At 38.8% G+C, this 268,925-nt stretch overlaps 4 protein-coding genes and 1 long non-coding RNA gene across 8 annotated transcripts; 3 read left to right on the forward strand and 2 right to left on the reverse strand.

The window, feature by feature from the left end:
- Positions 1-985: 985 nt before the first annotated feature.
- Positions 986-8,698, forward strand: LOC133517271 (carbohydrate sulfotransferase 4-like). Its single transcript, XM_061850505.1, has 4 exons — positions 986-2,980; positions 5,537-5,725; positions 6,981-7,197; positions 8,514-8,698. The coding sequence occupies exons 1-4, from the start codon at positions 2,259-2,261 to the stop codon at positions 8,637-8,639; spliced, it is 1,254 nt and encodes a 417-aa protein (XP_061706489.1). The 5' UTR covers positions 986-2,258; the 3' UTR covers positions 8,640-8,698.
- A 12,949-nt stretch (positions 8,699-21,647) lies between these two features.
- On the reverse strand, positions 21,648-23,736 carry LOC133517273 (uncharacterized). Of its 2 annotated transcripts, none has more exons than XR_009799349.1 (2): positions 23,627-23,736; positions 21,648-22,125 (listed from the first exon to the last, which is right to left on the reverse strand). It is a non-coding gene; the product is annotated as an uncharacterized LOC133517273 (long non-coding RNA). The 2 variants fall into 2 exon arrangements; XR_009799348.1 differs by having other exon boundaries at positions 23,470-23,730.
- Positions 23,736-64,702, forward strand: LOC133517272 (phospholipase D2). The gene is made up of 22 exons (XM_061850506.1): positions 23,736-24,053; positions 29,306-29,503; positions 31,556-31,712; positions 35,853-36,042; positions 36,300-36,376; positions 36,816-36,936; positions 37,558-37,709; positions 38,383-38,514; positions 40,018-40,166; positions 41,354-41,589; positions 42,536-42,640; positions 44,280-44,419; positions 45,858-46,019; positions 47,108-47,438; positions 48,782-48,971; positions 52,949-53,081; positions 53,202-53,310; positions 54,146-54,316; positions 58,168-58,334; positions 60,980-61,220; positions 61,552-61,767; positions 62,337-64,702. Exons 1-22 carry the CDS (start codon positions 23,891-23,893, stop codon positions 62,565-62,567), a joined length of 3,771 nt encoding a protein of 1,256 aa, XP_061706490.1. The 5' UTR covers positions 23,736-23,890; the 3' UTR covers positions 62,568-64,702.
- An 8,900-nt stretch (positions 64,703-73,602) lies between these two features.
- Positions 73,603-233,986, forward strand: LOC133517308 (zinc finger protein jing homolog). Of its 3 annotated transcripts, none has more exons than XM_061850558.1 (6): positions 73,603-73,941; positions 220,747-223,453; positions 223,710-223,889; positions 225,401-225,542; positions 226,283-226,490; positions 229,221-233,986. In XM_061850558.1, the coding sequence occupies exons 1-6, from the start codon at positions 73,628-73,630 to the stop codon at positions 229,543-229,545; spliced, it is 3,876 nt and encodes a 1,291-aa protein (XP_061706542.1). In that variant the 5' UTR covers positions 73,603-73,627; the 3' UTR covers positions 229,546-233,986. The 3 variants fall into 3 exon arrangements, with proteins under 3 accessions (XP_061706542.1, XP_061706543.1, XP_061706544.1); XM_061850559.1 differs by lacking the exon at positions 73,603-73,941 and adding an exon at positions 189,461-189,876; XM_061850560.1 differs by lacking the exon at positions 73,603-73,941 and adding an exon at positions 189,868-189,997.
- A 4,409-nt stretch (positions 233,987-238,395) lies between these two features.
- LOC133517274 (O-acyltransferase like protein-like) lies at positions 238,396-255,736 on the reverse strand. Its single transcript, XM_061850507.1, has 11 exons — positions 255,199-255,736; positions 252,527-252,635; positions 250,919-251,003; positions 248,653-248,822; positions 247,641-247,719; positions 245,137-245,243; positions 244,034-244,207; positions 241,776-241,926; positions 241,037-241,223; positions 239,832-239,974; positions 238,396-238,659 (listed from the first exon to the last, which is right to left on the reverse strand). The coding sequence occupies exons 1-11, from the start codon at positions 255,410-255,412 to the stop codon at positions 238,528-238,530; spliced, it is 1,551 nt and encodes a 516-aa protein (XP_061706491.1). The 5' UTR covers positions 255,413-255,736; the 3' UTR covers positions 238,396-238,527.
- Positions 255,737-268,925: the final 13,189 nt, after the last annotated feature.

Below are 268,925 nucleotides of genomic sequence, written 5' to 3' on the forward strand. Positions count from 1 at the left end.
GTGCGGACAACTGAAAGTGACTAATTCTAAAAGATTCGGACATTTTATCACTCCTTTAAGAATTTTAAACAAGAACATTACATCTAAATAGTGTCTTCGGTTATCAAGGGAAGGACCACAAAACATTTTGACATTTTGATTTTGGGATTTTGACATTTGTGAAACGGTTAATCGTCTGATAAGTGCTTTCAATTACCTACTCTCTAAATATATATTATCAAAAGGTTTTCTCATTTAGTTGGCCTTGAGCTTTGTAGTCTATTCTACTGTATATTTACTTTAAAGATGATAACGATCGCTCTACTTCTAGATTAATTAGTAAATACGTCAGATGCACTCATGCTCCACCGGGCGGGTAAAATTCCGCAAGCTATTGGGTAAGAGATCCCATACAGGGATAAGTTCACCTTTGTTGTATTTAATTTACTCTGTAACTGTGTTTTTCGTGATTTTATTTGTATGTACAATAAAGTACGCATCAAGAAAATTTCAATGGAATTGTCAGTAAAATAAAGTTTAACGAATATTTTTTAATACCACGTCGGTGACAAACAAGCATATGGACGCCTGCAACACCAAAGATATTACATGCGCGTTGCCGACCCTAATAATATTTATGAAATTGGCTGATCAACATCCACGTACTAATTTCAGAATATTAAATGATTATTAATACTTTAAGAAGTTTAAGATATTTCATAGCGCTTGATTATTGCATCAAAACCTAACTTAAATGAACTATAGAGGTCATAATTATACATCAATAATTATAATTATACGTTACTATTGTAAGTAAGTAAATATTCTTTATTGCACCACAAAGAAAACAAATTTAAAAACAGATCTACAATGTAAAAAAAGGTAGCAACAGGCGGTCTTATCGCTGTATTGTGTAATTTCTGGGCATTTAGCTGTATTATGCAATTAAAAAAGTGTAAAAAAAAAGTGTTAGTACTACCTATTGAGGTTACGTGCGATTTTTTTTAATTCGTACTCTTACCCCAATCAGTGAAATAATTATACGATTAGTCCTAACACTTATATCCATTCCTTATACCGAGATATTTACTTTTATTTAAATACTGTGCAAAAACTGAATAATATCTCTTCAAGTGGCACATGTGTTTTTTGAGTTATTAGAATTGTGATTTTATTTCAATTAATCAAATTTGAAATTTAAATGACATAATCGGTCGGGAGTCGACCGCCTACCACTCCAAGGGTTATAAATGTAATAGTCTATACTTACTCTCTGAGTCTTACTGACTCTGGTCCATCCACGTAATATGTAAATACTTGTCCCCAACAAATATAATAAAGAAATTGATGTGTGTCGAACTGCTTTCACTTTGCGTCTGCAGCTCACGTGGTTCCAAAATATCGACACAAAGGACATTAAATCCTGCTAATACACACTTCGCTCCCATCTCCTTGGCCAGTGAACGGCACACCGCAATCTCATACCCACAGCGCACTCTTACCCAGAAGATACTTAGATGTTACATATATGCAGTGCCAGCCCTTGCATGTTCATTAAATTACACCACTGATAACGGGGTCTGTTTATCACCAATCGGTGCAAATTATATTTCGTCAACTGTTCATTATTGCCAAGGCGATGTGGCAATTTGCATGCGAAGTATTCATTTTAAACGGACGACCTTGGGAGTCACATCTTTTTTTTTATAAGACACAGTGCCTAATTATCAGATTTACCTGCCAGACACACTTTGTAATCGGACCAAACCGGCCAATTTGTACGGATACAGCCAATAGTGAATTCCGGATCACAAAAGATGCCTGTGGCGTGTACCTACTAGTGAATTCGTGGATTAGATCTGTCTATCTGATAAAATAATATAATCGAGACACTGTTCTATTAAATAGCTCCAGATTCCTAAGAGCCTACCGCGAACACCGAAGTTCGCAGGCTGCGGGCATCTTTCTCTGTTACTGTAATTACGGCTTAGGTAATTCGAGTAAAAGAAAAAGATGCCAGCAATAGGCGCACTTCGGTGTTCACGGCAGGCCGTCTGCTTTCACCAACTTATCTCTAGAAAACTGTTACACTGCCTAAGATTATTTATTTCTCTATGCCTTAATTCTTACCAAATCTTTTGCCACGATGGTCTAAATACGATATATTTTTTAGAATTGCCCTAAAACGTGGCTCATAGAGCCAAGGCACCGTGAAATTTTGTTAACCTAGTTAATTCCATACTTAAGTACCTTCCTTAGCCAGAGTTCACACGTGCACAATGCTAGTGAGATTTAACTTCTATTGGATATGTTTCGCATTCAGCATCAGTGTATTGTTCATTCTTGCTGTAACACGATATGCAGACAACACAAATCACCGTTCATATCCAGAGAGGCCGGGAAATTTTAATAAAATCATGACGATAGAAGGAGAAGAGCAATGGAACATCCCCCACGTTGGCTTACCAAACATTGAAGACATACTCGAGGAGACTAGAGTGAAAATTGCATTAGAGTTATCGAATTACAACTTCACAAATTCAGCGGCAAAAAATCTACAGGAATTGCTGTTGGAATCTGGGGGTCAGCCTCTAAGAAGCCTCATTATATCAACGTGGAGGTCTGGCTCGACATTCTTAGGTGATATTTTGAACGCGATGCCTGGAAACTTCTACCACTTTGAACCATTTATGAATGTCAAAGCATTTCAGATCAGAGGCCCGCCAGAAGCAGAAAAAGCAATTATATCAGTCAAGGCCTTGTTTAAGTGTAATTTCGATTCATTTTTACACAGATATTTAGAACAGTACCTTCGTAATAAGGTGACACCATGGTACCAGTTCAAACACAATGACAGATTATGGAAGCACGTTAAATACAACAGAGACCTGTTTTTTGATCCAATGTTCTTTTCTAGTTTTTGTAAATTGTTCCCCTTCCAAAGTATGAAATTGGTGCGGTTCCGGCTACGAGTGGTGAGGGACGTTCTGGATGATCACGAGTAAGAACTACGTTTATGCATTTTTTTATCTATAAAAGTGACCTACTGCTGGGCAAAGGCCTCCTCTCTCTCCCGCCCTTTGGTCCAATCCAATGCACCAGTCCCGCTACTATTAAACAAAGCGGCCAAGTGCGAGTCGGACTCGCCCATGAAGGGTTCCATACCATTTATGACGTATTAAAAAAAACTACTTACTAGATCTCGTTCAAACCAATTTTCGGTGGAAGTTTGCATGGTAATGTATACCATATATTTAGTTTAGATTTTTCATTCTGTTATTTTAGAAGTTACGGGGGGGGGGGGGGGACACGTTTTACCACTTTGGAAGTGTCTCTCGCGCAAACTAATCAGTTTAGAAAAAAATGATATTAGAAACCTCAATATTATTTTTAAAGACCTATCCATAGATACCCCACACGTATGGGATTGATGAAAAAAGATTTTTTGAGTTTCAGTTCTAAGTATGGGGAACCCCCAAAATTTGCCAAATGGCAAAAAACGGAACCCTTATAGATTCGTCATGTCCGTCTGTCTGTCCGATTATGTCACAGCCACTTTTTTCCGAAACTATAAGAGCTATACTGTTCAAACTTGGTAAGTAGATGTATTCTATGAACCGCATTAAGATTTTTACACAAAAATAGAAAAAAAAACCGCTCAAGAGCATGTCGGGCCATGCTCAGTGTAGGGTTCCGTAGTTACTCTTCCGTCACAATAAGCTAAACTGGAGCTTAAAGTATAGTACATTGTTAACCAAGGGATGAAACGGTACCTTTCACGCGAGTTAAACAAATAGGCAAATTTGCATAATCAGTACCTAATTAAAGTCTTTTTACTATGAAGGGGAAACTTTTTGCGATAACTCGAAAACAGCTAAACTGATCATGTCCGCTATAGTTTTCATTTAAATTCTTTCTTAAGCTCTACTTGCACGATTTTTTTCATATTTTTTGGACCTATGGTTCAAAAGTTAGAGGGGGGGGACACATTTTTTTTTCTTTCGGAGCGATTATCTCCGAATATATTCACTTTATCAAAAAATGTTTGTTGAAGACCCCTTTTAGTTTTGAAAGCCCTTTCCAACGATACCCCACACTGTAGGGTTAAAGCAGAAAAAAAAAATCACCCCCACTTTACGTGTAGGGGAGGTAACCTCAAAAAAATTAAATTTTTAGATTTTATTGTACGACTTTGTCGGCTTTATTGATTTATATATCCATGCCGAATTTCAGCTTTCTAGCACTAGCGACCACGGAGCAAAGCCTCGGACAGACAGACAGACAGAGAGACAGACAGACAGACAGACAGACAGACGGACATGGCGAAACTATAAGGGTTCCTAGTTGACTACGGAACCCTAAAAACAATAAATTTTGGGGGTTCCCCATACTTAGAACTGAAACTCAAAAAATCTTTTTTCATCAAAACCATACGTGTGGGGTATCTATGGATAGGTCTTTAAAAATGATATTCAGGTTTCTAATATCATTTTTTTTCTAAACTGAATATAGTTTGCGCGAGAGAAACTTCCAAAGTGGTAAAATGTGTGTCCCCCCCCCCCCCTCCCCCACCCCGTAACTTCTAAAATAACAGAATGAAAAATCTAAAAAAATATATAATACACATTGCCATGCAAACTTCCACCGAAAATTGGTTTGAAGTTTGAACGAGATCTAGTAAGTAGTTTTTTTTTAATACGTCAAAAAATTAAAAAAAAATATGCAGACCTATACGTGTGGGGTATCTATGAATAAATGATATTTAGGTATCTAATATCATTTTTTTCTACACTGAATACTTTGCGCGAGAGACCCTTCCAAAGTGAAAAAATGCGTGTCCCCCCCTGTAACTTCTAAAATAACAGACTGAAAAATCTAAAATAAATATATGATATACATTACCATGAAAACTTCCACCGAAAATTGGTTTGAACGAGATCTAGTAAGTAGTTTTTTTTTAATACGTCATAAATGGTACGGAACCCTTCGTGGGCGAGTCCGACTCGCACTTGGCCGCTTTTTTGGTCTTACGGTATTTTTTTTTTCGAGGTATGGTGCAAACATTATATTGAATTAGGTACCGCGAAGGGAAGGATAGAATGAAGGGAGGGGGGAGGGGGGATTAGGTATACTTTGTCTTGGTGAAGTTAAATATTTCGAGATAAAAGGCTTTGAGCTTTGAAAGGGAAGGGCATTCTATTTCGTGTTAAGGATTTCGCCTTAGCACTCTAGAGCATTTAACCAACCGGAGACGCCTTGTCTGTAATTTAACAGTCTGCCGATTTTTGCGCGGGACTTCAAATTTATATTAAATGTACATTACGTATAAACAGCCATGTCAGATAAACGTACCATGACGAATGACCATTAGCCGAGGCAAAGAGAAATACGAAGTTTATAAATCTTTGGCCGAGGTTATCGACCGACGGGTAAGCTCTTAAAGGCGACTCCGGTTGGTTTGTTCTAAGCCTTATCAAGGTTTGAGCTATGAGGTTCCACACTATTTACCTACTACTGTCTGGATATTGCTATGCAAATGTTTCTGTTCTCGTTTCAGACTTAATGTAAAAGTGGTACTGCTGGTCCGTGACCCGCGGGCGGTCATGCAGTCACGGCAAGGCAAGGGCGTGGAGTTTTGTAAGAATACAAGCCCAGATTGCTCGCAGCCTGAACTGCTCTGCGCTGACATGATAAGCGACTATATAGCTGCGATAAAACTCCAGCGTCAATACCCAAACAGGCTTATGTAAGTGTTTTTTAGGGCGTATTCCCACGTGTGCCCGCCCCACGTGAGCACCAAGAGGCGGGCACACATGGGAATGATTAGTATGTAGCGCCTATTCCCGGCGGGGACAGATGGGAATACACCTTTTTTAGTCTTCGTGACATGCAGGTACTGCAACGGAGTGCGAGTAAGGCGTGTGCATAGCATATTAAATATGGAACCTTTATAATAAGAATATGTATATACTAGGTACTTATAAAGCGCGGCGCCTCCCAACACCAGCATTGTTTTGCTTACCGGGCGGCTCCATCACCTGCACCACAAAAATTTTTTTTTTTTTGTATTATAGGGTCACTGTGTTCGTCCGTCCGTCCGTCCGTTTATTTTTCAAGACCCTTTATTTCGGGAACGCGTGGAGGTATCGACTTGAAATTAAAACCATATACTTAGGTCTACAGTCCCTTGAAGCTGTGAAAAAACCAAACTTCTAAATTAACGTTAAAAACGTATATTTCTACACTCTCTCTTATAGGGTACTTCCCCTTGACCTAGAACTATGAAATTTGGCAAGTAATATTGTCTTACACTAGCAAAAACTCAAAAGTATTTCGAAAAAAAGGGACTATTTTTATTTAAGCTATTTATGATTTAGTTCAGTATTTCAGTACAGTTACCAGTGTAATACCTATGTATTAAATCTATTATGTAAATAAATAAATATTACACAATAAAACAAAAAAGTTGTAAGGAACTCTCGGTGGGCGAGTCCGACTCGCTTGTGAGGTTTTTTTATAGTGCATAGTCCTAAATTTCCTAAAAGATTATGTTAACGGCACCAATCATGGGACATATAAGAGAAATTTTTTAATATTTCACCAACATCTGTAAAATTTCTACGGCTTTATGCTTTAAAAGTTGAATGTCCATTCGTCCTTTATGTTTTCTAAGTATTTAATGAAAGCTACTGCAATTGGTTTCAATATTATTAACCAATTAGGTAAAACTATGGTTTTTTGCTCCAGTCATGGGATGTAAGGCGCCATTAATTGTCAAACTAACAAGCAGCTCTTTGGCTCTTGTTAATTGTAAAATGTTGCCAGCGATTAAAAACTGATGGTAAATACTTGTTTAACAGGATTCATCTATACCATCCCATTACTGGTGCCTGTTCCATTACAGGGGTGTTTACTATAATTGGATTTAAACTGTCGTGAGACATACAAACATTAAAATAATTCTACGGATTTAATTTCAAGATTAATTGGCTTGTTCACAGGGTACTACGTATGGAAGATTTATCTTTAGATCCCAAAAGCACGACGCTCCGACTATTCAAGTTCTTAGGGCTCAGCATGACGCCCGAGGTTGAGCAGTTTCTGGACTCGCACACCACCCTGCAGGCGGGGGGAGCCTACGAAACCTTCAGAGTGTCCCGCGATGTGCCGTTTAAGTGGAAGAATATTTTACACTATGACTACGTCGAGGAGATACAGGTAATTTTGATTCGCAATTTGTTGAGTGGTTTGGCGAGCATTTTGAACTAGCACAGAAGTTTTCCATAGGGAAACGCCACGCTTCAGTCCGAGCTGAATGTAGTTAATTACCTCAGCCCTCACCTTGCGGCGGCATATTGAGAGGAACTGATGAAATACTAAAAATGTTAAAAATCTTTTTGCACTTTTTTCAACAAATCTTACATAATATGCACGAAGGAAGACCGAAGAACTATAATACTGACAACTCAAAAAGGAATTTATTTAGGGTCTAAGAGTTCTAAGACACGTCATAAGTTATATCTACCCTCATCTGTTATTTATTTGTGATAAGAAATAAATGATAGATAATAATAAATTCACATTGCACATTGCAAATAGGTGGGCGAGTAAAATTGCGTACCCACTAACGAAAAAAAAATTTTTTTTCTACTTTTTTTTGTTTGTTATTTATTAAGCATTATTAAGTAATACACTTTTCGTCAGTCGCGACACTCGCGGATTTATCAGTACCGCTACTTGACACTAGATGTCGACTACGAAAACAATAAGCGTTTTGGTAAGAAAACTGATGTAAAGTGCCATTTACTCGATTTCGGGCCCGAGAAAGAGTATTTTTCCTTTCACCATATATATGCACATCGTTTACAATATTTAAAATGTAAAAAAAGGTTCATATGCAAAATCATCACACATTGAGCATTTTTGGCAATTAGAAACAAAGTATTTTTTACATTTCAAATATTGTTAACGATGTGCTGATATTCCGTGAAACGAAAACGATTATCAGACCCGAAATCGGGAAGTGTCACAGACCTGTCAAATGGGAAGTGTGGATGTAATTGGCACCTTAGTATGGCAGTCTATGCTTAGTGGGCGGGGTGTTTTTAATGGCTCCTCTACACGATGGCCCAGCGTAGGCCAGTCCAAGGGACGCATTTATGCGTTAGAGGGAGCAAGTGATATTGCTATCTCATTTCACCGCATAGCCCCGTCCCTTAGACTGGCCTACGCTGGGCCATCGTGTAGAGGGGCCCTAAGAAGAAGGGACATGTTCACATGTGTCATTGTCCGTGACATGTGTCAGTCAAATGGACCAAGTAATATTTGTCAGTAGAAAAAGCCGCAAAATTCAAATTTTCTATGGGAAGATAACTCTTCGCGCCTACATTTTTTTTATTTGCCGCTCTGTTCTACTGTCGGAAACGTCTTGGTAGACTATATGTACAAGTAACTACATGCATGACGGACTTTACTTAAGTAGGACTTTATTTTTTATTCAAGTATTAATGTAGGCATATATTTAATCATTTCAGATAGCATGCAAGCAAGCTATGGAGTTGTGGGGATATCGCTCGGCGCACAACGCTACGCACATGGCAAGCAAGGAGTTTTACCCACTGGAAACCTTAAATCACTCGACGATTTTAGGAAGTAAATGAAAAATTACGTTTTTTTATTGATAAAAATATGCATTTTTAATACATTTGATGTGCGTCTGGTACTGGTTTTCTTTAAAAAATTGATCCTGTATAACGAAATATGAAATATAGCTAGTCAAACAACTTCGTCACTATAAAAAGACGCGAAATTCAAATCTTCTATGGGACGATAATCCTTCGCGCCTACATTTTTTAAATTTGCCGCTTTTTTTCTACTGCAGGAAATGCCTTGACAGACTACCTATAGATTTTTTTAATGGGAACAATAAGTGTACTTAAACCATAGATATAATATTCTGCTGTCACCGTAGCCTCACAGCCACATTTTCATGTACGATTATGGAAGGTAGAGGCAAGGAACGACAACTCCTTAGGCAGAACTGTTGCAAAAGTGTCCAGCTGTCAGCTATAAATAATAGTTCCAAATCTCTCCAAAGTAGCGCTAGAGTAGCTAAGAACCTAGGCGTTATTGACGGAGTGACGTGCGCTGTCTATGATTAGATTTTTTTCTCAAGTATTCTAGGTATTGTAGCGCCACCTATTTATGGTTTTTTGTCGGTCAATTTTTGGTATATGGTTTATGTTCCTTGCTACCTTCTATATGTACAGCCCCCTCCAGACTATGCGCGTGAATCGCGGCACAACTTCGCAGATCGAACATACCGCGACGTTGACGTAGACTCCACACTCGCACAACTTCACGGCGATTTCGCAGTTTGGTTCGCGGCAAGATGGCGCCGAAGCGTCAGCTGATCGGATTTGGCATGACACTGAATTAATTAATAGAATCAGGCGTTACTTTGCGGAAATCCATGCTAATTAAAACAAGTCAAGTCAGTTGTCGGGTGTCAGACCGTCAACATCTCCAGCATCTCCTGAGGATGCCTCGTAGAGAGGCGAAACACGTGTCGAGTTTTGTACTTTTGGTGGTGGGTTGTTATATTTATTTGCGTATTTATTTTTGCGGTGGGAGGGTGGGAACATTAATTGCATGTAAAAATACGCAATTAAGTATAACGGGTTAGCACTGATTGACTAACACGTTATTTTCTCGCGGATTACCAAAGTAATATTACTTGTTTTAATTAGCATGACACTGATTCAAACTGGGAACTGTTAAATTGATTTTTGATTGATCAAGTTCGCACTCAATATAACCAAGTAGCCGCCATAGAAGGTTATGACAGTTCAGATTAACCGACTCGTGAGCGAAGCGTTCGCGAGTGTGGAGTCTTGCGTTTCGCGTCTCCTTTGACGCTGGCTAAATACCGACAAAAAACGGGGAATAAGGCGCGAAGGCGTGAACAATCTGCGAAATCGACGCGAGGGCCCTCCACACTCACGTTCGCGGCTTCGCGCCTCGATTCGCGCACGAGTGTTGAGGGCCCTTTACGTACGCGAGCCGAGCCACGAACCGCGAATGTAAATCCGCGGTTAAAGGCCTTGACAAAATGAATCTACAGCGGGTCCGCCACCGTGACGTAAGTCTAGCACCATCCGAACTGATTGACAACCCAATCCATGTCTCTCGTGGCCACTAAGTGGTCTGACTTGCCGTAAAAGGTAGCAACCGGCATTGTGGTCATTCCCAGACGTATTCCGAAGGTTTTCAAATTTTCCTCGGACAAATAATTAAATTTAACGAACTTAATTTTATTCATAGCTTGTCCGTATCAGGCCAAATTTTCGACTTTCTGGCTGGGACGTGTTCGAACATTCTTCGAGAAGTTTCTGAGGTGATGGAGCTTGGATGAGCCGAATCTACAGCGGACAATCCCAGATTAAAAACTGTCGCTACTAATAACTTTACCTGGCAAAAGGTTTTTAGGGTTACTTGAATAGATAAACCTCGGACCGCCACCTCCCAAACTTCAGACGCTTCCAAAGGGGTTTACAAAAACTCTATATGGTATTCATTATCCGATCCGTAAAGTACCGCCTTGGTGTAATATTGTCGCGAACCCGGCGCTAAACCAATAAAAAGACTAATTTTGTATATCGGTTCCGTACACATAGGATCCTACCATCTATGGCGAAAAACCAACATACGTTAAAATTAATTAGACAATTTGCCGACAGATGGCGCTGTACACAAATATACTTAGTAATTCTGATCAAAAGCCTTTCGCCTTTATAGTTACACGAGATAATTTATATTTTTATACTACGTCGGTTGTTACGGACAGCATGGACCCCTGCCGAGACGAATGCTCGGACGGTACAGACCCGGGCCGGAAAGAATTACCTAACGCGTAAAACTAGATAAAATAGCTATAGGGTGCCTAGCTATAGGATAGAAATAAGTTGACACAAGCACACTTTGTATGATTGACTTATCGGTCGATTGACTAGAAACAGGATAAAATTGTAGTCGCTATGAAAATAGCGTTTTGTGTCAGCTTGTTACGTGACGTCATCACCGCGGGTGAGCGGCCGGTGCGATCGCTGCGGAAGCCGGAAACGTACTGAGCGGCGCGGAGGAGTATTTCTTTCACACCCCATTTGTTGTGAGGGTGAGTGGCCTTTCCATCCCTGTGGGGGATTTTTGGCGGTTGGTTTTCGCCTCCCGTTACAACGGGAGGGTCCTTCTGTGCTCATCTAGAGCTGTGGCTTCAATTGGCCGTGATTGGCCATGATTGGCCTTGATGGCCACTCATGAGTGCCGATCATGGCTTTGGTTTGAGGTAGCCTATCAGCGGCTTTACGGGTTTGCGGGCTCCGTCTGGCTGCTGCGGTCTTCCTCGTCTCCTGCGGCTACTGGCACCAGTGTCCTGGGGAGCTGGCGCTGTCGGCGGTTGTCCGGGGGGCGTGCGTGGAGTGGCGCGATGCCCTGCAGATGGAGGTGTCGCGAGTGGTCGGCGCGCTCGAACATTTTGCTCGATAGTTGGCTGATGAAGGTGTCCAGGCTCTGCCATTTCAGCCCGCGCTGGATGTCAATGTTGCGCACGAAGCGGGGGGCGTTGACTATGGTGCGAAGGGCCGCATTCTCCTGCGCACGCAGTCTCTTTTTGTGTGTCTCAGCCGTCATGGCGTACCAGGCAGGAGCTGCGTACGTCAGGCGGGACCGAATGTAGGTCTTGTATATCCCCAGCTTCGTGCGGCGGGGGAGGTTGCTGCAGAGCACTGGACGGAGCAGGGTGCGTGCTGTTTTCACGCGCCGGACCACTTCGTCGACGTGCGGCTTCATTGTTAGCCGCCGGTCAAGTGTCACTCCAAGGTACTTGACCTGCGGCATCCATGGCACGGCTTCTCCGAGTAGGCGAAGAGGCGGGGGGGGCTTATTGGTAAAGCCGGTTAGCAGCGCCTGCGTCTTGCCGACGTTCACCGACATCCTCCACCTGGAGAGCCAGTCGGGGAGGGCGTCAAGGGACCTCTGGAGTTTCTTCGCGGCGTGCGTAGGGTTCATGGACGCGGCGAAGAGGGCCGCGTCGTCCGCGTAGAGGCCCAGCTTGACGTCTCCCACGACCGGGAAGTCGTCGGTGTACAGCGCGTAGCAGGCAGGAGATAGGACGCTGCCCTGAGGTACGCCCGCGTGGATCGGGCGCTCCCTGGAGACTGCGTCCTCGACTGCGACTGTAAAGCGGCGCTCGGTCAGGAATGAAGCCACGACCTGAACGATGCGTCGGGGTGCTTGGGTCTTCGACAGTTTGTACACAAGCCCCTCGTGCCACACCCTGTCAAAGGCCTTTTCCATGTCTAAACAGACGGCTGCGGTGTGCTCCTTCTTGTTTAGTGCCGCCGCCATAAAGTGGAGCACTCTGGTGAGCTGCAGAGACGTGGAGTGCCCGTCGCGGAAACCGAACTGTTCCGGCCTAGGCTCGATGTAGGGCTGGAGCCGTCCCAACAGAAGCCGCTCGAACACCTTGGAGAGGGTGCTGAGCAAGGTGATCGGCCTGTAGCTCTCCGGTCTTCCTCTGTCCTTGCCTGGTTTGGGCAGCATGATCACCCGACCAAGTTTCCAGGCTGTCGGGTAGTGTCCCGAGCGCATGACCCCGTTGAACAGGCGAGTCACCGCCACTATGGAGCGTAGTGGCAGGTGACTTAGCGCCGCGTTCGGGATCGAGTCAGGGCCCGGGGCTTTCCTTGGTTTGCAGCGCCTGAGGACTCGCTGCACTTGGCCGGGTGAGAAGAAGACCGGATCTTCATCTGACTCCAGCGGTTGCTCTAGGTACCTCTCCAGGTGTTGTTCGACTTCTTGTTGATGTTCATGGTCTTGAATGGGGTTGGGCCGGAACTGGGTGCCCAAGCACTCGGCAAAGATCTCCGCCCTGTCCTCTGCCTTGTACTTGGGTTGTCCGGTCGCGTCTTTGAGCGGGCGAGTCGACTCTCGCGTCGTGCCGAGTTGCCGGCATAGACGGTGGATGGAGGGGACATCACCGCCTATGGACGCGATGTGACTCTCCCAGCTCTCCGCTGCATGGTCTCGAAGCTCCTTCTGCACTTTCCTGACGAGCGTGTTGAGTTCTGCTCGCAGTGTGGGGCATCTAGTGGTCTGCCATCTTCTCCTCAGGACGCGCTTCCGCTTTATCATGTCCAAGATCCTTTGTGGCAAGAGGGGGCGCCTCCCGTCACTCTGGATGGTGTGCGTGGCTGTGTTGAGCGCGTCCTGGATGTTGGAGGAGATGGTGTTGGCTGCTATCTCCACTTCTTCTGCTGTGGAGACCGCCATGGTCTGGGGTTTCCCCTCCATGGCTTCGGCGTATGTCTCCCAGCAGACTCGGCGTCTTGTTCTGGCGGTGAAACGGTGAGCGGCGCGGACCTCGGTGCGCGGTATTTATATGTTCGGGCCGAGGCGACCCAATTTCACCTGATTTCTCCCAAGTTAGGCTTTCCCCAGGGATCGTAGTGACCTGTATATCACATCACACATACACACATCATCATATCACATTTACATGGCGACCGTGGGCATGAATCCTGTGTGAGGATACTGCGGATATAAAATCATCATGGACGACGACAATGAAGAGGACTTTGAGGACGAGTCGGCGGCGTCGAGCTTACTCAGTGATTTATTGTTTTGTTAATTTGGGTAATCAACCTACCAAGATGGGTGGTCTGAAACGGAGAATGAGATCATAATGATAAAGGAAGGAAAATGTTATGGTAACCGCTGCCAATATCAGTATTGCTTCATTGGCTTCGGCGGGTTTGGATTTGTCGGAGGTTCGGGATGTCGTCGGCTACGAGTGCTACGGCTTGCTGGAGTGTCAAGCGGTACGGCGAGCGATTCTTCGTGAAAATGTTTAGGTGATATGTTTATGATTAGTTTTTTTTTAATATTCAAGTGTTATATATGTGTTTATTTTGTTTAATGAGTAGTCTAGATAAGTTATTAGGGGAGCCAAGTGTTAAAAGTTGGAGTCCTTAGTAGAGCAATATTGTAAGGAAAAGAAGTTGCAGCTGTGGATTTTGATGTTGAGGTGAGCGGATATTCTCGGCGATTAGCAAATCGGGGATTTTTAATTTATTAAGGTCGGATACGGTACGAGTATCGAAAATTACCGATGTTTATTTAGAGATGCCTCTTTCTTTGCATTCTAAAAATGATTGTATCGAATTTATTTCTGCACACTCAAACTATAATCGCGGTGCGATTAGTGCGAGTCAGCAAGGTCGAGGACGGGTGTTTTCGCGAGTAGGCAGAAATCATGTAGTTTCTGTACGTTAGACGGATAGTGTAATGTCAATGTTAGTCAGCACGTGATTTAGGTGGATGACATAGGTATGTGATGAATTTGTTTTTTTTTTGTGTCTAACGAAGATTATGTAAATATTTGGTATTATAATACTAGTTATCACATAGATGTAACTTGTTTAGAAAGGGAATTATCAAGTTTTGTTTTTTACGGATTATAAATAGATAAGGATTACTGGTTGAGGATTCTAACGGATTATACTTAAACAAATAAACTGGACACGACACTATGATACTACGTCTTTGGAGCTTACCCAGCCTAGAGTAGTAGATATCATGAAAGGGACGCAGGAAGATACAGAATTGATAATTTGATAGAATATTCGGAACGACCCGGTAAAAATGACACTGATGATGTTGTTACGTAAATTCTGCAATTTGCATAAATCAAGATTCTCCATGAACGAAGGCACGCATAGACGTATCGTTACGAGACTTGGTTATACTGTGCAGAAGTTTAAAATATGATACTGATAATGCTGTTGTGTGAACTCTACAATTTATATGAATCAAGATTCTCCATGAACGAAGGCACGCATAGACGTATCGTTACGAGACTTGATCATGGTATGGAAAGGTCCCAAAGTAGACATTAGGATTATTTATGGCTCTTTGTGGAAAAGTTTAAATATAGTAGAGTTGTTCTATATTAAAATGAGCACAAGTAAAAAGTATGTTACAATGTTGATGAATTAATGTCTTTCGCGTGGGACATGATGAATTACCTAGGTTATGTAGGAACTATTTAGTTTTTACTTATAAACGAACTTACCGATCGGGAAATGATTTAAAGGATTATTACTGTTACTAAATAGTGGATATGCTGGTAGAACTAGAATGATTAACGGTATCCAGAAGAGGTACGAGTATTATTGGGAAAACTGAATTATGTAAAACGATGTAAAGATTGTCAGGAGCAGAAGTTTAGCAAACGGAAGGTAATAATTATAGTTATAATTTATAACTACCTATCACAGCTACAGCATCTGTTGAGGAGTAACTTTTAGATTGGTTGGACTTGGATAAAACATGATATAAGTATGTTGTAACTTTTAAATGTGAAATATTACTTGTGAAATGCCATGGTTGTGTTAAAAATAATTTAATTTTAAAAGGAAATTGTAATTCAAGCATTGTTAATTTTAAGGTGATTTAGTATTAATTAAGAATGAATGTTACAATAAATTAAATGACCTATATTTAGGACCATGTAAAATAAAGGACATAATAGGGTCTTATTTAGTACATAAGAATAGAGTAAAGTTGTATTACCAATAGTGTTCTTTTCAGGGGAGGGAACCCCTACCTTTTCAGGGGAGGTGCGATAGGCAGACACTCATATTGGCACGTCAGTGCATATTGAGTGATCAGCACATTTAATGTAGATCTTGCGCCTCCACTCGATAAGGGATTTCCTCTTCTGTCACGTACAATAAATATATATAATGATAGAATAGCAAGTATTTGGGGATTCAAGTGGACAAGCTGAGAGACAATACATCTGTTAACCTGTATACTGTGTTAAGTGATTCAACCCCTCCACCCCGGCGCTCTGCCTATTACATGGTTATAGGAAATAGGGTTAGCTATCCGTAGACACAAGCATTGTAAGCATTGGGCCTAGAATTATCGAGATATTAAGACTTAAAGTTATTTTTGTATGGAGTTGAACTATCGATAGAGATAATTCTTATATTTATGAATATTTTCAGCTGAAACTAGTATAATAGGGTAGATCTTCGTAAATGCTTTCTAAAAAGGTACGGTTCATCACTGAAAACCTCAGGGTTCCCGAGATAAACCCGAAAAGGTGGTTAAATACGGGGAAAGTTCTACGCCCAATGCGAGAAAGAGATAGCACAAGAAAGAGAAGTCCACGTAACGAGGCCGTTCTCGAATTATCTGGAGTTACTTTCGAGACCTCGTATTCGCCCTATATAAGCAGGCGAGATACGGCCTGCGGAGAGTGAGTTAGTTCAGTCAGTTAGTTCAGTTCAGTTCAAGCGATCGGAAAACAAAAAGGAAAAGTGAGGAAAAAGTGAAAGTGCCCTAAAGTTGTGATCAGTATTAGTGGTAATAGTGGTTTTAGTGCTAGTTACGTGGACCGCTTAGTTATTTTACCTTAGTAAGTACTAGAATAACGTTATAGTGAAAGTGCCTATATAGTACGGTCGCCAAATCTCAAAAGCCCTCTAGAAACACGATTTAATTGACTCGGCTCGGCCTTACCCACAACCGGTATCAATGTGTTCGGACAGTTCTCCTGATCACCGTACATGCGGTAGTAAAGCGGAAAAATGGTGGAGGGGATAGTAATGACGTCACAAAGATGGCGGCCGGACCTATTCTTTTTGGCGGTGTATCTCGAAAACCACTTAACCGATTTTAATCATCGAGGTGTCAAATAATAGCTTATATTATGGAGATTATTTCCTTTTCTACAAACATTTACGTGAAACCTATAGGAAAAAAAATAATCACAAAAAACAGTTTTTTTATAAAATTATTATTTTTTATTTTGTAAAAATCTCCGTAAATATTAGCATTTCGCAAATTTTGTTTAATATAAAACATATTGCTTCATTATCAAGGAATATAATGAGCCTTAAAACATACAGATCGAGTAATAAACAATGAAGCTACACTCATTTATTTGCGCATGGGTAACGATAACTGGCTTTTACCGGTCGAAACTGTGGTGACTGTTACGATACGTATTGAATGGAATTTATAGAGTATCGGTTTTAATTACTGAAATTATAATGATAATTATAAAAACCAGACACAATAATGTTACCTTACTTCGACGTTTAGTCTCTTTTTTCGTCTTAATCATAGGTAGGTACATATTTCTTTTTACTTAAAAATTTTAAACAGGGTGAACTTTTAACCACCAGTCATACTCTGCGCAGCGACTTTATAGGTCATACTGAACAACTTTTACTATTAGTAGTCCCCAAGCCGCTCCGAGGCCAGATTTAATTGACTCAGCTCGGCCTTACCCACAACCGGTATCAATGTGTTCGGGCGTTTCTCCTGATCACCGTACATGCGGTAGTAAAGCGGAAAAATGGTGGGAGGGGATAGTAATGACGTCACAAAGATGGCGTCCGGACCTATTCTTTTTGGCGGTGTATCTCGAAAACCACTTAACCGATTGTATTCATCGAGGTGTCAACTAATAGCTTATATTATGGAGATTATTTCCTTTTTACAAACATTTACGTGAAACCTATAGGAAAATAATAATCACAAAAAACATTTTTTTTTATACATTTGGTTGGTAGGTTTGTCTTATGTTTTAAAGCAGTAAAATCTTTCAAGTCGAAGCACAGTATAAATATACATTTTGTTGTCTAATCTAAAAGTATGATGTTCATTGTTTAAGACTGATTAGTGATTACTGAATTAAATAACATGCTATTTGTTATTTTTGTTTTATTTTTTAAATCAGGTATTAATTTATTCACTATGTATCACTATACAGGCAAAATGTGTATCATAGTTGGTCTGTAAGTACTTACTACTTGTGTCGAATATAGGTATAAGATGAAATTTTAACCACCAGCCATACTCTGCGCAGTGACTTTACAGGTCATACTGAACAACTTTTATTATGGGACCAATGCCGAATCACGCAAGAAAATTTGGATCTGGAATGACACCCACTGGCTGTGCCCTACCACACAAAGCGAGATGACATTCACAATGCCCATACCTCTCTTTTGGACGTAGTTTAAGGACGTACCCGGGTCCATGACGCATGCTCGCCACACCGCTGCTTAAAATAAGCTGACGCACCGTAAATTGAACTGCGTAAAAATCGCAAAAAATATTACACGGAGATCTTATGGCAGACACCGTACCGGTGACGTAAAAGACGCAACTGTTTTGCGAACAAAAAAGATTCGCGTGAAGCACGTCACTGCGATTCCGTACCGTCACCGTTTTTTAAACAGCGGTGTGGGGAGCATGCGTCAAAAACGGTACGCATACGACGCGTCACTGCGATTCCGTATCGTGACCGTTTTTTAAGCTGCGGTCTGGTCGCACCTTGTATTGTATTGTATTGTATTGTATTCGGGCGATTTTTCCGCAACTCGACGACTTGCGCCTATTTTGCGTGATATGTTGGGGGTGGGCTAGTCCTGCCAGCCCAGCTCCTCGAGGAATCCTATCAAACCTTTGATGTTGAGTAGGACCTCGGGGAGGTCTCTCGGAGATCCGAGATGTTTAGCCCTGTATGGAGTCACTCCGCTGCATTCCAGCACCACGTGAGAGGCTGTTTCTTCTGTCTCCATGCAACCTCGGCACAGGGGACTGTCTGTGACACCTGTTGTGAAAAGATGTTTGTTAAATAGTCCATGACCTGTTATGACACTGGTTACCATACTCAGTCGGACCTTCCCTAGTTGCAGGAGCGCCCTTGTGAGTTTTCCGTTGATGCCAGGCATGGCTTCTTTTGCCTGTCTGCATCCAGTCTGGTTTAGCGAGTGTTCTGTGTGTAGTTTCCCTGTACGTGCCAGCAGCATTGAGCGTACCTTGCTAAATGGTATCGGAAGAATCGGTTCCGGACCAATCGCCCTCGCATTCGATCCTTGCCTGGCAAGCTCGTCCGCAGCATCGTTACCTCGGGATCCACTGTGTCCCTTGATCCATTGTAGGGTGATCTTGTTATTATGACATACCTCCATTAGTCGTTCGTGGCATTCGTGTATAAGTTTGGATGTAACTATATGGCTATTTAGAGCCATTAAGACTGCTCTACTGTCGGAGAGTATGCGGATGGAGGATCCTACTACCTTCCTTGCAGTGATGGCAGCCGCCGCGTTTATGATGCCCATGCACTCAGCTTGGAATACCGAGTTATGGGCTCCTAGCGGAGTGGTGATCGACATTTTCAGGTCTTCTGAGAAGGTTCCAGAGCCCGATCCGCTGTCTGTTTTGGACCCATCAGTGAAGATTCTCAGCTCCCGGGGATTGAGTCCTTCATGATTGTCGTCCTCATATAACTGTATTTTGTACCTTTTATCGAAGATAGCTTGTTTGTGAATCCGGTCCGTGCCTGACCTAAGCACTGGAAATTCGTCATACACCTTTTCCAGGCATTTTGTGTGAAGAGCTCCTGTGATGTTAGACCATATCTTGAGGGTTCGCAACCTTACCGCTGAGAGACTGGCCTCTTGCTGTATGTGTAGGTGCAGCGGTGGAAGGTTTAGCATGACCTCCATGGCTGCAGTCGGGGTAGACCTCGTGCAGCCAGTGGTGGCCGCGCATGCGAGCCTTTGAAGTATTTGTAGTTTGTCTCGTACGTTGCCTAGGTTTGTTCTTGGCCACCAAACCAGAGCACCGTAACAGAGTAAGGGGCGGATTATCGTCTTATAGAGCCAGAGGGTAATTTTCGGGTTGAGTCCCCACCTCTTACCAATCATCCTTCTGCACTGCCAGAAGACAACTCCCGCCTTGTCTATCCGTTTGTTGATGTGGTTGTTCCAATTGAGTTTATTGTCGAGAGTTAGTCCTAAGTACTTAACTTCATCGGACAGCTGTAGCTCAGTTTGGAAAAGTGTTGGCCTGGTAAAGTTGGTCGCACCTTTATATGGGACAGTCAAAATTTTTTTCGCGATTTCGGAATTGGCCCCATAGTAAAAGTTGTTAAGTACGACCTATAAAGTCGCTGCGCAGAGTATGACTGGTGGTTAAAAGTTCACCCTGTATAAAATTTTTAGGTAAAAAGAAATATGTACCTACCTATGATTAAGACGAAAAAAGAGACTAAACGTCGAAGTAAGGTAACATTATTGTGTCTGGTTTTTATAATTTTAATTATAATTTCAGTAATTAAAACCGATACTCTATAAATTCCATTCAATACGTATCGTAACAGTCACCACAGTTTCGACCGGTAAAAGCCAGTTATCGTTACCCATGCGCAAATAAATGAGTGTAGCTTCATTGTTTATTACTCGATCTGTATGTTTTAAGGCTCATTATATTCCTTGATAATGAAGCAATATGTTTTATATTAAACAAAATTTGCGAAATGCTAATATTTACGGAGATTTTTACAAAATAAAAAATAATAATTTTATAAAAAAACTGTTTTTTGTGATTATTTTTTTTCCTATAGGTTTCACGTAAATGTTTGTAGAAAAGGAAATAATCTCCATAATATAAGCTATTATTTGACACCTCGATGATCAAAATCGGTTAAGTGGTTTTCGAGATACACCGCCAAAAAGAATAGGTCCGGCCGCCATCTTTGTGACGTCATTACTATCCCCTCCACCATTTTTCCGCTTTACTACCGCATGTACGGTGATCAGGAGAACTGTCCGAACACATTGATACCGGTTGTGGGTAAGGCCGAGCTGAGTCAATTAAATTTGGCCTCGGAGCGGCTTGGCGACCGTACTAATATGTATTGCATGGACTGGCGTTTATCTGACATGGCTATTTGTATGTTACGTACAAATAGCCATACATTTGACGTCCATGTTTGAATTGATTTTTCGCATGGTAGTAGCTAATACTATTTGCAGTTTATGCGATTTTCTCCATAGGTGTACCATGGGTGTACCTTTACAAATACTTGTTGAAATCAGCTGTCAAAAAAATCTCTGGCATTTTAATAACTATTTTTTCAGGGAATTAAATACTTAAAAAATTCTGATTTATACTCCTACTCATTCTTTGTAGCTATGATTTGGTTTGATTGCTCTACCTTATATTATATAGTTCAGGAGAAAAACGACTTTGAAAAATGTATCCATAAAATGACGGTTTTGACATTATCTCAGTGACGGTTCAAGACAGGGGGCTGAAAGTTAAGGCGTTTCTATATTATAAGATAGCCAACGAATGACATCATAAAAATCCGTTGTTCGTCACAGGGGGCCTACCGCGAAAACCAAAATTCGTAAATTGCGGGGATCTTTCTCTCTTACTGTCACTAAGACGTAATTAGGGTGACAGAGAAAAATGCCCGCAATTGACGAACTTCGATTTTCGCGGTTATAGCCCAGGGGCCACTTCTCCTTCTTTAGCCTGCTAGACCCTTTAGAGATAATGATACATTTCTGAACGATATACTTAATCTATTTCCGATTTCCGAACGCTACCACTACGTCACGTTGGTCAGTTCGTGGTTTGTTGCGGACAGGTAGTGCAGTGGTCGAGAACAATTTTATACGTTTAGGAAAAGAAAATATATTTTTTTTATTATTCAGAAAATTTAAAATTTTTGAACATAGAAGCCGTTTTACGGACATAGATTCAAACTAATTTTAAATAATTCATTAAAACACAAATATCAGTCCAAAACATTTTATTAATGTAGGCCGGTGTTGTAACTTGCGAGTGCGACCGATGTCCAATGAGGGCAATGAGTTTGTTGAGAGTTGTATTTATTGTAACTTACAATCGTAATTTCGTAACAATAAGCGCGCTTCATGAACTTTTTGTATGGGAAGTGGTTGTAGGGATCTAGGAGATAGTCGACTTTACTGACATATATCTCCATGTTGCAGAAATACGATACTTAAATGTTGGTGCAGGTGTCCCCATCCCTCTCCTCTCTATTTGTAAAACTTCTTCTTCCTCGCGTTGTCCCGGCATTTTGCCACGGCCTTGAGAGTCTGGGGTCCGCTTGGCAACTTATCCCGAAATTGACGTAGGCACTAGTTTTTACGAAAGCGACTGCCATCTGACCTTCCAACTGGAGAGTAGACTAGGCCTTATTGGGATTAGTCTGATTTCCTCACGATGTTTTCCTTCACCGAAAAGCGACTGGAAAATATCAAATGATATTTCATACATAAGCTCCGAAAAACTCATATGTAATACATTAACAACATTTCGATAAAAGATCTCGCATAAGAGGCATATGGTATAAAACGACCCAGCCCACACTTGTGTGGGCTCCATGTTTATCTTTGTCTAAAATGAACTGGGAGGATTAAATTTTCGCCCTCAGGTTGCGCTCTGGTCACATATATGAATAGTTATAAAATTCAAATTTAAAATTTATTCTGCAAGCATAGCAACATCATATAGTAACGCGAAAAACATATAACAACATGTATAAATACAACAGTCAATACCTGGGTAAACATTATATCATATCATAATAATCTTAAAATAAATAATTACTACAATACAACAGAGATGTATAATCCCTATAGTTATTAATACATTAAATCTGGAGATGTAAAAGGTCCCTAATGTCAGAGTACTAATACTAATAAGATTTGGGGGTGTAAAGTCTCTCCAAGTGTCGAAATGAAATTTATACTAAGTAAATAAATCGCGTCTAGACTGCTAAGCTAGCAGTTTCATAAACTAATGCTACAGAATACAACTAATGTATCCAACAAGTCAAGTATATTATAAAATATTACAGAGACATATAGTCTCCAAGGTTAATACATTAACTTTGGAGATGTATAAGGTCCCCACGGTACGTTTATGACACGTATAATTGATTTGCCTTATATATATTATCAATTTGAACAGAGTTAGCACAACTGAAATAGGAACAACCTCGAAATCTCTGGAACAGTCCTGAAATTTGGTATGTATAAATTAAAGGCCCTTCTTCATACCCATACCATTTGACATTTGGGGACCTCGAAGAATCGCAGCCATCTTGTTGGAGCCACGGATTGTACTAAGTAGTTGAAGATGACTATTGTGTTTCACATTATAATGGAATGCCGCCGAACCGGCTGAGGTGCTGCACAGCGTTGTTTACTTAATGCCAGATGCTATGACCTTGGCATAGTCAATAGCATCCTAACATCTCCTCTAAGATGATCTACAGCCCCCGAAGGGCAGGGTTTCTCTATAATGTTCTCAAAGACATAGTTAAAATAAAATAAATAGTACATATGTAGTATAGATTGTTGTAGTTTTATATTGGAGAGCCACAAAGCCTCTTTGTATAAATGTATAAAAAATTGTACGGGATATGGATCCATCGCGTTCGCGCCTATATTTTTTAAATTTTACCGTCTTTTTCTACTGATGATGCTAGCTTGCCAAATAAAGATTAAAAAACATGAATTACTAGTGAAAAGAATTGAGTCCCTTTTAATAGTCAGTAAAAAAAAATAGAATAACGACCAGACTTACCCGAGATCATAATAAACAAACGTAAAAAAGGTTTATGACCACTGGTGACAGTTGACGTCATCGGCTTTGAATTTGAACAGTGTTTTTATTGAAATCGCCTTGAACTAACTAATAGTTCCCATGATACGATAATTTGCTGTTTTATTATTATTATTACCTTAAAACAGTGACAACCTTAGTGAAACATCAGTCCAACATGTGCAGATAACCTTTAAAATCGGAATATTATTCGAATCGAGTTATTAGTAAGTATTTTTCACATTGTTTTTATTGAAAAAGCTTAGCCTTGTGCATTGAGGCATGTCTTCCCTGCCAAGGTAATTTTTTTTGCTAAATCCGACACGGAACCAACCAATTCCGATGACTATTGTCATTAAACTGAGATGCGATATCACTTACAATTTATCTTATCAGAGAGATTATGTACACAAGTGTTAAATTTGTACCGTGTAATGGACAACACATCACGTACCGCGCAAACGGGTGCCGCGTACACCTGCGGAAATTTCCTCAAATTCATAACTACCAGGAACATATGGCTTCGAAAGAGTTAACACTTAGCTTCCACAACCTAATCAAGCGAGGTAGTGTTTTATTTTTAAATGGAAAACGCCCAATTGCCAAATAGTGATGTGAACACATCTGTTCTAAGTTTCCAGTGTTTTTTTTAATTTTGTTGTGGCTAAAATCACTTGCTGTGGTGGTTCATATAATGCAATGAAATTAAATATTGTGTTTATTTTAATAATGTTGAAAATTAAATGTTTATTTGTCTGAAGTGGTTTAAGTGCTTTGCTGATATCAGGAATTTATTATCCATTATATAGTATTTGTGCTAATGGCTATGAGGTATGGTAGCCTGGTTTATTTTTATTAACCTAGTGGTAGTGTGGTCTAATGTACACTCGCATTTTAAAATACTGAAATGATTCGAAAATAGGCATTAACATTAAAGTAACAGACAAGGTGCCAGTAAGGAAATGGAAAAAATCTAAAAATTTATTCCTGGGAACCTACCGCGAACCACATTCAATGTATGTGTGTAATGTAATGTAATGTTTCTTCATATGTTTTTATATGTAACTACATGTTCTTAGAAAATTTATGAAATAATATGAATTGGTACACTGTTTTTCATAAAAACTTGGCTATTTAAAGTGTTCCTTGTCACTTTGATATCTGCCAATAAGGATGTCTAGACGAGGTCCCATAGTAGCGACATCACCATCAAAAAGGCGTTATGCACTGAAACAATAAAAATATGTTTTTTTCAAATTGGTATTAACTCTGAATCTGAAACTAGGCAAATTAAGAAAAAGTTAATATGACATTTTTGTCTCTAAATACAATCCGGAATATTATTATTATATTATTATAGGTGAGCAGCTATTTAGCTGATGAGCCTATGTCACACAGTGTCCTGTATTATACAGTTCAAAGTTTGTAAAGTCGTATTACATCACTAATCAGTGTAACTTATTTTTTAAAAACAACTTGTCCAATCTATTTTAAAAAAACATTGATGGAGGGAGCAGTTACAACACTATCCGGTAAACGGTTCTAAGCCGCCACGACACGGTTTTTGTGCATTTTCTATCCTCTTTTTGTATTATTTGCATATTACTGTTTTTATTTTATTTTGATTAATGATATAATTCATTAATAATGGGGAAATTTCAATTCACTGAAAGGTGGGGAAACCCCAGAAAATGTTAAGCATATATGGTTCTGGTATTTTGTATGACGCATTTATTATTTGTGGATGTTTTAACACTTTCGCTGTGGCAATTAACTCGTAATTAGGCGCGTCCACACAGAGCGAGCATACGCGCGAGGCAATTTCCGCCGGCCGAGGCACGTCTACACTGGCCGTTTTAAATAGGTAGTAGGAAATAGCCTCGTGCGTATGTCCGCTCAGTGTGGACCAGGAACTGAGGGCCTACCGCGAACCACGTTCGACGTGTTACCTCTCTGTCGCGCTTGTAAATTCGTACGTGAGTGTGACAGGGAGACACGGTATAGTAGCGGTATAAAAATACGATACCGATACATTATACCGGTTAGGCCGCGCGGCTCTGATATAAAGGTATCGCTTCCGTTTTAAAATAACGGTACCTGTATTTTTTCCGGTATATTGGGACCGTGCGAAGTGCATGGTGGGGGTAAGTAAAAGCGATCCCAGCGCATAAGGTGGTTACAATTAGAACTAACTGCGGATAGCGTCTTTAACATTTCGTACAAGTTATATGGCACGAAATGAAACTTTAACTTTTTATTTCTCCTGAAATATGCATTTAAATTGTATGGTGTAAGGGAGCATTGTAATCTGTATGAAATGCTTAATATAACTAATGTATTTAATTTGATAATTATTAATAATGTATCCGTGTAAATAGCTTTACAAATGCCACATATTACGTGATCTTTTTGTAGAAGTTAAGAATGGGTATAGTAAGTTATCCTTAAAAGATAGACATTTAACATCGTGGACTTTTTTGTAGACCTATGAATGAGAGATAACCCCGCCAACCGCCAAACATACATTGTGTGGTTATAGCTCAAACGGATTAGGCAGCGTTTTCGATTCAAGCTCCTTGCCAGCGCGTTTTTTTCCAACAACATCGTTATATTTCAACCAATTTACACAAAACCTTAACAAGTTGTATACCTAAACCTTCCTCAAGAATCACTCTGTTGATAGATGAAAGTCGTATGAAAATCCGTTCAGTAGTTTTTAGTTTTGGAGGACTTTTATAAGATGTAGTGAATTGACGTTTTCCCCTAGACTTGCGGACGCTAGGTTGCGTGACAGTCGTGCACATAGCGAATACCTTAACTTAACCGTTATTATAGCTAAACTGATAGTATTAAATAAAATCAAAAGGGCTGACAGGCTTACAGGCTTACATTTACATAGACAGCTTCATCCAATAGGAACCAAGATGGCGCATGGCGCGGGCGGCTTGGCAACGACGCCTACGCTGATAACTGTACCGTTATTTTTCGGTAGCGATATAAATTTATTCGGCTACCTAAATGGTTCCGATTAAACCGGTATGTCGTCATACCGTTATATAAAGGTATCGTTATTTTTTCGGTTATGCAGGCCCTGGTGTGGACCCGTCTATTTACCATACTTTATATCAGATCTTTCGGCCCAGTGCTGCCGGGAGCATGTTCATGATGCTAATATAAATACTAATACCGCTAATTATTTATTAAGGATTTCTTGTGTTGTCATATCAGGTAATGCTAAGACGATATCAGATAATATTATTAGTTTTTACTGTGAAACCCATTTTAAATGTGTCACAGTAAAACCTAAAAATATTTCCGTAAATTAAGAGATAGCCTTGTGTTTATTTTAGGGTTAGCATTGAGTAGGTATCATATTAAGGGAACATTAACAATAGGCGTGGGCCAGAATATTGTTTATTTATTTATTTTATTTATTTAAACTTTATTGCACAGTAAAAAATATACAGTGACAAGAGGCGGACTTAATGCCACGCGGCATTCTCTACCAGTCAACCTTTAGGCCAAACAGCATAGTTGTTTATTGTAGTTAAAAAACATTATAATAACGTTATTATAAATAATGTATTAAAACTAGCCTATAGAACAAAAATGATTTCACATTCATGTTCAAAAGTACTTGCCACTCTAATTGCTTGTAGTATATCTCTTGGTTTACCATTGAATTGCCGACAGACATTTAATCGAATATTATTTAAAAGACAACGTTTCAAGTATTTTCATTTCATCGACAAGTCATTGCGTCGAGGACTCGATAATAGGTAATTTGAACCAAGGTCTTAATTGGTAGTTGACTTATTTCAATAAAATTCATGTCATAGCTTTTCGTTTCGGGTTTTTTAAATTCATTTTTTTTACATGTAATATGTGGCATTTCTGGCCACAGTTTGTTTTCTTGGGGGTCGCAGTTCTAACCTAACCTAACCCACTTCTGGCAACAGTTCGTTTTCTTGGGGGTCGCAGTTCTAACCTAACCTAACCAACTCGAAGAAATGAATTGCAACGTTTTATAGTTGTGCCAATTAAGATAATTTGAAACAAATCAGCGATTAAGTAATATTCGTTAATTAGTATTTCTACGTAGTAAGATAATTTTTAATAAGTAGTAGTTGAAATAAAATAACGCCAAACAATATTACTAAAGTTTCGATGAATCGTTGTCGATGAAATAATATTCGATGAAAACGTTGTCGACAAAACAACCTATCTCTTATATATAGTATTCTATCTAACAGATTACACGTTTTCGAAAAACAGCAATCTCATATTCATACCGCCTTAAGCTCAAAATTCAAAACATAAAAGAATTATGATGTGTTTAAAAAAAATCTTTCCGATTTTAAAAAGAATTAAAATCACTACCATGAATGACCTACTGAACTTCGTGCTCTATGATTGGTTGAGTGTCGACCAATCAGTGAGTGGAAAGACGAATGAAGAGTGTGGTAGGACCTAGTACAACTTTTACAAAACATTGCGGACTGTTGTTTCCGGTGCACAAGTATACTTTCTAGTCAAGATTTAGACCATCTATTATTGTCACATTTCCGAGTACATAAAGGCGTAAAAAACTTATTAAGTACATGACGAACAGCACGACTTGATCTCTATACTCTCAGTTCTATTGTGTCTCTCGGGCTGTCCTCAATGTTGGATGAATCGTTTCATAATGAAGTACAACAGAATAAATAATAGTGCAGTATTTCCTACTGCCAAATCCCCATTGCGACTTTCCTTTCCAATTAGTATGTAAGCATTATTGTGTACTTTTATTATGTACCTATGTTTAAAATTTTTGAATAAACATTTTTATTATTATTTACCTTTTATGGCATAGCCCTTAGGGTTGGTGAAATTATTATGTGTATTAATAGCATATTACCCCGCCCGCGACTTAGTCCGCATAGATATCGATAAAAAATTGACCCTTATTTCACGAGGGGTTTAATTTCCTTTATTATTCTCGCGTAACGTTTGAGGTGCCTTTTTACATACTTTAAATACCTAACACTGACAGTTTTTATTGGACAGGAATTGTGGGATATCCATCGAGGGTTCAGTTTTTTTACGCATAGACTCGTAAGGCCCTATGTGCATTACTATGTACTCTCCGTTTCAATCTAATTAGAACCATTCTGAAATCAAAATAAATTTGCTTTTCTTTTGTTTCATCGCTTTCTCAAACAAACGAAATTCATCCCAATTTACTATAAAATAATGTTCAAATTAAAATGATTAGGCCCGTACGAGGATAGATGTTCATTAAAATCCAAATCTCACCGCATCTAGTAGGTATCTGTAGGCTCAGGAACTTTACGTTACTGGTGATGCGTTGGATTTGTAACGTAGCGCTGTGGTTTGGACATAAGGCCGCGGACTGAACGCACGCGGCGCGCGACTGGGCGGCGCGGGCGCCACGGTAAGCGCTGTCGCCCAAAACAGATTAATTCATCAAAATATTACGAGTATATCGATTGGAATGAACCGGTTTTGAATTGATTTTTACTAGGTACGCATAAATATCAACTTAGGGTTTTTACGCGTAGTAGGTAGTTGCACTTTAACTTACGCTGTGATATCTACGCTATTCAAAACTCTTGAAGCTATTAGAAATGAATACCAAAAGGTGCGTCTAAAATTAGAGAATGCGCTGTGTGCCGAGCGTATGTTTACGTCGGAATGCGCGCCTAGTTCGCACAATTCATGCAAGGCTCTCGTGGCGCATTAGCTAAAGAAGATTGAAAGAGTACCTATCAGTAAATTTGCACAGATGTCAACCAAAAAATTACAATAATTCCAGATGAGGAACTATACAGCTACACAAATTACGGTATGGACACCCCGACTCCATCATCAGCCCAGGACTGCCTGCAGATGTTCACCAAGTTCGACTCCAATCCTGGGCCGGATTCCGACTTTGACCTGAGCCTGGCTGTTCCGGAGTCGCTGTCAATGATTGAAACTGATAAGAGTGGGAAGGAAGAGACTGATGCTGTTGGTGAGTAATGCCTGTTACAGAGATTTTTGTGCAAACCAACTCGGTTTGGTGGTAACTAGTGGGATTTTTTATTTACCAGTGATAAAAGGTGGAAAAAAAAATCCTAGTAGCTACTACTGTCAACAACTTGGTGGCAACTAGCGAGAATAACCCGTTTAAAACTGTACCCCTAGTGTAAATATTTTCGACAGCGAAACGTTACGTACGCGTTTGCGTTAAGTGTCATTTTGTATGAGATTTTTGACTTTCCAAAACGTCCCGCTTGGCGCGCAGTTCAAAAACCCATACAAAATGAGACTTAACGCAAACGCGTACGTCACGTTTCGCTATCGACTAAATTTACACTAGGGGCACTGATCTGTACCCCTAGTGTAACTTTGATCGACATCATAACGTGACGAACGCGTTTGCGTTAAGTCTCATTTTGTATAGGATTTTGAGTTTCCAAAACGTCCCGCTTGGCGCGCTCTTTCGAAATCCAATACAAAATGAGACTAAACGCAAACGCGTACGTCACGTTTGGAAATCGAATTTATTTACACTAGGGGTACAGAACCTTTCATAAACCAAATAAAGAAGCGTTTCTTTTGTTTCACTGCTTTCTCAAAGAAACTACCTAAATCCATCGCAATTTGGGTAGGAATGGGATTTTTTTACGATGGGCTTTACGAGGATAGATAGAACTTTGGTCTGACGTCGCTTGAGGATTGCACGCAGTGCCAATGGATGACTGGGGGCATAGCTTATGTTTCTGCTAATTTCATTTTCAAAAACACTTCTTTGCCAACTGTAAATACCCCCAATGAATTAGACTCGTCAAAACGAATCATCTGAGCACAATTTTAAGGGTACTACCGGACGGTGGTAGCCATCAAAGAGTTCCACTAAGCGTCTTCTGGCTCCATCATTAGATCAGCTCGATGGTACCAGATTGTTTTGATATTGATTGATTACTAGCATCTGCATTATGATATTTTCAAAGTTTCAAATCGATACGGCTATTAGAAGTAGGTTCAAATTGACTTCCAATATTTTTTTACAGTTATAACTTATAAGTGAAGCCAAAGTAAGTGTGTGTTAACCTTTTGACCGCCAAAGACGTCATATGACGCGGCGACAGCCCAATATCAACCTTCATGCGTACCGACAAGGTTCACGATTACGCGCCGCGTGCGATAGGCATGGCGTTCAAAAGGTTAAACTGTTAAAAACTGGCCAAGAGCATGTGCTCACTGTAGGGTTCCGTAGTTACCCGTCCGTTAAAATAGGCTGCCTTGAACGGGGTATCCTGTACATAACAAGTAAACTCGTGGTAAAGACACTCGTCATTAACCGTAGCTTAACGCAACTTATTTCACGTAGGTATACATCCTTATATTCATATAAAGGGCCAGCGATGCGCATGTAACTTCTCACTTCTCTAAAGTTAAAGCGAGACAGGGATCGGAAACCGGTATTTTTTTGTATGGGAACGAAAACGGTATCTTTTCGTTCTTTGTTAATTATTTCATTTCCAATTGTCTGAAAATACAACTGAGACCTACATTTCGAGTATAAAATAATATTAAATATATGGTTATTTCGGATTTTTTGCCAAAAACCGGTTACAATTCGCTTTCAGTTAAGTATTAGGTGAGTTTCGTCTTTGTTTGTCAATGCTAGAGTGCCGCAGTTTTAAAATAAAACTGTGATACGAGATACGATAACTACTGCCATTTATATTTATTACTCATCCAATCGGATAAGAAACCTAACTAATAAATATTGTAGATAATCGATACGAAATAATGGCAAGTACCATTATGCATATCTATTGTCTATAGAATGTTAAGCCTGTGTCATTCTAATTACTGGATAATTATCTGCTGATAGAATTTAAAGTTTGTTATTTTTTGTACTCAAACAAACTGCAAACTGTCCAGAAATAGGCGTCGACTCAGGGAATGAGACAATGATTTTCACGTTTCTCGTTATGTCTGGGAATTTTATGATCTGCCGGATTTTACGATCGGCCGCCGACATATCGATTAATATGTTACAACCTTGTTTCAGCCACACAATCCAATTCCGTGCCATACAAAACCGTCCATGACCCACCGATCAAGTTTAACTCGGTACACAGGAAAGTGTTCATTCCCGGCGTGGAGATCAAGGTTAGGATAGAAGAGAACGAGCGCAGCGTGACTACACACTTACTTAACCCTAATTTGTGAGTATCGCTGATTCATTAACATTCAGTAATTTGCAATTTTACATGGACTTCCATGGTATTATAGTAGCAATGCTCGGAAACCGGTTAAATTTCCAAAACGTTATTATGTACTTGGCGCAAAAACTTTTAATTTTGGTTTCTTGCGTAAAACCGGTATATTTAAAACCGGTTTTAGGAGAACATTTCCATGAAGTTTCTGTTAGATTAACCGGTTTCTACCCATGTGGGTGTCTTTGCTTACGTGGCACACCAACAGGCGGGCAGGCCGTCTTGTTGCTCTTTGAATAGACCAGCTTATTTAGGTTACAACAAAGTTCTTTAAACGTTCGCGTTCTTATGAAAGTTCGGAGTAAAACCAGAACAAACCGGTATTTACCTACTGCATGCTGTATTTAAAACCGGTTTCGAGTCTTTTAAAATGTTGGGATCCACTTAAGAGTTTATCTGTCGATGAATGGCATTGTTGCCTTGTTAAACCCAACCGCTAAAAACTTGTGCAAAATGAGATGCATTAAAAACATAAGATTTCATACAAATAACAAGTTTATGTCTTAAGACTAAGGTTCAAATTGGAATAGCACACACTCGCCATAGATAATGTTGAAAATGAAATATAATAAAGGCCACCTGGTAATTTGTTAGTGTTAGCTACTGAATTTGTGCTATTCTAATTTAAACCTTTTTCTAAAGACGGTAAATGAGCGTATTTACCGTCTTTAGAAAAAGGTTTACGAACAGTGGTTCGTATGAAATCATATGTTATTCATGCATTTATTTTAGTACAGGTTAATTAGCGGTCAGGTTTAACAAAAGACGATTCGTCGGCTGGCAAGCTCTCCTGCATTTTAAAAAGTTTCTACTATAATAGACGTTTGACTCGAACTGCATTTCACAACAGGTAACGTTGTTTTACCGTAGTAAAATCAAGAGCTGTGTATAATCGTTCTATTTGTAGCTGGCCCCGTATCTTTTGTCTTTTATTAAGTAAAACCACAACTGCAAAAAAAATAGTTCGGTCACTTTAACCGGTTATTGGATTACAACTCCTATGGAAATTGCAATAAGATTCAATATGAATTAATGGAAAAATATGTTGCGAGGCTGTGTGTGATCCCTACGAACATGTGTGTGAACGCTACACAAGCAGTCTAAAATGTGTCATCGAGATGCGTAACAAAGGGACGTTATCAGAGAGCGCAATTACATTGTTTTTTTAGCGTTGGACTAGCCCGCGCTCAGGTGCCTATTAGAATTATTTTTTGTAAGTAGTAGCACGTGCAGTTTAACTTACAATAGACAAAGGATTAGCCATTCGGGGCGAGCTACAAAACGAACGGCTATATTTACGATACGATAACGGTGTTTTCCTGTAGGAAATCAAGAGTTCATACTATGTAATTACTTTGAAATTCCTATTAAACACAAACTTCCTACCTGACTGCATTTTGTAGCGATTACGAAGAGTGACTACTTAAATAATAATAATAAAATTGGGCCTTGCCCTGCAGACGGCACCGTATAAGACTGAAATTGATTGAAAACATTGAGCACTAGTTTAATTAAGGTAATTGGTTTGTTGAGTCACAGTGTACTGCGTTACTCATCCATTAAGCATTCAATATATTAACAGCAACATTAACCGTCCGTGGACCTTAAGTCCTTGCTATAAGGTTTACGAACTATCAGTTGACAGTATCGGCGATAGGTACTCGAGATTACTGGACAGGTAAAACATGCATAGATGTGAAATTACCAGGATCAAACAAAACATGACTACGTTTTAAAGATATATCATAACGTTAGAAAAACAAAAGAACATGTTCAAGAATACATATCACTATCTTCGGCCCACAATGTCTACTCTAAAAACTAACCTATGTCTTAGACCGAGTTGAACTGTTTTCATACCAAATTACCCTAATACGTTCAGTGGTTTTAACACATTCAGTGCCATACCAAGCGCCCCATTTCCAATACAAAATTAACACCTCTAGCAGTTAATGTGTTAAGCAAACAGACTGACAGTTACGTTCGCAGTTATAATATAAGTAAAAGTTGTCCAAATGTCGTTATCGTATCAAATGCTTTAATTAGCTGGGGTTATTATTAAATTCTTGCAGTTTCGGCATGCGTCATGCTAGGCGTCATAACACTTTTTTTTATTAATTAACACTATCTATAATCTATCTAATAAACGCTATCGAACATTGATTATGATTAGTCATTGTTTTGATTTGACATATGCAAAGTGCGCTCATACCTTTGTTAAAAATATCGGGTACTCAAGCCAGTTAAGGGCTGAAGATTGGGGCTATACTATAACATAATATATATTTATAATTTAGTTTTACACGTTTTTTAGGGTTCCGTAGCCAAATGGCATAAAACGGAACCCTTATAGTTTCGCCATGTCCGTCTGTCTGTCTGTCTGTCTGTCTGTCTGTCTGTCTGTCTGTCTGTCCGAGGCTTTGCTCCGTGGTCGTTAGTGCTAGAAAGCTGAAATTTGGCATGGATATATAAATCAATAAAGCCGACAAAGTCGTACAATAAAATCTAAAAATTTAATGTTTTTTAGGGTACCTCCCCTACACGTAAAGTGGGGGTGAATTTTTTTTTTCGCTTCAACCCTAGAGTGTGGGGTATCGTTGGAAAGGTCTTTCAAAACTAATAGGGGTTTTCAAGAAACATTTTTTGATAAAGTGAATATATTCGGAGATAATCGCTCCGAAAGAAAAAAAAAATGTGTCCCCCCCCCTCTAACTTTTGAACCATAGGTCCAAAAAATATGAAAAAAATCGTGGAAGTAGAGCTTAAGAAAGACATTAAATGAAAACTATAGCGGACATGATCAGTTTAGCTGTTTTTGAGTTATAGCAAAAAGTTTTCCCTTCATATTAAAAAGACTTACTTTAATTAGGTACTGATTATGCAAATATGCCTATTTGTTTAACTCGGGTGGAAGGTACCGTGTCATCCCTTGGTTAACAATTTACTATACTTTAAGCTCCAGTTTAGCTTATTGTGACGGAAGAGTAACTACGGAACCCTACACTGAGCGTGGCCCGACATGCTCTTGGCCGGTTTTATTAGTGTTAGCACTTACCTACCGCCAAGTCCAGTACACGCTGTCGCTGGTGCTCATACGAATTCGAATTCGCAGGAAACGCCTAGTAAAACATAATTCGTATCGATTCCAAGCAAAAAGTCCCACTTTGTCGCTTGCCATAAGGACGCTTTGACAGTTTATTCGTATAAAGATACAAGCAAATCTCGTCCTTATGGTAAGCGACCTTTGACTAGATTTCGACACATTCAACTAATAAAGGATAATACCGTTATTTTTAAAAGCGTATATAAAAATTAACACGCCTTTGGTAATATTTTGTCCTTATCCGTCATTGTCACATTTATGTTTGTTAAGAAGAGAATATTTTACGGAGGTTTATCCACTCAGTTTTATGAATAAGGCTGTAATGGCGTAATCCAAAAACGCGCTACAGGCGTCAATTAGCTATTACCATTTTCAGTGGCAAGCGTCCCATTTCCAATACAAAATGAACACACCTAGCGCGTTCGTGGCAGTGAATGGTTTGTTTGTCTTGTCTGTCATTTAGACTTATGGATTTGTAAGAAAGGTTTTAAAGTTTTATGAATAAGAGCGTTTGGTTGTAAGTCTTTAAGAGGAAATATTAGCGAGCGGAGCCTCAAAAATGTGCTATAAGGACAACTGCAGCTCCGTCCAAAAATCCGGTGTAAAAATCTTAGAAATCGAGGTTTCATTCACGACATTTTCCTCCTCCAAAACTTAACCAATAGTAAAAATGGAACGGAGTGAGAAAGAAATTATCTATGTCTGACCGTTTTGATTTTTGCGTTTTTTTATTGCCGATTTTGTATGCTAAGCGTTTGTTTACGGCGCATTTATTTGGCCCTTTTTTGCGCTGTATGAAGTAACCTAGTTATTATAAAAACAAGAATATCATAAACAGCAAAAAGTACAAACACAGGTACTGGTAATAATGAACTCATTCGAAAGTAATAATTTAGGGCTTTTATCCAGGCAGAAAGTCGAGAACGTTTGTATTAATGAACACTAATATTCCCTCTTAATTTTAAATTCCTTTTAATTTTCCACAGATACACAATAAACCTCCAACACGGCGACTTCACATGGACGGTCCGCAAGCGCTACAAGCACATCTTGTACCTGCACCAGCAGCTGACGCTGTACCGCGCGTCGCTCGACATCCCCTTCCCCACCAAGACGCACAAGTCGCGCCGCGCCAGCTTCAAGAACACGCTCCACGACGAGGAGAAGGCCGAGAAGGTAACGCTACCAGCATATGGAATTAAAACAAAAAATATTACTTTGCTAAATAGGGACTCCGTACTCACTAAAGAAGGCAGCAACATGAAGACACTGCTAGGTTTCGTGGAGGAGTTGGGGTGGCTAGAGTAGTGCTACCTCGTTTTCACGCAAAATGGTTGTCGATTTGCGGAAAATGCCCATTATAACTAACTAACTTGCCAATAAAGATTAAATAAATAATTCATCTAAATAATCCTATTTTGTATTATTTTAAGGTTGCACTGGAGGCCTTACCACGAAGTCAGTCGAAGAAAATGGCGCGCCCGAGAAAAAGAAAAGGCGCATTGCCCAGGTAAGAATAATGTGTTTTATTCTATAATAGTGGCTAACAGACGTATGACCAACTCGATTATAAGAGATCGCCGCAGCCTATGGACATTTGTCAATTCAGAGTCTTTCAGTGTCACGAATTGACTGATTTCATATAGCCCTGCTACCAAAGATAATTTTAAAATAGAGGTGTATTTTCAAAGAAAACTTTGTATCGACGTTAATTTACTGCCATCTTTCGACACATAATTAAAACTTTTAGAACGCCATTTGACTTTGATCTTTATTCTTTCGTGATGATATGTGTTCAATTTGTCAAATATCAAAAAGATCCGCAAGGAAAGATACTATGTTTTATTTAAAAAACGGGGGCGTTTGAAAGATAGATGTATTTTTCATGTCATTTTCATCGGTTCTTTATTCGCTGAGACTGTTGAAAGAAGAAAGATCCTCTGTTTCAGATTTCCTAAGAAACCAGAGGTGATGGTCACATACGAGGGAATACAACTAAGAATGAAGCAGCTAGAAGAATATTTATACAATTTACTCAATATTTCTATTTATAGAAACCATCACGAGACGGTAAGTTATTACAGAGTGGTTTGTATGAGTTTTAGTTCAACAATTTAGGAGGGATTTAAATCTTCTCGGGTAAGAGGTGTAGGGTTAGGGTCGGCGTAGCTTTATTCGACATTAAGCTCATTGTAATAATATATGCCTACTTGAAAAAAAAGCTTTCTTGTTCTTATCTTTATCTGACATATTACCATTACTAAAGTAATATTCAGGATTAGGCGGGTCCACCAGAGCGAGAGAGCGAGGACATAACGTGCGAGGCAATTACCTTAAGCACAAACCAATCCTAACCAGTCCGAGATATCGTGTCTGTGAACAGTGTCTATGTGTGCGTTGCTCGAGCGCACTTTGTACAATAGATTGATTTCTGTACCTATCTATTTTGTGTCATCGTTCATAAACAGTTCTTGCAGCTCTTGAGAAGCAGTTTTCAATCAAACACGTGAAAATCCCTGTAATTATTTACTAGTAACAAAGATCGGGTTCCTTGTTTTGAACAATTAGGTTTTTTGTTTTGAATAAATACCTGAATAAAAGTAGGTTTGGAAACCTTAAAGTGCTTTGAGTATGTGTTTGTTCAATTTTCCAAGTTATTGTATACTTATCGATCAATTTATCTATCGACAGGTCAAATTCCTCGAAGTGTCAAACCTGTCGTTCATATCAGATTTCGGGTGTAAAGGCAAAGAAGGCATGGTGCTAAAACGAACGGGTTCCACCCAACCTGGGCAAGCAGGGTGTAACTGCTTTGGACTACTAGGAACTGCAGTTTGTGTTAGGTAAGAATATATCATATGTAGACGCTTATTCTGCCCTCTTTCTATCGGTGTTCTATACATGACTAGGTTCGAATCCCGCAAAGGCATTTATGTGCCTATCAGATATATTTGCTCATAAGTTCTATGTATTTAGGCATATTAACCTTTTGACCGCCAAAGACGTCATATGACGCGCGCGGCTACAGCCCAATATCAACCTTCATGCGTACCGACAAGGTTCACGATTACTCGCCGCGTACGACAGGCGTCGCGTTCAAAAGGTTAAGGCCGAGGTAAGTGCCCCATGGGATAACTGCGTCTTTTATAAGGCGCTGAGCACTGAGCGGACAGCCGTGCGTTCCCGGGATCGCGGTTATCATTAATATTAAAATGTTATTTTTAACAAAATCAAGTAATCCCGAGTTCGATCAAAAATAACATTAGGCTGTTTTAAAAGCAATTTTGTACATTTCCGGGTAGTTATAACATTTAACCAACCAAATACAAACTGCCAACCGCCAGAATCTGTTAATGAAAGACCTGTCTTTTACCTACATTCTACATTATTTGGTCATGTAACGTTTTTATCTACCCTCGACTGGCTTCAGGAGCCATTTGAGCGTAGATTTTGTTTACTTTTATTTAAATACCTAAAGATACAATGCACCTTAATCAATAAATGGTGTTATTGCAGATGTAACTATTTCTGCACGGGTCTGGTCTGCGCGAAGTGGCAGGAGCGGTGGTTGTTCGTCAAGGACACGTTCTTCGGCTACCTGCGGCCCAGCGACGGCTCCGTCAAGGCCGTCATGCTGTTCGACCAGGGGTAAGTCCAAAAAAGCATCCAGTTAAAAAAAATAGGACCAACAGAGGTTAAAAAGTCTGACTTCACAGAATAGTATGCTATCACTATATGGTCTTCATCAAGTAAAGTAGGTAAAGTTCCACTTTACCAAAACTCTAAAATGATTGATGGATAAATTGGGTAGGTGATTGAGAAATAATGTTATTTATTGAGCGATTTGAACGACATCCTCAAAAAAATCACTATAAAGAAATAATTTTTCTTCTGCCTTATCCTATCTGGAATGGAGTGTAGGAATAGAAATATGCTTTTCACTTCTTATACCCGTAAAATTGATATTTTAGTCGCGTGTCAGCGACATAAAAGTGCTTATTATGCTCTAGAGCATAAAGTAAAATAATCTATTACGACTCTTATTAAATTAACAATAAAGTTCAAAATCTGCCATACTGCTTGCCAGCCCTTCCAGCGCGCCCCCGTCCGGGCCGAGTAAGATTTTCTTTAGTATTGAACAAATACGGTAAAATAACCTAAAATATTGGAAATTATTTTTTTTATTTTTTTAGAAAACAAACAGCCTTTTACAAATATATTTAAAATAAATGAACTAAAAATAGGCCTAAAGTTTCCTACATTACTAAGAAAACTATTACATAGAAATGTAAATTACGCAATTATAAATTACCGGTTTAGTTGTGTACTACATGCAAGTAAGGTAAGAAAACATACAAAAGTATGAAAAATATGACTGGAACCAAATTGATCAATTTCTAGAAAACAAAATTTGCCGAACTTTGTTCTTGAACACGGACAAACTATGAACAAAAAATATTTGTATATTTTCCTCTCAATCGAAGTGAAAAGCATAAATGTAGATTTTGATCCTCGACTAAATTGCCTCGGATAAAAATGGATCGCTTTATGCCTTTGTTATACAATCTACTATTAGATAGTTGTAAACTCTAATAACCATCTGATATTTTTATTCCATGCAGCTCATTAAAATGTGAGTACAGTTTCCGGACAAGCCATGTGCTAATATTTTAACATTTGTCGGTTTAAACTTTCAAGGTTGTCTCGCATGATTTCATAGATTTATTCATAATTATCGATCAACAATTTTTAACATATCAGCTAAGCATTATGATTTCGCGCAATAATATTCATGCACTACATAAACTAATATGTATCATATGAGGCGCTGAATTAATATCTACATATGAGTGTCCCCCCCCCCTGTAACTTCTAAAATAACAGAATGATAAAACTAAAAAAAATATATGATATACATGCATTTACATTACCATACCAACTTCCACCGAAAATTGGTTTGAACGAGATCTAGTAAGTAGTTTTTTTAATACGTCATAAATGGTACGGAACCCTTCATGGGCGAGTCCGACTCGCACTTGGCCGCTTTTTTTATCAATGGACCAAACAATTCAAGCATTTCATGGAGATCTTTGAATGTTCGTAAAATATTGAACTACTGTGTCTACCGCTGACTGTACCTATATTTTTCAGCTTCGAAGTATCAAGCGGCATGTACTCCACCGGTCTGAACCATGGCCTGCAAATCCTGAACCAGAGCCGGCAGATGGTCATCAAATGCTGGACGAAACGGAAGAGCAAGGAGTGGATGCAGTACCTCAAGGCTGTTACCAATCAGACTGGTAATTTGATCATCTTTGAAATTCACTCTAGGAAGTATACATTCGATGATGGGATATAGGAGATACAGCATCACATAAGCACTGGGCAGACTCGCCATGCTACGGAAATAGTTTCAGTATATTATCTATGTGTGTACGTCACGTCTGTGTGTGTAAACTCCTTAGGGAGTCCGTTGAGAATATTTTAGTATATGTAACCATGGCAAAAGTTGTTTTTTTATTTAAAATTGTAATAGTAGTAGTAATAGACTGTCAATCTGCTGTCGAAGCGCGTGGGCGGGTAGGCGCCTCCGTTCTGTCTAATGATAGTATTAAACTTTTCTCTAATATGCTTGAAAATATTCACCTTATTATGGTCAAACTTAAATAAAAAAAATTCAAATCATTACTGTCGTGTTTTAGCGGACGGCAAGGTATTACTTTATTGTTTTTTACTTTTTAAAAACACGTATCCACTAAGAAAAATCTAAACAGCCAATGCTGCGTCTACGCGGGCTGCGTCTACACGAGCCGGTCAGGTCAGCATCATTTCAAGCTGTGTCATGTCTCGTTCTTACAAGACCATCGTGTATGATCGTGCGAATATTGCTTAATAAAATCAAACAGTATATAACTTTTATATTTTTAAAGACGTCGGGCGTGTACATATAGCTTATATTGCACAATTATATTGAATGGTACTTAATGGCAGAATAAGTTGTGCCTTTAACTTTTTTTAAATAAAATAAGAAGGAAATTGTTTGTGACGTTTCTGATGTGAAGGTTCGATGTGAGTGCTGAGTGATGATTGTATTACCTTATTTCCTCGTATGTTTGGAAAAAAGCACCATACATGCCTCGGCAGGAACAGCAATTCGTGGATTCGTCTTTGTCGGACTCCACTACGCGTCGATCGCAATCGAAAATCGACACTCATCCACGAATTGCTCGTTCCCGGCCTGTGCAATAATGTACTATTATTAAACATTTTGAACACAAAGAAAGAGATGCATGAGTTTTTCCCAGTATTGTTTTCTAGAAAAGTTCACTAGACATAGTTCTTTGTATAGAATACGACCGTAATTTGGCTTCTTCGCATACTGATATAGTGGAGTCTCGTATTTTTAAGCCGGCTACTCATACATTCGGCTAGAATAACCTGGTTTCAACAGTAATGTATCACGTCACGTCTTATCTTATTCTGATAGCTCGAGAATTCACCCACCCCAACGTCCACCATTCGTTCGCGCCGCCGCGCGCCGCCACGGCGGTGGGCACCCTCGTGGACGGCTCGCCCTACCTGGCCGCCGTCGCCGAGGCCATGGAGCTCGCTCAGGAAGAAATATTCATCGCCGACTGGTGGCTCAGTCCAGAGATATATATGAAGAGGCCTGCTCTTAATGGAAATTATTGGAGGCTGGATACGATACTGAAGAGGAAAGCGGTGAGTTCCTTTCATATATCGACTTAGTGCGGTCGCAGAAGCCATGGAGCTCATTCATTTAAAAAGTTTCATCGCCGATTGGTGGCTCAGTCCAGAGATATATATGAAGAGGCCTGCACTTAATGGAAATTATTAGAAGCTTCATACTTTGTTGAAGAGAAAAGCGGTGAGTTCAGTAAATATATCAAATCTAACTGGCGCAGTCCGCGGTAGGATCTATGTATAAAACAGGGATCGGAAAACGGTATTTTTTGTAATGGCACGAAAACTATTTTTTCGTTATTCGTTAATTATTTCATTCTTACATTTGGAGTATAAAATAAATCGAAGTATATGGTTATTTCGAAGTTTTTGAAAATCTGTTCCGATCCGATATAAAACAATGTGGAACCTCTGTGGTATGTTCTCCATTCAACGACAGTCTCAGTAGATATGAAACTCGCTAAAAAAGACTTATCGCGGATTGGTGGCTCAGTCTAGACATACACATGAAGACGCCTGCTCTTATTATGAACTATTGGAGGCTGGATACGATACAGAAAGATAAAAACTATGAGTGGTTCGATATTTAAAAACTTTACTGGCGCAGTCTGCGGTAGCATTGATGTAAATAAATCAACGTTGAAACTCCGCGATTAGTTCTCCATTCAACTAACCAACAAATGCAGAAAACATGAACCTCTCTAAACATGAATGCGGATTAGTAAATCGGTCCAGATTTGAAATAATTGCAGGTTGATTTGGATTGGACGTTTTGCAGAAGACAATCTGCAAAAGATACTCGGACACATAGGAAGTCTTGCAAAAAACAGAATATTTTGCAAATGGCCTGATCTATTCACTAGCCCATGGGACTTGTTATGCAAAAGTACATTTTACGAGTGGATCACTACGCGCTCGAGATTGCTACGCGCATTTAATGTATTAACAATCGATTTTATTTCAGGCCCAAGGCGTAAAGATCTTCATAATGCTGTACAAGGAAGTGGGGATGGCGCTCGGCATCAACAGTTTCTACAGCAAGAGCAGATTGGCCAGCGAGAATATTAAGGTAATTATTGGGTAATCTAACTTTTGGAATTCCATCGATCCAATGTTGGATCAGTATAAAGTAACCTAGAAGATTAAAATTAATTTGAAATTGTACCTAGGGAGTCAGCGGTAGTGGGGAAAAGCTTAACAAAGTTTACAGTACATATGGGGCTACTTTATAGCACTAGTGCGAGAAGTAGCATATTACGTTACTGTGTCGAACATTTAAAGGGCCATATGTACTGTAAAACGTTGTACGATACATGTGCGAATAGGTAATTCGCAACTCGTGTCGATTTAAAACACTCCCTTCGGTCGTGTTTTAATTTATCGCCACTCGTTTCGAATTTTCTATTTTTCGCACTTGTATCGTAATGTACTATTTTAGGTTGGTAAACTTTTTAAGATTTAAACAAAGATAAATTCAAGTAGGTATTAAGTAAGTGTTGAAATCATTCATAGTAAATAACGTGAAACGTTTGAATTAAGTTACATAAGCTGGACCCGAATCTATGAATATATTGAGAAACTTATTCTAATTTGAGTATAAGCGTTTTAATGCCACGGTTATTATGTACAGTGCGCCATTGTAAACCTTATTGTAATGCACAATGGTTAATATTACAGTGAAACGAAGCGTGTGCTTGGCGATGAAGGGGTTAATCCATCCTGTATTCGACACATGTAACAGGCAAATATGTTGATCCTCTACCATAAGAAATTTCACATTTATGCCAAAACTATAGTGTGTATCTTTAAGTAGTTAAATAAATGTAAAAATGTATCAGTTAACCAGCAAAATAGAAAACTGTCTGGATCTGTTCCTCATCGTTTTAGCTTTAACCTAGTTCATTTAATCGTGTAATGTTTTCATCTGTCCTCAAATGGGTAATTCAATCTCGTTTTAGGTTCTTTACTAGGGCGAAATAATAGCAGATATTACAAAACTAAATTACTATTGATTAATCACATCATCTCGAAATATTCCTATTAACAAAATACTAGTAGCACGATTATAGCTTCGTTGTTATGTTGAGTAAGTACCGTAGTAAAACTTCTGTAAGTTTTGGCACATCGAATTAATTGACTTGAAGAATTTTCTTGTCCCATAAAATACCTAATTGTGTTTTGTTTACAATTTTTTGAAAACCCAAAGATACAGACTATAGCTAAGCATACTAGTTTTTTTTTAAATTATATGTCTGTGTCCATGAAACGGTTAATCTTTTGGCCGCCACCAATATTTAATAGAGTTTACAATACGCTTTGAGAAAACTTTACTAACATTTTCTTAAGAGGGAAGAATAGCACGTGACCTTCCATACAAAAGGAGAAAACATTTTCCCACTTCTAAACATTATCCGTTCTCAAAAAATGAAAAACTAGGTTTATAGGTTTTCCTTTTATTTATTTATTTGGAAAGCAAAACAATTTTTTTTTTCAAAGCGAGACTTATAAACCTAGAATATTATGCTGAAGCGATCGACATCAAAATCAAAGTGATCTAATTAAGATTTAGTTAGAGGAAAACGTTTTCTCCAGAAATGGAATTTCATTGAAAAATTACCGTTACTTCGTTATATTCAAAAAGCTATTCTTCTCTTAAGTTACGTAATATTGTGGCAGTCGCGAGGTTAATTGGAACATTGGTAACGTAGGTTTTCCGTCACCCAGACCACGCGCGCGGCGGGATCCTGTTCTGGGCGCACCACGAGAAGATCGTCGTCGTGGACCAGTGCGTCGCCTTCCTCGGGGGCATCGACCTCTGCTATGGCCGTTGGGACGACTACAAACACAGGTTAGTCGTACAGTTGTTGCACTCCAATGTGCAAGCGAGATAGCGCTATGAACGTATATAGCGATGGCCCGTTCGCACACCGGAGCGGCAGCATCGACCTCTGCTACGGCCTTTGAGACGACTACAAGCACAGGTTAGTCATACAGTTGTCGCACTCCGATGTGCGAGCGAGACAGCGCTATGCACGCATATGTTGATGTCCCGTTTGCAAACGGGAGCGGCAGCATCGACCTCTGCTACGGCCGCTGGTACGACTACAAACACGGGTTAGTCGTACAGTTGTCTCACTGCCATGTGCGAGCGAGATAGCGCTATGAACGTATATAGCGATGTCCCGTTCGCACCGCGGAGCGAAGGCATGGGTCGACTACAACACAGGTTAGTGCGATGATAACATGTAGGTTCCGTCAGAACACGCGTGGAGAAAAGTGCGCTCGTGGACGACAACAAACGATGGGTTGGTTTAGGCACTTCCCTGACTTGAGAGTAGGTAATTAATACAATCGCCGATACCTGCGTCGATACGCTGGCCCCGTCCCACGTTGAGGGATCTGCTCGAAAGCCTGGGACGGCCGCGGACCAGGCACAGACACTCAAGCGCCGCAAGTATGCATTCTTAACGAACGAATACGAGTTTGCGGCGCTTGCAATGGAAACATTGGGTCCTTGGTCGACCAACACCAAAAAATTTATTAAGGAAGTGTCGGTTCGACTGGTAGGCGTCTCGGGCGACCCTAGGGCAGGCTCGTTCTTTGCCCAGAGGCTAGGCTTGGCTATTCAGAGAGGGAATGTCGCTAGCATTTTGGGGAGTTTTTCGGAGGCGGGTGATTTTGGGGAAGTTTTTTATATTTAGTTTATTTTATTTTTATTTTTAACATTTTAATTGTATTTAGTTATTGCTTGTTTAGTTTTATAGTTAGTTGTAGTTAGTTGTAAGTTTGATTTGTGTTTGTTCTTTTTAAAGTGTTCGTCTGTAAGTTGTATATCTGTATTATGAAATAAAGATTTAGTTGGTGAATATTTACAAGGATCGCCGATCAGTTTATAAAAAAAATAGTACTGCTAAATACAGTAAATACTGCGCATAGTGCGATCGATGTTGTATCAACAATTCATTCATTCATTTTACAAAAATCTATAGCTTTCAGTCAAAGCTGAAAGTTTTTATTCGTCAACTATATCCATTAAAGAATGAATGTATGATAGAGTCTGGGCTATCAAAATCGCTGTCAACTTAGCTTGGTCTGACACGAATACCACCAGTTTGTAATGAAAAATCCTCCGCCCCAAGAAAATCCGGCATGAGAAACTCGGAACTAAAACATCATTTTAATCTTCTTTGTTTCCTTTGTGTTTACGAATAAAAATATTTCGAATTATTTATTTTTTTGCATATAAAACATTTCCAGTTTAAAAGAAAGTTCATTTTATCTTCCAGGCTGACAGACCTGGGCAACATCGCGCAGACTACGAACTCAATCAAAACGAAGAAGAAAACGTCGAGCTCCCCCGGCGGCGGCATGTTCCACGCCCAGAACGGCGGCGACGTCACCCTCGAGCTCGCCAAACACTCTAGGGACATCATCATTGGGGCTAATGAGTAAGTTTTACGGATACACAAATATTTTACGGTTTTACTCGCGTTTATTTATAGTTATACCATTATCTATACTCCCCGCGACTAATGATAGTCCATATGACACTGACAATCACGGGCTTACACGGGGTTCTAGCGATTTTCTAGTAGAAGGTAGCTGAGTTTTGTGACTAAAATTGTTTACATGTTACATTTTCACTTACTTAACATAATACAAATCAGCTTCATGCAACCAAGCCTTCAGCCAGTCCGTAGCTGGTAGTTTTTGGTAGTAGAGCGGTATACCTATGCAAAGAGTTTTCAGTAGTAGAACTGTAGACCTATCGCAAAGAGTTTTTGTTAGTTGAACGGTAGACCTACCGCAAAGAGTTTTTGGTAGTAGAACGGTAGACCTATCGCAAAGAGTTTTGTTAGTTGAACGGTAGACCTATCGCAAGGAGTTTTTGGTAGTAGAGCGGTATACCTATGCAAAGAGTTTTTGTTAGTTGAACGGTAGACCTACCGCAAAGAGTTTTTGGTAGTAGAACGGTAGACCTATCGCAAAGAGTTTTTGTTAGTTGAACGGTAGACCTATCGCAAGGAGTTTTTGGTAGTAGAGCGGTATACCTATGCAAAGAGTTTTCGGTAGTAGAACTGTAGACCTATTACAAAAAGTTTTTGGTAGTAGAACGGTAGACTTATCGCAAAGAGTTTTTGGTAGTAGAACGGTAGACCTATTGCAAAGAGTTGTTGGTAGTAGAACGGTAGACATATCGCAAACAGTTATTGGTTACTACCAACAACTCTTTGCGATAGGTCTCACTCTACTGAACGGTAGATCCATCAAATACTTTGAAAGCTAAATAGGTGGTACACCGCAAAAGCATCGCCAGTCGATGGAGCGGGGGGTTAGGCAATCTTTATCGCCAAAATTCTAGCGAAGGGGAGAGGAAGGGTATACAGTAGTATACATTCTATGAAATATTTGTTTTCTAAGAGGAGGCAGCTGATTACTAAATTCTTTTGAACTATTAAATTGCTATATATATATTCCTCTTAATGTGAAGAATTGATCACATAACACATCATTTATTAATTTCTTCTAATTCCAGTACCATCCAAATCGAAACCACAGAAGCAGAAGAAGAAACCGAATCAACCATCAATCCCAACACCCCCGACCCGGACCTACCGCAACTCCAACCTGGCGACCACTTACTAATAACACAAAACACGCGCACAGACAAAGATGACAGCCCAGTGGAAAGGAGAAACGTACTCAATAAAATAACAGAACGATCTAAAGATATATTGAGTATCGTGTATCCGCCTTATGAGGAGGAGAGGAATGAGAGGGAGTTTGATGATTCAGAGAGGAAAAAGGCGGAGAAATATGCGCAGTCCAATGATCAGGTGTTGCTGACTGACGCGTTAACTACAAAGGTATGTCTTGCTTGATTTTGCTTTTTCTATAAAAATCTAATATTAAATGCAGAGGCACAAATCCCGACCATGTCACCACTGTTCATCAATTTATATTTATTCTGAAAAAATGATATATGTAGTTCACTACAACGTAACAGTCAGTGTACTTTAGCTAACTATCACAACTCTGTACGAATATCATGTTCGTTACTTGGCGAGTCAGCCTAATAAATGGAGTGCCTTTCTCTTTCATGTGTCTGGTGTTATACATATATTAAAACTGATACTATTGTATACTGACCTATAATGATGTGTTATTAATAATAAATTTTCATATACCACGTGATCGTCCATACAAAATGAGAAAAAGTTTTTCCACTTCTTAATACTTTCCATAATCCATTATTTTTAGTATGTTATTGACACAATGAAAAACTAGGTATATAGTTTTCCTTTTTTTTTCAAAATTTGCAAAACAAATTTTTATTTTATTTTTATTTAATTTATTAAAAATGTATCTTATAAACCTAGATTATATTCAGCTGAAGCGATCGACATCAAAATCAAAGTGATTTGTTAAGATTTAGTTAGTGGAAAACGTTTTCTCCCGAAATGGAATTTCATAGAAAAAATACCGTTACTTCGCTAGGATCGCAAAGCTTCTCTCTGAAATCCGAGGTTTCAACTGGGTTGCATGAGCTGTGGCCACGGATGACTGTCATAATGAAATTTAAGACCCCTTGGTATCATTAAATAAGATTTTTCTCCAATATGCTCGGAAATGTTAAACTTATTGTAGCAAAAATAGTACGGGAAGTTCTTCGTTATGGTTTAAAAAAATTCAAACCATTATTGTCGTGTTTTAGCGGACGGGAAGTTATTACTGTATTGTTTTTTACTTTTTTAAAACATGTATTCACTAAGAAAAACGCAAACAGCCAATAAATATAGCCGCGGGCTGCGTCTACACGACCCGATCAGCATCATTTCAAGCTATAGGATAGAGTCGTGTAAGACCATCGTGTATGATCGTGCGAACACTGCTTAATAATAATTATATGAATAAGCGAATATTGAATGGTACTGAACGGCTGAATGTTTGTGCCTTTAACTTTAAAAAAAATAATTAAAGAGGGAAATTGTTTTTGACGTTTTTGATGTGAAGGTTCCATTTGAGTGCTGGTTGATGCTTAAATTATGATTATTTTACCTGATTTCCTCGCATGTTTGGAGAAAAGCACTATATATGCCTCGGCAGGAACAGCAATTCGTAGATTCGTCTTTTTTGTCGGACAAAATCGAAACTCGTCTCGAATTGCTCTTTCTCGGCCTCTGCAATAATGTACTATTAATTTCTCCAGGGAATGGTGACCAGAAGTAAAAGCGTGAGCAAGCCGCCGCCCCTGGCGCAGGTGGTGGAGGGCCGGGTCATCACCGAGAGCACCAAGGTCCGGCTGGAGGGCATCGAGGGCAACTCCAAGCTGTGGATAGGCAAGGACTACACGAACTTCATTGTTAAGGACTTCAATAGTCTGGATCTCCCTTTTGTTGGTAAGTCAATAAAATAAATAAAGAATTTTAAAATTTAAACGCAATTACGGATGATTTTTGTATAGATTTTCCTAGTATTTGGAGGTTAAAAATATAGCCGGTGACCCGGGCCATCAAGGCTCTGAAACCGGTTACATTTCCATCATGTACTTAGCGCAAAACATTTTAATTTCGGCTTCGTTTGTAAAACCCTTATTTCTATTTTGAATCTTTATTTTGACAAGTCAAAATTGCATTTGTTTTGCCAAGTTTTAACGTGTGAGCCGCTGAAAACAAAAATGAATCTTATTCGTCATCAGTTCAATAGATTTACCCAAGTGGATACGCGTTACAAACATAAACAAACCTCCATAAGTACATAGACTACCCAAGCAGCACATTAGTGAATTTTGCAGCTTATCTTATAGCTTTATGTTCTAAATGAGTGGTTTAACAGTGTTTGATAAAACTTATACCTTCAAACACAACTCAAAATTGTATATGAGTTCATCCTGTCACTTGTAGTTGCTTAGGAACGCTTATTGTTTCTACTTTATTACTTATGGTTGGGTAAAGCCGATTTTGCTACTTAAAGTTGCATGCAGGTTTTAATTGTCACTGAATAAGAAGCAATAGTGCTATATAAGGCCCTAAAGTCACTTATAAGCAACTTCTACATATAAGTGGGAACATACCCTTATTTGGAACTTTTAATTCCAAATGACTAGTATAATAGAGTAGTATATCACCAATAGTGGCTAAAGAGATAATTTTACGGCCCTTTTGGAACCTAAAGTGATTGCAACTTTAAGGGCTAGAAATACTCTTATTGCCACTCCAACGCATAATTAAGTCTCAATAGGAGGTTCTTGAAAACCAAAAGCAGTTATTTTCACTTATTTCAAACCACTAACGATCTAACAGTTCCAAAATTAGGTCATATACATAATATCCTATCAAAAACATTTTCATGAAAATGTTGCCAAGACGAAACCATAAGGCTCGCACTGTCAAAATGTTATCAGATTTCTCGTAGAGACAAGCTTCTAACTCTACAAGCCCTAACTTCAGAAACTCTACAACAAGAGTCAAAATATGTGGCATGGCCGTTTCACTACCGTCACATGGGCGTAAGGTGCAAAATTTATTCACTAAGTATACTTGTAGTAACGAAACGGCCAAGCCACATATTTTGACTAAGGTGTAGAGTTTGTGAAGTAAGCGCTTGTAGAGTTAGAAGCTTGGCTCTACAAGAAATCTGATAACCTTTTGACAGTGCCCTTATGGTTTCGTCTAGGCAACATTTTCCATGAAAATGTTTTTGATAGGATTTCACTTCTTTTTGTAAGTGTCTTCTTTGTGTATTGTCATAAGCATGACAATCTTCCATCCCCTAATATAAATGGTAAAGTAAGTAGAGTAAATACACTTTATTGGACCACAGAAGAAAAATTCAGTAACAGATTTACAATGTAAATAAAGGTAGCAACAGGCGTTCTTATCGCTGTGAGCGATCTCTTCCAGACAACCTTAGGGTAGCAGGATATAAAGAACAAAAAGCTTTAGTGACAGGTAGTGCAGGAATACATTACAGGAATAAGAAGATTACACATTAAAATGAAATACATACCAATGGGTACAACCAAATAGTTAAATATTTATCAGATACATATATAATGGTTGGGGGAAATTTACTATTAAAAATCCCGAAATACGTATCTGGGGGCATCTTTTATACAATCTTCTTTTTTTACTGATCCCCCCTACAAACTTTCCTCTATTCCCCCTAATGCCCTTTTCCTTCCCTTTTCACCTTTACGGGTGATTTTGGGGTTGATAACTATTCTATATCCTTCCCTATAGGAAAAACTATCTACACACTAAATTTCATCTAAATCGGTTCAGCGGTTATTGATTCCCCATACAAAATTCCACCCCCCTTTTCACCCCCTTAAGGGCTATATCTTTCCAATTTTTTTTATTTCTTTTGTTGTTTGTATACTAATACTATGCTACATACCAAATTTTTGCTTCCTAGGACTTCAGGAAGTACCCCAAGGGTTTTGGTGATCATCAGTGAGTGAGTGAAGTGAGTCAGTGACGAAAACGGGGTTTTTCCGATACGAACAAAATCTTAAGTATGAGAGCTATGCATCTGAATTTTTTTATGCTTATTAAGTCCACTATTGACATTATATCCCGAGAATTTTGTTTATCTGGTATAATCCAAACCCAAGTTATGAGGGTTCAAAAAAACGACGAAGCGCTTTTAGAAAAGGTAGGCCATGCGCTTCGCTTTGCTCGTCTTGGCGGCGGCACTACCCTGCCCCCAGATTTATTTTTCCTATTGCGGCGCCTCCTCTGCCAATAGCATTCACTGCTTTGCCACTCGCAAGATACAAATAAGTGATTTTCAGACCTGATAGTTCTAAATAGAGAATAAATAAGTGAAAATAAACACTGTAAAATATTTTTTATTCCGCCATGTTTACAAATGGAGTCCTTGAAAATGAATTATTTTAAACAGAATTTTATCACACTGACGCATAATCACAAACCTTTGATAGTTGTGACGATGTTACTTTAATATTGTACGTAACCTACAATCATTAGGTCAGGTTTTTAACAGTTTTATTTCTTATCAGTATCAATTCCTCATTTGATTTAGCACTCTCCTTTTAAATATACCTGGATCAAATCAAAGGCGCATCGAAATTTACAAAGAAACCATTCTATAGTTTCACAGTAAAAAATCATTCCCAAGGATTTTGTGCTTATTTCAATTCCTGTATAACGTGAAGTTTTCATCACTTTACCAAACAGATATGTACATCCAAAATTAAAATGGCAGATCACATTCACTTTTAAAAAACACAACTTATTGTCTTAATTGTTGCCACGCCACTCAAAGGAAATTGGGCGTCTCATTTATCACTCCTTGACCGAACTGAAATTGTAATACATTCATTCGTTCAATATAAATCGTTCACTGCGCATAACTGTCACCCATAGTTCTAATTGCCACTTAAGGTAATCGAGAGATCTCTTATGGATTCAATTTAGAACCAAAAATAGGCTGCAATTTTTCTCCTTTTTGATCTATATTGGGTCTATATGGGTTCTTTCCACCTATATAGAACTTAGTCATGGCTATATATTTCACTTAAGTATCTAAATAGATATGATATACGAGCTATTTCCCACCCCGTGTGCTACTTGGGTACTTCACTTAAGTGGGACTAGTTTATTATAAGGTATATCACAATACTTCAGGTTGTCGAATAATTCCCAAAATGAATTTTAATATAATAAAATAGTTACGGGTGATTTTCAAAATACCTCGCATTGTGAAGCATTTAGAATTAATCTAATACACCTTCCCGCAATAAATGATTGTTTTTGAAATACACATATACTCTAAATGCAAGCTGCTTTTACCCCAAATTAGAATACCATATGATATTACACTATGAAAATAACCATAATAACCATTGACGACCACTAGGCCAAACCCCTAGTGGGTAGTGACCCTGCCTACGAAACTGATGGTCCCGGGTTCAAATCCTGGTAAGGGCATTTATTCGTGTGATGAGCATGGATATTTGTTCCTGAGTCATGGGTGTTTTCTATGTATTTAAGTATTTATAAATATTTGTATATTATATATATCGTTGTCTAAGTACCCTCAACACAAGCCTTATTGAGCTTACCGTGGGACTTAGTCAATTTGTGTAATAATGTCCTATAATATTTATTTATAATGCACTAAACGAACATAATATTTCAAATCTATATTTACGAACCCGATTGACTTGTATTCTGTTCATCTAGCAATAATATAAGGGCCACTTGCACGTTCTAACCGTTAACCGAGTTAACCGTTTGTACAGGGTTAAATGTACTGTTAACTCCGAGTTAGTTGGCTAACCCTGGAACATGCAAGTGGCCTTAAGACAGACTACTACATGAAGTAACTAACGCTTTTCACACGATTCTAGACCTTGTGGACCGCAACTCAACACCCAGAATGCCGTGGCACGACATCGGAGTGGTCGTGCAAGGCGCGGCGGCCAGGGACGTCGCGAGGCACTTTATACAACGATGGAACGCTATTAAACTAGAGAAGGCCAGGTAAGCTAATGAGAACCTTGTGGAGTAAAACTCAAGGTGCCTAATGCCGTAGCACGACATCGGAGTTGTGGTATGTACAAGGAGTGAGTATATATTTATTCAAACTCTTTTTTTTTTCAGACAAAATGCGAGCTACCCATACCTCCTGCCGAAAACGTACTCCGAGATCAAACTGTTGCCAGACCTGGAAAAGTATCTGAATACCGACATCCACAATATGTCATGCCAGGTAACGAGATTTATACTCCTAAATACATATATAGTCGCCGTTTTAATTTATCGTTTTTGAGTACTTTAAAAATAATTGTTCTTGATTAAGCTCCTAGCTAAGCCCGTTGCTCTAATTAATAAGTACCTTACTTACTACTTTGTATAACTCGATTCCCACCGGCTTGCCTGGAATTAGAGTTAGGATTCATTGATCGCTTAAGGCCCACTTGCACCATCCCATTAACCCGGGGTTAAGGTGGTTCGATTTTCATACAAAAAACAATCGCTATTTATTAATTAATTACACAATATTATTACATAAATAGTTGCGCATCTATCTACTTTCGAATATTCATTTGCGCTAAATTAATAGAAAAACTTTGTTTCATACAGAAATCATGTAATAATCAACGTTATATTTTCATAAATTTTACTCATGTGTGTGTGACAAATGTCGTGTACAAATACATTGCGGCGTTGCCACTCCCAAAAATAAAAAAACAAAAATAAAATAGTGAACAGAAAAAAATTATTTAACATTAATCTCACAAATACTGGTACGAAACAGTTACTGATAACTTACTGAATACGCAGGCTTGATCCTGCTCACGTCTCCTGAATCATTCTGTATACGGCACAAACAAGCAAAATAATCGTATATTATGTACGGAACCGTACAGCATCATCTGCATACGCTATACAATTCTAAGCATAATACATGAAATGCCTGATGATGAGTGGGAATTGCAACTATTCAGCAGCCGTGACGTCACCGCAATCAGTGAAACTACTCTCAAATATATAATTAATATGCTTCGAATAACGGTAAGAAGCTTAATAGTCCATTCGTTCAGGTTCTACGCAGCGTGTCGAGCTGGTCCTGCGGGTTCCTGGACCCGGACACGGTGGAGCAGAGCATCCACGAGGCCTACGTCGACACCATCACTCGCGCGCAGCACTACGTCTACATCGAGAACCAGTTCTTCATCACGCTGTCGCGCACCAGCCAGGCGGTGAGGAACCAGGTAATACGACAGATTCAGGTTTAGTTTCTTCAGAAACAATACAATCATTTTGTTTGAAATCATTACAATATATACTACATACATCCTTAAACATAAGTTTAAACTATGCATCTACAATTTAACAAATCAACGCACCCATGAATAATAGTTATTTTATAGTATAAAATTTTCACCACACCAACACGAAGAAATTACTAACTATGAAATACCAAAAAAATCAAATGAAATCAAATACAAATGAACGTAATAAAAAAATAATCATTCAAAATCATCATTTAAAAGTCAATTCTACTAGCTAACATAAGGAAACAACTCAAAATTTGCATCTGATTACATTGCCCCACATGTGAATAAAATGCAACTTTCTCATTCGTTTTTGAACAATCAAGAGAGTCTTTACCAGTTGGTATGGTGAAAAATAAAATAATAACATGAATACAGTTAAAACAATACAAAAAATCGCTCAATGTGAGAAATCCGCAAAAATTTCGTCAATACAGTTGGGGACGCGAGGAAGATCGAAGGACCAACAGAAAGCGCAGTCCTAGAAGTATAAAGGAACTATGGATATGAGAAATTAAAATTATAATAAAACAAAAAAATGTAAATAATGGATCCGACATATGTACCTAAATCCCAATCGTAGGGTTTTATTTACGGCGGCCGCCAATAATAGTTTTAGGATCGTTTTATCTTCTTCTCCGCTTTATCACTACTCCTTCCCACTCATGTTTATCGAGCCCTTATTTAATCACAATTTATTACGTAGTATAACTTTCGTAGAAGAAAACGTATGTAGATTTTTCTCTTGATTGATATTTTACCAAAAAAATGCCATATATTTAAATTCTACTATTCTTTATTTGCGTTTAAATAGGTCGGCAAAAGGCGTGTGTTGTAAAAATAAAAATGAGGTTGAATAGAGAGTAGAGTATGAAAGAAGAGCGAGCGAAATGGATGAATATGATTGATTATGAATCAAAAGGGGCGCGAACAACTGTAGAAGCACCCCCTCAATAAATAAAAAGAACATGTTTTTTTCCAAAATGTTCATAGTCCGTAATGATTTTTAGTTCTACAGAAAGCTTGTTGAAATTCTGACAGCCTGATATTTCACATTATGCCTTGCAACTTGTTGACTAGGACAGAAAGTTTGCCTAATGTTTTTAGAACGAACGCGTTTGAAGGCGCAACTCGCGTTCTGCAGAAGACTCGTACTTTGATATATTCTTGACAAGGGCAGTCAACAAAACGAGAACGTATAATGAACGAACTGTCAAGGTTCCCAACTTCTCAAAGAGATCACGACAGGATATCCATTGTGGGAGGCGCAAAATGGTTCGGATCGCTCTTTTTTGTACGACCAGACCTCTATAATTTTTTTTTTTTTTTTTTTTTTTAATTTTTTTTAATTTATTTAGGCAACAAACAGTCTTGTACAAAAAATAATGTAAACATAAGTAATGTGTTAATAGACCTTGAGTGCCCTACCTTAATAATAATAAGTAGCTAGTCTAGGAGCAGTAAGCGGAAAACAAAATTATCAGTTAGTAACAATAAAGTTAGCAATAACTTGAGTGAATCTGTATTCATTCATCCATGTATATGTATGCACGGGCAGGTTCGTTGGTACTCGTACATACATCCACACGGGGTACACAAGAATATTATATACATAAGTTAATACCTACAATGTTACAATGTTATAAGTACTAATATGCAGAGGTTATTACAAAGGTGTAAGTATAACTACTTTTATTAATGTTACCTACTTAAAGAAACAGTTTGTTAATGTTTATAATTTCGATCTTAAGTGAGTAATAATTTGTTTTTTAAAACTTTCACAGGTTTTATACGAAAAAAGATCAATGTGGGATACATTTATATTGTAATAATTGAGACAACGGTTGAAGTAAGAATTTGAGCAATATTTTGTACGAGCGAAAGGGATAGCAAATAATTTCTTGTGGCGTGCAGTGCGTTGAGGTATTTTAAATAATAACCTACCAAGAAGTGAGGGGGAGTCAATAAAGTTGTTAATGATTCTGTAAAGAAACATTATATCAAACTGTGCTCGGCGATCTTCAAGTGTCAGCAATCCATAGTGAGAAAGACTATTTTTATATGAATTTCGACTCCGTCCCATACGGAAGTCGATAGATTTGAGAAATTTCCTTTGTACACGTTCTATTCTATTGATATGACACCTAAAGAAAGGGTTCCAAATGATACACGAGAAATCTAAGATTGATCTGACTAAACTGTAGTATAATATCATGTATGTAATTTCATGTTGGAAAGGCTTACAAATATTTGGCTTGTAGCTATTTCCCCAGAATATGATACTATACCTTAGCTTGAACTCTACTAACGCATAGTACACTACCTTGAGCTGCTCGATCGTGAACTGGCTCAGGCTTCTGAGCGCGTAACAAGCTGACAGAATAACATTTCCTATATTGTCTATCTCCGGCTTCCAGTTCAGCTCCGCGTTCACTCGAATACCAAGAAACTTGACCACCTGTATTACGTCTTTAATCGTCGATACTGAGTTTAATATTACTTCAAGCTTATCTGTTTATTTTTGTATTGTTCTTAAATAATATTACTTGGGTGTTTTCCGTATTCAATCTTAAATTATTTATGTAGAACCAATACTGGAACGCCGCTAATGCCTTTCTCATCACTTCGCTAAGGTCATCCATGTTGTCGGCAGCTACAACCCCGCTGGTGTCATCGGAAAATAAGGTTAACCTGGAACCAGGCACAGTAGAGTTCATGTAGTTAGCCCGCTAGGTCATTCGTGAATAAATAAAAAGCAAAGGCCCCAAAATAGAACCTTGTGGAACGCTTATCTTAAGTCTAATGAAGCGAGATCTGGCCGCAGTCTCGAAGTCGTCCTCAAGGGTATTTAGCTCCACGAATTGCTGACGGTTATTGACATACCTTCTCACGACATCAGAAACATTACCCCTTAGACCATAAAACTCTCGTTTCCCCAAAAGAATCTCATGACCCACCGAATCAAATGCGGAGCTGAGATCGAGAAAGAGCCCCGCCACTCTTTTCTTGTTGTTAAGTTGAGATATTACATCTTCGACAAAACAATAGACCGCGTCTATAGCCGATTTTTTTTCTGAAACCCAAACTGTCTCGTGTTGATGACAACCTCGTCTTTAATGTGTTAAAGAAGGCGGTAATTAATGAGTTTCTCCAGAATTTTGGACAAAACAGGCAAGAGGAATATCGGCCGGTACCCAAGGATATACACAAGACCTTTGCCTGTTGCATCCTTAAGAGGGGCCTAACGTAAATTTGTAGTTTTATATTGTATTTTTACACGTTTTTATCAAGTGCTTAATGCCAGGGAAAAAATACACGGAAACTAGACTAATAATTATTTGAAAAGCCAGAATCCAGCAAAAAAAACACGAAAACATGTTTAAATTGTATTTATTTTCAGTTGAATCCTTTCCTTTGTCGCTTGTCGAAAATGGGCTATTTCAATAGTGATTTTGAAGTTTGAATTATTGAATTTTAGAATCGCTCAGCGAAAGATGCTCGATTTGGGCCTCGCCACAGAGGAAAGGATCATTAGTATCATAACCCTTAATGCCATAGAAGTATAATTTTAGAGAGTAAATAGATAAAAAGTTAAAGGTAACCGCCATATTTTCGGTCGCAAGTTACGCGCGGCGCGCCACACCTTTGTCAACTTCTAATTTCCTGGCTTTACGTCCCCTCTTGAAGATCACAGTCGCTAATTACAAAGGGACTGAAGAATATCAACAGCTGCCCTTTAGGCCCCGAAGGTGTTCAATACTATTCCATTCTGATTTCTGGCATTACAGATAGGAGAAGCGTTGTTCAACCGGATAATGCGCGCGCACCGCGCCGGCGACACGTTCCGCGTGTTCGTGGTGATGCCGCTGCTGCCCGGCTTCGAGGGGGAGGTGGGCGCGCCCTCGGGCACCTCGCTGCACGCCGTCACGCACTGGAACTACCAGAGCATCTGCAGGTACTTGCCATTGCCATCGCTATATACAGCCGTTCCGCGTGTTCGTGGTGATGCCGCTGCTGCCCGGCTTCGAGGGGGAGGTGGGCGCGCCCTCGGGCACCTCGCTGCACGCCGTCACGCACTGGAACTACCAGAGCATCTGCAGGTACTTGCCATTGCCATCGCTATATACAGCCGTTCCGCGTGTTCGTGGTGATGCCGCTGCTGCCCGGCTTCGAGGGGGAGGTGGGCGCGCCCTCGGGCACCTCGCTGCACGCCGTCACGCACTGGAACTACCAGAGCATCTGCAGGTACTTGCCATTGCCATCGCTATATACAGCCGTTCCGCGTGTTCGTGGTGATGCCGCTGCTGCCCGGCTTCGAGGGGGAGGTGGGCGCGCCCTCGGGCACCTCGCTGCACGCCGTCACGCACTGGAACTACCAGAGCATCTGCAGGTACTTGCCATTGCCATCGCTATATACAGCCGTTCCGCGTGTTCGTGGTGATGCCGCTGCTGCCCGGCTTCGAGGGGGAGGTGGGCGCGCCCTCGGGCACCTCGCTGCACGCCGTCACGCACTGGAACTACCAGAGCATCTGCAGGTACTTGCCATTGCCATCGCTATATACAGCCGTTCCGCGTGTTCGTGGTGATGCCGCTGCTGCCCGGCTTCGAGGGGGAGGTGGGCGCGCCCTCGGGCACCTCGCTGCACGCCGTCACGCACTGGAACTACCAGAGCATCTGCAGGTACTTGCCATTGCCATCGCTATATACAGCCGTTCCGCGTGTTCGTGGTGATGCCGCTGCTGCCCGGCTTCGAGGGGGAGGTGGGCGCGCCCTCGGGCACCTCGCTGCACGCCGTCACGCACTGGAACTACCAGAGCATCTGCAGGTACTTGCCATTGCCATCGCTATATACAGCCGTTCCGCGTGTTCGTGGTGATGCCGCTGCTGCCCGGCTTCGAGGGGGAGGTGGGCGCGCCCTCGGGCACCTCGCTGCACGCCGTCACGCACTGGAACTACCAGAGCATCTGCAGGTACTTGCCATTGCCATCGCTATATACAGCCGTTCCGCGTGTTCGTGGTGATGCCGCTGCTGCCCGGCTTCGAGGGGGAGGTGGGCGCGCCCTCGGGCACCTCGCTGCACGCCGTCACGCACTGGAACTACCAGAGCATCTGCAGGTACTTGCCATTGCCATCGCTATATACAGCCGTTCCGCGTGTTCGTGGTGATGCCGCTGCTGCCCGGCTTCGAGGGGGAGGTGGGCGCGCCCTCGGGCACCTCGCTGCACGCCGTCACGCACTGGAACTACCAGAGCATCTGCAGGTACTTGCCATTGCCATCGCTATATACAGCCGTTCCGCGTGTTCGTGGTGATGCCGCTGCTGCCCGGCTTCGAGGGGGAGGTGGGCGCGCCCTCGGGCACCTCGCTGCACGCCGTCACGCACTGGAACTACCAGAGCATCTGCAGGTACTTGCCATTGCCATCGCTATATACAGCCGTTCCGCGTGTTCGTGGTGATGCCGCTGCTGCCCGGCTTCGAGGGGGAGGTGGGCGCGCCCTCGGGCACCTCGCTGCACGCCGTCACGCACTGGAACTACCAGAGCATCTGCAGGTACTTGCCATTGCCATCGCTATATACAGCCGTTCCGCGTGTTCGTGGTGATGCCGCTGCTGCCCGGCTTCGAGGGGGAGGTGGGCGCGCCCTCGGGCACCTCGCTGCACGCCGTCACGCACTGGAACTACCAGAGCATCTGCAGGTACTTGCCATTGCCATCGCTATATACAGCCGTTCCGCGTGTTCGTGGTGATGCCGCTGCTGCCCGGCTTCGAGGGGGAGGTGGGCGCGCCCTCGGGCACCTCGCTGCACGCCGTCACGCACTGGAACTACCAGAGCATCTGCAGGTACTTGCCATTGCCATCGCTATATACAGCCGTTCCGCGTGTTCGTGGTGATGCCGCTGCTGCCCGGCTTCGAGGGGGAGGTGGGCGCGCCCTCGGGCACCTCGCTGCACGCCGTCACGCACTGGAACTACCAGAGCATCTGCAGGTACTTGCCATTGCCATCGCTATATACAGCCGTTCCGCGTGTTCGTGGTGATGCCGCTGCTGCCCGGCTTCGAGGGGGAGGTGGGCGCGCCCTCGGGCACCTCGCTGCACGCCGTCACGCACTGGAACTACCAGAGCATCTGCAGGTACTTGCCATTGCTATATCAGTCCGTTGACTGTGTCGGCACAATCACACTATTATACAATAGAAAGTATTGCCGTGGAACACCACGGCATAACGATGCTGAGTGGGGATCCTATTTGAGCATCCAGTTTCTTATATCTGAATATCATCATTTTCTTTATTTTATGAACTATTGTGACGTTAAGTAAATGTGTTTTTATTCTTTATTTATTTCTTAACGTAACACTATTAACGAAGGTCCTGCTAACGCATACTTAAAGATACTTCAGGTGTTTTTGTTACTGCTGCAAACCTGCGCAGTTAATCTAAGCCGCATCTCCTCGCTTCACTCGTCGTCGCACCACCTTTAACTTTTTATTTATATATATTACGATAATGTCATTAGAAGGCGCGGTGGATGTTTCATGAACGTAGCGCAGCTATTTGTTATTGAATCTATATATTACAGTAAACCTTACAATCTTCCCCCAGGAGCCGGGAAGCCATCCTAACGCGCCTCTACGAAGCGGACGTGTCGGACCCCTCCCAGTACATCACGTTCCACGGCCTCCGCACGCACTCCACCCTCGAAGGCGAACCCGTCACCGAGCTTATATACGTGCACTCTAAACTACTCATAGCGGATGACAAGACCATTATATGTGGGAGTGCGAACATCAACGATAGGTCCATGATTGGGACTAGGGATTCGGAGATCGCTGTGCTACTGCAAGTAAGTTACTACCCTGAAGCCCGTCATCGAGCTTATACAGGTGGCCCATTTAGATCGGTCAGTATGGAAAAGTCTGAAATTATAAGACATACGTAGATCTACTCTTAGGAACCATGTCGTTGATTTTGATAACAAGAAAAACTGCAGTCATACATAAAAAAAAAACCTGTACTCGTTTTGCAAAATAAAACTAAAACTATTTGTATTTAGATATCGACTGTGTAGGTCTTAAGCGGTAAATTTTACTATGAAACATGATGTCTAAAATGAATAAAGTTTATTGTTTTCATATTCTTTAATTTGCAAGATTGATTTCCAATTTTGTCCTCAGGATGAGAGCTTCACCGAGGGCACCATGAACGGCCAGACCTTCCCGTGCGGCCGCGTGGCCGGCGCGCTCAGGAAGCGACTCTTCAGGGAGCACCTCGGCCTCATGGAGGAGGACCTGGACCGCCTGCAGCTCCGGCTGGACGACCCGTGCTGCGAGCAGTTCTACAGGCACGTGTGGCAGAGCTTCTCTAAGAGGAACACCGATGTGTACGAGGAGGTGAGTCCAGACAGGAAGATACTATAGTATATTTATGTATACTCTCCTAAAGAGGCTTTGGGAGTACAATCCACAGCTGAAGTGTCCGCGGAAGGAAATTCTTCTTAAACAGCACATTACAGAACTATTCAGGTTAGACTGTATTAAAACCCGAAGACCTACATTTTTCTTCTGGTACCAATGGCGTAGACAGTTTACGTAAAATATTATATAACACAATCTTATACAAATCGACCTAGCTCCACAGTAAGCTCAATAAGCTTTCTGTTGTGGGCACCAGACTACAATATAATATATAGAAATAGACAAATACTTAAATACATCGAAAACATCCATAACTTTGAAACAAATATGTGACGAAGACACACAAAAAAGCCCTACCAAGAATTGAACCCGGGACCTCCTGCTTCGTAGGCAGTCACTACCGATGAGGCTAGGAGGCCGTTAAACGTAGGCCCAATCTTCCAAATTTTGCCACTTTTGTATATAAAATGCAACTTTATCATTAGTTTTTAAAGAACTGGTGTAATGAGAAAATTGTTGTCTCCTCTATAAAAAAAAACTTGCAGGTATTCCACTGCCTCCCCACCGACGCCGTCCACTCCTTCGCCGAACTAAAGAAGTACCAAGAAGAGAACAAGCACTCCCTCTGGCACAGCGACCCGGCGCTCGCGAACCGGAAGATAGACCTCATCCAGGGCAACCTGGTGGACATGCCGCTCAACTTCCTCTGCAACGAGGTGCTCACGCCGAGGACCACCAGCATGGAGGGCATGATGCCCACTGCTTTATGGACTTAAATCTTAAGGCAAGATTTTTTTTAAACCAAGCATAGCCGCCTGATGATAAGCGGGCACCATAGCCTATGGACGTCTACAACTCCAGGGTTGTTACGTGCTCGTTGACTCTGTAAAAACCTGTACACTCCTTTTTTGAAAATTCCTTACTGTAGTTTCTCGACAAAACCTCAGCAGGCCTTATTCTACAGCCGGAGCGTTCGCGGGAGGAAATTCTTCTAAAACCGCACAGTGCGTGACCATTTCGGTTCTAGGGTGTGAGGATGCAAGCGGTGCGGTGGATTTGGAAAGGAAATAAAAAAACTTTATTTTTTTCACCTTATAAATGCTATTTTGCACCTTAGAAATTAATATTGTTGTACAAAATAAGTTATCCTTATTAAAATACAATACCAATTGAAAAATAAACTAAAAATTAATTAATAAGAAATGCGGCTATGTATTACAAATGTACTGAATAATCTGTTCACGCCGTATTTTGTTGAATTGAGCGCAAAAAGCACTAAGGCTGACTGATGAAGTAGCATGACAAATATGAACGTTTCCGAATAAATGCGATGAGAAAGAATTATTCACTACATCTGTACCCGCTGACTCGCTTTTTGCCTAAGCGTGAGAATGTGAACATTAGTAACAATTCGATGAAAACAAAATGATGAAAAAAAAGGTTTTTTTTTAAGTTGTGCAATCTGGCTACTTCTACTGTTCGCTGGCCAACAAGTCTGCCGCTCCAAGTATACGTACGTGTAACGGCAATACGTAACATTCTATTGATCCTAACTATATTCAAAGTATAACATTTTTGTAGGATCCACAAGCAGATGACCACATGACTATCATTCATTTATCTAAAATATTAACCCTTTTCCAGGCCGCACCAATCTACAAGGGTTTCCCAAAAAATTAAAATATATTCCAATAAATCCCGCTTTGATGATTCATTTGAAGACAAGTCACATTTTCCGAAAGTGCAATCTAATTTGAACTTTAAATCTGATTACTAAGGTTGAAATTCTATTGGCGCGTATGTGGTCGATAAATCGTACTATGCCTGGAAAAGGGTTAAAAAGTATCTCATACCCAAATTAAACACATACACGGTCTTGTAAGAACGCGACATTTAAGGTCATTTAGAGTCAGACCAAGTTAACTTTGCAGCGATTTCGATAGTCCAGGCGGTACAAGTGTCAAGTAAACGTCATAATTTCATACAAGTTTGACGTTTAAAATAACCCGTGCACCGTATGGGCTATCAAAATTGCTGCAAACTTATCTTGGTTTGATTCTTTCTTTCTTGTTTTTTTTTGTTTCTTGTTATGAAAAGATAGTTTACCGGTTCGTGGCGACGCGGCTATAATAATTGTCTGTTTAAATTGATTTTTCTTAGTGAATAACATGTTTTTAAAAGGTAAAAAACAATACAGTAATGATTCTCGTCCGCTAGAACAGTATAAAAATGATTTTGACTTTTTTTTATTGAGTTTTGACGGGTAATTTTCCGTACTAATTTTGCTACAATAAGTTAAAAAAAAAAACGAGCATATTGGAGTAAAGCGAGTTTCCGTTCTATAAATTGAATATGTTTTTCAAATATTGTATAATATCAAGGAATGAAATAAGATAAAAATAAGTAACAAGGTGTTTTTTTTTTTTAATAGTAGTATTAAATTGTACTGAACTATTTCTGAGGTGCCTCTAAAATTCCTAGTTTCATTTGTGTTTATAATAATCTTTAAAGCTCCGCACAACATGCATTTTAGTACTTCAAAATTAGAGTTTTGGACACTATGAGTCCAAGGGTCAAAATTCTTGTCTTGTTTCTGACCACTGTCACGCTTCCATTTTTGTCTTTTTTGAAATGAATAAAAAAAGTTTAGTGTAAAATTAAATGTTATCTGAATATATTTATCGAATAAACGTAATATTATGGTAAAGTGGAGAGAAATTTATATATGATTTACCATTAATCGGTGGTGCTTGTTCATAATTTATGTTATGTCAAGTTCCTATAGATTTAAGTAGGGATAGTGATGTAGTACTTCAAGTAGGTAAAAAAGTTGAGGAAAAAATAACCGTATCAAAATTACTTGACCCCCTTTCAACGTTTAAGAATTTAGAGAGAGAGAGAGAGAGAGAGAGAGAGAGAGAGAGAGAGAGATTATTTATTTGTGAAAACACAGGTACAATGATCGCCTTTTCAATTTCGGCCTTTTTTTCAAGTTTTTTACTTACATTGGTGCTTTTACGAGATTATTATGAATGCTCTAATTTAAATATAGGTATCGGCACCAGCGGTGGCAGCATGGTTCTATTTTTATTGCCTGTCACTATGCCTGTCACTTTCGCACTTACATACTTGTTAGAACGTGACAGGCATGGTGACAAATGATAAAGAGCCGACCATCTTTGCCCTATTAAAATTATTATAGGGAACGTGCGCGTTGGAGGGTCTGCCAATTTGTGGCCTGAATCGGAAACATAAACTTTACATTGACTGTGACATTGTCGGTACATGCCAAAGCAAGTGCTGCCTTCTACCGTTCACGTATGTTTTTCTTATGCATTGTATCTCCAATGTAGCCCACAAGATGGCAGAACATCTTGTGGGCTACATTGGAAGCTTAAACTTGACATTTACACTTCGCGCCAACGAACAGGGGATCCTGTGTACTGCCCCCTACAGTTCATGCACGCAGTGCACGCTCCCTATTTTTTTTCATACCGATAGCAAGTTCAACAGCCCAGCCCCAGAATTGATCAAAAAGCCTCGCTGAGGTATTTAGTGCAAATATCGTGCAAATGCTCTATGATATGTCGCTGCTGTGTGATGCCTTGACTCCCAATTCAATTCATTTCAATATCGTTTCTTTACGGGCATTACGGGCAATAAGAATGGAGCCAGTACAGCGGTGTCACGCACACGAATTCGAGCAAATCGTGCAGTCTAACGCCACAATGCGATTGGTTGATGAGTTCGCATCGCGCGCGCGATTGGTCGCAACTAGTTGCGTTAGACTGCACGATTGGCTCGAATTCGTGAGTGACACCGCTGAACTAACACCGCTCTTAGTGCCCTTAGATATATATCAATGTTATTTCACGTATAAGATTACAGTAAATCTCCTGCCGATACCTATAAATGTTATTATTGTACCTATTTTATTATTGTTAATTCTACCACCTAAGTATTATATTTTATTTATTGTCATAATCGAACAAAATAATAATGTTGTAATTTAATTTATATTATTGATAATTCAAGATTTTTAATATTTGACCTTCTGGATAGTATTTTTTTCTTACAAATTCTTATTGCTAGGAAATATTTTCTCTTTTAACGCTGACAAAAAACCAAGGTCCTAAATGCTTGTATGTAAATTTAGTCTTGCCAAATGTCTTCTACTTATCTTTAGACATTCATAACATAATACATAAATATTTTTTTACCTTAACCCATTTTACGGGCAAGACTGAATAAAATGCTCAATAGGGAGTATTACTGCAATGTTCTGCCACCAGAGCGCAGCTCTAAAGCACACCCTAAACCATAGAGTAACTTGTACTATGCCTTAAACAGTTTTTTGACAAGTTTCCACAGATAATTTGTTGTGAATAAATATGATATTGATGCATCAAGACGGTTTGTATATAGGGAAATTGAATTCCGTTATCTGCTTCTCTATCGTTCGAATATGCAAGAGTGATAGAGAGGCAGTTAACGAAATTTCGCTTTTCGTATTTTGCAGTAGACCCTCGGAATGTGCTAGTGGCTTCCCCTACGCAGAGTTTTGCGTAATATTCCCTATTCAAACCTCATCGCTAATAAAAATTCACTATTAGAAAAGAATTACCAAAACATGGTGTTATAATTTTTTTTATGACCGTTGTCTTATAAATGGACTTATAGAAGGTATACAGAGTAACTCAAACGTCAACAAAAATAATCAGCGTTTTTAGGGAAATGCGTTATAAATAAGAAAAAAATATTTTTATATTGCGTTTAAGGATATCCTGTAGTACCTACACACCTATGTAGTACAAATAAAAAACATTCCTATCATTACTTGTTTCCAATAGAATGATATTGTACCTGCCTACTGATTATTCCAGATAATATACCTACGTATTATTCATTTATTCATAATCAAATATTCCAAACACTAATTCCCTATCAAACCCCGATGCTCGTAAGTAAGATAATAATGACGTACCTATTTCTGTAATTTAGCAATAGTTTTATTTTACGTGTTTTGTCTTCAATATTTTTCTGAAAATATATTTTTTTATAAAAATCGTTTAAAAAAAGGTTTTTCATTTTTCTCTCTTGTTTTTAATAAGAATACATTTACCTACGTACATTCCGATGAATATTTCCTTCATCGATTAATCAAGTTCAGCATACCGTTTTCTCACAAAAAACTTGCGGTTTACGGGTTTAGAATAATCTCACATTGGCGTCCTCTATATACCAAAGAGAATTTGAAATTAGAGGTGGGTTGTCAAAGAAAATGATGTAGCCACAGTAAATGTAATGTCATCTTTCGACACATGATTAAAAGTTTTGGAACGCCATTTGACTTTGATCCTTATTCTTTCTCTGATATGTGTTAAATTTGTTAAATATCAAGAAATGGCGCCATCTTACTGGGCATCTGCTAAAGGTTGTGGCGCCATCGCTCGAAACGACGCCTCCATAGCTTTGGCCTTTGATCTATTAGATGGCGCCACTTTTTGATACTAAACAATTTTAATTTAACAGTATCAGTGAAAGAATAAGTATCAAAGTCAAATGGTGTTCTAAAAGTTTTAAAAGCGTGTCGAAAGATGGTAGTAAATTTACTGTGGCTACAAAGTTTCCTTTGACAATCCACCTCTATTGGGACCGTGCGAAGTGCATGGTGGGGGTAGGTAAGTAAAGCGATCCCAGCGCATAAGGTGGTAAAAATTAGAACTAATTGCGGATAGCGTCTTTAACATTTCGTACAAGTTATATGGCTCGAAGTGAAACTTTAATTTACGATTACTCGTGACATGTTCATTTAAATTGTATGGGACCATTGTAATCTGCATGAAATGCTTAATATAACTAACGTACCTACTTAATTTGATAATTATTGGTACTGTATCCGTATAAACAGCTTTGCAAATGCCACATACTATGTGATTTTTTTCTAGACGTTAAGAATGGGTATAGTACATTCAACATCGCGGACTTTTTTGTAGACCCATGAAAGAGAGACAACCCCACCATACATTGTGTTGTTATAGCTCAAACGGATTAGGCAGCGTGCAGCGTTTTCAATTAAAGCTCCTAGCCAGCGTGATTTTTTCCGACAACATCGTTATATTTCAACCAATTTTATTTATTTACACAAAACCTTAACAAGTTGTATACCTAAGCCTTCCTCAAGAATCACTCTATTAATAGATGAAAGTCGCATGAAAATCCATTCAGTAGTTTTAAGTTTTGGAGTACTTTTGTAAGATGTAGCGGATTGACGTTTTCCCCTAGACTTGCGGACGCTAGGTTGCGTGACAGTCGTGCAAATAGCGAATAACGAATATCAAATTCTCATTGCTACATACTCACACAGAAATTTGCCACCTAGTGACAAGACAACAAACTACTTACATACATAGCTCAACTCAAGTTGAAATGTACGTACTGAACGCAGCTTCGACAGGAGAAAGTTGGGAATATGTCCGTAAAGTATGTAAATGAATGTTCATCAGAGTATTCGGAGTTTACACTAGATGTCGCCTCTGCTCAATTTAAGCGAGCTAAATGTAAACTTACTTCGCACCTTTCTCTACTAACTTTGAGCCCTCGCAGCAGCTCACTAGATGGTACCACAGATTATATAATCTAATAGTTATTTGTTTTACACAGGGGCAACGTTGTTGTTTAACCACTCGTGCTATATTGATACCCAAGCAAGCGGAAGATTCTAAAATTGACCCACGAGCATATCGAGTGGAGTGGTTCGAGAAATGGAATTTTGAGCGTTGCGGGGGTTTCAAGGCACGAGGGTTAAACAAACCTTGGTTCCGAGTGAAAAACACGTTTTTCATCACACCAACACGAGCAAAATACTAACTATGAAATACCAAAAAAAAACAAATCAAATCCAAATGAACGTAAAAAAAATTATCATTCAAAATCATCATTTAGAAGTCAATTCTGCCAGCTAAAATATAGAAACAACTCAAAATTTGCATGTGATTATTTTGCCCCACATGTGGATTATAGACCGCGGGCCAGGCGCAATTATCGCCAATCGTCACCTCCCGGCTGATACTTTTTCAGATGATAGTTTAGATGCTATCATGAATTTAAATATCAGTCAGTCGGTTGTATTGCGGTAGAAAAACCGTCAGTTGATGACATGAACATTAAAAAATACGCGCCTTACCAGTACTTTATGTCCGCAAAGTATGCGTAATGTGAAAATTGCGTAACCGTTTATTTGGAACACCTGTGCAATGCTAAATGCAAAGTTTAATTTTTTTTTATTACTATCATTTTTTTATTACTATCAAAGAACTATCATAAAGCGCTTATTTTTTACATGTTCATTCGCATGAACTGGTCTGTTTTGTAGCTGGTCGCCCAGCTGATGTTCTGACCAGCGCGATACAACCGCCTAACGATTTGTGTTAACTAACTGAAAATATGAACTATCGTCTGACAAAGTATCAAACGGGAGGCGATGACAATTTTTTCTTAATCCACCAACGGAGCGGCAGCTGACGTAGCCGTTAAACACTATACGAGTTTTCGCCAGGGAGGCGATTGGTCATGGAGATCTGTTCCTGGCTCGCGGTCTATAAAATGAACAATCAATGGGGCCTTTACCAGTTGGTGTGGTGAAAAATGGTTTTATTATGCTTTCATCGCATTTTTAAGGCTTGCAACAAACGGCATACGAGTTTGCATAATTAATTCTTGGCTAAGTAGGAGTAAAGAATTCAATTGATCGATCAAATGCCGCAATGTATCGCAAATCGCATGTGTGAAGTGTGTTGAGGCCATTATGCCTGTGATCATTATGATCGTGGACGCTCTTTAGGTGAAATTTAGTTTTCATGCATATGAAGTGAGTACCTATTAGGTATATTCTTCATATAGTCTGCCAAGCCATTTCCGTCAGCCGAAAAATCGCAGCAAGTTTAAAAAAATGTAGGCGCGAAGGGTTGTCCTCCAATAGAAAATTTGAATTTCACTTTTTCTACTGACAAACAATGACAAACTGGGTATCAACTGGGTATACATTTGCTTTGATTTCATAGAGGTACAATAAGTATAGATAGGGATGAAATGGTTGAGCCGGCAGATGACCTAACGAGATGCTCTTATGGAACTTTCAGTAGGAGTAGGGTTGCCATCCATCCGGGTTTCCCCGGATTTGTCCTAGTTTAGAGGGCGTCCGAGGAGCGTCCATGGAGGAGGACTTCATTTCTAGTTTTAAAAATTTAAGACCTTAGGCCGCCCGTGACACAAGCACATCAACCTGTTTAAAAAAAACCTGTTGACATGTCCGGGTTTAGGACTCTAAAATCCGGGGTTTTTACGCGTTTTGTCCTTGTTTCCAAAGTTTAGAGATGGCAACCCTAAGTAGGAGTAGCAGAGAAAGCGCTATCATTATTTGTCCTTGTCACAGTTTCATTTTTTTTATTCTCCACCGTAAATTTTAGTATGGCTTATAGTATGGTGGACAACAAATAACCCGACCAAATTACGTAGTTTGTTTTTGGTATGTTGTCAGGGATGTTCAAACGTGTTTTTAATTTGGCGCATTGCGTATATTCCGTCCCTTACGGGCGCACGCATATAGCACAGCTAGTTGATCCTACCATCTATGTTTGATTTGCTGCAAGCTCAGCTTGCTAAGCCGTAAGGGCCCGTCGCGTCCAGACGGAATGACCAAACTGACAATTTGATCAGAAAAGTCGATAGATATAATATTCCTAAAGATGAACTCTAAGCCAGCTGTCACCCTAGCCTCACACACACACACAGCCACATTTTTAGGGTTCCGTACCCAAAGGGTAAAACGGGACCCTATTACTAAGACTCCGCTGTCCGTCTGTCCGTCCGTCTGTAACCAGGCTGTATCTCATGAACCGTGATAGCTAGACAGTTGAAATTTTCACAGATGATGTATTTCTGTTGCCGCTATAACAACAAATACTAAAAAGTACGGAATCCTCGGTGGGCGAGTCCGACTCGAACTTGTCCGGTTTTATTATGTACGATTAACCAGACGTTGTAGCCATGTCGATAAACTATCGGCATTTTTTTACAATATTAATTTTACTTGAAAAGATTAAACTACCTAAAATGAACAGATAACCATTATATATAACACAATTTTATATATTTTTATCAACCAGTATGATTTTGTGAGTACGAGATTACAATAATCACGCGGAAATTCATGGTACACCGGCCAAAACCAACGAAAATATGTTTTCCGAAATAATTCAGTTATTTTGTTATATCATAAAGTATTCATCATCCATTAGCATTTCTATGATATTAATTTTTAGTGAAGATATCGAAGCTTCAATTAATCGCTATTCTGTTTTGCTATGTAGAGATTATCGATACATAAAATGATTACAATCGACAAGTTCACATCCCTAAAAACATGCTAAAATCCCACACATACACAGCTTGCCCACCATCTAAAAGGCTACGGCTTGAGTATCAAATTTTGTGCTGATTCAATTGTCAATTTAATCAGATTGGGCGTAGAATTGACCCGTCTGTACTCACCTTAAGAAAGAGCGAGATATTGGTCATTGATCTCCCTATCTCGCTTTATCCTAAAGCTTGATATGACAGTCGTGCCCAAAGAGTAAAGTAAGTATATAGGTTCGTGCCCGTGCCGTATGTGTATTGGCTGTTTGCATATTTTTTTCTTAGTCGAAACATGTTTTTAAAATAATACAATACAAAGAAAAAAATACCTCAAAAATAGAAAAACTAAATTTTGTTACCTATCTCTGTCGCTCGAATATGCAAGATTGATACTGGTTTTTCTTACAACTTCCCGTCATTCTAAAGCAGTTTAATTTAGGGGTCATCCAAAAATTATGTACTTCACACCAATATCATGATGTCTTGACCTTTTCTTTCTTGTCACATTTAGCAATTTTATTTTTAAAATTAATGTGATACGGGTATCATATGGTTCAATACATATAAAAAAATATAAGTATAACAAAAAAATAATTCATAATCACGCATTAAAAAACCTAGGTACCTACGCATTGCGGGTCGAACCGAATACCAGACAATTTTTACAAAGTATTTTTTTTTTCTTTAGGTTGACTAACGCTTGAGATACGTCTTATAAATCTTCATTTAATCCGTACGTAAAGAACATTTTTATGTACCTTTTTCTAATTCTTAGACCCAGTAGTTTCTTAGGTAAAGGGTAGGGTGGCATGGTGAAAAAAGTTCGCCTATAAAAAAACCTATCTTCAAAAAAAGTATACTTATTTGAGATTTTTACAACGTCTTTTTTCATTTGATATGCCACAAGTTTGATCCAATTTTATTTTTGGTCATTTTGGGATCACTTCTCTCTTGCAAATCGGTTACTTCTGATTTACCCATTTAAATAAGTACATTTGTACACATATTTATCTTCGGCTTCGACTGTAGGGTGTTCATAAAAAAAGTAGCCCTAATTTACGGAACTTACCTACAATTGTGTTCTACTTACCTATACGAAGTACAATATTTGAATTCTTCTTCGTTTTTTACAATGACCATGACCAACATTACAAGTTCAAAGTTCAAGGGCTTATACTTCTATAAAAATTCAAGTAGGTATATAAGGTGGTTAGTTACTCTCCACAATATATTGACCTTTCGTATAAGTATACCGCGGTTTTTGTTGGTTCCGAGACTTCCAAGTAGGTACTTAGGTAGGGCTCGTTATTAAAGTTATACTAATTCTACCTATTCATACACAATTGAATTAAAATATTTTTTAATTACTTACTTCTCTGGCGCAGCGACCCAAAGTGTGTCTTGGACTCCAACAACAAAAAATAATTATTAGTCGAGGATAATTAAAATACCAGTCAGTACTTACTTAGTACCTAAATACTTACCTAGGTACCTACTATTAGTAATTTTAGGTTCTCGTCTTTTTAAGCGGTCACTAATTAATAAGATCAAGACCGTCAAGAGTTTCTAGTTTGGGGTACCTACAGAAAATCATTAGGTACTTATCATCACGTGATCTTATCTCAAGAGAGGTAAAATGCAAAAATAACCCTTACGTACTTAATGAATGGTCCCAGTGCCCGTGCGATACCATAGTCTGTACATATATTTATTTTGTAATCAGAAGCTCTGAATCCAAATGTAAAAAGTAAAAATATTATTTGCCTATTTTGCCTGCTGGGACATTACCCAACTGTTATTCAAATGACCTAAGAGGTCACTCGAACTTTGGTAAACTCTTAATTAGATACCTACCTACTAGTCAAAAAATTATAAGGCATAATTTTAGATTCTGATTGTGTCGTAAAGCGTAACTAATTGCCTACTTCTGATAACCGAAGAATATAAAAAGGGACAGAGGGGTGGAACGTGTCATTAATTTAAATATTACGATGCACTTGTTACTCGGCTCGGCTGCAGCAGCGAGCTTGCAGCTCGCTGCCGGGGCGTGCGTGTGAAGTGATCGGACGCATGTGTAAGCAGGCAGCGCAACAAACGCTCATTCGTAATTATGTTGCATTATTTGTACGCGTTTTAGGGCTGGGACGGGCCTCCCTATCGCGTCGAGTCCTACGCTCCCTTCTCGCGCGCTTATTGAATAAGCCCGCGCGTTGCGTAACGCGCGGCCAATGACAGCGCCCGTGCACATGCAAGGGGCGGAGTCGTTACGTCACTGCGCTCTTCTCTCGCGCGCAGTCGCCGTGACGTCACACCCGCTGAACCCCGCACGCTTTTCCCCGCGCGTGCACCTGCACACTAGCGCCAATGCTGCCGGCGGCTCGCGTCGGAAACTAGTGACAAAACACTCGCGCGCTTAAAGATGGCGGATGGGTCGCGCGACGACGGCGCCGACCCGCTATTAATGAAAAAATTAACTTTTTCCGCGCCAGATACTGGACATGGTGACTCAAAAAAGTGTAGTGATCAAACGTTTGAAGGTGATAAAAGAAAGTTATCATTCTATACAGAACTAGAAAGGTGTGAGAAAAGTGATTCGGGCGGCGTGGCCGCGGATCATTCCGCGGCGGTGGGCTCCGAGAACACTGAAAAATCATCTAAAGTGCCCGAGGAGGACGGAGAGGACAGGAAGAAGCGATGTTTCGACAGATACGACAGCTCGGAGTCTTCTGACAGGTGAGTTTGTCCTGTTTTCTGTTAGGAATTCGTGTAAAAGTTTCTAAGTCTGAGATAAAGTTTGTTGTCGGCGGCATCGAAACCTTCTGCGAGTCAATGCTCCAGTGACCGGAGGCTATTGTGCTGGTTTCGATGTCATGGTCATTGTAGACGAAGGTATTGGTGGTTCGTACCGATCGCGGTTGAATGGCCTGAGAGCGGCACGAGGGACGCGCCGTGATAACAGAACAAATCGGCGATCGCGCTCGTAATGATTACCTAGACAGGCTTGTTACTATGTATACACGTATTGTTACGCAAGTGCTTAGCGTAGTGGCGTGTGATGTGATGTCAGTCTGATGTGTTAATCTCATTGAGAGCCAGCTAGTAGGTTACTAATTGAAAGGTAACCACTACAATCGGTGGTGCATTTCATCGCTCAACTTACCTAACAATTTAAAGCTTTCTTACATAAGTAATTGTTGCTGAATTTGATGACTGAAAATGTGTATAGGAACATCTTACAAATATATTTGTGTAGGTATCTTTATGTAACTTTTCTTGTTTAATACCGACATTAAACTTTATATTATTTAGCTTTTACCTACCCACTCAAGTTATTATGACTGACTTCCATATTTATATACAAGAGATGCATCATAACAGTAACTTTCATATAAACATTAAGATTATGACTGTAATGTCGAAAAGCTAACTCTTTAATAATTTACATGCTTAGTTATTATATTGGAATAATATAGCATGTTTGTAATAATGACACTAATGTATATCAAGAGCTAAACTAACTGCCATCAAACTGTTTTCAAGTTTCGTAGTATTCATTCTATGTAACACATATGTTCCGTGTCTTATGAAAACAAAATGATTAATATGAAAAAATATGATGCAAGTGCCTCATCATTTCAAGTGATATGTGATAACTGTCTAAGTGTAGAGGATCCCAATCTTTTACAGTTTCGCGGCACACTTGCAAGTTTAAAATTTAATTTCAGCAACCTAACCTAGCTTGGCTATTTAAAATAGATAAGATAACATGGTGAGGATTGCCTCATAGCACCCTTCTTTACTGTCTATGGCATTCAGTTTTGTAACCCCTGGTCTAAGTGATTTAATTATAACCCTGTACTAGTATTCTGTTAACCTCTATAAAATTAACCAGAATTTATTTTATCATAGTTCATACTAGAGCTAATATCAGGATTATGTGGTGAACTTTTTGGCTTGGGATCGAGATATTATATTAGCTCAAAAGTAATATAAATTTTGCTACTGCTATTTGTGATTAACAAATAAATATTTACAATGTTAGTTAATATTTTTATTCTGATTTATAATGGCCATGGACCCTGACTGGGCAGAAAACATCTGTTTTGCTATGTTAACATCCCCAGTATTAACCTATATGAAACACAAAAAATATATCAATGATGATGCTTTTAGTTTTTCTCTTAATCTTACTCTTACATTGTTATGTATGTATGTATGTAAACATTTTATTGTACATAAGACAGGTAAAGATAAAATAAAATTGAATGTTGCCAATGTACAAAGGTGAACTTATCCCCATAAGGGATGTCTTCCAGTCAACCTTTGAGAGTCAAAAAGTAAAACATGAAAGACAAATAAACACTGTATAATAATGTTGTTTATTTTTGCTGTATACCTACCTTGTATGTTTTTTTGCATAGTGATAAAGGTACATTATTCTAGATTTTATTAAGCCTACAATTAGTTTACAATTAGTTAGGTATGTGATACTTTACTGGATATTTTTCTGTGGGTACATATTTAATTTATGATATGTAGATGATATGTAAGGTAATTCACAGATATTTGAAATTTGCAATCCTAGATTGATGTATAGACTCATAGAATTCCTTTCATCGCTTACAGTGATAAGACCGCCTGTTGCTACCTTTCTTTACATCGTAAATCTGTTTTTAAATTTGTTTTGTTTGTGGTGCAATAGAAAATGTTTACTTACTTACTTCATCTATATTATGTTTACTGTCTAGCTAGGCCGATAATGTAGCATTTTATATGGGTGAAACAAATTGTATGATCATATTGCTACAGTTGCAACTTACTGATTAATACTTTTCTCACTCTGCTTGCTTGCTTGATCATTTATATCAGGGGTCTTTTGTTTCCTTTTAATCTTAAATGATTTATAGGCTATATATCATATTTTATCTGCAAATAATAAACATAATATGTATACAGTAGTTTTCAGGCACCTGTATAACCACACTGATAATTGACACTTGACACTTTCTGTAAATTTCTGGGTCAGTAAGGACAGTATAATCGCTTGTTGGAACCTGAGGGCCTACCGTGCACCACGTTCGACGTGTTGTCTCTCTGTCGCACTTGTAAATTCGTACGTAAATGTGTCAGGGAGGCAACACTTCGAACTTGCTTTGCGGTAGGCTCTCAGCAATGTACGGCGATTTGTCATCGTCACGTGTCAATTGTAACAGTCGTGAAACGGGGCTGATAGTCACTATCTTTAATTATTGAAAAGTCATTGTATTATCAAAGCCTATTTACCCAAAATTATTATAATACCTATTGTGTGATTGTAGTTGAACTTGACTCCTTACTGAAGTTTAGGTCTAGGCCACTACGAATAACACTGAAATGTCAAATATTGTCATTTGATAAAAATTTAATCTTTGTCTTTTATACTCCAGATTATACGGAGAAATATTGTTTCTTTATAATTTGATAAGAAAGAAACATGAATATGGGTTCTGCTTTGCATTATTTATTTAAAATAAATACCTAATTATATAAACTTCACATTGTCAGGTTAAAGTTATTCAAACAATTTGCTTGCTCTCGGCATGACCAAGATACCCTGATGAATTTAACAGATTTATTTTCAACAGTTGTCCATGTGTTGTTTCTATTAAACATTTTATTCTTTAAATCGATAATGACGATAACACTACTCAAACACCTGTTTAAAATGATATCAGGTGAGACGGACTACGGTGTTAAGCGCGTCACACACTGACTATCTTAATGTACCTAATAGTAATAATAGATTTTTCCCTTATAAACAGTGTTTTTTTTATTTCCGTTAATTTCAAGGGTGCATTCCTTAGCTTAGATTAAGTAGCTTTCTCAAAGACACTGGTATTCTAATTAACTTCATTTCAGAGATAATCAATAATTTATTTTTATCTTATAAGGCGTTTACGAGCGTATACACTTACCTTAGGGCATGTTTACATGTTGATTAGTGTTTAGTACTAGTGTGTACATTTGCTACTAAACGTAATTACTATCTCGGACGATTGATATTCGAAATGACATTGATATGTCACAGTTTTCAATTCTTTGGTTGAATTAAATGTTATGCCCGTATTACAACAAGGCTATATGCAACATTTAATTACTTTTCATAAAATTATTTTATTAAATTAAAATATTTTTTTGAAATTTAACTATGCCATTTAGTTTCCTTAAACATACTTACCTATTAGGTATACCTCACAGTGTATATTTTTCCTCTAATTTCTCTCATATACCACGGCGGGATATGAGAGAAATTAGAGACATTTTGGTAAACTTCCCTTATCTCATGACCTAGATGCCCTACGTTAGGATATTAAAACATGGGTTTGGATACTTTGTAGTATTTTATCAATTCTATGTACCTAATAATAGAAAGAGCATACATTCTACTAAGATTTAAACATTGTCTTAGGTGGCACCTACTACATAACTTTTCAAATCGTTACAGATGTTTTCGAAATAGCTATTTGCAATTGGATATCACTCATTTAATAAAAACTGATTGCCATTCACAAGTAGATGTAGGTACAGTTGAGGAAATTGATTCTTTATCAGTTTGCGGTTGTACATAAGTAAATTTGGATGGATGGATGTACAGTCAGCGTCAAATACTTAGTATGCACCATATATTTACACCATATATTTAGTATGGTGTACCGAACTATTTGGCCACTTTGACTGCTACGAAGTATTTGACGCTGACTGTACATACTACTTATGCTAAGAGCTTTCCAATGTAAAGTGAACCGTAAACTGCTGAAGAATCAATTTTCTCGACCATACCTAAGAGCAAGAGTTTTTTTTAACACGCTTTTATTAGGGTTACCTGTATGTAACTATGTAATGGAATCTAAGGTAACTAATTTAACCATCTTCCAAGGATCGTAGTGTCATGAAAATTGGCAGCTGTATATAGTTATGATGACAGTACAGTATGGTATTGTCGAACTGATCTGATGATGGAGCCGGAAGATATGAACTGGAACTTCATGATGGAACATCGTAGCATAGCTGTGTTTGGATTTGTCTTGAAATGAACTTTGACCACGAGTAGGTTTCAAGGTCTGATGATGAAGCCGGAAGATAGGCACTGGCATTCCATGATGGAATATCGTAGCATAGTCGTGTTTGCACTTGTGAGAAAGGTCACGTAATGGACATTGAACACGATCAAAAGCGCATTTATAAAAGCGTGTTTTTCTAGTGTTTTTTAAACTATTAATTTATTTAAATTATGACGACACTTATCGAAATTAAACTTCCAACGAATCTTCTTCATTGATTGTTACAAAAGTTTATTTTATCTTAAGTGGATTTTTATATGGGTCAAAATTATTTGCGTTGCCTTGTTTTTTGAGTGTAGCTTTTTGTATGAGATGAATTTTTTTCATTTTTCTCATGTAAGTAAATAATAATCTACATGCAATGCACTCTACTTTTTTATTTTTTATTTATTTGATAGAAGACACTAACACAAGCATGGCAGAGTAGTCAGAAACAAGACAACGAAAATAATTTTGACTACGTCGGTGGCAAACAAGCATACGGCCTGCCTGATGGTAAGCGGTTACCGTAGCCAGAGGTGTTACATGCGCGTTTCCGACCCTAACACCCCGCACCCTCCTTGAGCTCTGGTAACCTTACTCGCGGGCAGGAACACAATGATGAATGAGTAGGGTCTAGTGTTATTTGCCTGCGGTATTTCATTGATTCTATATTTGTAATTGTATTTTGTAATTGTTGCTAATTTTATTGCTTGTAAAATTCGACATGTAAAAGTGTCGCTGTGGCCTATTTGCGGAATAAATGTTTGATGTTTTCTGTAAGTACTTCCCCAGTTGAAATTGTATAAGAAGTAAAACAGACAAATGTGTAACATGCTTAATGGTTGGCTAGAAAGGGACGGCCAGCCCCACACGCCACACCTAAGCTAGACAACGACAGATAGTGTTATCGCGCTTTAATAGGTGACCCACATATGGCCACTTGAACCGCGTCGCTGTTTGTGGCGAGTTTCGAGCTACGCTGTATATTCAAAAGCAGGCTACTAAATAAATGGTCACGCCAATGTAGCAGCAACACTTTAGTGTTTTTTTTTCTCAGTAGTAGCTAGATGGATCTACCTACAACTGACTTTTGTTCGCCATTTTAGAGTTGGCCCTATACTAGATGTTGTTCAGTGCTCATGATCTACATATATAAGTAAACACCACGCGTTCAGTACACATTTAAGATAAACATTTAATTTGATTGTATTCGTCAAATATCCAATCCCGTTGTTTTACTAAGTTTGTTAAACTTGCTTGGGAGCTTAGCCAAGATGAAAGTCGTTTGCAGAAAAGGAAACGAAACGCTATTCTCCCTCTATCACTCTGCCATCATCATTTTAGCCTCCAGTAAGCATACTTCGTGGTTCTGGGCTAGCCTCGTCCAGAAGTGTTCCGTTATTTTCCGAAGTCATACACCTAACGAGCTAACGGACGCCAGGCGCTTTCATCTGAAAGTGGCCACCAATCCGTCAACATTTTTATATCTACCTGCCATAAAGAATTATGGCAGGTAGAAGCCTGACAATATGTCCCGCCTAATTCCATACAAACCGTATTAAGTATACTTTTATGCAGATCATTGCCATAAACATATTGTAAAGATTATTGACGTACGTAATAAGTACTATAATTGTCAATGACCTAAATGCCATATGTGACCTAAATTGCGTAAAATTCGTCGCCATTATGTCCTAACTGCTAATAGGCTTGTGTCAACTAACAATGAAACCAATGGATGAATGTTTCTAGGCGTAAATTGTGATATTTAATCAAGGAAAACCGAAATAATTCCTCATAAAAAAATAAGATTATTGTTATTTTTACAAATTAAAATCAAAAAAATACCCCCCTGGCCCCTCCGCCGTGAACGCCAATTAGAACGTATTACGTCACATGGTGATATGCGCCATTGTTGTTGTTGGCGTTTGGTTATGATTTTCATACAACAGCACAAGTCACTTCGTTTTTTTCTATTATTATCATTTTTCGACAAGTTGAGAGTGTTATTTCCACCCATATCGGATAATACTAGCAAAAACTGCCATGGAACCTGGATTTATCAAAGCGAACAGCAATAATTTACCCAAAATTGACGCTGTTATGCTAGGCCGATTTTTCGCGTCGAACACTGACTTTTGTTCATCGGAATTTCGTAATGTTAAAACTTCTATGTAAGTATAAACAATACTAAAATACTGCTTATTATCATTTTCACGTATATTTCACTTTAGCATGCACTCAATTATTATTTGAAGGTATGTATACCAATTGCAAATTAATTGATTTTGAGGTTAGAATTACAATGTAAATATAGAGAGATGATATTGTAAAGACACTACTTAGTCTTAGTGTCTTAAGCCCTATCGCAAGTTTGTGGAATAGTGGGTTTTTAATTGCCTATTTCGAAAGTAAGAATTAGAAAATAATTGTTTGTTTGCTCCCAGGGCAACAAAAAAAGCTTTGGTTTTTCTTAAGATTTACGAGTTGAATATGTAGTCACTACTTTTTTTAATAATACTTACCTACATCGAAATGATCTTCACAAAAATAAATTCTCGATGTTGTTGATAAACAATGAGCATCTTTTCTCCTTGCCAGTTTTAACCACTTTTTCGCATTTTTTCCTTGACCGGAACACGTATGAATAATTTAGTCGGAGTTTTTATACTTGTATTTATACACTGGGGCACTATACAGTTTTTAAAATACGAAGTTTCCATTTTTATTTAAACAAAACAAACTTTCGCCGTAAGTGAACACAATCGCTTGCAACTATGTGACGTCATTCACGACGCCATGACACTTTCTTGTGTTTTTACGTCAGTTTAAAAATATTTTTTTCAAACTTAAAATATGTGTTTTAAATATAATTTTTATCATGAAATATTATTTTTTTGGGGTAATACAGGTACTAAACTATCGAAATAAGCCATTTCTGAAATTTACGACACAGGCCTATTATGGTGTAGCTAATAGATAGGAATTAGTCAGCCGGTATCAATTGAAATGGATCAGACTTCTGCCTTTTTATAGATTTAAAAATGCCCACTTCATATACATGTATACATATAATTTTAAGCGAGCTTAAGGCCCCGTGGATTCAGGCTCGACTCCTACTGAGCGTAAGCGTATCCCGGGAACGCGAATATCATGTTTTTGAATCTTGAGATGAGTGCAAACAAAAATAAAATTGCGCATTTTAGAACCAATTTTTTTTAGGTCTTGTGCAACAATTATTGCAAGTTTTTAAGGTGCGGTTTAAATCTAAATTCTGGATTTTTTATTCAAGCGAAAGTCAAGAAATCAGGTTTCGAATAGGTGAAGTTACTAACGAAAGGCCTCAAGATGCAATTATGTTGTCAATGATGTAATTAGCATACATTATTAACAAAAAAAAGCCCTACGCATTAATTCTTACCAAAGATACATTGCTTGAGCAAGATGCGTAAAATATAGGAGGATTTCTAGCTTTGAATTTGAGAGGTAAACGAGATGGCGCTGTACAGTTCAGTAACCGTAAAACATGGTGCAGTTAGCGCCATCTGTTTTGGATGTCAAACTAAGGGGCACTTTTTTTTAGGCTACTTCTCTATTACAATAAATTCTCTTTGGCTCTACTAAGGTTTTTCAAAAACTCTGTTGGCGAACTTACTACACCTTAATTATAGTTAAAAAAATCAAGTTTCAAAAGTTAAATTAGCACGCTTCAGAAAGAACACATCGTGTATGTACCTGCGGGGGCAGTGTGTGCCATTTTTATCGCCTGTCACCATGCCTGTCACGTTCTATCAAGTATATAAGTGCGAAAGTAACAGGCATAGTGACAGGTGATAAAATGCAACCATGCTGCCCCCGTTGTTGTGTAATTTTATACTTTATAAAGTGATAATAATATCCACTAAGTAAGAATACTTATAAACTGTACTTTAAGCACATATCAGTTCCTTGACATATTTATCAGAGGTCAGTCAACTTAAATACACATCCACATTATGCTGTGCACTAAGATATGTAATCACTTATGTTTATGTTTAGTTACATCATATTTTTTTAATTTACACTAGAAGAAATAATTTAAGGAATTTAACGATACTAAAAGTTCGATCGATAAAACGATAAGTAGGTAGGTATTTGAACTTTATTGACATTCGTTATCTTGTGTAACTGCATGACATACCTAACCTACTATACCTAGCTAATATCGAGTTGATAGAAATATTAAAAATAACTGGAATCAATTTAATTCCGTTTATGTATCTATACATTTCTCCTATCTTGGGCCCAGTGTATGCATTTAATGGTGTTTTTGTCTCTAACGTTATTCTGTCCCCCCAACACATGACTATACGTCCATGTCGTCCATACGCTTCCTTGCCATGCGGCCAATGATTATGAGCTTTTCCAGATTATCTGGCCCTGTCCTGCTCAGATGGCCGAATAAACTAAGTACACGTTGGGTGCAAACAGATAGAGCGACTTGGAGAGCACTGGTTGAGAGTGTCCATAGTCGTCACGTCCCTCAGCCATGAGGATACGACAAGGAAGATCTTTTCCTGTGATCATAATTACAAGATGAGTTTCTCTAAATTGTCATTGGTTTCCCAGACTATTCGAGAAACGAATACGGGAAATTATAGTACAAATTAAATTCACATCGGAGGCGTTTTTGGCCAATATAACAATTAATATAATTATTCCGAAGTAATACCGACTATTTCTGATTTAATATCATAGTTGGTTGAGATTGGTCAGCCTTCTATATATTTAAATATATCTCATAAATATATCGTAAGTTTGTAGACGTTAAAAAAAAGTGACTTCGTCTGCCGTGCGACACTATTATATACGGCTATTTCTCTCTCACATTCTAAGTAACAAACAGGAAGAGATGAACATTTGTCGTGTAGTCGTGTCTCCACTTCCCCAGAAAATAGATAGTTACTTGTAATTTTCCTCGCCACAAAACCATAGGTTTAAAAAAATACAAACGGTTTCGTGCATAAAGCAACTAAATCCACACTAGTTAGTACTAAATTCTATAAAGTGCAATTTAAACTAGCGCGAAACTTTTAACAGCCAGGCAGCACGAAACGACGGCAGGGCGTTCACGCGAGCCTAAGCCACAAAGGGTGAACAGTAAAATGAAAAAAAAAAGTTAGGAGTTCTAACCGGGCGAGTCGAGGGACAGCGAACGGGTTCCCGGGCGCGCGGAGGTATGTAACCTGCTCGCGCTGTTATTATGTATGTGTTCTCATTGGTAGTGCGTGGCGAGTTCTAAGCGAACCGAGGTCAGTAACCTAACCTAATCCTTCAGGGTACACCTTTCCTTTGAATTAGCACTAAGTCGTCTGAAGCTTTTAAGAGTCTCAGAACAACGATTAGAATGACGCACCACTGTCTACGGTTAAATATTTACTTCGCCTGAACATGCCGTTTGGTCTGTATATATATTGTAATGTATATAAATTAGGTGCCCCGATGGTTGTATTTCCATATTGCTGTTCTAGATTTTGCTTCTTACGTCGCGATTTCTGATTTAAACTAGTTTAAAGCTGTCTGTCAGGTGTTGTGATATTTGTATATGCCAAATTTATAAAATTTACAAATGTGAATGAGCTAATGCGTGATGTTACATTAATAATATGACATTCTTATTTTTCATTGTAGTTAAGTATTTCGTTCGTTTGGCAGGTTTTTTTAGGAAAAATAATCTATTTGTGTTTTTTTAGGTTATTTTCGATAGCTCCTACATTATTTACAAGTATGCTTCCCTAACTTTTTTCGGTCTTTATTTAAGTTTTATGCAGAATCACAGATTTTTTCGGTGTGTCTTGTATTTTGCGGCTGTATTATATAAAAACAGCGGTTTTATTAGTAATTATGATAGTTAAATTCGACTTGAAAATTAACATTGAGCGTGCTTTAAATTTATACACAGTATAATGTTTGACGTCGTTGCCTTGAGGGCTTGTCTCACATTTTTTTAGGGAGGTAACTGTTCAACTCTAAGCTAAACTAAATGTTCTTCATCGACCCTAACCTACAAACCGCTCGGGATAGCTTACCACAGCGCGGTCCGCGACCGGTCGCCCCTCTCCCGCGCCGCGGCCCCCTGTCATTAGAAGCGCGGGCGCATTGGCCCGCGCCTAGGGTTGCCATGTGTCAGGATTTGTCCAGACATGTCAAGATTTTAACAGGACTGCAGTTGGACATGACACATGTTTACAACTGTACTTTAGGTACTCTATGAAAAACAAATACTTATTATTGGTGTTAATGTAGCAAAATACAAAATTGGAATTATTCCAGTGTCCGATTGTTACTTGTTCTTCCTACAATTCGGACATCTCGGGCATCTTACAAAATCTAACTACACTGTAACATTACTAAATATCATTAATAAGAAAAAAATGTCTTAACAAAATAAATAATAAGAAATTTAACAAGAAAGAAATGTATTATAATCGCTTTAGATGTCTGTAGCGGAATACAGGCTTTGTCGTATAATGTCGGTTAATGGATTTTTCATTCGTACAATCGGCAACCCTACCCGCACCGTGTATGCGTCGGCACACTCAATATACGGACCATCTGATTTTGTTCACTAAATCGCATGAATATTTATGTTTAATATTGTATTATTGCACAAGACATGTTGATCCCTTCTAGTACTCTTCACCATTCAACTATTGGGCTAGACAAAAAGTTTACACTTGGATAAAAATGTCAATCAATATATCCTATCTCTATCTATACAATACTACTAGTATATGTTTTTAACTATGTGCGTACGTCATTTCATACGGCATTTTTAATTATGCAGTAAAGCTATAATAAATTAATTTGATATCTGCTGGGTTTCGACACTTACACACACATATACACATCTATGATTTATTTAGTTGTTGCACAAAGAATTTAAGTAAAAGGAGAATAAATCAAATTTTGCTCTTTTGGGTTTTGCAATGAAATGTTACTGAAACCGATGCTAGGCTTAATGTGACTGGGCCGGTAATGTTTGCCACATGACCTGATCATCTGTTTATTAAGACGAAAAAATCGGATATCGTCGCTGTAGACCTTAGATGACGAAACGCTATCTGTCTCTCTATCTATCACTTCTATAATAGTGCGATAGAGAGACAGCCGGCCTAGCCAAGGTGACAATCGCTATCGCTTAGACAACGAAACGCTTTGTGTCTCTCTATCACTCTTCCATATTAGCGCGACACTGACAGTTGCGTTTCGATCGCTACGGAGCGTAAGCGGTTTGCACGTTGGCTAGGCGGCCAGGTAGCGTTTCGTTGTCATACAAACGATTGCCACCTTAGCTAGACCCCTTGGTGAGACACTGCCTAAGACCGGGATACATGGAAGAAAAAGATAGAGGCATTTGCTCAGTAGTGGTATGCAGGGCCGAATTTAGGGGAGGGCAACCGGGGCTACTGCCCCGGGCCTCCACAAAAGAGGGACCCCCACAATAGAGAATTCGGAAAATTTACCATTTTATTTGGAAAAAATTTGGGACCAGGGGGCCTCCACTCCTTTATTGCCCGAGGCCTCCAGACCTATAAATCCGGCATTGGTGGTATGTCTTCGTGTCGACACTTTACATCGCGTCGCGTTTCAAGTGTTTTTGATACAAAAATTTAATCGTACGTCATCACACGCAACACGTAAATTCCTGACAATACGTAGAAACTGATGCAATCATACATACACTCGAAAACAATCATATCTATTCAGTCAATCGAAAATATGCCTAAACCATTATCGATCCATCATCCCTATCAGAAATTCGCTATCACATTGGAAACGAATCGGCCCGATTCGGAATTTAAAGTCATTACCATCGGTGTCGACGAAATACCAGTCCCTGTGAGCATCGAATAATAAAACTACAAGTCCGGTCAGGGTTACAGTTTACAGTTCCACTCACTCGCCGAGTATATAGCTCAGTCAAAAGTTCTTACGGATCTTTGGCGCACAATATTAGCATAATTTGTTAGAAAAATGTTTTAACCGATTACTCGAAAATGCTTAGTACATCCCATTATTTAAAGGGCGGTTATAGCCGCCACAAATTTTTGCTTGAGTGCTTAATTTAAGAGCTATAATGTAGTTTGGACCTATCGAATCACAAATCTCCACTCAGATGGAAACTTAAAAAGATGGTGTTTAAAAGAATGTAGGAGGTGAGAAACAGCAAATCGGGCTCCATGGAAGAAAATTCTAGAAGCGTATATATATATATACCCAACAGGGTGCGTATGCTGAAGGAGAATAAATGATATAAAAGACACACATTTAAAGAGTGAAGCCAATAAAAAGAAGACTGATGCAACCAGTAACAAGATAAAGTTACTTTGGCTCAAGTAAGCTGACGACTCGCGCTCAAAAGGCAATATGAAATATATGGGCAGGTAGAATCTGAGTCATCGTTGGTCGTTCAACTTTCATTATTGTTTATATTTTTACTGCTCGAACCTTGAGCGTCATTGTCATCGTAAGTACTAGGGCTGAACTCCTAAAAATAAACTCTCTAAAACATAGGAGACGGTCGTGTCTTCGTACTAAATGCGGTTTTTGAATCTTATGTGAAAATATTATTTGCAATTTCATTTATTCGGTGGAGAAAAATACCCTAGTAATCCTCGAAAAAATTCAAAGGGTTAACAAAAAAGACTTTATTTATTTTTGAATCTGGACTTCTGAAGCAACTGTTTATCTTTGTTCAGCAAATAGTGGTAAGACTTGGAATCAAACGGACAAAAGGAATCTACGCGGTGTCTTCTGTAGGGTAGGTACTTGTACCCTTTCGCACGTGAAATAAATATTTTTATGATACATACTTAGATGTCCTCGTCTACAGGTATCGTTATGTTAGAATCGAAACAGACTGACACCCATGCAAACAATTCTAGTAAGTGGATACGGGCAGAGCACATTGCAAGGAGCGTTTTTCGAGACGATCTTCTAAGTGGAAACCCGCTAACACCCGCCTTCGTGGCAAACTATTCATGAGAAACAAGGACGACAAAAACTGAATGCAGATAGCATTGGGGAAATGAATAGGGAGGCCTGTGTCCAAAGACGGCGTTTTAACGTACCTATCAGCAAAAGATAATTAGGAGCTGCATGTTCATTGTATTTATGAAATCAAAATCAACACAAACTTTCAATCACGGCTTATCTTTAAAGCTTTTACCTACTGTAATACCTCATTATTATTTACTAGCGGTACCTCGCTGCATTTTCTTAGATCGTGTATCGCGTCCCGAGCGGGTCACGCAAGTCTAGGCTCTAACCATGTATTCCAACGTATTACCAGTATATCCTGACCGGACAATACATAACACAGCTATGCATTCGCAGATAGTTCTTTGGACTTTAGACTATATGCGGCCAGCGTTTGCAGTAATTCCTGGTCTAAGTGAACGTGGAATGTGAACAACCTTGGATGGCTCTGGCTTTCGATACCTATACCTGCTTTGTTACTTAGATTTATGCGTTATCTATCGTGGCTTGCACATGTTGCACAAGTCAGGGCAAATGCAACTACTCTAGAAATACAGGCACCAGGCAAAGAAGGCAAGAGACTCGCTATTTACTTAAAGGTGTTTGCTATGCTGAAACGCACTTCCCTGCTGACCTTATGACCTTAAGGTTGTTTGGAAGAGATCGCTCTTTAGCGATAAGACCGCCTAGTTGTGCATAGGCAAGCGAGAAATGTGCACGTGCTAACGAGCACACGGAAAGAGAAAGAGACAAGCTTATGTTTAACAACGAGTATGATTAAAATGGATAGAATGCGAAATTTAATCAAAAACGACAGATTGCTTCATAGTTATGGATGGAGACAAATATGGAAGTATTTTTTGTGCTCTTTAAATATAACCCTGCAAAATGTGTGCGGCAAAATATGAGTAAAATCCTGCCAGATATATTTACCACTTCTTATTACTTTATGTCTAAAACCAGGATTTCATTAAAATTCATTATAATCAAATCACGCAGGATATCAAAATGGATATCATATAATAAAAAATACACAAATTGGTTGCCCTATAAATCTTCGACATCAGATCCGTTGAAATATGAAACACAAATCACAGTTTCGGGGTTAGTCCCATCCCATTTTTTTTTTGTATATTTAGAGGTGGTTATTATTTATAACGTTATTATGTAAACATGGGAAACGTCTGAATATTGATTAATTCCGTGTTGATGTCGTCAACTTACGTGAATGGTCAAAGCATAATCTGCTATAAATTATTCTATCTCCAATGAAGCGACATTACAAGTCGATAAATGTTTATTCAACTAATATGCATTTAAAAACTCATTCAATTGTATACCTTATTCTCGTACAGTAAAGTACAATTTTGAAGCAGTTTTCAAATGCATATACATTGGATATGTAAGGCGGTAGTAATGTTATGCGTCGTAAACTCAGACTTGTGCAACCATTTGCACATTGTAAACGATCACTGACGATGTGAACGATACATTGCGTCTTGATCGTACTCTCAAGAGCAACATAAACTGGTGACACTATAGGAATATTTACATACAAAACGACCCGTATTCATTGTACTTGAGTGTATATTGCCATTGGATGCGCGTTCCTTGTCGATTCTCACATTACGAGTACAACACGACATTTGCACCTACTTGCACACGAAATTCGAAACCTCGCTCCCCGTCTCACCTGCACTAACTTTTCCCCTACTGGTTAGAAGAGGACACGAATATCGTTTTAGTGCCCTTATCTATTCACACCCACACTAGTACGGTCAAATTAACTCAAATTTCACTAAAGTCAGGAACTAATTCTAAGGACTAATAAAATCACTACGGATTGTTTTGTATGGGCTAAAAATCGAACTTTATACAATCGTTACTAAATTCACCCCCCCGGAAAGGGGTGAAATCGGCTGAAAATAATGTAATGGTTATAACTAAGAAGAGAAAAAAGGTGTACTCGGTGCAATTTGGCGTACGTTTTACAACACTTATATCTAAATTCGCACGTGTTATTTATGTTAATTTAAGCTACGGAACAGGTAAAAAAAAAAAACAACATACAATAAAATCTATTTTGGCTATTGCGGGTCTGGGGAAAGTAATGTACTCGGTGCAAATTGAGTAAATAATTAGAAAAAATATCTAAATCCAATGTCAAATTCGCACCAGGGTGCGACACCCGGAAAGTAGTTTTTCATGTTTTACTGTCGTTGTACTTCGGGGGAAATTTTAATACTATTGGAAATTGATGCAATCATATTCATTTGATTTTGTTTACATTCGCACCCCATAAAAAATTGGCATTTTTATACGGAACATGCAGTTTTGTAATCAAGTACCAAAAACGTAGAGCAATAAATACACAGAAGCGACAAGCGCGTGATTAGTGGCAAGAGAAGGAACGCGCGTAGATGCACCGACGAAGCACGGCTCTTGAGGCACGAGTAGTGGCATGTACCTACTGCAAAAATAGTATGATTTTTTTTTTCTTTTATACTACGTCGGTGGCAAACAAGCATACGGCCCGCCTGATGGTAAGCAGTATCCGTAGCCTATGTACGCCTGCAACTCCAGAGGAGTTACATGCGCGTTGCCGACCCTAACCCCCTCCCGCCCCTCGTTGAGCTCTGGCAACCTTCCTCACCGGCAGGAACACAACACTATGAGTAGGGTCTAGTGTTATTTGGCTGCGATTTTCTGTAAGGTGGAGGTACTTCCCCAGTTGGGCTCTGCTCTAGATCTGGATTGACATCCGCTGTGCTGTGCCCTACTACACAGAGCGCGATGACATTCACAATGCCCATACCTCTCGTAAAAGGTTTCTGAGTATGCAGACAGACAGTCAACAAATTAAATACAGGTACGCTCAATGTTTGTTAAATTCGAAAAATCGCGTTTTTCCATATACTTACGAAAACGTTAGGCTACTTAGTTCACTCAATGATTGTTTAAAACAATAGTTCCGTTTTAATGCCAGAAGAAAGATTTGTGCTCGTTGCCCGTCAAAAGTGTCAAACAAACTGTCTCGGAACAATCGCAGCGCGTAGGGTTTGAGATCCGGATATCCGAAATATCCGGATATCCGTCAACTATAAGATCCGGATCTAGCGGGTCATTGGATCCGGATATTACGGATCCGTTAAATATGGTTATTGACCTATAACCGAAACAATTTTCTAATGAAATTTATGAATAATTTTGTCATTTAAATATAGTATTTTCATATATTTAAGCAATTCAAATACTAACAGCACATCAATTTTGATAAGTACATCATGTCACGCAGTAACTTTATACAATGAATGCGAATATTGCTTAATGCAAACATTAGATCATTGGATATCCTGATGACTTGGGGCTATAGGCTCAAAACAAAAGCGACCTGGAGGCCAAGGCTAGGATAGTAGAGTAGGAAGGAGAGAAAATTGGTCTGATAATCAACCACTAGAATATCTCCAAATGAATAGGGCTAAGATGGTCGGCTCTTTATCATTTGTCATGAAGGGCATAGTGACAAGTGATAAAAATAGAACCATGCTGCCACCGCAGATCGAAAAGAAAAGACCTACCTAAAGTAATCGGGAAGAGGAGATAGATGTTCGAATCCAAAATGCCCTAAGATGCTCAGCAGCGCTTCACCGAGTTCTAGTATCCAAGCTGATCAGTAGACTGTCCATGATTCAAGTCTATAAGACAATAATTAGATTTTGATGAATGGCATCGGTAAGTATTACACTTGGACTCTGAATCAGAAAAAAAAGAACAAGTTCTTAGTTAAGAAGACGAAATTCTGGCGGAATATTCTGGGACCTATCAGAGATGAAGATAGAGAAGATGAAAGCGTAGGAAAAATAGGGAGCTAGAGTAGCTAGTTGCGGCACCCAATATAATTAGCGAGATTATAGCCGCACGACTTCGCAGACTTGGTCACTTGGAGTGGACGGGAGAGAATCGGGCTGTGAGAAGATAGGAGCGATGTAGCCCTAAAACGCCCTCGGAGTATCCAACTAGCGTGGAGTGGTGCAGAATAGAGCAGAGTGACGTTGTACTTGTGTCAAAGGCCAAGATTCTTTTTGGGTCACTGATCCAGTGAAGTAAGTAAGTATTGCTTTCATAGTTAGTATTTCATGACGAATGAACACGAGGTGAGGCATTGGATGTATTTCCAACTATGCACCAGCTAATCCAGATATAAACCCTCCTTATTAAGTACGGTTTTAGAGATAACATTATGTTAGCTATTATAATAATCAAGTACCTAATCATTTAAAATTGGTTGGGATAATATCATTGTATTAAAACATAGTTAAAAACGTTATTTCTGTGTTATTTAAATCCGTTTATTCGGATATTTATTTTGGTGGATATTCGAATAATTAAAATATCACAATATTCTAATTGCAAACCCTACATATAGTAGTGACACCCAGTAGTGACACAAATAGGTAATGTAAATACTGCGAGGAGGATCTTGTTTAGGAAATAATCGGACAGACAGACAGACATGACGAATCTATAAGGGTTCCGTTTTTTGCCATTTGGCTACGGAACCCTAAAAACAGAGCGATCGAGTATATTCCTTCAACAGGATGCTCTCTTACAGCATATAAAAAGGGCTTAACAGACCCACATTGGGACCAATTTACCTGAATAGCGACCCACAAATGCTAGATTCTTGCAACTAGGCTTGGCGAAAGAAAAATGATGGACCAGCGTACACCTCTTTGTAGAAAACCCTTCCTGATGCTAGTCTCAGCTGCAAGGAGCTATTGTCTTGCAAGTGCAAAGAACGCTGTACAGGGTGTGGGTGAGTAAAACACGGATTTAAATACACTATGCTTTGCGCATGCGAAGGTGCATGCTCTGGGACAATATAACATTTAAAAATAAAATTGTTTAATTAGTGTGTAACTTTAATTAGCAATTAAACGATCTCAGTATTCTTAATTTTGATAATAATACTTTTATCGAAAATATTACTTTACTATAAATATCGTTCAGCAAGTTACCTTTACTTAAACATCATTTGCCTTGCAAATTGTATTAAAACAGCCATCCGACTCTTGGTGGTGTCATCCGGTATGGAACAAAAATAGTGTAATTTGCTTGTTTATAAACCGATTTTCAAAATTTTAATGGAATTTAATAGCTTACTAATGTAGCATTCATATCTTGATACAATGTTTTCCTGTAAAGTTACTAGTAAAGTTGATGAAAACAAAAAAAACGGATTTTTTTTCGGGAAAATTTAAATAAAACTTAAAATTTCTCGCAAACTATGGTACTTACAAGGTCAAATGTATAAACGATATTGTAGCGCATTTAATTTTGCTTTTTATGACACCCCACACAAGCTTACATGTAATATACTTTCTGTGGTATACGCAATATTCTGAACACGGCACCGGCCATTTTGATGACGTCATAACTGGTGACTTAACCACGTTAAAAACTGTCTCCCGATGGTTTTTTTGTCAAAATAACATGCTTAACAACATACTAAAATATGGTGTTGGTTTCATCAAAGGCACCTTTTGGGCCCTATATGACCCTAAGGGAAGCGACTTCATACCTACTCGTATAACATTTTTTTATACAATCAAACACATTTGAATAAGTAGTCGATAAAGCGGTCAAACACCGATAGATTATTAATATGTTGTAACATGACATCACTATTTTTGATCTCACATAGACAATTTACGCACAAACTTGCATTTCATTTTTGGTCGCACTTTTGAAGTTTGACAGTCGTTCTTGATATCCTATTTCTATGTATCCGGATCCGAAAAATTGTCGGATATTGCAAACCCTAGCTGCGCGCTGCGCTATCTCCCCGCCCCGCGCGCCCCGCACCGTGTGCGGCAACCATCTTCGCTTGCAGTTCGTTGCGATTAATTCTATTTACTTTTTGACAAACTTCCGGTAAAAAAAATCTATTTTTTATTTAGTGCAAATGTAGTGTCTTTAGATAAGTACCGTTTTTAAAATTTTCACGTCTCTCTTAATTTCCCCCGAAGCACAATGTACAAAATAATTAAAAATACATGTTCCATAATTTGCCCAGGCGTGCAAAGTTAACTGAATGTTTATAATGCTTTAAAAAGCTTAACTTGAGATTGCACCAACCGACTGACTTATCCTCGAGCCGCAATCGAAAAAAAAAATTTTTTTAGGGTATCATACATTGCACATCTTTTTAATTAAGATATACTATGCACCAAGGTGTACTCTATACACTACTTAGCTTGAACCCAATAGCTTTTAATTTACTCCAAAATTACGGCACTTTATAGTTTATACCTAAAATTTAACGGTCTTCCGTACATAATAGAAACGGTGCAACTCGGGGGAAATAATCTAGTTGCGCCATCTAACGAATCCAAAAAAAGCACGACTACACGACTTACTTCCATACTTTTCGTTAACTTGACTATACTACACGGCCAGACGCGTCAGTAAGAATCAGTGCAGTCAAAGGGCAAGTGAAGAACAAGCCGGTTTTCCGCTAATGCAATTATCGACTGGCCCGTCTAAGTGACGGACGGCACAAACTATTTATACCAATGTAGACACAGTTTTAACTTGCCATTTATATACCCTATTGCAACGATATAAGGTCTAACCATGGTCAGTTATGTGATGACGATGATGTACACGAAACAGGTTGTGTTCCGGTTGGTTTGACAGTGCAGGCGAAGCGAGTTTTTGTATAAAACCAGTGTAACGTGAATTCGACTTCCGTAGCAACTACGGGGTACCTACGCTATTACTATTGGTCTATATCTAAACTAAGACTCGCTCGCGCTTGACAAGCGTTTGGAATTATGCTATATCTACATTCTATGAAAAAACTTCTAACATTGATTAGCCGTCAAAGTCTTGAGGTCGTTGTAGCTGTTTTGTTTTTTTTTTCTCTCTTTAATTGCGGTTCTTTTAGATTTGTTTTGAATGTAATAATGGCTATTTTTTGGACGTTATTGAGCAAAAAGTATCCATCCTCAAAAGATTTATTTTAGAAGTGACCTATTTTTGACAGAGGATTCCATTTTCTTGACGATATTCAGGGGATGTCATCTTTTACTCATACGTTTAATAACTCCGCTCATACTTTGCAGCGTGAAAATATGGAAGTGCCATATTCTTCTACGAATTTAACGTTGGCGCAGACTGCAGAGTTAGCTTGGCCCTACGCTGTGTCGATGATAATAATGATAAATACCAATTTGCACTAATAATTCAACACGACGCGCGACGTTTAATTCAAGAAAATATTTCAATACACTTTCCGCCCGGTCAATATCGAGTGTGCTATAAAACGAAACGACATCGCTATAGCGCCCAGGTGCTGGACAAACACCTGCTGAGTCCAAGTTTATTTTACATCTGACATTTTCCTTGCACATATGCTGCACTATCAATTATCAATGGGGTTGAACATTGACAGGGACTGATGCCTGGGCTACATACTAGATTGATGATTAAGTTATCCCCGTATATCAATAGTAAAGTATATCATAAGCGCTATACTAGGTTATTTTATTTATTTATTAATAGCCTGTAATTTCCTACTGCTGGGAAAAGGCTCTCTTTGTTCCACGCGTCTCTGTCTAAATATTAGACCAACCCTTTCGGAAGACGTGATCGTGCCGCTATATCCTTCGAGGTCTGCCGTGACGTAGCACTATACATATGTGGTATCCAGTCTGCAGTTTACTTGGCCCACTATTGAGTTAGTATATTCAATAGTGGTCCTTAGTCTAGTGACTTAGGTAATAAAATAAAGCCTCCGAGAAGGTGCCCTTATCTACTTGACGTCTAAAGCCTCTCAGCGCCCAAAGTAAGTAGTCGGGCTCTGATTCGATCATCGGATTGCTTACCTAGTACAGGAACAGGAGAGCCAGCCTTCTAGATCATAACCTAAGTCTGTTTGTTACCTGTGCTATGTTAGCGATTGTTATAACTCACAACACTGGTCAAAGCTCATCTCGTGTGTGTCGTAGCCCGGACCTAGGGCACACCCGGCCCGAAGCACTAATCATTCGAGACCAATTTGTCCCATACATAGGTGTAGGTATTGATTGTGATCAGGACCAGTCTCGCCGCCGGTACCCAAATCTGTAATTACTGACCGACTGGGTACCCCTTCACTATTATCTAAATTGCATACCGATTAACTCTGATAATGGCCCGGGGCCGCACGAACGTGACGTCACCAGACGTCTAGTATTGCAAATTCGTAATCCTTTTTTCGTCAAAGGACGTGCAAGGACGGCTAACAAATGGAGCCGCGCCACGAAAACAAACAGCTCGCTAAGACTATTTATACAGATGGTTTAAGCCGTCGATTCGATTGTTTCTCGCTTAGTCAGTTTCAAATTTGCACGATCATAATCTACTACGATAGACACCAAGAAAGTTTAAGTTCCTATAGCGTCCCTCCGGGCAGTGACACATAATTGGACAATCGGATGGCGACCTAGACAGCGTACAGTAGAGAATAAACTTAGGTCTACCATTTATTCCAGGTGGTTATGTTTTGTTTTGGGACTAACACTAGCATTTAAATTACATTATTACTTAACATAATACAAATCAGCTTCATGCAGCCACCAGCCCGGCCGTGGCTGACTATACTAACATTAAACGGTAGACCAATACATTAATATATAAGTTTAGTATGTAGGTATTTATATTTTAGTGTAAGACGGCATTTGTTGTGTCTCATCGTCATCATTCAACATCGTCTTATTACAATGAAGTTATACGCGTGAAGCTATCCTCAGGTCGCAATATACGGGTGCATAGGGAGCCGAGTCAACAATTTATTGAATCCCATCGATCACGGCAGACATCGCCGCATTGTCCAATTGCATTCCTGCTGCTCGGGCACTCGAGAATTGGGAGAATTCTACGTTCTTCGAGATAATCGCTGGCTGTCATTGCGTTTGGCTAAGATGGCTGCATCTTTATCGTCTCGTCACGCTCAAATTCTTATGAGTAGGTGAATGCGAGAGTGACGTATAATACGACAGGCGATAAATGCGCTGCCATCCTATGCGGTGCAGAGTGTAGATCAATTTTCTTAGTGAATCTGTAGGTAACAAGAGTAAAATGAATATTTTTTTCAATTGAAATTAACCCGTGATCTATTGGATAAGAGAGAAGCTCACTAGTACAATAATACGATCTATAGGAGTGTGCGTGCAGTTTATCCTTCGAAATATCTAGTCTAGGTACAGTCAGCGTCAAATACTTCGTAGCAGTCAAAGTAGCCAAATAAAATATATGGTGTACCGAACTATTTGGCTACTTTGACTGCTACGAAGTATTTGACGCTGACTGTACATCTATTAAAAAAAAGGTATTTTTAGTTCCTGAAAATAATATTGCCTATATATCGAAAGAAAAATTGTTTAAAATTTAAACAATAAATGTTCGCGCCGAAAATGCAGCTGCCATTATTGTGACGTCATAATAGCAGTTCAGGAACAAAGAAACGTCAAATGTGCAGTGCAAACTTTTCGCCGTTGTTACAAATGTACTTGTTTCTGCTGTAGTGACGTCACTCACCAGAAAAAACTGTGTCCTCATTTTCGGTGACGTGACATACAGATAATAAAACTACGATTTTAATTATGAAATTAAAAATAAGTCTCCTATTTTTAGGGTTCCGTAGCCAAATGGCAAAAAACGGAACCCTTATTCCTGTTTATGATGATCGTGAAAACTATACAAATAAAATGTATAATATACTTTCATAATTTAATTTGTATACAGGAAACTCCTACTGTTTTGATTGAGTTTAGGCTCCTTGACTACAAAATTGAATGCTTACATGAATTGAATCTTTAACTTTTTTTTCTAATTTGATCAGTATCAGCTCAGAAATTACCTTACAAAAAAAGTACCTATACCTACGTTTAGAGACCGATTCAATGTACACTCAGCTGTAAAAGTGCATGGCCACTATGAATCCATTTATAACGTCTACATCCAATTTTACAAGTCCTGCACGACCAGCTAACTATGACTTTGAGGAGTAAAAAGCCAGACACTATTTTTTTTTCGACGACACGACATGATAGAGCAAATGTCACTTCGACACCGCCGCTTGATTGAAATAGACAGACGCTCAGTCCTATCCTGTCATTATGACGTTGATAAAATCGATCATATGCCGACGTTTTCATATGAAGTGACCCCATATTTTATTATTGTTCGTTGCGTCTACCGATCGATTGACTGAGACGTAAACATTCCGAAATTGTTGAATTTTGAATGAATGTATACGGCATGTATGAAAACAATGTGGATGACGAAACAATGACGTGAAAATGAATACAAGCATGATATGTTATTTAAACATTATTCAACAGACAGAGGCGAACTAAAAGTCCCCTGATGCTCGACGAGGGGAGACTTTTTTTAACTTCAAACCTAATGGTTTCCTTCTCTTTTCTAACCGTCACCAGTAATATTGTTTAGTTTTGCTTCTTCACGTCCATTGTCATTTGTCGGCCTGACTCGACAGTTTTCGGGTTGTAATTGTAAACTCGGTTTGGTCTGTAAAATGTGTCCGTTTTCCATTATCGATATTGGAATCAGAGTGGTAGAACTTTTTACACTTGGGGATTGCTACGAGATTTTACGTTCTGTTATATGAAGGCGATACTCACTAATTAACATGCCTGTTTGTACAATTGTACATACTTCGAAATTATTTTAAAAATCTTGTGGTATTTATAATCGTTAGTGGGTGACGTAAATTGACTGCTAATGCTTAAATTAATAAAATTCCTTTAACAATGTATTTTGTATGTATTACCATTTGGCGTTGAAACTCTAGGTCCATGGGGTTCCAGCTCGCACAAGTTTTTTGCAAAAATCGCGAAGCGTCTGGTTGTCGTAACTGCATTGGTGACCGAAAAGCTGGCGGCTTCCTCGCACAACGTATCGGCATTGCGATTTGCGATAAAACGAGGATATGCCGCCAGCATCCTTGGTACAATGCCTCAAGGGCCTATTTTTGATTAAAGCTAGTTATAGTAACACCACTGTATATATCCATTATGTATACTGTTATTGTAAATAAAATGTCTTTCAACGTCTTTTTATGTATATCATACGGATTAGATTAGACACTTAACACACATTTCATATGCGTCAAAAAGATCAGTTTTTTACATACTCATGTGAAGTATTTTTAAAAGCTTAAATAAAGTAATATAGATGCGAGATATGTAATTTATGGAGCTACACTTTTAAAGGTGGCGCTGGTTGCATATTTTGTAAAGTACACCTCCATAAATATCATATCTTGTATCGGTAGGAACCTAATTAAGGAATGTTTAAATTTTAAACATCGATCCTCAAATTGTCGCCATTTATAATCTTATGACACGTCCACCACAATTTATTACACGCCGATAACCCTTTTACGAAGCATATTATGCATACAATTATACTCACGCACCGTTTAACGCTTTTTCTGTGTTATAAAGAATTTTTTTTTAAAGTAATTGGTATATTTATTTATTTATTTATTTATTTATTTATAAGTATTTATAAATATTTATATATTATATCATATATCGTTGTGTAAGTAACCACAACACAAGCCTTACTGAGCTTAATGTAGGACTTAATCAATTTGTGTAATAATATCCTATAATATTTATTTGTTTATAGGTAGCATTTGAAAAGTGGAATGCTCTCGATGGTTGTCGATATGCGAATTGCAAACTTTGTGTCAACACCTCAAGATCTTGACGTGCATGTAAATGTATACAAATGTGGAGCTGAAAGCTGTTAGGTAGACGGCCATAAAGGCGCATCAATATTTCATGCTCCTGGACCCTGAAACAATTCCTGTCTGCGTGACGTAGGCTTGTTTACCACTTGATCCCTCTTGTTTACTGTAGAAAGGGAATAAATAAAATTGGGGTAAGTGCAATCAACACTTTTGTGTGTTAGTTAAATATACTTGATGAAATTTCAATGGGCATGTCTTTACCTCATTATACAGATGTCCAATTTTTGGTCATTTATAATTATTAGTGTAATCTAATAATTATCACCAGACAATGAACTTACAGCACTACCGTAAGCTCTGTCCTTATACCCTAGACCATCAGGGGTCACCAACATAAATAGCGGACCGCGGTCCGGATCCGGAACCGCCGACCTATTTAATACATTACATATGCTCCTTTATTAAACTCAAGTAGAAACGGTCCGAGAATGGTCATTTTATTTAAAAAATCCGACCCCCGAAGGAACTAATTGGTGACTCCTGCCCTAGACACTGCAATGCCAGTGTGGTTGCCAAAATGACAATTAATACCACTTCTGACTCACAATATTGTTGTGGAAAATACTTATACTATTTTTTTGTTTTGTTTTCAGGTAAATGATTGTACTTCATTGTAATTCGTGGCCCCATAAATATCCTTGGAGAAATTAAGTATTAGCACATTAGGCGTTTATTCGAGATACCTATACAGGTTGGTGTATACTATGTGAAGATCCGGGATTTCATTTTACCCCACTTGGCTATGTAAGTTGTAATTATTTACAATTAAGAGGGAAGAATAGCTTTGCGATCAGTACCCCTAGTGTAAATAAATTCGATTTTGAAACGTGACGTACGCGTTTGCGTTTAGTCTCATTTTGTATTGGATTTAGAAAGAGCGCGCCAAGCGGCACGTTTTGGAAACTCAAAATCCTATACAAAATGAGACTTAACGCAAACGCGTTCGTCACGTTATGATGTCGATAAAATTTACACTAGGGGTACTGTACCCCTAGTGTAAATAAATTCGATTTCGAAACGTGACGTACGCGTTTGCGTTTAGTCTCATTTTGTATTGGATTTAGAAAGAGCGCGCCAAGCGGGACGTTTTGGAAACTCAAAATCCTATCCAAAATGAGACTTAACGCAAACGCGTTCGTCACGTTATGATGTCGGTCAAAGTTACACTAGGGGTACTGAACCGAACGTCAACGTACGTATAATTTTGGTGAAATTTTTATTTCGGGAGAAAACGGTTTCCACTAACTAAATCTTAACAAATCACTTTGATTTTGATATCGATCGCTTCACCATAATATATTTTAGGTTTATAGGTTTCACTTGTTTTTTTTTACATAGTTTTTATTTATTAGGTTGAAGAAGTTTCTATTTCAAAAATGTACGTACGTTCGGTTAGAATCGCAATGCTATTCTTCCCTCTTAATTCCCTCCGTCTTCTCTCAGGGAAAGTAGGATGGTTGTATAAAAAAAAATCAATAACACTCTGCTTTAATGTTATTTATAATACACGTCATCTTATTGCACATACACAGTTTTCACGTTTGTGAAATTGCCGGACTTAAATTGTGATAAGTCTCCATTTTGTAAAATACCTTATGATATTAACAGCGCCGTTTGCAGTTTGCCGCGGCATTTTGGTGGAATTAGTTTTTTAATTTACCACGCGTGGCGCTGCTCATCAAAACTATACTACGTAAAATAAAACTATAAAAGCACTGGGGTATCCATCATAAATAACAAACCAGGATAGCACTAAAATTATTTTCGACTACCAACAATTGGGCCGAAACTCTCCCCTGAAACTTAAATAAATCACTGACACGCAGACTTGATCATTTTATTAAATTCCGCAATTAAATACCCATCGGGCAATGTTAAACGAAACGCTTCGATAATATCGCCATATCTCGACACCTCGCCCGGCCATCGGCTCACCTCGCCCGTTTATAATTGCGAGTCCCCCCGTCCCGTGTTCACAAAGCTTTGTACTCGGCTGTGACCTTGTCCTTTTTATAATTTCACCCAGTATAGTTTCAATCGAATCAATTGGAACGGAGTGTATAAAAAAAAAGAATCGATCGACACGAGATGCGACGTTCGTACAAGTACCTATTAAGACTACATACACAGACTGCTAAAATCAAAACAGGTCATAACCGGAATGTGACTTTATTGCTGGAATTTGCATGTCTAACATTGGGCCAACCTAGTGTATACAATCTATGCTATTATAAGCATCAAAATGACGGTAAAAAAGCAATCGCTCAATTTAGTAACCAATCTGCCCAAATCTGTAATTTTAGCACGAAAGTAGATTTGTCAATCGACAATCGAATAGAAACGTAAAAAAAACTGTAATTTTAACCAGAAATCTACATTACCCTTACACTGGTAGGTACGCATACAAGGTGGTTCGCAGTCTTCGTCAATGCCCCCTGATGTATATGTATGTGCAACTCCATCGTTGTGGGTAGATCGGGGTACCAATTAGTGGATAAGTTTTCGGTTCATGATCGGCTGGACAAAATTAGCATGTTTCAATATCAAATAACAACTAGATTGTGTAGGGAATTACACGTTGCATGCTTCAAGACAAGAAGAGAAGGGTTTTTAGAGAGGTAGAGTGATGATTTGTTAGTCAACATAGGCAGCATAGGGTCAGGAGTTGGCAAACCTGGGCTATGCGGCTCTTTGGCCTGCCATTGCGGCTCTTCAAGACGCCAATGATCCTGATGAGAAATTAGACAACTCAAACTTTTGTGACTTTTGTTAACTTAAGTGTGACATTTCTAAAACCTTATTTTTTTGTGTGGTAGGCTCTTCGTTTCAAAAGTTTGCCGACCCCTCTTCTCAATATAGGAAACTTTAAGGTAGTCGTTCCATCACCAACAAAAACATTTTATTTTAATATGGAACGTGGGTGTGTTAACACAGACACTACTTTTAATACATAACATAACCGAAATCTGGATATTAAATTAGACAATAAAATAACAGTTTAATTGCCCCAATCTGTCTAAGCGATCTGTCATTTTAGCACAAAAGCAGGATGATTAGGTAGTTGATTGATTAGTCAAGAGTTTTTGTATCTGTATCTGGGTATATAAATACACAACTTAGGGGGCGTCCATTAATCGCGTCATACGTTTTTGGCTTGTTTTAGACCCCCCCCTCCCCCATGGTGATCTTTGGTGATATTTTCAGGACCCCCCCCCCCCATCCAATATGACGTGTATTTTTTTCGATAACTAAAGAACAGTTTTCTAACAAATGAACCTAAGTACACGTGTTTTGACAGTTTGGTTAATTAAAGGGCGGAAAACTATTATTTTTATTTTATTGACTATAATACAGTATAGCACAGATGAAAAAAAAAAAATACACGTGATACGTGTCCATACCCCCCCGTCCCCTGTGGTGATCATTGGTGATTTTTTGCTGACCCCCCTATACAATATGACGCGATTAATGGACGCCCCCTTACGGTACTTCTGTTTTATCCTAAAAGTATCGTTAGTATTAGCAGTTCTGTAAGGAAATTAAATTTTGTTTAGTTGTTTATTGTTGGTGCAATTTTATCATTTCAGCTTCCATGAATTACGGTGGAAATTTAAAGAGAAACGATATATTATAAATCATTTCGCGAAATATAATTGGACAAAAATTCACCCAATTTGGTCCGCTGTAGAATCCATAAATTTATAAACCAGTAGCACCCTTTTCAAAGAAATTCCGATCCCCTCGGGTCCCCAAGCAGGTGCTGCAGCCGGTTTAGGAAGCATTGTCCCCAATAAACGTGGAGAGCTACGCGACCTGTTCGCTAATAGCCCCTCTTTATCCCAGCCTGTGTGTCCGTAAGGTCTTATCGAACTTACACACTCCAACAAGTATACGGAACTGGATAAAATAGATATACTGCAAAGAACAAGCTGTACAAACTTCCGCCCTCCATTTCACCCCCTTAATAAATAATTTTCTGGATGAAGTAGTCAGTTATAATGCATGTTATTAACTAGCTGTTTGTGAAATTACAGCCTATTCCGTTTAGTAATTTTTGCTTGAAAGAATAACATGAATGCACTGTCTCAAACTTATAATTCTCGCATTTATTCTTTCAAATACAGCGGTTCTGCCGCTCCAACTGACTTTGAAAGGACGTTTTTTGTAGGCGTATTTTTTACCAATCGCAATTTAAATGCACGTTCTAAACAAAAACGCAATACGGGTAAAATTTTGATAAAAATATGCAGACGGTCTGCATAAAAAGTAACTGATCAGACTACGCGCCAAAAGATCCATTCTCTACATATAGATCGCGTCATTCACTAGGACGCGTGCATTGGTTCGTATTGTCATGCCGTTACAGGTGAGATTTGCCAAATTCGCGCGTCATCGTGAATGACACGATCTTATAATAGCTTAACAAAAATATGTATGTACATAGAACAATAAAATGGTGAAAGATACTTTAGAACGCGAATTGTAGAGAAATATACCTTTATTGGGAAAATAATCCATGGTTGCAGATACCCAGGCTAACGAAGAGAGCGTTGTTTCATCCGATACTACTGATGCTGACTTTACACATAAGAGTCTTCTTCATTACAAACATGGAATTATGTCATAAAAGTTGTTGGGTATCTGAATCCAATATAACTATTTTTTTGTGACCACTATAAATTTTAAGATGATAAAAATGCATCGGTATGTGAAAATCCGTAAAGCTATCTAATATAAAAACTTATTCGGTTGCTAGTGTCAGTAATGCCGTAAAAAGCCAAGCGTCGACAGATAATGTCGACATCTGCTACTAACTAATAGAATACTAATATGTATAATACTAGATCGTCTACACAGCCTGATATAACAGCATTAAAGCACGCGACAAGAACATACACCCTATCTAAGCTAAATAAGCTTATAAACCTTTTATCGGCACCTACATAGGCCCTTTCAGCTCAGATCACACCATAGGTCTAAAGTCGACGACCTAAGACCACCTGCTGGTTTACATAATGAATGCTATAACTGAATAAAAAAAGGGAACTTGATAAACCATGCAATTATATTGAAATTATCGATTTATCTATGAAAAACCGAAGCACTTATTTACTTTATAAAAAAACATGTCAACTACAATTATTATACTTTGTTATTGCTTATTTTTTTATTTGTCACCTTTTTTCTAATAATAACTAACCATTAACAATGAAATGAAATGTTCTTTTGTTGGGCTTTTCGTTCGACGGGCCGGTTATCGAGTTAATGTCCATTAGTGATCTCGTACGTGCGATGAGCAGCTGCTGTAAATATCGTATTTAGAGACAAATAGAAAACATTATTCAGTACACGTGATTACTATGAAATAACAATGAAAATCAAGCGTTGATACTAATGTTCAAAATGCTAATCAGGCGACTTAATCTTCAATGTTGCTTATATTTAAATAACTATAAATTGAGCAATTTAATTGTAAAGCCCGACCAGAAATATATGATCATTGTCAAGAGGGCGCTGTTATTTTCATGTATAGGGTGACAGTTCAGTTTAGTATGAAAAATGTAGTTCCAATGAAATTCCGCAATATGGCGCGTGAATATATATTACTGGTCAGGTTTTACTATTGTAATATGTAAATTAATTAAAGAATTGTTAATAAGTAAATTTTCACATTACAGATGTTGTAGTTCATGTTATTCGAATTTGTCGTTTTAAACGTAGAATTCGCGCCGGCTAGTTACTGCACGGCGGCGTTAACCAAAGGTTGGATCACTAACAACTTAAAAAGTCTCTACCTAGTCTACCTGCTATTTATTATGTCTTTTGACATAGAAGTCTAATGAAAGCTATAAAAAGTTAGTCAATAAAATTCAAAGGACGTATAATTATGAAGCTATGTGGAAATTAATTAACCATAAATACCTAATTACGATGGCAGTTCGATCGCTTCCAGTAATGAGAGGGCAGCTGCGACGCTGCGGGGGAGAAATGTCACGGTACTATGTGGACGGGACAATGAAATCTTTCCTATTCACTCATTGTGTTATTTGCTCCACGCTCCGAGGGTCCAAATAGTAATGTTTGTGCGTATCATTCAGTCACTGAATTAAATCTCTTTAATTATAACGAAACAGGTCGACAATACCAAACAAAAAACATAAATATTTGACCACCAGCGCATAACGATGATAAGTTGTCGACATGGTTTTTCTCATTATAAAACATTTAAAAGCGTCCTGGTAACTTTTTTCTAAAGCGGTAACAATTTAACAGGAAGGAAAAAGCATAATAGACGGCGATAAGTATCTATAAATTATCTATGAAAGTCCTCACAGAATGCACCTTGCCGTGAAAAAGAGGCGCAATTGATAAACTGAAATCTATTATCCCTATCCGGTGAACTAATGTCGATATTTGATTTACTGCCCACTCACGATTACATAAACGAGGCGCCTGCAACCAGCCTGCAACAGACTCGTTCGATATTTCATACTAACATTTCGATTTTATAAGTGTTTTTGTGGCTACATTAATGTGCATTCGCGGCGCGTGCCGGCGGTCAGCTGTTTCTTCTATGCGACTGCAAGCTGCGCGCCGTATATGGAAACCAGTACCCAGTCGCGCTGGATGGATTACGCCGATTACGCTGCAATTATCCGCGCCGAGCGGCCTACGTAACTACGGACCACTTTCGCGATCTTTGTGCGACGACATTGACCTTGCCAATCGTGACTTGTGTAAGCTGAATTTCGGCGTTCATGTGTCATTGCCAATGCCATTCAGATTAATTTTACCCACGTTTACATAGTCACGCTAGTTCTAGTTTCACGAATATATGTACCCGCTGACATCCTCGGTGTTTTTTTTTGAACTCCGTTAACTTCGGGGTATGGCTAAGTACATTGAAAGAAACTAAATGGCATAATGAATATTGTTTTTTATTTTTATTTTCGTTAAGAGTATTAATTACCTTTGTTGGAACACAGACATTATATTTAAAATTGCCAAATATTGACACCTGATATCAATGATATTTCGAATATTGATCGTCCGAGAATCGCTTTCTTGCGTTTAGCAGCAAATGTATATATACATATATGCTCCTGGCCGTTTTCGGCCACGGCGACTGTTTCAACTTCTTTGTTGGCGTTCATGTGCTCTCGTGTGCCGTAGCCGATGTTGTTGGCAAAGACCCGTGCGTACAACGGGCACGAGAGGACACCATCAACAGAATTATAACTGATAACCGCTGGTGGTCGGGTTTTCAGCTCATCCCTCTTTTCGTCCAGTTCTGTTCGACGACAGAATTCAAAAATAGCAAATGTATAAACTCGTACTAAACACTAATCAATATGTAAACAGGCCCTACGGTAAGGTACACTCTCGTAGGGTCCTTATCAAATAATAATAAAAAAATGATCTCCAAATTGAAGTTAATTAGAATATCGGTTTCTTTTAGAAAATTTCTTAATTTAAGCTCGGGAATGCACCCTTGAATTTATCGGATAAAAAAAAAACACGGTGTATTCTTAATACTATTTAGTGTAATGTAAACGGATGCTAACAGCATTGGTATGGCTCGGATGTAACGTGATATTCGCATGCGCTGTGCGAGCGTTTTTATCGTCCTCCCGACTCTGCAGATGGCATACGCGATGGAGGTTTTTACCGATCCAGCTACACGTCTCGGGCACCAGTTATTTCGCCGACCCACAGTCTCGAGAAGGAATTATTTCTTGTGCATAGCAGTTATATTTATTTCAAAATGTTGCTTGACTTTCTTCAAAATGAAATAGTTATAAATCCCGCCCACGTTTGCGAGTCAAATTGGTTTCTCCAATGCCCTTTATGAATTGACTCTTATTGTCTGTATTGTAAGGTGAACTTTTGATTTTCAAACCCTATTTCTAACAGTGGTTATGCGTAAGTCATAAGTTAGTGAGCAACAAGCGCCGCATGGGTCCGTTTCTGGGATTATCTAGCCGAGCCGGGCTTCTCCGCTTACCGCACTGCCTACATACAATACTGATTGTGTGATAATCGCGCACGAGTATACTGTTTGAATATATAAATGTACAATCAGATGTAATTGTGTTTAATACATGTTTATTTATGTTTAAATAGAATTACTTAACTGTATACCTCGTCACCTACTAGTCAGGATTTTCATTAAGTTAATGAACGTGGTTAATCTCGAACAGTACCGCGTTTAATAATATATGTCTGTTATCGCAAGTCGCAACATATTAGTAGCGCAACCGTCTTCACTTCAAGCTAGCACGACTTGACACTATCTTAATTTGCATGTGACCTATCAAGTGGCAGCTGCGGCACACCCTTCAGATATCTGCATCAGTAATTCCCCAATGCCTGGAGTGTTGTTTAGGAAACACAGGTAGCTCGTACTCGAGACGTCTCGCCGCAAGGCGCCCGCGGCGGCCCTCGTGGGTGGCGGACTCATGCTTACACTCCACTGGCTTCTGCTTAAGATACGCGATATCGATAATTTTTCTCTAAAAAAACTAAATAAATCTGCGGCTTCAACTCAACACAAGCGCACACTATTTTCGGACCCAGGCTTACGACCTGGAAACATTTATCGCAAATCTCCCTTCTTCATGCCTCGCACTTATTTCTCCGCGCCTTCTACAGCCATTCAATGTTCGCCGCGAACCATATTTGCTAGTTCAATTTAGCAGAAATACTTGAAATGGGTTCGATAGGTTTTTCTGACAGATATGCCCTCTTGTCTCGTAACTGAGCACGTAGTTTAAGTCCATGTCAAGATTTAAGTCCCACAATTAGACGAGAAAAACTGATGCTTTGCTGTTGTCGGATGAAATTGAAAACATGAGCCAATTACAGAAAGTAGTAAAAAGCGGAATTTGTATTATGGTTCTCCAGAGCGCGTGCGGGCTTTCGTCTGCAGTACTTATTTGGTTTGGGGTAAAGCTACAAATTAAAAGTTATATGTATGGACTGGATCAGCAAAAAGGTTTGGGTTTATTTATACAATACAATATAACTGCCTATCATCAAGAAGTAAAGTGTTGGTCGCTTTCCTTGATATTCACGAAGCGGAACAAAATTAAGAAAATGAACAATTTTGCATTACAACATATTATCGCAACAAGTTTAGTGTCGTAAACTTTGGATAAATTCCCATCAAGTGACATTTGAAATACCATATGACAGTAATCACAATTTGAATTGGGTTGAATGTGCCAACAATTTTGGATGCCGAAAATGCGAAGGTTAGCATTTATGTAATTAATTAAATTAAAAAATACTCCGTGAGCTCTCGTCCATTCGTGGTTCAATAATTATATTACATATGTATAAATTATAAATTTTACTGCGTCAAAAGTCGCCGAAGATCTTTATCTCAGTTAACCACATTGTAATATTTATAAGCTCATAAAGCATAGTTGTTAATATTTTCTTCATTAAGGCTTACTATCTTAACATCATTATTGATAATGCACTTATGTCCTCATTTATACTAAAAGAGTTTATAATGTACACTAAACCGCCCGTGGTGACTTAAGCTGAGGTCGGGAGAGCGTCACATTATTATCTTTAAAGTGCATGCGCAATGCAGACTTCAACATGAAAGAAGTCCCGCTGTTAAGATACTTAAAATACCATGCACTTTGTGTCTACATATTTAATAGACTGCGGTTAGTGTTATAACCAAGACCTGTGTTTTCCTTTATTTCCTATCTTCGCTTTATTTTCTTTCGCTAAGTTTACTAGTTTCATTTCTTTTTTTTTGAGAATCTTCTTTTGGAACTATCAAGATATCACATAATAAAGATCACTTGAGAACGCTTTATTGATTTATTCTGCACTCTCGATGCCGACTTGCGAATTATTTATGTTTTTATCGACCCGAAATTACCATCGTAATTAACGCTCTGACAGTTTAAAATGACAACGATCTCCGACAACACACCATATCTCACACCTGCCTAAAGATACTGCTTTGTCGGAATACCCTCACAAATCGCGAATATCATATTATACACATCCGATTTTACACTTTAACATGAAGTCAATTAAATTTAAATTGTCGAAGCAACCATAATTCGGCTTTCAAAAGCTGCAAAAAGCGGTCATGCGCGTCGATAAAACGTTGCACATTTAATGATCCCGGTGGTTGATCTGCTTTGGTCATGTGCTTTGGACAAGTTTAAGGCTGGCTAATTCGTCGTCGCAACATTTGACGACCAATTAACTGCCATATCCTTGAAAACTTTGCCCCCGTTTGATTGAAGGATAAGATCAGCAATTCCTAAATGAATATAAAAGTGAATCGTTTGAATTGTAAGTAAACATTTGTAAAGCAATAATTGATTCTAACATTGACGCACGTCAGCGTCATTTCGTCAATATGTAGCGGAAACCAAATCGTAACTAAAAGGCGTGTTTAATTTGTTAGTATTAGGCACCCAAATTTGTTGTAAAGATATGCATCGCGCCGCGAATTGGGAGCGATTTAGCCTGGCATGGAAGAAATTTTGATCCGCGACTCACGCGAGGGAGCATGAATTGAAGCCCCAGGGTTGCCGCGTCCCTCTGGTTTATGCATAGTTCATTTGAATAATGTACGCTAAATTGGATGTCTGTTGCATGTGTGTGTGTGCTTTAATAATTAAAGCTGCATTAACAATAGTTTATTTAATAACTGATATTAGCATTACTATCCTTGTAACTTTCAGCGCATGATGGACGTAGTTACCGACTTGATAATGACTGGATAAAGCGTCCGTCTCTTTCTATTAATCATACGCTTTCCATTGTGAGATGCTACGAAGCGTAAGCATTCACCCGATTTTTTCCTGACAGTTTTTATCAAAGACATTAATGTGGCTAATGTTCGGTAAGGGAATCGCGTAATGACCCAAGAAAAACTGGCAAGGTCGCGCGAAATCTACGTGCGTGCCCTAGCGAGCCCAGGGGGCCTACCGCGAAAATCGAAGTTCGTCAATTGCGGGCATTTTTCTCTGTCACTCTAATTACGTCTTAGTGTGAGTAAAAGAGAAAGATCCCCGCAATTCGCGAATTTCGGTTTTCGCGGTAGGCCCCCAGACTCGGGAGCAACCTCGCACTCCCCAACGGGCAACATTTAGACGGAATTAAGTGCACTTAATGCGCCGGCCCAGGCGCTCGGGGGAAGCACAATTTGACTCCACTGAGCCCGCATTTATAATACACTTTTTATTATGCCTGTTTCGTGCTAAATTTTCGTTAAACCGTACTTGCCACCGCGGCCTGTCGGGCTTATTGTAGTTTTTCAGACCCTACATGTTTTAAATTCAAGATAACTTTTCGCCAGGATAATTAACCTCTTCCTGAGTTCTTCCTTATTTAATATATTTATTTCTCAGGGCAATGTGTTATAGAAATGTTATTGCGAAAATTAAGAATGTCGGACACGATAATTACTGATACAATGCAACTTAGCAATTTGCTTTTGCCGCGGACAATTCTGCGGTGTATTTATATAAATAGCAGTTGGTTCATTGGTTAAGCGAAACATCTGCCAACTGCTACTTTGCGCTTGAAATTACGTATTTTAATAAAATAGGCTTGTGTTACATTTTTTTTAGTCTTAAATAAGCATGTTTTTGTCAGGATAAATATGCGTTAATTTAGATAGATAATTGTTGCATTATTAATTTTTGTTTTGTAAGAAATCGAATGCATTGGGCTTGTTTTCTAAAAATATCGGAACCCGAGTGATTGTAACTCTTAGTGTGTTTGTTTTCCACTTTGTAATGACAGATTGCTCATTTTTGATCCATTACTTTGAATATGAGAGTAAATAAACATTTTCTTCCCCTCCACGGCCGATAAGGCCACGGCGACTGCTGTCAACTCCGTTGCTGTCGCTGGTGTTCTCGCTTTATAAATAAACACGTGGTTATTATGTCTGAAAAGTAAACGTCTAAAATATCGGTCGTTGCTAGTCTGTTGGTAATTGAAACATTAACATTTATTACTGTGAGAATGTGTTGATTGCTTGATTAATTCACAGCGTCGATGTTAAAGAACGTAGGACCATTATCATGATCGTGCGATTGTATAAACAGTTACAGCTTTTTTTTTTAATTTTCATTCCTTTCCGTTCGTTCACGTTATGGAAATGAACACAAAATGAATATGTCGGAGAGTGATACGCAAAATCTGAATTGGTTTCATTAACACGAACGTTGTTTATTTTCAATAACGAACCGCGTATGTCATAACAGTTGCATCGACTTTCTCGTTTCCGACACGGCTGACGCCCACCATTTAGCCTCGAGGCGTCTGTTATTTTTTCTTATAAAATACGGGCCCAACGCCAGAGTGCGTGTTCTTTTGTGGATGTTCTCCTTACAATGGGCCGGTTTCATTATGCAGGGTGAGGCAAAAAGGAACGAAACAGATGTACGGTAGTGGTGCATTCGCGGCTCGAACAATAGTCACGAACCGAACTCCACGATCGATAGCTGTCCTCCTTTGTGCGAACCCTGAGCGCTGATAGCTGCGGGTCTTGAGATGCCTTGAGTCGCTGCATTGCACGCTCCACTCGCCCTAATTTGTCCTCGTATCGTAGTCATCTATCTTCAACGTGCACACAATACTGAACAACATGACAAACAGGTCCATATCTCGACATGCTGAACTCGGAAGCAGTTTCCATATCATAACATAACGGTAACAAAATTAGTGTCACGATCACAAAGAAATCCCCTGTCCATTTTTTGTAAGCCATGTTTTGCGTATACGAATTTCTTAGCGCCTTAATGATAATGGTTATTTTCGGTTGTTAAAGTTAGATCAGTGCTGGGCGCAGGCGCTCGCGTGTGTGCCCCGAGCAGCGGACGCGGTGAAATTACGCTCACTTATCTACCCACTACTTATTAGGCGCCCTGTTTCGCTTACTTTATTATACAGCTATACATTCAATAGAGGCTTCTTTACTTAAAAACGCCATTCGAACGATTGTATAGCTCTTTCTCTTCATTGATTGCTGTACAAGTTCATTAATATTGAACGGCATTCCGCCCGAACTCGATGTAACTTGAAAAAATATATAATCCACCGCAGACGCTAGAGGGACGCTGGCGGGCATTCGCCGACTTTCAGTGGATTTTTTAATTAAAACATTCTCCGCCGCGAAAACTTCTTCCGCTACTGAAAGAAAAAGATCATCGGCTATACGCATTGAAATAAATAAATATCCGCCCTTCCTTTTCACCTCTAATCTGGTAATTGTCGGTGATTTTTTTTCTGTTATGAATGAAAAAACGGAACCCTTTTGTGGAATCGTACCCCTCACACGTGTATCGGTCGATGCTAACGAATCTTTTTCACTTGGCACAAACATTTGTAGGGGTGGTGAATAACATTCGACGAAAGCTTCGATTGTTATCGTGCTGAAATCTGCGGCACACGTGTCCGCCTTATAGTGGAAAATATCCTCGCAAACCCACACCGACAAAGGGACTGCGATAATGAAGTTACCTTGTTTTAATCCGTATCGCAGTCGTCTTAAAACCTGAATTATAAAAACCTTCTAAATAATGCAAAGAGGGCTGGATGTCAATGAGGCTACGAGAGGCGATGAAACGATTTCCTTAATAGGATTATAATTAAGGCTCCAGGGGGGGTGAAGTGACATCGGCGGGGAGGCAGGTGCAAGGATAAGGGCGTAACCTTTACAACAGCTGTTTGATACTATGGCGGAAATGGCTGTACGCCCGATCGGCTCCCAGAGAAAATTAAACAACGTTATTAATCTATTCCTAACACGTAATTGGCCGCGATAAAACGCCCGCGCAATGTGAAACTTTTATACCACCATCATTTACTATGAAGTAACCTTTAAGTGCGTTATAAAACTAGAGCTAAAGGCTGCAGCTGCGCGCCCTAAGCGATATGGTGAATTCATTATTATCTTGTCGTAATTGCGCATTCGGCTGTGTTTACTGCACTGTCCGCTGCACTTTAATGTAAATTGAACTAATACCACAGGGACCAGCTCACTCATAGCCTATTTGAATATTAATATCGCACTCTCCGTTTAGGCACCTAAACCACACGATACGCGGATGTTATCTTTTACTACCTTATAAATATTACTGAACGACTGGGGTCAATATGATAAAGTATGAAACTCTATCTAATAAACATTAATGTGATTCATTTCCCAACTTGTTTCAAAATATGGAAATCCTTTAACGCCCCGGTCTCTTGGAGATTTCTTTTCGCTGTCCCAAGAATTTTCGATAAGCATACGACTGCAATTTACGATAAAGGGAATCCATCGTTCACTTCCGCTCCTAGGGACTTTCAAAATCCTTTGATAAATTACTATTTCATCTCTGGATTTGGAATTTCTCGCGAAGTTTTACAAGTTCACCCCAGTAGGTAGGAGCGCCGTGGGAGCGATAATCCGGGACAGGGGCCGGACAGTTGTCCGGGGGTTTTTAATTTGGAGGTCACCCGCTGTGAACGGATTACCGCCGGAGACTCGCAATTAGTCCGCTGGCCTTCACTTGCCTTCCACTTCCAGGATTATCAATGCCTCCTGCCTCCCCAGCCAAACTTGGATTATTTATGTGCCGCCGTACCCCGTGAAATTACTCAGCCGACGTTCAAAGATTCGTACGTGTAGAAGCTTTTCTAAGTTATGCTAAGCCGATTCCGAATTCGTAACCATTTTAAAATTCTGCACAAACACCGGAGTGATCCCTTAATTCAACAACAAGAGACACGGTTGCCTACGGAACCCGCGTAGGGTGCGGCTTTTCATTTCACTGCCTCTCTGGCCCGCCACGAATTTGGTGAAACATCAAAAGCTAATTGTTGCCCCGTGGGAATGTCGCGGCGGGTTTAACTCGCTTATTTTTTTGTTATTATTCGGTATTGTTTGAGTCCACCCCGATAAATGAAGGTTATTTTTGCATGTGTCTATAGCCAGATCTATACTCGTACGTATATGACTCGCAGAGCCGGGGTAGCGATCTAGCGATGCATTAGGTACTAAAATTAATATGATTTACCTGGGATGTGTTCATCTGTCTTCGGCTTGCCATTTTGCTCTTTAGAAAGATACGTGATTTAACTATTTACGAATTTATTCGTGCTACTCTATACACTATGTGTACCTACTTTATGTCGCTTGACTGTCGAGTTTGCACTGCGGATTCACTCACTTCCTTCCACTGAAGTCTCAATTAGCTCTGCCATTAGAACACAACCCGACCACGTTCCGAGCTCTTTAATCACTGCCACGAAACGAAACTATCCCAGTACCTAATGAAACAAACTGTAACTCGTAAATACGTTTTTTTTTGCCCGCTCGCGTCACTCATTCATTAAACGATAACATGTGTAGTAATAGTACGGCGCAACAATGGTTATGGTAATCGCTAGTCGAGATTGCGATTAACAATAAACAGGGCTGTTCGACCGTGCGTGGATCGATGCGGGGCCATCTGGCCGGTCCCGCAGTTCCGATGGCTGCTAGCATTGTGGGCGTTTTACCAATTAAGTACATATAAGATGATCTATCACGTGTCAGCGGGTTTTAAGTTCGACATTTCTTAGACAGGTGTTCGTGGACATCCAAAGTCATGTGGAAAATTGGATCGTAAATTGTAGAATAATCTTGTTTCTTTTCTATTTCACTTGATATTCTGAAGTGTACCTACCTACCATGGGCATATTTTTATACACGTGTCGCAGTAGTCAACGTTTTGCTGCTGGCTGCTAGGTAGTTTTTATTCCTTTGACAGGTGTTCGCGTTGCAGGCTATATTATATATTCTCTCTCAGTCAGTATGTATTTAAATCAAACGTTCTAATTCAGTAAATTGTGTAGTTAAAGTAGTATCTTATCTCTTTGTGAAAGTCTGAAGTAGATTATTATTGGAAATCTTAGCTTAACTCTTGGTAGCACTTATTTTTATAGGACGTTTCTTTCAATAAGTAATACATTCTACAAAATGATATAACACGTCTCGACGAGTAGTTTTAAATTCGATATGATTATACTTGGTTTTTAGGGTTCCGTAGCCAAATGGCAAAAAACGGAACCCTTATTTGGACAGTTTCTTAGTTTCGTTTCTTGTTTTTTTCCTGGAACATTCATAGCACAATTTTGGCCTTAAATTATAGACTAATCTTGTTGGTTTAGTTTACTCCGCAAGAAGTTGTCTACTTACCGTACCGGCCAATAATATATCACCTTTGTGTGTTTTTGTATGAGAACTTGTATAGAGTAAACAATATAGATTTGTAGATTGCATATTTTACTAGTCGTTTTATACAAATATATGATGAATAGTGCAATGAAATAGTATTAATTACAATAAGAGACTCTGCATATTACTAAAAAGGCTAAAATAAAAAAAATGAAGTTGACCATATTAAAAAAAACTTTTATGAAAAAATCATTACATGAGACCAATTTTTCTCATCGCTCGTACAAAGGAATACTTCTAGATTACCTGAAGTAGTGAGGTGGAAGTCACTCACAAACATAAAAAAAAGCTATACCGTAATAACATAGAGATGTATATTATTGGCCAGTACTGTTATAATACAGGGTGTCGCGTTTAATATGGATCAAACGGAGGTTCAGTGTGGGTTTCTCCGAAACCATTAATTTTCGCTCACATGGAGGTCAAATCCGTGCTAAAAGCGAAACCATGTATTTTGTATTTATTTTATATGACACTAATATATTTTTTTTTTTTTCAAATATATCCGTACAAAGCTGTCCTGATAGACGTTGACAGAGTTTCTCACCAGCGAGGTAGTTTTCAGTTCCATGTAATTTTTCGTGTTGCGAGCTATTTCGTTTTTCCAGCCGTCATTCGAGTCACATGGGAAATTGGATGGCTGGGCCTATAAATTATGGAGCCATCCGGAAACCTAGTTCTTTTATTTTTAATGGTATCTCAATGAAAAAATTACCCAACACTTACTAAGCCTACTAACTTAAAAAGTCTTATTATAATGCATATATGAACATTATATATTGTTAACAACATAAATCTCGTTGACAATAAATCCATCAAGCACCCCGCGCCTTACGTCGCTCGCAGCTCAGCATTGCATTAATAAGGCCCGCGAACAATGATATTTAATTTTAAACTAAAAGAGTCGACTTGATCTCCAGACTCTAAAACTACAACCACCCTTACTACCTTCACCATAAGGCATATTTGACTCTAGTTCAACCGCAACTGCAAGATGGTAGTGCTACAAGGGTTGGGATTGGGGGTGGCACGTGCGCTCGCATTTTGCGTATTACCTAAATAAACAACAATGAATTTGCCTCGGATATTGTTGTTAGGTTCACACGATTTTATGTTTTCTTTATTAGTAACGTATGCAATGAAAAATTTAGTAATAACATCGTGGGTCCTTTTTTAACGATTTGAAATTTTTTACATGACGGATATGTATTAACATGTCTAAATAAAATTCATTAGGTTTTTATATTTTGATATGCGTCAAAGGGTTAGTACGATTTCGATGGGGTTGATATAATAAACTTAGTGTTTGTCTGAAAGACTATTACGAGTATTAAATAAGATTGTATTTTTTACATTTGTTTTTAACGACTGCGATATAATATTTTAGTCATTAAAACTGGGAACCACTAATATTCAAGCACATAGTATAAAATATTTTCATTGAGCATTTAAAGCAGTTATTTTATAACGTGATGTTGAGTTGTATAACCGAAATGAAAATAGTACTATGTACTTTTGTGTAGGTTAGTCTGTAAGATATGTAATATGTATACAGGGTTTCCGGTAAATAATGAACAACCATCGGACTATCTACAGGGTACCTTAAGCTAGTCCAGAAAATGGAATTATAGGTTTAGTAAAAGTTTCGTGGTTTTCTAGATAGTGTAACTTTTCTTTCCTTTCTCACGATGCCATAACCAAAACTCTTAGTCCATTTCCTGGACCAGCCTAAGGTGCCCTGTCAGAGGTCAGAACTAGAAGGATGTCCATTATTCGGTATATGCCCGTTAGATGCCAGAAAATAAATAAATATTTTAGAATATAAGTAAATATTTTTGATTTGATAACAACCACAAAATGACTGGTTTTTTTAGTACAAAGTCGACAAATTAGTAAAAATATCGTTTAATCCGAATACAGACTTCGAATTATATGTATGCCTATTAATGGCGCTTAGCAACAAACGTTTTTAAGTACCTCGTAAAGCGTTTTAGTCGCCAACGCAACTTGCCAAACATTATTTAATCCTGCGTCCAATATGGACGTTGCATAAATTAGCATAATCCGCTAGCCACACGTGGCCGTGCGCACGCGACTCTCCAAACAACCCTTTACGTTCTTTGTTGGTGATGCAATCTATTCAACGCATCTATGCTGCAGATAAAGCTGTGTCTGTAGGCTGACAAAGATCAATATTGCGCTGACGCAGTTTGCTTCGTAGTTTGTTCTCGCTAAAATTTTACACGTATCTCTTTTTTTATAAAATTGGGGCGGTCATGTGACATATGGCCGTCCGAATTTGTAAAAAGAGATGTACTTGGCGAGGAACTGTATCAACATCTTCTAGCTGGGCCGGTTTCGCGAACTACCCGCATTTTTACGCTAGGGTTCGAATTTTGAACACCCAAGAAAAATATTAAAGATTCTCGATTGTACCCACTAGTAGTTTCACATTTCTTATTGAAAATTTGCACTACGACTGCCCCTTGGTATACTTTTGTCTTAATTTAGCCAAAAAAAAAACCTTATCCTATAGAAATGTTTAGTAAAGCTTGTAAGCAATAGCCCGTGGCTGTTGTGATGTGACGTGGGGTCCGAGCGACCCCACCCGGCCTGTTCACACACCGCCCCTTCTTCGTTTTTAAATCTACCCCGGTATAACTGGAAGAGACAGGCAAAATACTTTTTTTCTTGGGATTTGAATAGAGGTGTAATGAACTGATCTGATAAAGAATAAGCCACACTAGATGATTTTACTTGCATTTGATTACGTTTGTTTTCATATTTTTTACCCGACCGCGTCAGGAGGGTAATGTTTTTCGAGCGTAGGTGAATAAATAAATATTATAGTGACCTTCTTACACAAGTTGACTAACTTACACGGTAAGCCTAGAAGGCTTGTGTTATGGGTACTCAGACAACGATACATATTTATTATACACATACAAATACTTAAACACATAGAAAACAGCCATGACTCAGGTCAGGAACAAATATTTGTGCTCATCACACAAATAAATGCCCTTACCGGGATTCGAACCCATCAGGACCATCGGCTCAATAGGCAGGGTCACTATCCATTAGGCCAGACCGGTCGTCATAGGTATTTATGTACGTATTTTTTGACCATGAGTAGATTTATGGTTTTATTCATTAGTACCGTTTTCTATACTAAACTATCTACGAAGATTCATTACGCGATTATATCATCACATTCGCCACTTTACCTATAGGTCTCCATGTCGCCAATGTCGCCATGCAATATTTTCTTTAAACATATCATTAGTTACCAGCAATGTAATATAGGGATGCATAGCTGGATGTGCAAGTCGCAAAATGTGCAGGTTAGGTAAAATGAGCAAATCGCAATATGTGCAGATCTCACAATGAGCAGACAGCAAAATGTGCAGATCTCATAATGGGCAAATCGCAAAATGTGCAGATCTCATAATGGGCAGATCGCAAAATGTGCAGTTCTCATAATGGGCAGATCGCAAAATGTGCAGTTCTCATAATGGGCAGATCGCAAAATGTGCAGATCTCACAATGGGCAGATCGCAAAATGTGCAGTTCTCATAATGGGCAGATCGCAAAATGTGCAGATCTCACAATGGGCAGATCGCAAAATGTGCAGTTCTCATAATGGGCAGATCGCAAAATGTGCAGATCTCATAATGGGCAGATCGCAAAATGTGCAAGCAGATAATAACATAACTAACTATTAACTAACAACTGTCCCTTCCTATCGTATGGCTATGGCTACCGTGTTGGTTACAAATTAACGTTGATTAAATATTCAGATGTCCTTGTTTATTCTATTATTTTCTTCGCGTATTTTATATAATATATTCACCTATCATAGACTATTCTTTTTAACCAATGACAACTTTTAGAAAAAGACAGTGGTCTCTTTTGCTCTCTTTTTCGGCACGTTTTCCTCCTTCAACCCTGTCAAATGAAAATGGACCTTAGTGTGTTTTAATAGAGTGCTCTTATTAACATTTTTGACAGTTAATCTTCCTCCGTATGGAAAAACTTCTTATTTTAAAGTAGTACTAACAACTACACGGGCCCGCCAAGAATCGTTTCCTCTAGGACAAGGTTAAGGTCCAGGTTAAGTTCACGTCCGGATCTGCGGTATCGGCTTTGCTCGGGTATTGAACACCCGTGACCCGCCCGGATGAAGAGAATTCAAGAAGACTTCTCATTCTCATCTACGAGTACAGTGTGATCTGCACATATTGCGACCTGCACATTTTACGAATTGCACATTTTGCGACCTACTCGTTTTACGATTTGCACATTTTGCGACCTGCTCTTTTTACGATCTACACGTTCTGCAATTTGCATTAGTGCACATTTTGCGACTTGCACATTCAGCTATGCATCCTAATATAGTCATCGACATTGCCACCAATCTCGTTTTAATCAATTGGGAGTGTCAACGTAAATAAAAAAATCCTCAGATTAGATTACGTCTCACATATGTAGTAAATCGTATCCCATTGTATTTTCTCGGAGACGTTCGTATTTGTCATGCTACTTCAGTCAGCCGCAGTATTTTTCATACTTGACAAATACGACCGTTTCCTAGAAAATACGATGGTACATCTGTACTTACGCTCAGTTTGATTATATGTACCTATATTCCATTTGGACATAATTCAAATTCCTTTATCATGTTGCGTTATTTTCGGCGAGTTGACTAAAGTAAACATCCTAATGCTCGACATTTAATGCCCATTCAATGACACCCTCATGTCACCTCTATTGACAATGATCGAAGTGCAAGAGGAAAGGGGACGAAGTCACTTCTCCATACAAACGTAGTCCCCATTGTCCCCTCTGGATATTTAAATATAATATTATAGAAAATAGTTATACGCAATTTGGTGTATTTTAACCATAGCTATGCCCCTTCGTTTGCTTTTTCTAATTATAGAAGTTAGAACTTTTTAAATTTTTTGGAATTGGGTTTTCACTCTTAACACATTTTCCATAAAGTTAATATCATTTGTATGGAAAAGCGGTCGTCCACTATCGTCTTAAAGATGAAAAGAACACTTAGACGTCTTCGTTATATATTTGTTAATTATTTCTCAAAAAACGTAAAGCTCATCCAGAAATAATTATATTCTTGTTTGGCCCTCGCGTATCGCATATTAGGTTACCAGGGCCCAGTGTCGCCGAGGAGGGTAGGGCGGGCCACATCGACAACAATTATTGATCTACCCCATTTGATTGATAGTTTCATGTTTTTTTTTTTTAGATTTTCACTTTCTTTTTTTATTTATTTACGCAACAGCTGCGAAATTTAGGAACATAAAGTTTAAATAAATCAAGAAGGTGTATTAAGATATCGACCAAAGGTTTTTTCGTTCTGTTTCTGTACTACAAGCTACATGCAGTTCACTTTTGGTAAATTAAACACAAGTTATTTATTAGTAATTCGAAATGAGCTAAGCTGTTTACTCGGCAAAATCTGGATAATATAATAAAAATTTAAGGGACACTCCTATACCAGAGTTTCCTATCTGTTCGTAAACCGTTTCTCATGAAACGATATCTGATATCATGTAACTGTATTTGTTTATTATAGCTATTGCGATTAAGAAATAAAGTACCTGGGCGATCGAGCTTTGCTCGGTTATAACTATTTATTGTAATATGGTGGTCTATAGGTGATAATCATAACTACATTTTTTTAGATAAGATAAGATAAGATATCATTTATTGCATAATTTACTAAATTAAACTTGTCTAAAACAATAAAAATTATATATAAACTTGAACATACAAAAAAAAACAAAAGTTAGTCACACGGCGAGATTCGAACCCGTAACACTCGTTTAGCAGTCCGCGTCTTAACCCGCTGGACCAGACGGACAGTGGCCGGCAATACGAAATTAGCGACCATATTCTGCGTCGAAAGAAAAACGCATGAAAACTCGAAAACACGCGTTTTCCCAAACATAAGACTAATCTAGATCGATTGTATACCCCCATAAACCCCCATATACCAAATTTCAGCGAAATCGTTAGAGCCGTTTCCGAGATCACAGAAATATATATATTTATATATATACAAGAATTGCTCGTTTAAAGGTATAAGATATGATCATAGATTATAAAAATAATTTTACATATTAAAGAAATGTGATTTTTTTACACTTAAATTGTACGAAACCCTCTATTTTGCATAGTTAGACTGTCACTCGGCCAGTTTTTCCATAAAATAACCTATCATCACAACCGTAAAGTTAATTCCGCATACTATTATGCAGATTCCACTGTCGAACGTTATACTCCACCGCTCGCACCTCCAATTGCACCTGGGTTTCCTACTACATTCACTACCACAAACCAAGCACTTATATTACCAGGCTTGCATGACCTCGAGATGCGTAAACACTGTTTTTAAAGGCTTTTCTAAGTTTGGAGATTCCTCCATAAACTATCGCTATAACGCCGGGGCCTCCCAAAAAATGTTGCCTGTGCCTGTGGCCAGAAGACACAGGTCTTGACTCTGTGAGAGTTGTCTGTAGGGTCAGTAGTTGAAACTGTGTTGAAAAATATTTGTTATTTATGTCTAAGTTTTTTTATTAACTATAATTGAATTCCTGGAGAAACCATAAAAACTGTTTAATCAGAGAAAATTCTTATATAGCTCTTATACTGGTTGCCTAGAGCGATCAACTGGCAGCAGGCGTTTAAAACGACACCACTAATAACCAGCCATTCTATTCGTTGTTCACGCCCGAATTCGTCCCTCACTTCACATGACTTTGTATTAATTAGTTGCATTTTATAACAGCCCCGGGCTGGGAAACTGCGGATAGTAGTTCGGAACTTTTGAATCTATTATGCAGGGAGCTCGATGGTTTTTCCTCTCTGATCCTCTTTTGTGTGTGTGTGTGTGTGTGTGTGGGGGGGGGGGGGGGGGGCTTTAATGTTTAGTTCATCTTGAATATGATTTTGTCAATGGCTGAGCAACATCAAAACATACAATAAAAAGAAAAAACGTCGCTGACGCCCGGATATCAAACTTAGCGAAGTTGCCCGGATATCCATCAAGTGTGATTGAATAAATTAGATACATAGGTACTTGCATTTCAATTGGGCTCGGGTTTGGAATACTACGTACCTAATACATAGGTAATTAGTGCCAATGATGCAAGAGACATGCTTTTTTTTTTCTAATAATCCTATTATATACTGCTCAGTAAATAAACTGACTATTTATTCCTAGAATATTTGCTTTCTGTATCATCTTAAAAGTTACTCAAGTAACATAAACTTTACCTATACTTTTTCATCACATATCACACTCAACAGTGAGAGTTTTGTGTAAATGCTGTTAGTTCGAAATGCTCTATGTTTGCGTTTTACTTTCGGTAAAAATGTGCCGCTTTACAATCACACGTTCAACTGAATTTGTTTTGATGTGTTCGAATTCGGTTTGTTCTATTCTAATTTTTAATGCCTGCTCAATTTCTGTTATTAGTTATAATTTTTAATAAGTTCTATAAGTTATGATATACTTATTCATCTTATCTAACAAACTACTTACCATAGAGGGCTAATTTATCCAATGCAATAAATAAATAGCCATTAACCATATAAATGTACATATTATTAGCCAGGTTTCTGAACGTGCCCTAGCTGTCAGCGCGGCTGTCATCGGAGCGAGCTGTCAAGAGAGATGTCGGTTCCCGCGCCAACATTAGCGTTGGCCTGATCATGTACGTGTATTTAACTCAAAAATAAATCACCTAGTGCTTTTACTGTTATTAGTATGTACATTAAACGTGAATATTTGGAACTAGTATCCTATTACAACTGTAAACCCAGCACTCCGGCATTGTCTACGTTGTAATATTCCTTTGAATCGTCACTATTACCACAACACCCGTTTGTATCACGAATGCAGCCATTGTAGGTAATGTCGGTGCAGTTGCAGCTTGCATACCTAAAGTTCTCTAAGCCGCAATCTTACGAACTCTGCGCAGGATAACTATAGTGCCAAATTAATTCAAGTCCCCACAGAACACGAGACAATAGAACGTCCAAAAATACCAACTTCAGAACTTAATAAAGGTTTATGTAACCATTGGGTGTTTTGAATTTTCCGTCGCGTAATATGATTTCCATTGTCGATTTTTTTATGAATGGATGACTTGTTCGCCCTTTCAGCAACCATAATGCTATTATGGCATCATTTTTAGATTAAATTAGCCAACTTTTTTGAAAAACAAGAAATCCAAATATAATTTGATTGTGTCTCACCGGCGACTGGGTTAGTACTATGATTTTCTACGGTTTTTTGTTCACGTCATCATTACCAAATGTTTTGTTTTTGCTGTTGCATAATTTAACGTAACAAAAAGCACCCCCGAATTGGCGTAAAGTGTATACCTAAGTAAAACCTATTTCACAACGCATTCGTCAGTATGGTGGTTTTAAAACTTTCCTTCTAACATTAATCAGTTAAGAGTCAGCTGTTGGAATCTCTTTGAGAGGAGCCTACGGGAGCCGAGAAACGATGCCTGATACCTCCTGCTTATCGTATTATAGTCCTTACTGCAACGGCTTGTGAACTTTTATTCTTCGTTGTACTTGCTTTATTATTTTGAAGCACAAATAGAGTGTAGGGTTGTCATTGTTACTGTAATACCTACGCTTTGTATTGCTTCTTTTAGCGTGTTTTAGCAATAATCAGTCAGCCGAAATAAACGTGTACTGAAAGTATAAAGTTTATTTTTATTTCATAGTACAGTCAAGTGTAAAAATATGGGTGTACACATCTTACTCAAAAATATGTCCCATAGCATCTTATTCCAGTGTAATAAGAGCGTAGTACCATATTTTTGAGACGATTCTTTCGATACATATTTTTGCACTTGAATGTACGGCGGTACCATGAAATAAAAGTATACTTTATTTTATACTTTATAGGTGGCGACCTATGAGGAAATTATTGTCAGTCTATTATAAGTGAATTCTTGTTTAAATTCAACTAACGTAGCCATACGACATCTATTATTTGTTTATATATAAATATGTAAGTAATTTAGTGTGCAATCGCGTTCTCTCGCAGGGGTTTCCACGGAAGACCAGCGTCGAGGTCCCCAAAAGGTACCACGACACAAGCTGAGTGGGCACCCTTTTTAGAGACGCTTGTAATAATGTAATATAATTTGTGTTTTAGTTTAAGTTTAAATTAAGCGTTTTTAAATAGAGATTTCTTCTTCTTCTTTTCATGGGATAATTTTTTTTTTTTTAACAAAAAATGTCAATTATAATTATAAACTAAACATAAATTTAACATTATTTTTATTTAATTAAAGACGTTTTTATATAGACATTAAGTTACGTACGTTAGGTATTGCCCACTAAATTATACTTAATATGACTATATTGACTAACTTGTGCTTTTTAACATTATCACGAAAAGTAGCAAGTTTATAAAATAACAAAGTTTTAGAAGATATGCTGGGCAAGTATGCACTGAAACGTAACAAATGTAATTAATGTAATGGACCCTTAAACTATTTCAACAACATCCAAACCACCATTTATTCAAAATTCTTAACAACAAAGATAATCACCGAGATCTCTCAAAATATACAAAAGAAGCACAACCCTAATGCCCTGAGCGAGGGTCTGATTGCTCATTAATCACGAGCCTCGGTAATTACCGCGCCGGCGCAACCAGACGTAATTTGATTTTTAGACCTTAGGAAAAACGCAGGCCGTAGAACACTGCCTTGTGGTACGCTAGAAATAATGCACGGCCTAATATACCACCTTGTGGCATGCCAGGAAAAGCCCACAAGAACGCTAGCGTAATTTAATTTTAGTCCTGTGCATGGGGAAGAATATGTATGTATAGCCTTACTACACTGTATTAAATTAACTATGTTAGGAAAATGATAGCCCTAATGACGTAAAATTTGCCCTGTGTTACTTCCCGTTGAGTAATTTACCTAAACCCTGGAAAACGTAGGCAATTTTGATGCGATCGTCTGCTTTAAATTAGATTTATACAGAAAATGCATGTAAAATTTCAGAGAGCCGCCACATATAATCAACTTTTCCCCTACAGTGAACAAAATAGCAATCATATAGTAAACCCCATATTTATCCTTAATTTACGCCGAAGTAAATCTTTACTCAAAAGAGATGTTGTAAATGCATCATCTCGAATTTCAGATTCTCCGTAATGAAAACTTAGTACTTCCCTCCACTCCATAATGTTAAACATATGTAATTCGGCCCCCACGTTACGGAGGAAGCCAATAAAATCACTAATGGTTTATGGCTATAATTTATACTGTAAATAACACTTACGGTATCGTTGGCAATAAGTGACATTTTATTGCCACTATTTCACTTGTAATTACCGCACTTGTGAGCAGATCGTTGCATGGCCCTTGTGAAGTAAATTGCACGTAGTTTGATCACAAATCGACAGATGGTGTTATGCTAAGGTAAGGTTGTCACATCAGACAAAAACACAAATTGGTGGCACTTCGACAAAATCCTATAAACATGAAATATGAAATACTATGGCTTATACTTTTAATTCTTTGAAACGACAAAAATAAAAGGGAAAAAATCATCTATGATTGCAACATAATTAATGTCTGTGTAGACTTCTATAACAAATGAATTGACGGGCCGTGATTCTTCTTTAGCGTAAGCTATGTGTATCTGCGCTTTAATTTGCTCTTTAATTGAGAAATGGGATAAGTTTATTCTGCTGCATAGATTTCAGATTTTATTATTTATTCATCATACATTCTCGAAATTTCCGTATTCGGCCGCAGCCTTGTCAAATATCTAATTCAAATTCAAAGTTAGGAAATGTCTCATATTTGGCAGCCCTACTAATTCAGACTTAACACGTTCATTGCAAGCATGACTGTTGTACAGCACTCTATCACGGCGCCAAAGCAGTTAGGGATTTAGATTTCACCAAACCATGCATAATCACTGAAGTGGAAGATGTTGTTGAGCTGGTATTTGATTCAACAACGATTTTAGACTCGGACTGTCTGCACAGATTGGTCGAGGTGATTTATAATGGCACCTTTGTACTCCACGTTACATTGTTCATTCACACCTGCCTCGACACACGTAATAAATTATAAGAAAACAAAACTTCACCCTTTTTGATTTAGGGGAATGTTGTCTCGTGCCACTGCTGTCAGTTTTTTTTATTTGCCTCCAGAACATTAGTAGTCACGGTAAAAAATGTCTAAATCCACGAATTAATATCTTCCGTTTTGTTTGATGCAATTTAAAGTATACACTAAAATTAGAGCAGGAGCTAATGAACTTGTTTCAGACATAGATCAAGCTGCGAGCACGGCATTTGATCACGGGAACACAAATAGGGGGGCAATAAATAGCTGCCTGCAAAGACACAAGACAAGACAAATGCGACGTGTAAGCGACGACAGACACGACGGAAACGATCTCAACACTATCTACAACAACGGAACGATGGTAACGAGCACTCGTATATCAGCTCTATGAAGTTTACATCGTCCGAAACTTGCTATACATAGAGATTAACCCTATCAACAACTATTTGGACTTCGTAATGAGGAACGAATTTATTCAGTCGATGTTTTAAAACAAGTTCCGGTGTATTGTTTCCCCGATGGTATTGATTGTCCCCGCCCAATCAGCTTGCACGCGACGAGCATATAGGTTTTATTTAACCAAAATCAACCAATCGATGATTTTGTGCTCATTACACATGCCAAACATAGCCGATTGATTTTGATAAAGTTTTAATATAATTAATTAAAAAATTCTACTGCGCATAACAATGTTGGACTAGAGCGATTAGCAACTTCTTGCAAAGGTAAGTCTCGCAGAGTGACAAGCTTTCTACGCGCCCTGCATAATAAACGGCATAACGAACCCCTCCCAACTTTTAACACAAATTAGACCCTAATGAAGTACATTTCGTGTATCTCCTTATTCTCTTTTGGAATACCTAATGATGAAATATTTTCTTTTGTTTGTTTACAGGTAAGGATGGAAATAATTTCTCCCGTAATTAGTGAAGTGTGAGTATAATATATAATTTTTCAGACGTTGTTTTAACCATAATCACAATTCGAACCATTTTACGATATACAAAAAACACTATAAATAAATCTAAAATTGATTCACGGTCTGTTTAACATTTAAGTATTATAAAGCACGGGCAAGAAAAAACTACGGATTAGGCGTGCTGCACCAATGCATTATGCCGTGCAGGCCTAATCGAAGCGAGGTCAATGGCAGCTTGGCAGCCCAGGTACCGTCCCGAAGTTTTTGTGGACCCTTCCCTCCCCGCGCCGCCGCATTCCGCCCGCGCCCCGCTCATGGGCTTCCGAATTTAATGTCACACTTCGACTTTTAAATTTACACTTTGGTGACTTGGCATCAAATGAAAAGTAATTAAGAAGTAATTACGAAGCAATGTCAAGAACCAAGGCGGGATACACTTTTTATTTTGTAGCCTATTGATATTATTTTAGTAACTCGCTACGGACACCTAAAGCTTATTTTATTAAGTCGAACTGGATTACTGATAGGCGTTTAAAGGAATAAGTTGGCCATTATTTTAGGAGATTTAAATTGTATTCACTGTAGTCATAATACAGACTTAGCAATTTTTCATTTTATTTATTGTGAGCCTATTATGTCCCACTGCTGGGCAAAGGCCTCCCTCTCTTGCAATGACTGCTATTAAATCGTTAGCGCGTGATTTCAACATCGTGTTGTGTTCTAGATACAGTCTAGCTTCTAGACTCGGCCGTGACATTACCGCCACCCTCGGAATAGAACCTGCAACATCGTAATTGCTATCATCTCGTTCGGCTTTATTACAAATACCATTCGATATATTCGTTTCTAAATCGATAGCTGCAAGCTCAGTTGGTATTTACATTTTTATTAAATCTTTTTCTGTTCGTTCCGTGACCCCACCTCGGCTATTAAAAATATTCATAATCAAACGTTGGCGAAAGATGGGCCTGGTTGATACCAAAATATAATGTGAATATGCATACAGAATTATATTACGGAGTCGGGTTTAACGTTGCAAACATACATTATTTAAGGAACAATGGTTTTTACGAGTAATTACGTTTTGTTTTAATTAACCCTCTGGTTGAAAACTGATGTTGATTTACCAAAAAGGATTTTCGTCTGTAGAGTGATTATCGGTAGATGCCTAAATATTTATTATTATTCAGGGAAAAAGTCAATGCTTTTGTTGTATATATTATTAAAAATCATTAGTATTGGCAGCTGATGTTATAGAACTTTTGTCTGAAATATTTGTTTTACTTAATACCGCAGCATTATCTAAGCCATTACCGATCTGCTTCTGTTTCTTGGCCGTTGTTATCGTCTATATCTAGGCCCATTTGACAAGAGGAAGATGACCTATTCATGCACAGACACTGGTATTTATAATTGCGAGACAGTCCTCACTGCAACACTGCAACTAATGCAACACTAGTAGTAGTAGTAGTAGTAGTAGTAGTAGTAGTAGTAGTAGTAGTAGTAGTAGTAGTAGTAGTAGTAGTAGTAGTAATTAGTAAAACACTTTATTGTACAAAGTATTTAGTACAACACTTTATTGTACAAAAAAGAAACGAAACAGGGAAAAACACACATCATTCGTAAGGCTTAAATATCCATTTCAGGGAGCTCTTCCAGTTAACCTGAGCCTCGTTGCACTTGGTAAATCTGTTTTAAGTATATATAGTCAGGATTGGACACAATATTTAGTAAGTATTTACTTATTTTTTGTTTATTCACAATATAAAATTGCCCCGACTCGAGCTCTGGAAGGTGTTCCTGCTTTGACTAAACGTTAATAGCATTGGCAAGCACCGATATAACTCAAATCATACCGCCTTAAAAACGACCCAATAACTGTCTGACTAGTCTAACAGATAGGTTTTTTGCTTGGTTCAGCCGTCACCATCCCAGACCCTCGTCGTGCGCCCGAACATTCGCTCAGTTAGGGTCAAATTTTACTGGGATGGCTCACAGACAAGTATGTTTCGTGAATAATCAGTGCTGAATGGAAATACTCGATCTCGACTCACACGGACTGAATCTGCATACTCATCGCAGGCGAGCAGTCGATTCTCCATATCCAGTATATCTGCGACCAGAAGATCCATGAAAACTATCGAATCAGAGGTCATGCTACCAGTGGTTCAGACGTTCGTTACGCAATACTTCAATCGTATTTACAACAGGCGTGAGTAATCGCCGTAGTGAATCGAGTGCGAGCACTATTTCCGTCCGCCTCGGTGGGAACCTTCGATTTGAACCTACCCTGGTTCTCTGACCTCCTTGACTGCGCTACGAGTGTAATGTTGCGATTCGCCTTACATAACGAATATTTTTAACGTATAAGTAATTTTAAGAACAGTATTAATACTGTTTGTACTGTTTAATTTGAACTTAAGTTCAAATTGTTACAGAGCCGGTACAGCTGAAGCCAAGAATTAAACCTCTTATTTTTCGTAAAAAGTTATAAAATACCATCTGAATATTAGAAAAGAAATCAACTATGCTGAAAAGAGCAATAAAAGCGGCTTAAATATTAAACCTACAAATAGAAGTTCTGTACAACAAAAATAATAAAAAACGATGTTATTTTTTGAAGTTTTCACTCAAATGCTTTCACTTTATCGATATGGTTTACTTTTTGTTGAAATCCATGCCATGACAGTAGAGTTGGACCAAGATAAGTTGGCAGCGATTTTGATAGCCCAGCATGTGCAAGTGTTAAGTAAACGTCATAATTTCATAGAAGTTTAACGTTTAAAATAACACTCACTGCCTGGGCTGTCAAAATCGCTGCCTACTTATCTTGGTCTGACTACCATATTGTTCAAGTAAGATGATGTTAAAAATTGTCAAGAAAGTAGCTATTTTTAGGTAGCTTCATAACATGTTAATCTATGCTCGGAAGGAATATTAGCCTGTTTCTGTATTAAACCTTATTTATCTAAGCAGTAGGTAGTGTGAAATTCAAAAATGCATGGCACCTGAGATATAAGAAGGATGTGGTATTTAACTACGCCTATGCTATTTAAAGATTTATAATTTTATATCCATACTTAACACGTGTAAATTAAAACTAATCGGCCGTATTAGTAATAATTAACACACGAAGATTTACGGTCGATGCTAGTTATTTGATGAAAAACTAACAATGATCTCCCAAAGGAAGTAGTAAAAGTAATAAAGTAAGGTATAAAGCCATTTGCGGACACAAAACCATCTTCTCGTTATTTTCAGGAATTTATTGCAGATTGCTATCCGTAAGCGGGGGCAAACGAGTCGTTCCATTTGCCTACACAATAAGAGACCAGGACTCATGTGAACCAGTTATTGCTTGCCATGCCATGCACCCTGATTTTTCAGGATTACAGTCGGACTTTTTAGATGTCTCGGTACCCGTTGTTTTATTATCTTAGGTTAGGTAGTGTAAAGAGTTAACTAAATTAGACAATAATTATTGTAATGGAAATTAAGTATTCACCAGCTAGTCAGATTTTCTAGACCTAAGGCTTCGAAAAATACATACTTAGGTATTTTTATGCTTCAATTTGCACGTTAAAGGCAAATGCTAACTACTGAGAAGACACTAAGTCAAAAAAGTCAAAAGTCAAAAAAGTCAAAAGTCAAAAGACACTAAATTCCGAATACGGGATATACTTACAAAACATTTGGGTTAAAATCCGGATTCTTTCTAGGATTTTTCATTTGCACCTTTGGCAAACCTAACACTGGTTCAACTATATACTGGGATCGCCTACAGTCGGGCAATCAATCTGAATGCGCGGCGAAATTGAGTTCGCCTACTTGCGGACTGCAATGGTCGAGCATGGGCATGGGCTCGGTGCAGCGATGGCGTTGACCGCTGCTTTGTTTACCGACCGAGCCGGTTTTAGATGCTATCTAGCTTACTACTGTAAACCTCGTCAAAACCTATTCAATTTACGATTCCATGTTATCCCGTAAACTGGTCTCCTCCAGAACAAGAGTCGAAATCGTAGAAAGCTCAAGTATCGGTTCAGCGCACCAATGCCGATGTCTGCTGCTTTGTTTATCGGCCTATCCGGTTTCAGAAATTGTCTAGCAAGTTACTTACAGTAACCTTATAAATTACCTAGCCTCGGATCCCGTGAGCTGGTCGGGTCTGATAGGTGAGATAGAGTTGGCCCACTTGCGGACTGCAATACTGCTGCAACTGGTGCAACACAGATGATCGCTTCTTTGTTTACTAAGCCGATTTTAGATGCTATCTAGCTTAACTACTACTGCAAACCTCATCAACAGGCCCGTTCAATTTACGACTCTAGGCGTTACTTTGCGGGCGTCTATGGCAAGTTCATGTAAACATGTTTGTTTGCGATTCTGCTAATAAAGGAAACTTGATCAAAGGAGACAGGAACTTTTGAGTACTTTTGCATAAAGTTAATTTTAATATTAAAATCTTTTACCGGCAAAATAAAATACTTAAAACCGGTGGACGCCGGATTCGTCGGAATACTTAACAACATCGGTAGAGAAGCGGAACTCATTCAGTATTTTAATTATTGATGATATTTCCTCATGTTTTTTTTGCGGACTACTTTTTAAATCAGGAACCCGATTCTGATTTAACATTTGTTGCGGTTTTGATACAACCTTGAAGATCGCTCACGGTGATTGGTGCACGCGAAATGCAATGAAAGTCGTGAGTGACATCACCAAGATGATCGTCAAGGCCATATCAAAACAAGTTTTAAAAAACCATAACAAATTGACCTCCCGGAAGATGAAAACATTAAATTCGCGCAAAATTACGCACTGTAACTTATAGTCACAATATTCATTTTTGCACGAGGAGATTTAGGAATGCGGCAATTACGGATTGGTATTTGTATTAAATCCATTTTCTCTTAAAGTGATATAATAGATTGTCAGGTTTTCCCCTGAGCTCTTCAAATGTTAGCTGTTATTCTGCACGTCTGACGTGTGCAGCATGCAGGTTACATTTTATCGCGGCAGATTAAAATCTCCCTCCGGTAACCGAATATGCAAATTCCATCAGTATTTGCCGCTCTCGCGTTTCTGCTATTTGTGGCGCTTCGCAAATGCATGCTGATAACAGATAATATACAAACACCGTATATTTAACGGCTCAGTATTATGCAAATAAATGAAAATATACAGCGTCGTCAAAGGCGCAGGCTGGAAGTAATGACCGCGTTAATTTCATCGTTACTTCTTCTTTATTATTCCTTGTTTGCCTTGTTTTACCTATAGAACGCTAAAAAGTTACGGCTGGGTGGCTCAAACCTTGTGAATTTACTAAACCTATTTTTCAAGTGGATCTGTAGGGCTAAGATGGTCGGCTCGTTATCATTTGTCACCATGCCTGTCACGTTCTAACAAGTAAGTAAGTGCGAAAGCACGCGAAAGTGACGGGCCTAGTGACAAGCGATAAAAATGGAACCATGGTACCACTGCAGATGTCTATATAAATTTATCGTTGTTTAATTTTCGCAATTGTTCAAAGTAATGTAGAAACAATAGTTTCTTTAGTAATATACAGACCTATAACTTTTCTTTTGTTTGTTCCAAAAAACTGGCCAACTACCCTAAACTTACCCTTAATTGAAAATATGGTTTGGATTTGGTTAATAATATTAGGTCGGGACCGGGTCTAAAGTGTTCACGGGTCAAAAGGACCATTAATTCGTAATGCACAGGTGAACAGGACTTAGGATAGATTTTACTAATGTACAGTTACTCAAACATTTTCTGTTCGAACCAATTAAAAACTTTGGAGTAAAACCGTAAACAGTAAGTCAGTTTTAGGGAAACGATAATTGAGCACGTAGCACGGCCATGGCGTGCAGCGGTCGCGTCGCTTCCCTAGTCACGCACCCAGAGTAATTGTGGGAGAATAAACAACTGCCCGCGCAGACTTTCTGCGCTGTTCTCATCGCAAAGAGCTGAGGATGCTCAAGGCAACCAATATAACTGTGCCATCGAAATTTCTAAAGGTCGGTTTGGGATTAATACTGTACCGTTGTTGCTGTGCAGCATTATCATTGCCGTAGGAAATGTCAATTATCCAGGACATTTGCTGCGTCAATGTAGTCGACAACAATGCTGCACTTATTGCCAGTAATCCAGAAAGTCAGATTAGCTATTATATACTTTTGGAAATTTCCTGCAGCAATGTTGCACAGCTACGCTGTTTCAGACTATATCTGAATGTAACCTTAAAACCTAAATTTTTGGACTCATTTAGGGCCTGTGAACGTTAGATCGATCTGATTACATGGGATAGTAGTTTGAAGAAAACCTAAGACCCTTCCATAAACACACGGTTTTATTGGAATATTGAAAAAATTCGTAGTGACAAAAATTGAGAAAGGTACGTTGAGATGGTTTGGACACTTGGAAAGAATGAGTGAAAGAAGGTTAACAAAGAGAGTGTATAAGGGAGAAGAAGAAGAGGGGGCTGGAAGGGGTAGACCTCGGCGGACTTTCTCTGATCAAATCGAGGAAATTCTGAAGAAAGGCCAGGTCAAGAGCACCCTAAACCGACGATCGTGTATGAGGAATGTTATGAAAGTAAAGGAAGCAAAAGAGGTATGTCAGGATCGTAGCAAGTGGAAATCCTTGGTCTCTGCCTACCCTTCCGGGAAATAGGCGTGATTATATATATGTATGTATGTATTGAAAAAAATGCGCTCTAATGAGATTTGAAACGGTTTAACCAAATCGGGTTTAAGCTCATAAGCTTGATAGACTGGTAGTATCATCGCTGGTTCGGTAATCTTAGCCCAGTCAGGAAACCTCCAGCAAGAATCCCAGTTAGTCCCAAAGACTATCGGAGTGACAACAGTATTCAAAGAACAAACTAATGTTGGTCTGCTTCAGTTGATTGCTCCCTTACCATCGGTGCATCACGGGAAGGGAATGGAATGTCAATCCGATTGCCTACCTGCATTGCATAGGTGAGTCGAAAGCTCAAAGTAGCTAGTAAATTACGCTCCATAAGTACGCATAATTGTCACGAATTTCAAGATCACTTTACACTAGATTGTTTGTAAACTAGTCGCGTAAGTCGCGTAACCAATAGCAATATTTTCTTTTCCACTTATGAATATAATACGCGTGGAATGTAGGTGGGCTCGAGTGGACCCTCTAATAATAATTTCGGGAGGTCCTCTTATCGCAGCCTTCGTTTCCACACTAGCACACTACGTAAATAATATTTCATTGTTCCAACTGAAATACAACTCCATAACACTAATATGACGTTGTTAAACATTTTATACCTCAATACACAATATTATTGTTAAAGCTCATTGTTTGTAAGCGAGAAATCCAACACAAGTCACTAACAGTTATTATTATGTAGGTTACTTAAGTTTAGCACGGCTGCTATTAAAAAGCGCATTTTATGCACCGATCAAGGTTTCATTGCACTGTACTCACGGATATAGTTTCCTAAATGGTCACTGGAGCGGGTAGTGGTTTATGTGTGGTACATTACGAAACTCGTTCTTATTTACTACTGAATATACCCTTGTTATACTCGTACTGGGAGCCTCTGGCCTGAGGTTTGTTAATGATAGTACAGTAGAGGCAAAAAATCTATCATATAGTATAATATGATATATCAAATTATCATGTAAAAAATTATTGTATCATAACCACGCCCATATCTACATATATGTATACTAAAGTTCACTGTATTTGGCAACATGCAGCCACATTAGCACAATGCGGATTGGGGACTTTACACATACCAATTAATGTATGTTATAAATACTGAATTTCTTATTTGAAAACACTCAAAAGGATCTATAGACTGGATCTAAAGAGAATGGAGGGATTTAAGATTCAAACCAGAGGCTACCAATCGATCGAGGGCGAAATATTGATCCATCTAGGTTTTATTGTCGGTAAGATTCGCTTTTGATCATTACTTTACAATTTAATACCCACCGGGCTACTGCGAAAACTCGAGCAAATTAATTATTTTAAAAATGTACTCTATTTTTATCGAATTGTTGTTTTTATACGCCCTTAGATTGTACATTTTATTGAAATCGCTCTTTGAGAAATCAACAAAAAAATGTGCAAATGTATCTATCTGAAAAAATATGATAAATTATTTGCCGCTACTGTATTTAGAATCGAGCCTAAAATTTTAAGCCTCATGATCACAGGTATACGGTAGACATTTTAGACGGACTGCAATAGATGGAAGATAGTCTACGGCTTGCACATTGTATGTACGAGTATGGCCCTAACTACACCAATAACGTCGGCCTCAGCAAACGGCTCTTCCATTTTATTACAGTTGATTTACTGGGCCCTTTGCTACCCGCTTCGAGGAAACGCTCTTTTGTTCCGGACGACTAACTTTTTCTAAATAGCTTTGTCTTAACGTTTCTATTGTCAACGACGGCCGGGCTGTTAAATAAATATTTTGGTTGTATTACCCTCGCGGCTATAGTCTGCTGATTTTTATTTGATAGCCTCTTTATTGTTTCTTGCCAGTTTGTTGAAGTTTTGTTGTCGAAGCTGTAATCAGTTTCACTATGTTCTATTTTTTGTGACTCCAGGTAAATTGTGATTTTTTGTCAGTACCCAGTTATTCAGTCACTATTTCCATTACAATGCTTGTTCTATGCTAATCTATTGCTTAACAAGAACATAATAAGGCTTTTTTTTTAATACTACGTCGGTGGCAAACAAGCATACGGCCCGCCTGATGGTAAGCAGTATCCGTAGCCTATGTACGCCTGCAACTCCAGAGGCGTTACCTGCGCGTTGCCGACCCTAACCCCCTCCCGGCCCTCGTTGAGCTGTGGCAACCTTACTCACCGGCAGGAACACAACACTATGAGTAGGGTCTAGTGTTATTTGGCTGCGGTTTTCTGTAAGGTGGAGGTACTTCCCCAGTTGGGCTCTGCTCTAGATCTGGGATGACATGCGCTGTGCTGTGCCCTACCACACAAAGCGAGATGACATTCACAATGCCCATACCTCTCTTGTGGACGTAGTTTAAGGACATACCCGGGTCCAACTCTTTCATTAGCAACAGGCTCTTTCATTAGCATTTAATATTTACAGCCTATTGCCGATTCTACTTGATATACTTTATACATATAATAAGCCGCTAGCTATGTCGACGACTTAGATTTTCTATCTCATTACAATATATCTCGTTTTTACTTTGAATGTCATTAATTAGCTTACAAACGGTCTGTTTAGGAGTCTAGTCGTCTATACTTGTCCAAGTCGTGGTAACAAGACTAGTCTGTCGGATCGGCCTGTCTGATCGAAGCGGCCGAGGCGCTCAAAATATCTGAACACGCACTCCAACGCCAAGACAATAGAGGCGCGTTCAAATATTTGTGAGCACCTTTAATTAATTATTGTTAACTTACATAACAGTAATTCATTCGTCTTATGTTTTACGGCCGAATTTGGCTGCCTACATTTAAATGTCTGTGGTTCCGAAATATGCAGTCAATAAGTTACGTTTAGGTCTGTTAGTTAGCAAAGAAGTTGGACGCTCTAACATCATGGTTTTCAATTCACATGGATTATACGGACATAGACACCACATTTTGTAACGTATACAAAGGTCAGCCCACATAAATGAAATGCTATTACGCCGTGAGCTGATTTGCATTACACCCGTTTATACTGTTTGTCCTTAGAACTAAATATGTATGTTTTTTTGCATGCAACTGGAATAAGCGATCGCTACCGTACTAAATGAACAAATGGGAGCCAATGTGTGGCGAAGGCGAGCTATCTTATGTGCTCTATCTTGTAGTTGAGGTGATCAGTGTCAATTTCAAACCATGATCATGATGTTTATAGTGCAACATTTTCCCACGCGCTATCTTATCCTCAATTCGCTCCGATCAATTTCTCCGGCGCACACTAGTAAACAGAACGTAAACTCATGATCGTGTGCGATGTTGTCATTGTGAATTACGTATTCAGCGACAGCTGACGGTGACGCAACACCGTGTGAACGGGATTGTAGTCTAGGCGACAGCGTGGGCGGCCTGCCGTCCTGCCCGCACTCCCATTTGCCGAGACGTTACTAGTGTTACCTGACCTTTGATACAGTGGCAACTACGTAATCGGCGAGCAAAGCCATACTGGTTCTTCTGATTCCTTTGCGCGGTAAGCAAATGAAATAAAGGGCGTAGGTACTTGTATAATATTGTACAATAATGGACTGACTCTACTTTCAATCCCGAGTTTACTGGGCTGCAACTGTTTAGGTTCTCAGTGCTCACGTGACGCTTCCTAGAGTATTTTGTGTTGAAATCTATAATAATAAGAAGACAGAATCATTCACCAAGCGGGCCGCATACTAAACTTGTCCACAGTAAAAAATGTTAGGCTGGTTTAAGTGTCAAGCGGACCGTCAGTATGGATCGCTCCGCACCGGACCAATATATATTAAGTTCAGGGAGCGTTTTAGAGTAAGGCTGACGGGTCCGCGCGGACGGCCGCAAATGAACTTCATACAAATATTCGGTGCGGATCGCTCCGTACTGACGGTCCGCATGACACTAAAACCAGCCTTATTACCTACTGCTCCCCTGCCCAGACTGGGATATTCGGACGTGCCTCTTACGTATTTATGCCTTTGCTGTTTCTTAAATATGCAACATTCACCGCGGTTTGTATTGTTTCACGGCCTTCGCTCCCTTATCGGGACGCTGCGTGCCTATTAATCGAGTTGTGAAGACTCAATCTCAACTACATTCGCATAATTGTTTCCTTTTCGTCCAGCCGTGCTGTAAACTTCATAGAGCTCGCCATGCCAACACCTAATAATATAACACCTTGCTGTCATCACTCATCAGTATTGACAATGGCATAAGTTTATAGATAACATGTACTAGGGCAGTGACGAGCACTCTGATGTCTACCTTAGTGCGAGTGAGATTACACATTATATATTTAATATTCCGATATATAAAGTTCGAATTGGCTTCTGTGTAGGTACTGAACAATTTCATATGACTTTATTATTAAACAAGAGATCAGGATTTAATATGCAGCATATACACATTAACAAGAAACAAAAATATTCATGGAATCAACCATCATAATATTTACTTATTTACCTATTGACGGGACAAGTAGAAAAAAATGCAAAAACAATCGTAAGCAAGTTAAGCAAATATGTTCGACCGAAATTAACCTAAGCCGGGAGAGTTTGGATGCTTCATGTGATTGCCAATATTTGTTCAAGCAAAGCGACGGCGAAGCGGTTTTTGCATAATTAATATGGAATAATTTATTACTTACCTTGGTAATTTGGCATACTTTTGATATGATATATTTTAGTGTTTGTTTTATGCATACATTATTTTTGTATGTTTAATAACTTATTGTTTTGTTTTACAATCTTATTTATTTTTGTAAGTTCGCAATATTCCAATCTGTCTGTCCTAGGTAGAGAATACCTTCTAAGATTGTCCAATAAACTATAAATAAAAAAAATACGACTGCATCTTTAGTCCAATCAGGCAATCATGCTTATATGCAGAGAGGCCTCCATAAAAAATATAAACTAGCTTTTGCCCGCGACTTCGTCTGCGTGGAATGATGATGATGATGATTGATGTAAACTAGGTACCTAGGTATCCTGTCCTTCCCCGGGCCTCAAAGTAACTCCATACCAAATTTCATCTAAATTGAATTGAGGCAGCAGACAGTTACTTTCGCATTTACTATATAATTCATCTTCGTTTGATATTAAGTATTGACACCATTCATTCCTTGATGTATGTAAGTGTTATGTTTTTAATTCTCACTATCCAATGTGTTTATTTAAATTTATACTAAAAATTATCTCCCGCTTAACCAGGCTTAAAAAGAAACAAGACAAGATAAAAGAAAATGTACAAGCACTTATAGGTAATGAATCAATACATCACAAGATACTCGCGCGTTAACACCCCTCGGGATCAGACTCGCGTTAATTTAATCGAGTAGTGTGGAGCAGCAGCTCAAACAGCTCTAGGTTTAACCCGTCACAGACGAAGCGATAATATACCATCAGATACCGTAATAAGACTAATAAGATACGGCATCTTACGATATCTTTAACGTACTTACTATTTAACAGAGTCCACACACGAAGCTGTTATATATTTTGGTATCTTACGATATCTTATTGGCATCTTAAGATACCTTGCGATATAGCTCGGTATATTTCGTCTGTCTCACAATGTAGGTGCTATAAGATATCTGTCGGTATCTTACTCTTGTCGGTATAGTACAGTCAGCATCAATAGTAGCGGATGAAACAACTCGCCAAAAGTATCTGACATCCCGGATAACTTTTCCAAAAGTAGATAAATTTCTAAAATTCACGTTCAAAACTATATCTTTTACGGTCTTAGTTGTTCTATATTAAAGACATCACTTTTTGTAAAGCCGTTACAGAATATAGTTACAGATACTTATGAAACGTTATTTGATCCGCTACTTTTGATGCTGACTGTACATAGGTCACTAGATAATTTTGCAATAGACAAATATGAAACAAAGAGGTGGCCTATCACAAATACTTTTTAAAACTATATTCCCATACACAATGATTGGCCGGAAAACATTTACTTAATTTTTAAATTTACTTATTAAAAAAATCTAAACTTTGTATGAAATAAAAATGTTGTATAAAATACGCGTAAATCGCCCTTAGCCCATCCAATCACCGAAGTTAAGCAACGTCGGGCGGGGCCAGTACTTGGATGGGTGACCGTTTTAATAGATAATGGTACGGAACCCTTCCTGTGCGAGTCCGACTCGCACTTGGCCGGTTTTTTTTAAAGTTTTAATCTATCTTTTAATAAGTAAATGTTTTCCGGCCAATCATTGTCTATGGGAATATACTCGTAGTTTTAAAATGTATATGTGATAGGCCACCTCTTAGTTTCATATTTGTCTTTTGCAAAACTTAACTAGTGACCTACGTAATATATCTTGTCGCTCCGTTTGTGACGGGCTTAAATTCTTACTACTGTACAGTCTTATCACTGTACATGTATTTTGGACTTCAAGTAGTTGCACGTACAGTCAAGTGCAAAAATATGTATCGAAAGAATCGTCTCATAAATATGGTACTATGCTCTTATTACACTGGAATAAGATGCTATGGGACATATTTTTGAGTAAGATGTGTACACCCATATTTTTACACTTGACTGTACATATGAGACGTGATTATAATCCGCATTGGAGTCGCACGTTCAACACGTCTTGTCGGACAACAGATGTGACAGCGGAAGCAGAAGAATCAGGAATATATTAATATAAAAATACAATACAGGCAAGACATAATATAGACACATCTTAGATTCTTGAGAAAGAGGGTCAACCTACTAACTGTACTTTACTCACAATATACTTATACCTTAACTGTAACTACTGTTTAACGTGCTGCTCACCACCAGAACACCTGAAACTCCTAGTGTAGCGACTAACGGGCTGCTACAACTACACAGTGTTGATAGGTCACGAGATCTACGTTTGCTAGCTCTCTTTTACTGCGAAAAACCATAGGGATGATTTGTATCCCACAACGCTACAAACATTTGTCTGAATGCCGACTGTTATTTCTACTTTCAGACAAATGCAAACGGCATTCAATCAGTTCAAAGATCAATTACTCATTGATCCTTAACATACACGTTAACACCCCTCGGGTGCAGGCTCACATTAATTAAATCGAGTACGTACGTGGTGCTACCTGTAGCTCGGACTGTAGCTCTAGTGCTTATTTATGACCGCAAACCGTTTAGATTTAGCAATTCGTAGATGAGATTCGATTTTGTTGGACGATGCGAAGCTGAGTCCGACTGAGAAAGAAGACGAATCCACGAACTGATATTCCTACCGATACATAGAGTGAGAGAGAGCGAAGAGTATTATGTGTGAGGGCGAATATGCTGGCCTGCTGGTTTACATTGTTAAAGGCATACTGCTCATCTTTAGACACAGGCAGCCTGTGGGTCCGATATTCCCAAAATTTATATAATAATGCTAGGGTGCAGTACAACAATGTCTTTAGGATGCTGATTGGCCTAGATTCTGCAGTGCAGTGTCATTGCAAATCTTTTAAAATTATTTCTTTTCGATATAATTATTTAAATTACTAACAATGTAATTGTTATGCTAACCGCATTTTCACTTCAGAAAACTATACGCAGTATTGACGATCAGTTAGCAGAATATTTCGAGCAGACGGTTTGCAATAGTTGTATTAAACCAGAGTTGACTCACTCGAGCCCAGTCCTAGTTGCGCCATCTTCTCCGCCATAAACAACTCGGCCAATTCACGTCCTAGCCGAGAAACCACAATCACTAGATCTTGTACACCCACCCACAAAGCCGACTATCCCTATCCCCAACTATAAGCCTTATCTCTTCACCGCAAACACTAAATCATTCTTACAACGACTTGGTGAACGAAAGCGCGTATTTTGGTCCATGGCCGGCGTCGTGGGTCGGCGAATGCAAGGCCTTCGCTGTTGCAATAACTGCAGTTGCACTCTAATGCAACTCGTTACAATCTACCTACCTATAGATACGCGAGAAGGAAGGCACGGCCGCAACTTCTATTGGTCTTGCGAAATTCTTGCCCAGGACACTAACTGTAGAAATGCCCGAATGTGAGGATGCTCAAAGCTAATCAGATTAATCACTGTCAGTTTTGTGACCATAATTAAGCATTGAATATCAATAAAAACTTGGTTTTGGTGTTCATTTCATAAACTATAAGCGATATTACAATGTAAAAAAGCAAAGACTTGCTTCCCATGAAGCGGTCACACTTAATTGTCGTTACAAAACTGTCAGCGATTATCTTTTCTTTGGGTATGTACACTATTTTCTGAAAAAATCCCATAGATCTATTTTTATAAGAATTAAGTTAAGATAACCAATAACGAAGAACGTCACCTTATTCTGCACTACCTCTCAAATAATTTGTCCACGTGTTTGTTAGCAATGTCACGTTCCTCGAATCTGAAAACGAAACGACGTGGAAGGTCATAAACAAAGATCTCTTAAAATGGATGACTGGTGAAGAAAAGCGAAAATATAATCAAGAATAAAATCACCTTCGATTACCTGACTTCAAGTTAATAATAGAGGTATACTATTCGGAAATTCTCAGAAAATTGATGTTTAACTTCTAAAACCATTATATGAAAATGAAGACACCGTTAACTTGCCAGACGAACCCCCGAGACGATCATTAACTATTTAATGACTCGAATTTCACCGTCTAGCCTTTACCAGCGGTTGTTTATAATGTTAAATATGAAAAGCGTGCTTAATATTAAACATGTACCTACCTAACCTGATTTTGCTTACACTTGAAACAATAACACATTGCCTCGAAACAACGACAGTTAACTCGAGAGCTCCGGTCACACTGTTACTCATGTTTACGGCCCACTAATGTCCGTCACTGGAATGCGAGTACACATGCGAACAAGCTCTTCGACTAAAGAAAGCAGTATGCAGTGTGAAACTCACACATCTTACCATCGTTTTCAAGGCGCAGCAGAACGAAGGAAAAATATTACAGAGCATTGTTCATTATGTAAAGCGCTGAGAATTTCAATCATAAACCACGAAGATTATGATTCTTTTAATCCAGATCTTAGTACATCTCACATGATTCATTTTCGTTGGCGCATTTAATCGGTATAAACATCATGCTAAGTCTTAAGGTAAGTTCGGTCATAGGTCAAATTAACGTTGTAAAGATATTAATGTTCGCTACTATCATACTCAATATTATTTACGTCCTGTCCTCATAAGCAGGTCAGAGGTTACATCTGGCGACCACCGGCAGCTGCGAGGTTTTGAAACCCTGCAGTGAATACCCGTCTCTAAGCCGACATAAAGCCACCCAACACAATGTAGCCTTCCTTGCCCGAGAGTGGGCGAGATATTTGAATTTGTTCAATTGCACCATTGCCGTCCGGCGACGGAACGGCTTAATAAAAGCTTTACCTGATACATTCAATTTTGTGGACTTTATATCGAATCTTAGGTACCTATTTTTCGAGGTTGTCGATAGCCATTTGGCTATCTCGTTTAACTCGTACGGTCGTTGACTGTTCGCATGATGTAATAAAAAAAAACTAACCATTGGGAATTATATCTACGTAAGTACGTAGCTAAAATTCGAAATTGACTGGAGGAAACCTTTTGTTTGCGAATTCCCAAGTTGCTTGAACAGCTCTGAGCCACGATAGCGAGTGTCATTCAAGACGTTAGTAAACTACGCTGGAAACAAAGGATATTGAAACATTTACCAGACCACTGCGGTTTGCGAGACAACGCTTCATGCAACTATTGCTCTAGGCATAAGTTGCATACCACAACCAGCCTCAGGGACCCCCATCTCATAACCTAAAACTGACATTACGCAAGAGAACTACAGCTCTAGCTGAACTGGGCCTACTCTCCCGATTGTTAAGGGAACTGGTGTCTTGAGACTGACTCGGAGGTGTTAAACTGATATTGAAATGTAATGTCTATTGACTCGCTCGGACTTGAATGAAAGTTAGTCTGGCTAAAGTTACTCTACAGCCCCTTTGTTATATTAAATTAATTGTTCAATCTTGCCTTGTACAAACGATATTCTAATGACAGTGGGGAGCCATACCTTCATTAACAAGTTTGCGGAGGATGGTGTTCTGTTCGTAATAAGCATAAAACTTATTCCCTTAGAGTTAAGATTGCGTGACTGAAGTAATATTTCTCACTAATGTGCAGTTCTTTGTTCCTTAAGTTAATTACGTAGCAAATTACACTGCTTAAAAAAAAAAACAATCAGTAAACGAACCGACATGCATTTAGGGTTAGGTCATCGTACCTTACTGAGACTGGTGTAGGTGTCGCGCTCCGGTGACGTCGATGCTTATCATCGGACAATTAAAATGTTGTTTCGCGACCTGTTGCTTCCCCGTCGGTCCGCCACCCCTCTCCCCGCCGACCGGACTGGTCTTACTGCTCGCCCAACCCAACTTAGAACAGATTTATTGGTTAGCAAACTTACGAGGAGACTTGAGGGTCTTAAGATTAGTAGCATTATGAATTTTGGATTTGCACGCAATCGGTTTGTCTGAATTCTTGGTTGGTGGTTTACTTTTCAATTGTGATTACGATAATGCATTTTGTTGTTTGCTTAATGCAACAATAGAGGCACCATATTTCCCTTTACTAGCATTAATATAGAAGCCATATTTAAAACGATATACGGTTTTCCTGTACAGATCTATAAGCAATGATTGCCAGACCAAACGAGTTTAGCAGACGAAATATAGTACCATGCTATATTGTTTATTACGTGTACGATCTCGATAACGGCACGTGTTTTCTAATAAAAACTTTTGGAGGTCAAGTGTAGTAGGCGTATTTATATCGAAACGAGGTTATGCGCCGCGTCTACGGGGGCGGTCATTAACTGGGTCGCGCGGGGACAAAGACCCCAGCCCCCACAGAGGGGGAAAACTGAGGGAGGTTTCGCTTTTCTCGCGCCTCGGGGCCGTTCGGCTATTCTCGGCGGCGCTCGTGCTTTTCCGCGAAGCACCCCGATCATTCCGCGAACTAAACCCGGCAGACTAAAGTCTTCTCCATAAATGTTTACTCTTCGCGCACTCGGCGCGGCCGGCCACCTCAAGGGGATTAATTTGGAAGTTCGCAAGCAGCGTTAATTTCGCTTCTGTGTTACCTATTTGCGGCTGAACAAGGAAGCGGCCCGAGATTGAACTGTTTCACTCAAATGTTTTACGCAGCTGTAACTTTTTTAGCAAATTGCCTTGCCCGGACGTGGCGCTGTTTTTAAGTTGGTAGGGGCGACCCTAATGAATGAGTGCATAATATTATTTAATTATGCAAATCGACGATACAATGACGCGTACGCGACATCGACCTGCGACAGGAAATCGGTGTCGAGTTTCGAACATCGGAGGGCATTGACAACCTTCGGAGAACCTTTTTCCATATGACAACGGCTTTTTATACGTACCTAATAAAGAATTGTAAATTATTCATTAGGTACATAACAAGGTGTGTGAATAAACCCGTTCGCATACGCTTCGGAGCAGCGCATTGGAAAACTTATCAGTTTATTCGAAATTAATATGACGCTCGGCAAATAAAGTGGTCGTTAACTTGTTTTAAATAATCGCTATAACAGCTGGTATATTAGAAATTATATGTGGTTGACAATGTTGACATCATCTTTTTTAAGTCTAACCTCGAAATACCCACAAATTAAAAACAGGTCCATAGTCATTCTACGACATCACTTCGTGACTTGTTATGATGTCTAATAATAATAATAATTCATAATAATAATTCATTTATTGCATTTTAATCATGTGTTACATATGGTCTTACAAAGAGCGTTTTACAGCTAGTGTTCACATGAACCCTGTTAGGGTATATGGCAATATACTTATAACTAAAACTATTTACTAAAACATGATATTTATATATTTAACATTTAAACTATTTTTATATATTATATATGCAATATGACGTCTTTTTAGTGGAAAAATATAAGACATTTTAAAAATTATTAAAAATATTTTTCATTTTAACTAACAAAGTAATTGGTGAAATTAAACATCAGCAAAAAAATATTTTTATAGATAATAATTAAAAATTCCATTTATATCTTTCAATTTGTAAAAATCTTAATTTATTAATTATTTGTCAATGGGGTATATAAGAAAATATGATTTACATTTTATTAATATTTACATTGTTTTTTAATTGGATAAGGTTGTATCATTCAAAAAATCATCAATAGAGTAATAGCACTTTTTAATTAACAGGTCTTTAAGTTTTCGTTTGAACAATTCATCTTTGGTTTCATTTTTTATTACTTCTGGTATTTTATTTGCTATAAGTATACATCTGTAATACGGACCATTTCTGAACATTGCTAATGTTGAAGTTGGTAATTCTAGCTGATTTATTTTATTTCGTCTCTGTGATTTTATTACTTTTTGTTTAAATAAATTCATGTTCTTCCTAACAAATAGAGCTGCTTCGAGAATATAAATAGAGGGTAAGGTAAGGATTTCAAGTTTAATAAAATGCGGACGACAACTATCTGGTACCCGGGTATTTGATAGAATGCGAATGCATTTCTTTTGTAATATAAGTAATTGGTGTACGTCAGTGCTGGCTCCCCATAATATTACACCGTATTGGAGCCAAGCGTGGGCGAAAGCAAAATAGGCTGATAACGCGGTTTTCTGATTTGTATTCTATCGGGTTTTAGAAATCTGTTCAGCCATCTGTATCTAATTCCCGGAAAAGTAGACCTCTTACAGAAATAAAACAAAATCTGAAGCAAATTTCAAGTTCAATAAGACGCCATCAGATATATCGGAGCGGCCAAGGTGCTCAAGAATATCTGAACACGCACTCTAACGCCTTGACAATAGATGCGCGGTCAGATATTTGTGAGCGCCTTGGCCGCTCTGATATATCTGATGATGGTGAATGTACTTCCGGTAATTGACACCACAGTTGAATTCGATTGCATGGCGTCGTTACGATTTCTTCAGTAACGGTTACCTAAACGTCAGTGTTTTTACGATGTTTCCGAAGGTTATTTGTTTTTATCACGGCTAGTAGCACGACACGTCAGATGACTCGACGGCTCGACTATTGCGGTGGGTCAGTGTCTGTCGCAAAACTATAACTCTATTCTGGATTCGCCTGTTTTGGACGTCGCCCGAATTGGACGATGCCTATTCTGACAAGGCTTTGATTGACGCCTACGGAGTTTGAACGCCTGGATACAAACAACCTTACGATTTCAAATTTTAATATAACGCTTTACAGCTTTTTAAGGAGCTATCCAAAATACTACTTGACTTCACTGGCGACCGAAAGCTGTCAGCTTTCTCGTGCAAAGTATTAGCATCGCAATACCAATTTTTTTTCGATATATTTTAATATTATAATTATATATTTTAATATTTTTAGTTATTGCCTCTAAGCCTAAGGGCCAGGAGCATATTTCGTCAGTCATCGCCTCCCGGCTGATACTTTGTCAGATGATAGTTTAGATGCTGTTTTAAACTTCAAAACCGTCAGCCGGTTTTATCGCGGTGGAATGACCGTCAGCTGTAAAATGAACATGTAAAAAATATGCGCCTACCAGTCCTACCACTTTATGTGCGGCAAAGAATGCGTTATGTGTAAATTGCGTAATCCGTTGATGGCTTTTCAGGCGATTACGCCTAATAAAATGCTACATGCAAAGTTTATGATTTGTTTCTGCTATCATAAAAGGTATATTTTTTACATGTTCATGCGACTAGCTGATGTTCTTACCACCGCGATATAACTGGCTAACGATTTTTTAAAGTAACAACAGCATCTGAACTATCATTTGACAAAGTATCAAACGGGAGGCGATGACAATTTCTGTTTTGTTTTACATGTTTCGGTGGCTGCCATTCCTCAACCCACCAACGGAGCGGCACGGCAGCTGACGTCCACGAGGGTTCATCAGGAAAAATACTGAATAGGCTACAGCCTACCTCAGTTCAGTAGGAAAAATACTTAATAGCCTACAGCCTACCTCAATTACAATTAATCGATATTGTAATATATTAAACGTTATTGTCTCAAAGCCTAATTATTATTTTTTATTTTTCTAGCACTAGGAATCGATATCTATAAATCCCACGGTAATAGGAAAAATACTTAATAGCCTACCTCAATTACAAATTAATGAAATAAACATGCACTTGAAGTCGACTTATTTTATCGATACTTGAGTCTTTTTGCCTTATTATCTTTATGGATACTATCAGCTCACTAGCAAATACGTGTAATTACCATGCTCTGTTGCTTGTACGAGCTTTGCGTAATGTACCGATGCAATGGGCCTTTTGGCTGCAGTTCGGTTGATTAGGCCTGTATCGTGTTGCAATTTTAGCAAGTGCCTGAAATCCGTTTCACGATTACGTGAGGAAGGGACATGAATTGACCCGTTTAATTTTGAACTTCATGACACTTGCGAATTGTTGACAGATCACATAGGAAGGGATAATGTCCTTTACGATTTTCTGGATTTAAAAACCAGCCAAGTGCGAGTCGGACTCGCACAGGAAGGGTTCCATACCATTATCTATAAAAACGGTCACCCATCCAAGTACTGACCCCGCCCGACGTTGCTTAACTTCGGTGATTGGATGAGAACCTCGAGATTGGAAAGAAATATTTATTTTATTCTGTTTTTGGTATTTGTTGCTATAGCGGCAACAGAAATACATAATATGTAGAAACTTCAACTGGCTAAGTATCACGGTTCATGAGATACAGCCTGGTGACAGACGGACGGACAGCGGAGTCTCAGTAACAGGGTCCTGTTTGACCCTTTGGGTACGGAACCCAAAAAAATACGTAGTGTAGCCTTATACAAGGCATGCTACACCGTTGAAAAGTACATTAATGATAAAGATGCATGGCCTTCTATAAGTAAATGAATTAATTATGAAATGTATTTCTATGGGTAGTAAATCATAAATATTGAATTTTGTGAATTGTTATTTATTTTTTAATTTATTTATAATGTACTTTTGACGGTTCAAAAGAGATTGTATAATCCTACTTGAATAAATGATTTTTTACTTTTACTTTAATTAGGTGTAATGAAAACTCTTAGAGATCGAACCTGTATAGTATACTCCATTCCAGATAACATTAGACTGTAGAAAATGACAAGATTAGGCACCTTCTCTGTAAAGTTGTAATATTATTTTTACATAGAGTATCCATGTGTTCATCACAATATTATAAATATATTGTTATAATTAAATAAAAATATGCAGTCTATAATTGTGATGTTCATTATAACCACTTTGTCGGTGTGATTGAAATAAATAGCCATGCCAAATTTCATATTTCTAGTACTAACGGTCTCTGAGCTAAGCTGCGGACGACAGACGAACACTGGACACTGACTGGAACACTACAGACATGACGATTGACTGCCCTAAAAAGATGGATATTTCGATATTTTATTTATAGTGTATATTTAGAAATGTTACTTATTGAATGATTTATAGCTTATTTTTGACATGTGACATAAAAATTACTCTATAAATAACCATTTTTCCTTCTGTCCAATCCTATCTGGAATGGAGTATAGCGCTCTATCAACTATCGCGCTTAAACTAACGAATCATTTTACTATAACAAATTAAATTACTTTCTTTGAAAATATTTTAATATGACATTTATTTCGGTTTATCATTTTACTATAGGTGTGGTAGTTTTTTCAGCCCGCCGGTCTCAGATAGTTACGGACTTACGGCCTTGTATAAGTTTAACCTAAATTCGAGACCCCTGCACGTGCATGGCGCTGTTTATCCCTATAAACAGCGCCCTGGCAGGCGTCCATAAAATTTGTTTTAAATAAAATGATTATTACAGTACATATGGGGCTACTTTATAGCACTAGTGCGAGAAGTAGCATATTACGTTACTGTGTCGAACATTTAAAGGGCCATATGTACTGTAAAACGTTGTACGATACATGTGCGAATAGGTAATTCGCAACTCGTGTCGAATTTCCTATTTTTCGCACTTGTATCGTAATGTACTATTTTCATTTTATTGAAGTGTACAAAAACGCACCTAAATGAAATCCATTATTTAACTTTGTAATAAGCTCATGAATGTCTTTGACCGTTTTGTAAAATATTGTTACATGCTTGAAAGCTCGCAACGTCCGCTATGCACTTGGATCCTTATCTAATGCTTTATCTCTAGCTGGTGCATTATTTATGGCTCCGTCGGTTGATAACTCGGAGCTGTAACGGCAAGTGTTGAGGTCTCGACTCTTTTAATGGTTATCGGTTGTTGACGAACACTTTTAATGCATTTCATGTTGTCCTTAGGTTAAATAAGAATAGTTCTATGATAATGTATGTTTCTATTCTTTGGTCCGATCAGCACACCAAACGGTTCGACGTATTTTTTTGCATGTGTAGATAAAATAGTCTAATCGTTAAAATTACCTATTTTTGGCTGGGGATAATGGCAAGCAGTGATATTAGCACAACAAAAACAAATATACATATACAGAAATACTTGAGGTAGTTGAGGTTTGGGAATCTTGTTTTGATAGAAATATCAACCCATTAAGCTTTTTTAACGCCAATGACAATTCGCCACAGACCATATAGCAACATACGTGCATTGCATAAAGTTCAATGTCAGTTTTGACACTTCGGCGATGTGGCGTCCGAGTGACAGCTTTTGTGTACTATTATGTAGATGTGTTGCTGTTGTTTGAGTTATTCTTACGCTGACTGAATTCAGACTTTGACATGTGGTTTATATGATCAACTTCATGTGCTCAGAATATCTAGAAGTATAATAACATAATTTTAATATTCATGAAAATCAACAATTATTTATAAGTATTTTTTTTTGCTCTGGAGAGGCCTTGGTGCAATAGAGATGTTCAGTCTAGGCTTTTAGAATGTACCAAAGGAAACTGCGTGTCTTGGTCATTCGACCAGTTGTGTCCCATGAATACAAAATGTTGACTGAATTTCGTATAAAAATAATTTTGGATATTTTGTATGGACCGGTAGTTCGAGTTTCGAGTATTGTAGTTACGAGTATGTACTTACTACTTTTATTTCTGTTGTCTTCCCTTTTTTAATCTAATATATAATTTATCTCTAATTTCTAACATAAATCTTACAACACATTTCCATGTTTAAGTAATATCACGTCTTTTCAAATCCAAGATTTCCAAGTAACTGGAAACAACTAGTTACAGGAATATTCAGTGCTGCGTAAAGTTAACGACTAGTTCCAGGTATAACCTCGTTAACGGGTGTCGAACGAGTGCCAATTTAGATATAAATCACAAGCTGTTTAATGTTACGAATGTTACCATTACATTGTTAAGGTTACACTGTTTAGTGGATCGTAATTTTCATGTCTTTCGAATCCCTGGGTACGGCACTATTGATTACCATGGTTTTATTCGAATTAAATACACCAACAATTGTACAATTTGAACGCGGACGTCAAAACGTCCCACTTTGTCGCTTGCTTGCATTGCTTGTATCTTTATACGAATACAAGGCGTCCTTATGGCAAGCGACAAAGTGGGACGTTTTGCCGGCCGGCGGTCACAAATGTTGTATTCTTATGTAACTTTGTTTACTGTTGTTGCAGGTACTGTGCTCTGGCAGACGGGACAGGATACTTGTAAATAACTAGAAATAGTTGATCGAACCGCTTTCGTTAAAGGGTTTATTACGAATTTAAGAATATATTACAGGAATGTGCAAGTACGAAAATATGCGTAAGTTGATTAAATATCCAGTGGTCTTATAAAATAACTGGCTGTAATGGTATTACGGTGCCGTAGGTTCAGAGAGCGGAGTTTTTGAAAAATCGTACCATTTTTAGATAGCAATACGGTTGCCAAACAATTAATTAGCAATCTTGAGAATTTTGTTTAGGGACTTCATGGATTGGAATCCTGATTTTAAGACTTTCGCTCGATTGAAAAAATCACAAACTTAAGTTTATAACGCACTTTAAAAAATGGTATCAATTTATGCACAATAGCTAAAGATATATAAAAAATGCTTCTAAAAATCCGCAATTTTAGTCTTGAGGGAACTCATCACAATTACTTCCTTTATTGCTAAAACTTATAACAAGCAGTCCAGTCCCGCATGTCGCAGTCCCGAGCACGCACAGTCATCTCGCTCACGCTTATTAAGTAAGAACACAGGGCCTTTAAAACAATGCCGTGTATTCAAGGTGACCCTATAACAATGAATCACAAATGACAAAACCCCACTATTGGTATCGGTATACCCCATAAATTTACATTACCGCAAACCCAACACAGACGATGGGCGGAAACGGGATAAATAACGATCAAATCGCCGTAACAATTTATCATCAAATTGGACTAACGATTTTCTACTAAGCGATCGTCGGCCGCGCGCGCCCAGATATTGGATTACTAGGATTTAACTAAGCCAATCCACGATTCAGTATGTAGATCTAGCTAGTGTAGCTAGCGACAATAGTCATTGTATTGTGAGATTTGTAAGGCAATTGTAGCATGCACAAACGATTAGGCCCCATTTAGGCGGACTACTTTGCATGCAATATTTGTTACATTTTGGGTATTCGATCTGTCGACGAATCATCGTTGTACTCTGTAGAGTCAATGTATCGAATATTGCATGCCATTCGCGCGCCGTGTAGGTATATGGGCCGTTAGTCACTTAATAGTACATTATACAACGAGGGGGGTAAGTGAAATTTTCCAAACGAGGCATTAAAGATTTAGCATTAAAGACTCGAGTATGCAATATTCTTTCCCCTGGAGTTACACATAATGTTATTCATCACACTTGCGAAGATTCTGTTCTCTGCTAACAAACTGCTCTGCAGTAAAAACCCAAAATTTTAAGTGAAATAACTTTTAAATACGGTGACATTTCAAACATTTATCCGCCATGTTGTCATCCTTTGACAGGTTAGGCAGAGACCTATCCGGCATTTGGCCACGATTCCGTAGGGAGTTATTTTTTCACAACCCATTACTCCTTTGTACTAAGTAGGTACTTTAATTGAAGAACTCAATTTATCAACTTCGATAAATTTAATAACTTTTATAGTAATATGACAGATGTTCATCAAATAGGGGGAAGGAATACGAGCATTCGCTTTTTTTCCTTAAACCCGTGGACATGTCATAGCGTTTGCACTTCACAGCACTGAATGGGTTAAGTAATTAGTAGAAACGGGATAAAATAAAACTCATTATACGGGTTAACATTAACGACACATTATTTACGCACATGTTGAATTAATGATAGTAAAATACATCCACTCTTTAAAACTCCCCGTCCCCGCCCCACTTGACCGTCGCCATACATTAGGCGGGGACAAATAGGAATAATGTATAAGCAGCGCCTATTCCCCGTCTGTGCCCTGTGGGGACAAATAGGAATACACTCTTAATGAGACTCCCATTGAGACTTTTAAAATAGAAAATTCGTTATTAACAAGTAATATATACTTACTACTCAAAAGAAAATAAGTGTCACTTTTCACGTAACTTTTAACCGTTACGTGAAAAGCACAACGTGAAAACAGGTTGTTTGGTGCCTCGTTGGCTTAAATGTCAAATAGATTAGATCGTTAGCTATCTTTTCTGATCTCCAAAAAAAAAATTTATTACTCTATTAATTTTAAAAATCCGTGGGCACTAGATTTTTTAGTGGCCGGGAAACTTCGCAAATTTCCAATCTATCTTACATTTTACTCACCCTGTATTGTTTTTATAGCAGGTAAACAAGGATTTAGTTGTTATTAAGGCTTATAAAAATTAAATAAGTACCTTGTCAATTGTTTTACATATTTCAATCATGAAAATAGTTTTCGTGTATAATAATCAAAATTCTTAGTGGCCCTTATTTTCAGTAGTATAATTATATAGATATATCCTATATGGCACAATTATTATTCTATACCATGTGCGCACGACTAACATTTTAATCAAATATATTAATCGTTAATAAAATAAACGAATTAAGTCTGACTGTTTATTAACCCGTTTACTAGCCAGCGATGTTGAGTTGGCATTATACAAGCAACTGTACATTCGAGTGTATATACCAGTAGGCAGGTAGGTGCATGCTGAATCTTGTGTCTCTTTCTTTAAAAAGCGGTCTAACTAAAGGCGATCGGGTGTTACGTCGCGTAACATTAGTATTGGAACATTTTTATTAACTTTGTCGCAAGACTCGCAAGCGCTAGACATCCTCCTTCCTACGGGTTCCTTTTCATACGGAGGGAATCGTGATGACTAGCGAAAATTGCTAAGTATTGGCAACGTGGGTAATGTGCTGCTCCAAACTAACTATTACAACACTACTATACAATCTACTGTTTTATAAAAAAATATGTTTTTATTAAGAACTTGATCGTTGTTAAAAAAAAGGCATCTTAGGGGTCTTGAAAAAGTATCTAAACATACTTCAATGCACATAAAAAGTATGTCTTGGTTATATATACCTGCTCACTTATCCTTTGACGTCACGGAACAGCTGTTACTCATAAAAAACAATTGAATATTTTTTATGTATGTTAAACCTCTGTACGACTCTTGTTCAATTTCGCCCTTAATGCCTTTTTCATTATCGACTACCGTTCGACAGCTCTCGACGACTCGAACCTTTGGCCTGCGGCTGTTGTGCATCGAGTTACTGCAACAAAAGCGATTGATTCCCGGGATCAAATGGGGCGAATTTCGGGTGCAGGCTGGGCGGGGCGCGGGTAGCGGGGGCGGTAACAATGCGGCCTGCGTATCGATCGGGCCGCCGTCTACCCGAGACGAGGGCCTACAACCGACCTCACACGCTCCTATGCAAGCCTAGTACTCTTGCTTTCGACAAATGCGACCGTATTCCAAAAATAACGACGAAACAGGCAACTAAGTAAAACGAGGCACATTTTGGGATATCTTTACGCCCAGAAAAATTAAACGTAAGTATGAATTTTTCCTTTGACTTCGCGAAATTGCTTTCTAAATGTTCAATTTTATAATGTGTGACACTGTCGTTCAAAGAGATTTAGCTCTTTTTGTTGTGGAGGGTGAAGTTCAACGTGTCATTGTCAGTATGCCCTTCGCACGACGAAGGATTATTCTATATTTTATGTTATTTTCACACTACGTTCCGAGTAGGGATTGCAATCCGGTCCGGCGGATCCGGTAATCCGGCCGGATCCGGTACTTTTCAGGAGCTACCGGATCCGGTAAAAATCACCGGATCCGGACCGGATCCGGTAAAATAAAAAAAACTCCTAAATACAGCACGCGCTGTGCGTTTTAGATGAGGAAAAAGCGACGGATGAGCGGTATGAAGTTGAATAGAACAAAAAACGAATCAACAAGTTTTAATTTAGTGAGATACAAATATATTTATTATGACGATAACTGGGAACAGGAGAGAATTTATTTTTCTTTCATGTTGGTGGCATGATATGACGATTACATAAATACTGTAATATGTAGAAGGAAAAATTTAAGTATGGAGATGCCATGGAAGGCATTTGTAATTTATGCTAGAGAGAAGGTTAATGTTGTGATAGGACATTAAAACTCAAGAAATGAACAGGTTTAAGTCGGCGGTACTCAACCAACTTGAGTTGAGCTCATCAATATTTGTGAATAACTATATGATAATATTGATAATCTTTAGTTTACTCCGATTATATATATATATATATGATAGAATATAGATTCTTTTCTATTCAAATTTAAGAGAGAATCTTTTGTCTTCACAATTTCATCCAATTTTATGCAATTTCCTTCATCTTCTGGTATGTATTGTATAGGTGAAAATATATCAATGTTATGAATCAGATAATTTTTATAAATATGTATTTTTGATCTGTGAAAACCATTCTACTCTACGTCTAGCCAATTCTTTATTTGATCCATGTAACTTTTCTTAGAGAGTCCCTTTCCGTGATGGTTTTAATCCTACACTGTTATTTTTGTACGAGATCGCCGTGTCGTGTTTCGTTCCCTATAATTTGCCTTTCTATCCCTAAGAATCAATTTTTTAAATCATACAGTCTACTACTTTCTCGCACAAAAAAATGAGAGCAAGATAATATTGGAGCGCATTTAATATAATTTTGGTTAAAAGTAAAATATCTTCTTTCGTTACTAGAATGTATGTCAACGTTACAAAGAATCAAAGAACAGTCACGAAAACTTGTCCTTTCAAGGAGTTCCATTTCCCATCCCACATCCCATCATCAGGCTTTGGAAACTAATCAAATTCATAATTATAATCGAAAATTTGAGCACTTGTGAATGGTTAAATATAATAAAAAACCGATTTCATATTTTGTTTAAAGTGATATTGAAATTGTAACACTTTTTACTACTAAGTTCTATTTTAATGTTAAGAAGTTATTTATTAACTTCAAATTATAGATTTAGGAATACGTATTACGCAAAAAACTAGAAAAACATGTCATTTAATTAATTTTAATATCCCTATACCAATCCGGATCCGGTCCGGCCGGATCCGGCCGGATCATCGCCAAAATCCGGCCGGATCCGACCGGATTGGAAATCAATCCGGTTTGCAATCCCTAGTTCCGAGAAACGGACCTAAATAGAACGTTTTCATTTTTATATGAATACAGCGCAAGATTCCTGAAATTCAATCTGCGGTAGGTAAATCAATCATCATGATTTATTTAATACTACTTACCTACTGTACTGAGATCAACTAACTCAAGGAGATAATAGTTATCAAACTTTAAACCGCCAGTTCCCTATTATTATACCCAGAGGGGTTGCCGTCTTAAACTAAATTTAGGGCATTGGTGTCACGTTGAGGTCAGACCCTCGGTTTAACTCTCTCAATGATGTTCTATTCCATTGCTTAGACATGTTTCAATTCTTTTAAGATTTAATTCGTGTCTTAATCGAGGTTTTCCTTTAATTCAAAGTCTTTTCGGCATCTTGGTGTAATTTAAAAATAATACAGTTGAGCTCATGTGAACTTTTTTCACTCAAGCAACTCGAGCCGAATGGTTCTCCTGATATTAGCTCTGCTATTCCTCTTCTTCAAGTAGCGTTGATTGTTGTACATTTTATTTACAACACAATACAAAATTATCTTTATTCCACACCTCAATAAAAACAATACAGAAAGAAAATAGCAACAGTAGTTAGAGGTAAGAGAGAGATTGTGAAACGCTAACGCAGGGATCGGAAACCGGTATTTTTTCTATGGGAACGAAAACGGTATTTTTTCGTTCTTTGTTAATTATTTCATTTCTAATTGGGCAATCTAATAATACGAAGTCGTTATCTAAAAACACAACCGAGTCCTATATTTGGAGTATAAAATAAACCGAAATATATGTTTATTTCAAAGTTTTTCCAAAAAACCGGTTACGATCCCTGCGCTAACGATGATTTTATTCGTCAGATAAGTTGCAAGTAGATTATTCAGGGCTTGTAGGTACATTCGGTCCGATTCGAACAAACAAAAACATCACTTTTGACACTGACATATCCAATCCATAAAGTATCTTTAGGAAATTTATGACGTATCTTAAAGTTCCAATCGGCCCGACTGTGTAACAGGCCCTTATAGGTAAGAATGGCATAATATAGATTTGTTACAACAACTTTGACATATGTACATCCATAAATGAATTCAGGGAATGAAAATAGAAATTAATAATATGGAAATGTTTAATAGCAATAATTCTCCATCAACTCCATGTACAATTATGTCAGTAATTCACCCTGTTACGTTGCTAAATCGATAGACGTGAAGCCCTGGTTCCAAGTAATCTTAATCCTATAACTATGAAAGTGGATTTTGGTCTGTCTGTTGCCTTCATTCGATCCCTAGTTTATTAAAGGATTGCTGCTGAGTGTGCTTTTCATCCCTAAAGTTTTACTAAGCGGTAAAGTGAAATAGTGAAACAGAAAATGATGTGTGGTTAGAATATTTATGTTTTTATTTTTGCAACATTGAATATCCTGTTAGCTGCGTTATGCGAGAAAATGCTTGAATTATTTTTCATATGAATTTAAGTATGTTGTTGAGTATGCTGCCACTTTTTTGAGTTTTAAATGTGCTTTATCGAAATAAACCTTTTAATGACCGTTTCGTTTTTAACCGGCTAAATGTGAAATTTGGTGTATTTAAGCATGTTAATCCATTTATGGTTCAAGCTAATTTGGTGATCAATACTAACGATATAAAATGTCCTATGTAAAGTAAACCCTAAATGGCTCAACAATTAAAGTCTGTGACTTTACGTACAATCTGTACATACATTAGTATGCAACCACTGCAGGTCATAATGTAGCAGAAATCTAGTGTTTCCCAATTCCTGAGTAGTAAGTGTAAGTGGGCGGAACAAAGGGATGTTCAGACGTCGCCCGGCGGCCGCGGGGCGTTAGTGAAACCTAATAAAACCGGTTATGGGCCCTACGTGACGCGTGCTCCGTAGTAATGAGTTTTCGGAGAAAGCCGAGGCTCCGTGCGGTGTTCGCAGTATAAGGCATTCGAACATTAAACGTTTAATCCAGATTTGACATTATTCCAAGCTCGTTCACACGATTATGTGAGTATGCGTGAGATACACTACGAGTAATATCAAATCAAGATAGATTTTTGAAATTCAAATGACGTTTTAACTCTACTATTCCCGTGGCCCAGAGAAACATTGCCTCAGACAAACCATGTGTCAGTGTCATTTTAGATTACGCATAGCTGTAATAACGAAGTAACGAACATACAGGAAAACATATTTTAAATTACAGCACATACCTACTCGTGTGGCTATGCCCTTATATGTATCTAATTCCTTAACTAATTAATATAGATAGTTAATAAATTCCTGTCCATGAACATTTTATTGAATACCAACATCACACAATGAATATGTGAATACAATTATTTTATGACTCTTTTCTACATTAAACGTCACCACATACTGGTTCCTATTTGCATTACAACTGCATTTTTGTATTTATATGGCGAAAAAAGGTTACCACGTCGCGAAAATTCGTTCTAATGAGATATTACTAGGCACCTAACACTATCTAATAACACTCTATTACGGAACCGAACTTTTAGTAATGGACATGGTTCTATGATATAAACTAATTTTGCCGTTGCAAAATGTCGAAGAAGGTAGGTTAATCTGAAATGAAAATTGGTGTGTTTTAATCTGACAATACGTTTCTGAACTTTCTGACCTCCGAAAAACACGGTGGGTAGACTGCGTGCAAGAGGATCTTCGAAAAATGGGAAAGTACACAATTTGGAGGAAGGAGGCAAAGGACTGGGTAAATGGAAAAGCATTGTAGAGGAGGACAAGACCCACAAAGGGTAGTAGTGTAGTGCCCCAGGAAGTAAGAAATAACTACGTTTTTGAACACAATTTAAAAACTAACTGTTGGATGTAGTGTCTTAGTCATTCAACATCCGTACCTTAAGTTTTACGACGTTAAAAGGCCTATTTAAAAAGCTTAGATACTGACTATGGGCTTGCATGTGCAACGTTCTGTTGCCGCAATGCGTATATTACTTTTTTTACCATAGGAAAAAAACCCACCTGCTTTTGATTGCTGAAACTAAAATCGCTCCTTTGTCGTTGAAATTATCAATTGTGAACTAATATTTGAAAAAACAAAAAGAAAAATATGCTTGTGTACGGATATACAACCCTATGACGGATTTCGCCGCATTGGCCTTACGATAAAAGTTTTAACGGTAATAGTTTAATTTGTTTCACATTCCTGAATACGCGTGATTTCTCCAACCAATCTAACTATACTAGGGCATGCATACGACTAACAAAACGCTTTGTGAGCACGGGAATATGTCGAACGCACTCAGAGCCCTAACGATGGATTGAAGATAAATTACCCGCCGCATACAAAAATATCGCCTTGTCATCTACTCCATACACTTTGGAAGATTAACAACCTACCTACTCGTACAAAGCTTCTACGCGGTTACGATACGTAACTTGGCATTCCAATAACGAAGAATAATGATAATCGTCCAGATTGTCAAACCTCGTTACCATCGTCCACACTGTTAACTGACGTTTTGTAAACCTTATAGCATAGACATAAGGTCCAGTGTTGGTCATCCATTAATAGCATCGCTATTAGTAAGTAATTTGTTTCAAATATGTCATGGAAGAATACGAGAAGTTTCGATTTAGATTTGGTAAAAAAGGAGCGTCGGGCTTTCAATTGTTTAAATAAAACATTTTTTTTATTTTGTATTAACTACAGAATACTTTCCACGTACGAGTAAGACCCACGGTCCTACCCGTAGTACTAATTACTTCAAAGTAATATTTTCAATTGAAACAGAGTTGCATTCCTTTGTATCGTTCGCTTTCAAAACGCTTAAATTTATCCATATTTCCTATATACCTATATTGATTTCAAATTCAACTGGCATTTTTTGTATGGTTGGACTTAGGAGGCCATATCAATCGTTCTTAAGACTTTCATGACTAATCAAGACTATCAGCAAGCATATCATGGTCGCCCTCATCGCGCATGATGCTTGACTGTTATTTTTTGATACCTTTTCTGTCTATGTTAGTCTAGTTATTTGTTAAATCGCTGTCTTAAAAACTTATTAAACCAGAATTCCGTCACGTCCACAACCTATTAACTATACAAAAAAAAACAATTACCATGGCAGTCATTTCAATATCTTGACTAGTTGAAGGCTCAGAAGAACCAGTATAAGTGCGCCTTCAGAATATATAAAGCGAATAGGTTAACGTGACACTGGTTGCCTAGAGCTCGCGCGTTCGCTGTGCTCGTAGAATGTAAGCTCAGGATGCATAGTCAACGTGCCAATCGTTTACGCTCCCTAACAAACGAAACGCAACTTTCACTGTCGTACTAACATAGAAGAGCGATAGAGAGACACAAAGCGTTTCGTTGTCGTAGCGTAAGCGATTGTCACCTTGGCTAGGCACCCAGGTCGTGGACAACAGCCCCAATGTTTGTCGTTTTAATTTTGAAGGCCACTCCGGACCCTTTGACGGGGCGGACTTAACATTCCACGCATTCTCCGGGCCGGCGCTCTCATCTCTCTCTGTCGTATGCTAACCGCTGATACCCCTTGCTTATGTCATTAGCGTGATGTCGATGTTTTGTTTTTACAAGCTTTTATTTAGTTTCACCTGTCCCGTTGTCTGTAATCAAATCTTGCAAGTTAAATTTGATCCACTTCCCGGTTTCCGATTGAGCTGAAATTTTGCATGCATATACACGTAAGTCGGGTGACAATGCAATATTATGGTATCATCGAGCTGATCTGATGATGGAGACAGGAGGTAGCCATAGGAACTCTGTGATAAAACAACCCAACCTAATTGTGTTTGGGGTTTTAGAATTAGCTCGATAAGTATTAGTCGCCTGTCTAAAAAAAATACAGTCAGCGATAAAAGCTTGTAACAAAAATGATTTTTTTGCCAAAAACTTATATGTGTTGGTCTCATAGAAGACAGTATGTGGTTGAAATAAAAATTAGGTTGCTGTTGCATTTTGAAAGAGAACTAATTTTGATTCTGGCCCCTTAGCTTAGAGGATGTGGTTCTTAAACGGTCCCTGAAAACACCTGATGTGGTCCGCGAAATCATAAATAGAACAACCCGTTGTTGACTTTATTCGTCTTAGGTTTTTTTAATATGTACCACGTTGGTGGCAAACAAGTATATTCCCTGCGTGATGGTAAGCGATCCCAGTATGCTATAGACGCGTGTAACTCGAAAGGTGTTTATTTATTTACTTTCAAACAGTTGATCCCTGAAAAATAAGTTATATATGTCGAGTGGGATATCCCTTATCACTGAAAAGAAGAACCGGTTTACGTACGTATACGTACAAAGTAGGGATATCCCACTGATATTCTGATTTAATTTATACTCCAAATGTAGAACTCCATTAGGTTTTTAGATAACGACTTCGTATTATTCTATTGCCCAGTTAGAAATGAAATAATTAACAAAAAACGAAAAAATACCGTTTTCATTCCCATACAAAAAATACCGGTGTCCGATCCCTGGTACAAACTGCAAAAGGTGTGCAAAAACTTAGTAGAACTCCACTCACGACCCAGTAAATAGCCTTAGGAATTCTACGAGCTTTACCAGTTTTAATATAAGTACCTGTACTTTACTCGCCTGTAAATTAATCAACCGATTCCGCTCAATTAGCCCGAGCCGATCTCGTCGGCAGCTTTGATTACGGTTTGATTGCGAGCTGTCGCCCCGGCACGGATTTAGAGCGCGTCAACCTCCTATACAACCTACCCGTCAGCCGGTATAGACGCGGCGTCGTGACGACTCGCGTGATTGATTGTTTTGTTTTCAACGTGTACCTATGGCTGCACGCGCACCTCTGTATTGCACCTGAGTGGGTTAGCTGACGTCAGGGTTTCTTGACGTGCGAGTGACGTGGCAGGAATAGGGAAATAAAATCACGATAGTTTTTTTTAAAGATTGCTATAGGATTTTTCATTTATTAAGTATGTTAGGCTAGCACTTTCCTCTAAAAATGCGTACTGTATGTGTATAACCATTTATAATAAGTTACCGGACATGTTTAAGGAATGTGATTTTAATAAATTTAGGAATTTGTTTAAACAATGGCTCATACAAATCCTAAATGACACTTAAATGTTTATTAATTATTTCAAAATGTATGACATATTAATTAAACTTTAATTTAATTTATTTATGTTATAGAATTAAAGTAAATTATTTCAAATCGATATTATATAATGTGATTGTGTGTCATCCTGAAATGTATGTACACCTGAAAAGGTAGTTTGGTGAGACTACTAGAGTAGCAATTTTAGCTAAATATGTAACCCCATTCTCCACATGCATTAATAAATTATTTCAGTTCATTTATTATTTATTTAATTCAATTTAATTTATTTCATTTCATTTCATGTCGGTATGTAGGTACCTATTTCTTAGGTAAGTATAACCATGAAATGTGAACTGAGACCCAAATTAATTAAATGTTTTGGAAGTTTTGGACTTTTTTCTTATGGAAGTTATACTAAAAGCAATTTATTAGCGAGTTAGTGTTAAGTGGGGAAACCCTACATTTGTTTTACATTTCATTGAAGTTTAACATCACTTTCGCTTTAATTATTCACGTTCGCGTAACCTATTATTCACTGGAACGGATTCACAAAACGTACACTTCCAAACATATTTTACAGTACATATGGGGCTACTTTATAGCACTAGTGCGAGAAGTAGCATATTATGTTACTGTGTCGAACATTTAAAGGGCCATATGTACTGTAAAACGTTGTACGATACATGTGCGAATAGGTAATTCGCAACTCGTGTCGATTTAAAACACTCCCTTCGGTCGTGTTTTAATTTATCGCCACTCGTTTCGAATTTCCTATTTTTCGCACTTGTATCGTAATGTACTATAATGAAGTCATAGTATTACTATCGCAGTAAACAACATATTATTAGAATCAATAAATTAATATTATGTGGACGGGAGCTTTTATTAACTAGCACGTGTGGTGTGACAATAGATTCGTCTAGTTTTACATTTCTAAAACACGACACGACACTATATTACAGATACAATGTTATATACAGGATGTTTTTCCAACCCTTATTTTGCAACGTGGATGTTATAGGCCATAATGGCCATAAATTTATTATGGAATCGAAAAAAATTGACTTTACAATATATTTTGGATCAGATTTGGATATTATGTATGGAATATCTAAACATTTTTTTTTTGAGATCGGAGTTGTTCCCAGGGTAGGAGTTTCTCAGTAGGACCTATTTATTCACATCGCAAAATTTGGCTGTATGAAAAACACTCCGTATATATTTGTTTTTTTTTTCTCTATCTTACATCATAATAAGTTGAGTGAAAAGTGCGGTAAATAAATTATGACCTAATCTGTATTACGGTAACAACGTTTCGAAACTTCACCCCTGTTAGGGGGAGAGTTCTTGAGCCGCGGCCTCCGGGCAACTTTTATAACTTCAGTAACACTGACGTCGACGAGCAAAATTACATCACTCCCGTAACCGTTACGTCATGGACTTTGAATTCCTGGATCTGGTAGCCCTGGTTGCTGTGGGACGCGTATTTTATTTAAATAAGTAAAATAACTCGACTACTGACCTTTTTCGTCCAACTTTTTTGCAATTCTCTTAGAAAACTCAGAGTCTAGACTAGATGACAGTTACAGGACGTCCATAGAACTCAATTTCCGCCGCCTGCCATAATTTAATGGACTGAAGTACCTAATTTTATACAGTATTGAAAAATAAACGGCCCTGCCTACAGCCGTACAAACATTCGTATTCTTATTCATCAAAATAGTTTTGAAGCGTGTGTGGTTGTGTTCTTAACCGACTTCAAAAAAGGAGGAGGTTCTCAATTCGACTGTTTTTTTTTGTATGTATGTTACCCGATATCTCCGAGAATCATGAACAGATTTTCAATATTTTTTTTTAATCGATCGGGTATAACCCCGAGATGGTCCCGTTGGCACCAAGTCGGGGTCTGATGATGGGATCTTGGAGAAATCGAGGAAACTCTTCAAATGTTATAGGTACATGTATGGCGCTTTTGGTAATATTTTAAGTCGGTTTTATTTTTTGTTAAAAAGTTTTATATTATTTTTTATATTAAGGATACGAATTGGCGAAACCCAAGATATTAAAATGAAACACCTACGCGCAAGTCGCGTAATACGGCAGCGGACCGGTTCACTCGCGGGGCTTCTCTTCCCAAGAGTATCCCTAATGAAACAGACACGGTAAAATTCTCATAAAAATTAACGGTTCGGAAATTACATAAAAGTTAACGTATCGTGCCCTAAAACAGCTAAAGTATTAATTGAGAACCCCAACAACAACACTACTTCATAATATTCAGCTTGATTATTCAGTACATTATCAGAATACATGCTGTATCTTATTGTTTCCGGCGCATATTGTTTTGACAGATGCCACCATAGGTATACGCCGCACGCATACAAAACACCAACTTACATTTTCGGTTGCTTCACTGATTCCTGACTTCTCTCTGCAGCGGATCCACACTTTTATCCCGTCGTAATAATGATCCTCTTCCTGTGATTCCGCAATTTGTGCGTTGTATAGAAAACTTATTTTGTTAGTTATGTATTGTAGAGGAGGCGTGGTGTCGTCGTATCTATTTTTAGTTTTATGAGTTCAGTCCCCTTCCCCCCTGCCCCTGGGCTGTCCTTCTCGACTGCATTGACGATATGACTTACACTGCACGTATTAGTGTTATTGTCCTTCAGAGATGTCTCGCTTATTTTGCACTTTCTGTGTCATTCTTCAGGTTACTGTTCATTGTTTTTAATTTACATTTCATTTTACTAGCAACAATCCATTTTAGTATACAATAACTAGTCTTTAAAGTTATCTTTATGTACCTTTTGGTAACATGTAGGTATATATATTTACCTTATTTCATGGTGGTTTCGAAGTAGCCATCATAAAACTGAAAAGATTAAGTAGGTATTCACTTTTACATATACACATGGTTGACTAGTAAATCGTTTAATATGAGTAGTATAATATTTTTATATAACGAATAAAGTACACTTTTTCTTGTGTGTCAAACGACATCGATACATCGTTTTTATTAGAGCTTATAAAATAAATTTATTGAGTTTTCAAATACACAACATTACGAGCATGTTACGTTTGTAAACGTTTTTCATTGGTCCATTAAATATATGCATTCAATATTTGTATGGTATGTATGTACCTTCTACGCGACGCGATACCGACTGCTAAATATTTGTATTATGTCCGAGATCAAGTTGCTTTCAATAAATATTATCATAGAGGCAAAAGTAATGTTTAAAGTAATATTTAAGTCTTCACGTCGTGCAAACATGAAGACTTAAGGTATAGACGTGAAAGTGTCACAGGAAGTATTTACAAGTTTATAAACAACACGAACGAACGTATTTTGTGGTCGGTACTGTAAAGTTAACTCACAACACCTTCCATTTTTAGGAAATAAAAATATCGCTCGTTTACGAGCCTACCGCGGCACTTTAACATTTTTATATCCATCCATAAAGCATGTGAAACTGCTCGCAAATTCTACAGTTTCATCAAATTAAAAGCTTTGATCATCGTGAAACATAATACGTGGCAATTTTTTTTCCCACTTAAAATTGTAACTCTGTCCACGTCCCCCACAGACTGAGTAATCGTAATGGACAATTATTTCGGCGGTCGGTCACACGCGTGGCCCGTGCGTGTGTGTTATTACGCGTACGTCTGAGCGCGAAGACGCGGCCCGGTGGAGAGACGCGAGCGGGCTACGTCACAAATGTCATAATAACTGACGTCTGAGCTCAATAAAAAAAGACTACCGACAAATTAACAAAGTCATACTCCAACTTGCGTGCAACCTGTGCTGAGAAAACCGTGCGGCTTGACCCGTTGGGGGTTGATCGGCAATACCGAGAACCTTTGTATTAAACTCTTGTTCTCTCAGTTGACGTTCTAGTGGTAATGAATCTCAGAGTCACGTAAAGTGCTCACAACCGAGTCTCTGTTATATTAGAGCCTGTTGCAGTTTCTGATGGCATAACAAGACCAACATCACTATCGCCCTCTCTCGTAACTTGCAGTCGTGGGCGCAGGTCGATAGCGCCATGTGGCAGCCTCCGCGGGAGACCGCCCCCTCGCCGGCTATTTTCATTTATCACCCGTTCTTGCAGCACATCCACACCATCAACCTTATATCCACGTAATAAAGTCCACCAATCATCGAGTGCGTCTTCGTCTGTGCCCGTCGCTTGCGCCGATGCTAGCCTCGATCAAATTCTGCATTGTCGCGACGACCCATCGGGAATACGCGGTCTTAATTAACTGGGTTTTGTTTTAAAATACGGGAGTTGAAGCTTGCTTAGGCCGCTCAACAGTTTTTGTGTTGGTTTGCTATAAAATAATGTTCCGTGCCTGCTAATCGATTTTTTTTTGTTTTTTTAATACTACGTCGGTGGCAAACAAGCATACGGCCCGCCTGATGGTAAGCAGTCTCCGTAGCCTATGTACGCCTGCAACTCCAGAGGAGTTACATACGCGTTGCCGACCCTAAACCCGCCCCCCCTCGATGAGCTCTGGCAACCTTACTCACCTTATGATGTGTTTTTCTTAAGACTAACGTAATTGAATCACCATGTTAGATTTATTTTTCGTTTAGGGACATATCGTCAATATTTTATGGGTTTTTCAAGAGGCTTTCTTTAATTATTAATTCAGTGGCTTTCACAACTTGTTAGACTTCATAACCCCAGCCAACGAACCCCGAAAAGGATCTGTCAAATCACAACAGTCAGTTTATCGATCGCGCGGGGAGAAGTAAATCTAATAAGTTTTTTGTTGGACGCGATACGAATGAGGTGAAACGTGTTTGAAATAGACAGGGGATTAACCATCCCCTCGTGTGAGGGAATATAGTTTTAGTTGGTTGTAGTTATAGTTATAGCCGAGTGCACTGCGATGTGCGTGCCTCGGCATCGCTCGCTCGGATCTCAAGGATCAATTTCACATGGATCGATTACTCTTTTATCGAAAAAAGAAGACATTCTCAAGGGTGGTATGAGCGAAGATGATCGTGTCCTTTACGCACAAAAGGACAGAAAAAGACGGAAATAATGTGCAGTGTTGTAAGACTTGAGTGATTTTTACGCTGTTTCCGAATCTTAATCGCAAAACATATTGAAGTAAATTATTCCGTATAAAGAAATACATACCTATGTAGGGCTAGCTTCTGCCCGCAATTTGTCTCCGTGGAATGATGATGATGATTATTGATTAACATTATCCTATGTCCTTTCCCGGGCTTAAAACTATCTCCATACTAAATTTCATTTAAATCGGTTTAGTGGTTTAAGTCTGGAGAAACAGTAACTTTCGCATTTATAATATTAGTAAAGATTGTAGAGGTTGAAATCTACGCGTGTTGAAATCTATCCGTAAAAAGGAATATGGACCACACTGTCGCAGCTTACAAACCCTGTCTGGAGTCTGATTTCTGGCTATGAAATACCTTTACCGACTATATATAAGAATCTCTTGAACATTTCTTTATTTGCGGCAATTTCGTCATATGCTTTGCTTTTACGAAAGAAAAGGGCAGTTTAACGCTAGTATCTTCGTTGGTATTAATAGATATAAAACTTCCCATTAAAACCGTCAAATCGATATTGCACAAAAATATTCTGCGCACTGATTCATCGGTGGTTCCTAAACTAGCGACCGATTTAGCCCGGCTGATCGTCTGATATTGCTGCTCTAAAGTGGCATCATCTATTCAAATATTTTATGAGTCTGCAGATGTGCCGACATATGCTGTCGATCTTCATTTCAATGAGACTTATACACACACTACTTACACTTTTCACTTGGTTTTTAAAAGATACGTTCCTAAGACTTTCTTCCTTCACGACGACAATCCAAAGACGCTTATGTCTTAGTAGTTCTAGTACTGAGCTGCTAGTTACAGTTAACATATGAGTTAGCTTATACTACATCATGTAAACATATCATATTATTGTCGGACATACAAGAACTCTGCAACTCAACGTCCCAATCGTTAACGCTACGTAGTGAACGAAACACAACTGTCACTGTCGCACTAATATGGAAGAGTGATAGAGAGAGAGACACTACGCTACGGAGCGTTAACGATTGGCACGTTGTCTAAGCACCCTGATGTAATATGGATATGAAAAATTGAAACTATTTAAAAATAATGAAAATTGTTTAAAAATGCACATAACCCATCTATTATCAATTATAAGATTAAGTCCGATTTTTGCAGGTTTAACAAATAGGTTAATACAACAAAGGGTAAACGAGGTAAGAAACCTTTCAACAATCATTTCCCATGCGGCAAAGCTTCGTTATGTATTTACACCGAAACCCGAGTTCTACACAACGCAATATGGTCTCAAACTCCTGTTCAAACATGACAATGGTATGAAACTGACGGGTGTAGTAGAGCCGGGCTCAGTAAACAAGCTGCAGGTAGGAGCTAGTCAGCATTGTGTGCGCCCGCGACCGCGCCCGGCCCGGCCCAGAGCGGCAACGTCGCTGTACAGCGCGTAATAAAAACAACTGAAAATATGTTACACCTTACACCCTACCTTTTTTCATATACAATAAAACAGTATTTGTCTCCCCGTGGGCATCAATTAACAACTTTTGTGCATATAAGTGTGGTTTTATGATCCAGGTAAATAGAAAAAGAGTAGACTCCTCTATACGGAAATGTGCTCAATAAGAAAATTAGACTTTGTAACCTTCCTTCACAGGAAAATGTGAATCTAATTTCTGTGTACAACGATGTATAATTTTAAATAAATTTTATATATTGTGGCGTGGGCTATTTGATTCAGCGTGCAAACATTCGAGCTTTACGAGTATGGTTCAAAACAGTTTGTACAAGTTTCAGTAGCTCGATAATTACTATTTAAGCACATTATTTACCACGGTGTAATTGTTTGAATTAACCGCAAGTTATTCAATAACACGTTTAGTTTTCAAACTGTTTACAATACCGAACAAAGGTACAATGAAAGCTTTCAGCGAGGTTCGCGGTATCCCCAACAATAACAGATGAGCTAGAAACGCGCGATATCATTGTGTTGCGCGCGGTTCGTTAACAGTAAGCCCAGTGTAGGAAACTCTCTGTGAAACTACGCGGATTATTAACACTAACGGCCCGATTCGAACTTCAAGATACGTCAAATAATAGGTTTAGATACGATATGGATCGGATATGTCAGTGTCAAAAGTTTTGTTTGAAGCAACGTCACTTTTGACCCTGACATAGCCGATCCATATCGTATCTACAGTGTCTAGACATCCTAGACCTAATATTTGAAGTTCGAATCGGGCCGTATGATTGATTGATTTATTGATGACTTTCCCCCTTATTCATAAAATTTTACAAGATTCAAAGCAGTTAAGTAATTTATGTTTTATCCATTTCGTACATATATCTAAGGAAAATATCTTATATACTTACCTACCTAATGTAATAAATGACAGATTAAGACAAACGATTAATACTTACAGTAGCAGAAAATAAACTACCATTTTTATTCAGATACATTTGCAATTTTTTTTATAATTTAGATGAAATTTACAATATAGGGGCGTATGAAAACGACAATTCGATCAAAGTAGGGTTAATTTTTAATATAATAACTGCAATAAGTGCTGCTCTAAAATAAGATCTGTCACAACAAAACCAACTGAATGGTGCGAAATCTTGCCCGCATCTCGCAAACTCTGGGCGTATATTCACATTGGTTTGAACGAGTCTAGATCTCGGAGAAACTGGTGTCACATACCCTCAAGATTCATAGCAACCATGCCTAATCTCAGACCGCTTACTGCTGGTTCACCAGAGATTTCTACTCCCTCGATTGTAATGGTAGCCGATATTAGGCTCCGTGCGCCGGACGCGAGCTTCCTCGCCCGTATTAAACGTCAGCCCACGTGACTCGCTTCCCGTGCTTGCAAGGGCCACGAAGTTTGCGACAACACTGCTACGATAACATCAGCAGCTGTGGAGAATACAATTTGATAGTCTTTGTAAGTGGTGAAGGACGCTATTTTTTATCTCCATAATGCTAGAGAAATTAGCTCCTGGGTATTAATGGTTTCGCAAATTAAACATACAAAGCACTCAGCGTAGCTATTATATATTATAGATATTTATACTTAGATCTTTCTCAAGAAATCCTTGATTGCGTGTCCTAAATATGCTCAGAGGATTATAGCCCAGTTATAACAATACGACAAAAAACATTTTTATTTGCAAATATTTGCCGCTCAAAGGGGACAGAATTGAGTCCCCCATACGCTGAGTATCATCCCTTTGCTGAATTTTAATTGACTAATGTGTTATACGCTGAATAGCATTAGGGCAATCGAGCGGAATGCTCGGTCCGAGCACGAAGGGGATAAGTGCGAAATAAATCTGTGAGATTCTCGACCTACGTCAATTAACTACCAAATGCGATAACGTCAATATGTGTTTGGTTGGCGACGATGGAAAAAAAAGCTAATAAATCAGTTGGTATGCGGTCCGGCTACCGTGAACTTAGTTTTTTCTAACAGCATAGATTGTAGGACAATACCGGACACAAGGGTTTGGGAATTACTGAAACCTAAAAGAGTATCCAGAAAGTGTCAAGAAATAATTTTATTTCATAAATAACAATCGTACACATATTTTGAATAATATATTATATAAAAGTAGTATTCACTACAGTGTTTCGCTACTTTCGCTCGATTTGTGGCCCCAGTGTAACGGTTCCTTTGATGTGCACCTAATGCTGCCTGATATGTGGGGTAGGAAGTTACGTGGAGTATTATTACGGTGGAGTTTCCAGGCACACGGTAATCCTCTGTGCTACTAAGACAATCATATTTGTATGCTTTGACTAATATAATATTAGCAGTAAATCGAAGTCGATTTCATAGAAAAGCTTAAAAATCCTAAATAATTTATACCATGATCCAAAAGACATAAGCTTCACTATACTTGCCTATAACAGGCGGACCGGTTCTCCATACAAACGTAGTCCCTATTTTCGTCTCTGCATATTTTCATTATGACAACATTAAATGTTTATTAACTATAGCTATCTTTATGAAAAATAACCCGTGCTACAATAAACTACAGCTATAGCTAAGCTCCTACGTTATTTTTTTTATATAAGGTAACTCTTGATCGAAAAAAAAGTTCCATACAAATTTATTAAAGCTCCTATTTCTTATAATAGTTATAATCATAAAAAAAAACGAAATCGGTTTTGGTGATGCACACTTTATGATTTCCTCTTTTCTTGCTTTTGTTGTCTGCACATGTTCGTACATGTTTTGTGATCGTCACGAATAAATAACTTTTATCTTTATCTAAATATGTTAATTAAACGAAGGGGCATGACTATGGTCAATACACATTAAATTGTGCATAAATGTTTTCTACACATAATGTCAATACCTAGGTAGGAAAAAGGGGACTACGTTTGTATGGAGAAGCGGTCGTCCACTATTTTTTTTATCTTTTTTAATTAAATTTGCATGTTTTTATTTCCACTTTTGTTTTTGGTTTGTTATGCCATGTATGTTGTGAGTATGAATATTTATAATTTATCTATCTGTCTATCGTCTATCTAAGTGTGTAACTGTTAGTACTACCTACACCCAGCTTGCCTATAGCGAAATCGAAACAACCTTCAGGACTCTCCATTTTCTTATATCTGCTACTAACGGCCCGATTCGAAGAATGATTAAGACACGTTTAAAATCTTGGAAAGATCTTTAAAAGATCAATAACTAAACGAGATATCAAAATTGACGTTTATTTCAATTCCGCTGTGATCCCAATAAGATCTATCTACGGTATTTCTAACGTCAAAGTGACATTGGTTGCTCGAATCGAGCTGCTTGTGTCAATTATACGACATACAAACGAGACGGAAAAAATAGTCCAAATTCGAAATAGTTGAAATTTTCTTAAGCAAAATAACTTATATGTATTCCTTTAATTATCTCATTGCTTTCAATTTTTATTTGTATTGTTATTAGTTTAGTTTTAATGTTTAAATGTATCTAAGTACTTGGTTGTAGACAAAATAACAAGTGCGAAACTTTTTACCTGTCAACCGGCTGAAGCATATTTGGTTATAGCACAATATGTTATTGGTCACCGCGATACAGGCATGCCTAGTTACCAATGCTTATCAACTTTGACTGTATCTTTTGCTGAATAAATATTTTTTCATATTTTTTCATTTTTCATATCTAAATGAGAACTAATCTAAACCAGTACTTATCGTTATAGTATCTCATTCTTCGAATCGGGCCGTAAATGATATTACCAAATATTGTTATTCCTACAATGCGGTCATAGTTTCGCATAGATAAGCTGAGTTAAAAGTTATGCGCCTCGGTCATCTTTCAGTTTCACGAATATTTATCATAGAGATGAAAGATTACCGAGCAAGGGGCTTTGAGGATGTTCCCGTAAAAAAGCAGGATAATGTTTAGCTTCCCTACAATTTCTAATATAGTCGAGGAAATATTATTTGCACCAATGTATGTTATCGCTAATGGCTTTTTTACAATAGGGTAATAAAACAATTAGCGGCCGGTTTTGCTTAAAGTATTCTTGAGCTAAACAATCTTGATCCCAGTTACTTTTCTACATTTTATTTTCTAAGTGTTCGTAGTAAACATAGTTGTAAAAAAAAAAAAAAATGTTTTTGTACAGAAACATTAATTTCAAGTTAAATACGTATTTGTGCCGAAAAAAAGTCAAATCGGTCAAATTATATTTCGTGAACTACAGCACGTGCACAGACTATAGTGATGTATGGTGTAAATATTCAAAAAGTGTACTTGGTTTATAGAAAAATTATCTTGTCTGGCACAAGTTGACAGTTCTGCAGTCTATGTAGTTTCTTACACAACTACATAGATGAGGACTTAAATTTTTTACCCACAAATGTCGACTTCGGCATCTGCTTGATGAAGTAATTATCCGACACTTATTCCATGTACGTTGTCCGCAGGTACGAGTACGAGCGCAAGCGCAGCCGCGTGGGAACGCGCACGCTTCCCCGAACGCGAACCCTGGCCAAGGTGTTCCGATCGCTACCCGCGCCGACCAAACGCTCTGGCGAACCAATCTGTGACCCCTTAATCTATCGCGGTTATCAAACTGGATGGATGTCTGGTGTGTGAGCTAGACAGCGCTATGCACATATAAAGCGATGTCCCGCTTGCATAACGGAGCGGCGTGCGGATCTGCATCCAATGTAAAGACCGCCTATACCATCTGCAAACCCGGTCGTCTGTTTGCGGATAGGCTACAGCAGTTAAACACTAATAGTCGAAGGAAGTCTAAAGGGGTTTTTTAACACCCAGAACTTAGTTCCTGTGCATATTTACAATAAAAGATTAGTACCGGTATTACCCTACCGAATATACTGGTTTCTCGGAACGTTGAACGCGCCTGCCAACGGAACAACAACCTGGTCACTGCGGTCGGGTTACCCGACCGGTCCTGTACGTACAAAGTATACCGGGAAATAGTACACGCCAGATAACCCTGCATATATTCGAGGTGTGATAGATTTGTTTCCCGATAAGATTAACCTACTCATTAAACACGCGAGAGACTAGATATTATCAGTTGTAGGCACTGCGGTACCGGTTACGGCTTGCCTTTCGTCTAAAGATAGATCTACACAAGTAGACCAGACATTTTCTTGGATTAAACTAAACAGGCTAGCGGGGTAATCGTGGTTCCGTTGATCGCTTTAAGCATATTTAAGCTTTAAGCAAAAATAGGTGAGCGATTTTTACCACCAAACAATAATCTCATGAATGGTGACTAAATAACCACGTGTTTTCCTTTATTGCGACGTATTTAGCTTGAATTATGACAGTCTTAGCGTTAGCTGCAAAGAATGTCCAGCCTCAATGGATTAAAGAAATTAATATTGAGTAAATCCCACCGTACCTTACAGGCTTACAGGGATAAATCGTCTGAAACAACGTCGCACTTTCTCACTTGCAACGCCGGTAACGGAAACCCACTCGATTCCACGCATTAGCGATAGTTCCTCGAACAGTAAACTCGCAGCGGCACGTCTCGTGCACATGCGTGCAGATCAAAGCACCCGACCGCCATTAGGCCGCTTAACAAACAGACGGAACAGTACTGTATGAATATTGTGGCCCTACGACAGACGTCAGTTGAGTTCACGTGAGCTTCCTAGGTCGGATATCAGGATTCCTGTAGGGTTCAAGTTTCAGTAAACAATTTGAACCCTAGAAAAAACCCAGAAATTACATTAAAATTATGTCTTGCTCACTTGTCAGGCGGTGACGATTTGAGTACGCATTTTCAGGTGACGTTCCATTTTATGGCGCTTCTGTAGGCGTAAATTACTGGAACTCATGCCATCTTTAATATCTATTATTATATTACATACTGGACGCTCAAAATATCTGTACACTCACACACGTCTACGAGTATTACAGAGCACTTAGTTCGCTCCAGTATATCTGACGGCTATTCTCTATCCAGCAACAAGTCGATTAAGGATTTGCATACAAGCACGTGTTAGCTGTTCTAACGGGAATGAAGTAGGAAGTCCGCACTCGACCACGTTTAGTGTGCAAAGCTTTGTCTAAACACTGCCAATTCGACGGAAACGGATATTCGAGCCATGAATCATAATTCGCAGAGGTTTGATAAAGTTTTTTGACCATTCTTTGGGTAGGGCATATCCGGAATCATTAAAACACGTTTAACAAATACAAAGTACAATGACACCACGAAATTTGTTTACAAAGACCGGGCAAGTGCGAGTCGGACTCGCGCACGAAGGGTTCCGTACCATTATTTATAAAAACTGCAAAAAAATATGTTTGTTGTATCGGAGCCCTTCTTAAATATTTATTTTCTGTTTTTAGTATTTGTTGTTATAGCGGCAACAGAAATACATCATCTGTGAAAACTTCAACTGTCTAGCTATCACGGTTCATGAGATACAGCCTGGTGACAGACGAACGGACGGACGGACAGCGAAGTCTCAGTAATAGGGTGCCGTTTGACCCTTTGGGTACGGAACCCTAACAAAAGATTGACGGAGTATGAAACTTACGTTTTATAAAAAAAAAATTAAGACAATTTATCCCCAAATTCAATTTGAAAATCACCAATGCGTACCTTTTGTAGATCGTTCATTGAATAATAAGAAGCTCCTCCCCTGCGGAACATAAAATTGAGCTATCAATAAAACTAAAACCATTCAATTTTTTTTGCTTAAAAGTACAGGCTTAAGTAATATTCATAACATTATAAAATATGGTACTTATTTTATTTAATCTCTACGTACGTGCACTGATATACTGTAAATTAAATTTTTATTTACGAAACTGAATAGGTATGTCTTAAAGGATTCCGTCTTGCACAAATGCACATGTTTACAAAAGCAAATGCCCTAACGTATACACAGCAGCGCCCTAGCTCGATAATACCTAATGGATGTGTCAATAAGAAATGCTACACCGCCCGGCGAATTGAATTACACAGGCCGACTACGTTTACACACTTTAAATATTTATAATTGGATCCCAAAGGGTTCCTTTACAAAAAAACCAGCGCTCACCAATTTGAATATCATAACGACATTTGACACCGCGCACTGTTTATCATTTTTATTAACATTCACGTATTCATTATTTTGCATTTGGTATATATTTAATTGGGTTCGGGTCTTTTGCATGCTTTCGTGTTGAAACTGATTACATTCAAAACAAGCGTAAGGCTTCTCAACAACACTTGTGAAAAAACGTGGTTTTTGCGATCCTTAAGTCTTTCTCCATGTCGTTAAGGAAAGGGGAGTGTCTGTAACTAGAAGCAAGCACTTTCCCAAATTAGTTTACAAAGTACTTGCGTGCTCATCTGTCCGGGATTTGTGGAACTTTCTGGAGCAACGGATCCGGAGAGAACGATTCTCGGCCGCAGTATTTACCTGACGAATTCTTTAATTTATAAAGTATACGAAGAATCGTAAATAATTCATTAAATATATGATGGTCCTAGTTTTTATTCATTCGATTTAGGCGTCGGTTGGATTGTTGGATAGCAAGAGCGAAATGCTTAATCATGTCATTATCGCACGGTCAACTACTTAATCCGCATACTTACATACATTAGGTAAGATTTTTTAAAAGAACCCTCGTCTTAACACGAACTAATGAATACCTCTTTGTCTTAAGAGATTATGTTTTTCCGACGAATGAGAATAGCCTATTGTATTAAATGTTTAATTGAAATCGAGCGCTATCTGTGATAGTTGTGAGATTTTCAAGTAAAACAAACGGCGGATGTTTGGACACGTCGCGGGACGTCGTGTATCTTGATTATACTGCTTCCGCTGATTAAAATAACTTGGGCTTCTAATCCTGCTCGGGCTGCTCGTAGGACCACTGCGTGATAATTTACGATTACTGTATAAGTAACTTAGTCCTTTTATTTATGTGGCAATTAAAATTGTTATAGGAATTATCGACAACCACTGGCAAATGTGTCAAACAAATACTTTCGAGTAGATAACATTCTGCTTTTATTTACATCGCCATTAAAATATAACTTTCGACCTTTAATTACCACTGGAAAATCCATAAAACAAAATTTTAACTAAACTTTCTTATCTTTATTTAACACGTCTCTTATCTCTTTATCCCTATTTAACATTTCTTAGGAATTAGCTGGAGGGCTAACAATGTCGCCTAAGTTTATGTACATAACAAATATATAGATAGCAGTGCATCCAACCTCATAAATAGGGCACTAGATGAGAGGACACTTCCTATCGTCTACCCGCAGCTTTGGCGGGCACATTTCCGTTACACCGTCCTATCACACGTACGGCGCATCTACATACAAGTGGGGCGGCGAAAACAACCTATTAACAACCTTCCTGTATTGATTTAAAGCACCTTTTCACATGCACACAAAAAAGATTCCTGAAAATATCTGTTTCAACTTAAAATAAATTGATTCGTTTATTACACCATACATCCCGAAATTAAATCTTCATTTTCATGGCGTTAACGAAGATATGAAAATGACACCGCTTTTTGCCGGATGCTTTTAGGCGTCGGATAAAATATTGTGAAAATAGTCGCGTGTGTCCGCCGGGCCGTGAGCTGCGGTCTAGATCGTTAGCGCTAATTAATATAGATGTCGGCGCAACCGCCTAATGGACTTATTATTTACGCACTCGGTAACAACGGCGCGGATATTATAAGCTGCGTACTAATAGTACGAGTAGTAATGGTACCTACAATAAATTGAACGCACAAATACGGTTATGCGTTCACATATATGTGTATCGTGCGTCCTTGTACAAATTCCGGTAACTATGGGGCATAATTTTGACGGTTATGGGCAAGTACATATTTGGACAAGTATAGGTAATTTAATCTAACGTGACTCAATAAATAATCCGAATTTAATCTAACTTATGTCAAGCTCAATTCACACCGACCACTAATCATACTTAAAGTTGAACATTTGGTTAAATAAAGTCTAGGCCCTTTCCATCGACACACCTCACACTAACTGCCCGCTGACGGCACAATGTCACATAAATATTAAACTTTAGTGGCTCTTAAACACGATTTATGCCCCACGGCGGACCAAATGCGCTGGAGAATGTACAGATATTAGCACTTGGGCCTAATGACTGTACACGATTCCAGAAAACACTGCTCTGTTTCTAAGCATTTCACTAATGAGTTTAAAAATGTAATTAAGCACGCTCACTACAACTACATGTAAATATAAATACATCTTCGCGAACTTAGTGTCAGCATACCTAACCTAAGGTTTGATTTTTCTCTATCATCGAGCTGATCTGATGATGGAGACAGGAGGTGACCATAGAAACTGTGATGAAACAACGCAACCTACTTGTGTTTGGGGTTTTAAGAAGTGTCTCGATGAGTATTAGTTGGCTGTGGTAAGAAAAGTACTGTCAGCGACAAAAGCTTGTACCAAAAATGAAAATTTTGCCAAAAATTTTTTGATTGAAACCAACACTTTCATTAATAATTTTAAAACTAATACGGAACGGGAAGAATGGGTACAGGTTGGACAACCGGCAACCTAGACGAAAACCGAGGAGGAAGCATCCAGATGTTGCAAGACGACCGGCATTTATGCCCTATGTCAAGGGAGTGACGGACAAGGTCGGTACGGTACTAAGGAAGTATTCCATACAGACTGTGTACATGCCGTTGTCCAAGGTGGCGGGGCAACTAAGGTCAGCAAAAGATGTTATCCCTTATCAAACTCCGGGCGTTTATAAGATTGAATGCAGCTGTGGTAGTTCCTTTCCTATATTGGGGAAACCAAACGCACCATAGCGGAAAGGGTCAAGGAACATATCGCGGCTGTTAAAAAACGTCAAATAAATAAGTCTGCGGTAGCCGAACATTTGCTACAGTCGGGACCAAACCACTGGATGAGATCCACAATCCCACTGTCCTCTCAACGGAAGGTCTTTACTACAGCAGGAAATTACGCCAAGCATTTGAAATCAGAAAACACAGAAATTTCAATCAAAATGAGGGACAGGGAATTTCGTCTTCGTGGAATCCAGTCAATAGCAAATGTAAGGGTTAAAAAAACACTCCAACACATACCATCGGATGTCGTGAGTGTTGTGTGTAGGCAAAGTGACAACCCTAGCGTACAAGTGAATAATCAAGATAAGTGAGGGTAGTTCGCAAAACCCGCGCAGCAAGATGTTGATACAATTCCTCGCCAGTCTGCCTGTGACCACGAACGTAACGTCACGTTCGAAACGTCAGGCCATATAATAAACGTAAATTTAAGCGATTAAGTCCCGTATTAGTTTTAAATTTAAAATTTTATTATTTTTACATTTGCTTTTGCCTTTGCGTCTACGTCATGTTAGGGTTTTTAATTTTATTGTTCCAAAATTTACCTAGTCTCCTTAGGCAAACTAATAGTACTGTATCAATCACCTCCAGTTGTTACGAATCTCGAGGCCACAGTTGCAATAAAACATCCTATTTTTCTGTGCTCTATGAGGCTTTGTTTTTCCTTTGATAACTACCTTATCCTGCGTACAGCGTCATGTTCTATATAAATGTTGCTATCATCTCACACAAAACGTGTACGCAGCGCGTGCCACCAACTAGATACTACAGTCTAAACAATGGGAATATACGGCTATAAAATTATAGGTCACAGCGACAGGCGACCGGCGTCGACGGTCGGTCGATTGATTAGAAAATTGTTGTCATCGTCGCCACGGACCTCGCTGCGACCTCTTCTTGCCGATGCTCCTTCCACGCCTAGACTAGTGCTGGGACATAAATACCTAACCTTTTATATGCAGCAAGCTAGAGTGCGATAATAATCAACGTTTATTTCAAACAAGATCTCCCCAAAACCATTTTTAACGTGCGGTCCTGATTTGATGGTTCATGCGACCAGTGGCAAAACGGCTAGAACCTATTAACATACAATATTGCATCTTATCCAATACAATTCAAGAAGAATTCCAGGATTGCCAGGAGACTGTCCTGTAATTATTATTTTTTGCACGTTGGTTTAATGCCTTAACCATTTCCTGTCGTCCTAGTGTGTCCCGCTTAAACTACAATGCAAAATGCAATGATACAATGGATCATTTGCTATCAAGCAAACTACGAGGTTATTTTACGAAGTAGTAACAACTAATAATTCAGCCTATATACGTCCCACTGCTGGGCACAGGCCTCCTCTCATGCGCGAGAGGGCTTGGGCTACAGTCCCCACGCTATCCCAATGCGGATTGGGGACTTCACATACACCTTTGAATTTCTTCGCAGATGTAAGTATATTAGTAACAACTTGATGATTTTGAAGTGCATTATTATATGTAGTTAACTTATAATGTACACTTTATGAGTATTGGAGTCTGGATTGTTAAGCAAACTCAAAATGTTTATAGGTGTATAGGGTATCTTAATGTCTTCTTTAACCAAACAGTACTGCGACTGCGTTTAACGACGATACGTTAATCACTTGTGAAAATTGCACCGTTTAGTTCAGCTAGGCCGTACCTACCATCGCACACGAATTGACCATTCGTAAACCTTATTGCAATGAGATAAGGTCTACCTTAGACGGTATTATTATTACCCAGCCGCCAGCATGACGCTTTAATTATCAGCTCCGTGTGTGGCCTGACCGGTCCTTTGTCTCGCGCAAACCACAAATTGCTATACCATTTTCGTGATCCTCGCAAAAACTATACCTTTCCCAACACAGATGTTAAGTGTATCATCACTTCTACTAATCAGGAATGTAGGAAGACTCGCTGTAACATTTTCGATGGCGCTAGCTAGCAGGACAGGAAAAGCTTCTGTAGATTCTGTAGAGCGCGCTCCGCTCACGGAGTTGTAAGTTCGTTGCGTGCACGAGTATATACTTCCGCACAATTAACATTAGACTTCTCTAACATTGTTCTGTCTCTCTGTAAGCATTAGACAAGCTAACAACAGGTTTCACAAAAACAATCCAGTAATCCATCTCATCGCAAATTCCTTCTGATGCAATCCCGAATTGTAAAATATTCAAAGATATATACGGTACCTACGAAATAAGCTTGTGACGCCCTCAATATTGCAATAAAACGGCATTCTAATCGGAACGGCGCTCCGTAGCCCATAAATATTCGATGGGAGGAACGCGCAACAAAATATTTACGGGAGAAGCGTTTGTAGGTCAGACTCCAGGAGACGCGAGACGCTCCAGCGTAGTGCCGCCGCGGCGCGCCCTAGTGTTCCGACCGCTTATAAAGCACGGGCGTATCGAAGGCTCAGGACCAGGGCTATAATCATGAAAATCGAAGTTAGTCAATTGCGGGCATTTTTCTCTGTCACTCTAATCACGTCTTAGTGAGAGTAAGAGAAAGATCCCCGCAATTTGCAAATTTCGGTTTTCGCGGTAGGCCCCCAGATGCCGTGGCTAAGATGCCACTGATGCCAGTCGTTATCGACGAATGCTAATCGAAAAAACCGTTTTGGGACGTTTTCTATAAGCGATTGTCACTTGGCTGCATCCAGTACTCTTCGAGATGTCACGGATTTTGATGTACGATAGTTTGCCCAAAAACTTAATCCTGCTGGCGGCGTCTTTTGGGTTGTTATTCTAATTATTTAAAGGAGCGAGCCAGTGTAAAATCGCTATCTGCTTACGCGTACCTACTCGTTAGGGATCTTTAGGCCACAGTGACGCTGGATTGAATACACTCTTGTCTTGGAATTGTGACGCCTCGGGCGTATTCACCCTCCGAATTTGACTTCGCCTTCGGCTACCGACCGACATCAAAGTGCGCTTTCATTCTAACTTTTGCTTCAGATTTAACCTAAACTCTAAAATTGATTTGAAGAATTAAAAGTAAAAGGAAGAAAACCTGGCTACTGAGGTTACATGCATAAGCCCATACAGGCATACATACATCAGTTGATAGCGAAATACGTTGGGGCTGTTGTTTTACATTGTATTTATAGAAGACCAATAATTACAATGTATGTGCAGTATCTTCTGCTAGATATAGGGGAAATCGTCAACTACTGGCCACTCTTTAATAACCACCCACCTTATGCTAAAAATGAATTATATTCCCCCATAAACATAATTCATTTTAGTATAATATGGCTAGTTATTGAAGGGTGGCCAGTTATTGACATCTTATACCAAAAATTAATTCTGTTCGTAGGTCAATATAATTCATTTTTAGTACAGTAGGGCCTCAATAGACCGAACGTCAAAAAAACAACTTCTTTTCGGACTCACGGAGCGTTCGGATTATAGTACCTATGTTAGTTATAAAACTAATAAATCATAGGTATATTCTGAACAATAAATATTCAGAATTGACAATCAGACTCCAAAACAAAAAAAAAAAACTTATTAAAAATTAACTTAACACTACATAATCGCATTGAGAAATGCGAAATCATTTTAGGGACCCGTCTAATTTAGTCTGCCGGGGGGTTATACTCGTATTGACCAGGCAAAGGCTTAAAGGGGTCACTTGGCAGTTCGGATTACAGCGACGTTCCGACTAGCCTGTGTACGGATTATCGAGACTGTTATAAGGTGGCCAGGTATTAAAGAGTGGCCAGTAATTAACCCTACTTGAGTAAAAAGACGTATTTCGTCATTTTCGTCACATGCACTCTACAGACTACTCTGCCCTCCTATGTCCTTCGTCGTGATAGGTATCTAACGTGATTCTATTCTAGCAGCATCAACAGCTTAAGAAACGTGAAAGATTCCTTATTATTATTTAAATCTCAGATGCTCCGTCGAGTTATTAATATCGTTACGAGCTAAGTAAATTCTAAAAGCACTCTTCAGAAGCTACCTAAGCGGAGATTTAATCCCCGTCTATTAGGAAACACGTAGGAGATTCCAATCGCTTACATACCACGTCAACTGCTTAGGGGATCCGGTTAGGTACGAAAGCCCTCTCTTTCGCTAACTTATCATGGATCTCAAGCTGCTGGTGCCCTTCTGAACGTTCGCGAAAAGTAAAGGTAAGCGTCGAGAATACACTGCCTAGTCGGAGTGCTCGCTTTGATTAACAAAGCTTGAATTAGGCTGCCGGCTCACGGCTGCAAGCTAAATACCGTCTGAAAAATTAAAATAAATTATTAAAACGTGCACGTTCGCGCCGTTACAACTCGCATCACCGTAATGAGTTTGTTTTCAACTTGAAAACGTTCCGTGTCCAATGCATCAAAATGGAAAACATTATAGTACAATTGACGGTCTGAAACGTAATTATGTGTCATAAAGCATCGGTCGTTAGTGTTACGCAAATACACACGGCTATTGATACGTCCATTCATTGTTTACAGGTTAACATCTCTGGCACAGCCAAGTGTGGGTGAATCGGAAATAGATGGTGGCAAACGGGGGGAAGATGGGCGGAATCTCCGTAATTGAGAACTCGGCGTCTCTGCTCCGAAAGTGTGGGTCGATTTTACTACATACTACCCGATTGTTTACTGTTTACTGTGCGATCGTGTGCGATTTTGCACTTGACTAATTCACTGTGCTTTTTAATTTCACAGTGCAGTTAAGGTGAACGAATTACATAAAACTTTGTTACATAATTCTTCTCATACTAACCTAACCTAAAGGAATTTTATAAAATGCTTTATTCGGCCCGATTCGAATTTCATGATACGTCAAATCATTCCTAAATATACGATATGGATTAGATATGTCCGTGTCAAAAGTGACGTTTTTTGTTTGAAGAACCGTCACTTTTGACACTGACGTATCTATCCATATCGTATTTTTATCAAATTTTTGACGTATCTTAAAGTTCGAATCGAGCTGATTACCCTGTTGAGTGCCGTAAAGGTGAAGTGTCTTGAATTTGGTAAGCAGAGTAATCTTGTTCTGCGTCATTACACTCCAATTTACACAATAAAATGGTTTCTCGTGTAATGCTTGCCGTGGAAAGAACCTTCTATGATTCTTCCCCGCTGGTGATAAGAGAATCCATTCAAAAACAACAATTCGCTCGACGAAACCACATGCCGTGTGTTTGTCGGTGCATCGTCCAAAAGGACGAATAAGGACGGCGCGGGCGTCGCTCCCGCGGCCGATGGCTCCGTGACGCGATATGATATTCCGGCGATAAGCCTGACGGACAGCCGGCTTGCCACGCGACTACAAACACGTTTTATAGTTACCTCACATACAATACAATATGAACCTTAATTGCCTACTTAAATTACATTAATCAAAACATAGCCTTGCTGTGAAACATCCTATAAACCCGGAGTATCAAAAAGAACCCTCTTCTAGACAACAGCCAGCCAGCAAATTCTAATTAAATAAGGCATAGGTGGAGGAAATACATTTTTTACACTGAAGGAAAAATAATGTAACAACAGGTAGCGGCAGTGTATCAAAGCCGATAGCTTTAATAGTGTCTAAATAACGACAGCGAAGTTTTTAAATTAATTCCTCTCAACTCCTAGGCTTTAGACTCTTGAGCACGATTATTACCTTTCCATCACACTTGCTCGAAAAATATCTTATTTCATGCAGGTGTGCTGAAGGACAAATGCCGATTTTGTTCCCGCGGGAGTTATGGATTGTGAAAAACAAAAACCTATAACTCCCTAGGGAGTTATAGCTTTTTTATTTTATTATGTCACTTATTCATATAAACCAAGTAGCATAAATGAGTTTTACTTTTAAAATACTGACGTTTATAATTTAATATTTTGTTTATATTTAAAATTATTTAATTTGATTAATTTAACAGTCGTTTCAAATATTTTTACATAATTTTCAATCGTGGCTGAATGTCGAATAGCACAGGCCTATTCGACATTCAGCCACGATTGAAAATTATGTAAAGCTTGGATGCCTCACCTGCCAAGAAATTACAAAATGGTGGACGAATGTTTGATATGTCACCGTCTTTAAGAATTATTTCGCTTAAAATTTAGTTTTTTCTTCGCAAGAGTGATGAAAAACATTGTGTGTAACTCTGGGGGTAAGAATATTGCAAACTCGGGTCTTTAATTCCCTCGTATCCAAAATTTCACTTACCCCCCTCGTTGCACAATGTACTATAACAAAATATAAGCTGACGTAACATTTCAGCAGGATTACTTAATTTACTTATAATAATCCGCAACAAAACAAATAGATACTTGTGAAAGGACAGACGTAATGTAGGTACATAGAAATGCACTCAGGACACCGCGCGGCATCAGAGTATGACAAATGTTCGGCGGGGCTCTGATTCTTCTCTTTGCTGACCTTCGTGCGTTGGGAGCGAAATATGACGGTAATGGATATACGTGACGTGGATTCCTCTTTTCTTTTAAAAACAGATCAATAATATATCACATTTATATTTTAAAATACGGTGTAAACCGTCTGTAACAAACACGAGGAGATTATGAACTCTAACAATAAACATGAACTCTACAAGTATCGCTCTGTGATACTATAAAAATACTAAGATTTTACTATTTGGCAACTGGATATTATTACCTGTATTGTTGTATTACCTGTACCGGAATATTAGCATGAAGACAGTTAACTTCAGCGTTATCTAGAGATCAAGCACCAAAGCACCATATGCTTATTGTCTTGTGTAGATAATGAAGGTATTTTTTATCAGATTCTAGTAAAGAATTATGAATTATCACCATCTTGAAGCAAAGCGGATAAATTCCTACAAGCGATAAAACACATACATGAATCTGGAATATCTTTTCATAACAGTTCCATATCTTTCTAATAATCACAAAGCTAAAGTTATGGGTAATTACCGAATGTAATGCATCGCTTAGTACTGGGGTATTCCGACTGGACCAATTCGATAATCCCGGCGACAAATACGGTCCATTTATCGTCGTCATTCTCAAACCAAACCATATCCAGAAAACCATTCCATACCTGGCCTCTGATTAAGCTTAGTTCATACAAGTCCAGGAGTCTCCTTATACTGGACAGGGTTGAGTACAGGACGTTGGGCCCATCTCCCGTGATAAACGAGCCCGATGCCGCTGCGCCCTCCACGCCATATATTACTCTAAACGCGAACCTCGAACGCTGTTATTGACATCGGCCGAGCGCTCGTCAAACAATTTAAACACGAAGTGCCAACTTATGATTTATTTACCGTTTAATTGCGAAAACACTTTGAATAATGTTATCAAACACGTATTTGATTCAGTGTGCACAAGATTAAAGAGCATGGCACATGAGACTAGACAAGGAATAAACTTTCATAGGATATTCCGTACTTAATGACTGCCACTCCCTGTACATAACGAGGATTAGGAGAAGATTAGCTACCCATTTCCTACGAAAACGTCTGCGTGGAATGTTGACAATATTATTAATAAAAACTTCACCGAGTTTCAAACTATCTTCCTGCCAAATTTCATCTAAATCGGTCCAGCGGTTTAAGCTTGAAGAGGTAACAGACAGAGTTACTTTATAATATTAGTAGGGTAATCCAGAACCGAGTAACATTTTGAGATCAGACCCTCATGTCAAGTGTCCAGGTATTGGTGAATGGCGGGTGGCTATTGGTGAGATCTTGCATATTAGGCGATTAGTAAAATAATTCTAGCCGACCTCATGGCAGGCAAATTTCAATTTTAAAACACATGAATGCATGTCAGTGCGTCTCCCTCACATTTATGCGAGCGAAATGTACTGAGATTAATAACAACGCGTTTGCTTCCGCACTGACAACTTATGTAATTTCTTAAGATTAAACTTGGACCTAAGTTGAGAACATGATTCTTTCAAATGCGACAATTATAGTACCTCGGACTCTGCGCAATCTAGTGTCGAAACTTGCAAACTGAGCGACAAAGCGACAAGGCGAGAATACGCAAACAGGTGTCGAGGTTATATTTGCATATAAATAGAGTTCCTGCTTAACTGTAACATTACCTCGTCCCTTTCCCTCCTGCCCGCCGGCGTTCACGCTAGAGGAGCACAGAATGTCACGCTTCCTTGCACGCGCGTACGGATGACTCTGGAGATTCTATTTATGAAGGTTGATGTAAATTCGATATGAGATAACTTTGAGTTAACTCAGACTTCAAACCTGAAAGTGAATTCCCAGCAGTTTATAATAAAAACCTTCAAGAAATGAATGCTTCTATCAAGTTAATTAATTCTGTGAACATACTAAGCACCAAGTCCTGCCAGGTTCTTAAGGATGTTTTTGCCGTGAGGTATGCCTCGCTGAGCTATGATGGAATCCGTTTAGTTTTTCCACTAATATAATTTTCATCCTGCAAGATATGATAATGAAAGTCGTAAGAGGCTGCGGCACGGGTGTTTCGCTTGGTTCTTTTTGTGTTAGGGAAGTATTACAATGTGCGACCAAACCGGTCGGGCCAGGACGCCTAGGAAGTGGTCTTGGCATTTTAACGTAGCTCCCTAGTCTTTAAGTCTTCCTTACTCTTTACAAAAAACTCAAAGCTTATGCTTGAAGAATATGAAAGCAGACATGAATAATTGAAATTGAGATGGCCACGTCTTTAGAATATTAAATGTCTTGGACGTCCTAACACTATGAAATACAAAACCGTACTGTATTTATTTTCTGTTCAGCGAAGTAATTAGTGGACCGTTGTCCGTTTGGTCTGTTCCGCACCTCTTCCGTTAGTCGTTTTTATCGCTCGTCTATTACATCATAGCCGCACGCGCAGCCTCGCAGCGTGACCCGCGTGCGTAGGCGCAGGTGACATGCTCTAAGAAAATCGTACATCATTTCTAATTATACCATCGAAATGCCTGAACAATTCTGTTGAGCCTGCTATTATTTGTTTTTTTTTTCTTATTCCTATTTGTTCCGTTTGGGCCCTTTTTTTGCCGGGTTGCTCCGAAGGTTGGGATCTTTTTTACTGTCTCGAGGGCGCGGGACGTGCGCCGGCCCCTCCCGCCGCCCGGAGCCGTCCTTGGCCCGAACGTTCACCTTGGCTCGCTGCGCGCCACACGGGCCCACAGGTAACCAAGTTCCGCGAACTACGTGATTTCTATGGCTGTCGGTCGAAAGTGGATCCAGGGGTATCTCGCGGTCCACTCGCTCGACGCTAATGTTACCGGGAACTGTAATGGAACACTGCGACTACCCTCCGGCGAGACCTCCATCCAGACCTCCATCCAAGCGAGAACATCGTGTACTTTTTACAGTATCTAATGTTTTATATGAGAGTGTTGTGAAGATCGCAATCTGCGCGAGCGATCGTCGTGGTGGTCTCTGTTCTGTTAATATCACGTTTATTTTGGTGCTCGCTATACTCATCTCTACTGGGTTACCTAATTAAGTTCGGTATTATTACTGTCCTTGCATCTCCTGCATCGAAGTCACTTCCCCCATAGGCTTCACCTACCAATAATGATATTGTAAGCCCGACATTGCAATTATTCATGTTGAGATGAAATGTATACTTGTAAACGATTTACGATAATATTTATTTTTGCTCATGAAGCTTGAAAATCCCTAATCCTAATCTTATAATAGATAATTAAGTTCCGTTAGTGATTGCTAAATGAAAGACAACCTGTATTTTCTTATCCATAGCATACCTATTATGATCGAAGAATTTTCTCTAGCTGGGTTGATGGTAATGGTAATGTTATTACGTTCCGAGAATGACGATAACGAATAACTTTTAAACGTGTTTCCAAGGAAACAAGATAAATCCTGAGATAAACGAACCACAAGAGGGGTCAACCAGAAAGTTTTTATGTTGAGAACTTGACAGGCACTTTACGTGTCGAGCGGTGTAAGTACGAAATGTACCTACGCGATAGAACTTGACGAGTTTAACCTACTTTTTTCAATATGAATTTTACAACCTTTTTATGGTTTCAAGTTTGATTTAGTGCCACAAAAGGTATTTGTGGCGTGCAACAGATTATGGCGATTTTAGTACCAGTGCCAGCCAATGCTTGCTTTGTGGGTTCATTCACCGTACACTTAGAACATTAAGATGCTCTGCATGTTCCTGACTATATCCCTACTGGTATTTTCTACTGTCGCGATTTGTTATTTTGATGTGATCGGGCCTGGAGCCGTCGTGCGGATCCCGAGCTCGACGCCCGTAATCTTATCGCATTAGAGGCCGGACATAGGAAGGGCATTAAATTTGAACGATCGTCGTGAAGCGACAGGCAGAGTGAACGCGCCTGAAACCGGTCGACGGTCCGTAAATAATGGATTAGAGGTGAAGCGAGGGACGAGGGGTGTGGCGCACGCACCGGCTGCGCGCGCAGGAAGAGCGCGCAGGGAGTGGGGCGGCGCGCGCGGGGGGCGCTGCGCCTCCCGTCAGCTGTTGCGCGGCCAGGACCGCGCCAATGCATCGGCGTCGATAGTGCGCGCCGCCCGTCTCGACCCGACCCCGAGTGACAGTGACATAGTGCCAGTGCCCGATCAGTGTCAACAGTGCCTGTGCCGTGCCCTACCAGTGTTGTGTGTGAGCCATGAGGATGTGCAGTGCTACCGCCGGGAGCTGACCTCGCTGCCGCCGCTGGGCGATGAGAAGTTATGTTACGCCACCGACCGAGGTGATTATCCCGACCTCGGTCCCAAAAAACACCATGCATGTGGATTTATCGACGGAATGGATTCTTGAAACTGGTGCCCGTTTTAGGTTGCTCTGGCGTCTTGAGCTCTAGGCAAATTTCGGTAAGCAGTGCCGAAATTTTAGACGTTTTTATGTTAAAAATGTGTTCTTAAAAAAAACTATATTTTTAGGGTATTTCAACAATTACTATCGCCCTTTCGCGTAGCTCACGTAGGGGAGTTTTTTTGTCAACGAAACTGACTGTATGCTTTTTTACAAATTTTATATTTTATTTTGTACACCTGCCCTTTAGCATGTCAAATATTAAAGGACTCACTGCAGGATTCTGACTCGTATTATCGTATATTAAACTCGCTAGAACAGATAACGTAAACGTACGTTGTCATTGTTGTCATGGGTTTTTCGATTTATTCTTTTCGTTTTCAAATGCTTAATACAAATTCCTTTGAGTAAAAATTGGAGCACAATTTTCACGCAATCGTGAACGCCACGCCAGGCAGCGTTCATCACGCAAATTCGTGAAGTGGATAATTGTGCGGACACTGCCTTCATAAATATTAATGACCTGTAAAGTTGCACTGCTGCCTTCGGTCAATATATACAACTGGATTGTACAAATTGATTGCTAACGCTTGCAACTGAGATTACGCAAATTGACGGCAATAAGTATCTTCTCGACATGCAATATTTGATTCGCGTCCGGCGCCTTGCGATAATCCATCTTGGATGACTTGCATTCAAAATGTCCCGACTGCTTTGCGACTCTGTTTAGTTTTTCATACGCCGAAAGGTGTTCACCGAATCTGGGGGCCTACCGCGAATACCTAAATTCGTAATTTGCGAGGATATTTCTCTTTTACTCTCACTAAGACCAAGAGTGACAGAGAAAAATACCCGCAATTGACGAACTTCTATTTTTTTTCGGTTATAGCCCTGTCAATTCCTTCGTCTTTCGTATATATTAGGAATTATAATTCTGGGTAACCAGTATTTTGTAGGTTCTCGAATAAATTCAGCATGACACTTTTTTTGTCGCTAAACTGCATCGTGGATTAGATTGAACATTAAACAAACGATCCGCGTTCTCTGTCGTGATATTAATTTATCGGAAATTAGTGACACAAATGTTGTAAAACATGTACAAGTAAACTGCCCACAATTTACGTTACTTCGTCTTTGTTAGAATTCATCCATAATTGACATCTTACACCTAACGATAAAAGGTGCCAGCATAAGAAGCAGGTGTACTTAACACCTTGTGCTTGGTCTTCCGACAGCATTAATAAATCGCCCATAACTGAACCTAGGACAGACTAATGTGGAAACTTGCCTGATATATGTATCGAGGAACTCATTGAAACACCGTGCACCGGTCTTCACGGATTGGTTATTCCCTTACGTGAGTCATGATCAAGGTGTGAATAATTTTATTACTTGTGATTCCTCAAGCGCTCTTGATTAAAGTTACCAGAACAAGCTTAGTCACTGAGTAACTTTTTGTTGTTGTGAAAATCACATTGGAAATAGGTACATAATTACATCTCTAAGTGGTTGATATCCTTCTATCTTCTAACCTCAAAATTACCTTTTTGAAAGCTTCTTAAAGTGAGATGGTATCGACCCAAACGTATTTCAAAACTGGCTCACTTTTTTCGCATATTGTTGCTAATTATAGCAACCAGCTTATGAATAAATTCAAGTACAAAAAAATGTTATTCCGACCGGTTTTTAAATCCAGTATCGGCGAGTACATTCCAATGTCGGGGTTTGACTGCATCAACATGGATAACGTTTTAGTCATGTTCAATGTGTGACAAACAAAATAAACAAACTCCCAGTCTGTGTCGTTTACCTTTTCGTTCGATGCCTTTTGCGTTATCTTTCCTGCTTCTGATTACTCTACTTCATTTAATGAAATAGAAAACGATAACGTTAGGTATGACGAATTCCGATTTCGACAACTTTTTGAGAATTGTTTAGTGTTCGATGTAACAAGATATTACTTTCGATTATACACATGTGTTCTTTTTGATTCTATCGATTTATAGAATGTAGCAATCAAAATTCTCATTTACCCATTCTCGTTTATCTGCTCCGGTTCAAACATGTATTCTTTAACATCAATTTCAAAGTAATATTACGCGACCCTACTGCGGCGACTTTATTTTGTTCTTCATTGTTTCATTCAATTTTATTCAACTACCTAACTTTATCTCGATATTTCTTCAACTTCTTGGAACCTTCCTTAACTTTTAAAGTTTTAAAAATGTGTTGTTGATCATCATTAAGTTCTTTACCTGATACATGCACTTCGCAGTAATGAGGGGGTAAATTACCACGGTCTTGGTTGAAAAACCACGGCTTGTCCTTTGTATTCAAAACAAATGCAGTTTTAGGGTAGACCTAATCCTAAAACACAAAAAAAAAGTTACGGAAAGTTTAGATCGTAACAATACGTTATTGTTCTTCAGGTTTTCGGTTTGGTTAGTAGAATATCGTACCAATTTAATAGTATAATCTCAAAACACTTGCTTTATAAAATTCCGTAGAGATATAAAATATAGTTTCAGATCTGAACGTTTTACCATCTGCAGAAAAATTGTACTTGTTAGAAAATGATAATTGCTGTGCAGTTTTGTGTAATGATTAAACCGTCACAGGATATGTAATTTATACCATACCTACCACATATATTTGTATATGGCTTCCATAAATCTCTACTGAGCTTCATATCAGTGTCGCCGTTGAGTGTAATTAGCGTCTCGAATGACGCGCGCCTCGCTGGATGCATCGGTGCATCGCACGGTAACTCGATTTAAAAGCAATCATGTCGCCTTGGCTCAATTTCCGCACCTAATGCACATTCGGCACCAGAATTAGCTACGTGAACTGTGCTGCTCAAAATTATTTGAACGTGTTTATAGTTTTTTATGGATAGTCTTTTTAGCAACTCACAAAACTGTCACTTAGCGACAATAAAGGTCGGTCGTCCACCCGTTACAATCATCTATCCTAGACTCCCGAAATAGCAATATAAGTACAAATATTATATTGCTTGTTGAAGTAGCGAGGTATCTGAGTTTTGGAGCTAAAACTAATTATTAATTTTTGCTTACTTAATATGTATATATTCTATTATGCTATATATGTTAAATTTTTGCTTCTTGTAGCCAAGCCTTCAACGAGTCCGTAGCTGATTATGATAACTTCTTTTTTTTTTACCAACCGCCTCGGTTAAACGGTAGATCTATAATTCTTTTTTTCTCATTCATATATGGAATGTGGAAGATCAGCTACCCGAATGTGGCTTAACAAAAATCCTACGGCTTGCTCTATGTCACTAGTTGCTTGATTTCTCGTGTTTCGAAAGAATGTCTTAGTTTAATGGATTACTTACCATACCTGTAATTAAAATGCCTGTCTTAATTATTATTCCCGGTTTTACCATTTAATTACATACTATTTTTTTCTGTGTTCTTGTTCTCCTGAGCTCATTATATAAATCTTATTATTTGCTATAGTCTGAGGATGTTTATTTTTCATTGGATTATTGTCATAGAATATTGCGCAGTTAATGACTCTTTATACGTTGCACTTTAGGTATATTATAGTCTGTCATTACTGATTATCATAATAGCATGTCTTTTTTGTAGTTTTTTATTCATTTATATCAAACTAGTATTACTGGTTTGATAAATGTCACTCGTTATTGTTTTTTTCTCGCAACAGGCCTATTGTTCGCACGCTCCATCTTACATAACATTTCCGATTGTCAATATCATTTTTAATTATCACTAAACAATGTTCAGGTTTTATAGTTCCGTAGTCAATAACATCCCATTTCTCCTTTTTAAGGATATATTCGATACATTTCTAACTAGTAACTACAAAGTAGGTGCCTACCATAAATTCAGTCGATAGACCGAATACCACAATGTAAAGAAAATCGCATGCACGTTCTTGAACCGTCTAAATGGGGTTAAGAATCTCATATAGTTTTAATGTGTCTGTCCGTCTGTAGCTTATTCAAGTGATCTTTGGTAGCTACTGAAGTAAATTTTTGGAAAATATCCCAAGTGACGGAGTCATGGTAGATCGCGACTCGCGAGTTCTTTAGCTCACAGAGCCACTAGTAAAACCAAAGGGACAAAACCAGGAAAATAAAAAAAAGCAAAAGATATCGTTTTACCTCAATATCTCTGAAAATATAAGTACTTCTGTCGAAAATCACGAGTTATTTTATACTAAAATTATACTGCAGTGCTGTGGTATGGAGGGTACTTATATCCATTTGAAAATAAATGATAATTAGACATGTTTTGTGTTTTTTTCTATCTAGCCAACTTGAACCTAGTAAGGTTTTGGTTGTAGTCTGCCTTTGAAAATATTAGTTTCCGTGTGATTTTTTACATGGCATTTGCTTTTGTGAAAACGTGTAACAATTCGAACTTTGTATTAACGGGCTCTTAATATCAAAAGGTGGGTAAAAATTCGTAGTACTTGTTGTAGTCTGATAAGCCTTATCCTATTTGTAGCGGAGTATTATTTATCTTATTTGTTTCTTAGTAACCTCGATTATGTTTATCGATGTATACACGTAATTGTTATAACACTGCAACCACAGAACTTGCGATAACACTTGTGTCTTGCGGCACAACCGACTCGGGTATTATTGTAACAAGCGTGTTACTTACATGTTAACAATACTTGATTTAATGTAATCGTGTAATGTTACTTTTATTGTTTTAATCAGGCAACTAATCGTCTATAATTGCTTTGATTTTTTTGCGTTTTCTTCATCGCCATTGTTTTTAATTCAATTAGGTATTTCAAACGATGTTATAAGGTACTAATTAGAGGGTACTATAAGACTATTAACTGGAGGACTAAAAGAGTATATTAATGTTTTTGTGTGAAGTACTGGTCCATTTCATGTTATACTCGGATGAATGCGGTTATTATTTCGTTTTCTCTTGTAAGTAACAAGGAATCTTGACTACGCCTGTCTAAAAAGAAACTTACTCTTCCAACGCCATTTAGTTAGTGAGAATAGATAAGCGTAATTAACAAGTTTGATTTATTATTATTATTTATTAATACGCACCACAAGTCTTATCTTTGTTATTTGATCGGCTCGGAATCTGACGGCAAAGAGAATTAACCGTACAAATGAAATGGAATTCCTGAAATAAACATAATTAAACTGCATTTAATACGTGGGCGAACTCGAGGGCAGTATCAAAACACGTCTTTAGGCTTATAATGCGTTCGTAATAAAATAAGTCGGTCGTTCACCTCTGGGATCGTTGCCTATCTCGCCCGCGTGGGACATTCGCTAAAAATACGTGCAACGCGTTCACGTCTCGCATAATGATGTGATCGTCCTTATATTGCCGTGCAAAAGATTGAACGTTGGAGACTCGTTCGTTTTTAGATTCGCGTCGCTCGTGCGGTTGTACGATGCAGTTGAGATGTACTATATATAACATGTAGTTAGGTACCAGGTTGTATGTGTGTAACTCGCCAGTGTCGCCACGCGTCCTGTCCGTTTACATAGTCCCTTAAGATGATCCTGTTAGCTAATATGGTCGACTCTTTATCATTTGTCACCATGCCTGTCACGTTCTAACAAGTATGTAAGTGCGAAAGTGACGCAAGACATGAGAGGTGATAAAAATGCGACCATAATGCCGCTGTTGGCTAGCTTTAGTTTTTCGTTTATCTCTAAAGGAAATAGCCAATATTAAAAGTACACGGGATTTTGGTACCACCACTTAAAATAAATTCTAGGTATAAGTGCAGTAAATGTTTTAATAAATACATTATCCTGTTTTTTGCTATCAAATAGTACTTCTGGGCAATTTGTCCACATTTTCTGTACCAGAAAACCACAAAAACAAGTTTATCCGAATACAGGAAACCACATTTCAATGTAATAAGCATATGATGCGTTGACTCTGACGCGCTAAAATTATTCTTTGCATACATTAAAGTCATAAATGTGACTCAGCAATACTATATTAATATTTATTATCTACTTCATTTATGAATAAATAATGAGTCAATGTCTTTTGATCATTCAGGAAGTAATTATGTTATAAGTTTATTGTAGCACTTTCAATTTGACCTAAAGCATAGTTCATATAGAATTGGCACATAATTAGCAATGTTTAAAAAATAATAATTCCATGGCGGGAAAAAAAATTACAATAACAGTTCAATCACCAACCTTCAAAGTATTAATGGTGAAAATATTATTTTCCTAGCTTTATGCATTTTAAATTTTCGACAATGAAAATTGAAAAGAGGAGATTGATCGTGCACAAATACTTCGAAAATTCTTATCGATCCCGGACAAAGACAGCTAAGTCGCTTAAGATGCTAAAAGCTAGTATTTGTAGGGTCATAAAACGTTACAAGGAGAGTCTATCAGCCGACAGGAAAACACAAACTAATCGGAGGTCTAGGACAAATAACAAGATTTTGGGAAAAAAAGTCCCAAGGTCACTCAAACAAAATTCAGGACGGTCTAATTACGATTTGTCCCAAAAAATCAAAGAAACTTCTAGAAAGATAAAGATGATTCACCTCAGAGGTGGCTATAAGAGCTATCGACCAATAAAACAGCCAAATCGGACTGTTCAACAGATCCGACAAGCTAAAACACTAGCTCGACTATTGTACGACCCAGTATTGACAAAATTCGAAGGTTGCTTTTTGTTGGACGACAAGACGTCTGTAAAACTCGATTTTAATCAACTACTCGGTTCGAAGTTTTATATGGCCAATAATAGAGGTAATTTACCCGAAAAATATAAGTTCGTGAAACTTGACAAATTCGCAAAAAAACATATGATATGGCAAGGAATTTATAATTGCGGCTGTAAAACGAAAAGTTTTATAACATAGTCAACAATGAAGTTGGACCTTTATATTAAAGAGTGCTTAGAGAAATGAGTATTGGCATTTATTAGATCCCATAACGGTCCTGTGAAATGTTGGCCAGATTTAGCCAGCTGCCACTACTCAAAAAAAGTTTTGGCATGGTATGCTAATAATCAGGCCAATTACATACCCCACGAGATGAATCCTTCGAACTGTCCCCAATTTCAATCTATCAACATCTACTGGGCAATCATGAAAAAAAATTAAATAAGACTAGTCAAATTGTCCAGGGTATCAATTCATTGCGATCTACAAGAAATCAACACCCCAAAAATGTCGACAAAAGTGTTGTGCAGAAAATGACGGGGGTCCATTATGAAAACAGTTCGTAATTATTTACACAACAGAGTTTTTTTTAATTCATACATATTTGAAAGCTAAATATATTACTATTTAAAATTCACCATTCATAACTTTCTTATTTTATTAACTTAAAAAAATAACAATCTTCTAGTGCGTACCAATTCTATATGAACTATGCTTTACATCGATGCACCAAGCGGAGTTTGACTTGTGAAAACTGAATATCATTTATTGTGACAGACAAGTTACATTCGATTTTACAAAATAGAGCTTATACTGCAGCAATAAATGCCGCAAAGACCTAATTAAAGTATAAATATCGCATTTCACCTATGACATTAATATTAACGGAGTTATTAAGTTAGTAAGTACCAAAGTGAAATGTATTTTAGTTCTTATTCACCATAAACAGTAAATGAAATAGTCTTTATTCAATAACTCAGACATTTTAATGGATAAAATTACTCAAAACACACTACCTACCTTCTAATGCCGCGTCATACATAGTCGCACCCGCATTAATCTAACGCGCTTTACGATCCAATTCACAAATATTTTTATTACGTAAGTTCCCCGCCAAATGTATTCGCCGTAACGGACCGGAAGCGGGACAGGTTGCCGAATACTAGTCATAGTCATAGAGTTGACGGCCGGTCAAGATCGGCTCAATGCCGCCCTTTGAGAACCTCTCGAGGACCTCTAACGGTCTCGAGGGCCGTACAGTTCGTCCTACCAAATATGCTGCGCTTTTGTTCCGTATTAATTTACTTGAAATTATTGAGTGGTTCGTTTAGGTGTGTCGGCAAACTTGAAGCTGGTCGAGGTGAAAAATTGTTTTTGGGAATTTAGTATGAGAGTACGCCTTTAATAAATGTAGCTGATATATGGATTAATAATTTAAGGATTAAGTAAGTATTACATAATTTTTCAGACGTGGGAAGTAACTAAAATATACTAATGTAACAAACTAAAGCTATGCCTAACATTTTCTAGAATAAGATTTTTATAAAAAAGTGTTAGAAGTCACTTAGCATTAGCGCCCATATTAACATTTCTGTTTGAACAGTTGAATTAACATTGACAATTCATCGACATAATCTCCTAGCGTGCCTACAGAACGATATTGCTTTGTAAATGTATGCTAATGCATTTCTCACATTAAAATTATATGACCCCAAGTTCAAAGTGTTGTACAGAAGGTAAGTTTTATCGTTTGCAGTAAGTAGAGATGGGCCGAATCTTCAGTTAGATAGTATTTGGTATTCGCCGTGTTCGGCAATATTTCCAATGTTCGTATTTGGCTGAATTATTCGATCAAAATGCCAAATATTTGGCAAAGTAGTCTCTTCTTCTCTTCCCTCAGGTTACGTTTTTCCGTTGTAATTAAAACACATGATGAGACATGACATGTTGAATACATAGGATGTAATGATTATTTGGAGTGTTGAAAAATTGTTTGCCCTAGCCTTTGACATATTTTTTTTAAGGAATTTCCTAGAAAGTGTTTCTTCTTTAGCTGCTAATGTACGTGTAATTGAAGCCTTTTCAAATGGGTTATTAGAATGACACAGATGTGCCGAATAATTTGCCAGAATATTCCGTTAGGTAAGATCTGAACCAAACATTCGGCCGAATATTCATATTATTATTTAGGGTGCGGTCACGCATATCGGAGTGGGGCGAATATTCGTGATGGCTTCTCTCGCTACCCAAGGAAAATGAATCAGACGCCATCAGGAATATTCGCCGAATCCCTTCATATCTGGCCGCACCATAGAGATGGACCTAATACGTTTTCATGGTAAGACGAAAGTGAACTTTGGAGTCGATGTTATAACCTAAACATTACAAACCCCTAAGCTTGGTGAAAGCGAGCGCTTGCACCGATACCTGCGGAATGGCAACGATGAGCATTGTTCGCGGGCTGCGATTCACAAACAACCAACACAATTATAGATACCTAACGACTATAGATTATACATACTTACACCGTTGGCCTTAGTAAGCTGTCAAACCATTAACGATAAAAATATAGGTCCTCTAATACTTATTATTGGGTCTGGATTGTCCAAAAACTCTCACTCTGTACATATTTTGATCAGCTCAGTCAGGATTTCAAAAATAAGGTTTTTGAGCTCGTGAAATTGGACGTATTGAAAATGTCATGACGTCATGAGCTTTTATTATTGAAATATAGAAGGTTCCAAATTAAAAACAAACCAATTGCTTTTGGAACCGAAAGTTGCCTTTTAATCTTGCTTGATCCTTCTCACTAATGAGAAATAAGGTAATCACCGCGGTGCACAAAAGAAACAATGCCTTTTGTTTAACAGATTAGGGTTGGAGCCAAAAAATCATCTGAGATAATACATACTATACTTACACACATAGGTAATTAAAGGAATCTCTTACATTGCAACTCGCTTTATTTAATTGATAAAATTTTATAATACTGCAAAACACTATTAGGCGCTGTAAAACTACCAAATTCAAGATTTTGACCGTTGTTGTTTCAGAAAAAAAAAAACTTATATTTCAAGATTCTAAATTCTGTTAGGTTACTGAAGCTCACACTGTAAGTAGCATTAGAAACTAGGAGTAAATTTACACTAGCGACGAGCTCACAGACGACTAGAAATCAGTTTATGAATAGGCAACGGCCGTGTTGTTTATAGTGAGGCCATTAAAAATACGTACCGAGTGTTATGACACAAAGCTAGTCCATGCGCGGCTGAAATAAGGAACTGTTACCAGTAATGGCTGAAACGTGCCTTCTAATTGTTTGATGATAGGAAGGAAGAAAGTTGTCGAAAGTGGCTTGAAAACGGTGTGCATATGTACATACACCGTACAGAACTTGCTTGTTTGGATTTCGCTTCTTTTAAGATATGTACATTAAAGTGTAAAAATATGGGTGGACACATCTTACTCAAAAATATGTCCCATAGCATCTTATTCCAGTGTAATAATAGCATAGTACCATATTTATGAGACGATTCACTCGATACATATTTTTGCAACTAACTGTACATATTTGCTGCGTATACCGATGCTAGGATACGAATACCTATAAAAATATGATAGATAGATAGATATTAAGGAATATTTTTGATTACAATATCTTGTCTTGGCTTTTCGGGTAAAATGCCTACATTGCGGCTCTTAGATTATGTGTTAAATAACTATTGAAATTATAAACATCACATTTTCATAGCAATATAACGTGACACACTGCATAGTCTGTGCTGATTTAGCTTGGTCCGACGGTAAAATTTCGTATTGACAGGAAAACAGGAATACTTTAGAAAACGCCCGTAATCATTTTCACAATTCCAAAACTAATGTTAAAACAGCGACCTCGATGTTAGGTTATCCCTTAAAGTAAGCACCTATATATGCAGTAAACTCCCCGAGTCATGAGCATTTCTCATGGCACTTTATAAGGATATAAATGTCGAGTACGAGTTGACATTGTTCCGCGGACAATGGACAAGCATGCGGGCCCAGGGTTCAGGGTTCGTCGGCACTCAAATGACCCTCATGTCTGGACCCGCTATGCTGATGATAACATCATATTTCACTAATAAAACACCGCTTATTTATGCACTTAATGGTATAATCAAGATAAGAAATAACGAGTCATTTCACGAGGCTGATTATATGATACATTTATTTATTAAAATAATAAAGTAATTTACAAACATAGAATGTAAACCTGGTTCTATGTATTATATGTATCCACTTTATTCATTGTTCTTAATAGACATGACGTATTGCACCAATACGAATAAATACATGACGTATTCTTGATAATTATTTACTACATAATTTTGTACAGAATCCGTAGATTAATAAAAACTATAATGATTAATTATAAAGTGAAATATAAATGATTTTATACTAGATTATTATATATTCATGCAGAAATAAAAGAAAAATATCCCACAAAATAGCCCCGAACTGTTCCCTATTTGGCCCCAACGTTTCAAATATGCAGGCTGCGTTTATGTATAACTTACCTCTATCGCTTACGGTGACTGCTTACCATCAGGCGAGCCGTATGCTTGCTTGCCATCGTCGTGGTATAAAAAAAATCTCTACAAAGCTTTTCATAACCGATTATTGGATCTCAAATTGAATTATAACACAATCATTTTAGGGTTCGATATGGAATTTGTTAAATTGAAATCACGATTCATTTATAATGTGTCCATGCGAATTTGTCGCTCGCTGTACAATTGTTACAATCAAAACTTTGTAACATAATACAATTAATTACTTAATATGTACTTAATTCAAATAGTAATAATTAATAATAGTTTCAAATTAAGGACCATTAACATACCGAGACGTCAAATGTAGGTAGACACCTCGTTACCAGATTTTACTGTAGAGAATTTACATGAATTATTTCGTTTAGAATTATCCTCCATCGACATTTTACTGCAAATTCTCATAGAAAAGCGAACTGCGAGGAAAAACGACTCTTATCCAATTGTACAAATGAGACGGAAAGGGGCGAGGGTTCGAGAAAACATTTATGGAAGACTTTTTCCATTTTTTTTTGTAGGTACCGATTGAATTGACGTATCGGATTCTAAGACTTACAAAAGGGATTTCTAATGGTTTTTTTAAGCCTAGAGAATTGCTATGTAAATGAAAGTAAAGGTGTTTAGATTCAAATTTTGTTATACATATAGATTAGAGGACAATAAATCTAGTTCTGGGGACCGAACTTTAATTAAGAGTTGTTGCCAGTGGCTTTTCTACAGATAATGTATCATTAAATACGCTGGTTTACATTTCACATAAATTTCAACTTCAACATTCATTCAGCAAATAGGCCACAAGGGCACTTTTACACGTCAACATGAAATTTACATAAAAAGCAAAAAAAAAAAAAACACATCAACAACTATAAAATACAATTAACTGAAAATATCAATGCAAACTAAAGTATTATAATATTATTCTTGCAGATTTATAAAGTATTTTAATGTCGAATTCAAAAAAAAAAAAAAATAATATGGTTAATAAAACACGAACAGATACAAATAGAGAGGACACAAGAGAGGTATGGGCATTGTGAATGTTATCTCGCTTTGTGTGGTAGGGCACAGCACAGCGGATGTCATTCCAGATCTAGAGCAGAGCCCAACTGGGGAAGTACCTCCACCTTACAGAAAACCGCAGCCAAATAACACTAGACTCTACTCAAAGTGTTGTGTTCCTGCCGGTGAATAAGGTTGCCAGAGCTCAACGAGGGGTGGAGGGGTGTTATAGGTAGACCGTTTAAATGAGTCTTCGCCCGCGCGGTACAGAGGCGCGGGGGTAAGGCGACAAAGGGGATCGAGAGAGGAGCGGGCGGCAGGCGCGCCTAGTGTGATACACAAGAGGTGAAATGCGCACTGGACAGGTTTTGAGATATGTGACGTTATAGCGGTTAATAGTTGGTGTTTTTTTAATGGGAAAGAATATGACGTTAATTTTATTTAAAGTTTATAAAACAACAAACTTAATTAACTTTTGTACTTTTATTCAATGCAAATTATGAATATAATAATTTATAATAATATGTAAGTACGATACTGATGATGACGACTCGAAAGTGTTTTATAAATTATAAAGCAATCACTTATGTCCATATCAATATCACTTGAACTTGATTCTTCACTTTCGGAGTTATCGTCATCATCAGAATCGTCCTGCAGATTTATAATCAATTGTTGATACTCAATAGAATTCGGGTCCAATTTCTTCTTTCTAAAATATGTGTACACATTAAAAGCCATTTGCTTGGTTTGACTATTAAGTTTCTGTCCAAAGATAAGTCGAGGCATCTTGAGAATGTAATCTCATGTGTATATTTCACCAAGCGCCCGGAACTTACAAACACGAGTGACTGCTAACCGCGTGGCTAGCAAACTGAGCTACGGCAAAAATGCGCCTGCCGCCCGCATCTCTCTCGATCCCCTTTGTCGTCTTACCCCCGCGCCCCTGTACCGCGCGGGCGAAGACTCATTTAAGCGGTCTACCTATAGGGTCGGCAACGCGCATGTAACTCCTATGGAGTTGGAGGCGTACATAGGCTACGGAGACTGCTTACCATCAGGTGGGCCGTATGCTTGTTTGCCACCGACGTAGTATAAAAAAAATATAGTCGATAGCCGCACTAGAAATTGATATAGATCAATCAATTTACAAACTAATGACTCTATCGTCTTGAAATACCTTGGTCCTTGACGCCTGCTAAATAGACAAAATGCATAGATTTTCTGTGAATCATAGGATAGTGATTGTGTAAAATCTTCGCTGGTCTCAGGTGTTGTCGAGGTGATAAATAATGGCGGACTGTAGTTCAAAACGCTAGTTTACTTCCAAATTACAAAAATACAAAAATTGGCCAAGTAAATAGACGTTTTGGGATTCGGATACCAACCGGTAAGTTTTTCGAAAGCTCTAGGAACTGTCAAAGTTTGAATACAAAATTGCCTTAGTTAAACATAGAGACATTGAATGACGATTGAATATATGCATTTCATTGAATATTTCAATTAAAATATATGCAATATGAATGAAATTAATTATAAGAATATTTTGATACATTCAATTAAATTACATATAAAATTAATATTTAATTGCAAACATTAATGACTTAACCTAACGAATAAAGGATCAAAAATGAGTCCATTTATGAACGATTCGTAACAGATTGTGTGCCTATATTAAAATGTGAAACTCAGCCCCGAATAAAGCCGACGCTGACGAGCTGGTTGCGACACCCCGAACGTGCGTTAATTAATTAATTACACACCGGACGCGGACTTCCTCTAATTGCCTCGATATCGCGCCCGCTAGAGCGCCACGCCATCGCCATCCGAAATTACGTCGCGCGTATACGCAGCCTTACCTTACCGCCACTATTTCACCTTGATTGGCCAACATTAGTGTTGGTTATCATTTTTCTTTATAAAAAAATTGATTGTCATCTTTTTAAATTTTAATAAGTAACAAAACTTCCGTGAGACAGACATATTAAATATGTTACCACGGGACGACATTCCTCGGAACGGAGTGAAACATGTCGAGCGTTTTCGACTTAAAATACGTGAGTGACCCGTTGTAACATCTTAAATATATCTTTTGAAATTCCTAGGTTAGATACATAAATCATACATTAACGCCTAATTTCAAGTGTTATGTATAAAACTGTTAACGGAGTCTTTCTGAGGCTTGAGTGATAAATACTAAAGGGCGGACTCGACTCGAGAGTCGGGACTTAAGACGCTAACACGACCAAGGTGCCAAAAATGTGTATATACGCCCTTACCCATATTTAATACCGTGACTGTAGTCGCATTCGTATTCTCGCACCGTTTAAATCGGACTTAAGGCTATTTTGCACCACAAATGCATTTTACGACATGTCGGAATATAATAATAATTCAATTTAGTTTTAATGTAATGTTTTAATTTTGACTATGTAAATTGTATTGATTATTTATTAGGTGTTATTTATTGTTTATATTTTACTCTTTTTATTTTGATGATAATTATTTTAATGAATTGTGATTTAACTGACTTACTTATTAATATTACACCAATGACATGTAAAATTTTAATTTTATGAATAAATAAATATGGAATATGGATTATTACAAATTTTCCACCAACAGTATCGGAACTTCGCAATTATAGGTACTGATTGCTTACATCAGGGGTTCCCAAAGTGTGCGCCGCGGCGCCCTGGTGCGCCGTAGAAAGTAAAGAGGGGCGCCGTGAGTTCTATCATTATCCGAAACCACAAATATTCGCGGGTACCTATTTGAGCGCTCGCATCGATAAATAATATAGCGTCGTGTCACTCTTTTTCGACCGTGATTTTAATTTTACAAGGGCGCCGTTGCAAAATACTAAACTCGTAACTGCGCCGCATGTTGAAAAAGATTGGGAACCCCTGGCTTACATCATTAAAAATAAGCCACCAAGAAAACTTTGTTTTAAAAATTTTTCCATTAACACAAACTTACTTAAAGTTTCCATTTACGTAAATTGTAAAAAAAAACCGACAAAAACGCTTTGCGTCACAGGTACCGTGTACCTATAACCCGAAACAAATGCCTAAACTCTTATCAAACAAGCATAAGGAGCGGTGCGGTGGCCTTGTGTATAAATTACGTAACTAATATAAGTAATACACAATTAATAATTATTATGTATTGTATATACATTATTACTTCTAATAACTCTACCTAAAATATTGCGGCAACGTGCATAATATTCGTTTATCTACCAGATCTTTAACCAGCGAAATATGGGTATACTTATTTTCAAAGCTTATCTCCGTTCGACTTTCATGTAAAATAGAACCCTATAATATTGGGGTATGGATTTATAACGAACTCACCTTTGGGTCCGCTCATAGGTATCAATAGTTCGAAGTTTACCTGTAAGTCAAAATGTCATCAGTTTGATTAGAGAAAAGCCCACGGGCAATTTAACTTATAAATGGTTTTGGATGTGATCCGCTGTGATATTAATTATTTATAATGCCTAATTCTATATGAATAGAGTTCGGATTCAAATCAGCAATTTAACCATCAGTTATCAATTTAGACAAAACACACAATATTTGAATTGATATTATTTTGGCAGCCTTAAATGACATTTAATTCGAATAATGTTTCTTAACGTCTTCACTTAACTTTCACCTGAAAAAAAAATAAAACATAAATTCTCATTTTTTCTATTCATCGCTTTCAGCTAATATGTAACCTCGTCGTGCACTCTATTTTAATAGAATTTAACCCTTCATTAAAACAACACTAGTAGCATTCCTTTAGTCTCATGAAATTTTGGAACAAATGAATATCAACCCAATTAAAAATACAATTAAATTCAAATTTCCTGGGCGGCACGAGGATTGTTTTATTGTGCCAGAGAGAAGCCGTATACCACTTCAAATGCTGCCTTTGGAGGTAGTACCACAATACACGTAACGATTTTACGCGCCCAGTTGCATTCTTTGTTCCGCTCACGATACGTCTACGAGGTCGCTGCACAGCGAACGAATAACGGCGTAATACCATCTAACTCCTTTCGACGTCATAAACATGTACACTTTCTGTTCCTTATTGCGAGGAAATAAGGTGCAAAAGTGTACACATATCTTTGACGTTGACTGTATCTTGCTACCTTCTCACGTCCGACCGACGCACAGGCTGTCATCGCGCCAAGGCCAGCGCTGCAGCTGCAGCGGAATGTATGCAGTGACCTATATCTTTAAAATAGATATAAACACGCGACAAACCTACTATCAGTATCACTAAGGCCGTTATCTAAATAGATTTGCATTATTTATTGATAGCGTCGGGTCGACACCCCGCGATCTTGAACTTGGCTTTGTGTAACACTTTCTTAGATTATTATACATAGATATCTATGAGGTCCTTTTTATACCAGATTGGTAGCAAACAGGTATATAGAACACATTTTATCTGTTGGTACGTGACGTTTGTCTTATGATAAACGGTTAACGTAGCGTGGTACTTGTAATTCCTAGCAACTCGCACTTCAAACAACATCTTTGAAGACCCCATACCTAGAGGGAGGGAATGGAGTTCCTTTTGTGACATGTTTTTTTTCTTTCGTCCATATAATACAGTTATTCGAAATTCCGAAACCATAATAATTAAGGTTGACAAGGCGTCCACAGAACTCGATTCCCACAAGCTTTTCCATTTTACTTTATTGATGGAACTGCGATAGGAAGTTTAGTTATCTGGGTCTTATTTGTAGCACAAATAAATAAATAAATGTTATAGGGCATTATCACACAAATTGTAAGTCCCACAGTAAGCTCAATAAAGGCTCGTGTTGTGGGTACTTAGACTTATATAATATATAAATACTTAAATACATAGAAAACATTAATGACTCAGGACTAATAATTCTTGCTCATAACACAAATTAAATGCCCTTACCAGGATATGAACCCGGAACCATCGGCTTCATAGACAGGGTCACTACACTACCCAGACAGGTCCTCAATAAACATGTCAAACTACGTTTTATTGTTGGTTGTAAAAAGTACTGTTGTCATAAAGATTCAATTAGAAATCGGCCTTAATCATATCCGATGAAATTGTCCAGAAATCTAATTATTCCTGAAAACGTCAAATCCAGCAAAATGAAGTGCAACAGTGACGCATTTCTTATCCACACGAGTGATAGATAATTTGAGACCACAAGAGACAGAAATGGGTTTAGATGATTTATGAAGACGTTTCTGAGCTGGTCGGCCTTGCGTCTCCATTGTTGGCTGGTGAATTCATTGCAGGAAACATTAGCTGCAACGATGCAAATGCATAGCTGACTCACATAGATACATACTCGTACGAATGCACTTGACACACTTTCACACAAAGAAATCATGTGTTTAGAAAACAATAAGCTTTGTAAAGACGTAATGGGTCATCGAGGTTTGATCAGTTTAAAGGTTAAATCAATAATAAGTAATAAATAACTTTCTACAAAACCAAAGTTGGACAGCGATTCTGGGACGAATTATGCTGTCCCATTCTAATGTATGGCACCATCCCTATCGGCTATTTAGGGTTGTCAAAATTCAAGTCAGTATCTTATCTGTGGTTGTGCACGCAAAGGAACGTCAAGTTGTGCTAACCCTAATAAGTGCTCGGAGCAATGCTGAGACGAACGGAGCCGGGAATGCCCGAATGCTGCAGTTTCTCCCCCCTGGTTAAATAATAGTAGTAGTAGGTATATAATTAACGTACATATTGTTGTTGTATAGACCAAATAAAGGACTCTCCTATAGATAGCCCGGACTGCCAACTTATGTAGCTTCGGAGTTAGACCAACTTACCTACATTCTACTCAGTGATCAAAAACAATTTCTTTTAGTTTTAAATGCACCGCCTGCAATCTTTTCTGCTTTGCCCTAAGGTTGACTAGTAGAGAATGCCTCATGGCATTAAGTTCGCCTTTTGTACATTAAGTTTTTCTTTTGTGCAATTAAGTTTAAATAAATAAAATTAAAAAAATAAATGGCTAGGGATACACAGAAGTGTCCATCCGATCTGACAGTTGAGTCTGATGAACAAATCTAACAATTTATGGCCAGATCTTGTGTCTGCGAACAGACAGATGGACATCGGCAGACACAATAATTAATTCCCGCCTTACATTGACAATATGACCAAAACATCTGATAGGCCGTTCTGATGGGATACATCTGTACTTATAGTATATCCCCGACCGGTTGTTCTACGCAATATACTGCGATGGGGACAAATGATAAATACGTGCAACATTTATTTGCAACTGCCATAAAGATACGGTATTTATAATAAATCTGAAGGTTGTAGGTAGAGGAAGCTTGTCACACAAAGATAATGTAAACGAGCCGAGCCATTGCCAACTTTATCAGTGTCATAATATTGGTATTCAATATTTCTGCCGGCGATAACAGGACCTCGTTTAGCCTTTAAGGTTAACGTTTAGCGTTAATTGTCGTTTTTCATAGGTGTATAGGTACATATTATCAAATACTGGAGATCTAATAATATTGTTATTGTTATGAAGTACGTTAAATCAAAGCAGCAGTTTCGTTTAACAATTACTGGGACTCAGTCATCCAAGTAGGTTTAGATAGACAATAAAATTAAGAACCCCAGCTTTTAAATATTATTGTTACGATAACCATTTTCCTTTGACATAGCACCATTTGCGCGACAGTAAAAAATACACACATTGGCCTAATAACCAGTTATTAACTCGCATTTACAGGTAACCCATATCTTGAAATGCAAAACTTGTGCCTGTAATAGAGCAATTTGTATTGAATTGTAATGTCAACTTTCCGCGGTTCATGTTTGCCCCGGCCACATTTCTTTGCTGTCCACTTTCTGTTTGCGACGATTGCATTTGTCACCACCTACTTAATCGTATTGCACATTTGATGATCTTGCTCTAATATTCCTTAAGTTTTTTAGAGTTGGATTTTAGGATTTTGGGATTTGAAACTGACTCGATGATTTCAGTGTTACGAGTAGATAAATCAATACGATCTGTAGATAATTGAGGTATTTATTAAATTACCTAGTATTTATTTAGGTATTTAAGGTGTGACTTAACAGAAAAATATGGCTACTCGAAAATACATAGTAAAGAGGGGCCAAAATAGATTCACGTCTAACTGACTAAAAGCCTCTAACGAATGAGATATTTATCTATCCTCTCACAATCTATCATTATGCAAAACGTAAAAATTCAAAACGGTCTCTATTTCAGAACACTTTACGAGCATCCAACGACATTAACGAACGTTTCGAAATGCATTTCTGTTCGGATATGAAGTAAAACGGCTTCAGACAAAGCGGTCCCTGTGGATCCGCTTATTTCCTGCCCAGACGACGCGGAAACGGTCTTTGTTGCACTCGCGGCAATTCTGACACGTATTGCTTGACTTATGAAGGAAGCGAGGTTTAGGAAATCGTTAATAAGCTATTTTAGAAAGAACGTATACACGTATACATACATACACACATACACATAATTACAAATCCGCGCGTCATCGTGGATTACACGAACTATAAACGGTTGGCATTGTCTACGGCCCTGATTGTTCTTAAAGCATATGTTCTTCCTCGCGTTGTCCCGGCATTTTGCCACGGCTCATGGGAGCCTGGTGTCCGCTTGACAACTAATCCTAAGATTGGGCGTAGGCACTAGTTTTTACGAAAGCGACTGCCATCTGACCTTCCAACCCAGAGGGTAAACTAGGCCCTGTTGGGATTTCCTCACGATGTTTTCCTTCATATAACATACATAAAACATTTGCAGTTTTGAAGAGTCGGCACCCGTCAATGCGTATGTGGTTAGGGTATCCAATAAGGTTACGGTTTCCGCTTTGCCTGAATTGTCTGATGCGAGCCATACGTATGGTTGCCGTTCAACTAGGTATAATTATCTGGGGGCACTACACACACCTACCTTTTCGAAACGCGTCGACGTTTTTTTGAACCCTCATAATTTGGGTTTGGATTATCCCAGATCAAATAAAATTCTCGGGATTTGATGTCAATAGTGGACCTATTAAACATATTTTATTTATTGCATAGCTCTTCTACTTTAGACTTTATTGATATCTAAAATAACCGATTTCGTAACTGACTCACTCACTTATTCACTGATGATCATCAGAACTCTTAGGAAAGTTACTGAAGTCCTAGAATGCTGAAATGCTAGTATTAGTACACAAATAAGAAAAAAATCTAAAGCTTGCAACTTTTACCCCCAAATCCCTTAAACTAGGGGATGAAAATTTGTATGAGGGTTCCGCAAATTTTGATGCTACAGGTCTGAAAATTGATCTATGGACTCCTTTTTATAAATAATAAAATACTTATTTCAGGATTTTTCGTAAATCACCCCCCACACTTTAAATTGATGGAAGATTGTCATAAGCAACTTACAAAAAGACGAAACCATAAGGCTCGCACTGTCAAAAAGTTATCAGATCTCATGTAGAGCCAAGCTTCTAGATATAAGCCCTAACTTCACAAACTCTAAACCTTAGTACATCTATACATTAGATATACATTAGGTATATATTAGATATACTTTTACCTTTAAGTACTTATTTCAGTTAACATTATTTATAACTATGAACCTCCAGGTCTTTTTGTTGCAGTACATCTTTTGTATTGCCTGTTTAATGTGTTTATATGACTGTTTGGTCTCTAAATAAACTAAATAAAAAAAATAGTGTCTTGGACGTTTCGCTACCATCACATGGGCGTAACGTGAAAAATGTATTCACTAGTTCTTGTAATGGCGAAACGGTGGGATACCTATTACTTATAGTTACGAGTACTATATCTTCCACAAAGAGTGACAAAACTACACACACGAAAAAATCCTTAATAGCTTTTGGCAGTTATTTACCAAATGCACAAACTAAGATATGATTAGCGTGTTAGCTAGATTATGTAGGAGTAAAGCTACATATAACTGACCTGAGTATGCCTTATAACATTAAGCCCGCTATTGACACTTATAATTTTATGTCCAATAAAGTTTAAATAACTTAAGTTTAAGTATAAACTGACGTTTTATGTGCTTATTCGTTGTTCCGCTTTTGTCGATACTTATATTTTCATTTCAACGACTATGTCTCACACTCCCAGCGAAAGCGAAGTATTTTATTCTCTGTAACTGAAGTGCCGGTCGCGAAAAGGAAATTAAAATTCTGAAAGCGTGAAAATGTCCTTGCATGTCCAATGGCAGGCAATTCTCGTGGGCCTATTGTGGATAGCTTGCACTATTCCGGATAATTATACGCATAAAGCCTAAGCAAAGAAAATTGATTGTATACCTACAATCAATTCTCTTAGAGAGGTAAAGTCTAAGAAAAAAACGTGCTCCCTATTGGCGGTTAAACAGATGGCGCTGTACTGCACCATGTTTTGCGGTCACTGATTTGTCAAACATCAACTTTTGACATTCAGAGTTGCCGCAAAATGTATGTAGTACAGCGCCATCTCATTTACCTGTCAAATTCGAAGCACGAAATTGTCTTAGATTGTACGCATCTTAATCTATGTTTAGGCCTGAGTTTTTAGACGTCAAATAAAAATATTGTTACATGTTCTAAAGACACAATGTACATCTGTCTGCAGCTAAATATCTATAGATACGAGTAAGCTTGCTTGGCCAGGAAAATCTATTATAAGTCCTCAATTACAATCAATGCTATGGTTTTGTAAGCTAGAAGCGACCATCTATCGTATTGTATGTGTTTATCTGAAGATTAAATCATCGACATTAAAGCTAAAGATGACATCGAGCTGTATTTCGTACATAGGGGGCGATGTACGGCAAGAGGCAAAGCGGTCCTAAAAGCACTTTAGCCAACAAAAATCAATCGAGTAACATTTTACTCGTTTGGCGGGATCGTCACGCGGGGTGCGCCCGCTAACCTATTTCACCCTTATCACCTCTCTTATCTTGTCCCCACGCAACAAAGACCAATTTCCTCCGACACGACGCCTAGCGCCTTGTAACTCAGCGTAATGAACTGTAAGGTTGTCGCCTGCCACGGGCGAGCACGCTACACAAACCCATGAATAGAGAGCGCGTAAATAAATAGCAGATGCGCGAAAAACTCCCGGCGATAACCAACAGACACTTAGCATAATAATCGTGGGGGAGGGGAGACCGAGGGGTGGTACCGTACCCCCCTCTTGTGACACGATTCTCACGGCGCTCCTTTTGAACGTAATGAATGGGTAACGAAGTACGGTGACATAATGTGACGAGACGGTTCGTGCGGCGGCTGGAAACCTGTTGTGACTGCGGCAAGAAAGTGGACGCGTTTCCTTTCACGTGCTTTTATTATTTGTTTCAAATTATTGAACAAAACAATGTCGGATTGGTGAACTTAATGCTACTTGTAATATCATTAGGTAAACTAAATACAAACACACTAAGTTCAATTGTTCATGCATTACTTAGAAAGATTCAATTTGATAAAGATTCTTTATAATTGATATGTAGACTTATTTTGTATTTATATTAGTGCTTTTTGAGATGGGGGCACCATGTAACTGACATTTACGCTGTTCGAAAAAGCTTACTTTTATAAGTTATTTATACACTCAAGTATGTAATGCTGTAATGTGTACACAGGCTAGGAAAATATAGAGCACATAAAACTGCGGTACATCTATTTAATAATATGTATATACTTCTCTATATAAATATCAGATACCGACTATAACAATACTTAATAATGCAAAATTACTTTCGTAAAACGTAATAACTTTAAATCACCCTAAATCCGTACATTCTAATTTAGCTTCAAAACATAAATGCTTTTAAGCCATCAAACCCAGCCCCCAGAGAGCTGATGCTAAAAAGTAATTTCAGACACTGAAATCAGTATTCACGTATGGTATTTTAATACACAAAGGTTCCGAATTTATTCCAATATTAAGTAGCGACCTAGCGACTCGCCGTGGGGCCGCATTTGCGCAGCAGGGTTCCGAGCTCGTACGGAACCCCTGGTAGAATTTGACAAGGAACCGTCCCTAGAGGCCGGACCCTCGAGCGATGATCAATTTCCCACACTAAACGGAATAATATTCCATTTCGCGGTCCGAAAAGAATGGCGCATATTTGTGTTTTGTTTTGCCGAGGCAGATTAATGCAGTACAGGTCGATTCTGGGGTTATGAGTTTTAATTTGGACTGGAGTTTCATGTAAGTTCAATGCCAGCTTGCTCATGTTCAGTTTCTCCATGTCCACGTATGAAATGAATGAAATACGGGAGTGTCCTAACCCTAACTAACGAGTAAAATTTCCTACTCTAGATAAAATTTTAATATGATTGGCTGATTAAGTAGAATCGGCACACACTGTGACGTCATAACGTGCTGTAATCAATCCACATGTAAAATATGAAGTTTTTACATATGATTTTGATAATTGTAGATAGCGCAAAAATAAAATTTACCTATTTTTTTTCCTTTAGATTGTTACGTAATACAGGGGTGAAGGGTTTGCCATATTCTTATTTTTTCTTACATAGGGTAGGAAGGGGGGTCAAAAACTGGTAAAAATTGTCTTACGCAATAAATGAATGGCGCCTTATATTTAGGAAACTATTTGACTTTAGGTATGGGAAAGAACAAGATTTTACAAGTCAAAGGATTTATACGAACTACGTTTATAACAGCTCACTTAGCATGCCGAACGTAAAAGGCTGACGCGATCCCTTCTAAAACGAGCATCTCTCGACAAGATCATGCATTCCCATTTCTTGCCAAGCGTTCGACTCCAAACCATTATAACCTGAGAGCTGAGATTTTGAGGCGCTTAAGAACTATTCACTATCGGAGATAACATTGACTGGTTTGCGTAGGACGCTATGAGAACAACATCCCAGCCTTTGGTTATTGAAGACTGAATAGACGCTATCAAGCCCTCTTGAAATCTAGTCGCCTGTCAAAGGAAACTAATTATCAAACTTTATTCAATTACCAGCCCACTTTTCATGTCCCAGCAGTCCCTCGGCGCTGTAATCAGAGCCCCGCTGGTGTGCATGTGCGCCCGACGTGTCATTTGCCTTTTATACACCCCGCTATTATGGGGCCTGGCATTAACGGGGGCGGCATAATACAGTACTAACGATAGTCTAGCCTAGCTCAACAACAACAAGCAATGTCACAATATCTGTATGGTACGTCGAAAGTGTGTTAAGGTTTTTTTTTAAAGTTCAGCGGTGCCAGCATGGTTCCATTTTATCGCCCGTCACTATGCCCGTCTTTTTCGCACTTACATACTTGTTAGAACATGACAGACATGGTGACAGGCGATAAAAATGCGACCGTGCTAACGCCGCAGGATTGGCATACCATAATTCTGCAACAGAAAAACACTATAACAAGTTAGTCCTGTGGGAAACATTGATAAATATGAAAGATCTACCACACGAGCATAAAATGTAATCATGTGTTAACTAAAAACCTCAACATGACAAAAACAACGCATAATACGCGTCACTGTGTCCAAAGTATTCCAAATAGAAGTTGTAGTTGTTCCATAATCTACCGTTTACTATGACATTGTCCCCCGTAATTGTATCACAGAACAATAAACGCCGTGCATCGTGCCTGCGTAATACGTACCATTTTCACGTAATTTCCTACAGCAATTACTACGTACATTCGCTAGCAACTACGTAAGCTCACTACATATATTTTAGTAGTCTTTGTAGTTTTACATGTAACATTATTATTGGTGCAATAAAGAATATGTACTTACTCATTTACTATATCACAGTTTTACGTAGTCGCTAGCGTAAATAGTAAAGCACATGATAGGTTACTCATACTACTCATAGCCCGTCGACGCGCTTATCGCTCACGTCATCCCACTGACGTGTCATGGTTAATCCATGGCATTACAGTAGTTTCCTGCTACTGGTTACAACTACTAGTAACTTAACGCGTCGAGACTACGTGCACGTGTCAACCTAATTAATTTTAGTGTTCAATGTTACTATTTCGGGTGTCTGCAGTGTAAATGTTACATCCGGATATTACGGGAAAATCAATACTGTCATCGCCTGCGTCAACCCTTCAGCAGTGAAGTTGGAATAGTAACGCTTGTGCAGTCGCCATTCGAATTTAATCTTAAGGTAGTGATCACGGACTCATTCTTCATTAACATTTTTTTTTTTATACTACGTCGGTGGCAAACAAGCATACGGCCCGCCTGATGGCAAGCAGTCTCCGTAGCCTATGTATGCCTGCTTACATGCGCGTTGCCGACCCGCATCCTCGTTGAGCTCTGGCAACCTTACTCACCGGCAGCAACACAGCACTATGGGTGTTATTTGGCTGCGGTTTTCTGTAAGGTGGAGGTACTTCCGCAGTTGGACTTTGCTCTAGATCTGGAATGACATCCGCTGTGCTGTGCCCTACCACACAAAGCGAGATGACATTCACAATGCCCATACATCTCTTTTCGACGTAGTTTAAGGACGTATCCGGGTCCAAAAGGACCCACCCTCATTCTTCATTCATTTCATTTCTTCATTCCCAATGGTTCTTTGTATTTTTTTTTAATGATTATCTTCAAAAAAATTGCAAGTTCAAACCTAATTTTTCTTTTCCGTGCAGTCTATAACTGTCGCGTCGAATGATGATCCCTATGACAGTTCCTTCAAATCTCTTTTGCCTGGGCTTATGTTAAACCTTATTTTAGTACTAAAAGGTTAAGGTTAAGGTTTTTTTAGGTTAAGGTTAGGTTATTTATTAATAAATTAATGTATGCTAAAATTACAAGAAATGTCTACAAACATTTTACGTAACAGCTACTCACACACTAACACACCGAAATCGATGTTAGGTTTAGTTTACAGTTTTAATGAAAGCACTAGGATATAATAGGCTTAGGAGTGTATTTCGTTGGTAATCTGATCATATTTCAATAGCTGGTTTAGGTGTCCGGATTTCTAATGAACTGTACCCCTAGTGTAAATAAATTCGATTTCGAAACGTGACGTACGCGTTTGCGTTTAGTCTCATTTTGTATTGGATTTAGAAAGAGCGCGCCAAGCGGGACGTTTTGGAAACTCAAAATCCTAACGCGTTCGTCACGTTATGATGTCGATCAAATTTACACTAGGGGTACTGAATTCCTATTTACAATGAAAAATCGCCCCCGAAAAGTATTAAAATCCAATGACGAACATTATATACTTATAACAATAACATAACAAAAACAACACAACATCACTAACGATGTAACGATCCTTTTGTGAAAACCAAGATGTTGAACAGATTACTTATATTATATATTTCATAATTAAATAGTTCCCAGCTCAAAAAAAGTAAGGTGTTGCTTATACTTTGAAACAAAATTTTACATTATACCACATAACACACGTAAAATCCAAATCAGGAGATTTCTTTGAACATAATATTTTCATTCGTTTATCTTAATTTCGGTTACTGGTAGAGCCTGGTGATTAAGTCCGCCTTTTGTAGTATAAGGTTTTCTTTTGTGCAATAAAGATTAAATAAATAAATAAATGCCTACATGTATTGGAAACACATTTTATACAAATTATTTCATTAAATAAAATACACAGATACACTAAGACCTTCATGTTAAAAATAACTTTAATAGCTTCAAATTGGGGTCTAGACGCATGAATTTAGTATGGAACTGAAAATATGGCTTTTTGGAAAGAACTTTTTTTGTCGTTTTTTAATGTTTTAATTGTTTCAAGGGCCGAATAGCACAAATAAATAATCAACTTATATAGAAAAACTCGATAAACCCACAACACAAGCCTTCTTCAGTTTACCGTGGTGCTTTGTCAATTTGTGTAAAAATGTCCTATTATGTTTATTTATTTAAAATAACTTATTTATTTTACGCAAAGTAAGGTCCAGGCAAAAAAATTTAGAGGTACAATTTTTGTGAGCCTTGCCCACCTGTCGATTTGAATGACGTTTGAACCAACCGACTTCGGTGGACGTGTTGCAATGTTGGATCTCGATGTGGCTACGATTGGCTACGATGTCGATACATCTGCATTAGGGCGACTCCAAACCAAACGTACACGCACACGCGTTAATTCTCGATGCCAACGCTGTTCACGGTTCCACGGTCTTAACCCATTCACCGCTAATCAGTACACGTTGTCGTTTTGCCTCTACGAAGCATTGCCTCTACATACCGAGAAAACCATGTTATCGGCTACGACGTAGCGCTACGACCATAGCTCAGTGGTGAATGTGTTATAATAAAATAGTTTACTTCAAGTATTTCACATTTATGACACTGGGGACCTTAGTGGGGTAGGGATGCTAACATTTAAAGCTTGAAGTGTAGTCGTAATTCACAGTTCTATAAATTGTACGCATGAGATAAATGGGTAAATGCGATAATATGTTTACTTATTCAATATAAATACATTAACGATGCAATCGTGAACATCCGTTCTGATAATTACCTATTGGGTATTGGGCCCAATTTTCTTAGACAGATAATGTACCACAAACAAACGTAATGATTGTAAGAACGAGGAATATTTAAGTTTGGGAACAGTACCCCTAGTGTAAATTTGATCGACATCATAACGTGACGAACGCGTTTGCGTTAAGTCTCATTTTGTATAGGATTTTGAGTTTCCAAAACGTCCCGCTTGGCGCGCTCTTTCTAAATCCAATACAAAATGAGACTAAACGCAAACGCGTACGTCACGTTTCGAAATCGAATTTATTTACACTAGGGGTACTGATTATTACACTGTCCCTAGTTACGCAAACTAAGTAGGTGTACATACATATGTAACGAGGAATGCGGGCTAACTATGGTGGAGAATATAAACGCAGACGTAGATTTCTGATATATATATTTTTCTTTTAGCAAGATCACACATATCGACTACTCTTGATGGTTGCCACCTTCGGAATGCTCGTCTGCAGATCTTTATTCTTTTATCAGACCTATAGTTCTGGATTCAAATCTATAACTGTTGCCAGTTATCTTCAAAAAGACTGTGAAGGTTTCCAACCTTCACAATACCTACCTTAACGATACAACACGGTACTAACTTTGCCGCTTAATGCAGACTCCGTCTAAGCTAACTCTACACACTTTGCAGTAACAAACGTTTTTTTTTCAAATGAATTTGACTATTACTGTGGCACTTCCACATAGTGACGCTTGCCAAGTCGTTGCAGACTAGCTTGGTCTGCGTGTAAGACAGAAAAACAAAACGATTGCTATCTTCAAACCAATCGTCTGAACATCGAGCACAATGTTACATTGGCAAGTGGCGCGGCGGGGTCGACGGCCGAATCCGGCGCCGGCGACCTTGCGCGCCTCACCTACATACGCCCGCCCACTTTTGCTTTCGCACATTCGCAGAAAAACACCGGAGTGTTAATGTCAAGTGGACAACGAGATCTATCAGTGTCAATGTCAAATGATATAGCCAATTATGTGCAAAATGATTAGTACGTGTTGTCAGAATTTGGTACGCCGCTTTAGCCCTACCACCATACGCCCGACCACTTCTGTTTTCGCAGAAAAACATGCTATATTATAAGTACTGTATGTCAAGTGGACCGTCGTGAGAACTAGATCTATTGGTGTCAATATCGTAAGGTACCTATGTAATACCTACCAGTACCGACTATAAAAGTTAATTCATTATGACTATGAATGACCAAATGACCAGCGAGCTGCAGATTGTTAATAATCTATTTCTACGGACGGGAAGTTATTTCCATGAATTAATTACTAGGTTTGTCGCTTGTTCACTCTTTCTTACACGGCAATAATGTGTAGCTTTAAACCTAATGGTATACTCGCGTCCATTCATTATTTCCACTGTTTTCCCGATGTTAGTCATTGCTTTGCCAGTCGTTCTTGAGCTGCCTGGTAATTGGTAAATACGTTATTTATGCTTTATACACACAAGATGGGTGTAAAGTTTCGTTTCTCGAGGGAATGTTTGTTGAGATGTTTATCACAGTAGAGTTCTATCAGGTGCGTGCAGTTGCTAGTTTGGAACTCAAATAACAAGGAGTTTCTTGGTTTTGTATAACTTGCTGCTTCAATTTAGCCTTGTTTGTGAAAGTCTTTCCTCTTCCGGTATAGGCATGTAGTGAATGCAATGCAACACACACAAACTGTTCATTTTGCCGTTAGGAAAACAGAGGCTTTGTCCAATTTATTAATTAAATTCCTTCAAGTACAAGCTGACAGCTATGATTTCATATTGCAAAATGTTTTTAAAAATTGGGTCAATTAGCGACAAAGCTCGCAACTCAGTGCAAAAGTAGGGGATCGTAGCCCTAGCTATAAGTGTACATTGCGGCTTCACAAAGGGCGAGGGTGCATCCTTGACGACTCGAGACGCCACCCCGGCCACCCTCCGCCATTTCTCCGTGGGAACCTCTAATACCACACTTATCAAGGAAACAGGCACCCACAAACCCACTCATAAGACTCAAAACCGCCCGCAGTTACCAAAGAACGTGTCAAAAATTCGCATTGTTCTACTTTACCTGAAGATTTGACTCCACAAAAGACTTTCAAACAAGTTACCTAGTCGGAAAAATGCTTCCCCTTTAAATTTTTCTTTGACTCGCTGCTCATGTCATTTGGATGAAACGAAAGGCACTTTAATACGTTTTCTATTTGAAGCAAGAGAAAGAGCGTCACTTATGTGTCAGCTTCAAAATTATGATTGATATGCTTCACACGAGAGCATAAAATATTAACGTCTACCGCTCTTTAGGTAGAATAAAAGGGTAAAATCATTCGTTCATTCGTCACAGTATAGTTGCGTCAAGCGTTAAGTCTACGTGCGATGAATGTTACGCGGCCAAAAATAATACTGAGTGTCGGGCGGTCAGTACAGTGCGGCGTTGCGTCACTGCACTGGTCGGCAGGGCATTGCACCTTAGCTGGCGTCGAGCGCGGAGTCGCCACTCGCCGCCTAGCGTCCCTCCCGCGTCCTTCCATACGATCAATCGCACCCATTCAACAGCTGATTGCCATTTAACCTCGGACTTGTTGATATGAATTACAAGCTCGGAATCGTATACGTCTCGACTCGTTTATAGAACCAGCGTCGCTTTCATGTTATTGTTCTTCATTTACATTTGTTTTATCTGAACCGGTTTACATATCAAGTCAATTGAACAAAACTCAAACCAGAGCTTTCCTTCGTGTTGTTTTAGTGAAAGCCATGTCTCTTAAATTCCCATCATATATATTAGCAGCAGCATTAATTTTACAAACAAAATTTTAGAAAAGTAACGTAGACAAATATAGTATAGCCTGTACGTAAAAACTAGCCAAGTCAAATCCTGAACTTTAATTAAGTACCTTGTACCTCTTAGCGACAAAGTTTTAAATAGCAGATTTTCGCTTCCATTTTTTTTTGCAACATTATAAAAGAAAGTCTCGTACGTTCCAGTCTTGTGTCCAATATTTGTTTTAAATTCCGGTGAGTGATTACTGATGTTACCATTTGGTTTATTTCCAGTGGCGTGGCGGTATCGAGTCCTTCGGAGAGCGGTAGCGGCGGTAGCGACATCACCGAGCCGGCGTCCCCGCGCAGCCCCGAGTCGTGCGGCGCCGAGGAAGCCGCTGGCGCGCGCATGCCGCCCTGGGTCAGCGAACCGGCGCCGGGCCCGCGCCGCCTGCCGGCCCAAGCGCCCGTTCGCCGCTCCAACCAGTCCCAGCGCACCGCCGAACACCACCGGCGCATCACCGAGTTCTTCAGCCACAAGATGAAACCCCAGAATGGCCTCAAGCGGGACTCCTCCACCCTCAACAACGATGACGCCAAGAAAAAGTGCCTCCCCAAAAACGGCGTCACCCACGACCTAGAGAAGTACATCTCCTACTTGTCGTATACCCTCAGCCCTAAAGTTTTACTCGACGTCAGTAAACAAAATGCAGCCGAAGCGCAAAAATCGTTGAACGGAATAAACGGCGTCGTTGACACTGCGAAAGCGACGGGGCCACCTAAAACAACGAATCCGGGCGGAAACGGGTTGATAGATTACAGTAAACCTAAAGACAATAAAGATAAAATTCACACTACCATGAACGGGTTTATGGAAGTGAGGCATGGGCCAGAGTCATCCACCAAAGAGAAGTTGTCAAATGGCCACTTGAATGGATTCGTCGACGGCAAAAAACAAAACTTCGACCCATCCGCCAATAGGGTTGCTAACTATAAAAAACTAAATGTTGACTTGACCAAACGTAAAGTTCCGATCCCAGCATCTAACGAGTTGGTTGGTCTTAGAGTTAGTTCTACAACAATGAAACCTAGAAAGTTATTAAACCTTAAACCTGATACCACGAAGATGAACGGAGTGGTAAGCTCAACAACAAAATTGGATAGCAGGATGAATGGTGTCACATGCGGTTCAAATAACTTAAGTTTAAATCCGGTAACGACTAGCCCGACCATAAAGAAGGAAGCACAAAAGAAAACTGCTCAGCCTGCTAAGCGCACTAATAGAAAATCATCAGCATGTATAGCCAACAGCAAAAACCTAACATGGTCTAAAGCGAACAACCTTAAGCAGCAAGTTCAGCTACAGAAACAAAACAATTGCGTTAACTCGGTGCCAAGCAGCTCTGGATTGCCGGATGAAACTAACTCCACGCCAAAGATCAATGTCCCAAATGGAGTTCGACAAGTTCCGATGACGATGAACGGCAACATTGGCAATCTTAACGTGCCTGTCACCAATTTCCAAAATTGCCACCAAATAAATATTCCGCAGCCGTGTAATGGTACCGTAACTTCCACTAATTTGGGCCCGTTTGTTGCCGTACCGCAGAACGTAATGCTTACCGCCTTAAGGATACCACATAATGGACTCCCAGCGCAAACATTAACCAATCACCAACCAAATAATATGAATCCTTATAACAGGACAAATGTGAACGTGCAGAGCCCAACGAAGTTTGTGTTTCCAATCATGCAAAATCTTAACGGCGCTGTAGTCCAAATACCTAATTTAATGGCGAAGATGCCAAATTTTGTTCTTCCCCAAACACCTCAATTAACTACGCAAAGGCATGATCCGTTACAAAATCAACAGGCTCAAATTTTAATTAATGGAACTTTACTAAAGCTTGGAAACACAATGACACAACCATATGCAAATGTAAACAAACCATCAATGCCGACAACCAGTCAGTCTGGTGTTTCAGTCTTGAATAAAAATCTAACAGGGATGCCGACGATGGGTGTGACAGTGCAGCCGAAACCAAACTATGCCGTTAACCTTAGCCACTCCGTACTTGTACCACAACCGGGCTTCATAGTTACTTCTGTGCCAAATATGAATGTTAAAGAGACTTGGAGTTACGCCAGTACAAATCCAGCACCATCACCTCAAACTTCATGCTCTAACACGATGGTGCACCAACCGCCGCCTATGGTTGCTAACTTCTCTACTCCTACATTACATTCGAGTAGTATCCCCATAGCACCTGTCAAACCACCCGACAATCCGATACAGGGAACGGACCCGCCAAGCAGCACAGTGAAAGAACCAGAACATAGCGAGGTACTCATGCCAAAGTGTGATTTTCCTTGGCTGTCCAAGACGTTCAACAATAATATCGTCCCGCTAGATTCTAACAAAAAGATGTTGAGGCCTTTCGCAGAAGTTAGTAGTTTAACATCTAAAGTAGATCATTATTGCTCAGAAAAGATGAACGATGACCACTTGGACCAAGATGAAGCGGAAAAATGGAAAGACAGTTCGATGACAGACTTAAGAAAAGTTGAAGAAGTTGCTAAGAGAGAAGATACCATCTTCACACAAATTACTGTCCTAAAGGATGTTTCATCTAACGTTCAAAGCACTGTGATAGAAGCGAATTTCTGTAGTACTACCACGGAGTCTTCCGAATCGGGTATAGGTACAGGATCAGACAAGTCAATAGATTCGCCAAGTGACTCACAGACGAGTAAAGATTGTGACGACGACTCGTCTCTATCTTTAAGTATTAGCATTAGTTCAGTGGAAGCGCAGAGCTGTCAGAAGAGCCCAATCCTGAAGCAGCCGAAAACGTTGCGCTTTCCACCGCGGAAGCCGATTAAAGCGAGCAGCGACAAGAGGACATCCAGCACTGATACCTCGGGGTCTGTCACCGTATGTCTTTGGGAGAACTGCAAGCAGGAGTTTGAAAGCGACACTGATCTCTTAGAACATTTACAGGTGAGTTATATGAAGACTTTGTAATATGTACATCTAGTAAATTCGGCTTTCTTATAAAGAGATTTGCAATTTTAATTGTATAATTTTAGTGACATTGTCCGATAGCTCTTTTTATCCCTAAATTATTAATTTAGAGCTTGTGACGATTGCATATAGGTACAATCCAAAATACCTACTTAAAACTGAAATTCTAGGACTGCCTATCACCTTGTCGGTTTTACTTTAACATACTTGACAAATCATTTTTTATTTCCAGTCGATACACGTAGAATCACAGGCGGGCAAGGAAAACTACGTGTGCCAATGGGAACGGTGCAAGGTGCGCGGCAAGCCGTCCTGCTCCCGGCTTTGGCTGGAGCGCCACGCGCTGTCTCACGGCGGCAACAAGCCCTTCAAGTGCATCGTCGACGGCTGCGGCCGCAGATTCTCCACTCAGGTACAATTACGTTCCTTGTCGAAACCCAAGCAGGACACCAGGGCACTGGTTACCAAAGATCTGTGTAAAATTCTAGCCACCAAGGATCGCCAAAACGGTACCACAATAACCATACTCATCGCCGCGTCGTTCTGAAGGTTTGATGTGTTTTTAGTCTTGAATTTGCATAAAATTCGCGGCATGAAAGATGCAGATCGCCAAAACGGTACCACAATTACTATACCGATCGCGGCGTCCGTATGTGTTATTGTCTTGTCGTTCTGAAGGTTTGTTTCGTTGGTCTTGAATTTGGGTATTTCTTTGTTCAGTTTTAGGCCCGTGTTCACGGACTCAAGTATACAATTTAGAGCAGTTTGTCTGACATCACAATGCGGTGACAGTGTCAACAACATAACAGTCAGTACATTACAATTATGCTTGCGGGTTTTTGCACGCGGACCTATGACTTGAAAAAAGTCAGCATGTCGTCGTCATTTCTTTTTACATCTTTTCTTACTTCCTAATTTGATCTCAATCCTCTTCAAATCACATTCAATCATTAATGATTGGATCGCTCTCGCTCTTGTTTCGCCTATTCTTGTATATAGTCTTCAGATCAGCTTGTAAGCTGTTGTCTTAAGTATAGCCGAATAAAATTGTTTAACTATCTAAAGTTTTCGTTTGCTAGTGCTTCAATCATTAATTGATCATGTGGCACGTCGAAGCAACTACAACTTTAAGTAATTACTTCAATTTTTAATCTTGATCGTTAAATATTGATCATCTCTTAAAATTTCGTATAGTACAAATGTGTCCTCGTGATGTAGTTGTGTCGGTCACATTTGGATGACGATATGAGGAGTTCGACGTTACTAACCAGATGGGGTTTATTAACCAAAAATAAAGCTATGATGTTTTCTTTCCCCAAGGAAGGAGCGAAAAAGGTGCGCTACATCCGAAGAAAATTTACGTCTGTTATTATTTCTACCGCCCAACAAATATTTACTCGAGACCGATCGATGAACAAACAAATTTCATACAAAAACATAAAATGTGTTAACAGTTGTTTTTAATCGAGTCGATACACTAGTTCACTGCCTTTTTGGATTCATTCCATCTTCGTTAATATTTAGGGGTACAAGCATTTATATTTTTGTATTCAAGTTGTCTAGTAGTCGATCCTCTTACTTTTTTACTGTTTTATATTTATTGAGCGATAATGTTTCGTTTTTAACTACACCCCGATGAGGCGCTAATGTGATGCACCCGATGACCAATCAAGTATTGTTTAGAACTAACTAGTTCTAAGGCATCTATCATTTCAATAGTGGATCTCATATCCATCATTGTCATCATCTCAATGGTATGCAGATTTCACAATGACATTTGACCCATATTTATTTACCTAGTATTTGAATAAATCAGCAGGTAAAATGAAGATATAAAACCGATTTCCATTGTGATTTCATGACCACCATTGTCATAAAAGTGGCAAGTATTCCAACATCTAACACGAATATTGGTGATTACAGATACTGCTCGAGAGGCACGTGAATAACCATTTCAACGAAGTGTCTCTTAACGCCGGCAGCGGGAAGAAGACAACTGACAGCGCGCCTAAACTCATTCGTAGGAATGGCAAGAAGCTGCGGTATAGGCGGCAGCCCTGGTCAGGTCAGTTGGTTACTTATGCAGTTTTCCTTTTTGTTTAGAACTGACGTTGTTGACCAAACCAAACCTGTTTAGAATTGTGACCTATCATTCTGAAAGGTTACTAGTGAGATTAATACCAAGTTTGAATCTAACCCAATCAGGAATAAAATTGTTATCTTTTACCATCCAGAGATTTTTCCAGAAAGGATTTTAATTATGGGTTGGGATATATTTATAGCAAGATGTTCAAATATGACGGGGTTTGTGTGCGGTCCGAATTACTAAGTATGAATTAAAATATAAACAATTTTGTTTATTTTCTGTAGTCCGAAATGTTGCCGCGAAATGATACCAGAAGTGTCTTTATCTTTTGCTGATAATACTATTACTGCCGTTGCGGGCACGAAATATTAGAGTACGAACGCATCGCTACGCCAAACACTAAACGGACGGCTTCAGGCCACGTTACGGCTGCAAGCGGTTAGAGGGGCGACGAGCGACATTTCAAGGACGTTCATTAATTGAAATCGATCAAATATATCGAAGGCCTAGACGCCCGGTCGTCACTCCTTCGCCCGCCGGCATCCAGAAGCCCTCCCGCGACAAATGATAATCGAAATTTTACTCTCTATCGCTCTTGCATATTCGGCCAATAAAGAAATGACTGTTTTCGTTTTTCGCGGGAGGGCCGGACACCGCGGTCTAATTGGTCTCAAGCACGGGAGACGTGCAAGTGAGTGATCGGAGGTGTCGTGTTGCAGCGCGCATGTTCGACTTCTTCGACTCGGGCGTGATGGAGCGGCTGGCGTGGCAGCTGTCGCGCACGGCGCGCTGGCGGCTGGGCGGCGCGTGCCCGCTGCGCGAGCCGGCCGGCCGCCACACGCTGGCGCTGCTGGCGCGCTGCGCCGCCACGCGCCGCCGCCCCGCCGCCGGCCCCGAGGTGCTGCTCACCTACTACCCGCCCCACGTGTGAGTATCCCCTCCGATCCACGTCTGCTAAACTTAACGATTTGATCCTCACTGACTTACATTTCGATAGCGAGCGATCATTATCTATCGATAAAGACTGGATGCGGAACTTTGTCCTCAAAAGTTTTCTTACAATCTCTATCTCGTTAACGTTAGCATTTCTTTATAATTATCACACGTGCTATCTACTGATAAGAATAAGTAAAACTATGAATTCTAATATTTGTATAAATACACAATCTTTTAAATTCACTGAAATATTGGTGGTTTCGGACAGTAAAGTGACATACTGTGCGTAAACGTGACAAATTAGATGTAACAAGTTAGACGCTTGTACGAACTAGTGACGTACAACACAAGATGTGGAGTGAAACGCCTGAAACGACCATCAGTTGCCACGAGATAGTGTCTACAAATGTACTGAGATGTTGGATCCCGGCATTGCAACTATGAATGACTTTTGCGCCCTAAATACTCGAAAAAAGCGACAAAATCATGTGATACGCGACCTACATGCGGTCCATAACCGGTCGCCGTCTAACCTAATCACAGGTATTTGAGAAAAAATATTTACTAAGCTCAAAGAAATGGCAGGATCTAACTCACGGGCATGTTTGCCTTTACCAGAATAACCAAGACGATAGTCAAGAGAGTAATAGTTAGTTCTATAATTTTCGTACAACACACCTTATTCTAAATATTCGGGCAGGGTACCTAAATACGTTTTAAGAATAGTATTAAACTGTACATTAATTTATTAATGTATTTTTTAATCTACTCTCCAGCACAGACTGTTTCGAGTTTTGTCTATATATTGTGTGTGTATCAGGTAATCCAGGTGGGCCTTAGACGACCATTTTCATGTTCCCTTTTCTTATTATTTTACAATTTTTTCATGTTGTATTAGGTTTGTTGTTATCAGCAGTTTCATCATTTGCCTTACTTAAGGTGCCGTAGGTTCAGAGAGCGGAGCCTTTGAAAAATCATACCGCTTTTTTACATAACACTACGGTTGCCAAAATTTTAATTAGAAATATGGAGCATTTTCTCTAGGGACTTCGGCGGTTCGAATCCTGATTTTTTGGCTTTTGCTCGATAGAAAAAAAATTACGGACCTTAACACACTTTTAAATTTGTAACAATTTATGCACAAAAGCTAAAAATATTAAAATTGCATAAAATGCGCAATATTATTGTTGAGGGAACTCATCGATAACTTTCTTTTGTTAAAACTAACAACAAATTAAAATTCAAAAACATGATATCCTCGGTCCCGAGCCGCAATCCATCTCGCTCACGCTTACACTCAGTGAGAGTGAGAGAAGAACAAGAACCTACGGGGCCTTAATCAAAAACTTTCATCTAAGTCAGGATCCTTAAGGTATTATCTCATATGTTATGTTGCTATGCACTATATAACCGCATTTAGCGCTTTAGTTATTTTTAAGCGAGGGCCATGTGCATTTAATCAAAATTACATTGCGTATAGTATTGTAGAGGTTAACCAATCTTTACATTACTAACTACAAGAATAAAATGGTCTTCAAAGCCTATTTATGGCTTTGTCAAACTTCTCCCCAGATACATCTGGTCACATGGTGGAGAGACTGCGACGAGTGTTTGTTCCCTCGACCTTAAGCGCGTCAGAACAGACAATAAATACAAATGTGCTATAATTTCCCGATTGGCATATTTATTACAACATGCATTGGTCCTCCGGAAATATGCTTGGCATGCTCTCTGTTGCCCCCTAAAAGTGCCACACGGGACTTGTGAACGGACAGAAAGTTGCTAGCATACAAACTAACATACATTGTGGAACAGCTAGTTCACACAGTTACATGCAGGTCTTTATCTGACTTATACAAAATCAAATGTTTTTCTAATGCAGTACCTAATTGTGGTTATTCTTTATTCTATAATCTAGCATAATTTGATGTCAAAGTTTTTGCTAGTAACTAGGTATGGGTTGCCATTCCTTTTTACCAGACATCGGATTTCAGACGGGAAATTTAATGACAGGCAGAGAGTTCGTATATCGATAAACTTGATTATCGTTGCTTTTTTTTAAATACTAATGATCGCTCCAAGTTTTGTTTGTAAGTGCATTTATTTTTAGATGATGATAAAGTGTGAGTTTTCGTAAACAAAGCATATTTTAAATGACTACTAGATTGTGACTAGTATGTTGCAAACGTCCTTTTAAAATAAAGAAGAAGAGAATTGAGCCATTATTTTGTTACATTTTTATACTTTCTATAAATTATACATATCTGCCATTTAATTTTGTCCTCTAAATCCGATGTTTGTTAAGTATGTAGTTTAAAGCTAAGACCATTTTCATTCGTCCATGTCGTAGTCGTTCAACGCATTAACATTTCCTAATACATACTTATATTGTAATTATTATGAAAATTTAGCCCAAAAGTGCCATGTCGACATTTGAGTTACTTTTATTTCAATTTTCTTTCGCTTACATAGATTGCATGCGTTAATCATATCCAGGATCGCAACCCAATAACGCTGCAACCACAATGCAGGCTCACATTCGACGATCGGCTTCAAAAACATTGGAGCGAGCGATTCATTCGATCCGATCGGGATCGAATACATAATTTCTAGCTTCGATACTACATTTGGCGCCCGATTTTTCCGACGAATTTTGTGTTTGCAGCTCCGCCTCGGTGTGGCACCGTACGACTCGGACAGTAACGAATGTCGCGTTTCCAGGCTCGAGGACGAGTGGGTGCCGGCCGCGGAGGCGAAGCGCATCAAGCGCGTGGAGATCGCGTCGCTGCCCGCGCCCACCAAGGTGCTCCTGTACGAGCAGTTCTGCGCCTCGTACCGGCGCGCGCCGCCGCCGGCCGGCGAGCCCGCCGCCTGCGCGCCGGCGCGCCTGCTGGACGAGCTGCTGCGCCGCGACGCGGAGTGCGGCGCCGCCGACGCGCCGCTGCCCGGCCCCGCCGCGCCCGCGCGCGCGCCGCCCGCCGGCGCCGCCAAGCGCAAGCAGGGCCGCCCCTACGGCGGCAACGCCTTCTGGCCCTGCGGACGGTAGGCTGCGGGGCGAGCGCCGCCCGACTGAGCCGCCCGGACTCAATGGTTCATTCTAGCTTTATGACGAAAATGTTACAACGTTTTCGATGTATATTATAGTTGAAATGACTTTAGCTCTGGAACCGGCCGTGTGACCGTGTTCCAAATAGAGTCCCGCTCGGTCGGACCCCTCTCGCTCCGTTTATGAGAGCTTAAGTAGTTCGTTAGCCCGTTAAGAGTCCGCTAGCTTAACTTGTACATAGAACGGTAGGGACGCCGATTCAGTAGAGGCCGGGTCCGACAGATGTTGATTCTCCGCCCGGCGTGTGCGCGTCGGGGAAATTCGCGCCAAAGATTCGACGGTCCGCGGTTTTAGACGTAGTATCGATAGCGGAGGTAAAATTTTATTGACAAGACTGATGCTTACTTTTTTATAACGATATTGAACGGCGGGACGAACAGACGTGTACATATTTAGCTCGAAGTGTATAGATCGCGTAAGGAGTTCGGCTCGGAGTATCGTACGCGACGTAGACGATTTAGTTTAAAGGTTGTTCCGACGGGAGTAGTCTGAATATTTTATAAGGTAAGTAGAGTAAGAGCGACCAGCGCACGTATCACTGCCAACGTGTACATATTAGGATAGGAAAGTTCGTTTGTCGTAGAATATGTTTGAGTTCGCTTCGCAGTGCCCGCGAGCCCCGCGTTCGCCGTAGTGCGTGCCGACAGCTGGACGGCGCGCGCCGGCCGCCAGTCGGCCCAAGTGCCTCCGCCGGCTCCACGCCGGCTATGGCGGTCTTTCCATTCGTTGCGGATTCGCACGCCCGCTGCATGGTGCTGTCTCGCTCACACACCGGACCGGCGAGCGGATCTGTATCAGTGTGATATCCGCGTAAGTGTTCACTTTTAAACCCGTTTTCATATCAGACTCGCAGTTGTTAGGTTAGAGTTCAATTATTGGACGTAATTTACTGTCCATCGTTGTGTTCCAATCGGCCGGAGCGATGTCCAATGACGCTTTACAGAATCAACAACTGTCTACGTAATATTCAATTTTATGTCGCGGTTGCTATTGCGTCGATACTAGTAAATATGATTTTGATAAATGAAGTAACAAAGAAAGTTGCAATATGACCGCGACCGATCAAAATGACACTGCCAATGTTGTGTTTAAATGTAATTGTATCCTGCCGTATCGGCAGCCACGAGTACTGTTAGCAATAATCGTTTTGTGATAAGATACTTTCTAGAGTAACGACCGGTGTTCAATACGTTAACATTCAAGTTCAATTTATTACTGAATCTCACGCTGCGAACAGGAATACATACTGTATGTTTTAAACTAGAGTAAAAGAAAAAAAGAGTAAATCAAAAAGTGACGTTATAAGAATTACTTACGCCTGAATAATACTTCTTCCTGTTTGTCGCGTCGATTTAAATTCAATTCCTTGAACATGTATATGTGCATGTTTTATTGATAGAAAAGCAGCCTTAATTAAGTGAGTAGATTTCATTAACCTCAAATTATTGTATTTTCCATAAACATTGACTGCAAATTCTGCATTGAGATGCATCGAAATTAGCAATATTTAACTTTATATTGAGCAGAAAAATACAGTAATACTTACCATTGTAATATTATAGTAATAAGGTAGTTTGATGGAGTTAACGTGGATTATCTGAAATTTTAAAAATTCTCAAAAGCCCCCCCCATTTTAGGTTGGGTTTTAACGCGTTGACTACCGTAAAGTTACCTTATAAAAAGCTTAATATACCATCTGGAGCAACCAGACCGGCAGCGTAACTGTAACGGACTAGCACTGAACAGTATCGCCCACACTGTTCAGTGCTAGTGGCTCGGGGCCCAGCGGTGTTCAACAATATCTGAGCACGCACTCTAACGGTTTGACAATAGAGGCGTGTTCAGATTTTTGTATTTGTACCTGGACCGCTCGGATATATCTGATGGCGACTGTACCATCGCCCACACTGTTCAGAGCCAGTCCGTTAACCGTATTGCGAAAATATTAGGTGGTATTGCTGTAAGAGCATTGCTGCTAGTACAAAGGTTATTATTTATTTGTTCTCAATTCTCATGTTGCTGCTCTGATATACCTAAGTTCTCAATGGTGATCCAATATATAAAAGCAATAATTGTGTTCCATTATTATTCGTGAATCGAATAGTAGTTAGGTACTTGTGGCGTTGTTCATATTTATATCGTGTACTTGTAAAACACAAACGGTCAGAAAACGCAATAAGTAGTCAGTTATCAAACTACCATGCCAATGATTTTGACATATTGTCCATAGCTGAATTTAGATGTTAATCTTTTGGATGTTACTATACATAAATTGTCAGAATTGCCTTTTTAGCCGTAAGGTATACATTTAGATACAAGTGAATGAAAATTGTGTTCTGTGCTCACACGATCTCGCTAGTATTTTTAGTTAGTGCCTCTAGTTGTTAAGTTAGGGTGAATTGTGTGCGTATACTCGTATGGTGTAACTTGAATGTAAAACGAAACAATAAATAGACGCCATCGCATTCCGATTCTCGCTTGCGGTGTAGGAGTGTGCTAGACGTAGCAGTGAGATGGTCCTGGCGTAGGTGCGTGAGTAAGGAGCCTGGGCGTTGGCTCGGCGCGACCGGCCGGCAGTTGTTAGGTGCGATACTGTCTCGGGAGTTATCTTACTTGACAAGCTAGCAGCCGCCGAGACACTCGTGCGGACGGCGGCCGGAGTGTTATTTAGTAAATGCGGGAGGCGCTTGAGCCCGAGATGTAATAGGAAAATTTCTCTATTAGTCAAGTTGGTGCCTGATTGTCGGTGTGTCTATGGAATCGTATGCTATCCTTAAACCGGTTAGGACTTTATTGGAGCGTTCCAATGAACTGATTATTTTTTATTGAATTTTAAAATTAGCGTAATTATTTCCAGCACTGATCGTAGTGCCATATTTTATTGGCTCGTTTTTTTAATGTAATTTAATTTTTTTTAGTGAAATTCGACACCAAAACTAAAAAAGACGAAATTCGTTTTTGTTTTAACCGATTAACAGTATGGACTTGTATATTTGATCTCAAATAAGAAAGGCAGTGAAGTTAGATGAACTCCAGACCGCGCGGGGAATGAACGCAGTTATCGGCAAAATTCTCGAAAAGTATGTGGCCTAGGAAAACGCTTAAGTACAAATTTGATTTTGCTACATTTTAGGGCGTAACGCGCCAATCCACCTGTCATTCGTCAATCCACGTCTCATTGTAACTTTTATACAACTGTATAGTTATAAGGATTGGCGTTTATACAAGTGGAAGTAAAATTAAATGAACGATAAATTATTACATAAATAACTTCCGGATTGAATTAAAATTAGGTCCCCTAGATTAGAAGTAGGAATTCGACTCGTTAGACAGAGAAATATTTTCTGAAACCTTGTCTGCGGCGAGGGACGAAATTATATCGAAAAGATACATTGATATATTCATAAGTGAGGAAAGATTATATTTTTACCACTGCCACCAGAATAGTAATAGCGTTTTGTCCAAGTTGTTTTCTATACTCTATTGTATTTAAACCCTATTTGTAACGTTTTTATAAAACTTATGTTCCGTGACTTTCAACTGTGTTCATTAATGTATTAGATCGGTGAACAATATCACTGCCTGTTTATTTTACGGACAAATCTGATGGTAACGTTTGTGCTCCGTGTTAGTGTGAGATGTTGTGAAGCATATTACAGCTTGCAGACCAGTTAGCACGATTACATTCATGTCGATGTGTAAAGCATTCGTCCCTTACAGGCAAGTATGTAAGTGCGAAAGGGACGAGCGTTTTACGTGGGACATGGACGCGGTAGGAGTCGCGGTGCAGAGGCGAGTAGACGGGCTCGTCACGCTGGGTCCCACGCGAGGACCGCGAAGCGGACGAGGCCCAGTAACCAAATGTGTTGACAGATGCTTATTGAGCGAGTAGAATGTAAATAGTATAGTATTGTTATTACTGCGTTAGACTGTAATGTGGTTCGCGGACGCGGAGGCGGTGGGCGATTGTCTTGTTTCCTATATTAAATGCGTTTATTATATGAATGTTCTCCTTTATTGTAAATGTTTGACGAGAATACAATAGTAACTATATGAGGAACCCTGTATCCCGAATAGTGTGCACTACTTATATTCAATTTGTAGATATTTTAATTATATAGTATAATGTCTAATGTGTCTTTATTTGCTTACCCCTGTAAGGTGAATCCGACATTTATTTTATAATTTTGACCCCGAGTTGGTGGGTAATCTACCTCAATTTATTTATCACATTTTTGGGCATAATAATAGTGAATGTTAATTTAATTTCGAACCCTGAAGTTTGTTCAATGTAGTGATTTATAAGAATTTTAAATACTATGGTTTGTCCACCTGTCACAAGTACTGTATCTTATATTAAATACATATTGTATGATTGATAGTTCTGTGTTTCATTGGCTAAATAAAAACCATACATTAATTTATTGAATCACCAAAACAAAGCCTTAAAAATAATCCAGTTTATATGTAAGATATCCAACGCAGGCTTCGTCAGGTAGCTACAGATGCAAATCGGGAACATGCTTCGTCCCAAACAAGCCAATGATTATATCCGCAACAGGCTTAGTCATTTTTTATATTAACCTTTTAACCGCCGTGGTCTGATATATAAGACATACAATATCCAGCTCATTTCGCCGGCGTCTGATAAACAAGACAAAACTTCGTGTAACTTCGTACCGCCGGCGACACGAGCACGCTCGATGAAAAATTCTTAAGCGGTTAAATAAAACGTTAATAATAGTTTAAGTTAAATAAAATTAGTAAATCACCTTCACGAATCGTTCCTGGTTCAAATGTATCCATCTCACCGGCAGCGCTACCGCGCTGAATGGCCAATGAGATCTGTTAGACCAAGGGGCACACCTAACCCTCAGCTGCTGACCCAAGTCCGTCACGAATTCCTTGACCTTCAAAACCCATAATCCCACAATCTTGACTGCAAACGGCACAACGTCCTACAGAGACCTTCTGCCATGGAGCCAATGTAAGATATCAAGCCTCTTTACCATCTGTGCGGCACAACCCTGGAGGCTCCAAAACGCAAGGAATGTTGGCAGACACCAGATGGCATGGCGCCATAAAAAAACGCCTCGTGCACTTCAAGCAGCTTAGGTCATCGTGACCCCTCATCCACAAATGCATAGTTGCATTTGTGGCAAGGCAACGGCCATTCGTAATAGTAGTTTATGTGTATGCTACATAATAAAATTAGGCATTAAAACACTCGTGTGATCTTTTTAAGAAAATCACTTAGCTCGTTTCTTAAACCCACACTCGTGTATTTTAATGCCTAATAATACACTATTTTATCTACACACACATTATAAACTTTCTATGATATATTCACTAACACAAAATACAGCCAACGTTGAGCATCTTTGCTCTCTTGGCGGAACTCGCGCATATTTGGTGGCGTCACCGAAATATTTTTATCGCTGTTTTTATACGCACCTTTTTCAATTGTTACTTTAAAAACAACAAAACATATTCATTGTATACTTAACTAATTAAAAGATAACTGTATGTCAAATGGCGGTAAATGAAAAAAAAAATTCACGCATGTCACGCATTCGTAGTTTTTTTTAAATTCACAGACAAACTAGAGTCGGGGGCCTATTTCCGTATCATTCGATACAAACTAACATGCGAGATATGTCAAAATTAACAATTCAATTCAATTAATTGACATTTCATTTCGAACAAAAAGGCATCGCGATGGATATTAGAATAGAGATCAAATCGAATTGCTTTTTTTCTGAGATGTTCCATATTTGAATGTATAACCACATCGATTTTGATGTAGTTATGAAGCAATTACAACATCATCACAGATAATATTTTTTTTGTAACAAAACAGTTTATCGTAATGTTGGCCATTATTTACGGATTTTGGAGGCATCATAGAGGGTTTATGATATGTGTGTAGATAAAGAGTCATTATCTAATGGCTCCTATACATGATGGGCCATCATACTGGCCTACTAAGATGGGCCCGCGTGGGGAGTGCGCAGTATGGTGTTAAAAAAGTGGTCTGACAAAACCTGTGTTCCTGCAGAAACCTATCGCGTGTGGTATCATATTTTACAGTACATATGGTGCTACTTTACCGCACTAGTGCGAAAATTAGCATATTACGTTACTGTGTCGAACATTTAAACGGCCATATGTACTGTAAAACGTTGTACGATACATGTGCGAATAGGTAATTCGCAACTCGTGTCGATTTAAAACACTTCCTTCGGTCGTGTTTTAATTTATCGCCACTCGTTTCGAATTTCCTATTTTTCGCACTTGTATCGTAATGTACTAATCTGCGCGCCTTTTCATCAGTTGGTATAGTTTGTCTAGTTTTTGTGGTATATACTGACTTAAAAGAGTGACTCAAAGTTAAAGGCGCAGTTAAAAGGTTAAAGAGGTATTCCCCGTTGGATATTATGGATATTACGTATCATTTTACGATTAATATGTACCGTATCTGCAGTACAGTTCCATGTCTCGTAAAATAGAATAGGTACTGAAGTAGAACTGTCACTTTGTAGTATTGAAAAATTTAATAATCTAAATTAAATTATTTTGAAAATTGTTTTCTTGGGGTTAGATATGAGGATAACACGTAATAACACGCCATAAAAAAATGCCTCGTGCACTTCAAGCAGCTTAGGTCATCGTGACCCCTCATCCACAAATGCATAGTTGCATTTGTGGCAAGGCAACGGCCATTCGTAATAGTAGTTTATGTGTATGCTACATAATAAAATTAGGCATTAAAACACTCGTGTGATCTTTTTAAGAAAATCACTTAGCTCGTTTCTTAAACCCACACTCGTGTATTTTAATGCCTAATAATACACTATTTTATCTACACACACATTATAAACTTTCTATGATATATTCACTAACACAAAATACAGCCAACGTTGAGCATCTTTGCTCTCTTGGCGGAACTCGCGCATATTTGGTGGCGTCACCGAAATATTTTTATCGCTGTTTTTATACGCACCTTTTTCAATTGTTACTTTAAAAACAACAAAACATATTCATTGTATACTTAACTAATTAAAAGATAACTGTATGTCAAATGGCGGTAAATGAAAAAAAAAATTCACGCATGTCACGCATTCGTAGTTTTTTTTAAATTCACAGACAAACTAGAGTCGGGGGCCTATTTCCGTATCATTCGATACAAACTAACATGCGAGATATGTCAAAATTAACAATTCAATTCAATTAATTGACATTTCATTTCGAACAAAAAGGCATCGCGATGGATATTAGAATAGAGATCAAATCGAATTGCTTTTTTTCTGAGATGTTCCATATTTGAATGTATAACCACATCGATTTTGATGTAGTTATGAAGCAATTACAACATCATCACAGATAATATTTTTTTTGTAACAAAACAGTTTATCGTAATGTTGGCCATTATTTACGGATTTTGGAGGCATCATAGAGGGTTTATGATATGTGTGTAGATAAAGAGTCATTATCTAATGGCTCCTATACATGATGGGCCATCATACTGGCCTACTAAGATGGGCCCGCGTGGGGAGTGCGCAGTATGGTGTTAAAAAAGTGGTCTGACAAAACCTGTGTTCCTGCAGAAACCTATCGCGTGTGGTATCATATTTTACAGTACATATGGTGCTACTTTACCGCACTAGTGCGAAAATTAGCATATTACGTTACTGTGTCGAACATTTAAACGGCCATATGTACTGTAAAACGTTGTACGATACATGTGCGAATAGGTAATTCGCAACTCGTGTCGATTTAAAACACTTCCTTCGGTCGTGTTTTAATTTATCGCCACTCGTTTCGAATTTCCTATTTTTCGCACTTGTATCGTAATGTACTAATCTGCGCGCCTTTTCATCAGTTGGTATAGTTTGTCTAGTTTTTGTGGTATATACTGACTTAAAAGAGTGACTCAAAGTTAAAGGCGCAGTTAAAAGGTTAAAGAGGTATTCCCCGTTGGATATTATGGATATTACGTATCATTTTACGATTAATATGTACCGTATCTGCAGTACAGTTCCATGTCTCGTAAAATAGAATAGGTACTGAAGTAGAACTGTCACTTTGTAGTATTGAAAAATTTAATAATCTAAATTAAATTATTTTGAAAATTGTTTTCTTGGGGTTAGATATGAGGATAACACGTATCATTCGTGGTATACTTTACAAAAAAAAAACATTGCCATATCGTATCTGGAGGAACCCAAATTTGGTATGTGTTAAAATTATTTTTGTTTTAATTTAAAAGAAACAATGCTGAAATGTAATGATGTGGTATATTTTTAGAATCGCTTCATCAAGCCATTTCACGAGACATTTTTTTAATAATAACCCATACAAAAAAAGATGGCTCGGTATACTCGCCTCCCAAGGGATTTTTTTTTAAGAACTGCGTGTGCCAAATGGCTTAACTGTACATCGATTTGTGGTTTTTCTTTGGAATCGGGCACGTACGCCGTCCACTATTAGTATTGGGGCGCCTGAAGGGCTGTGCGATCCTGAAAATCATCCCTAACTAAAATAACTTTTCATAAGCTCGCTTACATAATATATTATCAACATTTAATCTTGAGTCTTAAAGTCATACCCAAGCCCTAATGTCAAAATGATACCTATTCTAAATTATGTAATTTTGTTACCATTTGCATTCGCGCGTGCATTTCGCCCGTACTTTTTCGTACATGCACATCCCTAGTATTTATTGAGATTTAAGATATGAGTTGCAATTCTTTTGCTTCGTACAATTTTAAAACAAGAAAACCAACCTCATTTTCTTCACCACAGATTTTTATTTTGACTGCCAAGTTTTCTTGTAAATATAATGGGCCCTAAGAAGGTATGTATGTATGATCCAGTATGATTCATAAATGACACTATCTTGGTCGTTATTTATCGAACAGATTAGTCGGCGTGTTTTTTCTCTAGCCGTTGGAGTAGTATACCGGCAAGTTGAGCGCACGGAGCCTCCACTGCCACGAACAGCGCCACGGCGATCACAAACGACGCGCTCCCAACTAGCGCGAACGTTTTCCACTGTAAAAGTATAACATAAATTCATTACATTATCTACTTCTCAATTCGTACAGGCTGGCCCAAAAATAGTTTAAATTGCTTTTTATACAAAATATGTATGTCACTTTATTGCACTGCACATAAACAGGTTAACATAAAACAGGCTAAACAAAACAAAAAAGTAATGTAATGTACAAAGGCGAATTTATCCCTAAAAGGGATCTCTTCCAGCTAACTTTTGAGAAAATGCGAAAGGATCAAACAGTAACAGGTGAATGACACATCAATATTAACAATAAGAGAATTTTGGATAAGTACACATAAAAGTAGGACGAGAGCAATCAATAATAATAAAATACTCGTAATATGAAAATTAGAAAACCCGTAGTATGAATACGCAAACTATAACATACATAAACCTATATACATCTATATATAAGATACATATTATAAATAAATATACCTATAGTGTTCTTTGGCTGCGGTTTTCTGTAAGGTGGAGGTATGTACTTCCCCAGTTGGGCTGTGCTCTAGATCTGGATTGACATCCTCCACACAAACCAAGATGACATTCACAGTACCCATACCTCTCTCTTGGATATATGTAGTTTAAGGACATACCCGGGTTCAAAACTGCGCCATATAATTTTAACACATGTTTGTGTATCAAAGCTAAAAGGAGAAAAATCTTGAATTGGCATTTTGTAAAAGACAGGGAAGAAAAATATTACTTGAAAATTTTTGTCAAGATATTATTGGGCCATCCTATATTAAAATTTTAAACTTTAGTCGGAAAAACCCTGTGCCCTTTGGGCATCGGGTTTCTATGTTCACAATATTGCTCTGATGTACAATGTACTATTTTAAGCTATTTCCTCACAATACTGTTAAAATAGACTGCGTCAAATAATGGCACTTTATGTTAATGGTATAAATAATAACATCTATTTTCAGGGCCTGTTTCACATTGACTGAGTAAAGTATTGGACAGCTAATTTACAAATTAATTAACTGCCGGATAAAACTACCTTAAGTTCTAAAGGTATTTATCTATCAGTTATGATTATTTGAAGATTGTGAAACGCCAACGATGACTATTCGTCAGACAAGTGGCATAGCATATAGCTTATTCAGGACTTTACTTGGACATTGAGAAACAGGCTCTTAATTTACTTAAGTTGCTTGTTGCTCACCATCTCGCCCTGTGAGGCGTGCACCGTCGTCGCGCTGTTCCCCGCCAGCAGGCTGATCACGCTCATATGCACCAAGTACACGCAGTAGGTGAGCCGGCGCAGCACGGTCCAGCCGTTCCACTCGAATACTCGCGTGAGCGTTGCTACGGATATTGTCACATCGTTATTGAATTTTGAAAAGCTTTGTTTCATTTTAACACTTTCACTGCCAAGAACTCCACTAGGGAGTTCTCGAAAACTTTGTTCACATGCCACGCGACTCCCGAGGGGAGTTCGTACTATACAATTATGGATGACTAAAGGCCATGCCATCCGACTCCTCTAGCGAGTTCTTACGAAACTTACGATTTTTCAGGGTTGTCACTATACCTCGTTTTTTAGGATTACAGCTAGCTTTATACTAATAGCTAGCCTAGTAGGTAAATAAAGTTTAGAGTAGGTAGGTATCCGACATACCTCCCTAATATAATATGTATTTATGCTCACTATGCAACTAAAAATGCATGGCGTTGGCAATTTTGTCCTATGTGACAGCCCTGGACTCCCTAGAGGAGTCGTCGGCATACGGCATAGAAATAAATGAACTCCCCAGCGGAGTTCTTGGCGTGCAGCGTTGTTTATTCGCCGAGTGCGCGTTTGGACTCCACGGGGGAGTCTTATATAGATGTTTGTATTTACGCCGGCATTCAGCGGTGGACTTGAGTTTTTGGCCTGGCAATGAAAGTGTTAATAAAGTCAACATCAATTCAAACGTACGCTGACATCAGACATCATCATTTAGGTGCCATTCAGTTATTGTGAATTTCACTTGTACGTGTCGGTACATGTACTTATATTGGCGGTGGCAAGACCCACGATAACTAAATGGCATCATTCAGATATCATCCTAATGAGTGATGTCAGTGTTCGTTCGAATTGGCCTATCAGTCCATTGGTCTGTCTGTTAATTGTCCTTTTTCAAGGATTTGAATGAAATTTAACTTTTAGAATACCTAAGCGTTTGGGATGGACCTCTGTTACCCTTACTTTTAGATATTGATCCCATGGGCAAAGGAGGGTAAATGATGCATAGGTAGATACTGAGTACAAAGTGGTAGGGAGGTAGTAAACGTTAGTTAAATTTACTTTATCGTGCGAAGTGAACCAAAATATGGAGGGAAGGATGAAGGTGAATAAAATTACTATTTTTGAATTCCGCAACTTACCATCGACCTTTACAATTGAGACAAATATGTTGAAGCACATGATTAACCCAAAAAGCAGCTTGACGCCGCTAGCGTAGAGGGCCCGCACGAGCAGCGGTGCGCGTGCGCCGTCCCCATAGAACAAGCCGCCCGACGCCACCAGCGCCAGTGTCACCGGCGTCAGCAGCCAGAACACCACGCGGTACTTCTGATTAATTAACCGGTCGAGTTATTTGCTGGCCATACGTGCACACTTCTAAAGATTAATTATTTTATTCTGCGCGCCCCTTCCAATTAAAATGCACGGTTGTTTAATCTCGTCCGTCACATTTACGTGGATTTAAAAGGGGGATTTTGTAAATACTATGGACATAAACAAACAATAGTATCTTCACAGCATTTCCTAAGAAAAGAGGACTTTTGACCGAGCGTTTCAGCTTGGACAAAAATGATTTGTGGTCTCCACTACAGGTCGCAAATTCTCAACCGATTTTCGTGAAATTTTGTGAGCAGGTTCAATTAATTAAATATACTTTTTGGCGATTCAGCTTTTACAAATGTTTCAAAATGGCGGAGGCATATATTTATTCAGTTTTAAGTTATGCTACGGAGGTACTAGTTGTTACCTGGTTCTATTTTAATTTAAAAATAAATTGTAGTTTTACATGTAAAATGTATAATTATTGGTGTGTGTATATATCTCCTTACGGTCAGCGATAAAGGCTTGTATCAAAAATGAAAGTTTTGAAAAAATACAAACCTTGTATTTTTCCGCTCCCAAGTCGCTCTTGTCGAGGTTGATGATGAGGTAGGCCAGCGCCAGGCCGAGACCGTAGCACAGAAGGTTAGTGTGTCCGCGCTTGTACAGCTTGTTAAACCACGGGGCGTCCACGTACCTCCTTAGAGCCACCCTGGAATATTTTATCTATAGTCAGAGCAGAGTAAGAATAAAAGTGAAAGTTATGAACTGACCCTTACAAACATGCCAACATGCTATTTACATCTTTACAAATAAAGATATGGCCTAGATGGTGGTTAAAGTGCAGTAAGGTGCTAACAATTAAAACAGACAGAAAAGTTCGATTATCTCGAAAACCACGAAACTTTTACTAAAGTATAAGTGCATTATCTGGTGGTCCAGATAGGATGGGGTATATAGGATGGTTCCTAAGGTGCCCTGTCGGTGGTTAGAAGGTTATCCATTAATTACTGAGCACCCTGTATGGGTCAATATTGTCAACATTGGTTGTTATAGTCAAGGTCAAGTTTAGTATAAAGGTCCACTTTGTGGATTCTGGTTTCCGAGTTACGGGCAGTTTAGTGAAAACTGGTAAAACTTACCGGAAATCGGGTTTTGACAAAATCTGATACATAAACATACTCTAAAGTACTTTATCCGAGCTTCCAAGTCGATTAATGAACTGTGTCATAGCAACGATCAACTGGATTTACATCTAATGACACTCGCAATAATTAAAAACCTCATGGCATCTAGTTTCTTTGCTCCCCTGCCCGCAGAAGATTAGGATAGCAAGAAACAAATTACTTCTTTCTTTCTATCTTTGTAGTATGTTTTGGCGTAGTAATATGTTTAATGATATTGTTTTGTGTTAGCCTGTAATAGTCGTAATAGTATATACCTTTTCAACACACTTGCTCGCTTGCAGCTCGCGCGCACAATATCGCCTCGTGTGTAATGACCAACTTAGCACACTTGTATCATAATGTACTATTATATCCCGTCTGTGGAAACCAGGTAATTAGTATCCCTGATACATATTTTGTTTAACTTAGGCTTAGTTACTTAAGCTGTTGGTTTTCCGTGAACGCGGTGACTCCGGGACGAGGCCAATTTCAAAGAAAAACCGCAAATCGATGTACAGTTTAGCGTGGTTTAGCCATTTGGCACATGCATACTAAAGGTGAGGTGGTTAGAGTAGCGCTACCTCAATTTCACGCAAAATAGGCACAATGATTGTCGATTTGCGGAAAATGCCCAGAAGCACTAACTAACTAAAGGTGAAAACAAAATTTTTGACCAGCAGTTCCCTAAAAAAATCCCTGATGTCAAGTGCTGAGTCTTTTTTTTTGTCTGAGATTTGTTTTTTCAGAAACCCATCATGTGTTATCATTTTGTATGGAAGGGCTTTCTGAGTTGATACCAAAATTATACGACATCATTACATTTCAGCTATTGTTTTTAAATGAAAAAATAATAATTTTCAAACCATACGAAGTTTGGACTGCTCCAGATACGATATACCTGATTTGTTTTCTTTTTACAATATGCCACAAATATAACGATCACAAATGATAAGTTCTTTGTATATTTTTATAGTTACTTTTAACGCTGAGCGGATACCCACCTACATTTCAATAGTTGACCATCTTACATTCAACTTTCAGCCGCTTTTTAAAGTCAGTATCTACTCGTACCACAAAAACTAAACAAACTATACCAAATGATTAAGAGGCACAATAAAAGGGTTAAAAAGGTGTTCCCCGTTGGATATATGGATATTAGGTATTATTTTATGAAATTAAACGAAAATCTTTATTTCAGGCAACTAATGGCCCATAAATATATACCTTAAAACTAACATAAATATTATACCAATATATTTTAAAACTAAACACTTCAAATCACATTATGGTTGCGATGCATTTCGCAACCCCGCCGAGGAAGCCGGCCTCGGAACCGCGGAACCTTAACACCCTTCTACCGAAACTCCTCCTAGTTGAAGGTCGCTAGACGTTCAGTCGGAACGCTCACCACAAACGAATTAAAATTCGCATTGTGGTCACCAGGCCGACCGCCACCACCACCCCGATCGCAGCTTGCCGTGCCTCAGTGCTCTTCAGAAGAAAGAAAATTGACATCAACTTACTCGGCCATCACGAGGTCGTGGATGAACGCGGTGACTCCGGGGGCGATCAGGCTCACTGTCACCACCAGCCTGATAGCTGCTTGCCGCGCCTTCGTGCTCTTCAGAAGAAAGAAAATTGACATCAACTTACTCGGGCGTCACGAGGGTCCCTGCATCGAGGTCGTGGATGAATGCGGTGACTCCGGGGGCGACCAGGCCCACCGTCACCACAAACGCGATAGCTGCTTGTCGCGCCTTTGTGCTCTTCAGAAGAAAGAAAATTGCTGCACCCACAATCGTGACTTGCAGTTCTACTGCCAAGAACCTGAAATGTTTCCTCGATTATTTTATACGAGCTTTTAATAAATAATAAATAAATATGACAGTCTTACAGAAATCGACTTAGTCCCACTGTAAGCTCAAAGCCAATGACTTGCACTGTTTTATTACAGCGTTTTTAGGGTTTAGGCCCTAAACTTTAGGGTTTGTAGGTAGACAACTAAGAAGATTTGCCGTGTCCATCGGTCTCTCCGTCTGTCCATCCGGGGCTTAATTGCCCCGTAGCTGCTAAAGCTTTAAATATGGCATCGCTTGACTCAAGCTGACAAACATTTCTTTAAGTTAAGTATGTAGTTGTTTGAGGAAAACATTAGACGTAAAACGCCAACTACCTACGCAAGGAAAGACCTAAGCTCTCCTACGTGTATATACATATAACACGGCCGGTCAACTCTACTGCTGTGAATGTGAGAGGAGCGTGAGCAAGTTTGGCCTGGCCAGCCACATAAGAGCTCATAAGAGGAAAAACCCTTGATTACTGAGGTCGCTGTTATCGAAATCGATGTGGAGGACTATATATAATTATATTAACTATGTTATTTTAACGTAACGGCCTCCGAGCCCAGCCCAGTCGGTAGTGACTCTGCCTACGAAGCAGGAGATCCTGGGTACGAATCTGGGCAAGGATATTTATTTGTGTATTCATCACGAGTTTTTGTTCCTGAATTTGAGAGTTTTGGATGTTATAAACCGTGTTTGCATTTAGCGTTGTTGTAATACGGGCATTATATTTCATTCCAAACAATTGGAAACTGTGACATTGATATGTCACAATTTCCAATATATGTATACATCTAAGTATGTATTTATCTATATACGTATGTATATATTCCCTTAGTACCCAAAGTTTGGGGCTAGGATGATCTGTGTAGGTTTGCCCTCATTTATTTATATTATATATAAAAAGATTATTACCAGGAATGAAGCATGCATAGCGAGTCGATGTCAAAATAGTTCTGTATGTACAACAGATGGAGCATCCAGTCCCTTCGGCAATCAGACGTCTCTTCCCCCACAACCACCTGCAAGATGATGGGTTGGGTTGTACAAGTCCTAGGGCATAATGGGAATAGTTCAGATGAAATGACGAACAGATGCTTCGTGGAATTTGATAATTATGAAATTAGAGTATTGACTAATTGTGTTGGCGCCCGCTAGCTGGCGCGGGGGTGAACGGAGCGGGCGCACGCATTATATGTAAAATCCGTCGCCCGCGCCCGCTCATACTATTTTTCGTGAACCCGCTCACGCGCTCCATGCAACTGCGACAGATAGCAGAAGCCCTTATAGTTTCATAGCTTAAATACTTTCCACGAACATTATATTGAACATAATCGATTGAGCCAATAACGAGTTTTCCCGAAAAACTTCCTTTTTTTTATTAAAATGACGCCTTTTTGCAGATTTTTTTTGCTAAATATAAATGATTCCCATACAGCTGATATGAGCGGACAGTGCAATGACTAAATTTAATATTACAATATAGCATATGATATATTTTTTAATAAATAAATAAAATTTAATTTGATTGAATAACAATATGTAGGTATATAGAAAGTAAACTTAAAGATTAAAACTAAAAATTTACACAAACAAACCGCTCCCCGCCGTCCCCGGTGCAAAGGCGCCCATGATGCTCGCAGCATTTCCACGCTGAATTACCATGGACAGCCTTTGCGCTAGAAACGACTCGGAGCGCCCCCCCCCCCCTCCCTTTTGCCTGAGACGACGGCCTAGTTCGCGTGTAAAACGTTTTGCGTCCGCTCCCCAGCAACCCGCCGTTTCTACCGCGAAAGGAACGAATATGTACCCTGGGCAAATAGGGGCATATTTTTGCCTCTTTAAAGCCGCTTCCGTTTCGGCTGCCGCTCTGGCCGTGCGCAAGGTACGGCTGATGTGGGAGGCAGCGAAGGTGCTGACGCACGTAGCGTCCCACACCAAACACCGCCCCCGTTCCCATGGTACTAGAGTCAGGCCATCGATGGGACACCAGCCGACCTAAGGGCCCTCTGGACAGTATCGTTGAGGGCATGGTGACGTGGGTGCCTACCTGCGCAACGACGACAACTCAGTGCGTGGCGGCCGTCAGCACCCACCATGGAACCGCAGATGCATAAGTGTGGTTAGCATACATCGCAGCCCAGGCGGAGAGCAACAGCCACGCGCAATGAGTCACTGTCGAGTAAGGTGCCCAATTGGGGCGAAGGCAACGCGTGCAACCATGCCCCTGATTCTGGTTGCGACACTGCCAGAAGCCTTGTACGGTCCACTCCCGCGGCGCTCATAATGAGGTTGTCTATTGTAGCTTTTGAGAGAGTGTCATCCCATGCACGCTAAATTTTAGGGTTCCCTGGCACAGTCGCTCCCGGGTTGATGTACAACCATGCCCTTAAGGCGTCTGCCACGTGGGGTATGCACACTCTGTCGCCTTTTTTTGGTACAATATTAGCAACAAGGCCAGCCACCCCATGGGCCGACGCCAGAAAGGCTGGCAGGCACACGTCTTATACGCCGCACGCCGATGCCACCGTAAATAAATAAATATTACAGGACATTATTACACAAATTGACTAAGTCCCACAGTAAGCTCAATAAGGCTTGTATTGAGGGTACTTAGACAAAGATATATATAATATATAAATATTTATAAACACTTAAATACATAGAAAACACCCATGACTCGGGAACAAATATCCATGCTCATCACACGAATAAATGCCCTTACCAGGATTTGAACCCGGGACCATCAGCTTCGTAGGCAGGGTCACTACCCACTAGGCCAAACCGGTCGTCATAAATAAATAGAAAACTTTGTTTTTGCTTAACTTCGGCAGGTGTATTATTATTATTAGGTATTGGGGTGTTGCGCGCCTTTGAGTGCCACGTCGATCAAGCAGTGATCTATTGTGACGGCTCTTTAAAGTTCATTATTAATGCCCGTGGAATTCAGGAAGAGGGTTACAATACATCCCGCCCTAAGCTGGTACTTCTTTTAGATATTAGTGGTCCACAGGAACAGAGAATGTGCATTGCAGTCTTCTCGGACTCCTAGCAGAACCTGCATTTCGCATCTCGTTTCTTTCGAATTTGAAACATGTGTTTGTTCAACTTACAGTGCCCAGTCAATATTCTAGTCACCGCTAGGTCTAACCTCAAGGTCTGTTCTGCTCGAGTTTAACCTGTAGGTACAGAGAAGTGCCTAACGAAGAGCATTCAATGCAGGCCAACCTTATATGAAATCAGAACATTGGGAATTAGCAATTTCTTATGGGAATATTTCTTCTTCTTCTTCTTCCTCGCGTTGTCCCGGCATTTTGCCACGGCTCATGGGAGCCTGGGGTCCGCTTGACAACTAATCCCAAGATTTGGCGTAGGCACTAGTTCTTATGGGAATATTTAAGAGGAGACAAGAATCCTACCTTCCAAAACGGCCCTTCACCCATATGCCGCATCCAAGTAGCTGTGAAGAATACCACGAGAGCGTAAAGCGGTGTAAACCTAGAAACGAAGACTGTTATTGTTATCATTTATATTTATGGGTTACAGTAACGCTATGCTGCTTATAACAAAGACATATAATGCTTTTCAATGCTTTTTCCTACTCCTCTACTGTTATCTGTCATTTATGCATTCATTAACACGAATATAAGAACATACATAAAAGATTTCAAGAAAAGTCTATATTGTCTATTCCTCATAAAAGCTCTTGTGCTTTTATAAGCTATAATGATACTGCGATTAATGGCTACCAACCTAACAAAACCAAAACGAATACAGTTTTAAACTAAGTGCATTGATGCCAACTTACAAAATATTCATTTGGTTGCATAGTAAAAATAATTACTTCATAAGTCAGAAACACGCATGTGACACCCGTAATATAGCAACATCCATAGACTACGAAGACCGCTTAGCGTTGCTTGTTAGTCTCCGTAGGCTACGGTGGCCAAAATTGAGAAAAAACTGTCCAAAAAATTAATTTAGCAAGTAGCAAGTACCAGGGCCTCATGAGTTACGAGGAGGTGTCGCCGACCGGCCGGCCGCGGCCCGGGGCGGGCCGGGCGCGTAACAAGGTATGCTATATACTTTTGCTGTAATTTGTTTACCTAAATTAAGATTTATTTTTGTTGACTCGTAGGAAAAATATTGTATGCAACGTTGTATAAGTAGGTCAAAAAATTCTCGTGGCGTATTCCTTTACAATGTTCGCCTACGCCTTCGGCTCCTGCTCACATTGTAACTCACGCCACTCGCCTTTTTTGACCCTTCTTATACAACTGTTGCATAAAATACTATAATAATAATAATTTGTGTTTGAAAAGGGAAGCGCATTACGGCCCAGTCATCCGCAAGCCATTGCCCTAAACTTTAAGTTCCTGTCTGTTACGTTACTCCATAAAGTAGGATAGATTCATAGAAGTGCGATCTCACCTTAACCATCTTGCAAATATCGCAAAAAGCAGATTTCGCCAACCAGATATAGGCTGCTTCCGCTCCGCTACGAGAACATTATACGCTAGCAGGAAAGCGGAAATTACTAAAAACCCTTGTACTATTAGACCTGCGTTGTACACGAGATGAGCTGCTGCATAACTGTATAACTGAAACATATATTGAATTTTAATGTTAATCACTACTTCACCGATTGTTGAAAAAGATTAATAGTAGTGGCACAGAATATATAATAGAATAGAATTATTTTATTCGTAAACATAAACGAGACAAATTACATAATATAACAAAAACATAGAAAGTATAAAGTGCCACAAAATGGCCTCATCTCAGCATGTTGCTGATGGCTTCCAGCGCTGATCTTCCGATGAAACCATCAAGTGAGAAAAATGACGAAAGGTAACAGACAAGAAGAAGAAAGACATAAAATAAGATAGAGTGAACAAATGCTTAAATATGAAAAAGATAACGACTAAATTAAAAATGGATTATTTATAAAAATCAAGCATCGGACACATAACATTGACAAGATAAAACGAACAACGATACATTATAATTTTATAATCTAAAATCTACTTCACTATTACAAAAATCTTAACCTAAATTAAACTAAATCCCAAACTAACTAACAAGCACAAGAACTATCCACAAAATACGCCCCACGCCCGTCCAGATGCAAAGGAGCCCGTCCATCACGCTCGCCGCGTTGCCATAATAGTACTACCGTACAGAAAAGAAACTGACAGCGATTCAGGGACGAATCATGCTGTGCCTTTCTTATGTATTGTACTATCCCTTTCGGCTATTTAGGGTTGTAAAAAATCAAATTATTATCTTATATCTGGTCGTACACGCAAAGGGACGTCAAGTTATGCCTAGTCCTAATATTTGCTCGGAGCAATGCTGAGCCGAACGGAGCCAAGAATGCACGAAAGAATCAGTTTCACCGTTCCCTCCTGGTAGTGAATAGCTTTCTAAAACTATAGCAAAATATATGTTTTTTTTATGTATTCTTTGCTATTGTTTATAACCTTATTTTGAGCTATTTTATTAGGCAAACGGCCGAGCCACATGTTTTGACTAAGGTGTAGAATTTTTAAAGTTAGGTAGAAGCTTGGCCACTACATGAGATCTGATAACTTTTTGATAGTGCGAGCCTTATCGAGAGTTTCGTCTTGGCAACATTTTACATCAAAATCTTTTTGTAAGGGTTTTCTCTTCTTTTTGTAAGTTGCTTATGACAAATCTTCCATCCCTTAATTTTAAGGGCGATTTCCTAAAAATCTGAAATATGTATATAAGGACTTCTACTAAATATAACAACATTGTCGATGGAGTAAACAAAAAAACAAAAAGTCTTCGTTCCAATTTATTTAAAAAAATATTCATTTTTATTATTATGCCGAATAACTTAGTAAGTAGCGCATATTCTGGCAAATATAATGCTCTCGTCATAAGTACATCTTCGTCCAAAACTTGACGACTAATTTGGGCAGTTACTTGCATGTGTTTTGATGCATGCAACCACAACAGTTGAATGCGTAGATAAAATTGATTATAGTAAGATGAAGAGGAACGTTGAAGAGGAAAAGCGCACAGTATGGACTTAGCTCATGGAAAAGTATTCCGGGTAGCAAATAATTTTGGCGCGTTATTTCATTTGCTACTATTGATGCTGAGTGTGACTGTACTACTTTTAGGACCGATTTAACGGCATCTTTAATCCTATATTTCATCTTAAAGGTGCATTAAGTCAGTGTTTTTCTCTCACTCTCACTGAGCGTAAGCGTGAGCGAGATGGAAGTGCGTGCCCGTTTAAATTTTTTGTGTGTTTTAAAAATAGAAAAAGTAATCGCTGAGTTCCCTCTATCATAATATTGCTCGTTGCTCTGTGCAAAATATTAGTATGATTTTTTTAAAGTGTATTTTAGATCTATGTTCGTGATTGTTTATATTTTATATCGAGCAAAAGCCAAAAACTCAGGATTCGAATCGCTGAAGTCCCTAGAAAAAAGCCTCAAGATTGCTAATTAAATTTATGGCGGCCGTATTGTGATCCAAAAAAATTGCTACGATTTTTTAAAATCCCTTTTTAATTCTATTCAAAATATTTATTTTATTTCTGAACCTACAGCACCTTAACGAAACTGGATACCGTCTGCGCCATTATTTTCCCTTGCATTGTGTTGATTGACTAGGCATAATGAAATAATCAATACCTAATGAAATAATTTCTAAATCATACCTGCTCTATATATTCTATGTTTCTGACTAGGAGCACGAAGGGTATTGCTATGTGTACGAATACGACCCAAAACTTGAAAAACATCCTGCAACATGAAGTAAAAAAAAAGATAAAAACCTAAACAAGTTTGGGAATAAATCAAGTTATTTTTGGGTCATTCTACTTTTTACTGCAGGTATTTTTGTCCCTAGTATTTGATTTTTATATTTGTATATTATATCATTTTTAATTGCATATCAAAAAAAGCACATTTTAATGTCGCACGAATGATACCTTGTAACCAAAGTAAAATATATTTTACAGTACATATGGGGCTACTTTATAGCACTAGTGCGAGAAGTAGCATATTACGTTACTGTGTCGAACATTTAAAGGGCCATATGTACTGTAAAACGTTGTACGATACATGTGCGAATAGGTAATTCGCAACTCGTGTCGATTTAAAACACTCCCTTCGGTCGTGTTTTAATTTATCGCCACTCGTTTCGAATTTCCTATTTTTCGCACTTGTATCGTAATGTACTAGTATCTATTTTTATATATTTATCAGTAACAAAGCTGTCATTATAAGTAAGAGCTCGGACGGTAACATAGTTGTATATTTGCATACTCCAGGCTACACATACTAAAAATAAAAAAGGCTAAAATATTGAGGCCTATTCCACAGTATAATAGTATAGTATAATAGAATAGGTACTATTCTCTATTCTTATTCTACTTCTGTGCTTATCATTTTTAAGAATAGTGTAACTTAACACGCAATACGAATATTAAAATTTCAAGATTCTTTGAAACCGTAAAAACCTTTAGTAAAAAGTAGACCCTTCGGGTTATTCCCACTAGTTACCACCAAGTTGTTACCAGTGGTAACTACTGGGATTTTTTCCCACCTTTTACCACTGGTAACTACTGGGAAAAAAATCCCACTAGTTACCGGTAGTAAAAATTAAACCAAGTTGGTGGTTCTATAAAATATTTTGATTTGGGTTAAGTTTATAAGATTAACTACAATACCTTATTAAAATGTACCCAATTCTTTATGTTTTATAATGATAACCTCCACCTTACAGAAAACCGCAGCCAGATAATGCTAGGCCCTACTCATAGTGCTGTGTTCCTGCCGGTGAGTAAGGTTGCCAGAGCTCAACGGAGTGCAGAGTGTTATGGTCGGCAACGCGCATGTAACTCCTCTGAAGTTGCAGGCGTACATAGGCTACGGAGGCTACTTACCATCAGGCGGGCCGTATGTTTGTTTGCCACCGACGTAGTATAAAACATATGTACAAAGGAATGACGCCCTTTTCCAGGACATTTCTGATCTACCAGGCTAGAGTTATTTTACGTTTATTAATACCTAATCCGTACAAAACTTTGTTCACGGAACACTAGGTTAATTTCGGTCTTGCAAACCTAAATTTTGAAACGTGACTACTACCTCTAATACTGTGATTAGATTTAAAACCGCAATTTCTTATTTGGGGGGTAAGCTGAATTTATTTTTTTATTCCGTGGGATACCATTAGAAAGCTTGTTTACTTGGATTGGAAAGAACCGGAAACCAGATGATGAATGAATTCTCAGACTGTCTGACTGTTTGTTAACTCGCACCTGTAGGCAGACAGGCACTGCAGCAGCTGCTGGTCGGGGTCGCGGCTGGCGGGCGCCACGAGCCGCCTCCAATTGCGTCTTATTGCGAAGCACAACAACCCTTTCCCAACTGAAAAAAAGCGGATATAGGCTATATTAGCCGTATTAGGTCAAAGGTCGGTCAGATAGTCTGAGCTCAGTCACGAACTAATGGACCGAGCTTCGCTTAGGGTCGAAAGCCCAAAGAATTCGATCGCGGCGCGCTTCCGTGTGAGACCGAAGGCGGAGCTGTAGGAAAGCAGAGGTTGGGATTGCACCAATGATCAAGTCCGAGTTCCACATAGAGTTTAAGGTTTGGAGCTTTCTTTTGAGGCGCTCATGAGGCGGAAAAAGGCCACGCTTCAGAAGAGCTGAGCTCGGACAAGAACCAATCACCAAGTATACATACTTAATAGGCCGAAAGCGCCCGATAAGCCCTTCCGTGCGAGGCCAAAGACCGAGCTATTGGAGAGCGGAGCATGGCATTGGACCAATGGCCAAGTTTGTGTGTGGCCGAAGGCCGAGCTCTCAATAAGGCCCATCAAGCCTTCAATCGGTGCACGCGTCCGCGAGCAGAAGGCAAGGAGTTGGAACTGAACAAATACGATCCAAGCTCTGATCTGAAGGCTGAGTAGCCGTTTTCTTCCTTCGAAAGCGCTACTTGCTGGCATGCTTCAGGCATTTGGCCTTAGTTGGGCGCCGAACCTCAGGTCTTTCATTATTTTATCATTTTTTTTTATATAATAGGACAATAATAGGCCTGTGTCGTAAATTTCAAAAATGGCTTATTTCGATAGTTTAGTACCTGTATTACCCCAAAAAAATAATATTTCATGATAAAAATTATATTTAAAACACATATTTTAAGTTTGAAAAAAATATTTTTAAACTAACGTAAAAACACAAGAAAGTGTCATGGCGTCGTGAATGACGTCACATAGTTGCAAGCGATTGTGTTCACTTACGGCGAAAGTTTGTTTTGTTTAAATAAAAATGGAAACTTCGTATTTTAAAAACGGTATAGTGCCCCAGTGTATAAATACAAGTATAAAAACTCGGACTAAATTATTCATACGTGTTCCGGTCAAGGAAAAAATGCGAAGAAAGTGGTTAAAACTGGCAAGGAGGAAAGATGCTCATTGTTTATCAACAACATCGAGAATTTATTTTTGTGAAGATCATTTCGATGTAAGTATTATTAAAAAAAGTAGTGACTTCATATTCAACTCGTAAATCTTAAGAAAAACCAAAGCTTTTTTTGTTGCCCTGGGAGCAAACAAACAATTATTTTCTAATTCTTACTTTCGAAATAGGCAATTAAAAACCCACTATTCCACAAACTTGCGATAGGGCTTAAGACACTAAGACAAAGTAGTGTCTTTCTTTACAATATCATCTCTCTATATTTACATTGTAATTCTAACCTCAAAATCAATTAATTTGCAATTGGTATACATTCCTTCAAATAATAATTGACTGCGTGCTAAAGTGAAATATACGTGAAAATGATAATAAGCAGTATTTTAGTATTGTTTATACTTACATAGAAGTTTTAACATTACGAAATTCCGATGAACAAAAGTCAGTGTTCGACGCGAAAAATCGGCCTAGCATAACAGCGTCAATTTTGGGTAAATTATTGCTGTTCGCTTTGATAAATCCAGGTTCCATGGCAGTTTATGCTAGTATTATCCGATATGGGTGGAAATAACACTCTCAACTTGTCGAAAAATGATAATAATAGAAAAAAAACGAAGTGACTTGTGCTGTTGTATGAAAATCATAACCAAACGTCAACAACAACAATGGCGCATATCACCATGTGACGTAATACGTTCTAATTGGCGTTCACGGCGGAGGGGCCAGGGGGGTATTTTTTTGATTTTAATTTGTAAAAATAACAATAATCTTATTTTTTTATGAGGAATTATTTCGGTTTTCCTTGATTAAATATTACAATTTACGCCTAGAAACATTCATCCATTGGTTTCATTGTTAGTTGACACAAGCCTATTGGTCCTAAGATTATGGCTCCGCAGCAACTCGGCCTTCGGCCTTGGGTTGCTCATTTCGACCTTTCCACGTGGAGTGCATCCTTGGTCCTCTCAGGGCCTCGAAGCTGATCTTCCGGTTTGGCGTCCGTCAATAAAAAAATAACCTTTTGTTCGTCTCCGAGCTCCTTTGTCATGCAACTTGGCTTTCGGTTCGAATAAACGCGCGCCTCGCTCTGCGCCTTTATATTTATGTGGAAGTGGTATGGAACTTTTGGTAGTTCAAATAGTTAATGTATGCTTTATCCCTTTCTTACAGATACATAAATCCAAATGACGATAAAGGCAAACAATGAATAGCTAAAATGAGGCTTGTAGCGCTTTACTAAATAACGTATACGCGACAGCGCCATAACAATTTTCGTTACATTTTATTCATTAGCAACACCGGGATGAGAGTTGGCATTCGCATTATTTTATTTCCCCTCTGCCGAAGCACATGCCCAACTGGGCATAGCGTGGTGCGTGTTGTGACCAGGGATGTCACGAATGTCGCATTGTTCACATTCGCGAATGCGAATGCGAATCCGAATGTCCGAATGCGAATACGAATGTTAGGGAATATGTAGTTTTATTATTATTCCTAATTAGAAAAAAACATACCAAGAGTGTCTTGTCCGATGCCACCGTAGAACTCGTACAGGCTGCCGACTATATTGAGCGCCAACAGGACAAGTACAACCGCTCCGAACGCATAATCGCTCGTATCAAACTGCGCGCCTTCCCCGTACTCGGTGCACGATGCTCTGAACACTTTAGCCGTGAGTCCGTAGTCTCTGCTGACACTAGCGTTCACACATGTTTCAACTGCTTCCATCTTATTTGAGCTCGAATAATTCTGACATGACGCTTTTAAACAAATTCCTCTATGTACATTTGTGCGATTAAAATGTGTCACATTATTTGCCGAGTGTTCCTAGAAAGTTTAGTACGTATTAAATGAATCAATACGAGTAGTTATGTACAGCCGCCATCAGATATATCGGAGCGCCCGGGGTGCTCACAAATATCTGAACACGCCTCTATTGTTAAGGCGTTAAAGTGCGTGTTCAGATATTTGTGAACACCTTGGCCGCTCCGATATATCTGATGGCGACTGTACCATGCAATGAGATCTACCAGTAGGTCCAGTAGTCAGTAAAGTGTGCGTAAAACCAATCTCTTACACAACATTTCAAAACTGTACTCACCTGAGATCTTTGGGTTAAGTTCTATAAACACAACCATACGGACATCGGCAAAACACGAGTTCCGTCAATTACACTCCAATACGCTATATTGAGTGAACTAGCCAGTGCAGTGCCGGATTAACCATTAAGCAAAATAAGCACTTGCTTAGGGCACCACGTCTAGGGGGGCACCAAAATCGTAGGAAAAAAACGCGCAGGCTGCATCGCAGTCGTAGTACTTATGTACACGAAACTTTTTGTCGACTTTGACGAGTGCAAGTACCCATCTAATAACGAAGGGTCGTAATAGAGTGAGGACACGTCAGCACATCTCCAACCCTTCGCGGATGCCCTCAAAGCTCATAGCCAAAATATCTTACCGTCGGGCTTGTGGCCAACCGATTTTCTCGACGTAGATTACCGATTTTGTAGCGAATTTTGCTCTCTTACACGTCAGATGTGTTCGGCCTGGCCGAGTTGCTGCAGAACCACGATCCTGCGACCTAATTGTCACACTGTTATAAAGGGCCCCGCGAAGGCACAAAACCAAAAGCAACTTATCAAGTTTCGGTTTCCAGTTAAGCCAAAGGCCGAGCAGTAGGAGAACCGTGATTACATAGGTTCGATTTCAAGCCACTCTTTTGCAGTTCGGCGTTAGGTCATGTGACGCTAGGCCTTCTACTTTGTGCAAACTGCCTTACTTTCACTTAACATGGATCCAAATCTAAGCTGTCCTCTCTCGAAGCTGGGCCTTCTGCCTTGCTCACACCTCGCCATCAGTTTTATTGTATGATAACCCACCGCGATCGGACATTCCGGACGTTCAGCCATTCATACCTCGCCAGTGGTCAAATTCAAATGCTTTCTTCCAGCTCGACCTTTGGCCTCATCCATGCCCCATCCATAAGCGCCGATCGAACGCTCCGCGCGTTCAGCCTTATGAAAAGCTCAGCCTTAGACTTTGCCTTTAAAAACACTGATTTAAACTTTCACGATTTAGGCCAATCAAATTAGATCCAAAAATAGCGTTTTGAGAAATTAAGTCCCAGCAAGCTGGAAAATGTTTTAATACTTTCATTTCATTCTAAATGCGTGTAATCCAAGTTTGCTCCATCCCAGGTGATTCTTAGGAGATAATTTTTTCCTTTCGAAACCACTTGATTTTGAAGGACAGGACAGTTCGTGGATCAGACACTGGTAAGAAGGCGTTTTCGGATTTTTAACATGATTTTACCAAAAATAAAAAATGTCGACCTTTTTATACAATTTAGACTAGGAATACATATTAGGGTACCTTCAATAAATCAATATGTTTTATTGCAAGAACATAGTTAAATTACATTTCGGATCCTCAGATATCAGTTTTAATTGAATTGAATTGAATTGAAATATTTATTTCGAACTTGACGTCCTTTAATCATTTAATCATAATTGGAACAAATTTTCCGCCGGACATACCGTTTTCGATTTTCAAGCAAAAAAAAACTGAAAAAGAGGAAACATTTATGCACACCTCCTGGAATGGAGCAAACTCGGATTACACGCATTTTTAGGACCAAATTCGAAAAAAACTAATTTTATTGGCCTAATTATGACACATTATTATTTAAGAAAACGGGATATAATCGCGTTTGATTAAGTTCTAAAATTACCTCCAACGTCGACTTAACCCACTCTTCTCCGAGACCATGGCGACAACGCCGTTTTTGAAACGTCGGGTCAGAGGTAATTTTAAAACTTACCCTATTAAGTCCCGTTTTCGTAAACAATGATTTGCTATTTAAGACACTTGCGGCCATTGGTTCTTGTCAGAACAAGAACCAATGGCCAATGGCTAAGCTCCTACTGAAGCTCTGCCTTTGCCCTCACATAAATGAGCTTCGCAGGAAAGCTCTAGAGGTTGCAAAACCCTGTGCGCAGTACTGCCTATGCCTTTTATGTCTTCTCACACTTGGACATTGGTTGGCTCGCCTCCGGCCTTATGAAGCACGATCTTCAATTTGCGAACACTTGATCTTACACATTGTTGGAACATTACTGCTGCAGTACTGTAAATTTCCGTGATAAAATGATGTGTTGGATTTAAAATTCTATTCTCAGCAGTAATGCGGCAATAAACGTCACTCAATTTACCAAGAAAATTCAATGTAATCTTGATGAGGGGGCACCATGGTCTAGAAATGCTTAGGGCATAAAAATGTCTTAATCCGGCACTGAGCCAGTGTTACTACATTAAAACTAGAGGTGCAACGAATAGTGGCTTGGCCAAATACCGAATATCCGGCGGACCCATCGGCCGATTAGTTTTACCTAAAATGCAGGGATGCCAGTACATAAATCTTGATTATACAGTCCAACGTCAGAAATTATACGAAATTCGTTTGCATTATACGAAAACGATTATACCCGATTTTTTTATTCCTTACTTCAAAAACCGACTTGTATTTAGTAAATAGTATCTAAAATCCCTTAATAAGTAGCGCTGAAACAGCACAAAAAAGTAATACACCTCATATCGACCATCAAACCGATCAAATGGTGAGTCTAAAGAGAAAAACCACTCAAACCGTCACCGTATCGTATGTATTATCAAGTTGGCAATACGTCTTTACCCGTGCTGAAATAACCATTCGCGTTTTTTCGTATCCAATTATACCGAATGACTACGATACGATAATCAGTCCGATTATACGAAATTCGTATCAAATTATACGATCTGGCAGCCCTGATAAAATGAAGTAATTATTCGAAAACGCGCGTGCGTACGCTGTGCAAGTTGCAACTTGATTCTCGCTCTAGGCGTCGTTGATAGAAATTTTACTCATTCTGCATGCAGTGCGTATTGATTTGCAGACATTGTGGTGCGTTAGTTTTCGTCGTGTGTATATTTTTTTCATTTTGAATTATATATCTCATATTTTTGTATTATCTATGAATTATACTGATCTTAATAATTGATTACTTGTAGTTAGTTACTTTTATTACCCCTCGTTCACCGTTATCTACGTGTTAACGTACTATTCGGTATCCTGCCGAGTACTATGCCACTATTCGGTATTCGGCCGAATAGTGAAATTGTGGCCGAATAAGCCGGATACCGAATAGTGGCTGAATATTCGTTGCAACTCTAGTAAAAACACAATATGTTGCCAGTGGTAATTTAATTTTAATTAAAATCCTGCTATTCTTGGTAGAATAAGTCGAATTGCTTGAAATACGCAAGTAAGTACAACGGGTTAGCACGCAATTGACTAGCACGTTATCTTTTCGCGAATCAGTATAGTAATATTTTTTGTTTTAAATTGCTTTAAATTCTACAAAATCTAATACTTTATTGGTAAAAAGAATGCATGGTCAAGTTGACCGGTAAAGGTCCAGTAGCCACGTTTGACGGTATATCCGATTCCGGAAAAAATAAGTTTAATATTACTTACGATTTTCTCGTTTACATTACGTTGAAGGTTTTATTTAATGCTTAACTTTACGGTGAACGATTTACGTGGTTGCGTAGCTTATTAGTTGATACAGCATGCCGCGGTGTGTGCAAAGATGTAAGTATGTGTATTCTTTTTACCAGATCGTTTAAATGCAAAACAGACACAACTAACACCGTTAAGAGGCAACCGGAGTAATATTTTTTTTAGGATCAAAAGCAATACAGTCCGACATAGATAGTTTCATTTATATCTAAAAATTTCGTTACATTTGGTAAAATTTTGGAGGAGGAAACAGTCGAGTACGAAACATCGTTTTTTGCGATTTTTACGCAGGTTTTTTTTCCTAGCCTAGCGTTGTCCTTATCGGGCTAGTGTTAGGAGCCGCTTCCGTTGGCGAGACGGATATATTCACCTAATGGCTCCTCTACACGATGGACCATCATAGTGGCCCACTAAGCTGGGCCAGCGTGTAGAGAGGGTAGTGGTGTCGGATGGCTTATGGCGCGCGGGATGGCGATGGGATGGCCGCGGTGTCCGCACATCAAAGGCAGTGGACCAGCGATGGCTGTCCGCATCTACACGTGGCCCATCCCTCAGTGCGTGCTCGAACGCGGTCGAGGAGGACGTTCGTGCTGTGTATTATTTTGATTAAAAATGACGAGTATGTGGCCGCATCACGAAAGAATAAAGTTTTTAGAGTTATATCGGGGAGAAAGCGTAACATGGAACCCCAAACATAAAGACCAAAACTATAGAAATAAGGTAGCAGGATATTTAAAAAAAAAAGTTTTTATAACAAATAGTGCACGAATTAATTAGAGGATTAGGAAAATTACTTATACATTACGCAGACATCTGTATATACAGTACATTCACAATTTAAATAAATAAATATACCAATAATAAAAGAAATTAATATTAGATACCTACATATCTAAATATACATACATAAATTATACCTACATATCTAAATATAAATAACTAATGTATACCTACACAGCGGCACATTAAGGAAGTGACAAGTAATGATTTTTAGTAGGGTTTCAAAGTTTTGAAGAGTTTATTGCACAAATTTAAATTGACTTAGGTGACAACCTGTGTGGCCTAGTGGGTAGTGACCCTACCTATGAAGCCGATGGTCCCGGGTTCAAATCCTGGTTAGGATATTTATTCGTGTGATGAGCATGGATATTCATTCCGGAGTCATGGATGTCTTCTATGTATTTAAGTATTTATACATATGTATATAATATGTATATCGTTGTCTAAGTACCCACAACACAAGCCTTATTGAGTTTTCCGTGGGACTTAGTCAATTTGTGTAATACTGTCCTGTAGTTTATTTATTTATTTATTGCGATGGACAGATAACATCCACCATAATCTTCTACGCCATTTCTTTTTAATTACTTTATTATTGTGCAGATTAAGAAAAGGTTGGTACGTGGCGTATAAATAAATTGCTGCAGCGGCTAATGCTCCCACGTCCATCTTGGAAAACGAATAGATCGCAACTGAATGTCGCCATCGTGTAGTGGCGTGTCAGCCATCGCATGGCCATCTCGCTGGGCCAGCGCTGGGCCATCGTGAAGAGGAGCCATAATTCAGTCGTCGGGCTTCGGACCATCAACATCTGAGGATGCCTCGTAGAGAGGCGAAACACGTGTCGAGTTTTGTACTTTTGATGGGAGTTGGTATATTTATTTGCGTATTTGTGTTTGCTGTGGGAGGGTAGGAACATTAATTGCATGTAAAACTATGCAAGTAAGTATAATATGTTTAGGTATGCACTCCATCCAAGTGTGGCACATCAATCAATACACTCAACACAAACAATTTCACAACAAAAACAATGTTTAAAAGTTTATTGATTAAATGCATACCTACCTACTTTTGAAAATAATCGCTTATAAGTCGAAAAAGGGGGGGGGGGGGGGGGGGCGTTCTCTAACTTTTGAACAGGGTGTACATAGAAAACAAACAACTTCGACCTTCGCATTCAGATACTTGTACAGTCAGCAGCAAATGTAGTGGATCAAACAACGCTTCAAAAGTATCTATCATTCTGTAACAGCTTAGCAGTAAGTGATGGTTCCATATTTAAAATATATACTATTGAATTTGGAAAAGTTATCTGGAATATCAGATACTTTTGGCGCGTTGTTTGATCCGCTACTATTGATGCTGACTGTACTATTGTTCTGTGTTTGCGTACTGACCTCCCGCAGCTCGGCCTTCAGGGCATTTCAACAAGCCGGCGCGGGACGTTCAGGCCTTCTTCCTTATGCGTAGCTCGAGCTTAGGCCTTCGCAATAACTGTTCACACCACATTTCACGTAGCCCATTGTGGCTGCGTCTCTAAAACAGCCTAACCGCGTTTTTTTTTAAAAGTATGACTCAAGATTGACTGTAGATTTCTAATAAATTTTCCTGTAATCCATAGGTAAAATTTTATATCGAGTAGTGACGAAGATAAGGGGGAATGGTCATTGTTTTGTTTGCCTGTTTTCTTCAATAACTTCTAAACTATTTTTATTACAATTATAAAAAATATAGGTACATATTTAAAATGCTCACGTCAATAAAATTATTCACTCTCACTATCACACGATGTAGTTTACAAAACTTTGTTTTTTTTTTTTAATTTCTTCATTTACCCCCAAAAGTAGCCTCTATTTTGAAAATTCATTTATTTAGGTACTTTACATGTCAGTTTCTGGGCCACAGACTTGCATATGTGTACTAAATTTCATATTGGTCCAGTAGTTTTGGAATAAATGATGATGATGTCCTCCCAGACGTATCCGTTGACGGCGACATCCTGACAAGATTTTTTTTATTAATATAGTTTTTGAATACTATTTATTATCTATCACGCGCATGGGCGCGAGCGTGACTTGCAAATCCAAATTTGGTTTTGAAAGTTCGGCTGCACGGAGCACAGTAGAGCTGTCCAGATGAGTTGTATGTATAGTTGCAGGAGGGCTTGGGCCGAGTTTTTCAGAGCTGACGCTTGGCGTCCAGATCTTCAAGCCGGGTGCGTTCTTCAAAGTTCAAGGCTGTGACAGACGTACAGACGGACGCACGAGTGATCCTATAAAGGTTATATCTTTTCCTTTTGAGGTACGGAACCCTAAAGAAAATTTAGCTTTATTAATAGGTATTTTCCACGAAAATTGTCCTCACAAACGAATAAACAGTAAGTTTAGTAAAATAGGATCGATAATTGAGCAAAATCGAAAAATGTCGACAACGGCCTCTTAAATCGTACGTGGTTATGGTGCATGTAAGTACCTACACATGATACTTATATTGACATTATTGATTTGATATGCATATTTTGTCATTGAATCTACAGGTGTGTACCCATGGGAAGCTATTTTCAGTGAATCGACAACCGACAACCATTGTGTCTATTTTGCATGAAAACGAGGTAGCACTACCGTCGGTGTCGTCAGGTGTCTAACTACCTCCTTTAGTGTGCACGGAGTCCCTAGGTATTTGTCCTTGTATTAACTAAAGTTTCTACCTGTTTACAGTCTAGGAGAATATGTTTCGCTGTCTCCTCTTCTTCCATGCACGCTCTGCACATGGGGCTGTCCGTTTCATCCATATTATTTAGGTGTTTATTTAATGTGTTTTAAGTCCTGTAATTAATTAGTACTTTAAATTTTTCGTACTTTGTGTTGTACGTTGCGCTGCATCATTTCCTCTTGATCCGCTGTGCCCCTTTATCCATTGTATTGTTACTTTGTTGCCTTCTTTGCTCACTTCAGTGATGCTTCGATTAGCGGAGATTGGAATATGGACTATTTGAAAAAAAAAAACATAAAAAAGGAATAAGTATCCATTCTGCTTGATTATAACCTAAAATATAACTTCTCCGACAGGAAAAAAAGTCGTGCATAGATTTAAATGCAAGCAATATATTTGATTGTTTGCCTCAAACTCATTTTTTAGCTTTGCCTGACCACGAAACTAATTGTCAAACATTAACATGCCATTTAACAGTTAAAAAAATGGTTAAGAGAAAACCTCAAGTTTGGCATGAAAAAATCAGAGAATACGGTCGGTTTATTTTAAAAAGTTTATAGAATCTATGTCCGCGTTAACGTTTTCACAAGTTATTTGCAAAAATGACACCAATGTAGCGTTTAATGAATTTCATAATTATATAATTTGTGTTTTCCTTTAATTATAGTGAAAAAATAAATAAACCTAATTTGAAATCTTCTTTTTTAGTTTTTCGTAAGTAACTCGTAAACGGAGGCCCATCTTCTTCCTCGCGTTGTCCCGGCGCGGCATTTTGCCACGGCTCATGGGGTCTGGCGCCCGCTTGACAACTAATCCCAAGATTTGGCGTAGGCACAAGTTTTTACGAAAGCGACTGCCATCTGACCTACCAACCCAGGGAATTTGTCTCCGTTTATTTTTTTCTAGGATCAATAAAAAATCTTTCCCACTTTAATATATTTTTAAATATTGATCCTAGCGGAAAAGTGTACGGAATCTTTCTTGTAGGCAATTTTATATAGATTATCTGCGTTTAAGAACATGTATTTCGAAAAACTAAAAAGGGACCTTTAAACTAAGTTAACTCTGCATGGCATAGTAATGACAAAATGTAAATTATCATCATTAATGTCAAATTTCTATGAAAAAAATACGATTATAATGACAAAGCCTCACTTTCTTCTATTCTAGTCGGTGCAAAAGTTAGCCTAGATGGACTCTATGACACATTATAGTATTTATAGTAACTTTTACGAACAGGAGACGTTTTTTGAACGATTTGTAATGATATAAAAGCTAATGCATATATGAATTAGACACATATACAATACTTACATATAAACCTCACGTCTCCGACCTATAAACTAGGGAAGTGCCGCAGAATAGGGCTGAGTGGTGTTTGTCAGAGGTCAAGGTCCTTTTTGGGTCACTGAAGTAGCCAGTGAAATAGCAGTAAAGCATTGCATTTGAATAAATTAGCAATGAAAACCTTGATTGACCTTAAATGCAATGTTATACCGGGTGTTTCCTGTAACATGAGCATATAATTAAACCATATCTTGTACTCCTAAAACGATATAACTTTTGATTAACAACTTTTAAAAATTATGTAATCTTTCGATTTTAACTTTTTCCTACAAATTTAATATTATTTTCAATGTACGCTGACATCAGTGTGTTTGACGTTGCTTGTCACGCAACACAACAAAATTCGCTATACATTGCGTGCTAGAATTAACTTCAAAGTGTAATAAAAATCAAAACATAAGTTATTTTTCAAAGTTGTTGAACAAATGTTGGTGACTTGGTGAGTTTGAGGAGTACAGCCTACAGTTTAATCTATTGCTCCTGTTACAGGAAACACCCGGTATATCAATGAGAAGACACTGCCTCAACGGTTACAAAACATATTCGATTTTCTAAATATCATAAAAAGTATCATAACCACGTTCTGTCCCATATGTCAATTGTCTAATTGGCCAATTTGTTGAAGGAATTGACTAGCATTAAAATCCATGGTAGTGAAATTCACATGAAATAAAGCCATCTCTTGATAAACTGAAGTCATTTAAGAAAAGAATGTCGCATCGCAACTAAGAGCAATTCCTAGCTGAGCAACTTTTCAAATCTCGAATTTTTGAAGCTATGTTTCTGTCGCGCTGCGGTGGGCGGGAGCGGGAGCTATCTAAGTGTGAGTGCGCGCACACAGACGCGAGACTCGAGTGCTCGCTCATTGCGCGCCGTTCGTTCCGTCGACATCGCCCGCGAGCCGGACGGAATTTATCCTGCGCTGCCCGACGCAAGTTGTTTTGGTTGTTATCACATAATATTGTTTTTCATTTTTATATTATACTGTATCTATTAATTACCATATAGGTAAAAACTGCAGGTATAGGTAAATCATATGAAATGTATGAGAGACGAAGCAGGAAAGATTTTGACGGATGACAAAAGAATAAAAGAACGCTGGAAGAACTACTTCAATAAACTTATGAACGAAGAGAATGATTGGAGTGGAGTGCTAGAAAATGATAGATGTAACATAGGTATGGTGAAAGAGATCTCTGTAGAAGAAGTAAGGTTGGCAGTGCAAGGTATGAAGAATGGGAAAGCGGTTGGGCCAGATGGTATACCTGTGGAAGTATGGAAGTTTCTGAAAGCGGATGGATGGAAGTGGCTGACTTTATTCTTTAATAAGTTGTTGCAAGAAGAGGCGATCCCTGATGAATGGTGCAACAGTTCGCTGGTGCCCATCTTTAAGAATAAGGGTGATGTACAGGATTGCAACAATTATCGGGGAATAAAGCTCATGTCACATAGTATGAAGATATGGGAAAAAGTAGTAGCGAGACGAATGAGAGAAGAAAGTGAGGTAACACAGAACCAATTTGGGTTTATGCCGGGCCGGGGAACTACGGACGCCATATTTGCACTTCGCCAATTGTGCGAAAAATATAGACTTGCGCAAAAGAACTTGCACATGGTGTTCGTGGACCTGGAAAAGGCATACGATAGAGTCCCCCGTAAGGTTCTGTGGTGGGCTATGAGAGAAAAAGGAATGCCAGAGAAGTATGTGCGGCTTATTCAGTCCATGTATGATAGAGCCAGTACTCACGTCAGATCTGAAGCTGGAGTAACTGACAAGTTCAATGTGGCGGTAGGTTTACACCAGGGGTCAGCTTTAAGTCCGTATTTGTTCCTCCTGGTTATGGATGCTCTGACATCGAACATACAGGAGGAAGCACCCTGGTGTATGCTGTTTGCTGACGACATTGTTCTTGTCGGAGAAAATGCACTTGAGGTCCAGAGCAGACTGGGAAAATGGCAAGAAAAGCTGGAAAGTGTGGGACTGAAAATAAGCAGAACCAAAACGGAGCATATGTTCTGCGATTTCGGTGGTCTATCCAGTTTTTCCCATATTGCCTTAGACGGTGTATCCCTACCAGTCTGCTCCGATTTCCGGTACCTTGGGTCATTGATCCAAAGTGACGGCAACATCGACCGTGACGTGAAAAATAGAATAAATGCGGGATGGATGAAATGGCGACAGGTCTCTGGAACAACTTGCGTTCCACGAATGCCCCTTAAACTTAAGGGGAAAATCTACAGGACGATCGTGAGACCTGTTGTAATGTATGGATCAGAATGCTGGGCGACGAAAGTGACGGATGAAAGAAGAGTGCACGCAGCGGAAATGAGAATGTTGAGATGGATGTGTGGAGTGACGAGAAAGGATCGAATTAAGAATGAGTATATAAGGGGAAGTTTGAAAGTAGCACCGGTAGCAGAGAAGATAAGGAGTGGTAGGTTAGCGTGGTATGGGCATTTAATGAGGAGGGATGAATGCCATATAGGAAAAAGAATGTTAGGAATGAATGTTGATGGACGGAGAGCGGATGGTAGACCTAAAAAACGATGGATGGATTGTGTGAAAGAGGATATGAGAAAGAAAGGAGTGAGTGCTGAGGTGACGAAAGATAGAGGAGAATGGAAGAGAAGAACATGTTGTGCCGACCCCACATAACGTGGGATAAGGGCAGGAGGAAGAAGAGATAGGTAAAAACTGCAAAAAAGAATGATGTCCCTGCTTCGGTCGTCGTCATACAGTCAAGTGCAAAAATATGTATCGAAAGAATCGTCTTATAAATATGGTACTACGCTCTTATTACACTGGAATAAGATGCTATGGGACATATTTTTGAGTAAGGGGGCTAAACTTGGGCCGCCTTATTGAAGAACGTATCGCAATGACAATCTGGGTAAAGTATGTTGGGGTAATGCCGAACAATTTTGGGACCAATTGAGAGAACTCGTGAGAAAATGTTTTTTCGAGATCTCAGCACGTGACAGATTCTTGAAGTACGGAGCGAATTGTTAAATAATAACCGTAGATTCGGCCTGAATTTTGGTTATCTTCAATATAGAACGGTTTCAGTTTTGTACCTGTGTAAAGAGTAACGAGTGTTTTGCCATCAAGGGAGAACATCGGATGGTGAAAAAAAGTTGCTTGAATGGAAAGAGAATAAGGTATCACAAAGAAATAGGTCCGGTGTCTACCCTTCTCCAATGTATATAAATTACATTACAGCCACCAATAATTACAAACTTAAAAGTTGTCAACGAAAGTTTTTTTTTTCGTAATTTTGTATCCGATCTTAACCCTGATACAAAAATTGGTAAATTTATGGCTCTCAAACTTTGATACCTATGTCATAAGGCAATTTGATAAGTAAACAATGTGCTAAGAAACCTCTTATTGTAAGGTTTACCCGAAGTAATAAAGTAAGAAAAACCACTAAAATAATAGATAGGTCTCGAAGTTTTGACAATTTAAGATCTCGTGAACTGTACAGGTTTAGTGAAAGTGTAAATGTATTGTTTATTGAAAGTTAAGTAGGAGGGACAAAAATCGAAATAAAAAATAATCGTGCCCAGTCATTTTTAATGAAGGTCGCCAAAAAAATAAGAATCAAACTAAGAAATCAAAAAGACTAAGTAGTTCTTTAAAAAGGTCAAGGTTTTTTTTGTACTACGTCGGTGGCAAACAAGCATACGGCCCGCCTGATGGTAAGCAGTATCCGTAGCCTATGTACGCCTGCAACTCCAGAGGAGTTACATGCGCGTTGCCGACCCTAACGCCCTCCCACCCCTCGTTGAGCTCACTGAGAGCCCATCTTGAAGTATGGAAAATAAGTAAAATTGCGATTTTGTTGGTATAATTTTGCAATTATGTATATATATAGTTGATATACAATGTTTTTTTTTATAAAATGTAAGGATCGTATGTAAAGAGTAAAGTAAATATATAGGAAAAGAGAGCCCTCTTGAAGCATTTTAAGGAAACTAATTTCGAAGCCCTATCTCTATTTTGTATCCTAAACTAGCTATGTATGTATGCGTGCACATCTACATATGCGTCCGTATGTGTAAGTACTTTATTGTGAAAAATTGCTCATTTGCTATCTATTTTACTCGATTTTGTTATACAATTCAACATGTATCATCATCCCTATACAATATAAATACTCTTTATTGCACACCTCAATAAAAGAAAACAATACAAAAGAAAACAGAAACATAAGCACAGGTAAACAACATGCGGTCTTATCGCTAAAAAGCGATCTCTTCCAGGCAACCTTTGGGTTGCGGAAATTAAAAAAATTACATTGTCAGTAAGTAGGTGTACATACACATACAATATACAAACATACAAAATAGACTGCCAAAATCTCTTCCTTTTGATTGACCGTCGCGCTGGTAGTGGTACTGGATAAAAATAATGGTACGAAAGTGTGATCAAGAAAACAATAAATGTGATAATTAAGTAGGTCGGTAGGTATATTGAAGAAAATTAAAAGTTTGACAATCACTGCTGTTTTTGAAATAGGTAAAGATCGGATTGTTTCTTTCCGATCTTTACCTGGAAGGGTCAAGATCGGATAGCGGTCTACAGCAGTGCTAGGTCTGTTAACACAATTACAAAAACAAACGCAGTTACATCACGATACGCAAAATAAATTACAGGTCGAAGATCGGATAGAAGAAAGAATTCGTGAAATTTACCTCGCTCTCTGTGATTGCGCATAGCACAAGCCCGACTCCCTGGCAGTCGAGGTGCAATAAAATGGCGTCTTACACAATGTTGCCAACATTAAAAAATAAAGCCAAATTAGGGAGAAATGAATGTCCTACGTTCTTCACACGCATCCGG

The sequence above is a fragment of the Cydia pomonella genome, chromosome 4 (genome assembly GCF_033807575.1).
Source record: "Cydia pomonella isolate Wapato2018A chromosome 4, ilCydPomo1, whole genome shotgun sequence".
Classification (NCBI taxonomy): domain Eukaryota; kingdom Metazoa; phylum Arthropoda; class Insecta; order Lepidoptera; family Tortricidae; genus Cydia; species Cydia pomonella.

Excerpts from the sequence above, each read along its gene's own strand:
- LOC133517271 (XM_061850505.1), top strand. The coding sequence starts at position 2,259 with ATGCTAGTGAGATTTAACTTCTATTGGATATGTTTCGCATTCAGCATC. Across the intron at positions 2,981-5,536 it reads GACGTTCTGGATGATCACGA|ACTTAATGTAAAAGTGGTAC; the intron begins GTAAGAACTACG and ends TTCTCGTTTCAG. Across the intron at positions 5,726-6,980 it reads CAATACCCAAACAGGCTTAT|GGTACTACGTATGGAAGATT; the intron begins GTAAGTGTTTTT and ends GCTTGTTCACAG.
- LOC133517272 (XM_061850506.1), top strand. The coding sequence starts at position 23,891 with ATGTACACAAGTGTTAAATTTGTACCGTGTAATGGACAACACATCACG. Across the intron at positions 29,504-31,555 it reads GGAAGAGACTGATGCTGTTG|CCACACAATCCAATTCCGTG; the intron begins GTGAGTAATGCC and ends ACCTTGTTTCAG. Across the intron at positions 46,020-47,107 it reads ATCATCATTGGGGCTAATGA|TACCATCCAAATCGAAACCA; the intron begins GTAAGTTTTACG and ends TTCTAATTCCAG.
- LOC133517308 (XM_061850558.1), top strand. The coding sequence starts at position 73,628 with ATGGCGGATGGGTCGCGCGACGACGGCGCCGACCCGCTATTAATGAAA. Across the intron at positions 223,890-225,400 it reads GCCGCAGATTCTCCACTCAG|ATACTGCTCGAGAGGCACGT; the intron begins GTACAATTACGT and ends TGGTGATTACAG. Across the intron at positions 226,491-229,220 it reads ACCTACTACCCGCCCCACGT|GCTCGAGGACGAGTGGGTGC; the intron begins GTGAGTATCCCC and ends TCGCGTTTCCAG.
- LOC133517274 (XM_061850507.1), bottom strand. The coding sequence starts at position 255,412 with ATGGAAGCAGTTGAAACATGTGTGAACGCTAGTGTCAGCAGAGACTAC. Across the intron at positions 248,823-250,918 it reads ACATAGAATATATAGAGCAG|TTATACAGTTATGCAGCAGC; the intron begins GTATGATTTAGA and ends TATATGTTTCAG. Across the intron at positions 241,927-244,033 it reads GGGACCCTCGTGACGCCCGA|GGTGGCTCTAAGGAGGTACG; the intron begins GTAAGTTGATGT and ends AAAATATTCCAG.